The 258,936-nt window shown below is 42.7% G+C and overlaps 2 protein-coding genes and 1 pseudogene across 6 annotated transcripts; 1 reads left to right on the plus strand and 2 right to left on the minus strand.

Annotated features, from left to right (window-relative positions):
* The first annotated feature begins 2,461 nt into the window (after positions 1-2,461).
* HS6ST1 (heparan sulfate 6-O-sulfotransferase 1) lies at positions 2,462-41,883 on the plus strand. Its single transcript, XM_081575814.1, has 3 exons — positions 2,462-2,592; positions 2,715-3,281; positions 38,669-41,883. The coding sequence occupies exons 2-3, from the start codon at positions 2,755-2,757 to the stop codon at positions 39,375-39,377; spliced, it is 1,236 nt and encodes a 411-aa protein (XP_081431940.1). The 5' UTR covers positions 2,462-2,592; positions 2,715-2,754; the 3' UTR covers positions 39,378-41,883.
* Positions 41,884-67,617: 25,734 nt separating this feature from the next.
* LOC145540437 (transformer-2 protein homolog beta pseudogene) lies at positions 67,618-68,253 on the minus strand (annotated as a pseudogene).
* A 40,537-nt stretch (positions 68,254-108,790) lies between these two features.
* On the minus strand, positions 108,791-221,665 carry UGGT1 (UDP-glucose glycoprotein glucosyltransferase 1). Of its 5 annotated transcripts, none has more exons than XM_081581064.1 (41): positions 221,422-221,665; positions 216,265-216,400; positions 211,696-211,778; positions 208,792-208,922; positions 204,780-204,889; positions 202,990-203,164; positions 201,538-201,634; positions 200,610-200,688; positions 198,570-198,670; positions 197,795-197,894; positions 196,465-196,525; positions 192,108-192,199; positions 190,485-190,635; positions 188,114-188,233; positions 186,945-187,030; positions 182,673-182,808; positions 180,608-180,739; positions 169,467-169,631; positions 155,357-155,477; positions 151,844-151,942; positions 150,556-150,579; positions 149,963-150,057; positions 147,715-147,921; positions 146,807-146,938; positions 145,886-146,016; positions 142,713-142,808; positions 138,687-138,789; positions 138,365-138,444; positions 137,708-137,897; positions 129,700-129,858; positions 129,086-129,171; positions 127,245-127,329; positions 125,691-125,779; positions 125,133-125,237; positions 123,795-123,879; positions 122,598-122,780; positions 121,026-121,186; positions 119,754-119,868; positions 115,104-115,220; positions 114,509-114,677; positions 108,791-112,900 (listed from the first exon to the last, which is right to left on the minus strand). In XM_081581064.1, the coding sequence occupies exons 1-41, from the start codon at positions 221,477-221,479 to the stop codon at positions 112,875-112,877; spliced, it is 4,671 nt and encodes a 1,556-aa protein (XP_081437190.1). In that variant the 5' UTR covers positions 221,480-221,665; the 3' UTR covers positions 108,791-112,874. The 5 variants fall into 5 exon arrangements, with proteins under 5 accessions (XP_081437190.1, XP_081437193.1, XP_081437195.1 ...); XM_081581067.1 differs by lacking the exon at positions 221,422-221,665 and adding an exon at positions 221,066-221,264; XM_081581069.1 differs by lacking the exon at positions 221,422-221,665 and adding an exon at positions 220,822-220,973.
* Between the last annotated feature and the right edge of the window lie 37,271 nt (positions 221,666-258,936).

Consider the following 258,936-nt stretch of genomic DNA (forward strand, 5'->3'; position numbering starts at 1 on the left):
AGGCAGATTCTTTACCTCTGAGCCACCAGGGAGGCCCCCAGCTTCCCTGGAGGAGCTGCTAATCCGTGGGTCAGGCAGCTCTGGGCAGGGCAACTACCCACTGGGGACCCTGTACTGAGACTCTCTACCCTCTCTGGGCCTCAGTTTCTCCATTGGAACAATCAGATTGTCACAAGATGAGGCCACAGGCCAAGCACAGATGGTTTGGGTGGCCTTTCGGTAACAGTCCAGGTTTCTTGTGAACATTCTGGACCACATTCCCATGTGGCAGCAGAGATCATCACGAGGAGCTGAGGAGTGATCCTTCCGGACCTCTCTCTGCGCTCCACTCCAGCCTTGGCCCCTGACCTCAGAAGCTGAGTGGAGTGTAAGGGTGAGGAAGGGCCAGACAGGCCAGGATCAGAATCCCAGCTCTGCTGACTTCACAAGAAAGGAGCTCAGCCAGGCCTGGGGGATACCTGGGGTCTCCACGGGGGGCCTAGACACCCAGGGCTGAGGGTACGGGGTGCCTGAGGGGGAGGTTTTGCTTGGGTTTTGTTCACCCTGCTCTCATGGGTCAGGAAGAGGAGACCCCCAGCCACCCAGGTGCTCCTGGCCGACACCTCCACCTCCTGGGCCTCAGTTTTCTCTTCTGTAAAATGCGTGTCACGGTCTTCTCTGCAGACCTGCCGATGGGATCAGAAATGACACATCTACAGTGATTGGGACCCAGTAGTTCTGGATAAAGAGCAGCCTTAATTACTGTTCACCACATGACAGAGTGTTGGCATCTGGGGAAGGACACCATCGGGTTGACCCAGGGCAGCTCTGCCCTCCAGGTCTGGACTGCTGCCTCCAGCATCATGCAGGAAGACTCCTCAGACCTCAGGCAAAAACGGGGTCACCTGACTGCAGACAGGCAGGTGGCTCCAGGTTCACCACTGTGCCAGCCTCCACTCCTGGCAAGAATGAATCATCACTGGAGAAGTCTGACCAGGCCACCCACAGGGCTCCTGGACCGGATAGTTTTAAAGTAGCTATAGAGGGGGCAGGGATTTTGAGGCCCTGGATCACATTGGGGACTGGCCACCCCACCACACTCCCAGTGGGCCCTAAGTCACCCTGTATTATATCCAGGGTGCTGCATCAGAGTAGATGTGCCTTCAGCCCTTCTGAAAATAGCATGCTCCCCTCTTAGTCGGATTTGGGGGTGTCGGTGGTTGGTTTTCCAGTTCTCTGGGTTTGCTTCCAGAAAGGATTTCTGGTGTGATTTTATATATTAACATTTTCAACTATTTAGTTGAAATATGATTGACACAATAAACCCTCACAAACCCTCTTCAGGACCCACATCACAGAGACCAGGGAAGGCCCTGGCAGAGGTTGATGTGCACATTTGAACCCAGGCCTGACAGCCGGGATCGCTCTGAGACCACTGGACCTGAGTACAAACACTAGCGCCCGCCCTCAGCGAGACAGGGCGGAGATTCTCAGCAGGTCATTTCACAACCTGGCCCACTTCCTGTTCCATGGAGACGCCAGAGCGTCTGAGCCCAGTCAGGACCAGGCTGTGTGGTTCCGGGGCAAGCGCAGGGTGGGTGGCTCAGGGCCCAAGCTGGAAGCCGTGGGGCAGGCTGGGCTAACCGGCAGAGAGGCCCGCCGGGGCAGTGGGGCACCACCACGGCCAGGAAAGGCCCAGGGTCGCCAGACCCTCTGACCCATGTGCCAAAGCCAGAAGTTGAAGTGTGTTTGTGGACGCTCACAATTTTAAATAGTGTCTCAACTTTTTATAACTTTCTCATTGAGATTATAATTAAACTAGGAGGAAAAAACGCACGTCGGCTAAAGAACGAGACTGCATAAGGCTGTCTCGAAGTCTTCCGCGGACACTTCAGCATCTCTGCGCGAGGGGCTCCGGGCCAAGGTCTCAAAGCCAGGGTGCCGGGGATAGAGGAGGAAGGTCGACTGCGATCGTGGACCCCAGGCTCCCCGCCCCCAATCTTCCCTTTTTCCTTCGCGACCCGCGCCCCGCCCCGCCGCCCCCCCCCCCCGATTCCACCAAGTCCATCCACCTCCCGACCCCTCGCCTTTGCAACTTCAGAGCGCCCGGCTTGCAAAGTCAAGGCTTTCCCTCCCGTGAAGCGGGAAGGGGACCCAGTCCCCAAAGGAACCCGTCGCCGCGAGCCCCCCACCCCACTCCAGAAGGGCCATCTGCGTCCCGCTACACGTTTCTCCAGTCGCTCCTCACGCCTCTGCGGACATCGACCAGTTCCCAGTGTTCGCTACCCGCCTCGGAGGGGCCTCGATAAGGCCAGAGACCCGCGACCGAGCGCCGGGTCTGGCCCGCCTGAAGCCCCGGGTATCTGGGCGCGGGGCCGAGGATCAACTCGGGCGGCGACGGCAAGAGGCGCGGCGGGGGCGGGCCGGGGGCGGGCCTGGGCGGGGCGGCGGCGGACTGCGGAGACGCGGCGGCGCGCTGGGCGGCGCAGAGCGTTCTCGCCGAGGCGCGGAGCGGAGAGTGGTGGCCGGCTGGGGGCCGCAGGGGGCGCGAGCTGGGGCAGGGCCGGAGCCCAGCCGGGGTCGGGCCAGAGGGCGGGGTCCGGGCGGAGAGCAGCCATGGCGCCGCGAAGGGCCGGGGCGCGCGCCGCGAAGGGCGGCCTGGGCGCCGAGTAGCCGGGCCGGGCCGGAGCGCGGGCGGCGGCAGAGCAGCTGCGCCCGCGCCCCCCGCCCTCCAGGCCCCGCGCCCCGCGCCCGGGCCGCTGGCGATGGTGACACATGCGGCGGCGGCGCGCCGGCGGCAGGACCATGGTTGAGCGCGCCAGCAAGTTCGTGCTGGTGGTGGCGGGCTCAGCTTGCTTCATGCTCATCCTGTACCAGTACGCGGGCCCGGGCTTGAGCCTGGGCGCGCCCGGCGGCCGCGCGCCGCCCGACGACCTGGATCTCTTCCCCACGCCCGACCCGCACTACGAGAAGAAGTACTACTTCCCGGTGCGCGAGCTGGAGCGCTCGCTGCACTTCGACATGAAGGGCGACGACGTGATCGTCTTCCTGCACATCCAGAAAACGGGCGGCACCACCTTTGGCCGCCACCTCGTGCAGAACGTGCGCCTAGAGGTGCCTTGCGACTGCCGGCCAGGCCAGAAAAAGTGCACCTGCTACCGGCCCAACCGCCGCGAGACCTGGCTTTTCTCCCGTTTCTCTACGGGCTGGAGCTGTGGGCTGCACGCCGACTGGACGGAGCTCACGAACTGCGTGCCCGGCGTGCTGGACCGCCGCGACCCTGCCGCGCTGCGCACGCCCAGGTGAGCGTCCACCGACGGGCCGGGACGGCGGGGTGCCGGCTCGCGGCCGCTCCCCCGGGCCAGGCCCCCGCCGGGCGGTCCTGGGCCCGCCCTTTGCTCCCCGCCCTCCACTCCTGTCCTCTCGGGGCTGCCACTTGCTGCAGCCTTCTGGACCGCCTCCTTACCTCGGGGCGCCGAGCCCGCAGTCCGTCTGCGGCGGCTCGCTGTGGTCCCTGCGCTCGAATGCCCCCTTTCCCCTCGTGCTCGGCACCTCTTGACTTTTTCCCACCACCCGCCGGGCCGCGCGGCGTCTGGGCTTCCCGGAGTCACCGCCCCCTGCCCACGGGCTGGCACCTGTCATGCCTTAGCTCTGGGTCCGGGCTGGCCTGTGTCGTCGGGCGGGATAACGGGTTTGTGTGCGCGTGTAGCCCACCTGGCTTCCCCTCGCGGCTCTCGCGCCCAAATCGAAAGTGAGAGAAGTGAGGGGCCTTTCCCCCTACACCTGCGGGGGGCCCCCCGGCCCGCCAGCCTGCCTTGAGAGGGCTGGGGAGGAGCTGCCAGGGAAGGGGGTTGGCTCTGCCGTGCCCAAGTGTGCAGGTAGAACAAAGGCCCGAGTGTCACCTGGGGCTGGGGGCGGGGAGGAAGCAGTGCTGCCCGCCCCGCCCCTGCGAGTTGGGCCCTAACTTGGGGCAAACTCGCTCTGAAAGAGGAGCAGAAGCAGGCCAAGGGCAGGCTGAGGGGAGCTGAGCTGGCTGGAGGCACCCGGGCACCCAGACACCTTCCCTGAGAGATTGGGGACACAGGGCTGACGTGTCGCAGGGACCGCTTTCATGGGAAGGACTTTTTAGCCAGAAACACCCTCCCTCCCCCACGGTGCAGGGTTTTCAAGGGTTAAAGTTGGGTCTCTTTTTCTCAGGTTTGTGTTGGTGCCCTGTGGGGCCTTCTCCCTAGGACGTTTAGACCGGGAAGGGCCAGAAGGGAGATATTCTTGCCTGCCTTTTGTTTATGTTCCATATTTGCCTTAAGACTGTGTTCATGGGAAGGCTGGGCTTCCGGAGCTGTGCAACCTGGGTAGCTGTTTGTCAGCATTCCTGGGTCGAAGGTGCAAGGTCTTGGGTGTGTTTGGAAGATGAAGGTTTGGTATCTGGCCAGCTCTGGATTCCCTGCTGGACTCTTAGTCCTTCTCCTGTAGTGTTTCCTAGACTGTCAGAGGAAGGGAGAAGAGAAGGGGTCTTCCCACTTTCCCTTGGCTGTCCCCACACCAACAGCAGCTCTCAGCTTGAGAAGTGTCCTGCTGGGTCATTTAAGGCTACGTCAGTTACCAGTCAGCCTATCTGGGGTCCTTAAAGCACTGATGCCTGCCCAGCACTTGGTCTGATCTGTAAAGGTGCGCTTTTCTGGCCTTGTACCACCTCCTTACCCTCCTTACCTCTGCTACCCAGGGTCCAGCCACTCTGTGCTAGATTGAGCTGAGCACAGGGGCTTGCAGCTACCTGCCCATCCATCCTTCTGTTAAGGACCATAGGCCCCCAGAACTGGACACTGAGCAGCCCATATAGGCCTGGGTAGGCACCTCTCACCCTGGAGAAGGGAATGGCTACTCACTCCAGTGTTCTTGCCTGGACAATTCCATGGACAGAGGAGCCTGGTGGGCTGTATTCCATGAGGTCGCAAAGAGTCGGACATGACTGAGCGATTAACACACACACAGGCACCTCTCTGCCTATAGCAGTGGGGGGTGGGAGTCAGAAGGGTCCCATCTGCCAGAGGGAATTAGCTAGGGAGAGCCCTGGAGGGAGAGTGTGCAGGCCTCCCTTTGGGCACTGTCGAGAGGCTTGAGTTGAGCTTGCCCAGCAGACGTATCCCTCGGCCCTAGTTTGCCACCAGGACGCTTTCCCACAGCCCCATCTTCTGAGGCTGATTTTCTCTTTGGGTCATCAGGGTGAAGGGCCCCTGGTCTCTCTTTTCCAGAGCCTGTCCACCAGAGCAACAGGCCCAGCCACCCCCACAGACAGGAGTGGGGGAAGTGGGGAAGCCAACTAGAGTCTCCAGGTGCTGCAGGAGGGAGGGATGCCTGGCGCCCCCTCCTCTAGGTGGACGCGAGGAGCAGGAATGGAAGACTCCATGCACGGTTGGCCTGCTGCCCGCCACACTGGGAAGTTGCTGAGCTCAGCAGCTTCCGGCCGGCCGTGGAGGAGGGGTTTCCAGGGTCCTGGCGAGGCCCGCCCTCTGCTGTCCGCTCTAGGAGTGGGCTGTGCCTCCAGGCAGGTGACAGAGCCTTGCCGGCATTCTCTGTCACTCTCTCCCACCTCTCCCTTCAGTTCTGGTCTGGGCGCTAGGTAGATGGCTTTCTTAACAAGCTTCCTGGAGAAGCCAGGGAAATCTCTGCTTTGCGTGTTTACAAGCCTGTGTGCTCCCCCAGTCTGGGGCTGGGCCAGAGTACTAGGGGGTCAGGGTGCGGCTCCCTCATCTGCCAAGGGACCCGGCACTCAGAAGGGCGGTGGCAGTGCCCAGCCTTCAAGGGGTGCCTGGTTTCAGGAGTCTCAGCTGTCACCCTTGCCCTCCTCCCTGCCCTCCCAACAGCCCTGTGCTTGAAATGACCACCTGACTGGTGAACTGAGGAGTCACAGGGCACTTTGGGGTCTGGCCCTGGGCAAGAGCCCTTTTTACCTCCTCTCTAGTCCCTAGAGCCAAGCACTTTGCACTGGGCCGGGGGGTGGGGGGGGTGGTTTAGGGGCAGGGAGGAGGGTGGCCAAATGTCTCATCGCTGTGAGGTGTGCTTCTAGAATCTCTCCCCCGAGCTTCTCCCAGTTCCTGGTGCCAATGTCTGCAGTGCTTTGGGGCTGTGGTGCAAGGAAGTGAGGGTTTTCACGGCTCCCGCGCCTTGTTGCCACACGGCATCAGTCTAGGTGCCTCTGAGCTGGGCATGCGTCGAGATGACAAATGGAGATGGATGGGTTTCCAGCGCTTTGCTGGAATATGGTTTGGCACTTCCAGCATCTGTGAGTGCTTCCTGACTTGGCAGAGAGGAACAGGTGTGGGTACAAAGCATTGGCAGCTCCGTCTTTGGTCTTGTGTCCACGGTGGGAACTGCCACACCTGCTAGCATCTGCCAGGACTGTTTGTAAGGCCCCCAGGGAGGACTGGCCTCAGAGATACGGGGCTGTCCATGGCAGCAGGCTGGTGGCTAAGTGCTGCCAAGGCCCACCTCAGTTAGGGCGTCTCAGCACCCCTTGCTCCCATGTCACCTTGTAGAGTCAGGATGGTGCTCCTAAGGGCCAGAATGACCCCAGTTCTTCTTCCAAAGGAGATGGAAGAGGCGACACGGTCAGGATCTCGCCTGAGTTGCCCTGGACATGTCCCTAAAATTGGGTAGGTTTCATTTGGAGCCACAGAGGGCATTTGGGACCCAAGTGTGGCTCCTGGGCCACCTTCATGGGGTCCTCTCTGCAGTAGGACCCCCCCACCGGGAGCCCCTGGTTGAGCCCCCACCATCCTTAGTGCTCCCCCGCAGGGGCTGTGCTTCTGGGCAGGAAGGAGGCGTCTCAGTGTAGAACTGCAGCCTTGCTCTGGCCGCTCACACTCCCTCCACTGTCCCAAAGTCCTCTCTGGTTTCAGAAATCTGCAGGTGCCGGCAGCTGAATCTGTGCCACCCTCTGTCCAGCACACCCTCCTCCCTGCCACTGTTCTGCTGGCTCCGCCTCCCCCTTGAGCCTCAGTTCTGTTGCCCCTTCCTCCAAGAAGCCTTCCCTGGCTGCGCCGTTGTTGCCTTAGGTGCCCTTGGCCGCTCTCCATCTGCCATCCTGGCATGTCCATGGCATTTTGGCACTGGCCAGAGGCCAAATCGGTGCTGCCCAATGTGACAAGAAGAAAGTTCGCCGCCTGGTCCTGCAGCCTCTCTGGGAGCTGCCCTCAGCCTGCCCTTCCCCTGTGTGTTCTCTGGTGAGTCAGGTTCAAGGAGTCAGCCTTGAGTACACTGCTGTTCCCAGAGAACCTCCGTGGCCCCAAACAGGCTAGCTTGGAGCGTTTCTGTGGCCCTGACAGTTCGCAGCTTGCCTTCACCATCATAGTTTTAGTGCAGTCAAAAGACAAAATCTGCATTTGCCTGCAGGGCAGCAGAGGTCACCCAGAGCATGGGACAGGGACTGGTGACCAGGGCCCGGCCACCTGAGGGAATCGCCCAGACAGGTCTTGGGTTGAGACAAAAGGAATCTAAGGTCAAGAAATTCAGAGCTAGATTTTCCTTGAAAAAAAGAAACCTCTTCTTTTCAAGCAAACGTGTAAGACAAACTTTTAAATGACTTTCTGGCAATCATTTTAAATCGTGCCCAGCTTGCGAAGTTATCAGGCTCTACAACTCCTATTGTCACTGCAGCGCCATAGGGCAGGTAGGACCAGGGTTCTCTGTTCTCCCAGCTACTTCCCTTGGAAAGCCCTGAGCAGTGCAGAGTGGGCTGGACACAGAGGGTGGGGGCTCATTTGCCCCCCAGGTCAGAGAACCTTCCCAGTGGGCACAGCCCTGGGGCCCAGGGACTGGTGAAGCCCCTGGTCTTTGTGGAGCCAGGGCTTCTTTCTCAGTGGCAGGGCTGAGAAGTTTGCTGTTGCCCTTGGAGAGTGGCAGGCCATCAGCTGGGGCCTGGTCTCATCCTCCTTAGCTTCCCTGCTGGCTCAGACAGTAAAAAGTCTGCCTGCAATGCAGGAGACCCGGGTTCGATGCCTATGTCAGGAAAATCCCCTGTTTAAGGAAATGGCAACCCACTCCAGTGTTCTTGCCTGGAGAATCCCAGGGACGGAGGAGCCTGGTGGGCTGCCGTCTATGGGGTCGCACAGAGTCGGACACGACTGAAGCGACTTAGCAGCAGCAGCAGCAGCATGGTAGACGATTAGGAGGAAAGTATAAAAAAGGAAAATAAGTGTTATCTATACATGTGTGTGTGCTGTCATGTCTGACTCTTTGCGACCCCATGGACTATAGCTTGCCAGGCTCCTCTGCCTGTGTGATATTCCGGGCAAGAATACTGGAGCAAGTTGCCATGCACTTCTCCAGGGTATCTGTCCAACCCAGGGACTATAGCCGCGGTCTCCTGCTTGTCAGGCTGATTCTTTACCACTGAGCCACCTGGGAAGCGCATTCTCTATGCATACCTATTGTTTTTATTATAATTAAAACCATAGTGTGAATTGTCTGTAGGCATTATTCTGTGTCATTAAAAACTTAGTGATTTATTGGCTGCAGGTGACTCACCTCTGGGTGCACCATGGTTGGTTCTCCTCTGGTGCTGAGTGCGCAGATTTCCCATTTCTGGCTCCCATAAGTAATGCCGCAGTGGACACCCCTGTCCATAAAATAAAATATCATGCATAGCCCTGATTTCCTTTGGAATTTCCTAGGAGTGGAATTTCTGAGTTGAATGGTGCGAATGTTTAAATGCTCTCAACATATGTGTTAAATTACTTCTCAGAAAGTCTATACCTTGTAGCCACGAATGGGTATTTGAGTGCCCATCTCGTTGGTATTAAATATGTTCTGGGTTTAAAGAGTTGACTTTCTTAAATGACTAAACTACCTGGTTTTTATTGAGAAGTCCTGCCTGACGAGTGTACCCTTGAGGGCAGTGCATCACTTTGGAGGTGGAGGGTGTGGACACAGTGTGCCTAACCACCCCAAATGCCTGTCCGTACGATCACAGATGTCTGCATTTCACCCCTGCCCAGAGCAAGGGTGCAGCTCTCTGCCACGTAGGGCTGAAGGGGAGGGTGATGGGCCATGAGGGCCCAAGTCTGGGAAGCCAGGGTCAGCAGACGAATGGGTACAGATGAGACATTGGCTCTTTTCCCCTGAGTGCTCAGTGGGTACTTGGGACAGAGGAGGGGGGGTCGTCTTGTTTAGCTCCCCCACTCCCACAAAGCAAGTGCATAGCAGTTGTCCCCATATTCCCCACAAGGAAGTCAAGACCCAGAATAGGGAGCTGGTGTCCCAGTGTCTGTCTGTCCTGAGGCCTGTGTGCCCTGTGCACCCCCCTCCCATGGTGCCCCCACCCAGAAAGACTGACTGCATTGAGAACCACTGCCCGCTGTCGGGCAGCCCACCCAGGCAGAAGGCGTGGGCTCCCCAGACCCCGGGCGGACACGGGCAGTTCACTGTGCAGATCTGGGCTGTCAGTTTATCAGCGGACATCTGGCAGCCTTGACTTGTGTAGTAGCAAGGTGGAAATCAGGCCACATCCCCCTGTCTCTGGCGGGCAGCGCAGGAGGATCTGTTGGGGGCATCGGCACTGCTGGCAGCTGAGACCAGGCACAGCGCAGGGGCTCCCAGCCTGGTGAAGCCGGCGCTCCACCACCTCTCCTGGGCAACCAGGTCCTCCTTGGGTGGTCCTGGGCCTGCAGCTGCCAGCCCCACCCCAGCCCTGCTGGAAGGGCCGTGGGATTCAGGCCAGGACCTGATTCAGCTGGCCTGTGGGGTGGACAGGACAGGAAGGGCTGTGGGCCCTCCTGACAGTGTGGTCTCCCTGGTGGGGATTTGCAGCGCAAAGATCCATCTCATGGTCACCCACTCTCCTCTTTGGGGGCCTGTCCTTTGGCCTCACTGGCCAGCGCTCACAGGTAGAAGGCACGTTTGCAGGGTTTCCGTCTCTCAAGACTCTTATCTTCCAGAACTCAGTTCGCTCTTTCTCTTGCTGTTACATTTTTGCTGTCAGTTTGATTTGTCTTATTTTTTGGTGGGAGGAGGGGTGGTGTTTGGACCTTTTCTCTACATAACAGAAAAAAATTTCTCCTGATCACAAAAATAGGAATGTGAGTAGTGACAGCAGGAGGTGTGACCTGCAGTATCTGAGGGGTTTAGAGGAGGCACCTCTGCACGGGGTTTTGCAGAAGGATCACTAGGAGTACAGACCAAAGCAGTGCTCTAGAACCAAGGTTACTCGTATGGTCTGAGACCCACAGGCAGTCATAGGAGCAGATGGTAACAAAAGAGAGCACTGGGGACGGGGAGGTGGTGTGCGTGGAGAAGGGCCCCGTCATGTCTGGCTATGGGATACGCGGCCCGAACTCTCTGTTCCTCCCTGGTAAAGTGTCCCCTTCCTGGTGTGGCATTGTCCCAAGTCCCCAGCTTACAAGACCTGTTGTTTTGGAAAAGTGTTGTGTGAACGTACCCACACCACAGAGAGCTAACCAGCTGCTCCCGGGCTGCCCCTCCCCACCCATCTAGGTGGGCACCATTGGAGGATGTCAGGGTCAGCAGGTGGGCCCAGGGAGGAGGCATTCAGCCCCTGGGGACCACACATGTCCTGTCCCAGCCTCAGTGTGGACCTGGGGCCTGTTTTCCTTGATGGGAACTATCCAGGGCAGCCCTGCTCTCCCACCACCATCAACAGCCCCCAGCCAGGCTCCCAGCTAGCTCTGGGTGCTGGGAGCTTTGCTGAGGCCACGCAGCTTCCCAGCTGGCCAGCGGCCTTTCCTGCAGTGCTGCCCATGTACGTCTCTCTCGAGGTTCCCCCAGGACAGCTGGACCATTTGGAGGCCCTGCCCTCACCCCGGTTGTTGGCCTGTTTAGTCACTCAGCCAGCTACCCAGGGTCTGGAGCCTCGGCTCACCAGGGCTACCTGCAGGGACTGACACACCCCAAGTTCTGCAAGGCCACCCTGTCTGTGTGCCCTGGGGCTCAGGCTCCAGGGCCTGAGGTATGTGGGGACTCAGCCCTTGGGTTCCTTTCAGGAAGCCCAGCCTGTAGCTCCAGGCCCCAACAGCCCAGACTGGGACCCAGAGGAGGACAGAGGAGCCCCAGGATCCTCTCTAACCTTGTGCCTGGAGCTGGTGGGTCTCGTGGGCACAGAGAAACAACCCTCTGAGGCTCAGTTTCCCCATCTCTAAAATGGGGATGGGGAGCTTATCATTTGAGTCTGTAGAGGAGCCAGGAGCCTGTAGCCCATGACCCCTGGCCCTCCAGCCCCAGATTGCGTGTGTCCTGTTGAAGCCACGGCCACTGGTAACCCCATAGAATTCTTCAGTCCAGGGATGAATGCAAGCCTCAGTGCCCAGGAGCAAGGTCCAGGCCCTCATTTGTGCAGGGGGCTGTCAGCGGCTTCCCACAGCATGAGTTTGGAAGAGGGGTGGGCCTGGGCACCATGGGCGCGTCTGGCTGTCTGTGAGACTCACCTGTGAGCAACTCAGTAGCCTCTTTTATGTGGGGAACTTTAAAAAGCCCCAGGGGGCCAGGGGCAGGGGATCAGAGCAAAACAGTAATTGCCTGGAAATGTGTTAATTGTAAATAAAAAAATAAAAACTCTGGAATTAATTGTTTATGAAGCTGTAGAGTTGAAGCGAGTCAGTGGTGTGGGAGATTCACACTGCCCATTGGTCACAGGCAGGAGCTGGAACCCCAGCCTCTCTGCAGACCAGGCCCCTCCACAGAAGTCTGTGCTGGCCCCAGCACACCAGGTGGACACTACCTAAGTCAGACCAGTCTGGGCTCCAGATCTGGCCCCTCTCCCCACCTGGATCCTCATGCAGCTCTGAGCATCATTTTCTTGACCCGCCTAGTGGAGCCATGGAGGATTCAGTGGAGTGTGCTGTTCCCCAGCAGGTTATCAGCTCCATCAGCTTATCTCTGCCCTCCAGGACAAGGAAGGACAGAGGTCATCCCTGGGCCGCCCACCAGTGGGGGAGCAGGAGCAGCAGGTGGCCAGGCCCTGCCTCCACCAGGGAATTCCAGCTCCATACCAGGGGTGGCGACAGAGCAAGGCTGGGGGCCCAGGCTTGGAGCCACAGCAGCTAGGTTGAATTCCCAGTTCTGTCACCTGCCAACTCTGTGACTTTTGTGCCTTGATTTTCCCATCTGTAACATGGGTCTGCTGACGGTGCCTGCCTCATAGGTAAGAACTTCGAACTGTGCCTATTGCTGGGGACTCTGATATTTTTTACAAGAGGCTATAGCATATCCCTTCTCTCTGGGGACAAGAAAGAGCCCTTCAGAACTGACCAGAAACTTGACTCCTGTTCCCATTCTGAGTTGGTCAGCTTAGGGGCCAGCTGCTCAGGTCTAGGTGGTTATCTGGGATGTCCACAGGCATCAGTGGCCTTCTAACATGATGACCTGGGGTGTGCTGTGCTTCTGCCATAGGGGTCTCCTGCTCACCCAGGCTGTGGTATTGGGGACCTTCCTGCCTGTGCCAACTTAACAAAAGGGTTTGTTTGCTCCCTGGATCGCCAGAGAGCCTCCGCCTGCCTGTAATCATGACCTATGGGGACAGTGCAGATTAGTCCTGGGGTCTGGTCTGTGTTGGCAGCAACTTTCCTGCCTGCCCCCCTGAAAACCCTAGGGACCCAGCCAGGAAGAGCTCAGTGGTGAGGGCAGGGAGGGGCAGAGAGGCCAGGTAGCCCCCCGGTCCTGCCCTGCTCCCCCCTCCCCCACAGGAACCTAGGGGTGTGGGGGTCCATCCCCCTCCCGGGCCCCCTGTCTGCTCTGGCCCCGGACTGCAGTCACTCACCACGGACACCAACAGGAATGGAGCGGCAGGCTCGTGTTCCCGTGGTGACCACTGTGAGCCGCGCCCCCGCGTCTGCCCTTCCGCCACACTGCTGTCTGCGTCGTGGTTTACCCGTGCCCTCTCTCACACGTTCACTCACTGTGGACACAGTCCTGTGGGCAGCACGCGGCACCGGTGGGTGTTACATGCTTTCTAGAGCCTGTGTCAGACTGTGCTCCACCTTCTGCCCCTTGCTCCCTTCACTCCGCCTTGTTGGTGAGATTTATCTGTGTGGCTCCATGACGCACATATGTAGTTCATTGACTCCTGGCTTTGTCTAGACACATCCTTTTCCTTTTGCTTTGTTCCAAGAGTAGATGGGAGGCGTGTTTCACAGACCAGACAGTGACCAGACTTCCCCCCACTCCGTGTCCCCAGGAATGAAGCAAGGGAAGGCGGTCCATCCTTGGCTCTGCTGGACAGGCCAGCGCTCTCCCGACGGGCTCCATTGACACCCCACCCCACTCCCTACCGCAACCATGCCTGAGGTCCCCACCATTTGGCGTGTGAGGTGTTGCCATTTCTGCCAAACCAGTGAGATGGTCCACTGTGGTCTTAGCACACATTTCTTTTCCCGTGACAGGCAAGATGGGCATCCTCTTGTGTGCTTACTGGCCGCGGAGGTTCCATCCGGCTGCTCACCTACTCACATCTTTGGGCTGTATCTCCCCGAGAGATGCCCTGTCCCCTTTGTGTGTCCTGGTATGAAGTTCTGTGCGTGCTGTGCTTGCCAGGCATCTCCTCCTGACCATCCTGCCACTGCCTGTGGATCTGGGCATTTGGTTTACTGGTGCCTGGACTAGGAGGGGCCCAGTGGACCAGACATGTCCTTGTCCTCATGACGATGGCCTCAGGTACACCTGCAGGAGAGGGAGGGGCAAGTACCTGCTGACCTCGGAACTCTTCTGGGACCCCTGTGAGGTGGGGACCCAGCCAGAGGCCCGGAAGGGTGAGTGGCCAGACAGGTGGCTAGCTGAGCAGCCATCCTCCCTGCAGCAGGGAGGCCCCAGGACCCTTATCTGAGTCCGTCCTCAGCAGCACCCAGAGCAGCAGCTGCAGAAGCACAGAAAGCCGTTACACAGGCGGTCTTCTGCCATATCTCACACCCATCAGCTCTGGTTTGTGAGGGCCCAGTGAGAATAGGCTAGAAGAAGGATCCTGCAGCCAAAACCAGAGCTGGAGTCCAGTGCTCTGAAGTCATGGCGCCTCCCTTCCCCTCCTGATGGGAATCTGGGCAGGGCTTTCCCAGAAGACTGACTTCAGCACCCCCCCAGCCTACTATACCTCCAACTGGATGCCTGTTCCCCCCATCTGCAGCAGCCACACCCCAGGACTTAACCCCTGTATGAGCCTTCTCTAGAACAGAGCTTCCCATATCCTCCTGGAAAGGCACTTGGGGCAGGGCAGCCTTGGCATGCAACCCCCAACTTGGCCACCGCCTGGACCACCTCCCAGGCCATTCATCTAAGAGTTAGCTCCAGCCACGGCAGGGCTCACAGGGCCCTGAGAACAAGCACAGCAGGCATTTGCGGCCCGTGGGCAGTGGGCGAGCATCTTCCCTTGGCATTACAAGCTTGAAAGGCTCACATATAAATATTTACCTCCCTGGAGCATTGGTGTCCTTGGAAAACGAGGACCTGTACACATGGAGGTTTTGTGTTTGCATCACTGCTACAGGAGGTGGGGTCGGCTGTCTCACTATCTCGAAGCAGTGAGAGTTTCCTCCAAGTCCTGGGTGAAGTAGGATCCTTGGGGATCCTACTCAGCAGGAGGAAGTCCTCCAGCCAGACAGTGGTTGGGGAGGCAGGGGCTGGGGAAATCCCCGTTCCCTGTGTGCCCCGCTTATACAGGGTGCTGTGCTCGTGCTGGGAGCGGGGCGAGCAGATGTCTGCACCCAGAGGACGCAGTCTGGGGACAAAGAGTGGCTGTGACAACAGGCAGCCTGGGCAGCAGGCCTGCCTCACTCCCACCTTACCATTAGGGCCCTCACCTTGCTGATGCGGAAACCAAGGTACCAAGAGCCTAAAGGACTCATCACCCACCGTCACACATCACAGGGCTGGGACTCATACTTGGCCTGTGGCCCCAGGGTTTCCTCTTAACCTCTCCCCAGTGGCAGGGAGAGGGGGGCATCCCCCAAGAGAGGAGAGCCAGGCATCACCCAGGCATATAGGGCTCAGACTCACCACATTGCCTGCCTGTCATGGAGGGAGACGTGGCTGCTTTGAGGGTGGGCTTTCTCAGCAGCCCAAGATGGTACAGGGTCCTGGGGGGAGACCCCTGGTGACTTTTGACCCCCTCCTCTGTCCCAGCTGTGCGAGTACCTGCCCACTGGAAGCAGCTGAGCCATGAGGGCTGATGTGTTGCTCCCCAGAGGAGAGAATGGAGGCAGGTGGAACCAGGGCAAGCAGAACAGATGGGCTCCAGGGGTTTGGGGGTTTCTGATGTCATCTGTGAGGGGGGGCCCTGCTGGGCAAGTATACAGCATGGGAGCACAGTGCCCACCTGCCTGGGGCACCGCAGCCTCGCCACTCTGGAGTCCTCTTCCCCCAGTTGCTATGGCCCCCCAGCCTCTGTCCCGAAGGAGAGACCACAGCTGGGGCACAGCCACCCCCCCCATCCCCTTAGCAAGCAGGTCGGCAGACAGGCAGGTCCAGGCAGTGTGCTCCACTCAGACAAGCCCAGACAGAAGGCTGCTCGTTGGCCCACGGTCTGAACCCTGTAGAAGTTCAAGGCCTGCCATGTCCTGCTTTCAGACCATCCCTCAGTTAGGAAGTGCAGGCCTGTAAGGAGAGGTCTGTCCTTTGCTTTCCTGGAAGCTTGGCTGGCAGAGTGCCCAGTGGAAAATACTGTTTTTATCAAGTCAAATGTGGTCACATTTCAGACAAGTGGGTCAGAGACAGGCAACGGGATGGTGGAGGGTGGGAGGGCTGCCCCAGAGCAGAAGTGGGCCCCCAACCCCAATCACTGGATCAAAAGGGGGCCCAGTGGGCATCAGACAGGGCACAGGCTGCACCCCACATGGCAGAGCCGGGGTGGTGTGTCAGCGCCTGTTGCCCTCCCCCAGCCGGAGCCCTGCTGTCTTTGGCCACTTGTCCCTCTGCTGGTCAGGCCAGAGGCAGCCTGAGGTGGTGCTGGGCATGGAGGGGCAGTCACAGAGCTGCTGGGCGGGGAGGGGGAGCTGGCTGAGCACAGCCCCCACCGTGGGCCAGAGGTGGGGTGGCAGGCAGGGATGGCACTGCTGTCGGCCCAGTGGGCCTCCTGCAGAACTGCTGTGTGGAACCAGTCCAGCACATGAGCAGAGCATTTCCAGAGGAACTGCCCTTCAGAGGGTCAGTGTGTTAGCACAGAGCCCAGGGTGATGGCCTGCAGACCTGAAATTTTGTGCTAGACCTGAAAACTAGTTTTTTTAATATCTACTTTCCGTTTTTCTCCCTAAAACATCAATACGTATCATAGCTCAGGAATTGCCTGGGTGTCATGGGGCCCGGACAGGGCCTCCTTCTCTGGGGAGGCCTCTGCACTGCGGCCACACTGTGTACAGTGAGGGGCCAGGCGGGAGTCTTTTCTGATTGACTGGGAATCGACTTTATCCAGGGAGAGGATGGTGTGCACGTGGAGGGGCTGGCACTCTGCCCCACCTCCACTCTCAGGCCCAACTGGAACCTCAGTGGGTCTGGCTGGGGAGACGCAGGGCAACCGAGTCCCAAGGGCATACAGCACTGCAGTTTCCGCAGGTGCTGGTGGACGCCGTGGGGGCCGGGCTCTGCTTGGCAGGGCCACAGTCTTGAACCTGCACACTAGTGTTCCTGAGGTCACAACCAGCACCTCCACCTCCGTCCTGTGCACACACCTGGCAGCTCCTGGGCTGATGCCTGCTGGGTCTGCACCCGGCTCCCTGCCCCACACCCACCCTGCACACTTGCAGGGTAAGCGCCGACGGGCGCAGCTGTAGGGAGCATGGCATGGCCCCTGCTCTAGTTCGGAGGCCTTTTTTGTGATGTCTGCTCTACCTCACGGAGCAGCGACCTCAGGCTGGGACTGGAATTCCTCAGGGACACGCACGCCTCCCCAGGGAGAGGGCAGGGTGAGGGGCTGGGGGCCTCCCAGGACTGACCACAGGCTGTGCAGGACACTCGAACACTCAGGTGGCCGCCCCAGCCATTGATGGTCACACCGCCTCATGAACGCCTGGCAGCAGCTGTGCTGCAGGGCCAGTGGTGACTCAGAAACGCCCTGGAGCAAGAATTCCTCTTTCCTTCCAAGCCGTTGACACTTTGAGACACTTCCTCCCGTGTGATTCCTTCCCGCTAGCTGTGTTTAAGAGCTGACTGGTTTTTCCACTCCATGGCTGGGCCACCCCTTCATCCCTGCCCCCTCAGAACAGGCCGGGTCATTAAGGAAATAGTGTGCTCATGGAAAATTCACTCTTGTTGTAAAAGTAGGGCCGAGCCCTCACCCCCCTGCCCCCAGAGACCTGGGCCTGGGCTCTACAAGAGGCCGTCCAGGGGTGAAAGGCCAGACTCCTCCACAGCTGGACCTTGGGGCTCCCTGCGTCTGTCCTGCCTCCCAAAGTAGGGCCCCCGGCTGATGACATCTGTCCTGGTTTCAGGCAAGTGTGACTGGGGTGAGGGGCCTGTGAATTAGCTGTTGAGAACTCAGGGTCAAAATTTGCTTGAAGGGGCCCTGGAGTCCATTTGCCAGGCAGAGCCGGGCAGTGCCCGCCTGGCTGGGGTCTGATGTCCCTCTCTGCCCTGGCCTGGGCCATGAAATGGAAATGTGGTAGTTGGGTATGGAGGACATGAAAAGGCCAGCAGGACCCCTGGCCCCAAGGTGGGGTTGTGCAGCCCCTTGCAACAGCCCCCCAGCCTCTGCCTGGCAGATGGGCAGTGTTTGCAGAGCCAGAGGTCGGTAAGAAGCCATGAGCTTCTCTCCACCATAGCCCGCTCCCTGTTGGCCTCTGTCCCACTACAATCAGGGTCCCTCAAGACAGGTCCAGGCCACCGGAACTCTTCTGTGGGTCCCAGCTCTTTGCTGAGGACCTGAGCATAGAGTAGGTCATGACCTTCAGAGGCACCCTAGCTCAAGCCCTCTGTTCCTTACCAGTTGCCATCTCGGGTAAGTGTGACGAGTCTGTGCCTCAGTTTCTCCATCTGTCCACTGGGGCCGGGGCTGCTCTTCGATAACCCCTGAGGGCAGGAAGCGTGGCCTGCTGGGGTGCCTGACAGCCAGGGAGGGTCCCAGAGGAGAGGGCATTGCCCGCCATCCCTTCTGTCCACCCCTGTGTCACAGGCTTGAGATCAGGGAACCCTGAAAAGGCTACCAGTTGTCTCCCTGCCACCCTGGGCTGAGCTTGAGGTCTGTGTCATGTTGGCTTTGAGAGTGCTGGGCCGCCCAGCGGGGCAGAGGCCTGGAGCCCCAGTGAGTTTGTGTGTCAGGAGACTGGGACAGCAGAGCCCCAGCTCACAGGTAGTCGGGGTTAGGGACCCCATCATGGGCGTGGCATGCAGGGATTGGCTGTGTGCGCCTGTCTTCACCAGACGAGGCAGGTGCTTGCTGCCCCCTTGCTCTGTTCAGCCAAAGAACAGAAGCGGGATTCTCAGCAAGGTCACGCCCTGGTCTCATCACGGTCCTGTCCACCCCCCATCCCCACCACCAGGAGAGCTGAGGATGTGCCCCATCTACCATGGTTGGGGGCGGGTTTAGACTGGGCGAGTTCCATTTGTCTGCCCATCACTGAGCCTCTCTGGAGTGGCTGTACACAGAGAAGGGCAGCCTTCTCACCTGAGAAGCCTGGTCCGGTTTTGCCTGAAACTTGCTCAGCCAGGACATTCCACTGGAGAAGAGCTCTGTGTGTGTGTGTGTGTGTGTGTGTGTGTGGTGATATACACGTAACATAAAATTTACATTTTAGCAGTTGTTAAGTATATGACTCAGTGGCATTAAGTGCAGTCACAATGTTGTACATCACCCCCATCCGCCTCCAGAGCTTGCCCGTCTTCCCCAACCAACACTCCACACATTAAGCAGACTCCCTGCCCCCCTCCCCCTGCCCGTGACTGCTGTCCTTCTGCTCTCTGTCTCTGTGAATTTGGCTCCTCGAAGGACTTCCTGTAAGTGGAATCAGATGGCGTCTGTCCTTTTGTGACTGGCTTATTTCGCTGAAGATGACGTCCTCAAGGTTCATCCATGTTGTGGCAGTTGACAGAGTTTCTTTCCTTTTTAAGATTGAACAGCACACCATTGCATGTGGATACATGCTTTGCTTTTCCACTTGCCGTCTGATGGACACTTGGGCTACTTCCACCTCTTGTTCCTGTGAATGGGTGCAGAAGTATCTGTTCACGTCTCTGCTTTCCATTATTTCGGTGGCATTGCTGGGTCACAGGATGATTATATGTCTAATAGTTTCAGGGAACCGCCTTCCTGCTTCACTTTCACATCAAGAATGCGCATACATAAAGATTCGGTTTCTCCACATCCTTGCCGACATGTCTCCTTTTGCTGCTTGGTGACTGACTGGTCGTGACCTAGGGCAGGAGGGTCTAGAATGTGGTGCAGAATGATGGCACGGGAGTTGCTTAGGGTCTCAGGAGGAGTCTAGCAACGCCAAAGTTCAAACTCCATGTGCCTGGCAGTTGGGGAAGGCTGGAGGGTGGGGGGAACAGTGCTGTGTGGAGTTGGGGGCAGGTGTCTAGCAGAGGGTGCAGAGAGGGTAGGTGCAGAGAGGAGTAGGCAGTACCCCCCACACTGGCTCCAGAACTGAGCTGACGACTGGCAACTGCGTGGTGTGCTTGGCCCTGCAGTGATCTCAGTGTGGACCCTGGGGCCAGGCCCACACCCTGGGAATCCTAGCATGGCTAGTTCTGCTTCTGCCTGGCTCATCATGGCCGTCTCATCGTCTAAGGATAGCTGAAAGACTAAGCAGGCCCCATCCTGGCCATAGACCCCTGCCCTGTGTGGCAGGCAGATCCCTCCCCACTTACTCACTTGGTTGTTAGTTCCTCAGCCCCAACCTATGCCAGGCAGCAGCTGTGTCTTTGCTAAGGTGGATGGCCTGCCCTCTTTCCCAGAGGCCTGAGGTCGCGCACGTGTGGTCTTTTTGTGTCAGGCCACCCCAGTGTCCTCTCTGCCCGTCTGTCCCTGGGGCACCATGCTGGCTAGGCTAGAGGGTGCTGGGAGCGCGTGCCAAGCTCATGGCCTCAGGGACCCTGGACTCACATGGTGTCCCTGTTAGGGTCGTCCATGGTCAGGATCTCAGGATGTGGTGCTCTTACTGCTCCTTTCCTGGGCACAGGGCTTTGAACGGCAGGCAGGACACCTACGGTGCACCTGGCGCCTCTTGCAGGCTTGTTGCCTTCATGTCCCTGCTTCCTGATTCCCACCAGGACTCGTGCCACATCAGGACAGTGCAGCAGCCTTTGCCTCTGAGGCTGTCGCTCAGCAGCCGAGGCCCTGGGTGCACAGTGGCAGGATGGACAGCGCCCTGGAGGGCTGGAGGCCACAGCCCTTTGGCTAACCATCCAGACACAGTTTGGGCCATGGTTTTCTCCTTCCTCGTGAGACGTTTCCAAAGTGTGCATCCCCACTTGTGAGTCCTCCTGGGGCCTGGCAAGCTTGCCGGGCAATGAGGCCCCCTAATGGATCTCCACCCCTCCCTCCAGAGCCCCTGTGGGATTGACTGTGGTGTACAGAAGGCAGGGGTGCAGGGGCCGTTGTCCTGCCCTTCAGGACACACTCAGACCCCATCTTGCAGCGCCCTCTTCTGGGTCCCTTGGGTGCATTCACCCCCAGGCCCACCCTGCTTCTCCACGCAGGCTACATACACCCTGACATAGTGGTCTTGGCCAGCAGGGAGTCCACCCCCAGTGTCTAGGGGCCCATGGTTTTGCCGCTGCTGATGCTCTTCAGCCTCCAGGGTCCTTGCTCTCTAGGAGTCGGAGAGCGTGGTTTCTGGGAAGTCTGGAAGCCACTCTCCTGACCGCCTGCTCTGTACACAGAAGCTACCTGATGGGTGAACGATGGTGGCTGAGCCCACCACCACTCACTGCTTTTGTTTGGGGCCTCAGGGAGTGAGCGCCATGCTCCCTGATCAGTTTCATTTCCAGCCTCAGAGCCTGAGTCATTCTCTGAGTCCTTGCTCTGCCCAGGCCCCATGCCGGCCCTGGGGACTAGGGCCGATGGGCCAGGCTAGTGGGAGACAGGCCAGAAGGAAAAAACCACACCATGGTTGAGAGGTGGGCAAGGGCAGAGAGGGTCTGAGGGGAAAGAAGGGGAGAAGGAGGGTCCCTGGAACAAGACTGGGGAGCAGCACTTCTAGGCATGGAGGTGCACGTGCAGTTGGGGGCTGGGTGCCTGGCTCATGCAGGATCCCTGCTGCACCCAGAGGGCTTGCCTATCGGGGCAGAAGGACACAGCATGGAGGGTTACTGAGCAGGGGAGCAGTTCAGCCAGGGCCCCTGAGACAGAAAACTTCAGGCCGTGCATGCACAGCTAGGAGCCTGCAGGCACACAGAGGACCCCAGACCTGGGCCTGGACGTCCCCAGGGTTGTCTAGGGTAGTCTCCAGGGACCATTTGTGGCAGGAGTGGGATCAGAGTTGGGAAGGAGAGGCAGGTAGTGTCACAGTGGGTGAAAAGCATGGGGCCAGAGAGGAAGGAGGAGAGCCTGAACTCAGACCCCTAAGGGAGCCCCCTCCCCAAGGACCTTGCATGTAGAAGGCAGCCATCAGCCACACTTGTTGTGGCAGGCGTGTGGGGTCTGCCCTCGATCTGTCAGCCCAACTCCGAGGGTGGTGATGGGCTGAGTGGGCTCCCATGGCACAGGGACCTTGGTCCTAAAAAAGACCTGTGTCTCCAGAGAACTTGCAGGGCCCGAGTCCCTTGGAAGCGCTGGGAAGACCTGGGCTGGGATGGGCCTAGGTCGACAGCAATGGGGGTGGCTCTCCATAGACTCGCCTCAAGCACCCAGCAGGCCAGGCCCACAAGGAGCCCAACAGACAGGCCTTGGCCATGAGCTTTGCCCGCCCTGAACCCTGGGGAGACAGGTATGACCAGATGGGAGCGCTGGCATGACCATGCATGTCTGGGGGAAGCAGATAAGGTGGCCTGCCCTCCAGGGGGGAGATAACCCTGTGCTGCAGCCCCTTGGACTTGTCTAGAGACGACCTGAAGGGGTGGGCGCCCCACAGTCAGGGCCCCTCAGTGCCCTAGCTCTAGGTCTGGGCTGTGCCCTCTCCCTCCTCACGTCCCTCCTGCTAGCCGCGCCCTGCCTCTGAGCCAGGAGAGGGGCCCCCAGGTCCTGCCTGCTGCCACAGTGGGAAGGTGGGCAGCCTGTCAGTGCTGGGACATGTCCACTACCGCAGGAGCGGAGCACCAGTGACCAGAGGCGCTGGCAGGGCCAGGCAGAGCCCTGACCACAGCCCCGCTGCCAGGCTGCCTCCCCTGCACAGGCTTTTTTGGGATCTGTGTCTCGGCATCGTCCTGCATGAGTCAAGTTGCCCTTTGCAGGTGGAGCCTGTCAGCTGACTGTACCCTGCCCGCCCCTACCCCCCACCCCACCCCCGTGCCCAGTGAGTCACACTCCATGCCCTGGCCCACAGCCCCTGGAGATCCCTGAATCTGGGGCCCTGCCCGCTCACTCAGACGCTGCTCCCTGTGCTGCTCAGAGCCCACAGCCAGGAGGGCCCCATGTGCTGCTACTGCCATTCACATCGGCCTCATACCAAGGGGTTTCTGAGTAGACGGGCAATGCCCCTCACCAAGGATAGGGTGCTGGATCAGATGCTGGCATCCGCCCTATCCTCTCCCATCGCCAGACCTGGAGAACCCTGCTGATGGGCATTTTGACCTGGCTTCTCCCCGGAAGCAGGCCCCTGAACTTCTGGACACCGAACACTCTTTGCCCTTTAGTACAAGGCTCCAACCCTGGGTGCTTCTGTGTCGAGGCTCATGTGGGCCTGGGCCCACCGCTTCCTCGTCAGCACATGGTGTGGGAGTCCCCGCCTCAATTGCTGGGCCTGAGTACATGGTTATAGGTGAGCCAGAATCCCGCCGGGCTCAGCCTCTACGGAAGGACAGACATGGGTTACTGGGGACAGCCCCTCTCAGGTCTCACTTCTTTCACCTGAGCTTGTCCTTGTGTTGGTGGGAGGACCTGGGGCTTGCTCGGCCCAGCTCGCTGGCCTCCTGCCCAGCTCTTCCTGTGCAGTCCGTTCCCCCCAGTGCTGCCCAGCGCAGCCTCCCCTAGCTGGTTCCTCCACCCCAGACAGGCCAGGGCTCCTCTGCTGGGCATGCAGGGGCCTTCTCCTGGGCCAGAGCCTCTCCCTGCAGCCACCCTGCGATCAAGGAGGTTACCAGGGGTCTGCCCGGGTGAGTCGAAGGAAGAGTGTGATCCAGATGATCCTGGGCCATGATGGAGTTAGATGGAGGAAAGAGAGTGCTGAGAACCATCTCCTCGGAGGCACAGTTCCGCTTGGGCAGAAGGGTGCCTGGGGGCCCCTCAGCCAAATCAGATGGAGTGAGAGCAGGCCCCAGGGGCCAGAGCCTGCTGAGCTCAGGGCAGAGCAGCTGGGACTCATCCTCGCAGGGGCTGTTCCCCTCCGGTCGGTCCGTATGCCTCCTGTGTTTCCTGAGTTCATGCATCCCTCCTGCAAATGGAGAAGGGGCCAGCTGATTGAGGCAGTGAGGGCCAGTGCCAGGAAGCAGGAAATAGGCTTGGAGAGGCCTGGCCCCACATCCTGCCGCCATGTGGGCACTCGTGGACCACTTGCTCCAGACGACACATCAGCCTCTGGAGACCCCAGGTCATGCAGCCAGGGGCCGTTCCTCAGGGCTGGAAGCCAGCCAGCTGAGCTCACTTGGAAGCGGGCCCTCAGGCAGCTGACACATCTGCTGAGCTCACCTGGGGCCAGGGGCCCTCCCTGCCCAAGGCCCAGGCCCCAAGAGGCTCGGCACAGGGAGCATGCAGAGCTGCCCCAAGTCTCCAGAACCCTCAGCTCTCCAAGAGCAACCCAGACCTTACCTGTGGGTCACTCCAAGTCCCAGCAGAGAGCATTGGACGTGCAAAGCAGCCCCCTCCCCAAGCCGGGTTCTGAGGGTGAAGCTTGCACACAGGTGCTCAGCAGAGACACAGTAGACAGACAGACTCCTTCCTGTCATTTTATCATTAGACTGGAGAGATGCAGCTGGGAGAGTAGGGGCATCTTTGCCCCATTTTTTGTTGTAGAGAAAATGCACCGGACTCTTTCCCCACTGGGACCATGTTTATTCTAGGTTCTTTTGGATACTTTTTCAGGTTATAGGAATTCTCTTCTAATCATGAATAATTATTTAACTTTACATAACATGATTTTACATAACTTCTTAGATATCTATTGATGTCTGTAATCTGTTGGTGGATTTTCTCATGTTGAATCATCCTTACATACCTGGGATTACCTTTTTTAGTCATAGTGTCATATATTTTATATGCTCTGCTGGATTCGACTTGACAAGATTTTTGTTTGCAGTTTTTTTACACTATATTGAGAATGAAAAGAGTTTCAATTTTTCTTTCTTCTCCTGTGTATGTTTGATTTTGGTGTCGGGGTTATGTTGGCCTCATAGAATGAGTTGGGGGTGGAAGTGTGCATTTCCGTGCTATTATCTGTAAGAGTTTGCATAAAGTTGGGTAATCTGCTTGTAAAATTTGGTAGAAATTTTCTGTGTAGGAACTGTCCCTTCACTTTTTATTTTGAGAAATGTCAAACCTACAAAGTAGTTAAAATAGTAGTAAAACCTTAAACCTTTCCCCTAGAAACACACTGCTGTTAATGTCTGTCATCTTGGCACATGTGTGGATGTGTGTACTGTCCCTTGTTCTCTTGTGTGTGTGTGTATGCATGTACTTTGTGTGTATACATGTACTTGTGTACGTGTGTCTGTGTGTCTGTGTATGCATGTACACACATATACATGTATATACATGTACTTGTGTTTACATATACTTGTGTATGTGTGTATACATGTACTTTGTGTGTGTGTCTATGCTTGGTTTTGTTTTGTTGCATTTTGGCAGAACTGTCTGAAACTAGGCTACAGACATTGCTCAGTACTCGAAAACCTGTAGGAAGATTTTTAACTACTGCTTTGATTTTTTTTTTTTTTTAAGCTTACGGGGCAACTTGTGAGTTTATATTTCTGACTGATGGCTTCACTCTCTCTCTCTCTCACACACGTTCTCCTGGTGCCCCTACCCATGCTTGGCAAGAGCAGGTGAGTTCATTCTGGCTGTTCCCTCTCTCGTGGCCCTTCTCTCCTGCCTTCTGGCCAGGTGGGGGTCCCTGGGATGGCGTGGGGTCTGTATTGCATGGTGAAGAAATAGAGGCAGAGATGTTCCTTGGGTTGCCTGTCAGGGCCACATAGCAGCTAAGTGGCTGAGCTCACGGCAGGGAGGGACCCCTTTTCCTGGTGCATCCTGCCCCAGCTCCTCCTGGAGACTCTGCATCCGGGGTCAGTGGCGGACACACGCACCAGTTCTCGCTCTCATGACTGAGTTCGGCTGAGGATCCCCTGAGCCTCAGTTTGCCTGCCTGCAGGGGACACCTGACAATGCCCACCCCAGAGGTCGTGGGAATAAAGCAAGTGACTGCCAGGTGGGCCTCAACCACAGAAGCACTTGGAGGGGCTCCTAAGGTGGCCTGTGGGTCCCTGGATCTGTAAAGGACCAGGGACCAAGGTTCATTGCTGAGGTGGCTGCCCTCCCAGCTCCAGGGTGGTTGCGCCCCTGGGAACGCGCAGACCACACAACAGGAGAAAGCAGGACACTGCAGTCAGTTTGGGCATCACATGGCTTCTGTCTGGAGCATATGCCATTTAGGCTCTGACTTTCTGTATCAGGGGAGAGATAGTGCCTATTCAAAGAGCCAGTCAGACCATCATTCCCTACTCTACCCTGTGCTCTTGTGGGAGAATGTGTGTGCACAGAGCAGGGGGCGTGGGTCAGCCCCTCCTCTCTGTTCAAAGCCCTCGTGCGGCCACAAGGGAGGGGACCAGGAGGATTCATCTGGGAAGAGGGGTGTTGTGGAGCCTGGAGCCAGCCGCCAACTGTGGGGTCAGAAGGCTGAGCCTGGAGGGAGTATAGGGCTGCCCCCAGTGGTCCCCCGATGAGCGCTGGCCCTGCTGGCCCCTAGATAAGCAGTAACTGGTGGTAGACATTTGCACAGCCGCCGGGGAGGCCCAGAGCTTCCTAGGCCTCTGACTTCACACCTCTAGTGAGGAAATCAGGTTAGATCAGGCACACAAAGGGCCTTTAATCTTTTTGTCTGTTTGCTTTGTAATACATGCTTGGTTATATAAAACTGGGAAAATAACAAAAAAATTGGAAGCGGAAGAAAAAGTCGCCTGGAGCTCCAGCCTGGAGCCAAGCCCCCTCCACGTTAGGCGTGTGTTGTGTTTCTGCCCCGTCTTTCCTCTGTGCCCAGTTTGTGTGTTGTCCAGAGCTGGTGTCAGGTTGTAACACGAACCCTGATGCGGTGCCTTTGCTCATCATGCGTATGTTAAGTGTGCCCCTGTGTCACTGCAGGGTCCCCAGAAGGGCTATCCCAGTTGGCATGGGGTCATCAGATGTAGGTTTCAAGTTCCCTGAGCTCTCTTTAGGCCCTGAACTGTTTGTGACCTGGCAGGGCCGGTGTCCGCTGAGCTGTGCCCTACTGCGTGGGCCTTCTGTGCTGGTCTTGGCTGCTGTGGTGTTTGTCCCTGGCACAGAGGCTGGCGTGGTTGGCAGACGACAGGAGCAGGTGGAGCCAGGCATGTGTGCTGCATGTCCTGGCAGGGCCCGACACTGCCCCTAGGCCACCCTCTCCATCCTTCACGCCACCCTCTTCAGGCCGCAGCAGGTCTGCAGTTAGAGCTTAAGAGGACATGGGAGGACCAACAGAGACCGGGAAGACCGGAAAGGGACCCCGAGAGCTCTCGGCCAAGACTCAAGGTGATGACAGGAGACGAAGGCTCTGGAGGCAGGTCTCAGGCCCCATATGATGTTCAGGTGAAAGTGAAATCTCCCTGCCAGTGTCAGAAGCCAGAAAGTGCCAGGGGGCAGGCATGTGTGAACAGCAGCCCCGTGGGGCCCTGCTGGTTCCAGGCTGGTCACCTCCCGAGCAGCACCTCCCTGGCGAGAGCCCTGCTCAGGAGCCACAGGTGGGAGCCCGGTAGAGTTGGAGGACAGGGGAGCTCCCTACTGCCTTTGGATGGCCCCAGATGGAGCACCGCTTCTGATGATCAGTCGGCAGTCTGGGGCTGGGGCTGACCCTCACCGTGGTGGCTTTGGGAACAGCGGACAAGCTCCCAAAAAGCTGTCAGTCAGTCCTTTGCTTGGTAGAGAGGACATCCCTGGAGAGGCCTGTGCTTGGCTAGGTGGAGTGTAACCCCAGGCTTGGCCACAGCTGGGAGGACACTGCCGGTGGATCCTCTTGTGACCTCAGGCAGGGCAGCCACAGCCTTTCCAGTCAGCTGCCTGGAGGGGTGGTCAGGGCTAGGCATCAATGCTGGGCAGTGTCAGTGATGGCAGCACGTGCGTCCACGGCGGGAGGCCTGCTGTGGGTCTGTGCACCCCCACCCGGCACAGCAGGATCTGTTCCCCCTTGCATCTGCAGGCAGCCTCACCCGTGCCTTCACAGGCAGAGCACCCAAGCCCCCAGTGCTGGACGTGTGACCTGAGAGGTTCTTGAAGGAGGATCACCCTGACCACGCCTCGAGAGCGACTGGCACCACAGGCTGGACGCAGGAGAGCAGACTGAGCTGGGAGCCTGACTGGAGGCCATGCCAGGCCAGACTGCCCCTTGTGGCACCCAGCTCTCGTTGTGGGCCTTTCCTCCCCACTGCATGTGCCCGGGGCTGTGCCCTCTCCAGTGTGTGCTTGCCTGGTGGTTAAGTCACATACACCCCTGCCCCATGAGTGTCCTGAGGGGCCGTGTGAGGGTCCAGTGGGATCACGACGGTCAGGGGGCTTGGGAGAAGAGGGCCAGGCTTCCTGCAGACATGGGATCCTTCCTCTTGGTCACTTGCCTCTGGGGGAAAGCAGGGCTGCAGGCCCAGGAATGCACTCAGAGGGCCCCCTGCCTTCAGGAACACCTTGCCGTCCCCACCTGGTTGGCAATTCCTTGGATTCTCTGTGCCACAGGGCTGGGGGCTGAGGTAGCCTTCTCTGCTTCCCTGAAACTGTGCTAACCTTGTTTATAAACTGAGGGAAGATGTTCACATGCCTGTGAAACTCTGGATGTTGTCAGGGGAGGAGGAAGGGACTGCTGAGATATTTCCTCAGCCTCAACTAGGAAGACTTGTTTTTCTTCATACGTGTTTTTTCAGCAACTTGGAATTTTGAAATAAGGACGAAAATTTCCTTTTTTCTCAGTGATAACCATGTCCTTGCCTTGTTGAAACCACAGCCTCCTTTCTGTTTCCCCCACTACCCATGCACTTAATGAACTACTTTGCTCTTGGTGTGCCCACCCCGACCTGGCTGGACCCCTCCTCTCTACCCTTTGTTTTCTGGGGGTTCGTGAGGAATGCTGCCTCCCACCCCTCACCCTCTGGCAGGCCTGCTCCTACCTGTCCTTCAGACCTCAGGTCAGATCTAGCACATTGGAGGCCCACGTGACCCTGCCCTGGCATCAGGCACCTGACCTCTTGGCGCTTGTTCATCCGGGTGTCTCACGGGCACAGGTCCAGCCCTTCGAATGCTGCCTGAGGGCAGGGCTGCCTTGGTCCTGCAGGTGCTTCTGTGACAGAGATCAGTCCTACCCGAGGGGACCGTGGGGTCCTGCAGAGGACGCCAATCCCAGACACAGACAGATGCGGTCTCAGAGCTCACACACCCATACCTGCCTGGACTGCGGTTTCCTCACCTTTGGAGGCGCCTGAGCTGTGAGATCTGTTACATATAACCTTTCACCAGATCCTTGAAGGAACCTGGGAGGTGCAGGAGACAGTCACGGGCTCATAGGGGCCGATGGCCCTCCCCAGGCCACACGGGTGGAGGTGGGGGGCTGCCCGAGTCTGATGCTTGGCCCGCCAGCTCTGTGAGGATGCCTCGGATCACAGCGCCAGGACACAGAGCCCCATTCCTCACCCTCTTGTTTCTTACACACACAGCCTCCTTACCGGGACAGCCGTTTGGGCGCAGGCAGGGCCTGTGTCCATGCTGGCCCAGGGAGCGGGTTGGGGCTCTTAGCTCCCAGCACCGCCCCTCTGAGCCAGCACTGGGTGTCATTGACAGCCAGGGTGCCCACATGGGTAGGAAGACAGTGTATGAACCTCTAGGGGGAGGTGTGAGGCACAGGGTGCCTGGGAAGGGCCTCCTGCTCTTGTGGGCTTGTGGGAAGGTCCCATCCCAGGTCCCGCAGCCTGGAGGCCAACAGCCCCCTTTCCCGTTCCCCTTTCAGGCAGCCCCACACAATCTGTCAGCCCCCTCCCAACAGCTTGCACATACCAGCCCTGGCAGGTAGGGGGCGCACTGCATGCTAGGGCCATACTGGCACTCTCCCGCAAGTCGTTCCATCCCTTGAGATGCAGAATCCCAGAGGCTCTGGAAGCCAGGTGCTCAGAGAGGCCTGCATCTAGAGCTGTGGACTCACGTGCCCCCGGCCACACTTAGGCCTCCAGCCAGGCCCCCCTCCTTCAGGCAGAAGCTCCTGGGGGCACGGGCTTCTCCCTGGAGTGGGGAGCAAGGGCATAGGGGCAGCGCTGCTGAAGCATTGAGGTGAGGGCTTAGGCAGCCTGGCTCTCAGCCCTACTACTCCTGCCTTGGCAAGGACACGGGGCCCTCATGAGAGTCAAGCCCTGCCCCCGCCCAAGCTCTGCACCTGCATCAGGGTCATCAGCCAGCAGGAGGCAGGGCTGGAGTAGGCTGTGACCAGAGAAAAACCTGTCTGGAGGCCTCCCCAGCATCCCGTGGCAAGGTGCCCAAGTCCAGGGCTGGGCCAAGTCCAGGATCTTGGCTCTTCCTCATCTAGGACAGCTGTCAGGAGGATGCCCCCAGCTGCTGGGGAAAGTGGTTCCGCTCAGCACTGCTAGTTCATCCTCACTGTGGGCCTGGATGTGGTTTTCCTTTATGCAGACCATTCTGACTCTTAATTAACTCACTCTTCTTTAAAGAAAATGAATCATAAATTGTGTCCATGGTTTAGTTTAAAATGCCACCACTGCTGACTGTTGTTTGGCAAGTGATCAGCAGGTGGCCAGGACCAACCATGCCAGGTTATATGATTGTGTGCCTTCTAGGAGGGTGTAGCTCAGCAGGTGAACAGTTCTCACCAGGCAGTTACAGGGTCCAGGGTCCAACTCTGTGGCTGAGTTTTCTATTTAACCTTTCTGGACCTCAGTTTCCTCATCTGCAAAATGGGAATATTTCCTTCCTAAAGAGTGTCTAGAGTGTCCAGAATGACCAGGGTAAAGTATTGAGGGTTCACTTAAGTAATGCAAGTTATTACTGAACTTCTGATACCCAGGCCTGGCTGGCCTCACCTCTGATCATGCCTAGGTCCTCATGCATTGGCCCTTGAGTAGATGGATAAGGTTCAGAGACTAAGATAGGGTGGCAGTTTTTTTCTGTCTTTGAAAAGGAGCCCAGCGTAGGCAGACCAGGCAGGTGGTGCAGCCACAGGAAACACCGGGAACCCAGGCTTTTTCTCTTGCTCTACCATCCCCAGAAAGCATTGTTCTGCCTCATGGCCCAAGGCGGCTGCTGGCACTCTGCAGTCACATCCACATTCCAGCCAATGGGAGCAAAACAATGGGGAGGTGTCTCTCCTGATGGCCAGGCTGAGTCACACAGCCACACCTGGCTACAAGACACTTCCTGAGCATCTTCCTCCTCAGGGATTTCCATGCTGTTTCCAAAGCCTGTGGAGTCACCTGGGGGCCCACATGAGCAGCCCTCCCTGTAGCTGGACTTTCCCCATTGTCTGTAAGAATTCAGCTCACTGGGTGAGCCAACGAGGGCCTCCCCACTTTGCTGGAGGTAGGTGGGGCAGGGAGCAGAGTTGTGAGACCGGCTGGGCACCAGCCTGCAGGAGGCCACATGCCTCCAGGTATGCCTGCTGCTGGAGAAGGAAGACTGGGCTCCCATGCCCAGGTGGCCTTGGGCCATCATTTATCTTCCCGCCCATCCAGCTAGGATGACCAGTGAAGGGCCGGGCCTGTCTCAGAGCTTCCATTCTGGTTCTGCCATAGATGGTGTCAGCTTTAGGTTCTGTCTGTCCTGGGCATCCAGGGCATAGGGGCTCTGGGAGGAGGCGAGAACTGGCCTGCCTGCCTGCACATAGCACCCAGCCACTGATGTTAGGGGCCACTCTCCCAACCCAGGTATTTTGGGAAGCAGAATCGGTGAACTGACTAAAATAACGGCTGTGAGTTCACAGCTGCTGTGCAAACACATGGGCCAGGAAGGACGGCCTTAGGCCAGCCTTTCCTGTATATGGAGGGGGGCTCCCCACCTGTGCTGCCAGCCCAGCACTTGATGATCTGCAGGTGGCACAGGGCGGGGGGCATGCTCTGGAGTAGGGAGGTGAGTGCTGGTCGGAGCCAGTGGAGGCTGGCCATTGACTCATCAGCTGCTTCACTCTTGTGCTCCCGGGAGTGGTCCTGTGCCCTATCCTTGCCACTCTGATCAGAGTGGGGCCCACCTCTTCTCCCAGCAGACTCCACTCGCTTGCACCCGCACTGCCCCTGCAGCCATGGTGAGGAGAGAGAGGTGACGTGCCCCCAGGGAGCTGTTCCCGTGGCCCTTTCCCATGACAGGAAGGGGAGGGGGCAGCAGCCCCACACCTCAGCGGCTTCCACCTCACCGTGGGAATAGGAGCTAGGTCAGGCTTGGGCTTTTTTTAAGACACCAAATCCCTCGTCTGTATTCTGTGCTGCATTGTTTTATGGCGTGAGTGCACTCCTTGGAGCTGGCCTGACCTGCATGCAGCATCTGCCAAAGCCAGGGGACCACTGGGGGTGGCAAGCGGTGCCAGGCCACAGGCCCTGGGGGGCACCTGGCCTGAGGTCAGCAGCACTGATTGCCGGCAGGAGCTCAGCTCAGTGAGCTGATTAACTCAGCTGGTTCATGCCATGATCCCCTGAAGGTTACAGTTTTCTTGCTGGGAGCGGGACCCAGAGCTTGGTGAGGGAGCCGGCTCCCCTAAGCCGGCCCATGGCAAATTCTCCCCTGGGTCCTCCCTCTGAAGTTCCAGAGACTTCTCAGAGTGTGGTTTAAAAACAACTAACCATCTGGATCCTGGCTTCACAGTGTGGCCTTTGTCCTCATGAAGGGACCTCTTGGCCCTGAGAGACCACAGTATGCAGCTGGGGTGGAGGGGGCCTTGGGTGCCCCTCACAGAGTTTCCCTTGCTGCTCTGGAACCCCAAAGCCCATCCTGGGGGGAGAAAGTGGCAGTGAAGCCTATCCCCCTATACATTAATTTTTTTTTCACTGACTGTGTATCTGGAAGTAATACAGTATTTTTTTTTTAAAAAAAGAGAGGGTGTTATAATTCTAATCCTAAATAACAGTGTCCTCACCTGTAATTAGGGAGCTACAACTCTGTTAATGCAGGTAGAAAAATCCACCTTTGTTTCAGGGTCCGAGTTTGTTTCTGTGAGTTAGACCTTGTTCACAAACGCCTGCCCTCAGAGCCCACCACCCAGGAGGGGAGAGGGCGGCTGGCATCCTGTCACAGAGGACACATGAGCACAGACCTTGCAAAGCTGGCCCTTGTTGATGGCCTCTTTGCACCCCAGGCAACAGGGATGTTTTATAACCTTTATTACTTGTTTCAGTTACTTAAATAATGTGTGCTCACTGCAGGCAATGCCGAAGCATAAAAAAGAAAATTTTAAAATCACCTATTTGGGCATATGAGTGTTCACTTTTCTTTAAGTTTGAAGTTTTTCATTATAAAATGTTAGAAAAGATCCATAGTTTCACCATCCTGAGAGCCTCTTTGTAGTGCCTTCCCATCCTGGGTGGGGATCACAGGTCACAGGTGTCACCACATAGGTGGGCAAAGGCTTGCTCCATGCCAGCAGCCTTGTGCCTTGTGCCCTTGGCCTTTGTCCTCATGAAGGGACTTCTGGACCCTGAGAGACCACAGTATGCAGCTGGGGTGGACTGTCTGCCATGTGTGTCTGCCATCAACTTATGCATCCATATCTCCCATGTTACCAACATGCCACCAACATGCAACAACCTCACCATTACTCAGCCTTTCTCTTTAGGGCAGATTTCCTTCTAGAAGTATAATTACTCATCTAGCCACAGACTTGTGTACCCACCTCAGCTCTGGGCTCCCAGAAGGAGGGTCAGAAGTGGGGTTTGGGTCAAACCCACACTTGGGCAGAAGAGAGAAAATAAAGCCCCTTCACTGCAGGTATGACCTGTGGAAGGGGAGGGGCCATCTCTGCTTCAGAGCACAGGTGCTAGCTCTAGTTTCCTCATCATTGATAAAGTGCGAGGGATACAAAGCCGACCTTCCAATTGGGACATGGGCTCCAGCTTGCCCGATGCCCGCTGCAGGTGCAGGAGGGAGCAGGCTTACGAGGACAGAGTGAGAAGGGTTCTCTCCCTGATCCCAGCCCTGCAGCAGGGTCAACTCCTCAGCCCCTGCCATTCAGCCACTTCAAAGCTGTCACTTTCCAAGGAAGGACCACAAAGCTGCATCTTGCAGAATTTTCCCAGAGGCCATCACTCACGCTTTGTTGTTGTTGAGCCGAGCGGCAAGAGATGTCTTAGTCCCCCCACCAGGATTGAACCCACGCCCTCTGCAGTGGAAGCACAGAGTCTTCACCACCAGACTGCCAGGGAGGTCCCAGAACTCAGACTCTTAAAACTGTAGAGTGGGCCAGTCCTTGTTAGTGGTGTTTGCACCCAAGAACAAAACACACTGCTTGTCCACTGGGACGTACGTGGCTATGGGATGCACTGAACCAGGACACACAAAAATGTCAGAACAGCCAAGGTTGCAGAAAGCATTAAACGAAGCGTAATTAAACGCAAGGAAGCGTGACACGGGAGGTTCATGTGTGGGCTGTCGGCTGCTTGCAGTCCATGCAGGCTAGAATTATTTCACAGCCTGAAGTTTCTCTGAAGTCCCATGTTCTGTCTTTGAAATCCATGTGAATTTTGCACGCTGTGCCATTCCGCATCTGAGCTTGTTTTCCTGTAAATGAACAAGACCCTTCTGTGTCTGGCCCTGCCTGCGCCTCAAGCCTGTACTGCCCACTTCTCAAGTCACGAAAGGCCGTGTCCCCACTGTCTCTGAGAAGCCCTCCTGACCTCCCCCTTGGTGAGCCGTGCCATTCATTACCTCCTACCATGCTTGTGGGTTCTGCCCCTCCCAGCCCAGAGCACTCTGAGAGCCCTGCCCGCTCTGAGCCTGAAAGGGGGAAAGTGTCTGGGGTTGGGCTGTGCCTAGCTTGTGGTGGGCATGGTGGCCGTGGACATTGGTGCCGTCGTTGGGGCCCTGGGGACACTGCTGGTCCATGTCCTTTGCCGTGCATTCATGGAGTGCCTTGGGACCTGAGTGCCAGGGCAGGGCCACGGACTTCCACTGCCTCCTCTTCCTCACTTCCCCACCCAGCTGCAGCCATGCCCACTGTGGATCCTCCCGGTTCCCAGGAGACCAACCCCAGCCCACTGAGTTCCATGGGCCGCTTCAGTGTTGGAGACAGGCTGAGCGTGAGGCCCCCTGCCTTTGCTCCAGGGAGTGGAGTGCACTGTTTGCTGGCCCTCTTTGCACCCCAAAGCCCTCTTCGATGGGAAACCGGCCAGCAGCCCAGACCTTCGGCTCCAGAGGAGTTGTGGTCCCTCCCGGAGTCAGGAGCAGCTGGCTGGTGATCATGGGGTTAGTTCACAAGCCTCAGGGCAGCCCCGACTGACCCAGAATGCTGGCCACCCTCACGGTCCCCAGAGGTGATGCCCACAGGGGTCCTCCCCTCCCCCGTGGAGCCTCTGCCTATTCACATTAGCAGGTGTGACAGAGTGGGGGTGAGGGAGGAGCTGGGGGTGAAGGAGGAGCTGCAGACACCTGGAGTTGGCTGGCACAGAAGTGGAGGGGAACCAGTACACTTTGACAAAGCCCTCCAGGGCCTTCGCAGGCTGCCCTGGAGAACCTTGGTTTTAAAACTGCTTTCCTTATCACAAAGTGTTTGGGGCACACAAAAGAAATATGTCCCAAATATGTCCCAAACATACATACATGAATGTATGTAGGGACTAAAGTATAAAGATGAACCCCTCGCTGCCTGTCTAAAGCACGAGGACGTGAACAATGCCATGGAAGCCACCGTGCCCACCTCCCCCCAACAGACCAAAGCTAACCTCTGACTTGAACTTTCCTGTGAATCACATCATCTCATCTTGTTAATACTTTAACAGTATTTTAACATCACCTTTTCTTGTACCACTAAATAGTATTTTCTTTGGTTTTATTTTTAGAAGCTTGATAAAGCATAGGGCTTCTCTGGTGGCTCCGACAGTAGTACTCTTCTATGTTCTCTTAATTTGCTTTTTTCCTGCGACATCTTATTCATCACATTTACCCACGCTGCTGTGAGTAGCTGTAGTTTGTTCCTTTTGTCACTGAGCTGTGCTCTGTTGGAAGAATGTACCCTGTTTGTGGATGCATGCCTCTGCGGAGGATGTTTGGGGCTGTCACCAGCAGTGTGCTGTGGATGGTCTTGTCCACATCGCCCAGAGCTCACAGACAAGGGTTCCCCAGGATGTGTGCCTAGGAGAGGACTCGAGGGTCATAGGGTGGTTGTGTGTGCCGTCAACCTTCCTGTGAAGTCACTCCGTGACAGCTGTCCCCAATAAACATCCCATAAGCAGTTGTTGAAAGTTATCATTGCCCCATTTCTGATTTGCCACTCCAGCAGGTATCCCATTGTGGCTGAGGGTGCTGTTTCCTCAGTGCCTAATGAAGGGGGGCATCTCTCCATATGTTTTCTTAGCCAGTTTCCTCATTGTTTTACTTTTAATGGTTTTAGTTATAAGAATTCACACACATGCTTAAAGACAAATAGCTCCAAGAGGTTTATGACAAAAACCAGCAGATCTGGTTTTCCTTTCCAGCTTCCCCAAAGAACCTCTTGCAGCTCTCTTCACTAGTCTCATGTCAGACTTCCCTGGTGGTAGAGAGGTTAAAAATCCACCTGCCAATGCAGGGACACGGGTTTGCTTTCCAGTCTGGGAAGATTCCACACGCCACAGGGTGGCTAAGCCCATTCGCCACAACTACTGGCCCATGTGCCTAGAGCCTGTGCTCCCCAACAAGAGAAGCCACTGCAATGAGAAGCTTGTGCACTGCAGGACAAGAGTAGCCCCCGCTCGCTGCAACTACAGAAAACTTGAGCACAGCAATGAAGACCAAGTGCAGCCAAAAATAAATAAATGGAGAATGGCCTTCATGTTTTTACTTCATGTTTCTCAACCATGTTTAGTGCTGTTTCTTGTTTTTAATATTTATTTGTTTAGGTGCTCTTAGTTGCAGCACGCAGGATCTTCCATCTTCATTGCAGCACGCACGATATTTAGTTGCAGCATGCAGGATCTTTGTTGCAGCATGTAAAATCTTTAGCTGTGGCATATGGGATCTAGTTCCCTGACCAGAGATCAAACCCAGGCCTCCTGCATTGGGAGCTCGGAGTCTTCGCCACTGGACCACCCAGGAAAATCCTGTAGTGCTGTTTCTTGATTACTTTAAACATTATCGGTGCACTTTCTGTTCTGGTGGATGAGGTAGGTTCTTACGCCCTTATCTTTCTCCGCACCCCCACCCATCCTCCAAGGAGAGTTAAAGCTCAAGTTTTTATTAAATTAGTAACCACCGTTTACATCCTGATGTCTCAAAAACCAGTGTTTTTCTTCTGAGTCTAGTATACTTGATTTTCTTGGTATACTTGGCTTTCTTTTTTATGTAACTTTTCATTTTTACTGGATGTAATGATTGCCCTTCTTTTTACTTGGTTTGTCTTCCATCTTCATAGACTTGTTTTTTCCAAATGATTTCAAAGATCTGCCGTGTATCTACCATACCATGTGTTTTTTTCCACAAATGCTCTGTGGTGTGGGGTAATCTGTCCATGCCCCCTTTTTCTAGAACCTCGTCCCTCTACTCCTGACAGGCCAAGTGGGATGCCCAGGGGATATCGGGGATCTCCCTGGGTTCCAGCTCCTGTCTCCTACACATTTTTTTTTTTTAATTTACTAAATGAGGTACACATTCCAGTATCTTCCTAGAGCAGGATTCACAGAAAATACATTTTCTAAGCCTTCGTTGGTGTGAAAATGTCTCTCCTCTCCCCTTACACTTGGTTGATAGCTTGGCTAGACATGAGATCCATTTGGTCATTTCCTGCCAGCATTTTGAAGCCATTGTTCCATAGACTCTTAGCATCTGGTGGTCCACAGAGAAGCTGAGTCCCATTCTGACAACCAACCCTCTTTACACATTCTGGTTTTCTGTCCACATGCTTCATGGGTCGTCTCTATAATCCTGGGTCTGATCTCCACATTCATTCGCTAGGCGGTGGGTGAGCCATTTCACTCTAGATGAATTAAGGACTCTACTTCTCGCTGTTTTTTTCATCATCTCCCCCCCTGTGTCCTTTCTCCCCTCCTCTGGAACTCTTACAGGCTAGCACTTGGACGGCCTGGATGGGCAGATCCTGCTGGAGGGTGAGAGGCAGGATGCCCCCTATTTGTGAGGGACCCCAGATGTGAGTGCAGGAGGAACTTCGCTCTGGGCAGAGACTCTGCACTTTCCTCTGGTGTGGGGCTGGGGCAGGGGTTAGCTTAGCCTGGGCACTCGGCGGCAGGGGCTGGTCTCCCATGAACGTGCAGCCTGTGGTTTGGCGGCCTGCCCAGTTGCTGGTGTCTCTGAGCCATGAGCACCTCCAGAAAACACACATCCAGTCTCATCCTGGGCAGGGAACTGTCTGGATGGAGGAGGGAGAGGAGTGTCATCTGGGGGTCTTCTGCCCTCCCCACCCTGCGCTGCACCTCCCCTCTGCTCACTTTTGATCAGTGCCCTTGCTCCCCCTTTCCGAAGATGGTAAGCCAGAACATAAATAGCTGACATATCTGCTGATATGTATAATGGGCAAAGGAGGGCAGAGATGGGAGCCGGGGCTCAGGACAGCAGGTAGCCGGGCACAGGCCTGTAGCACAGATGCCCCTTCCTTACAGTTTGGGCAGATGGCATCTTGAGGGATGTGAGGGTTGGAACAGTTGCTGGGAGATGATACAAATGATAAGTTATGGCTCACCCAGTGGGTCCTGAGCTGGGTGATCTCCTGGTGCCCCTCCCCCACTGGACCACTGCAGGAGCCCAGAGTGGAGTGGGCCCAATGGGAGGCCCTGACCTAGGGTGTCTGTGACTTCTGAGTGGCCCCGCTGGGTGACACCAAGCCTGCCCCCATGAAAGCTCTTTTAAACTGCTGGTTCCTCATGGCTTTGGGACCACCCTCCACCCCCTGGGGGGAAGAGTCAAGTTGTCCCTAGCAAGGCATGATGCCTAGGGCTCAGGAGAAGGTCCTAGAGAGGACCCTGGACCAGGGTTCAAGAGGGCGCCACAGCTGGGCTCTACAAGACGCTGCTGCAGTGGTCACACTCTGCATTAGACGTGGTGGTCCATGATCTTTACAGGTCATGCCACATTCCACACCTGAGTTTCTCATTTGGCAGTGGCCCTTGGAGAACTGAGATGTGGGGGCCAGCACTCCCCGGAGCTCCTACAGTGTAAATGCTGAGCAGTCAGACTCAGGACTGCAGCCTGCCCCCTCTTTCACCCCCAGACAGTCCCTGTGTTTCCAGCCCCTGCCTGGCAACCCAGCCTCACCTCCCCCTCCCCGTCTCGTTGCAGGAAGTTCTACTACATCACCTTGCTGCGAGACCCGGTGTCGCGCTACCTGAGCGAGTGGCGGCACGTGCAGCGGGGGGCCACCTGGAAGACGTCGCTACACATGTGCGACGGGCGCACACCGACCCCCGAGGAGCTGCCGCCCTGCTATGAGGGCACGGATTGGTCGGGCTGCACGCTGCAGGAGTTCATGGACTGCCCATACAACCTGGCCAACAACCGCCAGGTGCGCATGCTGGCCGATCTGAGCCTAGTGGGCTGCTACAACCTGTCCTTCATCCCCGAGGGCAAGCGGGCCCAGCTGCTGCTGGACAGCGCCAAGAAGAATCTGCGGGGCATGGCCTTCTTCGGCCTGACCGAGTTCCAGCGCAAGACGCAGTACCTGTTCGAGCGGACGTTCAACCTCAAGTTCATCCGGCCCTTCATGCAGTACAACAGCACGCGGGCGGGCGGCGTGGAGGTGGGCGAGGACACCATCCGGCGCATCGAGGAGCTCAACGACCTGGACATGCAGCTGTACGACTACGCCCGGGACCTCTTTCAGCAGCGCTACCAGTACAAGCGGCAGCTGGAGCGCCGGCAGCAGCGCCTCCGGAGCCGCGAGGAGCGCCTATTGCACCGGGCCAAGGAGGCGCCGCCACGGGGGGATGCCGAGGAACCCGGCCGCGTGCCCACGGAGGACTACATGAGCCACATCATCGAGAAGTGGTAGTGGCGGCTGGCAAAGGGGAGTGGGGCTGGACAGACTGACCAACACACACGGCCCCCAGAACTCTGGGAAGAGGACCCCCATCTGCTAGCCAGAAGACAGATGCGCCTTGAGCGGTGGAGGAGTAAGCCGGGCGGGTGGGTTCTTCCCGCCCTGCCAGGCTGGGGTCTGAGAAATCAGCATGGGAAGTGTGTTGAAGGACCCCCCACCTGGCCTGCAGGGCTGGGAGCAAGTGGGTACCCACTCTCCAGGCCCCCACCTCATGGTGACAAAAGCCACAGGTTTGAAGACTAGAAAAGGCCCGTGTGGTAGAGAGAGGACCTGCCAGGTCAGGTGTGTGGCACGCCCACCAGGCACACAGCCACCCAGCAGCCCCTCAGCCTCCAGGGAAACCCTTGCCCTTGGGCCTTTGGGGGACATAGGCAGCCCTCTGAGGTAGCCTCAGGAATGGAACCCTCAGCTCACCCGTCTTCAAGGCCAGGGCCCGCCTCTTGTAAAGCCAAGATGTTTCTAGTCTAGCCCCTGGGCAGCCCACTCCCCTCTCTAACCCAAGGTCGAAACCCACAGTGTGGCGTCATGCTTTGGGTAAGGAGATCAAAGCACATCACCTGGGGCCCCTTGCCCCCTCCCACGGGCAGAGGGCATCCCAGGAGTAGGAAGGCCATGGCTGAGGACCGCGCTGCCTGTGACCGAGCAGACCACCCAGCCTGCAGCTCAGATGGGTAGGGGGTGGAAATCCAGAGCTCTGCCTGACCCCGGTCTCCTTCCTGACCCTCTGGGCTTTATTAGTGGACTGCCCCTGGCTCCAAGCCCACCACTTGGGCATTTACTTGAGGTTACACCCCATTGCTCCCACAACCCTGTGTGTAAAGTTCAGTCAGGCCTCCACTGGCTAGATCACTGTAGACCATGGCCATGCCCGCAAGCCATAGTTTGGGGCCATGGTGGCTCAGGACAGCCAGGATAGGGTACACAGTTCTTTAAGATTCTCAGCTGGAGTTGGAAGAAACAGCTCCGGATGGCTTCCTTGTGTCCAGATACACAACCCCCCATCCCAGCCTCTCCCCGCATTTTCCTACGCCCTTGCCCATACCAGCTGGTCAGGCCTGTCCCCACAGCCCTGCAGATTGGAGAAGCCATGTTCAGTCCATTGCAAACACTTGCCCCACGCCCATCCCTCCAATGTTCGAGGGGGCCAGGCCAGCGTCGCCTCTGGATGTACCCCCCTCTGTGAGACCTGAGATCTGGGGAGCAGAGTGTGAGCCCCACACCCGAGGTGGACAGGCTCCTCTTCTGTCCAATAGAGGACTCATACGTGACTCGAGGAGGTGAGGGCCACAGCAGCCTCCTGGGCAGATCCCCCTTGGGTTCTCTGCCCCAGGTTCCCCCAGCCACCCCAGCTGCCCTACTGTGGAGGGAGAGAGTGGGAGCAGGGACCCTTCCACAGCACCGGAAAGTTAGGGTGTTGTCAAATGAGGTGGCTACCCAGGAGGCAGAATCTTTACCGCTTGTCTGGCATAGGGGCTTCCTATGCCACTGGCCACTTCCAGTGGCTTCCTCCACTGGCCATTTCATCCTGCAGTTCAAGGGCAGAGCGGTCAGCAGACCCCCAGTGTGGACACATCATGTTGAGGAGGTGAGCGCCAGGTGACTCAGTGGCTCTTTTGAAGGGATATGAAAGTCAGCATGGGGATCTGCTGATACTTATGTGAGGTGGGCGTGCTCGAGGTTCACAAGAGCCCTGAGGTCTCACACAAGCACTGCAGTGGCCTCCCGCTAGGAGGAAAGCTCAGCTGTGTTCTGCCTGAGCCCCTGGCACCCAGCCAGTAACCTGGCTCCATCAGCCCTCCTCAAGGCGAGCTCCTGAGTGTGAGGGCCTGAGTGCAGGATCTGTTTGTACATAATGGAACGTTGTAGCTTATGGCCCATTGTCCCAAGTCACACGGTCTCCTCGGGTTCTCCACTGCATCCAGAAGGAGGTCCTGGCTCCAGCCGACACCCTGATGGGTGTCAGAGTGCCAGCTGGCGTCACCCTCAGCTGCTGGGGTCTCCCGTCTAGCACTGCCTGCTCAGGACACCTGCTCTGGGGCGAAGGCTTCTTATGCCCGCAGCATCTCCTCCAATGCTACGGGCTGGGGCTTCAGGAAAGGGTGGCCTCCTGGCCTCTTCCAGGGCTGAGGGACAGAAGCAAACGTGCGGTGAGCGGACAGCTCCCCCCATGCCGGCCTGCAGCGTCCTCTCGGAGGAGGAGTCAGGGACAGCAGTACTGTCCGAGCAATGAGTCTGTGAACTTTTTTGGGAACTGGAAGTCTTTAACTTGAACCCAGGAGCATTTAAAGCTTTATTTATTTATAGCTTCTTATTAAAAAAAAAAAAAGTGTTGAGAAGAAACCTTTTGGTGACTCATACAAAAAAATGAGTTGATGGAAACGCAAGTCATAATCATCTAATTGTTTTTGTCTAGGTCAAAATGAATGTTAGCAGATGAAATAAACCCTGAAAAGGAGCACTGGTATGTGTGGTCTGTGGTCACATAGCAGCCCACGTGGCATGGTGCCTGTCCCAGTTTGATTTTTGAAATGTGTTTGTGAGCCAGGAATCACAGGAGCAGATGGGCTTCCCTCAGGAGCAAGAGGCCCAGTAAGAGGCTTTAACGCACTGTGTCACTATGCCTTGCTTTGTGAAAGTAAGAGATGTGACTGTCATCACCACAAAGAGTAACTTCGGGAACTCCCTGGCGGTCCAGTGGTCAGGACTCAACACTCTCACTGCCAAGGGCTCGGAGTTGTTCTCTGGTTGGGGAACTAAGATTCCACAAGCCTCGCAGCATTGCCAAAAAAAGCTCATTAATTATAGGACTCAAAAAGATGCTGCTGCTGCTGCTGCTGCTGCTAAGTCACTTCAGTCGTGTCCAACTCTGCGATGGCAGCCCACCAGGCTCCTCTGTCCCTGGGATTCTCCAGGCAAGAACACTGGGGTGGGTTGCCATTTCCTTCTCCACCGAAAAGATGAGTCCAGCTTAAAGGAAGGCCCACACCATGTGTTTATTTTCTTAGTACCTCTTTCCCCTCAACTTTTAACTTTAAAAGATTGCAAATGACAGATTGAAAAAGTAGTTCATGGACATCAGAAAGCCTTCCTCGAGATTTGCCTGGGTTGACACCATGTCGTGTTTTATTCTCCTGCACTCCCACTCGCTTTCTGTCTCTCTGCACATGCGTCACACACGTTCACAGGGACGTTTTTTCAAAACATTAGAAAATAAATTTTAAATAATGTTATAAAATATCCCCAGAATATTTCTAAATACTTCAGTAAAAATCCTCCTAAAAATGACATTCTTTCACACACACACACAGACATCATATTCCTAAAATTTAACATACAATAATAATATTAGCTGATATATAGGCCACATCCAGATTTTCTAATTATCCCCACACTGTGTCCAGAATGTTTGTGTGATCCTTATGGCACTGTCTGTCTTGCCTCTACTGTGTCCTTCAGCTGGGCGAGTCTCATGTGCCCCTCTTCTTCATCCATCTCAGCCTTGACATTTTCACATAGGCCAGTTGTCTCTGACAAGGTCAGAGCGTGTTTTCTCATGATCAGATTCAGTGAAAGGTCTGGGGCATCAATGCTGCACAGATGTGGTAACTCCCTGGCTGCCAGCACTGATGAATTTTAGTTCTCTGTCCCACAGGATGGGGAGGAAGGCCCTTGCTCGATTTCTGGGTCCTGATGTGCTCACAGGCCTCAATGGCTTTTTCTCCATGGACATGGATCCGTTGGGCTTGGAGGTGAGGCTGGCTGTTGCTGGAGGGTGTAGGGCCAGGGACCAGTGTACCAGCCCCTGCACTTTCCCCCGCAGGCACAGCCACATGCAAGACTCTAGAAGGGCTATGTCCTGACCCCCAGGCCTGAGGGGCCCCCTCTCCCTCCCCTTCCCAAAATCTGTATCTGGATACTCCTGCCTTGTGCGTGCAGGAGCAAGACTGGTGGCCCAGGCTTCCTCCCCACCCCTGCCTGCAGCGAAGAGGACAATACGGTCACAGCTGAGACCACGGAGGTGCCAGTGGGCACAGGTGGCCACCTCCTGGTCCCCCGAGCTCCCTCTCCTACGTGGGAGAGGCATAGAGGGGAGCAGACACAGCTGTGCCTTAAGATCCAAATACAGAGTGTGTTCTCAGCCACCCGAGCCTGCGAGGGAGTGTCCTCTCATAGCAAAGCACAGTGTTGGGGAGAGGCATAGCCAGCCGCCCCCTGCCCACCCAGAGGAAGCCCAGAGTGGACGCCCCGTGCAGCCCCCACTTCAGCCCAACCCCGGACACCTCCTTCAGCCAACCCAAGAGGTTCCTCCCACTGCGGTGGCTCCATGCAGCCCCGCAGGGCCAATGTGTGAAAAGACACAGGCCGAATCAATCCTGAAAACACCTCCCCACAATGGTATTTTCACCTTCTGTTTGAAGTTGAAGGTCACTTCCTAGTCTTCCTGCACTGACTGCAGCCTCCACCCTGTGAGCCCATCCACCTCTCTGGTCCCCCAACCCTCCCCTCTGACCTTGCTCCTCCTTGATCTCGCCCCCATACCCTCTCCCCTTCCCCCACCCTCACAGCCAGCCGCCCCCCAGCCCAGCCTCCCCGCCCCTGCATCCCTTGCTGTTTCCTCTTCACACCAGACACCCCAGCAGTGGGTCCTCGGCCCCCAACCTTGGGGCAAGCGCACAGACTCTCGACACTCCGAGCGAGGTTCCTGCTGGGGAGGCAGTCCCGAATGACCCACCCAGGCAGGTGCCCTTTGCATGGGAATGAGAGGACCCTCCTCCCAGCCCAGAGCACAGGGGGTCCTTGGGAGCCATCACCAACACTGAGAGACACCTCCCAGAGCACACTCCTGGTCTCGGGGACCTCCAAGACCAGAAGCCTTGGGAAGATCACGGGGAGCCTTGGCCAGCACCCCGGACTGGCCAGGCCCCCTACACACAAGCTCCTGCCCTAGCAGGTGTGGCTCAGAGGGCCTTGCCCTTGGCATGGGGGCCAGGTCTGGTTCCCCTCCATGCTGCAGCAACAGACATAGCCTCTGGGAGAACAGCCTGTTGTCGGGTCAGGCTCAGATTCAAGTGGCTGGTGTCGGCCATTCTCCATGACAGGGAGGGTTGCTGAAAGGGCTCACCTTCTTCTGGAAGAGAAGAAACTGGGTGAAGACAGCAGAGTGGGGCCACACCAAGCCACAAGTCAGCCCTGACCAGCGACCAGCCACTGGGGAGCCCTGACCCTCCCCATGACCAACTCAGTCTCACCCACTGCCGGGCCTCACAAGGAGTAAAGCCATGCGGGCTAAGGGTCTGCTGCAGAAACAGCCAAGGACGGTCCTCTTGCTTTCTTCCCCTCAGAGGACCGAGATGAGTTTCCAGGTCCCTGCCCACCACAACCATCCATCCCCACCTCGTCAGTGCCACGTGGTCTCCTGGCCCCACCCCCGCTGGGCGTCCCACTTCCTGCACCTCCAGCCCAGCCCACCCGGTCCCCGGGCTTCTCTTCTCAGGCTGCAGGTGGGACCCAGGCTCCTGGTAGGCCCAGAGGAGGGGTCTAAATACACAGCATTGCCCAACTTGCTCCCAAACAGGCCCTTTTTAAAGAAATTGTTCATATATGACTTTAAGTTTCCATTCTCTTTGAAGTGTGATTGAATTTTTAAAATACGTCTGTTCAAGTTAACAGACTCTCCCGGTTAGAACCAGTGTGTAGGGATCCTCTCCTGGTTTCCCTCCCCTCTGGGAGGCGTCTAGGCACAGGGGACTTTCCTATCCCCCAGTGATGGGTGGCAAGGTGCTCACGCATGCCCCCGGCCGTCCCCCCAATACCTTGTCAAGAAGGCCATCGGGGCCCAGCCAGGACCGCCAGCTTCTGTCCTCACCAACTCCACTGTGAGGTGTCCAGAGCAGTCTGAACTTGGGGTGATCCCCTTATCTTGAACAAGGCACAGAGATCTCCCCCAAGTCTGGCCCTCCAGCCCCTCCCCCTGCCACAGGGACCCTGACACCAGCAGGCATAGGGTTCTTAAACTCCCCCCAGACAGGTATCCCCAGCCCACCAGTCATGGGAGGCCAGCTCACTGCCCTGGCTATCCCGCCACTCCACCTCAGCTGACCCGTCCAGTGAACACACAGCTCCAAGGCCCCAGACAAGTCACACAAGGTCCCCTTTCCTTCTACTCCCTCTCAGCCCAGCCACTCTGTTTCCAGTACCTGGCCCTGGCCAAGGCCATGGGCATGGAGCACTGAGACCCACTGGGCCTCCCCTTTATCTCTACCTAAGAGGACTCCACCCCAGGCCCCCAGCAGCTTCTCCCTTTGAAGGGCCTGTCCTCACCTACCCCTCACCCCACCTTCCACCCCACCCCGCTCTTCGACCTGTCATGGGACCCTGAGATTTCTCTGTGAAAGGAAGACTAGAGACTGAAAAACTCTTCTTTAGCAAACAAAAAGCCAAGCATTTAAGGCACAACCTCTCCAAGACTCGAGGGAGCCGGCCTGGAGCCTTGTGGCTGGGGCTCCTAGGGTTGCTTTGTTCTGTGTGACGCACACCCCTCCCCAGAAGCCACAGGCCCAGATTTAGGACTCAGGGGCTCCAGACAATATTGTGTGCTGAAGCGTCAGCTTGGCACTTTCACAGTGCCATCTCTGGGGAGTGCCTCAAGGAGGCTCTGGCCAGAGGGCTTCCCGTGCAGCAGAAGCTAGCTTGTACAACTCACACATTGTTCTCGAAGAAGGACTTGAATGTGCAGTGTGCCCTTGTGCTTCCAGAGCACGTTGAGAGATCCTACATGTAACATGGCCTGGACGTTGCCCTTTTTCAGCTGGCACTCCACACAGGAAGTGATCGCCACATCAAAAGATTTTCAAACTCAGTCATCAGAGACTGCTGGTTACCCCTTAATATTTGTCCTCCTCCCCTCCTTCCTAAGCAATAGAGCCTCCATGAATCAGTGGGAGCACAACCAGCCAGCGTCAAGACTACACCTCCGAGCCCCTTACAATGACACGTGGCTATACCACATCACTCTGACTGACGGTATGCAAGAGGAGATGACGTGTGCAGTTTTAGGAAATAATACTGGAGGAAGAAGTGGACCCTTCTTCCTTCCTCCTACAGATTGGCTACAATGAAGATATGATGGCTGGAGGTCAAGCAGCCATCTTAGCCCATGAGGTAAAAGCCTGTGCTGAAGATGACAGAGCAACAAGTTTGGTCTCTAATGATTATGAAACTGCCCTACAAGCTCTGAGCTGTCCACTCCATGTAAGAGACCTGTACCTAATGTGGGCAACTGCTGCCCACAACTTCCTTCACCCTCAACTGAACCTAGTCCTATCTGCAATGGGCCACATGGCATGATCACTGAAGGTGATATTCCTGCAGAGGGAACCCAGCTGAAGGCACCAGCCAAGGGACAACACAGCCACTCCACTGACTGCTGAGGGTGTGCTGCTCCAAGGATGCCCTGGCCTCACCCACGTGGATCTGTTCCACAGGTGGAGTGGGCCTTTTTCCTGTATATACTTTGGTACCTTCTGAATTTTGGAACATGTGAATGAATTACCTATTCAAAATATAGATGGCTGAAATAAAAATAAAAACAAAATGAAAGATAAACACAATTCAAAACTATGATTTTCTCAGAGTTGACAGAGCAGGGAGCAGGTGGGACTCTGGCTGGAGGAATAAGGGAATTTCAAGTTTGCCTATAACATTTTATGTGTTACAGATAGAAAACAAGGCACATCAAAGAATAACAATTGTCACTTCTGGGTGGTGGGCACAGGGCAGGGAGGCTGTCAAGTTATTCTCTGCATTTTCTGCATGATTTCTGTCTCTCAAGATGAAACCATCATTGTGAAAAGCCTGCATTCAGGCAGGCACCAAGCTCGGGTAACTCAGGCTTCAGACTCCTAATGCACGAAGGAGCCAAGGAGACAGGCAAGGCCACGGACTCCCGGCTGAGATGTGGGGCTGAGGAATGTGGGGTTTGGAAACTTTGTTTCACATCATTTTGCTGGATGAGTAATGGAGCAGTCGCAATGGTCCCTGGTGTGGGCTCAGCCTGCCCACACATCCATTTGTCCCTTTCACTGAAGCTCCAAGTGTTCCCCCATTGGCCTCTCTTGACACTTGGAGTCAGGGGGCTCCTCACTACTGACCCTCATGAGGGGGCTTATCACCAGCTTATGGGGATTAAAAAAGTCCTGGCTCCCTGCTTGACCTTCCTTTTATCCTGCCTCCTGCAGGGGGCTTGAGTAAACTAGGATCCCCACTTGACCTTTGCCAGTGGTGGTGGGGGCAAGGCCACAGGTTCTTCCATGACGATTGGCTGGAATAGGGTGGTTATAGCCTAAAGGTTTTCCGTTCTGCTAGACTGCCCCTTTCCTGGTCTTTTGACTATGACAGCAGGTTTCCTTAGGACTTTGCTGCCTATGCCCACTGGCACTTCTGGGTTCCTGGCTGTTTCTGCTCCAATTCTGGGATACATGAGGCAAAAAGAAAACTCAGGAACTTACTACCATGTCACTCCTTGGGTTTCAAAGTCCTTAGCTGTTGTATCTTCTTTTCTTTGCCATTTAGAGCCTAGATAGATAGAGAGACATGAGAGATAGATGGGCTTCCCCAGTGGCTCAGTGGTAAAGAATCTGCCTGCAAAGCAGGAGCCACAGGAGATGAGGGTTCAAACCCTGGGTTGGGAAGATCGCCTGGAGGAGGGCATGGCAACCAACTGCCGTATTCTTGCCTGGAGAATTCCATGGACAGAGGAGCCTGGCAGGCTATAGTCCATGGGGTCACAAAAAGCAACTTAGCATGCATGGATGATAGCTAGGTATAATAGAAGGATATATAGATGATATATGTTATGTATAATATATATTATAGATAGATTTTCTGTATCAGTTCAGTTCAGTCGCTCAGTCGTGTCCGACTCTTTGCGACCCCATGAATTGCAGCACGCCAGGCCTCCCTGTCCATCACCAACTCCCGGAGTCTACCCAAACCCATGTCCATCGAGTCGGTGATGCCATCCAACCATCTCATCCTCTGTCTCCCCTTCTCCTCCTGCCCCCAATCCTACCCAGCATTAGGGTCTTTTCCAATGAGTCAACTCTTCGCATGAGGTGGCCAAAGTATTGGAGTTTCAGCTTCAACATCAGACCTTCCAATGAATACCCAGGACTGATTTCTTTTAGGATGAATTGATTGGATTTCCTTGCAGTCCAAGGGACTCTCAAGAGTCTTCTCCAACACCACAGTTCAAAAGCATCAGTTCTGCGGTGCTCAGCTTTCTTCACCGTCCAGCTCTCACATCCATACATGACTACTGGAAAAACCATAGCCTTGACTAGACGGACTTTTGTTGGCAAAGTAGTGTCTCTGCTTTTAAATATGCTATCTAGGTTGGCCATAACCTTCCTTCCAAGGAGTAAGCATCTTTTAATTTCATGGCTGCAGTCACAGTAAGCAGTGATTCTGGAGCCACAAAAAATAAAGTCTGACACTGTTTCCACTGTTTCCCCATCTATTTCCCATGAAGTGATGGGACCAGATGCCATGATCTTAGTTTTCTGAACGTTGAGCTTTAAGCCAACTTTTTCACTCTCCTCTTTCACTTTCATCAAGAGGCTCTTTAGTTCTTCTTCACTTTCTGCCATAAGGGTGGTGTCATCCGCATATCTGAGGTTATTGATATTTCTCCCAGCAATCTTGATTCCAGCTTGTGTTTCTTCCAGCCCAGCGTTTCTCATGATTTACTCTGCATATAAGTTAAATAAGCAGGGTGACAATATACAGCCTTGACGGACTCCTTTTCCTATTTGGAACCAGTCCGTTGTTCCATGTCCAGTTCAAACTGTTGCTTCCTGACCTGCATACAGGTTTCTCAAGAGACAGGTCAGGTGGTCTGGTATTCCCATCTCTTTCAGAATTTTCCACAGTTTATTGTGATCCACACAGTCAGAGGCTTTGGCATAGTCAATAAAGCAGAAATAAATGTTTTTCTGGAACTCTCTTGCTTTTTCGATGATCCAGTGGATATTGGCAATTTGATCTCTGGTTCCTCTGCCTTTTCTAAAACCAGCTTGAACATCTGGAAGTTCACGGTTCACGTATTGCTGAAGCCTGGCTTGGAGAATTTTGAGCATTACTTTACTAGCATGTGAGATGAGTGCAATTGTGCGGTAGTTTGAGCATTCTTTGGCATTGCCTTTCTTTGGGATTGGAACGAAAACTGACCTTTTCCAGTCCTGTGGCCACTTCTGAGTTTTCCAAATTTGCTGGCATATCGAGTGCAGCACTTTCACAGCATCACCTTTGAGGATATGAAATAGCTCAACTGGAATTCCATCACCTCCACTAGCTTTGTTCGTAGTGATGCTTTCTAAGGCCCACTTGACTTCACATTTCAGAATGTCTGGCTCTAGGTGAGTGATCACACCATCGTGATTATTTGGGTCATGAAGATCTTTTTTTGTACAGTTCTTCTGTGTATTCTTGCCACATCTTCTTAATATCTTCTGCTTCTGTTAGGTCCATAGCATTTCTGTCCTTTATCGAGCCCATCTTTGCATGATATGTTCCTTTGGTATCTCTAATTTTCTTGAAGAGATCTCTAGTCTTTCCCAATCTGTTGTTTTCCTCTATTTCTTTGCATTGATCACTGAGGAAGGCTTTCTTATCTCTCCTTGCTATTCTTTGGAACTCTGCATTCAGATGGGAATATCTTTCCTTTCCTCCTTTGCTTTTCGCTTCTCTTCTCTTCCCAGCTATCTGTAAGGCCTCCTCAGACAGCCATTTTGCTTTTTTGCATTTCTTTTCCATGGGGATTTTCTTGATCTCTGTCTCCTGTAAAATGTCACGAACCTCTGTCCATAGTTCATCAGGCACTCTGTCTATCAGGTCTAGTCCCTTAAATCTATTTGTCACTTCCACTGTATACTCATAAGGGATTTGCTCTAGGTCATACCTGAATGGTCTAGTGGTTTTCCCTACTTTCTTCAATTTAAGTCTGAATTTGGCAATAAGGAGTTCATGATCTGAGCCACAGTCTGCTCCTGGTCTTGTTTTTGCTGACTGTATAGAGCTTCTCCACCTTTGGCTGAAAAGAATATAATCACTCTGATTTCGGTGTTGACCATCTGGTGATGTCCACGTGTAGAGTCTTCTCTTGTGTTGTTGGAATAGGGTGTTTGCTATTACCAGTGCGTTCTCGTGGCAAAACTCGTGGCCTTTGCCCTGCTTCATTCTGTACTCCAAGGCCAAACTTGCCTGTTACACCAGGTGTTTCTTGACTTCCTACTTTTGCATTCCAGTCCCCTATAATGAAAAGGACATCTTTTTTGGGTGTTAGTTCTAGAAGGTCTTGTAGGTCTTCATAGAACCGTTCAACTTCAGCTTCTTCGGCGTTACTGGTCGGGGCATAGACTTGGATTACCGTGATATTGAATGGTTTGCCTTGGAAACGAACAGAGATCATTCTATCGTTTTTGAGATTGCATCCAAGTACTGCATTTTGGACTCTTTTGTTGACCATGATGGCTACTTCATTTCTTCTAAGGGATTCTTGCCCACTGTAGTAGATATAATGGTCATCTGAGTTAAATTCACCCATTCCAGTCCATCTTAGTTCACTGATTCCTAGAATGTCGACGTTCACTCTTGCCATCTCCTGTTTGACCACTTCCAATTTGCCTTGATTCATGGAACTAACATTCCAGGTTCTTATGCAATATTGCTCTTTACAGCATCGGACTTTGCGTCTATCACCAGTCACATCCACAGTTGGGTATCGTTTTTGCTTTGGCTCCATCCCATCATTCTTTCTGGAGTTATTTCTCCACTGATCTCCATTAGCATATTGAGCACCCACTGACCCGGGGCGTTCATCTTTCAGTGTCCTATCTTTTTGTCTTTTCATACTGTTCATGGGCTCGGCTCATGACAGCTCGGCGCAGAAGCGAGGCGGCTGCCACGGCTCAGCACAGAAGCATGGCCGAGAGGAGCTAGGCCAGGCCAGGGGCCAGGAGCCAGGGGTGGCAGCCGAGAGGGGCTAGGCCTGGCCGGCGGCCGAGGGCGGCGGCCGACAGGGGCTAGGCTGGGCCAGGGGCCGGGGGCGGCGGCCGACAGGGGCTAGGCCGGGCCGGGGGCTGGGGGCCGGCTGTGGCAGCGAGAGGAATTTACCCAAGGCCCAAGGTAAGAGAAACCCAAATAAGATGGTAAGTGTTGTGAGAGGGCATCAGAGGGCAGACACACTGAAACTAAAATTACAGAAAACTAGCTAATCTGATCACACGGACCACAGTCTTGTCTATCTCAATGAAACTAAGCCATGCCGTGTGGGGCCACCCAAGACGGATAGGTCATGGTGGAGAGGTCTGACAGAATGTGGTCCACTGGAGAAGGGCATGGCAAACCACTTCAGTATTCTTGCCTTGAGAACCCCATGAACAGTATGAAAAGATTTTCTATATAGATACATAGATATGGTAACTTTGCAGGAAGAATAAAGAAAAGCATGTCTACCCCATATTCCCAGAGCAGAAGCTTCCTGTCTAGAAGAGTATCATAACCAAGCTGCCTTTGGGAGTGGTTATCCTTAACCTAGAACAGGCAGCAGCGTTTTCTCTGGCCAATGTTCAGAGGGGCTCCACACAGAAGGGCCTCGGGCACTGAGAAAGTGGGTATGAGGACAGAGCAATGACCATCTGGCATCCTTGCTGCCCAGACTTAGGTCGGCGCCTGCAGCAAGCTTGGCTCATGCCCTCCTGAGCTGAGTATTTTTTACTTTCCCAAGCACAAGAGAGACCTGACTCCCTCCCAAGTCAGCTCCACCATCAGCAGGCCCAGGAGAGCAGCAGAACCTCTCCAGTTACCTCTTCTTTCCGCTGGTTTGGCTGCCTGTCCCTGACTGTGCGAGCTGCCACGCCGGGCCTCCCTGCAGAGACCCTGGCTCCCCCTGCAGGGCTGTGCCCTCTGTAGGTCCTCGCTGGACAGGATCATGTGACAGGAGAGGGCACTGAGCCAGGAAGTGGGCATGACGGGCTCGCCCCTCAGCTCCAACTCAACTCACATGCTGGTAGGTGGGTAAGAAAGGGGCTCCCTTGAGTGTGCCCACATCCCACCCCCGGCCATTCCGCACATGCCCTCTTCCACGCCTACCCTTAACCATGACTCTGGTTCTGAGCTCACCAGCCTAGGAACCAGTGTGGACATTGTACCCCTAGACCCTCTGCCTGCCAGCTTTGGGGCAGAACGCTGCCCTCACTGGACTTCCCAGGAGACACTGGTGGTAAAGAACCTGCCTACCAAAGCAGGAGACATAAAGACACAGGTTCAATCCCTGGGTTGGGAAGATCCCCTGGAGAAGGGCGTGGCAACCCACTCCAATATTCTTGCCTAGAGAATCCCATGGACATTGGAGCCTGGTGGGCTACAATCCACAGGGTCACAAATAAGCAGACACAACTAAAGCGCTCACTGTGCCTGTCTTTCTGCTCTAAGATGAGGGCTCAGATTGGCGCTGAGATGCACGTAGGCAGTGGCTGCCTGGAGCTCCCTGTGAGATGCTACTTGCAGCTGGAGAACCAATGGCTCCGGGACAGAGAGGATCAGTCTCTGAGGGTCCCAGTGGGCCCTGTACCCTGTTCTCTGTCCAGCCCACGTCCTCATCCACATACTGGAGCTTCCTGGAAGCACCTCCTGATCATGCTGCTTGCACTGGAATCCTTACTTCAGGCCTGCCTATGGGGAATACAAGCCCAGAGACTCTGCTTCCAGGGCCATCACCCAAAAGCCTCTCTCCATGTTGCTTCTCCCTTGATGGAACCACAAGGGGGCTGGGGTGAGGGCACCAGCCTGGGGGTGGGGTCTGCAAGGCAGCCAGAGGTCTGGCACTACTGAGAGTGACCACCTCACGCGGCTTCAGGGACTAGGACAGACGTTCCTCCCTTGCTTGTAGCCACGTTACAGATGCCCCCTTCTTTATCCCAGCTTATTCAGGCCAGGGCAAAATAAATGGTAGAGGGTGAGCGGTGGGGCAAAACAAGCCTAGTTACCCCCAACAGAAAAGTGACTCTGCCTTAGGCCAGACCCTCAGGAGAGGTGCCTCGCAGAGGGCAAGCCACATGGGGAGGCTGTGCTAGGTGCCTTATACGCCATGTGTGTGCACATGCTGTTTCTGCTATAGGCCGTGTGATTCATGCTACGAATGTTACATGCTGTATGTGGTATATGCTATACATATTAGATGCTCTCTGTTACATGTTAAACATGTATGCATGGTATGTTTTTTGCATGCTATATGTGTTTGTTGCATGTCATGTGTTATATACTAGGCATGTTGTATGCTGTGTGTACTGTGCAGCATGTACTGTAATGTGTGTCACATGTTGTATGTGCTATATACTATGCCATATGTGCTATATATGTTACATGTTATGAAAAGTAAAAGTGTTAGTCGCTCAGTCATGTCTGACTTTTTTGACCCCATGGACTGTAGCCCCCAGGCTCCTCTGTCCATGGGGATTCTCCAGGCAAGAATACTAGAGTGGGTTGCCATTTCCTTCTCCAGAGGATCTTCCCGACCCAGGGACTGAACCCAGGACTCCTGCATTGCAGGCACATTCTTTACCACCTGAACCACAAGGGAAGCCCAACACATGACTGCTATGTATGTTTCCTGCTATAATATTGTTCACTGTGTTACATCCTAAATGTTACACGTTATACATTATACTCTGTTACATGTTGTGTGTTGTGTGCTATACATATACACACACTGAATTGCATATTATGCATGATTACAGTATGTGTTGCATGTTATGTATTGTTTTTAGCTTTTATTGCAGTATAGCTGATTTATAATGTTCTGTTAGCTTCAGGTGTACAGCAAAGTGAATCAGTTATACATATACATATATCCATTCTTTTTCAGATTCTTTTCCCATGCAGGTCATTACATAATGTTAGGTAGAGTCCCCTGTACTCTACAGTATGTCCTTAAGAGTTATCTATTTTATATATAGTAGGGGCATGTTATGTGTTATACATGTGCATGTTTTGCACTGTGTATTATGTGTTACATGTGCTATGTGTTATACACATTATACACCATGTGTGTTAATATGCAACTCCTCACAGACACTGGTAGTGTCCTCCAGTCTCCCCGGAGGAGCGGCCGCTGGCTGCTGCCTACCATGCCCTCCCTGACTCTGAGATTCCTTTACCCCCAACTCTGCCGGCCAAAGTACTGCCGCATGACACCGAATCAGGCCCACAGGGGCCGCCTGTGCTCCTAGCTGGGCCTGGTGAGAGCCTGGCCCACGGCAAGTCCGCTCTGTGCTTTTGTAGATTGGTGACAAATGAAAGTACGTCATTTCTTTATCCATTCTCCTGTTTTAGGACATTGAGTTGTTTCTAAGCTATAATTATTTATAAATGCACTTGCTGTTAAATTACTTACATGAAAAATGTTTCTATTTCTCTTGGGTAAATACCAAAGAGTGGTATTTCTGAGCCATATAAAAGTGCATTTTAACCTTATAACAAACTTCCAGTGTTTTTCTTTAAAGCTTTCAGTGTTTCAAAGTGTTTGAACTAATTTCCCCCACACATTCCACATCTTGCCAACCTTTGTTGATGTCAATCTTTTCCATTTTCATCATTTTAGCAACTGAATAGTGATATCTCACGTGGCTTTTAATTTTTATTACCCAGATAAGTAATGATGTGGAGTAGCTTTTCATATGCTTGTGGATTGGGAATCTTCTTTTGTAAAATGTCTCTTTTGCTCATTTTAAAAATTTGTGTTGTCTTTTTCTTCTTAATCTGTCAGAATTATTTATGTCTTCTTGATAGGAATCCTTTGTCAGATGTATGAATTCTGGATATCTTCTCTAAGCCTTTGGCTTGATTGTTTACTCTTTTGCTGAAGACAACATCTCAATTTTAATGAAGTCTAAATCATTAATGTTTTGTTGGTTTTGTGGTTAGTGTTTTTCGGTCTTTTGGCCAAATAAATGTAAGCATAAATGTTATATATGACTTCCAGGAAGCCTCCTTTAAAAGGACAGAGCCCTTCATCTTTCTTTCCTCTAGAAAGGTTGTATCTTGAACACAAATGTGATGGCTGGAGCCCCAGCCTCCATCTCAGACAATGAAGTGATTTTGAGAATGGGAGCCACAGACAGACGGAGCCTGAGACATCACGAAAGCACCATACTGGCCCTAAAACTGTCTACTTCCAGACTTCTTCTATGTGAGAGAGACCGTGAGTGTCCTTACTGTCTGCTATGAGTGCAAGCCTTGCACCACCATAGATATGATTTTGTTGTTCAGTTGTTCAGTTGTGTCCAACTCTTTGCAACCCCATGCACTGCAACATGCCAGGCTTCCCTGTCCATCACCATCTCCTGGAGTTTGTCCATTGAGGCAATGATATCATCCAACTATCTCATCCTCTGTCACCCCCTTCTCCTCTTGCCCTCAATCTTTCCCAGCATCAGAGTCTTTTCCAAAGAATTGGCTTTTCACATCAGGTGGCCAAAGTACTGGAACTTCAGCTTCAGCATCAGTCATTCCAATGAATATTCAGGGCTGATTTCCTTTAGGATTGACCGGTTTGATCTCCTTGCTGTCTAAGAAACTCTCAAGAGTCTTCTCCAGCACGACAGTTCAAAAGCATCAATTGTTTGCCACTCAACCTTCTTTCAAAGAAGGCAATGGCACCCCACTCCAGTACTCTTGCTTGGAAAATCCCACGGACGGAGGAGCCTGGTAGGCTGCAGCCCATGGGGTCGCGAAGAGTTGGATACAACTGAGCGACTTCACTTTCACTTTTCACTTTCATGTATTGGAGAAGGAAATGGCAACCCACTCCAGTGTTCTTGCCTGGAGAATCCCAGGGACTGGGGAGCCTGGTGGGCTGCCGTTTATGGGGTCACACAGGATTGGACACGACTGAAGCAACTTAGCAGCAGCAGCAGCAGCAACCTTCTTCTTGGTCCAACTCTTACAGTACATGACTACTGGAAAAGATAAGATAGGGAAAGATTCTTGAGACTGTTGAGCCACTGGAGGAGGTTGAGCCAACCAAGCCCCAGGCTTAACAACATTACAAGTTGTACATGTCAAAACAAACAGCATTAACATGAAACCAGAGCTGCAATTTGCTCATAGATTGATGATGATATCAGTTTGAGCCCTGGTCCTAGGATTATAAGAGTAACCTTGAACTGCAGTTTTTGAAGTGTCTTCAAAAGAGACATGCTGAGAGCGGACATGCTGCCTAGGACCTTTCCCCAGTTGTACCACGACACCAAACTTCCTAGTGCTATTTAAGTTTGGATGTTGGTCAAAAATTTGGTGATGTATCCTCCGCTGTTTCTATTTATCTTTTCTTTTAATGTTAGTATATTGGAAGTAAGCTAGATAATTCTCTAGTAAATATTGGTATTATTTATTTGTATGTAACAAGTGGCTTATTTTGTTAACAAATCCTTTGAGAATGAGATGAAAGTGAAAACTTTCTGCAAAACGCTCTTGCCAAATAACACCTCCCTCATCCCCAAATTGTTGTGAGGACCAAATAAGACCATGGACTTCAAAGGGACTTGTCCATCACATCCAGCCAAGTTTCTGGCATCACTGTAGCACAGCATGGAGGTTCTGTCCCACCTCAAGGCCACATGCACAGCCTTGCCCCTCAGAGCCTCACACTGAGCCCAGATCAAGGCCGAGGCCCCCTCACCACCTGGAGCTTGTATGTTGAAACTGTAACCGCCAAACTGACTGTATTTGGGAAAGGGCCTTTAAGGAGGTAACTAAAGTGAAACGAGGTCATGCGAGCGGGGCCCTAACTAATAGAACTGGTGTCCTTATAAGAAGAGAAGACATACCAGGGATGTGCACCCACAGAGAAAAGGACCATGCAGGAAACAGTGAGAAGATGGCTGTCTGCAAGTCAAAGAGAGAGGCCTCAGGAGAAACCAAACCTGCAGACACCTTGATCTTGGAATTTTAACCCCTAGAACTGTGAGAAAGAAATTTCTACTGCTCAAGTCACAGTCTGTAGCATTTTGCTACCAGCCCTCGCAGACTGAGGCAGTGCCTGTGCAGCCTGAGCTCTGAACTGTTGGGGTAGCCAGCATGGCAGTGAGTGCTCTGGTAGCCTCCCCAGAGCATAGCCTCGTTCACACAGCTCCACTTGCCCCCCAGCGGGGCTGCCCCTCCTGCCTGCTGGCCTGGCACCGTGGGGTCCCTTGGCACCACCAACCCCAAATCAAGCCCCTCCCCCCCACAATATCTGCTCATCTTCCAGGCCCCTGGGTCCAATTCGGGGACCACCATTTCTTCTCTGGTTTTAAAAGGTAGATTTACCTGATAAATTTCACCCAGAGAGAAACTACAATCCCATTGTGGAAATAAACAAAGACCTTCCAATAAAGAACAGGCAAAGGTCATTTATTCAGAGGAATAAATGCTGTAGCAGGTGAATAAATGCACCATCAGGTGCATTTTGGTAAAGACTCAAAGGCTGACAGAGTGAGAAAGGTTTATAGTGGAAAAGATAGCACGTTCAGATATACCTTGATTGGATCATAGGTATATGGGTGTTAATCTATTAATAACTATTTTTTCAACTTTTATATACATGTTAGAAAAATTCTGGAAGAAGAAGTTGGGAAAAAATTTTGGATCTGCAGTTTTATTTAAACATAACACTGACCAACAATTGCATAACATGAATCACTCCTTGAATCGAAAAACCCACAACTTCAGTTTTATTATGTGTTTACATATTCCTTTTCACAGAACAGTGCCCAAGGATCAGGAATCAGCCAGCTGTGGCCCATTCGAGCTGAACAGCCCTGCCACTGCACTTCAGCAGGCCAAGACTGTCAGTCCCTGCAGGAGTAGCCACCCTGATTCCTGCGCCCTGTGTATTTGCATACATTCAACTGGCAGCACAGACAGCCTCCTGGGAAAACAGTGTTCGGCACTCAGGTGTCCTGGCCTTGGCACTCACCACTCCCGCACACACTTGGTCTCCCTTTTGGGCAGAACTGGCCTCCACTCATAAGTGAGGCATGCACTGTGACTTCAGCCACAGCTGCCCTGTCACGCTGCAGAGCGCCCAACTCCACCTTGGCCCCCCAAGCTTCGTGGCCAGCAGCCCCAAGCTCAGGATGGCCACACAAGGCCAAGCACTAATGAGGCATCTTGGTTTGTATTTCTTTCTAAGTAAGTGGATTAATCAATCAACAAAGCACATCCTTCTCTCCCCCATTGCCACCAACCTAGTTCCCTTGGTCATGGCAAGAGCTGCCTCCCTGGGCTTCTGGCTTTCTTCTGTTCCTCCATACAGCAGCACACTGAGCCACGCCGAGTTATTTCTCTGCTCAAGATCCTCCAGTAAACTGTATCATTAATGGTTAAATACAATTTATCAGAACACAGTCACATACATTCATTCATGTGTGTGAATGAATCTATGACTGATTTCCTGCTATAAGGGTTCATCTGGGATCACCCTAAATGTTATCATGAAGACACTCAATTAGCACCATGGAGAGGCACACTCAGAAAGACCAAGACCCCCAGCCAACAGCCAGCCCCACACTGCCAGCCATATGAGGGCACCATGTGCAATGGGGATCCTCCAGCCCAGGTAGCCTGCAAATGGCTGTGGCCCCAGCTGTCCGCTGACATCAAGTAGAAACTGCCCAGCTGAGCTTTTCCCCAATACCTGATGCACAGTTTCTGTGAGCATGAGATACAGTTGTTTTACACCACTTAAATCAGGCCTGTTGATAGTCCCATCTACCATTCTGCCATGATCATATGGTAAGCACACCTTGAATTACATAAAAAGTCTGTACGTATATGTGTGTGTAAATATGTGTGTGTGTGTGTGTGTGTAAAACACTTTACAGAAAGGCATAAGACTGGGTTTCTTTTAATTTAATCATTTTTCTTCTTTGCTTGACTCCACATATGGCCCTCTTGTCTCATCTCATCTCCCACCTGTACTATATTATAATTTTATTCCATCTATTCTCCATATTCCCCCCTTATTTGTGTGTAATAATAATCAAGCATACTTACATATTTTCATACATATAGACATCTATATATCTGTACAGTTCAGTTCAGTCCCTCAGTTGTGTCCTACTCTTTGGAACCCCATGGGCTGCAGCACACCAGGCCTCCCTGTCCATCATCAACTCCCAGAGCTTACTCAGACTCATGTCCATCGAGTCGGTGATGCCATCCAACCATCTCATCCTCTGTCGTCCCCTTCGCCTCCCACCTTCAACCTTTCCCAGCATCAAGGTCTTTTCCAATGGTAGACGATTTTGGTCAATTTCTTTTACAAAGAGGGATCTGGTTTCACACTTTTCTGCATCTTGATTTTTCTCACTCAATGATATCTTGTAGAAATCCCTGTGAAACCTTCTGTTAGAGCATTCACTGGATCTTTTCCATGGCTGCTTCATGTTCCACGTGAGGAAAGCATATCTTCTCTGAGTGCACAGCTTTCACCTGCTGCACAACTCTTACGACAGCCCAGAGTGGCTGCTGGGCTTGATGCATTTTAAATTTTAACAGATGCAGCCCAACTGTGTTTCAGAAGGCCTGATGTCCAGTAAGACCTGTGCTTTTTCTTGCTGTGCACACTGGCACCCAGTATGCAGGGCTGTCACAACTACACAGGACCAGCCTGCTCCAGCTCCCCACATGCTCCACAGGTCTGCACAAAGCCTTCTGCAAAACCACATCCCATTGTTTCTTCAACTTTTCTCATGCATGCATGCTCAATGGCTCATTCATGTTCGACTCTCTGTGACCCCATGGGCTGTAGCCCACCAGGCTCTGCTGTCCATGGAATTTTCCAGGCAAGAATACTGAAGTGGGTTGCCATTTCCTACTCCAGGGGATCTTCCTGACCCAGGGATTGAATCCAAGTCTTTGGCATCACTTGCACTGGCAGGCAGATTCTTTACCACTGTGTCACCTGGGAAGCCCCTCAACTCTCCTCAGGCCCAGCTAAACTTCATCAGCTGATCAACACCGCTAGGTGTAGATAAAAATCATACCCAAATTCCTCTGTACAGTTTTACTCTCAGAGAAGAAATGTTGCCCATCAGTGGTCTAGGGGACAAGGGCAGCTTGAGCCTCTACCCCTGCCCTTCCCTTCTCACTGTATCCAGGCCCCTTTGATGTCTTGCTTGTCCAGAGGGAGCTGCCAAACCACACCTGAGGCCACCCCTTCTGAGAGCCAGTGTCAATTGTCAGAGGCAGAACCATCTAACCCAGGTGTCTCTATACTCTCTCATATCAGACAGATCTTGGCTCTCAGAAATACCTAAGCGGTCCATTTATTAAGCAGGTCAAAACACTTAGCAAGTATGTATATACTAATAACGGAGAAGGCGATGGCTCCCCACTCCAGTACTCTTTTGCCTGGAAAATCCCATGGACGGAGGAGCCTGGCAGGCTTCAGTCCACGGGGTCGCTAAGAGTCGGACACGAATGAGCGACTTCACTTTCACTTTTCCCTTTCATGCACTGGAGAAGGAAATGGCAACGCACTCCAGTGTTCTTGCCTGGAGAATCCCAGGGACGGCGGAGCCTGGTGGGCTGCCGGCTATGGGGTCGCACAGAGTCGGACACGACTGAAGCGACTTAGCAGCAGCAGCAGCATATACTAATAACTTAGCTGTCTGAAAGCTATATACATAAATTCTAAAGGGGACTATTTTTCTTTCATTTTTACATAACTTCCATTAGTTACTAACGGGGTATGTGGGCTTGTTAGACGCTGCATAGGCTCTCATTCCTCGCAGATTGTTCGCCGCCTGCCCCACGATGACTTCCACGTGGTACTGAAACGCGTCTTTAGGATGAAAGGGCCGCAGTGTCACCTGCTGTGGCCTCGACCTCGAGCCAGCAGCTTCGCCCGCGTCCAGCAGAGGGCGCTGCGTGTCCCCAGAACTGAGCATGCGCGGCCCAGCGGCTTCTCCTCCGGTGGATTCTGGAGTCCACGCCACTTATCCCTGCGCTAGTGCCCACAGAAATTAGGTAGGGTCTGGAAGCAGAGACGGGTCCTGGGCTGGGACGTCGCCTACCCAGGCAGGAGTCTGGCTCTGGAGTCGTCGCCAGCATAGAGTACAGGCGCCGGGGCCTCTGCACCCGGGACCCCCCACTGTGCACGGCTTGTCCCCAGGCGCTTGCGTCCCGCGGGCACCAGCGCTGGGGCGGGAGCGGGACGCGCACTGGGTTCGGAAGGGTCCTGAGTGATAGGAACACGACTGTCCTCGGTCCCCGCCGAGAGCGGGCCCGAGGGACTTTGGGGACCGCGGGCAGCCCTATACTGGGCCATGTGACAACAAACCAAGACCGGAGTCTCTCTGACAATGAGCCAGGCAGGGGCCACCGTGCGGTCCCCCCAAACCAGGACCGGCCCCGGTGTGTCCGCGGCCTCTGCTGTCTCGGGAGCCATCCAAGGCTGGAGCCCCGGCCACGAACACAGCTGGGGACACAGAAGACGCTCTAAAGACGTTTAAAAGAACGGACTGTACAGAATGCGTGAGGGCTTTCCTGGTGGCTCAGGCGGTAAAGAGTCTGCCTGCAATGTGGGAGACCCGGGTTCAATCCCTGGACCTGGAAGATCCCTTGGAGAAGCAAATGGCAACCCACTCCTGTGTTCTTGCCTGGAAAATCCCATGGACAGAGGAGCCTGGCAGGCTACAGTCCGTGGGGCCTCCAAGAGTCGGGCAGGAGGACTGAGCCACTAAAACACAGTATGAAGACAAAAAATATACAAGCAGTATTCACAGTATTTACTTTTGAAGTGAGAATATAAGCTGTTTTTCTACACCTCTCTAACCTTTATAAATTACATAGGTATCACCAGAATAAACTTTTTAAAGCAATGGTTTTCTCACAAAGCTGGGCATTCCTCTCCATCTAGGAGGGCTAAAGCCTGAAAAAGGGGATCCAAAACTCAGATGTTTTCAGGTGCCTGGTGAGCTGGGTAAATGAGAAAGAAGAACTGAGCATGAGGCAATAGGGAGTTGTGAGGACTGCAGAGAACCAGCTGCTCTGCAGGAAGCAGGCTCTCCAGCTCAAGCTCACCTTTAATCTTCATGAAAACCCTGAGGGCAGGCCCACTTTGACGACAGGAAAAGGGGAAACAGCTCAAGATGACAAAGCAAGAAGGAGAGCGCTCCTTGGAGGGGGCGGGCAGTGTAGAGGCATAGGTGCCATCTGCCAGGCTGTGGTTGCGCCTTCACACTTCACACGCGTGGCCCAGACTGGTGCAGTGACCCTGGCCCATGAAGGAGTGGCAGGGGGCTGCTCCCTGGCCTCATTTCACCCACACAACAAAACCAGTTGTCTGACCACTCAGAGAGAGGTTGTAAGAGGAGTGAGGGGGCCATGGGTGAAACACTTGGAAACTGTGCACATCTCCAAGTATCAATATGAAAGCAGACCAGTGCAACTTAAAAAGGGCATAGAGAGGAGGATCTTTACAGCCTTGGGTCAAAGAAAGATTTCTTAAGACAAAAAAACAGCGTAAACAAAAGGAAAAGATTGACATTTAAAACTTATCTACATCAAAATTAATAAATTCTGGTCCTTAAAAGATACTGTAAAGAAAATGAAAAGAAAGCAACAAACCAGAAAAAAGAAAGAGATATTTGTGATACATATACTTGAGAAATGATTCAAACACAGAATATATGTAATTTTTTTAGTCTATGAAGCAAGAGGAAAAAGACAACTCAACAGCTTAAAGCCTAAAACTTCCTACTTCCTAAGAAAGGAACCAGGACGGCCAGAATATGTGTGAGAAATGTCCAACCTATGTTCAAGGAAACATAAATTAAAAACAATGATATGCAAGTCCACATTCCCTAGATTAGCAAAAATTAAAATCTCTGTCAATATAGAGAAGACTTAGAAAAAAAAAAGTTCACACACAGCTAGTGGAATTGTAAAATGGAGCAATAGCTGTGACACCTAGTAAAGGTGGACATACAGCAATGGTGCCTCCGTACGGCCCAGGATTCCACGCCTCACATTGTTTTTGTTGTTCAGTCGCTCAGTCATGTCGGACTCTGCGACCCCATGGACTGCAGCATGCCAGGCTTCCCTGTCCTTCACCATATCCTGGAGTTTGCTGAAACTCATGTCCATTGAGTCAGTGATGCCATCCAACCGTCTCATCCTCTATCGTCTCCTTCTGCTCCTGCCCTCAATCTTTCCCAGCATCACAGTCTTTTCCAATGAGTCAGCTCTTCACATCAGGTGGCCAAAATATTAGAGCTTCAGCTACAGCATCGTTCCTTCCAATGAATGTTCAGGACTGATTTCCTTTACAATTGACTGGTTTGATCTCCTTGCAGTCCAAGGGACTCTCAAGAGTCTTCTCCAACACCACAGTTCAAAAGCATCAATTCTTCAGCACTCAGCCTTTTTTATTGTTCAGCTCTCACATCCATACATGATTACTGGAAAAATCATAGCTTTGACTATATGGACTTTTGTTGGCAAAGTGATGTCTCTGCTTTTAAATATGTTGTCTAGGTTTGTCATTGCTTTTCCAAGGAGCAAGCATCTTTTAATTTCATGGCTGCAGTCACTATCTGCAGTGATTTTGGAGCCCAAGAAATAAAGTTTGTCACTGTTTCCATTGTTTCCCTATCTATTTGCCATGAAGTGATGGGACCAGATGCCATGATCTTCATTTTTTGAATGTTGAGTTTTAAGCCAGCTTTTTCACTCTCCTCTTTCACCTTCATCAAGAGGCTCTTTAATTCCTCTTCACTTTCTGCCATAAGGGTGGTGTCATCTGCATATCTGAGGTTATTGGTATTTCTCCCGGCAATCTGGATTCCAGCTTGTGCTTCCTCCAGCCCAGTGTTTCTTATGATGTACTCTGCCTATAAGTTAAATAAGCAGGGTGACAATATACAGCCTTGACGTACTCCTTTTCCTATTTGGAGCCAGTCTGTTGTTCCATGTCCAGTTCTAACTGTTGCTTCCTGACCTGGATACAGATTTCTCAAGAGACGGGTTAGATGGTCTGTTATTCCCATCTCTTTCAGAATTTTCCACAGTTTATTGTGATCCACACAGTCAAAGGATTTGGTGTAGTCTATAAAGCAGAAATAGATGTTTCTCTGGAACTTTCTTGCTTTTTCTGTGATCCAGCAGGTGTTGGCAATTTGATCTCTGGTTTCTCTGCCTTTTCTAAAACCAGCTTGAACATCTGGAAGTTCACAGTTCATGTATTGCTGAAGCCTGGCTTGGAGAATTTTGAGCATTACTTTGCTAGCATATGAGATGAGTGCTACTGTGCGGTAGTTGGAACATTCTTTGGCACTGTCCTTCTTTGAGATTGAAATGAAAACTGACCTCGTCCAGTCCTGTGGCCACTGCTGAGATTTCCAAATTTGCTGGCATATTGAGTGCAGCACTTTCACAGCATCATATTCCAGTATTTGAAATAGCTCAAATGGAATTCCATCGCCTCCACGAGCTTTGTTCATAGTGATGCTTCCTAAGGCCCACTTGACTTCACATGCCAGGATGTCTGGCTCTAGGTGAGTGATCACACCATCATGATTATCTGGGTCATGAAGATCTTTTTTGTCAGTTCTTCAGTGTATTCTTGCCACCTCTTCTTAATTTCTTCTGCTTCTGTTAGGTCCATACCATTTCTGTCCTTTATTGAGCCCATCTTTGCATGAAATGTCCTCTTGGTATCTCTAATTTTCTTGAAAAGATCTCTAGTCTTTCCCATTCTATTGTTTTCCTCTATTTCTTTGCACTGATCACTGAGGAAGGCTTTCTTATCTCTCCTTGCTATTCTTTGGAACTCTGTGTACCTGGACCCATGTAAAAGAATGTTTGTGGTAACAATGTTAAAAAAAAAACAAAACTGTAAACAACCCAAATGGCCTTACTGAAGAGGAAGTGGATAGCCTATGTTCAATTTCATGTGGTCTGACCTAATATTTTGTTTTAAATTACATATGCAGGAGGGAAAACTGTTAAGAAAAGTAAGGGAATTTGGGGGCCTTCCCAGGTGGCACTAGTGATAAAGAACCCGCCTGCCAATGCAGGGGACTTAAGAGATGTGTGTTCAATCCCTGGGTCAGGAAGATCCCCTGGAGGAGGGCATGGCAACCTACTCATCTTCTTGCCTGGAGAATCCCATGGACAGAGGAGCCTAGTGGGCTACAGTCCATAGAGTTGCAAAGAGTTGGACATGACTGAAGCGACTTAGCACACACACACAAGGGAATAATTAATACAAATTTTAGAAATATGATAACATCTAGTAGGGAAAAGGGGGACAATATCAGAGTGAGGCATGTGGGATGGGGAGAGGAGAGGAGTTGCTTCTAAATTCCCTCTAATGGACTTCCCTGGTGATCCAGTGGTTAAGAATCCGCCTACCAATGCTGAGGACACAGGTTCAATCCCTGGTCCGGGAAGATCCCACACACTGTGGAGCAACAAAGCCCATGAGCCACAACTACTGAGCCTGTGCACATGGAGCCCTTGCTTCACAACAGGAGAAGCCACTGCAGTGAGCAGCCCTGCACCACAACAAGGAGTAGCCCCCGCTCAACACAAACAGAGAAAGCCCGCGTAGCAACGAAGACCCGACACAGCCAATAACTAAATCTTTAAAAAAGAAAAGAAAATGTAAGAGGGAAACTAAGTGACTGTGGTGGTTTTGTTGCTTTTTTCTCTTTTCTTCATTTGCGTTTATTTAAACATAGTTCTCAAAACATTTGAGTGAAATTGGGTCTTCTTTGGTAAGTAAAGGACCTGAAAATAACATTTTAAAAATGAGCAGACAAAGTCTTCAGATCATCAACAACACAGAGGTAGTGTTCCCTTCTTTTCCTCAAACTCTGAAGCACCCAGTTTTTCCATATAGTCTTAAAAGCTTCCCAGGGAACAAGACTTCCCTGGTGGTCAAGTGGTTAAGATTACACCCTTTCATTGCAGGGGGCTTGAGTTTGATTCCTGGTCGGAGAACTAGATCCTGCATGCCACAACTAAGACCCAGCACAGCCAGATAAATAAACACATTTTTTTTAAAAAAGCTAGAAGAACAAGAGTATATTTGTGATGGAATGTGTTGTCACTTGCTGATAATTGAAAGACCCTTGTAACAGCTTTAAGAAATAGCCTTTTTAAGGCATACATTGTGTAACTCTTATCTTATTCTCTGCTATATATAGTACAGATGACATAAAGGCTGACAAATTCACATTTATAGAAGTATTAAGCATTTGCTGTATTGAAAGTTCTTTAGTTCTAATACTCGCAGTATAGAGTTACAGCACATAATTTTTATCACTTAATTGCAGGTACAGGCTTCCTTGATGGCTCAGCTGGTAAAGAATCTGCCTGCAATGCAGGAGACCTGGGTTCAATCCCTGGGTTGGGAAGATCCCCTGAAGAAGGGAACAACTACCCACTCCAGTATTCTGGCCTGGAGAATTCCATGGACTGTATAGTCCATGGGGTCACAAAGAGTCAGACATGACTGAGCGACTTTCACTTTCATGTATATTAAGTATGGTATGTTTCATGGACTGCAGGAAAATGGGCATTTTTGTCTTGAATTTACTACTGAAAACCTAATCTAAACAGTTCTGCTAAGCACTGACATGTTAGAAAGAAAAGTAAAAGCCAAACTTTACTGTTGCTTTTTGCCATTTGGTAGCATTTTACACACCAGCTTTGATCTTCAGAATATCCTGGTTTCAGTAGAAATCCATTTAAATGAAGTTTTATGCAATAAAAACTTCTCAGCAGTCAAAATTTATACTGTAAAAAAATACATGCAAAACATACTTTTCTGAAAACAATTAACTTTGAACAAAGCAGCAAACTACACAAATGCAAAATGAAAACAGCATTTCAACTCCACCAAAACTAGTCATCAAATTCATGTCGCTGTATGGCAAAAACCTCCACAATATTGTAAAGTAATTAACCTCCAATTAAAATAAAGAAATTAATTTAAAAGAAAAAAAGTAGTCATCATAAAAGATGTAAAAGTCACCTAACTTCTCTAAGCACTATTCACTTTTTAAACGGGAGATGATAAAAAAATATTGTCCACAAACAATATCCCAAGTCTAGGGCAAGTTTTAGAAAGTCTTCAACTTCATGCTTTAATAGCGACAAAGTGAATATGATGGAGATCTGGAACGTGGTCTGTGTCCTCCCCGATCATAGCAGGGAGGCTGTGACCGTCTTCTGTATGTCCGATCCACATCTTGAGCGGCTCTCCGTCCTCCTCCTCCACCTCCTCCTCTGTATGTTCTGCTATAATAGTCCCAACCCTCAGAGCCTCCATCCTATCCTCTGTCATAGCAATCCCAACTGCAAGACCTGCCATAGGTAGGCCACCCCATGTAAATTCCTGGTGTTGGAGTATGTGGCCTTTTTGTTATAGAGAAATCAACTGTGATCCCATGTCCACCGAGCTCTGTTCCATCTGTTGTCATATACAACAAATGTGTCAGAAATTAGGTCATATTTAGAGAACACTTCTTTAGATCTCTTTCTGTAGTATATAAGCACAATCCAACGCACCAAGACAACAGATGGGATCAGGATTTGCTGGATTCCCAACATGACGCCTGTGAGTAGACCTGGGAGGATGACTGTGGCTATGCCATCTTCCCTAGTCTCTGCTGTAAAATCCGCTAGGGGATCTTCTGTGGGAGCGGGAGCGAGATCGTGACCTCATATAACGCCTTTGAGAACTTCTGGCTCTAGACCTGCTCGCTGCTGTCATTTATGACTTCTACTGCTGTCACCGCGTGGTGTACTTCAATGGAAGCTGCCAACCTCTCGCACCTTCTTTGCAGAGGCTCCGCCACAGCCTTGAATCACAAACCATGCACTGGTTCGCACACACTGGTTCCCATGCACAGGTTCCCAAGGTGCTGAGAGCCAAAACGCCCTGCACAGCCTCTGCTTCAGCCACTGTGGTGGTTCAGAGATGTTCACAGATGAAGAGATGTTCACAGAGTCTCTGATATTCCTTCTTTCTAGATGTGGAACTTAATTCCACCCCAGCCTTCACCACGAATGTGAGAGTTGGACCATGAATGTGGTACAGACTTAATAAATGGCAAATAGAATTTGGCAGAAGTGATGGGACATCACTTCCAAGATTATGCTGTTAAAAATTGCAGCTTCCATTTTGGTCTGGTACTGTCTCTCCACTGCCCTGCCAACCATTCCTCTCTCTCCCTCCCTTCCTCCTTCCAAACTCCGTCCCTCCTTCCCTCCCCTTCTCATTATTCACTTTGGGGGCAGTCAGCTGCCACCTTATGAGGAGAGGCCCATACTCTGAGGAACAGAAGGCCTGTCATCAATCCCTGGAGTGACCTCTGAAGCAGATACTCATTTCATCAGAGCCTTAAGATGACTTCTGCCCAACTATTAATAACGACTGTCAACTGACTGCAGACTCATGAGAGACTGAGCCAGAACTACCCAGTTAAGCTGCTCCCAAATTCCTGACTCATGTAAAAATAACAAATGTTTGGTTTTTTTCTGTTTGTTTTTTTTTTTATAAATTTATTTATTTTAGTTGGGGGCTAATTACTTTACAATATTGTAATAGTTTTTGCCATACATTGACATGAATCAGCCATGGGTTTACATGTGTTCCCCTTCCTGGACCCTCCACCCACCTCCCTCCCCATCCCATCCCTCTGGGTCATCCCATTGCCCCAGCCCTGAGCCCTTGTCTCATGCATCGAACATGGAATGGTGTTCTGTTTCACATATGATAATATACATGTTTCAATGCTATTCTCCCAGAACGTCCCACCCTCACCTTCTCCCTCAGAGTCCATAAAATTGTTCTATGCATCTGTGTCTCTTATTCTGTCTCGCATATAGGGTTATCGTTACCATCTTTCAAATTCCATATATATGCATTAGTATACTGTATTGTTGTTTTTCTTTCTGGCTTACTTCACTCTGTATAATGGGCTCCAGTTTCATCCATCTCAGTAGAACTGATTCAAATGTATTTTTTTTAATGGCTGAGTAATATTCCATTGTGTATATGTACCACAGCTTCCTTATCCATTCGTCTGCTGATGGACATCTAGGTTGCTTCCATGTCCTGGCTATTGTAAATGTTTGTTTTTTTAAGCTACTAACTTTGGGGATAATTAATCATGCAGCAATAGATAACTAATACAGTGATCTTCAGTTTGGCAAAAATGCCTTAAAAATGACACAAAGAACATGAAATATAACAGAAAAAAATTCATAAATCAGATTTTCCAAAAAGCAGAAACTTCTGCTCTTTTAAAGAAGCTACAACAGGGTTCCAAACAAGATGATGCAGACATCATTTTTGCTGTTCCTTGCTCTAAGTACAACTAAAACCCTGAACATAATACAATTAACAACCATAAGAGGACAGTCTTAGCTTGGGCTACTACAATAAAATACCACAGGTGGGGCGGCTTAAACAACAGACATTTATTTGTCACAGTTCTGGAGGCTGGGAAGTCCAAGATCAAGGTACTGGCAGATTCAGTGTCTGGTGAGAGTTGGTGGAGAGAGAGACTGAGGGTGAGAGTGAGCTCTGGTATCTCCTCCTGATCTACTAAGGGCACTTCCCACCCCACCATTATGATCTCATCTGAACCTAATCACTTCCCCAAAGCCCCACCTTCAGATATTACCATACTGGAGATTAGGATTTCAACATTTGAATTTGGGGATGACACAGACATTTACTCCAAAGCAAGGACTCTGAAAGACGGAAGGCAGACTGGCTACCAGATGGTAGCAGACAGCTCAGAACAGCCCAGAAATGGCACCTTCCTGCCTCACCAACGTGTGGTCAATGTAGAATGAATAGAGAGAATTCCCCCCAGTAGCAGCAGGTGGCCCAGACTGAACTGCCTTGTAGCTGTGGCACCAGCAGAGACCAAGTGGCAATTTCTGACTCTAGTCTCCCACCCAGTGGTAACAGAAAGCCTACAGCACGGCAACAGCAGAATGCCTGAGGGCACTTTCTTCCCCCACTGTGGTCCAGATACCCACCTACACCCAGCAGCAGCTGAGGCCACAGAGCTTTCCTCCCGTTTGGTTAGCATCAGTGGAAAATAAGTAGGAAGTTTGGACTTCTGACTCAGCAGTAGCAGGCAGTACCTCTCACCCTCCAAACTAGAGAACTGTGGGAGGAATTTGGAGAGAAGAGAACCGGAGAAAGGGTTTCTTTAACCTGTATGGGATATTCTGGGCAGACAGTTCATTTACCAAATGAGACACTGGCCAGAATGAATTCACCAAAGGGTCTGAGACCCAGGCTTTCACAGCAGCCTTTGAATAGCACACAAACAAAGCAAACCAGAATAGCACTGCAAGAACTCAGAAAGAAATTGACATTGAAATCTCAGTCACAAAAATAGGGGAGGACCAGCATGCATCCTAAATAGGATGACTGCTCAAAAAGACTATTTAAATAGGATCCAGAGTCTTCTAACATAATATCCACAATATCCAGGATACAGTAAATTAAAAAGGAAAAAATCATTTGTCATACCAAGAACCAGGACCAGGAAAATCACAACTGACCCAACAATGCCAACACTGATATGGCTGAGATGTTGGAGTTATCCAGCAAGGATCTTGAAGCAGCCATCAAAAAAATGCTGCAGTGAGCAATTATGAATATTCTTGAGACATATACAAATAGAAAATCTGAGTAAAGAAATAGAAGATACAAAAAGAACCAAATGAGAATTAAAGAATTTAAAAAATAAATAATCAAGATTAAAACTCACTGGATGGGCTCAATAACAGATTGGAGAAGAGATATGAAAAAATACTGAAGACAGAGCAATAGAACTTATCCAATCTGACCAACAAAGAGAAAATAGATGGGAAAAAAATATAAACAGACTTCAGAGACTTGTGAAACAGCAACAGATCTAACATTTGTGTCACTGAAGTCCCAGAAAGGGAGGAGAAACTGTGAAACAGGAAAAAAAAATTTTTTTGAAGAAATAATGGCTGAATACTTATAAATTTGGTGAAAAGCATAAACTTATATATTCAAGATGTTGAACAAACCCTAAACAGGGTAAACTGAAAGAAACCCACCCCAAGACATAATCAAGCTTCTGAAAGCTAAAGACAAAGGAAAAAGCTCTGAAAGTACCTAGAAAGAAATAATGTGTCACATATAGAAAAACTATTCAAATGACAACAGATTTCTCATCTGAATCCAAGGAGACCAAAAGTAAATGGCACAAGATTTTTAAGTCCTGAAAGAAAAGAGCTTTCAATGCTAAACTATATCCAATGAAAAAAAGTTCTTTAGAAATTAGAAGAAATGAAGTCTTTCTTAGGCAGAAAAACACTAAGAGACTTTGTCACCAGCAGGTCTATGCCAGAAAACTGGCTAAAGACATTCTCTACACTGAAAAGAGATAATAACAGAAGGAATCTTGGGACAAGAGAGAGTGACAGGACAGTGAAAAGAGAAAAAAAAATGGGGGGTTAAATATAATTTTATCATTCTCCTTATAAGTTTTAAAAGTTGTGTTTGATGGTTGAAGTAAAAATTATAACATGATTTGATGTGATGCTCAATATACAGAGAGGGAATACTTTTTGTTTGTTTTTTTTGTTTGTTTTTGTTTTTGTTTTAATTTATTTATTTTAATTGGAAGCTAATTACTTTACAATATTGTAGTGGTTTTTGCCATACATTGACATGAATCAGCCATGGGTGTACATGTGTTCCCCATCCTGAACTCACTTCCCATCCCTCTGGGTCATCCCTGTGCACCATCCCTGAGCACCCTGTCTCATGCATAGAACCTGGACTGGCAATCTATTTAACATATGATAATATACATGTTTCAATGCTATTCTCTCAAATCATCCCACCCTCGCCGTCTCCCACAGAGTCCAAAGTCTATTCTTTACATCTGTGTCTCTTTTGCTGTCTTGCATATAGGCTCATCATTACCATCTTTCTAAATTCCATATATATGCGTTAGTATACTATATTGGTGTTTTTCTTTCTGACTTACTTCACTCTGTATAATAGGCTCCAGTTTCATCCACCTCATTAGAACTGATTCAAATGCATTCTTTTTAATGGCTGAGTAATATTCCATTGTGTGTATGTACCACAGCTTTCTTATCTATTCATCTGCTGATGAACATCTAGGTTGCTTCCTGTCCTAGCTATTGTAAACAGTGCTGCAATGAACATTGGGGTACACGTGTCTCTTTCAATTCTGGCTTCCTCGGTGTGTATGCCCAGCAGTGGGATTGCTGGATCCTATGGCAGCTCTATTCTCAGTTTTTTAAGGAATCTCCACACTGTTCTCCATAGTGGCTGTACTAGTTTGCATTCCCACCAACAGTGTAAGAGGGTTCCCTTTTCTCTGCACCCTCTTCAGCATTTATTGTTTGTAGATTTTTTGATAGCAGCCATTCTGACCAGCGTGAGATGGTACCTCATTGTGGTTTTGATTTGCATTTCAGAGAGGGAATACTTAAGACGATTATATTTTTAAAATGAGAAAGGTAAAAGAACCCAAGAGGAAGTAAGTTTTCTACAATTTTCTTGCAGTAGTAAAAAAGCATCAAGTACCAGTGGCCTCTGGTAGGTTGTGTATACATATTATTACACCTAAAATAACCATCAAATAAAAGTATACACGGAGACTTTAATCTATGGTGAAATTATATTTTAGCTCCCCCTCAATGTTCAAATAACCCAGAGGAATGTATGGAAAAGGGAACAGAGGACCAAGAAACAGAAATATTAGAAATACTGGAAATATTGAGATCCCTATATCTCTTATTTGAATATGTACATAATAATCACCTCCTTTTAGCGAAGTCTCTTGACTATTAAAGTAAGCTTTAAAATCATATTTATATAAACAAATCAAGATGAGATTCTAAAAAAATACGCAAGCAGTCCAAGGGAAGCAAGAAAAGAGAAACAAAGTAATGAGAAACCCAGAAACAAACATAAAACAAATAATGACATGGCAAACTTAAGCCCTAACATTTTGATAATTATTTTAAATATAAATGATTGAAGTAGAGCAATTAAAATAGGTTGACAAAGTGGATTATACAAAACACAACTCATTCATCTGTTCGACGTTTTTGATTTCCATACGCTGGATATTGTAAATAGTGCTGCAATGAACATTCAAAATTGGATCATTTGTAGAGATGTGGATGGACCTAGAGACTGTCATACAGAGTGAAATAATTCATAAAGAGAAAAACAAATACTGTATATTAATGCATAAATGTGAAATCTAGAAAAACAGTACAAAAAGTATAAAAAATAGTATAAATAGTACAAAAAAATAGTAAAAAAAGATGAACCTATTTCCAAGGTAGGAATAGAGACACAGAGGTAGAGAACATACATGTGGACGCCGGGGTGAGGAGTGTGGGGTGAATTGACATACATATATATATTACTGTGTGTAAGATAGTTATCTAGTGGGAAACGGTGGTGCAGCACAGGGAGTTCACAGCTCAGCGCTCTGTGATGACCTAGAGGGCAGGGATGGGCAGGGGTCAGAGGGAGGCCCAAGAAAGAAGAGATACATGTATATGTATAGCTGATTCACTTCATTATACAGCAGAAACTAACATAACATAGTAAAGCAGCTATACTCTAATTAAAAAAAAAAACAAACAATTCAACTGTATGCTATCTACAAGACACTCACTTGAAACATGACAATGTAGGTAGGTTGAAAGGTAAAAGATGAGAAAAGATACATCATGCAAACATTAGCAGAAAAACTTACTAGAGACAAAGAGAAATATTACAAATGAAAAAGGAATCAATTCACCAGGAAGATATAATGATTCTAAGTATGTATGCACCAAACGTCAGAGGGCTTCCCTGGTGGCTCAGATGGTAAAGAATCCGCCTGCAATGCGGAAGACCTGGGTTCGATCCCTGAGTTGGGAAGATCCCCTGGAGGAGGACATGACAACCCTCTCCAGTATTGTGGCTTGGAGCATCTCCATGCACAGAGGAGTCTGGTGGGCTACAGTCCATGGGGTCTCAAAGAGTCTGACACAACTGAGCAACTAAGCACAGCACAGCACAAACATCGGAATCTTGAAATTCATGAAGTTGAAAAAAGCAGCAAAGTATCCACAACCATAGTTAGGGACTTTAACATCCTCCTTTTGACAATGGATAAAAAAAAAACTAAACAGGCGGTCCAGTGGTTAGGACTCTGCACTTTCACTGCTGAGGGCCTAGGTTCAGCTTGATTGGGGAATTGATATCCCACAAGCCATGAGGTGTGGCCAAAATGACTAGACGAAATCAGTAAAGACAAGGAAAAACTGAGCAACAGTATCAAACAGGATTTAACTGGCATTTATAGAACATTCTAGCCAACAACAGCAGAGTACACATTTTTTTTTTCAAGTGTCCACAGTATATTCACGAAGATTAACCATATCCTGGATCATACAGCAAACCTTAACAAATTTAAAAGAATTGACATCCTATAGCATATACCCCCTTACCATAATGGAATTAAACTAAAAATCAATAACAACAAGAAAGACCACAGGAAAATCTCCAAATACTTTGGAACTAAACTACAGACTTCTAAACAATTGTTGAGTCAATGAAGCAGACTCGAATGAAATTTAAAAACATAGAACTGAACAAAAATAAAAATACAACATAAAAATATTGGTGAGGTATGGCTAAAGCAGTGCTAAGAGGGAAATATATAGTACTAAATGCTTACATTAGGAAAAATAAAGGGTTCATATCAATAATCTTAGTTCCTACCTAAAGAAACTAGGAAAAGAAGAGCAAAATAAACCCAAAGCAAGAGGAAAGAAGGAAAGAATAAAAGCAGAAATTGATGAAATTGAAAATGGGGAGAAAAAAGAGAAAAATCAATGAAGCAAAAAGCAAGTCTTCAGAAGATTAATAAAATTGACAAATCTTGAGTTAAATTGATAAAAATAAAAAGATGCAAGTTACCAATATCAGGATTAAGGAGGAGATATTGCTACAGATCCTGTAGCCATTAAAAGGATAAAAAGGAAGTATTATAAAAACTCTACACACATAAGCCCAACAACCTAGATGAACTGCACCAATTCCTACAGTGTCACAAGCTACTTAAACATACCCAAAATGAAATAGATAACTTGAATAAATTCTATTATCTATTAAAGACATGGAATCTGTAAATTAAAAGCTTCCCTAAAATGAAATCTTCATGCTTCTATAGATTCCCTGGAGAAGTTTATCAAAAATTTGAAGAACTAATTCTACATGATCTCTTCTAGAAAAAAGAAGAGAAGGGAATACTTTTCAACCCATTTTATGAGGCCCTGAAATCAAAAGCAGACAAAAACTGTACTAAAAAAAGAAAACTATAGACCAATATCACTCACAGATTTAGATTTAAAACTTTTCAAAAAACTATTATCAAAATGAACAATATCAATAGTACATGAACCAAGAACTTCCAGATGTTCATCCTGGATTTAGAAAAGGCAGAGGAACCAGAGATCAAATTGTCATTTGTTGGATCATAGAAAAAGCAAGAGTGTTCCAGAAAAACATCTACTTCTGCTTTATTAGCTACACCAAAGACTTTGACTGTGTGGATCACAAAAAAACTGTAGAAAATTCTTAAAGAGATGGGAATACCAGACCACCTTACCTGTCTCCCGAGAAACCTGTATGCAGGTCAAGAAGCAACAGTTAGAACTGGACATAGAACAATAGACTGGTTTAAAATTAGGAAAGGAGTATATCAAGACTGTATACTGTCACCCTGCTTACTTAACTTATATGCAGAGTACATCATGCGAAATGCTGGGCTGGATGAAGCACAAGCTGGAATCAAGATTGTCAGGAGAAATATCAATAACCTCAGATATGCAGATGATATCACTCTTATGGCAGAAAGTGAAGAGGAACTAAAGAGCCTCTTGATAAAGGTGAAAGAGGAGAGTGAAAAAGCTGGCTTAAAACACAACGTTCAAAAAACTAAAATCATGGCATCAGGTCCCATCACTTCATGGCAAACAGATGGGGAGACAATGGAAACAGTGACAGACTTTATTTCCCTGGGCTCCAAAATCACTGCAGATGGTGAGTGCAGCCATGAAGTTAAAAGATTCTTGCTCCTTGGAAGAAAAGTTATGACCAACCTAGACAACATATTAAAAAGCAGAGACATTACTTTGCTGACAAAGGTTCATCTAGTCAAAGCTATGGTTTTTCCAGTAGTCATGTATGGATGTGAGAGTTGAACTATAAAGAAAGCTGAGCGCCAAAGAATTGATGCTTTTGAACTGTGGTGTTGGAGAAGACTCTTAGAGTCCTTTGGACAGCAAGGAGATCAAACCTGCTGGAAATCAATCCTGAATTGGAAATCAATCCTGGAAGGACTGCTGCTGAAGCTGAAGCTCCAATACTTGCGCCACTTGATGTGAAGAACTGACTCATGGAATAACTGGCCCTGATGCTGGGAAAGATTGAAGGCAGAAGAAGGAGACGACAAAGAATGAGTTGGTTGGATGGCATCACCGACTCGATGGACATGAGTTTGAGCAAGCTCCAGGAGTTGGTGATGGACAGGGAAGCCTGGCATGCTGCAATCCATGAGGTCAAAAAGAATCAGACAGGACTGAGTGACTGAACTGAACTGAACCAAGTAGGATTTACTCCAAGGATGCCAGGCTGGCTCAATGTTTGAAAATCTATAAATATAATTGATCAATAGGCTAAAAAAGAAACCTTACATGATCATATCGATTGATGCAGCAAAAAGAATTTTAAATAATTCAACATCACTTCATGACAAGAAAAACTCTCAGAAAACTAGAAATGAAGGGGAATATCCTCAACTTGATAAAAAGTATCTACAAAAAAATCTTATAGCTAACATCAGATTTAACAATAAGACATCTGCACTCTTAAATCTCATGCAACATAATTCTGGAAGTTCTAGCCAGAAAAATAAAGCAAGAAAGAAAATAAAAGGCATACATATTGGAAATGAAAAAATAAAAGGGTCCCAATTCGCAGAAAACTTGTTTATCTACATAGAAATCCTATGAAAAATAAAATTCTTACAATAAATGAGTTTAGCAAGGTTACAGAATACCAGATAAACATTCATAAATCAATTGTATTTCTATATACTAGCAACAAGTGAAAACCGGAGTTAAAAACAAAAAACCATTTACAATTTCTTCAAAAAATTAAGTATGTTATAAATGTAACAAAACACACATAGGACTTGTATGCTGAAGAATACAAAACTGATGAGAGAAGTCAAAGAGGCTTATAGCAAATGGAGAGATATTTTATGTTCATGAATTAGAAGATTCACATGGTAAAGTTGTCAGTTCTCCCTCAGATTTCTCCCCAAACAGGATTAACCTAAATGCCAGAAAGATTTTATTTTGGTTGCTATAAAGAAGATCATTTTAAAATTTACATGGAAAGTTAAGAGAACAAGAATAGCTAAAATCATTTGGAGAAAAAAAAAAAACAACAGAGGGAGGTACCACCTACTTGATGCTGAAACTGTGCAGCCGCAGTAATCCAGACTGAGTGGTGTTGGCAGAGGGGCAGACACAGCAATTCTCCCAAGTGACTTTTGACAAAACTGCAAAAGCAATTCAACAGAGGAAGGGTACATCTTTCAGCAAATGGTGCTGAACAATTGGACATCCATTGGCAAAAACATGAACATTGACCCAAATCTCACATCTTGTTGTTGTTCAGTTGCTCAGTCCTGTCCGACTCTTTGCGACCCCATGGTTTGCAGCACGCCAGGCTTCCGTGTCCATCACCAACTCCTGGAGATTGCTCAAACTCACGTCCATCGAATCGATGATGCCATCCATATCTTCGTCCTCTGTTGTCCCCTTCTCCTCCTGCCTTCAATCCTTCCCAACATCAGGGTTTTTTCTAATGGTCAGTCCTTCACATCAGGTGGCCAAAGTATTGGGGCTTCAGCTTCAGCAGCAGTCCTTCCAATGAATATTCAGGATGGATTTCCTTTAGGATGGACTGGTTTGATCTCCTTGCAGTCCAAGGGACTCTCAAGAGTCTTCTCCAACACCACAGTTCAAAAGCATCAATTCTTCAGTGCTCAGCTTTCTTTATAGTTCAACTCTCACATCCATACATGACTACTGGGAAAACCATAACTTTGACCCGATGGACCTTTGTCGGCGAAGTAATGTCTCTGCTTTTTAATATGCTGTCTAGGTTTGTCATAGCTTTTCTTCCAAGGAGCAAGCATCTTTTAATTAATTGTCTCACATCTTACAAATGATTTAATTCTAAAGGGACATGGGTTTAAATATTAAATGTTAAACTATTTCAAAAATTTAGGAAGAAACATAGGAGAAAGTCTTCAGGATCTCGAGCTAAGCAAAGAGTTCCTAGACAAAGAAGACCTGGATAAATTGAACTTCATCAAAATTAAAACTTCATTCCATAAAAGAAGCTATTAAGGGAATGAAAAGACAAACTACAGTCTGAGAGAAAACATTTGCAAACCAATTATCCTACAAAGGACTTGTGTCTAGAGTATATAACTAATTAAAAATTCAACAGTAAAAAACAGAGAGCAACAACAACAATTAGAAAATGGACAGATAACGTGAACAGGGGAGATACAAATTGAAAATCATGCAAAAAGATGTTTGACATATTAACCACTGTGGCAATGCAAATTAAGACCACAATGAAATATCACTATAATTTGTTAGAATGAATAAATGTAAAAATAGTGACAACACCAAAAACTACTGAGGAAGCAAAGACTCTGGATCTGTTATATATTTCTGATGGGAACAAGAAATGGTACAGCCAGTCTTGAAAATAGTATGATATTTTTAATAGGCCTAAACAGTTATTTACAAAACTATCTAGCAATTGTACCCTTGGACAGTTATCCCAAATACATGAAAATGTGTTCACACAGAAACCTATATGTAAATGATCATCCAGCTTTATTCATAAAAGCCCAAACCTGAAAACAACCAAAATTCCCTTCAATTGGTGAATGGTTTTTAAAAAATCTCTGGTACATCCATACAATGGAATACTATTCAGCTATAAAAAATATAGCGAACTATTAATACTAGGCCTTCCCTATGGTTCAGCAGTAAAGAATCCACCTACAGTGCTGGAGACATGGATCCCTGGGTCAGGAAGATCCTCTGGAGAAGGAAATGGCAACCCATTCCAGTTTTCTTGCCTGAGAAATCCCATGGACAGAGGACTCTGGCAGGTTACAGTCCATGCAGTCTCAAAACAGTTGGATACGACTTAGCGATTTAACAACAGAAAACAAAAAGTACACAAAAACTTACATGGATCTCAAGGGAATTATGCTTAGTAGAAAAGAGTCGATATCAAAAAGTTATGTGTGTGTGATTCCACTTTCTATAGGACATTGTATAGCATTTTGAAAATAAACTATAGAAATGAAGAACAGATTAATGGTTGCTGAAGGGTGCGGCAGGATGAAAATAAGAGCTGGAAATAAGAACAAGGCTTAAAGATAAGACAAGAGCATTTTTTCATAATCTTGATTGTGGTTGTGGTTATATAATCCTGTAAATGGTCTAGATTAAACTGCAGAGAACTACACACAAACACACACACACACCACATATATAATGCAGAAGGTGGAGGAAGGGAAAATGAGACTCTGGGTTCCATTTTTGAAACTTCCTGTCAAGTCTACAGTTATTTTTTAATTATAAGTTTTTTAAAATATTTATTTATTTATCTGGCTGCATTAGGTCTTCATTGTGGCATGCGGGATCCTTAGTTGTGGCATGGGGGATCTAGTTCACTGACCAGGGATTGAACCTGGGCTCCCTGCATTGGGAGCAAGGAATTTTAGCCACTGGAACATCAAGGAAGTCCCTAAAAGTTTTTTTAAAAGCTAAAAACAATTACAAAACTAAAAAGTAAGCCAAGCCACAAGTGGGAATAAAATATTTGCAAAACATATTTGACAAAGGATTTGTGTCTGGAATCCATAAATAATTCTTAGAACTTAATATGAATACAAACAGCTCAATTTAAAAAAATGTACAAAATATTTGAATAGATACCTCACCAAAGAAGATAAACAGATAGCAAGCAGGCACATGAAAAAACATTCAGCATCACTAGTATAAGAGAAATGAAGATTAAAACCTCAATGAAACCACTACACACCCACCAGAATAGCTAAAATTATAAGACTGACTTCATACCAGGTATTTACAATGATACAGTGAAACTGGAAGTTTATACCCTGCTGGTGGAAATAAAACATGGGAAAATCATTTTGCAACCAGTTTGACAGTATTTTAAAAAGTTAAACATACACCTTCCATGTGATCCAGTCTTTCTAGTCCTAAATATGTACGCAAGAGGAATGAGTGCCTGTTTCACACAAAGGCTCATCTGTGAATGTTCAGAGCAGCTTTTTTTCCATAGCTGCTGCCGCAATGACTAGACTGGGACATCACAGCCAGTGAGGGGCAGGGAGCAAATTTGCACACTGGAATTCCTCCATGTTTGGAGCTCGGTTTAATTCCCATACTCTCAAGGGTATTTATACTTGCGCTAAAGGACTGTGGGCAGGAAGCTGAGGGGGCTGCTGGGGGAGGGTGCCTCAGGGTACTTAACCTTTCCCATATTGAGTCAAGCCTTGGGCCAACAAAGATGTCAGTCCACCCACTAATCCTAGAGAAATTGCCAACTCTGTCCAACTCATAAGCAGCTCTCTCAGTGGTTTCCACTGTAGGAAAGGAAGTGAAAGGTGACCCAGCATCCTGCCTTACATCTTTATGCACTTCCCATCACCAGCCCCACCCTCCCAGGGTCACCAGAGCCAGCCCCTTAGCCAGCCCTAAAGCATAATGTCCTTTTTTCCTTTATCAAAGTAGCAAGCAATTTTTTTAAGTGCTGATATCCAGGACTGCTGACGATGCCAAAAAAACCACGCACACAAATACATACATACATAATACACATACACTCACTCATATATTGCTGGTCTCATTGGCATTTTGCAACATATATTGTTTTTAAACCTTAAAAAATGTTCAAACTTTTTGACCATTTTAGGAATTTATACTAGAGAAACAAATTTAGCTGTTTAAAAAAAGTCAGCACTCAGTAGAGTATTTATAATATGAAAAAAGTGGAAACAATTTTAACATGTTCAACAAAATGCAGAAAAATTACTCCCAGCCTCAAATTCCATATTGAGACAAATATGATCAAGTGTCAGGGCAAAATTAAAACATCTTCAGGCACATAGTCACTCAAAAATACTTCCCATGAAAAAGAATTTTCTTAGGAAGGATGTCTTTTAGCAAAACAGGGGAGGAATCCAAGAGAGAGGAAGCCCTGGAATCCAGGACATGGGGCTCCAACAGCAGAGAGGCAAAGAGGGGTCTCATGTGATGGACCTGGCAGGTAGCTCTGCTCTGGAGCTGCCTCAACAAGGGTGGAGGCCAGCCTCAGGAATGGAGGGATGCAGAGAAAAACTCATATGTCCAGACAATGATAGAAAGACACTCAACAGAGCTCCTGGACCACTTGGGGTAAAATTAATGCATAGAAAACGAAACAAATGAGAGTCAGGAAGTTCTTGCTATTTAAAATAGGTTATTGCAACAAGGAAAAAAAGTTGTAATACATAGCTTGTTTCTGAAGCAAACTCTTGTTTATCCTAGTATCGATAGTTAAGTTACTATATTCATCTGCCAGGGATATCATAATAAAACACCACAAACAGTGTGGCTTAAACAATGTATTTTCTCACAGGTCTGAAGGCTGGAAGTTCAAGATCAAAGTGCTGACATGATCAGGTTCTGGTGAGACCCTCTTCCTGAGACCCAAAGCTGACTTCTTAAAGTGTCCTCACTCAGCATCTTCTCTGTGGATGCATATACCTTGTGTCTCTCCCTCTTCTTAGGACACCTGTAACACAGGATTAGAGCCCACTCTTACGACTCATATAACCTTAATTACCTCTTTAAGGCCCTATTTCTAAATACAGTCACATTGGGATTTCCCTGGCTATCCAGTGGTTCAGACTCTGCTCTTCCCATGCAATCCCTGGTTGGGGAACTAAAATCCCACATGCCACAGGGCATGGCCAAAAAACAGAAAAAACAATAAATAAATACAATAACATTGGGGATTACAGTTTCAACATATGAATTGCATGGGGGGGGGGGAGGCGGGACACAATTTAGTCCACTACAGCTACTATACTCAATGATGTGAGAGAGGATGTGAGCAGGCACAGGGTACCTCTGTAGGGGAGCCAAATACTCATAAGCACAACTATCAAGAAATGCAATATAGAAGGGTATTCTTGAGAAGTTTGGAGGGGAATATTGGAAGAAATAGCTTAAAGAATTTAAAGATATCAATATTTGCTTCTCTGGATGGATCAGAATGGATCAGCAACTTGCTGGTTTTTTCATGTACACTTGTAAGCACTATTTGATTTTTTTCAACGTTTGTGGTAGATACTATGATAGACTTGCCAAAAGCTACTCCCCAACTCATTGGGCCCCTGAAAAAGCAGCTGAGGGGAGCTGGGAAAGTTAACCAAAGCTCAAGGAGTAGGCTTGACTAGTACCCAGTGACTGGCTCCAGAACAGGAAAAGCTTTCCCATTCTTCTGGGAAGGTCTTTCTTAACATGAAAGATGGGGTTACCACTGAGCGATGTCAGTTTCTCCCATCATGTGGGCAAAGAAACAGCACCCAGTGCCATCTTAATCCAAAGCTGATGCTGTGGCTGCCAAAGCAGAGGAACAGGAATAATCTAGAACCTTTGAACACCTGAATCACTCAGCTGGAAGACCATCCTCATTCTGACCTTCAGCATGTTAACTAATACGTTTTCTAAGTATGCCAGCCCAAGGAGGATTTCCTCTTTCATGTTCCCTAAAGTATCCTAACAGATACAACTCCATTCATGTATAAAATTGCTGAAAGTAAAACTGTATTTTAAACTGTAGTACATAGAATATGTTCATATTTTCTATGTATGTATATGTGAGTATATATGCAAATATGTGAAAATGTTAATAGTCGTAATCTCTGGTAATAGAATTTTCTTCTTTCTGTATCCATCAGGTTTTATTCAGCAATAAGTATTACTTCTGCAACTGGATAATTTACATTCTTCCCTTGCTTTGCTGATTGTCAACCTTCTTTTGTTTTAAGTTTTATTAAAAATGTGTTTCATGGCTATTGAATCTATGACTTGCAATCCTAATAATACATTAAATAACTGTTTCCTTAACCAACAAAAAACGTATTCTATATTATTTGATAGAGACATTGTAAATGTGGCTTTATTCACTCATAATAAATACTGCTGTCATTCAGTATGAAGTCAATGCTACCCTTATAGTAAAATCAAGCAAAGACACTGCATGAAAGAAAACTACAAGTCAATATCTCTTATGAATATACATGGAAAAATCCCCAACAAAATACCTGCAAATTGAATTCAGAAAAATATAAAAAGATTTATATTCCATGATTATATTGGATTTATCTCAGGAACGCAAGGATGGTTTCAAAAATCAATTAATGTAATACATTCACCCCACCATAGAGCCATCAAGCAGATGATCCACAAACTGCAGAACAATTATACCAAATAAATTTTTGCACTGTTAAGAAATTTCTAGGACCCACAACAGATTTCCCAACCTGGGGATCTGGGAAAGGGACTGAGAACCCGCAGGGAGTTTGACTTTGGAGGCCACTGGGATTTGATTACAGAACTTACACAGGATGTGGAAACAGACTCTTGGAGGGCACAAAGGAAAGCTTGGTGCACCAGGACCCAGGAGAAAGGATCAGTACCCCACAAGGGACTGAGCCAGACTTGTCTATGAGTGTCCAGGAGTCTCCAGCGGAGGCGTGGGTCAACAGTGGCCTGCTACAGGGTCAGGGGCACTGAATACAAGAGTGTGCGCACAAGACCTTTTGAAGGAGGTCGCCATTATCTTCATTACCCCTACCATAGTTTTGTCTCAGGTCGAACAACAGAGAGGGAACACAGCTCTGCCCATCAACAGAAAATTGGATTAAAGATTTACTGAGCATGGCCCTGCCCATCAGAACAAGACCCAGTTTCCCCCTCAGTCAGTCTCACCCATCAGGAAGCTTCCATAAGCCTCTTATCCTTATCCCTTAGAGGGAAGACAGAATGAAAACCACAAACACAGAAAACTGATCAAACTGATCACATGGACCACAGCCTTGTCTAACTCAATGAAAATATTATCCATGCACTGTAGGGCCACCCAAGACGGACAGGTCAGGGTGGAGATTTCTGACAAAATGTGGTCCACTGGAGAAGGGAATGGCAAACCACCTCAGTATTCTTGTCTTGAGAACCTCATGAACGGTATGAAAAGGCAAAAAGATATGATATTGAAAGATGAACTCTCTAGGTCAGTAGGTACAAAATATGCTACTGGAGAAGAATGCAGAAATAACTCCAGAAAGAATAAAGAGATGGAGTCAAAGCAAAAACAACACCCAGCTGTGGATGTGACTGGTGATGGAAGTAAAGTCCGATGCTGTAAAGAACAATACTGTATAGGAATCTGGAATGTTAGTCCCATGAATCAAGGTAAATTGGAAGTGGTCAAACGAGAGAGGGCAAGAGTGAACATCAACATTTTAGGAATCAGTGAACTAAAATGGACTGGAATGGGTGAATTTAACTCAGATGACCATTATATCTACTACTGTGGGCAAGAATCCCTTAGAAGAAATGGAGTAGCCATCATAGTCAACAAGAGTTTGAAATGCAGTACTTCCATACAATCTCAAAAATGACAGAATGATCGCTGTTCGTTTCCAAGGCAAACCATTCAGTATGAGAGTAATCCAAGTCTATGCCCCAACCAGTAATGCTGAAGAAACTGAAGTTGAATGGTTCTATGAAGAGCTACAAAGCCTTCCAGAACTAACACCCCCCAAAAAATGTCTTTTTCATTACAGAGGATTGGAATGCAAAAGTAGGAAGTCAAGAGATACCTGGAATAACAGGCAAATCTGGCCTTGGAGTACAAAATAAAGCAGGGCAAAGGTTAACAGAGTTTTGCCAAGAGAACGCATTGGCCATAGAAAACATCCTTTTCCAACAACACAAGAGAAGACTCTACAAAGGGACATCACCAGATGGTCAACACCGAAATCCGATTGATCATATTCTTTGCAGCCAAAGATGGAGAAGCTCTATACAGTCAACAAAAACAAGACTGGCAGCTGACTATGGCTCAGATCATGAACTCCTTATTGCAAAATTCAGAATTAAATTGAAGAAAATAGGGAACATCACTAGACAATTCAGGTAGGACCTAAATCAAATCCCTTGCGATCATACACTGGAAGTGACAAATAGATTCAAGGGATTAGATATGATAGCGTGCCTGATGAACTATGGACAGAGGTTCATGACATTGTACAGGAGTCAGTGATCAAGACCATCCTCAAGAAAAAGAAATGCAGAAAGGCAAAATGGCTGTTTGAGGAGGGCTTACAAATAACTGAGAAAAGAAGAGAAGCTAAAGGCAAAGGAGAAAAGGAAAGATATACCCATCTGAATACAGAGTTCCAAAGAATAGCAAGGAGAGATAAGAAAGCCTTCCTCAGTGATCAATGCAAAGGAATAGAGGAAAACAATAGAATGGGAAAGACTAGAGATCTCTTCAAGAAAATTAGAGATACCAAGGGAAATTTTCATGCAAAGATGGGCACAATAAAGGACAGAAATGATATGGGCCTAACAGAAGCCGAAGATATTAAGAAGAGGTGGCAAGAATACACAAAAGAACTACACAAAAAAGATGTTCATGACCAGATAACCACAATGGTATGATCATTCACCTAGAGCCAGACATCCTGGAATGCAAAGTCAAGTGGGCCTTAGGAAGCATCACTATGAACAAAGCTAGTGGAGGTGATGGAATTCCAGTTGAGCTATTTCAAATCCTAAAAGATGATGCTGTGAAAGTGCTGCACTCAATATGCCAGCAAATATGGAAAACTCAGCAGTGGCCACAGGACTGGATGAGGTCAGTTTACATTCCAATCCCAAAGAAGGGAAATGCCGAAGAATGTTCAAACTACCGCACAATTGCACTCATCTCACATGCTAGCAAAGTAATGCTCAAAATTCTCCAAGCCAGGCTTCCACAGTATGGAACCATGAACTTCCAGATGTTCAAGATGGATTTAGAAAAGGAAGAGGAACCATAGATCAAATTGCCACCATCCGTTGGATCATCGAAAAAGCAAGAGAGTTCCAGAAAAATATCTACTTCTGCTTTATTGACTATGCCAAAGACTTTGACCATGTGGATCACAACAAACTGTGGAAAATTCTTCAAGAGAGCAGAATACCAGACCACATTACCTGCCTCCTGAGAAATCTGTATTCAGGTTAAAAATCAACAGTGTATTGTCATATGTGAAACAGAGCACCATTCCATGTTCGATGCATGTGACAAGGGCTCGGGGCCGGGGCAGTGGGATGATCCAGAGGGATGGGAGGGGGAGGGAGGTGGGTGGGGGGTTCGGGAAGGGGAACACATGTAAACCCATGGCTGATTCTTGTCAATGTATGGCAAAAACTATTACAATATTGTAAAGTAATTAGCCCCCAAGTAAAATAAATAAATTTATAAAAAAAAAAAAAAAAAAAGAAAGAAAAAAAAAAAAAAGAACTGGACATGGAACAACAGACTGGTTTAAAATGGGAAAGTGTCAGGACTGTATGTTGTCACCCCACTTATTTAATTTATATGCAGAGTACATCATGCAAAATGTCAAGCTGGATGAAGCACAAGCTGGAATCAAGATTGCTGGGAGAAATATCAGTAACCTCAGATACGCAGATGACACCACCTTTATGGCAGAAAGCAAAGAGGAACTGAAGAGGAGAGTTGAAAAGCTTGCTTAAAATGCAACATTCAAAGAAGGAAGATCATGACATCCAGTCCCATCATTTCATGGAAAATTGATGGGGAAACAATGGAAACAGTGGCAGACTATTTTGGGGGGGCTCCAACATCACTGCAGATTGTGACTGCAGCCAGAAATTTAAGACACTTACTCCTTGGAAGGAAAGCTATGACAAACCTAGCAGCATATTAAAAAGCAGAGACATTACTTTGCCAACAAAGATCCATCTAGTCAAAGCTATGGTTTTTCCAGTAGAAGGAAGATCATGACATCCAGTCCCATCATTTCATGGAAAATTGATGGGGAAACAATGGAAACAGTGGCAGACTATTTTGGGGGGGCTCCAACATCACTGCAGATTGTGACTGCAGCCAGAAATTTAAGACACTTACTCCTTGGAAGGAAAGCTATGACAAACCTAGCAGCATATTAAAAAGCAGAGACATTACTTTGCCAACAAAGATCCATCTAGTCAAAGCTATGGTTTTTCCAGTAGTCATGTATGGATGTGAAGAAAGCTGAGCACTGAAGAATTGGTGCTTTTGAACTGTGGTGTTGGAGAGAACTCCTGAGAGTCCCTTGGACTGCAGAGTTCAAACCAGTCAATCCTAAAGGGAATCAATCCTGAATATTCATTGGAAGACTGAGGCTGAAGATGAAACTCCAATACTTTGGCCACCTAATGTGAAGAAGTGACTCCTTGGAAAAGGCCCTGATGCTGGAAAAGATTGAATGCAGGAGGAGAAAGGGACAACAAAGGATGAGATGGTTGGATGGCATCACCAACTCAATGGACATGAATTTGAGCAAGCTCCGGGAGTTGGTGATGGACAGGGAAGCCTGGTGTGCTGCAGTCCATGGGGTTGCAAAGAGTTGGACACAACTGAGTGACTGAACTGAACTGAATGTAATACCTCATATCAATAGAATAAAAAACAAAAATCATATGATCATCTCAATAAACATAGAAAAAATCTGACAAAATTCAACAAACTTCATGATAAAAACTTTTAACAATTGGGAAGGGAACTTCCTCAACTTGATAAAGTTATCTCTGAAAAACCAGTAAGTAATATCATAAAAAATGTTTTCCCTACCAACACCAGGAACAAGACAAGGATACCCACTACCACCAGTTCTATTCAGAGTTGTACTGGAAGTTCTAGTCTGTGAAATTAGGCAAGAAAAATGAATAAAGACATCCAAATTGGAAGAAGTAAAACTATACCTATTCACAGATGACATGCTCTTGTAGATAGAAAATCCACGAAAAACCATTAAACTACCAAACAACTTCAGCAAAGTTGCAGGATACAAGCTCAGTATACAAAATCAATTGTATTTCTAGACACTTGTAATGAACAATCCAAAAATGAAAGAAAATAATTGCATTTATAAAAGTATCCAACAGAATAGAATACTCTCAGGAGTAAATTTAATAAAAGAAGTGAAAAATTACACTCTTTAAACTATAAAACATAGTCAAAAGTAATTGAAGGTCTAAACAAATGGAAAGACACCCATTGTTCATGGATTGGAAGAACTAATATTATTAAGATAGCAATATCCCGCATATGGGTCTAAAGACTCAACACTATCCTTATCAGAATTCCAACTGGAGTTATTTGTAAAAATTAAGAAGTTTATTCTAAAATTTGTATAGAATTTTATAGGACTCAGAATAGCCAAAACAATTTGAAAAAGTAGAACAAAATAGAAAGACTCACATTCTTATTTTCAAAATTCAAGAAGACATAATAATCAAAATAGTATGGTACTGCCATAAAGACAGACATAAAGACCAACTGGATAACGTGGAGAGTCCAGAAATAAACATTCCTGTGGTGCTGGAACATTTAGAAAGCCACATGCAAAATAATGATTCCTAGCCCCACACATTGGACAAAAATTAGCTCAAAATAGATAAAAGACCTAAATATAAGAGCTAAAAGCTATAAAACTCCTAGAAGAAAGCATAGAAGCAAATCTTCATGTTCTTGAATTTGGCAGTGGATTCTTGGATATGACAAAATGTGCAAGCAGCAAAAGAAAAAATAGATAAATTCAATATCATCAAAATTAAAACTTTTTGCTCCAAAAGGCACCATCAAAAGTGAAAGGACAGCCCGCAGAATGGGAGAAAACAGTTACAAATCATATATCTGATGAGAGCCTTGTATCTAGAATATATAAATATCTCTTTCAACTCAATATAATTTTTAAAAGTCACAATTTTAAAAGTAGGCAAAGGCATCTTTTCCAAGAAAGATATTCAAATTGCCAATAAGTATATGAAAAAATACTCAACATTATTGTCATTAGGGAAATACAAATCAAAATCACAATGAGATACCACTTCACGTCTAATAGGGTGGCTCTTTTTTAAGATCATGTCATCTGGTCCCATCACTTCATGGGAAATAGATGGGGAAACAGTGGAAACAGTGTCAGACTTTATTTTGGGGGGCTCCAAAATCACTGCTGATGGTGATTGCAGCCATGAAATTAAAAGACGCTTACTCCTTGGAAGGAAGGTTATGGCCAACCTAGATAGCATATTTAAAAGCAGAGACATTACTTTGCCAACAAAAGTCCATCTAGTCAAGGCTATGGTTTTTCCAGTGGTCATGTATGGATGTGAGAGTTGGACGGTGAAGAAAGCTGAGCGCCGCAGAATTGATGCTTTTGAACTGTGGTGTTGGAGAAGATTCTTGAGAGTCCCTTGGACTGCAAGGAGATCCAACCAGTCCATCCTAAAGGAGATCAGTCCTGGGTGTTCATTGGAAGGACTGATGTTGAAGCTGAAACTCCAATACTCTGGCCACCTCATGTGAAGAGTTGACTCATTGGAAAAGACCCTGATGCTGGGAAAAGATTGAGGGCAGGAGGAGAAGGGGACGACAGAGGATGAGATGGCTGGATGGCATCATCGACTCGATGGACATGGGTTTGGGTGGACTCAGGGAGTTGGTGATGGACAGGGAGGCCTAGTGTGCTGTGGTTCATGGGGTCACAAAGAGTTGGACACGACTGAGCGACTGAACTGAACTGAACTGACATATCATGTCTTCTATGAACAGAGATAACTATCTCTTCTTTTCCAATTTGGAAAACTGTTTTTCTTTTTCTTGGCCTAATTGCTCTGGCTAGAACTGCAGTACCACATTGAACAGAGCCGAAAATAGGCAACCTTATCTTGCTCCTGATCTTAGGGAGAATACTTTCAATTTTCCACTACCAAGCATGACATTAGCTCAATTGGGTTTTTCATATATGGCCTTTATCATGTGGAGAACATTCCCTTCTATTCCTAGCTTACTGAGTGTTTTTTTTTTATCATGAAGTGTGCTGGATTTTATTAAAATTTTTTTGCATTGATTGAGATGATTATGTGGTATTTTTCCTTCATTCTATTAATGCAATATATTACAAAGAATAATTTTCATATATTGATCCAGATTGCTTTGGTGGTAAATTCCACTTGCTTGCGGTGTATATGCCTTTTAATATACTGGCATTCCATTTGGTAGTATTTTGTTGAGGGTTTTGCATCTACATTCATTAAGGATATTGGCCTCTAGCTGTCTAGTAGTATCTTTATCTGGCTTTGATGTCAGGTAGCTAGCATATGGAAAGTGTCAGGAAGTGTTCCCTCTTCATTTTTTGGAAGAATTTGAGAAGGATTGATTTTAATTCATCTTCCATGTTTGGTAGAGTTCTCCAGTGAAATCATCTGGTCTTGGACTTTCCTTCGCTGGGAGGTTTTTGATTATTGATTCAATCTCCTTGTTAAAGGTCTAGTCTTATTTTCTATTCCTTCTTGAGTCAGTCGGCTTTGATAATTTGTGTGGTTTAGGAATTTTCCCTTTCAATCTAGGTTATCTAATTTGTTGGCAACTGTTGTTCATAGTATCCTCTTATAATCCACTTTATTTCTGTACAATCAGAAATAATGGCCCTACTTTCATTTCTGATTTTGATTATGTCTCTCTTCCTCCTACTCCCCCTTATCAACCTAACAGTTTGTCAGTTTTGTTAATCTAGTGAATGTTTCACGTCAGTTAGTATACTTTTCAACTCCAGAATTTGTTTGGTTCCTTCTTATAAATTGTTTTAAAAATATTTTCGTTTTGCTTATATCATTTTTTGATGCCTATTAGTTCTTACCCATGACTTCCTTTAGCTCTTTGAGCATGTTAAATCAGCTCATTCAATGTCTTTGACTAATAATTATAATGTCTGGGATTTCTCAGGGATATTTCTGTCAAGTTCTCTTTTTCTTGAAACTGGGCCACACTTTCCTGTGTTCTTGTAAGTTTTACAACTTCTTGTTAAGAAATGGACATGTAATACCCAGAAGGTGTTATATGAGCTTTGGAAATCTGATTCTCCCACTGCTCAGGGATGATAAGTTTTGTTTGTTTAGAGTGGAACCATCTGTTTGTGACTTCTCCAAAAGTCTCAGTCAGGTACCTGTGCTGGTTCCTCGGGCATCACTAGACCAGCCCAAATACATAAATCCAAATATTTTGAGGACAAAGTCACCCTGGCACTAACCAGTTGCTCCAACAGCACTGGCCACTGCCAAGATGATGCTGAGGAATTGGGAGTGGTAGTTGGCTTGTGCATGCCACTTATTTGCACAAGATCAGAAGTCTTACCCTTCGTGAAGTTCTCCCCTGGTTGTTATAAGTGTCCAAACATGTTCCAGAATTCCAAAATACTCTATCCCAACTGATCTTTCCAGCTTAATGGTTACTCCATACGCTGCCCCAGGGTTTGTTAGGCTGTCACTTTCATGTTGTCACTTCCACTCTGTGTTTTTAAGTAATGTCATTATCTGCATACATATTTAGGATTGTTAATGTCTCCTTAATTAATTAACTTTTTGAAGGGGAGGCTATACTGAGTCTTAGTTGTGGCACACAAAATCTTTTTAGTTGCCGCATGAGAACTCTTAGTTGTAGCATGTGGGATCTAGTTCCCTGACCAGGGATCAAACCCGGGCCCCTTGCATTGGGAGCACGGCATCTCAGCCACTGGACTAGCAGGGGAAAGTGAAGTGAAAGTGAAAGTTGCTTAGCCGTGTCCAACTCTTGAGACCCCATGGACTATACAGTCAATGGAATTCTCTAGGCCAGAATACTGGAGTAGGTAACCTTTCCCTTCTCCAGGGGACCTTCCCAACCCAGGGATCAAGCCCGGGTATCCCACATTGCAGACGGATTCTTTACCAGCTGAGCCACAAGGGAAGCCCAGCAGGGAAGTCCCTATTAATTGACTTTTGTCATCATAGGATGTCCTTTTTTTTTCCCCTCTGTAATTTCATTATCTCAAATTTCATTCTGTCTGATATGAATATAGCCACACTAGTTTTCTTATTTTTAGTGTTTGTGTGAGATAGTTCTTCACCTATTTCTATTTAATGTGCATCTCTATGAATTGCTTTTAAAAATAAAATCTCAGCCTTCTATTTAGAGTGTTTAAGACCATTAACTATAAGTGCAATATTGATTTTTTTCAGCTTTGAGCCTACTATTTAGCCATTCGTTTACTATTTACCTCCTCTACTTTTTCCTTTGTTCCTCCTTTCCTGCCTCTTTTGGATTGATTGAATTTAACATGTTTGCTTTTTTTAAAGTGAAAATTAAAATTTTCCTATCTCCTCTTTTTTGTTTGCATGTTTTGATTTTTGGTATAGCTATTTTTTCATGTGGTTGCTTTAGGGAAAACAATATGCTTTCTTGGCTTATCATTTTATCTTGTATTACTATTGATATCATACCAATTCATAATGTTGACTAAAAAAGATGCGCAACTTTATCTGGGACAAAATGAAGACTGCAGCCCGGGAGGCAGCATTTCAAATGGCTCTGAGAGACTGCTCCAAAGAGGCAGTCAGGGAAGGTTAACATATAAGATTTTGTTGAAGCCGAAGTTCAATGCAATCAAGCACTTGCATTACAAGAGATTTTCAGCTAGTCACAAGGAGCTGATGTCATCATGAATGGATTTGGTGCTTTTCTAGGTATAAGGAGATGCAAGGATTGGGATCATAAAATCTGTTCCTGAAAATATCCAAACTATCTAAAGACCTGTCCCACCAGATTCCCTGGAGCACAGAGAGCTCACTCCACCCTGAACTCCCTAGGGGTTATTGAAGGTGAACAGCTGCAGCAGCAGTCTCCACAGAGGCAGATGACAAATGCCCTTGTCATTGGCAGTCATTGGCAATGCTCTTGGCAAGGGCCAACTTGTAGTTGACAATAATAATGTAAGAACATTATAACACCCATCCTTTATGCAATTGTCATTTTACTTCTCTGTGTTGTATACCAAAATATAGGTAATATTTTTGCTTTAAGCGATCAATCGTCTCTCGAAAAAAAGTATTTATTTACCCACATATTTACTATTTCCAGTGCTCTTCATTCCTTCCTGTAGAATTTCTATCTGGCATCATTTTCCTTTTAGATTGAACAATTTTCACCATGTTAGCCCAGGTCTTATACTCCAGTTCTACAAGCAGCATATTCTCCCAACATTTAGTTATTCTGAAATAATTTTATTTCGTTTTCACTTTTGAAAAATATTCACCCCACAAAATGTTAAGATAACTTTTCCTTCAGCGCTTCAAAAATGTTGTCCCAGGACTTACCTGATAGTAAAGAGGCTTAGACTCCACACTCCCAATATAGGGGGCCCTGGTTCCATCCCTGGTCAGGGAACTAAGATCCCACATGCCACAACTAAGACTGGATGCAGATAAATAAATAAATGACAAATTAAAAAAAAAAAATGTCCCACTGTTATGTTCTTTTTTCCTGGTAAAAAGTCAGCTATCATTCTTACTGCTGTTTCTGAGTATGGTATGTCTTGTTTCTTTTCCTGAGTACTTTTTTTCTTTAATTTATTTATTTTTTATTGAAGGATAATTGCTTTACAGAATTTTGCTGTTTTCTGTCAAAGCTCAACATGAATCAACCATAGGTATACATATATCCCCTCCCTTTTTCAACCTCCCTCCCATCTCCCACCCCATCCCACCCCTCTAGGTTGATACAGAGCCCATGTTTGAGTTTCCTGAGCCATACAGCAAACTCCCGTTGGCTATCCATTTTACATATGGTAATGTAACTTTCCATGTTACCCTTTCCATACATCTCACCCTCTCCTCCCCTCTCCTCATGTCCATAAATCTGTTCTCTATGTCTGTTTCTCCATTGCTGGTTGCTCTGTAAATAAATTCTTCAGTACCATTTTTCTAGATTCAGTATATAAGCATTAGAATACGATATTAATCTTTCTTTCTGACTCACTTCACTCTTTATAATATGTTCTAGGTTCATCCACCTCATTAGAACTCACTCAAATGTGTTCCTTTTTATGGCTGACTAATATTCCATTGTGTATATGTACCACAACTTGTTTATCCATTCATCTATCAATGGACATCTAGGTTGCTTCCATGTTCTAGCTATTGTAAATAGTCTTTAAGTGAAAAACGGGATACATGTGTCTCTTTCAATTTTGGTTTCCTCAGGGTATATGCCTAGGAGAGACATTGCTAGGTCATATTTCTAGTTTTTTAAGGAATCTCCATACCATCTTCCATAGTGGCTGTATCAATTTACATTCCCACCAAGAGTGCAAGAGCATTCCCTTTTCTCCACTCTCTCTCCAGCATTTATTGTTTGTAGACTTTTTGATGAGGGCCATTCTGACTGGTGTAAGGTGATACCTCATTGTAGTTTTGATTTGCATTTCTCTAATAATGAGCAATGTTGAGCATCATTTCATGTGTTTGTTAGCCATCTGTATGTCTTCTTTGGAGAAATGTCTGTTTAGGCCTTTTTCCCACGTTTTGATTGGGTTGTTTGTTTTTCTGGTAATGAGTTGTATGAGCTGCTTGTATATTTTGGAAATTAATCCTTTGTCAGTTGTTTCATTTGCTATTATTTTCTCCCATTCTGAGGGTTGTCTTTTCACTTTGCTTATAGTTTCCTTTGCTGTGGAAAATCTTTTAAGTTTAATCAGGTCCCACTTGTTTACTTTTGTTTTTATTTCCATTACTCTAGGAGGTGGGTCATAGAGGATCTTGCTTTGATTTATGTCATCGAGTGTTCTGCCTATATTTCCCTCTAAGAGTTTTATAGTTTCTGGTCTTATATTTAGGTCTTTAATCCATTTTGAGTTTATCTCTGTGTATGGTGTTAGGAAGTGTTCTAATTTCACTCTTTTACATGTAGCTGTCCAGTTTTCCCAGTACCATTTATTGAAGAGGCTGTCTTTGCCACATTATATATTCTTGCCTCCGTTGTCAAAAATAAGTTACCCATAGATGCATGGATTTATTTCTGGGCTTTCTATCTTGTTCCATTGATCTATATTTCTGTGTTTGTGCCAGTACCATACTATTTTGATGACTGTAGCTTTATAGTATAATCTGAAGTCAGGAAGGTTGATTCCTCCAGTTTCATTCTTCTTTCTCAAGATTGCTTTGGCTAGTCGGGGTCTTTTGTGTTTCTATATGAATTGTGAAATTTTTTGTTCTAGTTCTGTGAAAAATGCCATTGGTAATTTGATAGGGATCACATTGAATCTGTAGATTGCATTTGGTAGTATAGTCATTTTCACAATATTGATTCTTCTTAATCAGGAACATGGAATATCTCTCCATCTGTCTATGTCATCTTTGATTTCTTTCATTAGTGTGTTATAACTTTTCTGTGTACAGTTCTTTTGTCTTCTTAGGTAAGTTTATTCCTAGATACTTAATTCTTTTTGTTGCAATGGTGAATGGGATTGATTCTTTAATTTCTCTTTCTGATTTTTCATTGTTAGTATATAGAAATGCAAGTGATTTCTATGTATTGATTTTGTATCATGCAACTTTGCTAAATTCACTGATTAGCTCTAGTAATTTTCTGATACTATCTTTAGGGTTTTCTATGTACAGTATCAAGTCATCTGCAAACAGTGAGAGCTTTACTTCTTCTTTTCTGACCTGGATTCCTTTTATTTCTTTTTATTCTCTGATTGCTGTAGCTAGGACTTCCAGAACTATGTTGAATTATAGTGGTGAAAGTGGACACCCTTGCCTTGTTCCTTATCTTAGGGGGAATGCTTTCAGTTTTTCACCACTGAGAATAATGTTTGCTGTTGGCTTGTTATGTATGGCCTTTACTGTGTTGTGGAGAAGGCAATGGCACCCCACTCCAGTACTCTTGCCTGGAAAATCCCATGGACGGAGGAGCCTGGTAGGCTGCAGTCCATGGGGTCGCTGAGAGTCGGACACGACTGAGCGACTTCACTTTCACTTTACTGTGTTGAGGTAGGTTCCTTCTATGCCCATTTTTTGAAGAGTTTTACTCATAAATGGGTGCTGAATTTTGTCAAAGGCTTTTTATGCATCTACTGAGATTATCATATGATTTTTATCTTTCAATTTGTTAATATGGTGTATCACATTGATTGATTTGCATGTATTGAAGAATCCTTGCATCCCTGGAACAAACCCAACTTGATCATGGTGTATGAGCTTTTCGATGTGTTGCTGAATTGTTTGCTAAAATTTTGTTGAGGATTTTTGCATATATGTTCATCAGTGATATTGGCCTGCAGTTTTCTTTTTGTGTGTTGTCTTTGTCTGGTTTTGGTATCACGGTGATGGTGGCCTTGTAGAATGAGCTTGGAAGTGTTCCTTCCTCTGTAGTTTTTTGAAAGAATTTTAGAAGGATAGGCATTAGCTCTTCTCTAAATGTTTGATAGAATTCTCTTGTGAAGCCATCTGGTCCCAGCCTTATGTTTTGGGGGAGGTTTTTTATTACAGCTTCAATTTCGGTGTTTGTAATTGGGTTGTTCATAATTTCTGTTTCTTCCTGGTTCACTCTTGGAAGATTGAACTTTTCTAAGAATCTCTTCATTTCTTCCAGGTTATCTATTTCCATATAGTTGTTCATAATAGTCTCTTATAATCCTTTGTATTTCTGCATTGTCTGTTGTAATCTCTCCTTTTTCATTTCTAATTTTGTTGATTTGATTCTTCCCTCTTTTTTTCTTGATGAGTCTGGCCAAAGGTTTGTCTGTTTTGTTTATCTTCCCAAGGAACCAGCTTTTAGTTTTATTAATCTTTAGTATTGTTTCTTTCATTTCTTTTTCAGTTATTTCTGCTGAGATCTTTATGATTTCTTGCCTTCTACTCATTTTGGGATTTTTTTGTTCTTGTTTTTACAGTTGTTTTAGGTGTAAAGTTAGGTTGTCTATTCGATGTTTTTATTGTGTCTTGAGGTAGGATTGCATTGCTGTAAACTTCCCTCCAACTGCTTTTGCTGCATTCCATAGGTTTTGAGTTGTCGTGTTTTTCTTGCCATTTGTTTCTAGAAATTGTTTGATTTCCCTTTTGATTTCTTCAGTAACCTATTGGTTATTTAGAAATGTGTTGTTTAATCATCATATGTTTGTGTTTCTTACAGTTTTTTTTCTTGTAATTGACATCTAGTCTCATAGCACTGCAGTCAGAGAAGATGCTTGATATGATTTCAATTTTCTTAAACTTACTGAGGTTTGATTTGTGACCCAAGATGTGGTCTATCCTGGAAAATGTTCCATATGCACTTGAGAAGATGTAATCGTCTGTATTTGGATGGAATGTCCTGAAGATATCAATGAGATCCTTCTCATCTAATGTATTATTTAAGACTTGTAGTTCCTTATTAATTTCTGTTTTGATGATGTGTCCATTGGTGTGAGTGAGGTGTTAAAGTCTCCTACTATTATTGTGTTACTGTCAATTTCTCCTTTTATGTCTGTTAGTGTTTGTCTTATGTATTGAGGTGCTCCTATGTTAGGTGCATTGATATTTACAATTGTTACGTCTTCCTCTTGGATTGATCCCTTGATCATTATGTAGTGCCCTTTCTTATCTCTTGTAACATTCTTTATTTTAAGGTCATTTTTGTCTGATATGAGGATTGGTACTCCAGCTTTCTTTTGCTTCCCATTTGCATGAAATATACTTTTCCATCCTCTCACTTTCAGTCTGTATGTGTCTTTAGGTCTGAGGTGGCTTTCTTGTAGACAGCATATATATGGGTCTTCTTTTTGTATCCATTCAGCCAGCCTGTGTCTTTTGGTTGGAGCATTTAATCCATTTACATTTAAAGTAATTACTGATATGTATGTTCCTATTGCCATTTTCTTAATTGTTTGGGGCTGATTTTGTAGGTCTTTTTCTTCTCTTGTGTTTCTTGACTATATAAGTCCCTTTAACATTTGTTGTAAAGTTGGTTTGGTGGTACTGAATTCTCTTAACTTTTGCTTGTCTGAAAAGCTTTTTATTTCTCCATCAATTTTGAATGAGATCTTTGCTGGGTATGATAATCTTGGTTGTAGATTTTTCCCTTTCAGTACTTTAAATATATCCTGCCATTCCCTTCTGGCATGCAGAGTTTCTGCTGAAAGATCAGCTGTTAAGCACATGGGATTTCACTTGTACATTACTTGTTGCTTCTCCCTTGCTGCTTTTAATATTCTTTCCTTGTGTTTAGTCTTTGTTAGTTTGATTAGTATGTGTCTTGGCATGGTTCTCCTTGGGTTTATCCTGTATGGGACTCTTTGTGCCTCTAGGACTTGACTGACTATTTCCTTTTCCATGTTGGGGAAATTTTCAACTATAATCTCTTCAAAAATTTTCTCATACCCTCTCTTTTTCTCTTCATCTGGGACCCCTATAATTTGAATGTTGGTGCATTTGCTATTGTCCCAGAGGTCTCTGAGATTGTCTTCAGTTCTTTTCATTCTTTTTACTTTATTCTGCTCTTCAGAAGTTATTTCCATCATTTTATCTTTCAGCTCACTGATTTGTTCTTCTGCTTCAGATAGTCAGCTATTGATTCTTTCTAGAGTATTTTTAATTTCAGTAATTGTGTTGTTTGTCTCTGTATGCTTATTCTTTAATTCTTCTAGGTCTTTGTTAATTGATTCTTGCATTTTCTCCAATTTGTTTTCAAGATTTTTGATCATCTTTACTATCATTATTCTGAATTCTATCATTATTCTACCTATTTCCTCTTCATTTATTTGGACTTCTGTGTTTCTAGTTTGTTCCTTCATTTGTGTAGTATTTCTCTGCCTTTTCATTTTTCTTTTAACTTACTGTGTTTAAGGTCTCCTTTTCCCAGGCTTCAAGGAAAAAGGTTGAATTCTTTCTTCCTTTTGGTTTCTGCCCTCCTAAGGTTGATGCAGTGGTTTGTGTAAGCTTCAGTATAGGGTGAGATTTGTGTTGAGTTTTTGTTTGTTTGTTTGTTTTTCCTTTGATGGGCAAGGTTGAGTGAGGTTGTAATCCTGTCTGCTGATGATTAGGTTTGTATTTTTGTTTTGTTTGTTGTTTAGATGAGGCGTACTACACAGGGTGCTACTGGTGGTTGGGTGATGCCTGGTCTTATATTCAAGTGGTTTCCTTTGTGTGAGTTCTCACTATTTCTTACTCCCTAGGGTTAGTTCTCTGGTAGTCTAGGGTCTTGGAGTCAGTGATTCCATGCCAAAGGCTCAAGGCTTGATCTCTGGTCAGGAATGATGATTCCACAAGTAGTTTGTTATGGCATTAAGGGAGATTAAAACACATACCCAAAAATGAGAAACCAAAGATGAAACCAAGACAAATAGAAGTTACACAGTCAGGCAAATAATAATTAAAATAATGGAATATACACATATACATGTACACCCATGAGCAAAGTCAAAACAGTCCAACAAAAATAAGGTACAGTAGATTGACTCAGAGAACAAAGGAAATCAAAAATTACATTTACCAGTTAAGAATAAAACTAACAAGCACAAACTGGAAAACAAAACTAAAGCAAGGTGCCAAGTGGGGAATAAAGTGATGAAAACAAAACTAGCAAATATGTTGAACTAGTGAGTTTTCTTTTGTGAGCTCACTCAATGGCTTTTTATATATTCCATAGACACAGAGTCTGCCTAGTTGATCATGTGGATTTAATCTGCAGCTTGTACAGCTGGTGGGAAGGTTTTGGGTCTTCTTCCTTAGTCACACTGCCCCTGGGTTTCAACTGTGGTTATATTTCCACCTCTTCATGAGGAAGATGCCTTCCTCAGCGATCAATGCAAAGAAATAGAGGAAAACAACAGATTGGGAAAGACTAGAGATCTCTTCAAGAAAATTGGAGATACCAAAGGAACATTTCATGCAAAGATAGGCTCGATAAAGGACAGACATGGTATGGACCTAACAGAAACAGAAGATATTAAGAAGAGGTGGCAGAAATACACAGAAGAACTGTACAAAAAAAGATCTTCACATCCCAGATAATCGCGATGGCGTGATCACTCACCTAGAGCAAGACATCCTGGAATGTGAAGTCAAGTGGGCCTTAGAAAGCATCACTACAAACAAAGCTAGTGGAGGTGATGGAATTCCAGTTGAGCTAGCTATTTCAAATCCTGAAAGATGATGCTGTGAAAGTTCTGCACTCAATATGTCAGCAAATTTGGAAAACTCATCAGTGGCCACAGGACTGGAAAAGATCAGTTTTCATTCCAATCCCAAAGAAAGGCAATGCCAAAGAATGCTCAAACTACCGCACAATTGCACTCATTTCACATGCTAGTAAAGTAATGCTCAAAATTCTCCAAGCCAGGCTTCAGCAATACGTGAACCGTGAACTTCCAGATGTTCAAGCTGGTTTTAGAAAAGACAGAGGAACCAGAGATCAAATTGCCAATATCCGCTGGATCATCGAAAAAGCAAGAGAGTTCCAGAAAAACATCTATTTCTGCTTTACTGACTCTGCCAAAGCCTTTGACTGTGTGGATCACAATAAACTGTGGAAAATTCTGAAAGAGATGGGAATACCAGACCATCTGACCTGTCTCTTGAGAAACCTGTATGCAGGTCAGGAAGCAACAGTTAGAACTGGACATGGAACAACAGACTGGTTCCAAATAGGAAAAGGAGTACGTCAAGGCTGTATATTGTCACCCTGCTTATTTAACTTATATGCAGAGTACATCATGAGAAATGCTGGGCTGGAAGAAACACAAGCTGGAATCAAGATTGCTGGGAGAAATATCAATAACCTCAGATATGCAGATGACACCACCCTTATGGCAGAAAGTGAAGAAGAACTAAAGAGCCTCTTGATGAAAGTGAAAGAGGAGAGTGAAAAAGTTGGCTTAAAGCTCAACGTTCAGAAAACTAAGATCATGGCATCTGGTCCCATCACTTCATGGGAAATAGATGGGGAAACAGTGGAAAACAGTGTTAGACTTTATTTTGGGGGGCTCCAAAATCACTGCTTATGGTGATTGCAGCCATGAAATTAAAAGACGCTTACTCCTTGGAAGAAAGATTACGGCCAACCTAGGTAGCATATTTAAAAGCAGAGACATTACTTTGCCAACAAAAGTCCATCTAGTCAAGGCTATGGTTTTTCCAGTGGTCATGTATGGATGTGAGAGCTCAACGGTAAAGAAAGCTGAGCATCGCAGAATTGATGCTTTTAAACTGTGGTGTTGGAGAAGACTCTTGAGGGTCCCTTGGACTGCAAGGAGATCCAATCAATCCATCTTAAAGGAGATCAATCCTGGGTGTTCACTGGAAGGACTGATGTTGAAGCTGAAACTCCAATACTTTGGCCACCTCATGTGAAGAGTTGACTCATTGGAAAAGACCCTAATGCTGGGTAGGATTGGGGGCAGGAGGAGAAGGGGATGACAGAGGATGAGATGGTTGGATGGCATCACCGACTCGATGGACATGGGTTTGGGTAGACTCCGGGAGTTGGTGATGGACAGGGAGGCCTGGCGTGCTGCAATTCATGGGGTCGCAAAGAGTCGGACACGACTGAGCGACTGGACTGAACTGAACTTCATGTGGGTCGTCCACTGGGATTTGCTCCTGAGGCTGCCCTGGAGGACTTTGGTCTGCCCCTGTGAGGGCCAGATGTGGTGGTGCAGCTGCTTGGGTCGCAGGGGTCCTGGCAGCACCAGGTACTCAGGGGAGTTGGCGGCTAGAGCAGCAGGAAGTATAGTGCTCTAGAAGGGTATGACAATGAGTATTGGCCAATATGCCCAGTATTCTTGCCTGGAGAACCCCCCACCCTGACAGAGAGGCCTGGCAGGCCTCAGTCTACAGGGTCACAAAGAGTCGGACATGACCGAAGCGACCCTGTGTGCATAGACGCAAGACTACTTTTCCCTGTGGCAGCTCTGCCCCAGTGAGAGTTGAGTGTGAAGATGACTCAGTTGCTTGGCTTGTGGGGACCCTGGAGGTGCCAAGTGTGCAGAGACACAGACTGCCTCCGCTGCAGGGTTATGGCCCTATCAGAGTCTTTTTTCGAGCCTCTTGTAGCTGGCGATCAGAAGACCTCTTTGGCCAATCTTTCTCCGTAGCTCTGCCTGTTCAGGCACTTAGAGGGCTCCCCTGCCTGGGGTCCTATTCTGTTGTTCGGTGTGTCAGTGTGTCAGGCACATAGAGCTCCCCCCCTCCATCCCCCCACCCCACCCCCGTTGTGTCCTACTCATTAGATCAGCACATCAGGCACTTAAAGGGGCACCCTGGGTGGGGTCCTACTCTGTAGTTCAGTGCCTCAGGCGTTTGGTGGGCCAGCCTGACTATTGTTCAGCTGCAGATGCTGGTGTGTGGGGAGAGAGAGGCTATGGTGATGGCTCCACCCTCTACATGTGACTCAGCAGTATCGCCTTGCTTACATGGCTGCCCTTGCTTTCCTCCACAGGCATTTCCCACCACAATCTCCTCCCGCACATCCCCTCAATCCGTCTCTCCGCAGTCAGCAGCAGCTCTCACCCTGGGATTGCTCCACAACCCCTAAACTCCAGTTTCCAGCCGCTGCACCTTCCAGGGGACCAGCTTTCTTGTCCGGGGTATGTATGGCTGCAGCAAGAACTGTCTGATTCTCATTCCATTTAGGCTGCCACAGATCAGCTGTTTCACTCTCAGCCTTCAATGTTTCTCCTCTGACTCAGACAATTGCCCGGATGTGGGGATCGGAACCCTGCTTCAGTTCCCCCACCTGCCGAGGGCAGGTCCAGTCCTACTAACACTCCTGTTTTTCCCCCTAGTTCCTTCATCCTACCGAGTTTTGCATGATTCTATATGTTTTTTTCCACTGGTCAGGCACACCTGTCTGCTCTCAGCTGGTGTTCTGCATGCACTTCTATGTCTGAAGGTGTATTCCTAATGTATCCATGGAGAGAGATGTACTCCACGTCCACCATCTTGTTCTCTTCCTGACTACTTTTTAAAAATTTTCTTTATCTTTGGTGAAGTTGCTGGGGGTATGGACTAGACTGACTGCTCAAGATAAGTGACTGACCTTTAGTCAGGGCTAAAATTGGGTCAGGACAATATTTTTGAGAAACCACATTTCATGAATCACTAAGGCTCTTGGATTCATAAGTTGATATTTTTAATCACACTTTGAAAAAATTTAGCCAATATTTTTCCAAATATTTTTTCTTCTCCTAAACTCCACTTAACATAGTTGTTAAGCTGCTTGATGCTGCCTTGCAGTTTATTCATATATTCTTTTTTACTCAACCGTTTTTCTCTCTTTGATATTCAATTTGGATGATTTCTATTAACTTGTCTTCAAGTTCTCTGATCCTTTCTTTCTGCTGTGTTTAATCTTCATTTAAGCCCACTCATGAAATTGGTTTTTAAAACTTTATCTCTCTCCTAAAACTCCCCATGTCTTCATCCTTTGTATTTATCTATTCCTATTTCTGTAACATAGTTATTGTATTGTTCAGCCACTCAGTCATGTCCATCTCTTTGCAATCCCATGGACTGCAGTACACAAGGCTTCCCTGTCCTTCACCATCTCCCAAAGCTTATTCAAACTCAAGTCCATTGAGTCATTGATGCCATCCAACCACCTTGTCCTCTGTCCTCCCCTTCTCCTGCCTTCAAACTTTCCCAGCATCAGGGTCTTTTCCAACGAGTTGGTTCTTTGCATCATGTGGCCGAAGTATTGGAGCTTCAGTTTCAGCATCAGTCCTTCCAATGAATATTCAGAGTTGATTTCCTTTAGGATGGACTGGTTGGATCTCCTTGCAGTCCAAGGGACTCTGAAGAGTCTTCTCCAAGACCACGGTTCAAAACCATCAATTCTTAAGCGCTCAGCCTTCCTTATGGTCCAACTCTCACATCCATACATGACTACTGGAAAAACCATAGCTTTGACTAGACGGACCTTTGTCAGCAAAGTAATGTCTCTGTTTTATAATATGCTGTCTAGTTTGGTCATAGCTTTTCTTCCAAGGAGCAAGCGTCTTTTAATTTCATGGCTGCACTCACCACCTGCAGTGATTTTGGAGCCCAAGAAAATAAAGTGTGTCACTGTTTCCATTGTTTCCCCATCTATGAAGTGATGGGACTGGATGCCATGATCTTCGTTTTTTGAATGTTGAGTTTTAAACCAGCTTTTTCACTCTCCTCTTTCACCTTCATCAAGAAGCTCTTTAATTCCTCTTTGCTTTCTGCCATAAGAGAGATGTTATCTGCATATCTGAGATTGCTGATATTTCTCCTGGCAATCTATATTACAGCTTGTGTTTCTTCCAGCTTTGCATTTTGCATGATGTACTCTGTATATAAGTTAAATAAGCAGGGTGACAATATATAGCCTTGACATACTCCTTTCCCAATTTTGAATAGTTATTTTAAATTCTTATTCAATACTTTCAATATCTTGGTTGCCTATTTGTCTCTTTATTTTTTTTGCTTCATTTATATGTCATACATTCCTATTTCTTATGTCTGATTTATGACTGTATACTGGACATTCTGAATGATGTATTGTAGAGACTCTGGATTCATTAATTTTCACATGAAAACTATTCAGTTTTGTTTTAGTAGGGAGTTAAGTTACTAACGGATCATTTTGATTTTAGACTGTATTAAAGTAAGTCTGGGCTTCCCTGGTGGTTCAGTGGTAAGGAATCCACCTGCAATGCAGGACATGCAGGTTCGATCCCTGAGGCAGGAAGATCCCTTGGAGAAGGAAATGGCAACCCACTCCAGTATTCTTACCTGGGAAATTTCATGGACAGAGGAGCCTGGCAGGCTATAGTCCATGGGATTGCAAAGAGTCAGACACAGCTTAGCAACTAAAACAACAGAGTGAGTCTATTTTAGATTAGCTTTTCATCCGAGGGCCAGGACCTGGATTCAATGGAAAGCCCCAAATATTTACCGACCTCTCTAACACTGTGGCTATCATTCAGTCATTCAGTTGTGTTCGACTCTTTGCAACCCCATCGACTGCAGCATGCCAGGTGTACCTGTCCTTTACTATTTCCCGGAGTTTGCTCAAACTCATGTCCATTGAGTCAGTTATGCCATCCAACCATCTCATTCTCTGTCGTCCTCTTTTCCTCTTGCCTTCAATCTTCCCCAGCATACAGGTCTTTTCCAGTGAGTCAGCTCTTTGCATCAGGTGGCCAAAGTATTGGAGCTTCAGCTCTAGCATCAGTCCTTTCAATGAATATTCAGAACTGATTTCCTTTAGGATTGACTGGTTTGATCTCCTTGCAGTCCAAGGGACTCTCAAGAGTCTTCTCCAACACCACAGTTCAAAAGCATCAATTCTTCGGCTCTCAGCCTTTATTATTTTCCAGCTCTCTCATCCATACATGATTACTGGAAAAACCATAGCTTTGACCATATGGACCTTTGTAGGCAAAGTAATGTCTCTGCTTTTTAATATGCTATCTAGGTTTGTCATAACTTTTTTTCCAAGGAGCAAATGTTTTTTAATTTCATGGCTGCAGTCACAGGCCACAGTGATTTTGGAGCCCAAGAAAATAAAGTCTGTCACTGTTCCCATTGTTTCCCTATCTATTTGCCATGAAGTGATGGAACTGGATGCCATGATCTTCGTTTTTTGAATGTTGCATTTTAAGCCAGGCTTTTCACTCTCCTCTTTCACCTTCATCAAGAGGCTCTTTAATTCCTCTTCACTTTCTGCTATTAGGGTGGTGTCATCTGCATATCTGCAGCTTCCCTGATGGCTCAGAGGGTAAAGCTTCTGCCTGCAATGCAAGAGACCCAGGTTCGAGCCCTGGGTCAAGAAGATCTCCTGGAGAAGGAAATGGCAACCCACTCCAGTACTCTTGCCTGGAAAATTCCATGGATGAAGGAACCTGGTGTGCTACAGTCCATGGGATGGCAAAGAGTCGGACACGACTGAGCAACTTCACTTTCATCTGCATATCTGAGGTTATTGGTATTTCTCCTGGCAATCTTGATTCCAGCTTCTGCTTCATCCAGCCTGGCATTTCGTATGATGTACTCTGCATAGAAGTTACATAAGCAAGGTGACTCCTTTCCCAATTTGGAACCGGTCCATTGTTCCATGCCTGGTTTTAACTGTTGCTTCTTGACCTGCATACAGGTTTCTCAAGAGGCAGGTAAATTGGTCTGGTATCCCCATCTCTTATTTTCCACAGTTTGTTGTGATCCACACAAAGCCTTTAGTGTAATAAATGAAGCAGATGTCTTTCTGGATTTCTCTTGCTTTTTCTATGATCCAACAGATGTTTGCAATTTGATCTCTGGTTACTGCCTTTTCTAAATCCAGCTTGTCCACCTGGAAGGTCTCAGGTCACATACTGTTGAAGCCTAGCTTGAAGAATTTTGAGCATTACCTTGCTAGTATGTGAAATGAGTGCAATTGTATGGTAGTTTGAACATTCTTTGGCATTGCCCTTCTTTGGGATTGGAATGAAAACTGACCTCTTCCAGTCCTGTGGCCCTGCTGAGTTTTCCAAATTTGCTGGCATATTGAGTGCAACATTTTCACAGCATCATCTTTTAGGATTTGTGATTCCATGGACTGCAGCATGCCAGGCTTCCCTGTCCTTCACTATTTCCCAGAAATAGTGAAATTCACGTCCATTGAGTCGGTGATGCCATCCAACCATCACATCCTCTGTCATCCCCTTTTCCTCCTTCCTTCAATGTTTCCCAACATCATGCTCTTTCACCTAGTGGGACACAAATGCCAAATGTTTTCCCCCCAGTACCAGACACCTGTAAGGCAAATTCAAATCTCTGTGGCTTCCTCCTTTCTGGGATTTTCACCCTTCAGTTTTCAGCTACTTAGGCAGCCCTGAACTCTGACCTGACTCCTCAGCCCTTATAAAACTGCCACTTTTTGTTTTATCCCCGTGGGCCACATGAGGAATGGTCACTTAAATGTGGATCTTGTCCAATGTGTTTTTCTTTTTTCAGTGGCTGAGTCGTCTCCAGTTTTTGCCTACCTCTGGTCACCTTCCAATGCATTTCAACAGTGTCTATATTTATTGTTCAGTCTGATACAATACTCTTGACATTAGTTGAAGCCACACTATAATCTAATTTTATTTCTTTATCTGGTTGATAGCTATACAAGTAGGTTCACTTCGAAAATCTTCCAAGGTATGTGTTTGTGTACTTGTACCTTCACATGCTATCTATATACATCAGTAGTAATTTTTTTACAAGAAAAATGTGATTTCATGTTGGCACCCAGTTTAAAACCCCTCAGGGGATTTCTGATGGCCCCAGACCAACTCAGATCGCCTCTCCAGCACCTCTCTCCTGACCATGACACCAGCCACAGAGGTTCACGTGTGACTCCCTAAATGAGATGACACCAGCTCTCACTCCTCCCTGTATCCCCAGCTCCCTTATTCTACATGGATAACGCTACTGGTTCCTCAAGCTTCAGTTTAAGCACCATCTCCTTGTAGAGGCTTTTCCTGGACACCAAATCCCTCCTCCACCTTAGGTGCTCTTTGTTGTGTTCTCAGTCACAAGGGCCCCCTCCCCAACCTCCACCTCTGCAGCAGCTCTCATTACACCAGCTTGCAGTGCCCAGTGAGCTCCTGAAAAGCGGGAACTGTATCTTCAACCTTAAATCTAGCCCCATAGTAGTTCAGAGAATTTCCAAAATGAACAAAGCCCCTGACATCCTTCCTGTTATGGTTAGTGCTTCTGGGGCAGCTTGCCTGCCAGATCCTGCCTGAGGTAGTTCCCCGAAGTTGGGGACCTAGAAAAGGCCTAATGCTCTCCTGAGAACCTAAAGAATTGGCTGCACCTGGATCCAGCTCTTCACTAGACAAGATGTTCAGGTAAAGTTCTTCCTCCTGTCCAGGCCTGCTGCTTGTGTCAGATGAAGGGGTGGAACTTCGAGCTCTAACCATCTACTCTTCCTAGACAGAAAAACTGAATGACAGACCAGGGGGTTTTAAAGAAGAGAAGGAAAAGTTTATTGTGTTGACCTTATTTTCATTACAGTACCAGAAATTCATTCTCAGTTCATTTCAGGCGCAGAGGGCTCTGCAGACATTTAGCACCCCAGTGCTTGCTCCAAAGCAAGGGGCAGCACCCCAACCTATGGTGCATTTCATAGAACATGAGTACAATAAAATAGAAGAGTTACAAAGGGTTTTTTTAAGTACATAGTTTCTTTAAAAATTCTAGTATTTTTGTTTTTACATGTTTACCTTAATATTACCAAAAACAAGTGACTGGAAAACATGGTACTTGATATTCTTGTCTCAAATTGTTGACCTTAGGTTAATGTATTTTGCTATTTTCATTTTAAAGAGGAATTATACCCATTTCTCTGAGGAAATCTAAAAGGTGACAAGTAAGGCGATGCATAAATTACAGGTGGGATGAAGGCCCTGGTTCATACCCTAACTCATGTCCTCTTAAATCTGCATTTGGCCTCTGTGTTGTGAGGTAATTGAAAAAGGCTCAGGAGATGGCCTCACTTCTGGACTACCTCTGAAGCTGATTTCCTGATTTGTTTTTAAAAAATTGTCAGCACTCATGACACCCTGACGGGGAGAGATCCTCCAGTCAGTGCACTGACTCATCGCCACCCAAAAGAGTCGTTTCTGCATTAGATTGAGAGATCAAAGACCAAATAATGAAAGAGGAATTGGTATCTTCCAGATACTCTGAAATAGCAATGACAACCTGAGTTAATGATGTCTACATTTGGTGAACTCTGTCAGGTTAAAGATCTTTCCTCACTATATCAAGACTGAGAAAACACGAATTTAAATTAAAAAGTTTATCCCACTAGACTAGACACTGAACAGCAATATTCAAGTTGATTAACCCACAAAAATGTCCCCATAAAATCAAATATTTAAAAAACTAATTATTAAAATTACACAATGGAATATATAAATAACTTTGCACACAATGCACCCTCCATTTGTTGTTACCAAGAGAAATCTTCCATTACATAGCTTTACCAAAACTTTAATATTTCCATGAAATTTGATACTACAGTACTAACATCATTTTATTCAGAAAAACACACTAGATGTTCCCTTGAAACTCTTGCGTTGAATCATTTCTTTTAACCATTCATGACAATTGTAGGGGGAAAAAAACTGCTTTCAAGTACCTAAATTTACTCCCGAAGCAGGTGTGGGGAAGAGGAATCCTGCTTGTTGTGAGGGTGGTGTCTGGCCGGCTCCAGGTCACAGTGTCAGTATGGTGTAATTACCAGCCAAAGGAAATGGATTTTCCTTCCTCCCAGTCTCTTCTGGAAACTGCACTGTTGTCCCTAGCCATCAGGGACTCTGCAACCAGATAATCATTGTTTATTCCATCAGAATCTTAAGAAGGTTCATAATAGGAAGTCGTGAGGACAGCAGAGGAAATTAAGCTCCAGTCTTAGAACTGCTTCTTAATGTTTATAAAACCTTTGCTCTCCCCAGAGAGCTGAGTTCACAAAATACATGGGCTTACCAGATGCGTGTGCACTTAGTAGGTGGGCAAACAGTTGTACATTTCAATCTGAAATGCCACTGTGAGAGATACAACACTTTATCAATTGTGTGGAAAACTCACACACCATCATTCTCAATGTGCTACGTGTAGAGGACAGTTTTACAACAAAACACAGGCATGTCCCCACAGCCCCAACAGCAGATTGTGTTACATGCATTTTGACCTCAATCAAATATCACTGTTCACAGAACATAAAAAGTCACACTGGCGCATTTCATTCTGACATGTCACGTTATTTCATATCACTCTGGCACTGATTAAGACAAGTTTTCTATTATGGCATGATGAAAGAAAAAAATTCATTGCATATAAATGATGGTTAAAAACAACACACTGTGAACAGTTTCCAGAAGCTTCAACTTTTCAGTGAAATCAATTCATGTTTATTAGAAAAAAAATCTACCAATCTTTTCAGTCACAATTTGCTTTCGTACAGTAGAAACAGCAGACAAAGCTGACCAAGACCAAATTTTAGCAGTAGCATCATTTCCTAGGGTGTTAGAGATTCATTTTGGAAGATCTTATTCCACATGAATGAAGAATTCCTGGCATGAAGAGGAGGGTTGAAGGCCATCTCAGAAGCAAGCTGGGTCTTGCATATTTAGATTCAACTATTAATAAGACTTAAATCCAGGGTGCTAAGGGGCAATGAGAATACACACTACACAGAGAATAGATTTCACACTGCACCTTCCTCATACAGAGTACGCATGAGAGACCAGGCAGAAAGAGGTGGAATGGTGCCCTGTTCAATGTCCCAAGGGAACCAGCATTTAGAAAGCATATCCCAGTGACTTTAGTTATTTCCTGCTCAATATCCCAGAAAATAAACTGGAAAAAAGCACAACCGTGCCCATGGTTTATAGACACAAGTGGCGGTGGCAGCTTCTCTGAAGGCTTAATTAAACCTCAGATGAAGCTGAGCAAACGTCTTTCATCCTCATTGATTCTGTCCCTTTAGCTGCTCCGACAAGCAGAGGAGCAGTGTTGGGGGGTGGGGACAGATCACACTACCGCCTTTGTCAACAGCAACAACTCTAAGGGACATTTTTAGTCTTGGATCAATTTATCTACAAGTCCCTCCTCCCCAGTTTTTACAAAAGCAAACTCAAAAGCTCCTTCAGACTTACAGACTCCTGAACTATGCTTCCATGTGAATATGGAAAAAATTAATTACTTGATATTTGTCCTAAGACACTGGAAGGAGGCACAGTCCATGGAGTGCTCTGCTGCTGTAGCCTGCAGCCTGGGCAGACGGGGAGCAGGACCTGCAGTCTCACACAACCAGAAGACTCCTCTGGGCGCCTCCCAGCACTGCCCACCCAGCAGGAAAGGCTGCTGCGGAAGGGCTGTTCTGGGTTGCTAAAGACACAAAAAGCCATGACTCATGAGTCCAACTTGCTTCAAGAAACAACTCTGTGGAGTCAGAATGGGGGGAACGCTGGCAACGTCTGCCGGCTTAAACTAAAAGAACTACAGAACAGTGTACAGAAAAACATGAATCACACAATCAAAATCTCTCCTGGTCTCAGATCTGGGAGTCTTTTGTAGAGAAAAGACAAAGCCAACTTTCCCTGGGTCTGAGAGAGAAAAAATTCTGCAGAGAAGCTGCGGGTAAATGATGTGGTGACCTTCCTGAGGGAGTTCTGAAGCCCTCAAGGTGGATCACGAGAGGGGCTTACTATGGCTGTATCCAGTAGGGAAATAACAGACTTCTTTTAAGAAAGTGGGAAGAGAAAGCAAAGACTTTTGCAAATACAAAAATTGCTTACAAAACAATTACTTAAAAAGTTCACTGGGGCTGGGTGCAGAATAAGAATAATGTCTTCATTTCATATTAGTCACAATGGTTCTGACGGTTTATAAAAGAGAAAGGCCAATTTCTGCGTTTCCTCATGACCCCTCCCCCAACACTCCAGAGCCCTCCTACTGCTGATCTTTTCCCTACCCTCACCCCAACCCACCCCCATCCTCTCCCCAAATTAATTTGCCCCGAGCTTAGCCTGAAGACACATGATTGTTCGTTGGGTTTCAATTTCACAATGGACCTGATGCTGGGAAAGGGCACAGGGCCCAAGGGCGCAGACCGGCGCCGCCCCTGTGGCGACCCGCCCGGACGCACCGCCCAGGCTGTAGGCGGAGCCCCGCCGCCCCTCCCCGCAGACTGAGGTAAGGAAGGACAGGGCGGCGCTGGCTAGTGGCCTCTTGAGACACTGCAGCACATGTGGGCTTGTTTTTCTTCCAGTTGCTTTTGCCATCTTCTCTTCTAGTGAGAGGCCTGCTCTTCATAGAGTCCCCCAAAGATCAGTTCCTTGTCTTCCTCTGAGGTTCGAATCTAATAGAGAGCCTTAACTCCAGAGATCCAGAGCTGCCAGCGGGCGGGAGTCAGGATGAACAGGGTGGCACTCCTGCCCTGTCGGTTCATCAGCAGTTGTATAGACAGATTGGAAAAAACTAGCATTTAATATAAAAAGTGTTTTTCAAATGGTGTAATTTCCTATCCTCCTCTGGAGATCATAATTCCTCACGTGTCTGAGGTCCTGTGGAAAAGGAGAGCAAGTGGAAAGAAAATGGATCACTGTCAAGTTACAAAGTACAGACTGGGCGTCCTCTGCTATTGAACCCTATTATTTGTGCCCCACCTCCACTGTATCTCTCTTTTTAAATTGTTAGGAGCTTTGGTTTAGTGTGTTTGTGTCAATTTTGAAAGCAAAAACAAAAAAGACATTTTTGTTTTCGAGAACACTGAAACTAACTGTTTACCCCTACTCCCTCTAAATTTTTTTCACAGGTACAATATTTACTTCTAGTAAAAATGCACATATATTTAGTCAGGATTCTTCTTTTTTCACTTAATAACGTATACATTTTCCTCTGTAGCATTACCATTTTCTAGTCTTGGGTGTTTAAACTGTTTTTCAATGCCTTTAAAAAAAAATGATAGTAAAATAAATTTCTCCATGTATATAACTTCTTTATTATATTGAATTATTTCTTCCAAGGTAAATTCTCAAGAGAGGAACTGTTGAGGATATAAAATTTTAATGAATCCTGATGACTGATTTACTGCCTTTTAACAAGGATTTTTCTAATGCACACAGCTTCAACAAGATTCACCCAGAAGAGTTTCACCACCATCTTCCCCAACAAATGGCATAATCACCAAAAGTTAAAGTGTTAGTTGCTCAGTCATGTCCAACTCTTTGTGACCCTATGGTCTACAGCCTGCCAGGTTCCTCTGTCCCTGGAATTCTCCAGGCAAGGACGGTGGAGTGGGTAGCCATTCCCTTCTCCAGGTTATCTTCCTGACCCAGGGATTGAACCTGGGTCTCCTACATTGCACGTAGATTTTTTACCACCTGAGCCACCAGAGAAACCCAGCATTACCAATACGTACACTCTTTTCTATGTAGTAATAGTAATGCTAGAGTCCTTTAATTTGATTACTGTTTCTTCAAATTCATTTATTATTTGTGTTTTTATCTTATTTAAACATTATGTCTATATTCTTTACCCATTTATTTATGAAAATCCTTAGGTTTTACTGATGAATTTAATTATTTTTATGGTGAATATCCAACATTTCAGCTGTGATTTTAATATCATGGCATAGTCTTCAGGATGTTTAGGTGAATCATTCAAGATCCATTTCTATACTTGCTTTTTTAGAATTAGTTTTGAGCTGAATAAATTAAAATCCAGAGTGAAGCTTATTAAAGGTTTATATAAAGTCACTTTTTGTATTCTAACAATTTTTTTAGACTGGCTACCACTCAAAATGTACACATAGTAGAGAAATCAGTGTATGTCATGTATCACAAAACTCATAAACCTAAACAATAATAATCACAAAGCACTCTTTCTTCAAAAAAAGAAAGAAAACAAAAGAAGGAAGGGAGGGAAGGACGAAGAGAGGAAGAAGGATGGGAGAAAGAAAAAGAAAAAAAGAAAGAAAAAAAGGCAGCAATTACATTAATAAATACTGTCTAGAAGCCCAACTGAATAAGCAATGTGAAAAATATAGACTACCAGATGTCACAATGGAAGACTGAATAACTGATTCTTCTTGTTCTTACAAGATTCTGTTTCTGCAACAGAAATCGGACAGGCCAAGAAGTACCTACCTAAAGCCAAAAATCTGTACATACCTTTTCGGCTTGCCTCCTTTGCTGTCTTGTCTCTATACAGTGCTCCCGTTTCCTTCTCCTCCTGAAAGCGGTTCTGTAGCTGTTTGATCTCCTGATCATAGTCCTGCCACTCTGGGACAATTCGAACAGCGGCCTCCAGCTTGGGCTCTTTGGTCATTGGATTATTACACTGTGAAAATCAAAATAACATACTTCAGCCCAGTTAAAGGAAGGGTATGTTATATAGCATTCAAAGCTGTTTCTATTCTTGGGTTATAGGTTCTAACTGGACAAAAAGAACAATGATATGAGAAGCAATGTGGTAGGGGCTGTACAAAGCTTCGGCAAAGAAGTCGTGGAGCGCTACTGGAAGGCAGAAAGAGAAAGTCCATTTGGAAAAACTACAAGGCACAGAGTGATCTGGAAGACAAATGGTAACTTCATGGATTCTAAATAGTGAAAACAGCCCCATCAGACAACAGAGGATTTGCCTTCCTGCTGAGGTTACTGTAAGAAGTCCTACAACCCCTGAACTACACAATTACAGAGAAAGACCAAATTATCTAGTTATACATCAGACTGGACTGAATGCAGTAAAGAGCCACAGACGACTTACCAAATCAATTGTTTTTGCCCTTTTCTTAGAGGCATCATCACACCACGTTTCACACCAAAGCCATTCTTGAGGGAGTGATTTAATTGGCACCTGATGGATCATGTTATTGGGCAAATCCTATTCAGTAGAGAAGATAAAACACAACAATCTGAAGTTCTAGGGGAATAAACAACAAGGTCCTACTATAGAGCACAGAGAACTATATTCAATATCCTATTATAAAACATAATGGAAAAACATGAATAAGAACATATATCTGAATCACTCTGCTGTATAGCAGAAATTAACACAACATTGTAAATCAACTATGCTTCAATAAAATACAAAACAGAATATTTAGAAATAAAGTGCTAGGGGAAATTTAAATAAATGAACAGCAAATTAGCTGCTCATTACGTATCAAATGCCAATCACAAAATTTTAAAACAGAAAGAGTCCTTAGCAAAAACTGTAAAGTACCTACAGTATTTATTTATGGTGTTTTTAAAAACCAAAGTTTAGACGATCCATAAAACACCTACCCATAAGAAGCACCTGAAAAACTTTAGGCTAAAACTCACAAACAGTCTGCTTTCTCCTTGGAAGGAAAGCTATGAAAAACCTAGACAGTGAATTAAAAAGCAGAGACATTGCTTTGCTGATAAAGGACCATATACATAGTTAAAGCTATGGTTTTTCCAGTAGTCATGTATGGATGTGAGAGTTGGATCATAAGGCTGAGCGTTGAAAAACTGATCCTTTCAAATTGTGGCACCTCAGACTCCCGAGAGTCCCTTTGACTGCAAGGAGATCAAACCAGTCAATCCTAAAGGAAGTCAACCCAGATTATTCACTGGAAGTACTGATGCTGAAGCTGAAGCTCCAATACTTTGGCTACCTGATGCAAAGAGCCAACTCATTAGAAAAGACCCTGATTCTGGGAAAGATTTAAAGGCAAAAGGAGACGTGGATGGTAGCAGATGAGATGATTAGATAGCACCAATTGGCATGAATTTGAGCAAACTCCAGGAGATAGTGAAGGACAGGGGAACCTGGCGTGCTGCAGTTGACGGGGTCACAGAGAGTTGGACATGACCTAGCAACTGAACAACAACAACAGACTTCCCTTCCAGAGGGCATTTCTAAGAAAAACAGCACTGCCTTCTAAAAGCCGATTAGGCATTGAATGTGGCTCTTGTATGTCAAAGTTTTGCTTAAAGGAAGCTCTAAATCCACCTTGTCAACTGAGGCTTGATTCTAAGTAGATGAAGCCCACGTGTTTTCTAGCCAACTGTACTCTATGCTTTGAAGCTTTTCTCTCAGGAAAACTTTTGAGTTTGACACATTAATAATAAAATGTTCTATTGTCCAAAGACACAAACAGCCAATATGATCCAATAATTTTACTTCTGGGTATACACACACAAGAATTGAAAGCAAGGACTCAAACAGATACTTGCATACCAATGTTCATAGAGGCATTATTTACAACAGTCAAAAGATGGAGATAAGCCAAATGTTCATCAGCAGATGAATAGCCAAACAAAATGTAGTACATACATACAACGAAATATTACTTGATCTTAACAATGGATAAATGGAGTTAATGAGTTCTAAGACAATGCTACTCAAAATGTAGTATGTGGAGTTGGAGCACAGAGTTTGCTCAGAATGCAGGTTCTTAGGTCCAACCAAATACCTACTGAATCAGCCTGTGGAGGATGGGGACCCAAAGATTAATGCTTTAGTAAGTTCTTCAGATGATTTTTTTTTATTATGCTAAAATTTGAGAAGAGCTGTTCTAATGTTTTTGCCCTGTCCAGTAGCTGGGTAAAACACTATTTAATATTAGCCTTTGCAAAGTCAGAAATGCATGCTGTTACCTCTAGGCTAATCATTAAAAAATTATTTAAAACTGTATAGTTTAATAGAGGGAAACAGAATTATTAAAAACTCTCGATCATTTGGAAAGAAACTGACTAAGGAAAAAAAAGAAACACAGGACACATGGCATAAGCAAGGGGACTGTGGAAAAGCCAAACTTGTTGGTGATTACATTTACTATCAACGGACTAATGTTCAAATTAAATGATGGTCACACCAAATGAAAAAACAAACCAATATAAGCTCTTTATAGGAAACAGAACTAAAACATAAGGATTAAGAACTACTGAAAACAGAAGGATAAAAAAATATACCATGAAACAGTAACTAAAAGGAAAACCAGTGTAGCAATACTAGTATTAGATGAAGCACACTTCAAGCCCCTGCCAAAAAAGCATCAATAGCAATGATAAAAAGTTAATTTGTCAGAAACATATATGACTTCTAAGTTTTTAGGCAATGAACGATATAGTCTCTAAGTACATCAAGTAAAATTTGACAAAACTAAAGACAAGATTTCACATTATGGAAAGAGATTTTAACACAATTGTCGCAGTAACTAGTAGAAAAACAGACAAAACACACATAATGTAACAGGAAAGAACAAAACCTGACTCTGTGTTGGATTTGTTTAACTTTTGCTTTCTGTTGCTTTTGTTATCACTAGAGGATGCTTTCTAAATCACTAAAAGGATGCTTTTTATAGTAATAAGCATACATAATGGCCTGCCTGGGGGAACCCTGTCCCTCTGCCTGAAAGTTAAACTCAAGGGGTTTTGTTCAGCTTAGAGAAACATGTTGATCTTGTCCACCTGTGAATGGCTGCACGAAAGAAGAAATTAACACATCCCCTCCCAGAGGCTGGCCATACTAGGAGATATTTTTCAAGACTTACAGCCTCTTCACTTTACTTCCTCACCTCCCGCCTCTCTCTGTTTTATCAAAGAAACTAGCATCCAGACCCCAATAAGATAGTACCCTAAGACTCTTGTCCACCATCTTCTTGGACACCCAGCTTTCCAACTGGGTGTCCAAGTTGGGTGTCCAATAGCTTTCCAAAGTCGCTATTCCTTGATTCAACACCTCATCTCTCGATTTATTGCCTTGTCATGCAGCAAGCAGACTGAGCTTGGACTCATTAACAGTAACAGCATTATCACTAAACTTCACCTAATGGACATACAAAGAAAAGCATCACGTCTAACATCTGCAGATATAAAACCAGATGAAATGGCTACCAAAAATGACCATATCTGGATCAAAAAGCAAAGCTCAACAAATTTTAAATGCCTAAAATCATACAGAATACTTTCTCAGACTAGAGCAACTGGACTAGAACAAACAAACAAAAACAAAAACCAAGAAAATCTCCATGTATACAGTGAAAGAAACAAGAGGGGAATTAAAACATCTATTAACGAAGGCAGTAATGCAGGAATTTAGAAACAAAAGATATATAGAAAACAAGTACGAAATTGGCAGATGTAAATCCCACCTCACTAATAATTACACTTAATATAAACAGATTAAACTCTCCAATTGAAAGCCACATGGGATGCCAGCTCACATCTAATCAATTCAATTAACAGTAAGTATTACTCAAAACATAGAGCATCATGAATTCTTGCACTGCTGATGGGAGTATAAATCAGAACTACTTTGGAAACTGCTTGGAATTATCTAATGAAGATAAAGATCCACCAATCTGATGGTTCAGCAATTCAACTTGTAGTTGTATACACAACTGAAATACGTGTACATGTGCATCAATCAAGACATGCATAACTGATCACAGCAGCATTATCCATGGAAGACAACAATGGAAAACAATCCAAATTTACAATAAACAAAACACGGTACCATTTCATACAGGAACATGGATGAATCTCATTAACATAATGTTAAGCAAAAGAAGTTAGACTCAAAAGAGTTACTTTGAGAGTAACTCAAAGATTAACTTTGTATAATCCCACTGAGACAGGCAGGGGAAAAAACAGGCAAAACTATAGTGTTTAAGGATACATGTGTAAGTAGTTACTCAACACAGAAAAGCCATGGAATGATTACCACAAAAGTTAGGATGCTGTTGGAGAAGAGGGTGGCTTTTGGGTTGCTAAGAATGTTGAATTTCCTAAACTGGGTGGCAGTACATGGGTGTGTGCTGTGTGGTACTTCATTGATGCATATGAATATGTATTTATATATTTTGTTTTGTACACTCTTATTTATGGGTGCTAAATATCATAATAAAGGTTTTAAAATGTTTAAAGCAGACTTAAGCAAAACAAAATATGTGAAACTATGTACCTAAAGCACAAACTATAATCTCACCTCTAAAAAATGTTTAGCATTAATAAATAGTGATTCAGCTAAACTTCTTAAAAAAACACCATGGTTTTTGATATAGAAAAAAGAGAAATAACAATACTATATCCTGTGCTGTGATAGTTAGTTCCTAAAGAAGAGAAACAAACCTAGCAGGCAGAGAAACAAATTTATCAGCTTAGCTGGGTACAAAATGAGAAGATATGGCAGCTCCTTCCTTCCATCTCCCTCCCCAAACCAACATCAGGCCTATCATACTTTTTACCACTATGTCCTCTCTTAAGGGCAAATAAAAATCACACACACACACACACACACACACACTAAACACAAATTCCTTTCCACGAAGAAACAAAACACTATCCCAACAGAGACAAATGAGAAGCAAACACTACTTCATTTTCTGACACAACACTGTACACCCATCACCAAAACTGTTAACCAAAAAAAGTGGCCACTTACTTGGTCAAGGTTTGAAAGGCTGTTAGGATCCTGACTCAGACCTTGGTACTGTCCCCTGAGTCTGTCACCAGCTGCTATTTTCCTAAACTTCTTCAGATCCACGACATACAGTGCACTGGATAGAGAAAATCCATTTGTTATAACCATGGATTATGGCAGAAAAAGTAACCCCACTGACTAATGGAACAGATCACTAGGCTAACATTCTGGTTTCTCATGGAAAAGGTAAGCTGAGGCTTTACAGTAGAGCTCACAGTCACTACGTACCACTTCAAAGATGGCTAAGGAAGTGATTACAAAACCCATATTCTGGTACCACAAGCTCATTTTGTCACTGTTCCAAAGAAAGTAATCTCTGACAAAAGAAGGTTTCTAGCAAATGTCAGCAGGTTTGATAATAAAAACTATAATAATTGATAATCATTAGTCAAAGATATCCTGATGATATCTTAAATGTTACAGAGGAAAAAACCAACCAAGTGTTATAGTTCCTTCGGACCAAGGGCATACAGTACAATACTTAAATCACCAACACCCCAACATTTATCTCTATACATGTTGCTTCCTACAGATTTCTCCAAATCACACTTTTCCCAGAGAAGATAATATACAGAAACAACAGATGTACAACAAATACATACACTGTTTAACCTAGGAGTTTTAGGAATTTATTCTATAGGTACATTTGAAATATAAAAAATTGTGTGTTTAACTGGTGGCTCAGTGGTAAAGAACCCGCCTGCCAATGCAGGAGATGAGCGTTCGATCCCTGGGTTGGGAAGATCCGCCAGAGAAGGAAATGGCAACCCACTCTGGTATTCTTGCCTGGGAAATCCCATGGACAGAGGAGCAGGCTACAGTCCATGGGGTCTCAAGAGTCAGACACAACTTAGTGACTGAACATCAACAACAAATAACATTGTATGTCGTAGCAAGACCACAATGATACAAATACTGGAAAAGTATGTTGATACAAAAAGGAAAAAGGTCTCTCTCTACATGTACTAGAAACATCAAGTTAAAAAAGCAAAGCACAAAACTGTAAATAAGGTAGGATATATTTTGTGTAAAAAAAGAAGTCATAGTTTTTTACCTAAGAATTAGAAAACTCTAGAAGGAGACACAGTAAGTAGACAGAATGGGGCAGCTTTTCACTATATATTTTTTATAGTTCTTATTTTTGAACCACATTAACATATTACCTACTCACAATTTTAAAGATGCAAAATTAATTTTAAAGAAATGAAAATCAAACCGCAACATTCTCAGTACCTGATATGGTACTTTCGCCCTGCTAAGTGACTGGCCCAGTACCCTGACTTCCAGAACCTGTAGCCATCCATCTCTCTGCGGCTGTCACAGAAAGGAGTGTAACCATAAGGAGCACCATCCAAATTGAAATCTCTTAACTCTTTCAAGTCTGTTCGTACAATCTGAAGAAGAAAGGATCACAGTCACTTGTTTAAAACCCATGCAGATAGCAGTTTCCTAGAAATACTGAGGGCAGCTCAGGGACTGATCAACGGCACAGGCCGCAAACCCAGCTCAAGCCTGGCTTCTTCTTGATTAGGCTGACTGCCCTCACCAGCACCTAAGATGATTAGCCTAGTGCTTGGGACACAGGACTCTTAAGTATTCAAAAAAAAAGCAGAAGTAAAACAGATTTACATTGTGTTGCCTCTCTGTGACTCAGTTTTGGATCTAAAATGGAGATCTCACAGGCTTGTTGGGAGGATTACATGAACTCGTGTATGGACAGATGTAAAATGATGCCTGGCACACAGTAAGTGCTCAGCAAGGATGAAATGTGATTGTAGAACTAGGAAAGCAGGCTTCATGTTGAGCCATTTGTGATATAAATGAGCCAGGTGGGGCAGAATTCCCAAGAGTTGGATGATTTTTGTCCAAATGACTTCTGCACACATTACATCACTTCCACTCAGATGAGGAATTCAGGTTTTAGATAGTTCAGGATAAGGGTAAAGGCTGTAGGGCAGAAGTATATTTATACTTTTTGAGTGTACATGCTCTAAAATTTGTGTGTTCCTTTTAATTAAGCCAGCTGTCTTCCTGATAGCAGGAAGACCAACTGACAAGTTCCATATGGTCAAGGCCAGGCACCAGCTCCCTCTCTTACCCACGTCAATAACTCCTAGCTTTGGGGCAAATGACTGGAGATGACAGCAAGCAGTGTTATGTTAAACCGGCAAATTTTTCAATTTTAGTTTGTATGTTAAATGAGTTAAATTTAAGATACAAAACTACATAAATGATGTAATCACAACTACATAAAAGAGGCACAGGAGAAAAGATGAAAGGAGATACACTGAATGCAAATTTTAAAAGTGCTCACATCTGATGATACCTTTCCATATATTCTTTTTTTCTTTTTAATTGAAGGATAATTGCTTTACAGTACTGCATCGGTTTCTACTAAACATCAACATAAATCAGCCATAGGTTTACCCATGTCCCCTCCCACTTGAACATCCCTCCCACCTCCTTCCCCATCCCAACCCTCTAGGTTATTATCAAGCCCCAGTATGAGTTCCGTGAGTCATACAGCAAATTCCCACTGGCTATCTATTTTACATATGGTAATGTATGTTTCCATGTTACTCTCTCCATACCTCCCACCCTCTCCTTCTTCCCCCAGCCATGTTCATAAGTCTGTTCTCAATGTCTGTGTCTCCACTGCTGTTCTGCAAATAGATTCATATATTCTAAATAATGTAAAATAAGTGTGTATTTTTCCACAATTGGAAAGATAAAATCATTTAAAAAGGAAAAGGAAGTCTAATGCCTTAAATTTGTACTGCTGAAACCTAGCCTTTAAGAGCTCACCTGATCCGCATCCACAAACAGGAACTTGTCAACAACCAGTGGGAATAGCACATCCAGGAAGAGGATCTTGTAACCCCAGATGATGCGCTGTTTCTCAGTCTGCTGGTGAAGCCACCGGGGCCATTTGTACTGAACAAGCTCATACTGAAAATTGTATTTGTCTGCCATATAAGGTATAAACTCCTATTTGCAGACACAGGGAACAACAATCATTTACTTTGATTAAGAAAAACAAGTCAGTCAACAAACCACAATTATGGCACAAGTAAAACACATTTACTATATCAGCAGTCTAATGAAGAAATGTGACCCTGACTAACTTGTGACTACGTAAAGAATACATATAAACTTTTGTCAAATCTCCATTTTTTATGATTTCTAATCACACATGAGATGACCAGAGATCTTTAAGTGAAGGCTTTTATATAACTAATTTATGTGTGTGTGTGTTTAAGGGAAATGGACTTTGTCTAAACTTGATTTCAGTAAAACATTTTTTTGAGCTTGATTTTAAGCCTTTCTCACCACTAGGTCTAATCCAGGGAATGACATGCAAACCCAAATACTCTGAACAAGTTTGTTGCCATCAAGTCTTTCAGATTCTAAATATAAGTAACCTAGGGGACCAGAAGTGAATTATTTATCTAGGAGAGATATTACTGAATATATTAAAAGTTGCTTAGTAAATTCTACAGAACAACAAAGAAAAAGATGCAAATAAATCAATTTGGATGACAAATACTGATAAAACAAAGTAGAAAACTTTCTAAACTTTCCATGCGTGCTTTTGCTTTACACAGATGATACACTACTTCCACAGATCACTGGGTACAGTTGTTCAAAACAGAACAAACCATCCTTCTCATTGGAACCAGTACTGTGCTTTCTCATTAAATGAGGACATTCATGCTTGAAGAGAAATGTTACTTCATCAAAACAGAAGAAACAGACTCTCCTCTTATGTTATCCAAGCTTCAACCAAGCCATAATTCTGTGTTCGGTTTTATAACAACTATTCCCTCCAAACAGACACAGGGAAGAATAATCAACATATAATTATGCAGGTGAAATACAGTAACCTAATAGAAGGAAAAAATTTTTAAATACACAGATAAAGTAGAAGTAGTAAACAGTATATTGCACTGTATATATCTCCTTAACAAGAATGTTTTCCTTTTAAAAGCCTAAGGAACAAACCTTAAACGTGGGGGACAAATAATTCTTCAAGAACCAGAATTTCACAGGAGTCTTGGTATTCTTCAGTACTGATAGCATCATTATGCTGTCAAACAAAAGCAAACAATAATAACAGTCATTCAAATCTTTTTAATCTCAACAAAATCAAATAAAGTCAATCACTAGACTCAATGTTCTTTATGGCAGAGCTAATGGCTCAGTTAGGCAAAGAGAGACCCTGATTAGTGGAAAATGGAAAATTGCACTTATTCATTTTATAGAGTCATCACTGGATGAGAAAGAAGAAGTACCTATTACTTATAAAAATATACCAGACTGATAAAGGCATGTGTCCTAATTACATTACACCTTAAAATAAACTACTTTATGAACTAACACATTAATTATGGTACAAATGAATCATGGAGGTTGTGTTTAATGACTACATCACTCTAAAGAGAAAGTCGGTGAAGCCTCAGCAGCTCTGTGTAACAGCACTGCCTCTCCCAGCCTACATCGGGGAGCCCAGCCAGGGAGGAGAGTAGGCAGAGGGAAGGGGATGGCAAATGATCACAGCTTCAGGATTCCCTACTTGGAAAACAAACAGAAACAAATTTTGAGTCAAGGAATTTAATTAAATTCAGTGGTTATTAACATCTGACATTACAATTCTAGGTCAGATATTATTTCTTGGGAATATGACAGCTAAACATGAGTAAAATGATATCTTCATTATTTGCTATACTAGATTTGTAGTGGAAAATTAAAAGTAAAAAAGAACCTTGGCATTAGGAAAGTCACTGTCAGGCAAAGGTGCATATTCATAGCCAAGCCCTCCTGACCACTGACTACAAGACGCCCCTGAGGGCTTTCCCCCTGGTGACTGCTGCATTCACTAGCCAAGCCTGTGCCTCTCCTCGACTCTGGCTATGTGACCTCAGCCGAGTCCTGCTACCCTCCAAGTCTCAGCCTCAGCTAAGATGCCTCCTGGCTCTAAAATCCTACAAATCATCAGAAGGCAGGTCCATGGCCCTATTCCACCTCTATTCTCTATGTTAACCTCAGGCAATGTTTGGTGGACAATGAAAAACCACTGTTTATAATGTGCACACAGTAGTTTTAAAGGTTTATAACCTTATAATAGCTATACAGATTCATTTACTATATATTATATAGTCCATTTCATGAGGTTGGCCAAATCAAAACAAATGTTAAGTATATACAATCATCTATACACAATCCTCAGAGTGCCTCAAATACAAAGAAGTATAACGGGCAGAATCCTATAAAACGTGTACTCCCAAAAGAACAACATGACAAATTCATGCATATATACTGAAATAACCAAACATGACTAACCGAAGAAATCTTTCATAGAGATGACCAGATGCAACAGAGAAAATATTAATTATGTCATCTTTGTCTTGTTTCACTTCCTCGGTCTTCTGTCCTCCTGTAAAGCCCCTATAATAAGGAAGGTAAAAACAAGAATACTTGAAATGCTGGTACAGGCATGTTGCCCTTTAAGGGTAGGGGAAGGAGATGGTGCTTCCCACCAGGACAAAGAGAGGGAGGCTGCCCATAGGGCCTTGTGGAGCTTCAGGAGAAGACTGGACTAGTCCACTAGAACGCAAAACAAACAATGGAAAGTTAACTGAGCAATTCACTCAACTCTCCAAAGAGCAGGAAAAATCCAACAGGAGTTAGGAAGTCAGGCACAGAAGTAACTCCACTATGAGGGGACACTAACTTCTTTCAATTACTCAGTGGGAAACATTCATCTACTACACACAAGTGGATGCAAAGAGCAGAATCTGAAAAGCCTAGACAGGACTACTATATTCAAAAGGAGGGAGGGATGGCATTTATATCTCAGTTTTTCCTTAAAAACATCACTTCTTTCTGATGGCAATTTACCATTTGAAGGAGTCCCAAAATCCAGATTCATTCTCATTAGTCCCATCGCTCAGCAAGTCCTCATTCACCATGTCTGCCTTCTTCTGGACCTGCAATCAGTCACATGTGATGAATCTCACTCCCTCTACTGGGTTGTGGAGGCACTGAACTGATCTTCATGGGATGTTCACTGAATACTGACAACACTAGAGGGTGAATTCTCCTGTGAGCATATATAACATACTCTGAGTCCAGACACATTCAACAGAACATGAATGCTGAATTCTGTTGAATGAGTCCAGACACATTCAGCAGAACTATGCTCATCACACCACACTAAAATCTTAATGAGGAGATAGCAACCTCCTGTAACTAGACAACAACTGTCTCTAGTTTGAAAAATGGGCCGAGAACCTTACAGTTTAAGTAAAAGCAGAAATGCAGTTCACCAAGCTAACTCTAGTTCTAGGCAAAGAGTACAGTGTGCACACGCTCCAGCTGCCAGGAAGGAGTCATCTCACGTGACAGCCTTGTTTTAGGGCTGACTAGTACAAAGAGGGGTTAAAACTTCTCGAGAGCATAGGGATCATTTTTCTGCTCAACCACGTGTGGCCTGCTTTAGATTTTAAAGTTTAATGACTGTCTCATAATATCTTTTATTTGAATATAAAAGATATATTTTATATTTAAATAATTTATATTTATATTTATATAGGAAATATATGATTTCCTATTTAAATTTATATTTAAATAATTTATATTTAAATTCCCACTAGGAATTTAAAAGTTCTAAGAAAAGAAAGCAAAAGTGAGAAGAAATTAAATAAGGGTACCACCATTTATAATTGTTGCTGAAATTCTCATTGGCATTCTTCCCAGTTTTCAAAAAATAATGTGAACTGTGACTGTACAAAGCAGTATCTATGAAAACATTTCATGTAAAATGACACTTGCACTGCTCAATGAGATAACCCAAAAGGCGCAGCCTCTCAGCTGAAGAAAGCCACAAACTTGTATTTACAAAATATACTTTGCATTTCAAGACGCCTTTCTATAAGGCCATAGTAAAATCTCAAATGAGAATTAGACTTGGGTGGGTTTCTTTCCTTTCTCTTCAGCTTTACTGAGATATAACTGACAAGTAACACTGCGTAAATTTAAAGTGCAGGACATGATGACCTGGTACAGGTCTATACTGTGAAATGATCAGGCTTCCCTAGTGGCTCAGTTGGTTAAATCTGCCTGCAATGCTGGAGACTCAGGTTCGATCCCCTGGTCGGGAAGATCCCCTGGAGGAAACGGTAACCCACTACAGTACTCTTGCCTGGAGAATTCCATGGACAGAGGAGTGGGACCGGCTGCAGTCCATGAAATCATGAAGAGTAGGACACAACTGTGTGACTAACTTTTTCACCATAATAACAGCACTTTTTCTGGAGTTAACACATCCCATCACCTCATATAGTTTGGGGCTGGTTTAAAGATACATATTTTTATGTAACAGCTACTAAAGACCACATTACTGCTGCTTTTATCAACAATAATAGAGTGGCTGCCTTAATATACCAAACTCACCTTCACTTTAATAATTTTGCTCTTGAAGTTGTTGAGGACAACAACAACTTCATCAGCATCAGGTGGAGAATCTGTACCGTCATGACTTAGAAAAGAAGAAAGAAAGACAGGTATCACAAATCATAATTCTCAAGTTGCAGTAAATGGACTTACATCAACCTGCTCTATTTTTCCACCATTTTCATCATAAAGGAGTTTTTTCTGAAAAAATTATTTTCTCACAAGCTGCAGAAAACCCCTTCAAGCAACACAGAGGCACTTGTCAAAATCTCTACCCTTACATGTTGAATACGCCAACTGGTCACAGCCCAAACTTCCTTCTTGAGCCCCTCATTGAATGACCTTCCATACACTGAGAGGCTCCCAGTGCTGGCAAGAATATGATAGCAACCCACTCCAATCTTCTTGCCTAGGAAATTCCATGGACGCAGGGGCCTGGCAGGCCACAGTCCACTGGGTCACAGAGTCGGACGTGACTGAGTGTGCATGCATGCGTTACTTTACGCACAGCAAGACATAGCTCTACTTCAGAGTTTTGTAAAGGCTTCGACTCTGTCCTTCCTGGAGGCACACAGCCAAGCCCAGGCCATGTACTCAATCTAGCGTCCATACTCTGCAGGAAGAACTAAAACAAGCTCTGTTTGCTAGCAGACAGAGCAGAGGAAGAAAATTTAAAGAGAGTATTTCCTTCCTAATCAACGATAATGTCTAAAATTTCCAGTCATCAATTTTTAAGATGCTAACTTAAAGCCATGACAAAACATGAATTCACTGAATTCACTGTCATCCAACAGAGAGCAGAGTTCGTGGGCAAAGGTGAGATTCTGATAGGGAGCATGGAACATTCCAGAGCCCAGGAAGCACAGAAGGAAGCGAGCCCTCAACTGCTCGGTGGAAGAGGCCCACACGCCCTAGAGGGAAGAGTGGCTAGGAAAAGGGCACACAGACGGGACAGGGTTTAGAAAGACAACAGATGAGCTCTTAATGACAGCACTAAAATTCTTTAAAACCATATTTGGGGAAAACATTAATTAGAGAAAACCCTACTATGTACAATGAAGATATAATTATAATACAAAAATCTTCTATTTTCTTGGTAAGAAATATGCAGAAATTCACATTGCTTTCATGTGTGTCAGATAAGATTCTACAAAGCTAAAATGAGGACACAAGACGATGTTGTTTTCAAATAACTAATGGAAATCATTCCTAAAATGAACTGGCATGAAGTCTTCTCACATAGCATAAGAATAATTTAAACTACGTTAAACAGAATTTAGACCACACCTTTTTAGAAGGCAGTATAATTTTTTTAAACTAACAGTCACTTGTAGCAAACCTTAAAGCAAAAAAGCAGGCTATTGACGAAACATGCTGGGAGTACCTCCATACTTTCTCAGACCTAGAAAGACAAGTGCTCGCACCAAGGTTCCAAGACCAAAGCCTACATGTCTGGTCAATCTGCAACTCACTCAGGGTAGAGAAATATACTACCCTGGGTTGAAAAGTCTGAACTGTTCTTCATTTCTTTTCTGCTTCCTAAAAATGACTCACTTTCTCATCTGCCTATGGTTTTCATCACAGTTGACAGAATGATTTGGTTCTGGGATATTTAGCACAAAAGAATGACTGAAGCCAAACTTGATTACATATATTGTTAGTATTTATACTGCTTACTGTTCAATTATACCCCAACAATTCTTCCACATTTCATTTTCTGGAAAAGCACATACAATCACAAAGTAAATTCTAATTGTCTAACTGCCAGCGTACTATTCATTTCAAGCTGATTCATACTGCAGAATGTTCTGAAAAAATGCACCTGTATCATTTAATCCTACCTGTAGATTCTGTAAATATCTTCAGAACGTCCCTTTCTTAGTCTGAGAATCCAAGCTCCTGGGTTGGCTTTTAACTGAAAATAGCCCTAGGACCAGAAGACAAGACAAATTTTAGTTCTCTTGGAAACATCAAAATGCTGTTTCTGAGGGACAGCTATTTCTTTTTTGAAATGTCAGTCAACTTTATTTTAAATAAGATAGTTAAACCAATGCAATTCTTAAAACCCACATATTAGAAACACTAGCAAAATACAGGCCTGTCAAGTCAAGAAGCCTGTCCTTTAGCTGTACTTCAGTGAAGAAGCAGTATGTAATGTGTGAATACACTTCCAATCTCCAAAAAAAGAATAAAAAGAAAAAGGCTATTGGCTCATAAGCAACACATTTTCAGGAGCCAATCTGGTTAGAGCAAAATATTCTAGCATGTTTTCTTTTAAGATGACATGTGATTCCAATCTATAAGTTTAACTAAACTGATGATTTTTATATTGACCAAACTCAGTCCATCATGAACTTTAATCTCACTCACATTCAGAATGCTAACTGCTCCATCATAAACTGCAGGGCCCAAATTAACGTGACTCAGTATCACCACCTGATGTACTCTTATTTACCAGATTAGCCATAACAATGGTGTCCACAATGACTGGCTTGGCTGAAGTTCCTAAGGTAAACTGCAGTCCCCGGGGGGGCTGGCCGGTGGTGATGTCATAGCAGTGCCCTTCTAGTAACAGGTACTCCAGCTCATACTCAGCAGCCACGATGCTGTCCACCTGCAGTATCAAAATTAAATCACCACCTGAAGACTACTCAGCAATAAAAAGAAACAATCTAGTGATACATGCAACAACAGAGATGAATCTCAAATGCACTATGCAAAGTGAATGAAATCAGACATAAAGGGCTATATATCATATAATCATATTCACAAAAAATTCAAGAAAAGGTAAAACTATAGTGACGAAAAGAAGATCAGCTGCTGCCTGTGGCCGGGGGGTGGGGGTGGAAAGGAGGGGATTACCTGTAAAGGGGCATGAGAGAACATTTGGGAGTGATGGAAATGCTCTGGTATCTTGATTGTGCTGGTAGTTAAAAAACATACACAATTTTAGAAATTCAGGTGGGTTGGAAGGAGAAGCAGGAAAAAGGACACAGAAAAACAGTAAAGAGGTTATTCCAGAAGTACAGAGGAGAGGATAAGATGTTAAGCTAGGAAGGTAGTATTGGGAAAAAAAAAAATCACATAAAATAAAATTTCTGAAAGAATGAATATATTTAAAAGCAAATAATGGAGAAGATAGGTAAGACACTCCTATACGGATTAATTTATATGAGAATAAGAAACAATGTGAACCATCAGAAAAACATCTGACAAAAATGTAAATTCATCTTGGCCTTTAGAAGACAGCCGAAAATACTGCCGTTTTAAAAGCAAATACCCAAGATATATTTAATGGTTCCATAGTGGCATAAAACCAACTGCCTAAATTATTGCTAATTCCTTGCAGAAAAATATGGTATAATTACAAAATCTTATGGCAGCTTGGCTTTAACTATTAGGTTGGCACAAAAGTAATTGCAATTTTGCATTGTTGAAATTTGTTGTTTGATATTAGAATATATTCTAAATAAATATGGTTATGTTATACATTATTTTAATGCACATTTCTCACCTTATTTTTTTTGCTAATGACTTATTAATTCCTGTTCATTTTATATTTATTTTAGATTAGGGAAATGATGTTAGACAAAAAACAAATTCAAGCAATTTTCTTATTTGAGTTCAAAATGGATTGTAAAGCGGTGGAGACAACTCACAACATCAATAACGCTTTTGGCCCAGGAACTGCTAATGAACGTACAGTTCAGTGGTGGTTCAAGAAGTTTTACAAAGGAGACAAGAGACTTGAAGATGAGGAGCCTAGTGGCCAGCTATTGGAAGTTGACAACAACCAACTGAGAGCCACCATAGAAGCTGATCCTCTTACAAACAATGAGAAGTTGTCAAAGAACTCATTGTCGACTATTCTACAGTCATTAGGCATTTGAAGAAAATTGGAAAGGTGAAAAAGCTTGGTAAGTGGGTACCTCATGACTGCAAATTAAAAAACATTGTTTTGAAGTGTCATCTTCTCTCATTCTACACAACAACAACAAACCATTTATCGATCAGGTTGTGACATGCAACAAAAAGTGGATTGTGTATGACAACTGGCGATGACTAGCTCAGTGACTGGACTGAGAAGAAGCTCCAAAGTACTTCCCAAAGTCAAACTTGCACCAGAAAAGGTCATGATTATTGTTTGGTGGTCTGCTACTGGTCTGATCCACTACAGCCTTCTAAATCATGGCAAAAACAATATATCTGAGAAGTATGCTCAGCAAATCAATGAGATACACTGAAAACTGGTGTGGATGTGACTGGTGATAGAAACAAGGTCTGATGCTGTAAAGAGCAATATTGCATAGGAACCTGGAATGTTAGGTCCATGAATCAAGGCAAATTGGAAGTGGTCAAACAGGAGATGGCAAGAGTGAATGTTGACATTCTAGGAATCAGCGAACTAAGATGGACTGGAATGGGTGAATTTAACTCAGATGACTATTATATCTACTACTGTGGGCAGGAATCCCTTAGAAGAAATGGAGTAGCCGTCATAGTCAACAAGAGAGTCCAAAATGCAGTACTTGGATGCAATCTCAAAAACGACAGAATGATCTCTGTTCATTTCCAAGGCAAACCATTCAATATCACGGTAATCCAAGTCTATGCCCCAACCAGTAACGCTGAACAAGCTGAAGTTGAACGGTTCTATGAAGACCTACAAGACCTTTTGGAACTAACACCCAAAAAAGATGTCCTTTTCATTATAGGGGACTGGAATGCAAAAGTAGGAAGTCAAGAAACACCTGGTGTAACAGGCAAATTTGGCCTTGGAGTACAGAATGAAGCAGAGCAAAGGCTAATAGAGTTTTGCCAAAACAACGCACTGGTCATAGCAAATGCCCTCTTCCAACAACACAAGAGAAGACTCTACACATGGACATCACCAGATAGTCAACACCAAAATCAGATTGATTATATTCTTTGCAGCCAAAGATGGAGAAGCTCTATACAGTCAGCAAAAACAAGACTGGGAGCTGACTGTGGCTCAGATCATGAACTACTTATCACCAAATTCAGACTTAAATTAAAGAAAGTGGGGAAAACCACTAGACCATTCAGGTATGACCTAAATCAAATCTCTTATGATTATACAGTGGAAGTAACAAATAGATTTAAGGGACTAGATCTGATAGACAAGAGTGCCTGATGAACTATGGATGGAGGTTCGTGATATACAGGAGACAGGGATCTGTCAGGATACATTTAACAGGAGGCTTCCTGTGTGCTGTTTTCAGTCTTGCATGAATTCTATGTTCCTTAACAGCACCTGAATACAGGTGCCAGAGGGGTGGCAAGCCAGCTTTCGGGGATAATAGAAATTCATGTATCTCATTCGTATGGAAAATAGCTTTTCCATATGGTGAACAGCAGCCATTTACAACTCTCTTCCCTTTTGATATGTAAAGTAACTTTTACAACCCCCTCTCTTGAGAATGATTCTAGCCTCTGGCTTTCTGGATGACTTGTTAGATTTTTGATCCCTGTCTCTGCTAAAAAGGGCTATCTTGTAAGAGAGTATATATATGCCCACAATATGTTAAATAAACGCCTTAGTTCCACCAGAACTCTGGTCCCTGTGTCTTTCCTCATTTCATCCTCTTTCTTTCTCTCTCTCTCCCCCTCTCCCTTTCAGGCTGCTTCCACGGAGCACAGGTGTCCGCCGTGTCTACTTACTTGCCCAGGCTTTCAAGATCTCTTCGAGAGGGCCCCCTGAGCCTACATAGACAGTGCTAGTTCTTTGTCCTAGAGTTATATGGGCATACTGTGTAAACCAGGTAATATCAGCCTCTTTTTTTCCTTCTCTCACTTTCTTATCGGTCGACTCTGTACCCTCAAGTTCCGGTCTATTAAAGGACCACAACAGGGATCAAGATCATACCCAAGAAAAAGAAAAGCAAAAAAGCAAAATGGCTGCCTGAGGAGGCCTTACAAATAGTTGTGAAAAGAAGAGAAGCGAAAAGCAAAGGAGAAAAAGAAAGATATACCCATTTGAATGCAGAGTTCCAAAGAATAGCAAGGAGAGATAAGAAAGCCTTCCTCGGTGATCAGTGCAAAGAAATAGAGGAAAACAATAGAATGGGAAAAACTAGAGATCTCTTCAAGAAAATTAGAGATACCAAGGGAACATTTCATGCAAAGATGGGCTCAATAAAGGACAGAAATGGAGGAGAGAGGGACGACAGAGGGTGAGATGGTTGGATGACATCACCAACATAATGGACATGAGTTTGGGTAAACTCCAGGAGTTGGTGATGGACAGGGAGGCCTAGCGTGCTGCGGTCCATGGGGTTGCAAAGAGTCGGACACGACTGAGTGACTGAACTGAACTGAACTGAACACTTAAAACTACAATGCCTGCAGCCAGCACTGGTCAACAGAAAGGGCCTAACTCTTCTTCACAACAACACCCAACAATGTTTCAAAAGTTGAATGAATTGGGTTATAAGGTTTTGCCTCATCTACCAAATTTACTTATCTCTTGCCAACCACTTCTGCAAGCATACTGACAACTTTTTGCAGGAAAAACACTTCCACAACCAGCAGGAGGCAGAAAATGCTTTCCATGAGTTCATCAAATCTCAAACCACGAATTTTTATGCTACAAGATTAAACAAACTTATTTCTCATTGGCAAAAGCATGTTAATTGTAATGGTTCTTATTCATTTGAGTCTAGTTATAATGATTTAAAATTCATGGCCCAAAATCATAATTACGCTTGCACCAACCTAACAATTAAAGAGTTTCTATCCCAGGCCTTTCAGGCTTGGTTTTATAGCCTTATCTAATGCTAATAATGGAACTATTTGGAGCTTAACATGTTAATGCAATACTAAATTCCATAAGTATAATATTAAGAGCTAAGAGGGAAACCCTCACACAAGTCTCAGGCTCTGTATTTTCAACGGAATGCAACTGGAGGAAGCCTAAAAAAGAGCAGCAAAAACTGTGGGAAATACGGAAGAAATCTGCTTTGCATTTGATTCTATACTTCTGTGCAATGTTCCTTAGTGCTTTTTTGTGACCATTCTATAATTTCTCCAACAAAAGTTAGTTCCTCAAGGGCAAAAACTGTATTCTCTATTTGTTAAAAATATGGTGGACAGGATTGGGAAAGGGCAAGTGTGTACCTGTGTGTACACACACACACACACACACACATACACACACACATTCTCTTTCTGCCTCAATCAGCTTAGCATCTAAAGGATTCTTCTTCCAGTTTTAGTGTATGTGCCGCTGAAGTGAGCACAGGGATTCTTCTTCAAGACACTAGTTATTCAACCTCACGGAAAGAAGTCTGCAAAGTCCTTTGGTAACTATGCTCAAGTTTCCAAGCTCCCAATTCCCAAGAAGACAGAACCAGAAAACAGGGTTCAACTGTGATAGGAGATATTAAGAGCAGACACAATGACAAATGTTTTAAAAAGGAAGGAGGCTCTGAGGCACTATAAGCTCCCTGGAGGTAAAGACCATGTCTTTCAGTTCCTTTGTTAATATACTCTAAGCTAGGTATAGAGTGAGGGCTGGTAAGTGACATAAGTGAAATGAATTGAACTATCTTTGAAAATGTGTTAGGGGAAAAGGACCAATTACCTTAGGGACTCCAAATACAGTTATATGGAAAGAAAAGGAAAAAAAAAAAGGCAATGAAACCAAAGGCTTGTTTTTCGCAAATATCAACAAATAGACAAACTTTTAGCTAGACTGACCCAAGAGAAAAAGAGAGAAGAGCCAACTTACTGAAATAAGCAAGGATAAAGGAAACATGGCTGTTAAATTTCAATTTTAGGAAATTGTATGAAAAACTGTACGCCCACAAATTAGATAACCTAGATAGAATGGATAAATTCCTAAGATACACAAACTTTGAAAACTGACTCAAGACAAAACAGAAAATCTAAAAAGACCTACAGCAACAGATTGAATCAGTAATTTAAAATTTTTCCAATGCATTAAGAAAATTATATAAAAGGCATCACATTGGAAAGAAAGAAGTAAAATTCTATTTGCGGATGACATGGTCTTGTAGGCTTGTATACTGAGAACTACAAAACATTGTTGAAAGAAATTAAAGACCTATATAATCAGAAAGATATGCCATATTCATGGTTCAGAACACTTAGAACTGTTAAGAAGGCAATACTCTCCAAACTGATTTAGGGATTTAATGAAATTCTTATTAAAATCACAGCAGCTTTTTCTGAAGATATTAATAAGCTGATTCCAAAATGCGAAGAACCCAGAATAGCCATAACTACATTGAAAAAAAAAAAAAACACAACTGGAAAATTCACACTTCCTAATTTGAAAACTTACTACAAAGCTTCAGTAAACAAGACAATGTGGTACTAGCCTAAGGACAGACACGTAGATCAATGGAATAGAACTGACAGCCCAAAATTAAACCTTCACATTAGGGTTAACTGATTTCTGACAAAGGCACAAAGACCATTTAATGGGGAAAGAATAGGTTTTTAAAGCAAATGGTGCTTGGACAACTGTATAGCCACATATGAAGAATAAAGCTGGAACTCTACCTGGCACCATATACAAAGAATTAACTCCAAATGTACCAAGGAAGTAAGAGTTTTCAAAGATGTAAGAGTTTTAAATTGTGAAAGTTCTAAAAGGAAACACTGGAGTATACTCTTGTGACCTGGGACTAAACAATGGTTTCTTAGATATAACTCCAGAAGCATAAGTGACAACAGAAAAAATAGGAAAATTGGACTTTGTGAAGATTAGAAACTTTAATGCTTCAAAGGACACCATCAAAAAAGTGAAAAGACAATCTATAAAATCAAAGGAAACATAAGTGAGGCATATATGTGATAAGGGACTTGTATCCAGAATATAAAAAGAACTCTTACAATTCAACAATTAAAAGATGAGTTAATTTTTAAAGATTTGAATAAAGCAAAGGATGTGAATAAACATTTCTCCAAAGGAGATACACAAATGGCCAATAAACACATGAAAAAATACTCAATGTCATTTGTTATTAGGGCAAATCACTCTGGAAAGCAGTTTGGCAATCCCTTGAAAAGTTAAACATAAAATTACCATATGATCCAGCAATCCCACTCCTATGTATAAACCCAAGAGAAAGAAAAGCATATCTACAAAAACTTATGTACAAATGCTCATAGCAGCATTATTCATAATGGTCAAAAAGCAGAAACAACCCAAATGTCTCTAAGTGATACAGCCACACAGTGGATATAATAAATAATAAATAAAATGTAGCATATCCATACAATGGAATACTATCTGGCAATAAAAAGGAATAAAGTACTGCTGCTGCTGCTGCTGCTAAGTCGCTTCAGTCGTGTCCGACTCTGTGCGACCCCATAGACGGCAGCCCACCAGGCTCCGCCGTCCCTGGGATTCTCCAGGCAAGAATACTGGAGTGGGTTGCCATTTCCTTCTCCAGTGCATGAAAGGGAAAAGTGAAAGTGAAGTCGCTTAGTCGTGTCCGACTCCTAGCGACCCCATGGGTCTGCAGCCTACCAGGCTCCTCCACCCATGGGATTTTCCAGGCAAGAGTACTGGAGTGGGGGTGCCATTGCCTTCTCCAAATAAAGTACTAATAAATGCCAAAATATGAATGAACCTTCAAAACAAAAGTGAAAGAAGCCAGTCACAAAAAAGTGACAGAAAATAGACTACTGGTTATCAGAGGGCAAGGGGAATTGGGGGTGATTACTCATGGGTATGGAGTTAGTATAGTCAAGGCTATGGTTTTTCCAGTAGTCATGTATAGATGTGAGAGTTGGACTATAAAGAAAGCTGAGCACCAAAGAATTGATGCTTTTGGACTGTGGTATTGGATCAGACTCTTGAGAGTCTCTTGGACTGCAAGGAGATCCAACCAGTCCATCCTAAAAGAGATCAGTCCTGAATATTCATTGGAAGGACTGATGCTGAAGCTGAAGCTCCAATACTTTGGCCACCTGATGGGAAGAACTGACTCATTTGAAAAGACCCTGATGCAGGGAAAGATTGAAGGCAGGAGGAGAAGGGGACGACAGAGGATGAGATGGTTGGATGGTATCATTGACTCAATGGAGATGAGTCTGAGTAGACTCCAGGAGTTGGTGATGGACAGGGAGGCCTGGAGTGCTGCTGCCCATGGGGTCACCAAGTGGGACATGACTGAGTGAGTGAACTGAACTGAACTGAATGGAGTTAGTTTTAGGGGTGTTGAAAATTTTCTAAAGTTAGATAGTGGTGATGGCTGCACAACTCTGTGAATACACTAAAACTACAGAGCTGTATACTTTAAAAGGGTGAATTTTATGGCATGTTATACAGATCTCAACGAGGCTGTTATTTGAACACTACTGTTTCAGAAGCACCCCATAGACTGTAGGGAGATTATCAGAGACTACCATAACAACATCTTCTACAGGGTTATGTGGGATTAGATACTGGGAAGCAATGATACTCTTACCTCTTCTAAATAAATATTATCAAGGTCATATGGTGTTCTGACAGACTCTACCATCCAACTCTCAGGTGTGTTCAAGTTCAGAGTGAACAGAGGAGACTGTGGCATATCCAGAAATTTTGCTATTGGACCCTTTGTAAAACTATTGTCTGAAGTAAAAGAAATCTCTGGTTCCAAGACATAACGGTAAAAGCTGAAATGGAAAAGAAAAGATATTAAACTTTTTTTTTTAATGCAACCACAACCTTTGAGTTTATACACATCTACACAGGTAAACAACTGACTTAAGACAAACTAGATTTGGAAGACCTTCCTTCCACAGTGAGAAAGTGTTTCCAAAACCATCTCTTGCCCTAACTATATGCCCTGTGGTTGTTGAAGATGCAAGGAGAGCAGGGGAGGTGGGCTTGGGAGGGGAGGTTATTCCTTCTTGCATTTTGTGGGGAGGGGAAATGCTTGTGCCCCCAGCTCCCACACTCATACTAAGTTCTTCAAACTCTTGATTAGTTCTTAGAAATTTAGCAAAACTTCAGTAAGTGATTTTTTTTTCCAAACATGATGTCCATATATAAATCCATTTGATCTTTTACATTCAATTTCAGCTTTCAGACTGAGTGCAATTTTTTCCAGGGGTTGATTTTTTTAGCCAGTTGGTTTTACCTTTTTAACGGCATGTCAGAAAGTTTAGATTGGCAGTTCATGAATACTCTTAGATTCATGTTGATCAGCTGAGTTAAAACCTAAAAGAAGAAATCAGATGACAAAACAAAAATTTTTCCTACAAAGTGACTGATACTTGAGACAAAATGTTTACATTTTCTCTTCAGAAATGTGTATCTCAAGAAAAAAACACAAAGATAATAAATACTATCAAGTCTGCACTGGGTAAATCCCTAGAAATCACAGCTCTAGTGCACAATCAAAATCACACTTACCTATCATGGGGACAAAACATGGGCATTGCCTCTGCAGTTGTACCTACCAAAAGCAATGGGGCAAGTCTCTGGGCTTCTCTGGTGACAGGGTCAATGACAGCCACGACATCAAAGTACGTCTCCCCTTCCTTGGGTTTCAGTTTAATTGCACTACAGAGATCAAAAAGATAAAACATTAATCTGGAGGAAAATAGGAAACAGTTGATTTCTTGGCAGGGTGGGGGCAGGAAGACAACACATCCAATACAACTAATCAACTCTCTTAACATTTTCCAAAATACTTTAGATCTCAAATAATAAGGTTACATGGTGGTCAACTATGTGATTGTGTCTACCTCAAAGTTTGCAAAACCCTCTAAAAGTTTCTGATGCTTGTTTTTAACAGTTAGAGAACATTATGCCAATTTTTATTTCTTGGCAAGAAGGTTGTAAGGAGAGAAGAAATTGATGTTTTCAAATAGTAAAAGAAACGTAAGAATATTACAAGAAATTTGCAAAAGAGAGAAAAAGGAAATAATCATAAAATCTCACCATCCCAACTCAACCACTGTATGACATATTTCTATACAGTCTTCCTTATATGCCTATATAAAGATCAGATGCACCTACAAGATATCAGCAACCTTATAATGACTTCATTCCTTCCCCCAGAAACTGTAATCATTATAAAGATTTTTCCATGTTGTTATACATTAATATCCTGACAAAGAAATAATCTTCAATTTGCCAAGTGAACCTGCTGTAGTTTACTTAAGCTATTCCTTATTGCTAGACATTTAGATGGCTTTCAAGCTGTAAAGAACTTCTCACAACCAGTTTTTATCACACTTGGAAATTTCTTGAGAATTAATGTACTCCCAGACATGAGAGTCATAATTAAACAAATATTTTTACGGCAAATAGTCTGTTCAAATTTTATCCCCAAAAGGACTGACTATGAGAAAGCACAGGTCAATTAAACCAAGTCCAATCTACTCTAAACTAATTAAATCAAAATCATAGAAGAGTAGTATGCAGGCTTCTGCATCTAAAGCCTCTGTGGTGATTCTGAGGTGCAAAAAGATATATACTTGACTGGTCAAGTAAGTGCTGCATACATCAACTGTAGGAGTTCTTCCTAAAGACAAGTTAATCTTAAATCTAATCGAGAAAACAACCCAGATTGTGGAACATTCCACAAGACAACTGGCCTGGACTCCTAAGAGTCAATGTCATAAAAGACTAAAAAAACAAATAAACAAAAAAACCCTCAAACTGTTCTACCTTAGAAGAGACTAAAGAGACATAATAACTAACTGCAATGTGTGAGCTGGACCAAAACAACAAACAGTTGTAAAAGGTCATTACTGGGCTTCAGAGAAATCTGAAAATGGACTGATATTACATAATATTGCTTTATCAAGGTTAAATTGCTGAGGTATGCCAGCGATTTAAATTGCTGGAGATACTGCCAGTACTCAGGAGACAGATGCCAAAGAATTTATGCATGAAATATAACGATGTCTACAAGCACAAGCTGGAATCAAGATTGCCGGGAGAAATACCAATAACCTCAGATATGCAGATGACACCACCCTTATGGCAGAAAGTAAAGAAAAACTAAAGAGCCTCTTGATGAAAGTGAAAGAGGAGAGTGAAAAAGTTGGCTTAAAGCTCAACATTCAGAAAACTAAGATCATGGCATCCAGTCCCATCACTTCATGGCAAATAGATGGGGAAACAGTGGAAACAGTGGCAGGCTGTATTTTGGGGGGCTCCACAAAATCACTACAGATGGTGATTGCAGCCATGAAATTAAAAGATGCTCACTCCTTGGAAGAAAAGTTATGACCAACCTAGACAGCTTATTTTTTTTTTTTTTAATAATAAATCTTTGTTTATTTTAAAAGGGAGGTTTCTTTAAAATAGATTTCCAAAAGTGAAATTGCTGAATCAGAAGATAGAAAGGTTCTTACAGTTCTTCCTTTTTCTGAAATTGGTAGAAATTTAGAAACTCTCTAGCTTTTGGCTCCATCAGCAGCATATAATAGATGGAACTGATCATTTCCTGGGACTTTCCAGCAAGTCTGTGCTTTCACTTCCTTGGAAACAGTGGGGAAACACTTGGTGATACTGTTCACCCATGATCCATCAAGATCTCCAGGTGGAGGATGGAAGGAAGCAGGAGAGGGCTTGGACCCTGAAGTGCAAATTCTATTAAGAATAGTTACCACCAGCTGGGGCCCAGTGAGGTTAGGAACCTGCCCGGAGTCATACAGCAGCAGGTGAGTGGCAGAATTTGGGTTAGAATACAGGGTTAGAATACAGCCAGAGCTGCCCCTACTACATGCTGGGCACTGCTCTAAGTGGTTCACACAGAGTAAGTGCAAAGAGGCACCGCCCGAATCCCCATGATACAGATGAGTCATTGTACCCAGGGGCTACTTTCTTAGCCAACATAGATGGAGGTGGAAATGAGAAGAGCTGGCAGAGCTTGGAGCCTGCTGCCCCCAACCTCACTGCAGAGAAGGTGAACCCCCAATCTCCTAAGAGACACCCCCTTTCAGCCAGTGACCAGAGTCCTTTGCTTGACTCATGTGCTAAGTCACTTCAGTTGTGTCCAATTCCTTGCAACCTTATGGACTGTAACCTGTCAGGCTCCTCTGTCATCCATGCCCATAAAGTCCCATTTAGTGAAATGGTCCCACTGCCTGGATTCCATCTGTGATGAAACCTGCCAGAGGCGATTAGATGCAGCTCAGAATTATTATTATTAATACTGCAGGTCTGCAGGGGAAGAGGAAATTGAAAGAAGCTGGGCTTACCAAGAGATGTTCACACTAAGTGAAGAAAATCAGAGAAAGTCAAATACTGCTGCTGCTAAGTCGCTTCAGTCGTGTCCGACTCTGTGTGACCCCATAGACGGCAGCCCACCAGGCTCCCCCGTCCCTGGGATTCTCCAGGCAAGAACACTGGAGTGGGTTGCCATTTCCTTCTCTATAGACAGCTTATTAAAAAGCAGAGACATTACTTTGCCAACAAAGGTTTGTCTAGTCAAAGCTATGGTTTTCCCAGTAGTCATGTATGTGAGACTCTCATGGATGTGAGAGTTGGACTATAAAGAAAGCTGAACACCGAAGAACTGATGCTTTTGAACTGTGGTGTTGGAGAAGACTCTTGAGAGTCCCTTGGACTGCAAGGAGATCCAACCAGTCCATCGTAAAGGAGATCAGTCCTGAGTGTTCATTGGAAGGACTGATGTTGAAGCTGAAACTCCAATACTTTAGCCACCTGAGGTGAAGAACTGATTCACTGGAAAAGACCCTGATGCTGGGAAAGATTGAGGGCGGGAGGAAAAGGGGACAACAGAGGATGAGATGGTTGGATGGCATCACCAACTCAATGGACATGAGTTTGGGTAAATTCCGGCAGTTGGTGATGGACAGGGAGGCCTGGCGTGCTGCGGTTCATGGGGTCACAAAGAGTCGGACACAACTGAGTGACTGAACTGAACAATATACTTTCAAATGGTTGCCAAAAATGTGAATGCGTGTTACGTTTGTATGCAAACAAATACTATACATACACACACACACGGATAAATGTGGCACAATGTCAATAATTGGTGAATCTAGGTTAAAGATATTTGGGTGTTCACTGTAATAGTCTTTCAACTATTCTCCAAGTTTGAAACTTTTCAAAATAAAAAACTGGAAAACAAGAGACAAAAAGACAAATGACAAAAGACTTCCTTATAATGCTACACTTATTTTTATTTTATTGAAAACAAGACAAGTTTCAAAAAAAACATGAAGAGACAAGTGGTCTAACAACAGTTTATTCTTTAATATCATAAAATTAAGCTGATCTGCTTTATTAAATGCTCTGTTTTCTCAAAGAGTGTATTCAGAACTACTTTTAAATTGATTTAGAAATAAATGTCAACGTTTACGCAACTAAGCTCTGTTATGAGTTCTACATACGAATATAAACATATGAAAACCACATGTCACACTTACAAATACACTTTAAATGGAAGAATAAAGGAGCTGAGGAAAACAAAAATATGCATAAATTCAACACTGATTCTATACCTGTGTCTGTCCTCGAAAAACTGGTATTCGATTCTTGCATCTCCTTTTGGTTGAGCTGACAGGAGAGCGTCCACCTTCATTACCAAGTCACTGGCCCTGAAAGATGTGGTTGGTGAAAATTTAGCATCTCTCTGACTGAAGGTTTTCCAGCTGTTACAGTCAACCTAAGTACTGAATGCCAACGACATGGTTTGAAGAAATAAACTTTGTACCAATAAGCATGAGAAAAAACCCTACAGATCTGTGTCACTGATTAGTTTTATAGCCCTGCAGTAAGTGTTGATTTTTCCATATGTGAAATGGAGGTAACCTTACTTGGAGTGGCTCTTGTAAAACCAGCACTGGCTAAACATACAAAATAAAGCACCTAGCTCAGAGCCTGGCCCAGAGCAGGCTGCCAGGGTCATTTATGTCTCTCTCACCCTCTTCTAAATAACTTTATTACTTTTTATGATCATTAGAGTAACAATTTATAAAAAAAAAAAACATTCAGGAAAAAAATATATAAGGAGAAAATGGAGATATACACAATAATAGCATATTTAAGAAATAAGTGTTGAAAACACTTCAGTTCATAATTCTTCTATATTGTAAAATATATATATATCCATACACACAAAAGTGGTAACTCAGCTCCTTTATATTATTTGGCAACCCGACTTTTCATTTAATAATATATTACAAACACTATTTTGTTGGGGTACATCAATATTTTCAATAACTGCATAGTATTATATTTATGGATACATCATTATCTATTATATTATTACAATCAACATTACAGTAAACAACTTAGAAAAGCATTTCCATGTTCCCCACCCCTCCTAACTTGATTTCTAACCAAGGAAGATTTTGCACTAAATCATGAGACTGAAAAAAAATGCTCTCGTCTGTTGAACCAAGGATTGAATTCTAAGAATGCTAAAATAAATATTGAGTATATTTGTGAATATATTTGAACTAGAATCAAGCCCATCCATTCTCTCACTGAACCGAACAACTATATCAAATCACATCCCCTGGTACTTCTCAATACTAACTCTGAAAACAAAATAAAATAGGTCATCTGTTTCCTGTGATATGTCAACATCGTCACAAAATATGTCAAGGGACACTAACGTGGCCTGGGATGAGCATCTTGATCAAAGAGGTCACAACTGAGGTTTAGGGAGCTTAGGATAGCCTCTTAGCTGCAGGTCGGGGTCAGGCATGAAAGCTGTGGCCGTCACAAGGGGCCATTCCAAGGTGGAGCAGTCTTGGCACTAAGGAAAACCCTAGGCAAGCAAGGTCACTCTGACAACCCTAAAAGTTTTAGCATCAATCTTTTGGCAGCCCCATAACTATCTTGAAAATGAAAGGGAAAGGGAAAGTTGCTCAGTTGTGTCCAACTCTTGCCAACCCATGGACTATACAGTCCATGGAATTCTCTAGACAAGGATACTGGAGTGGGTACCCTTTCCCTTCTCCAGGTGATCTTCCAAACCCAGGGATTGAACCCAGGTCTCCCATACCTCAGGTAGATTCTTTACCAGCCGAGCCACAAGGAAAGTCCAAGAATATTGGAATGGGTAGCCTATCCCTTCTCCAGCGGATCTTCTGACCCAGGAATCGAACCAGGGTCTCCTGCATTGCAGGCAGATTCTTTACCAACTGAGCTACCAAGGAAGCCCAAAGCTACCTTATTTGTCTCTATCCACCCAGTACCCACCCAATACATCTCTAGTTGGTTAAAGACAAGTCTTTTGTGCCTAGTCTGGCAATTATACAGTCCACAAGGACTCCAAGGGACTCCTCCACAGGCTCCAGAGACAGAGAGGGAGTGGCCCAAGGAACACATCAAGCCCATGCCTGTGACACAGTGGCTTCAAGTCATAGGTTAGCTCCTGGCCTGTATCCAGGGGTGTTTCATAGGCTAGAACAAGGAGCACTAAATGAGGTAGAACAAAACCTCTTTATCTGTGACCTCAGTTTGGCTGAGATGAAAAAAGATTTCTTCTCATATCACATAAAACTTGGCAGAGAGGCTACTTTGGTAGCTATCAAAGTCAACACTAAGACATGCATGTTGAACTCTACAACATCATGCTATATGAAATAGATGAAGAAAAGAAAAAACAGAAAAACTTCCATATCCTCAAACTATGCATCAAAGAACACTATCAAGAGTGTGAAAAGTCAATCCATGGAGTGGGGAAAAAACATCCGCATATCATACAGCTATACGGGATTGATATCCAGAATTAAATGAATTCCTACAACTCAACAACAAAATAAATAATTAAAAATGAGCAAAGGACTTGGATAGATGTTTTCCCAGACAGACAAATGGTCTATTAAGCACATGAAAAGATGTTCAAGATCACTAATTATTAGGGGAGTATGAATCAAACCACAAGGAGATACCACACCCATTTAGAATGGGTATTATAAAAAAAATAAAAAATAACAAACGTTGATGAGGACGTGGAGAAATCAGAACCCTTATGCATTACTGATGGGAAAGTAAAATGGTATAGCCTCTGTGGAAAAAGGTATATTTAATGCCAAAAACCATGTGATTATGAATATGAGTTCCAGTTACATAGCAGGTACACAGACCAATCAAATAATTACTTTTCTTCCTTTGAGAAATAACTTATTAAAATACATAAGCTAGTAATAACACTGAAAAGAATTAAAATAACAATAAAGAACCAATAATAATCAACTCATCATCATCACCTTTGGACTACATAACAAAAACAACTCATTATTCAATAATTAGTAAATAAAGAAAAAGAAACACTTAATTTGCCTTTTTTTTCCTGAAAATAAAACTGAAGGGTAATTAAAGAGAGAACGAGGAAAAGTATGTCTTTCCGTAAGTATTCCAAAGAAATAAAATCACCCCTCTACTTCTGCATATGTTTGAAATTTTCCACAATCAAAAACTTTTAAAAAACCAAAATGGAGAGAACTAATTCAGCTCTTTAAACAGCTTGCTGCAAAATTAATTTATTTCAATGGAAGCAAAAATAAGTAAACCTGAAATGAAGACAATTATTATATTTGAGATAAAACATCTTGGAATAGATGTTTAACATCTATTTTTTTTTTTTTAAAGCATGAGGAAGGTCCAGTTAACATAGCCCCTATGACTTGAACTGATTAACTTCTTCTATGGCAAAACTTACACATCTTCTTCTACCCGAAGCTGCTGAATATGAGATTTGATTTTCTGTCCTGAAGTTTTTAAGATGATATTTTCCAGGAGGTGGAAATCATCTTGATTAAAGAATTCACTGTCCTCCAGTGGCCCAATGATCTGTGAAAGAGAGCAGGGTAGTCAGTGCTGGAATCAGCAGGCTGCAGAGAAGCCCTTGGTTGTCCTCAGGCTACCTTACAAACCAAATCACTTTACAGACCCAAAACATGTTTATGTCTAAGTTAAATCAATGAAAAAAGTGAAAATAAAAGCCAAATCAACTCATATGGCTATCCATTTGTCAATTCCTCTACACTCAACAGAGTGTAGACTTGAATATTTTATAATATTTTTATAGTCAGCAAATTCTGAAATAAAACAGCAATATCATTTTCATTAATCCTCACTGAATATAATAAAAAAGCCAAAATAGAAATGCAGTGGTAGATACCAGAGATTTCACCCTAAGTGCTAAGAGTTTCAAGTTTAGTATATCTGCCTAGTCTCATTTTCACGTCTGCAGATATTTATGAAGTATTCTAAGCATAAACCAATTAAGTTCATATAAACTGCACAAACCATAAACATAATCCCCACATGGGACAAACACTTTATGTATCAAAGGTCTTAGGAATTTATGTTCTGAGAGCAACCACACTCTCACCATCTTACACAGTCGCAGGGCAAAACTAAACAGAAGGAAGGTTTCACGTTAAGGACATTTGTGTCCAAACAAGCAAACTTCCTTTGAAACAAGGGAGCAGCAATGATCATCAGCCCTGCATAAGCCCTAATCGCCTTTGGAAACAGTGGCTCTGTTGAAGAGTTTACTAGCTTCAGAGAAGAATGCTGCCAAGACTGTTTACTAATCTAATTTGAAGGCAACCTTGTCTTAGGACAAAATCCTCACCCTTCCATTGCTGATCACTGCCCTTTGCCCTTTCTTCAGCTTTAGAACATCCCTGCAGTACATGGCATGAGACAAAATGAAATCCATTTTGGAAGACTCGAAGACCTCTTTAAAAAGACTGAAATCCATGCCCTAGGAAAGTAATTGTTATTAAGGAAAAGTAATTGTTATTAAGAAAACCACAAAAATTAATAATCACATGAATAAATCATAAAATGCTCTAGTGGACAGTTATGACTAATTTTAATAATTAACATTATGATGTCTCCATTTTCCACATTTCCTCCCATTTTTTCCCAACCTCCCACTTAACAAGTAATTGCTTATTTCCTTTTCCTGGTCCTTTACGTGATAGTTCAATTGGCAAATTGTAATTCATGATACCTTTATTATGCATTTTTAAATCTTGTTAATTTCAAGAGAGAACCTTTTTTCTAACTGAAACATCAAATACATTCATCATTTTATAAAAAATTTTAAAAGTACACAACAATCAAAACTATGTAATATATAAATTAATTAACTTGGACTTATACTGGAAATATATCAAGAACACATAAGCCTCTAACTCATTAAGTAGCTTAAATCTCTAGAAACAAATATTTTTCTTTGCTTTACAAACAAATCAAACACTATCTACCTTTTAAAAGCTCACAAAACCAATGGCTTTGTGCTTAAAAACATACATAAACTCATGTATGCACATCATGAAACCTAGTAAGTTTAAAGTAAAGGGAAAATGGCAGAATTGTTATTCATTGGAAAGACTCTTCCAACTTAAAAAAAAATTCTCTGAGCTCAAAACTACAATCATAAATCCTGACATCAACAGAACAGGACAAATCAGCCCATAGGAATGAACTTCTAAATAACAGAACAAGGCAGTATCATGCAATACACAGACTTACCCCAACAGAGAACTCCCTGATGTCAGTTCCTGAAGCCAGGGCCTCTGCAGTCTCCTCCTTGGCCATTTTTGTGATGAAGTTCTTAGCAGAGTTGGAGGTCTGTGTTTGGAGAGCAGCCCAGATTGCTCTGGAGATCTGAGTTTTCTCATAACTTATATCTTCACTAGGATTATTGATCATGCTTACTCTAACATTGTTACTGGATTTCTATTTACAAAATGGGAAATAAGAGTTATATGGTAGATGTCTTGAACTTAAAAAGCAGCATTAACATCAGTCATATTCCCTAAGTAGCAAATAACACTTTGGTCTTCGGTTGTTCTCCTCTGCATACCAAAGAAAATTAAAATGCTGTAACAAGGCATTCAAACCCTTATATGAATTGGCCCCCAACCTACCTTTCCAATTCATTTCTTGCCATCTCTGTAAATACAGTATACATTACAGATTGTCAGAGTCCTGTATTTCCCCATCACACTTTGCATTCTTCTTATGCATGTTATGCCTCACTTGGGCATGTGAATCCCAACTACACCCATCTTTACTACCATAAGTCACAACCTTCTTGAAGGGCTCTGCGCAAACCCTTTAGTAACATGGCCTTTACAAATAGCTAGCAAAAATCAATCTCTCCTTGGGTAAAAAGTCAATAATTCATGTGGAAGAAGATATCTAGGACCCAAAAAACCAAAAAAGGGCCATAGCAACAGAAATTCATAATTATGTGTATCATTCACACTTATGTGTATCTAAAAACACGTACATGAGTATTCACTGCAGCATTCTTCTAGCCCCAGACTAGAAACAAACCAACTGTCCATCAAACAGATTAAACAAACAAAACTCTGTGGTATAGCCAATGCACAATGAAAACGAACTAATTACCACTACTTGAAAGCCATGGATAAATCTCAAAAATGTTGAGCAAAGAAATCAAATTCAAACAAACACATATTAATATTGTAAGAGTCTATTTAAACAAAGTAAGTAACAGGCAAACCTAGGATGTGAGGAGAGGGACAGGAGAGGGATAGTGGCGAGACCACAGGCAGGGCCATACTTTCAGGTGACTATGTGTACCTGGGTGTGGTCACATGGGTGCATTCATTCGGTGACAATGTACATCCGATTAATTTGCGCTTGTCTTCTGAACCTATATATCACTTCAACTACTCCCTCCATGTTCTCCCACTTTACCACCGCACAAGCTTTATCAATTTGAGTTAAGAATGCATTATACGTATATCATCCTTCCAGGACTGCTCACAATACAACTCTGAACTGACCACACCATCTAGTCTGTTCCTTTGGACAATAAAGGTACTCAGTACATCAGTATTTCAGTGAGCCTCCTTGGGTCACAGGGTGGTAAGGGGACACAGGTGGGGGGTGTGAAACCTGGATGAAGATCCAATCTGAAACCACTCAGGAAATGTAACATCTCTCTCTCTGACAATGAGGATATCTAAAAGAGGTGATATTCTTTCAACTGCTCGCCACTGCTATTCACTCCACTTCTACAGGTAGATACCTGCCTAGCTTTCAGGCTACCTGTATGTGCACCACTCTGCATGCCTATACCAACTTCTATTACAGGGGTGCTGAGGTGCCTACGTAATATTTTTCCCATATCTGGACCTCTGTCAAGATAAGGACTCTGTCTCTTCCACATAATATACAACATGAGCTTTGCAGCATCTCTTCAGCAAGGGCATGAACAGTCGTACAATTAAAAACTTGTCTATGAAGATCTTGTTATTTTTTCCTCTAAAAGAATCTATTCCCAGACTTCCCTGATGGTCCAGTGGTTAAGATTCTGCCTACCAATGCAGGGGACATGGGTTCGATTCCTGCTCCAGGAAGATCCCACATTGCTGTGGAGCAACTAAGCCCATTTGCCAAAACTACTGAGCTGCAGCCCAGAACCCATGATCTGCAACAAGAGAAGCCACTGCAATGAGAAGCCTGTGCACTGCAACGAAGAGCAGGCCCCGTTCGATATAAGTAGAGAAAGACCCAACACAGCCATAAATAAACAAATAAATTTTTTAAAGAAAAAATGTCAGAATGTTGCAGTCTTCTCGGCTTTCTCAATAGTTGCCAGACCTCTGAGAAAACAATGCTTCTTTCCCCCAAACGCTAAAAATGCAGGATTCAGCCTTCCCACCAGAATATTATCAGCACACAGATGCTCATGAAGATACTGCAGCCTCAAACAAAGATACAGACTGAAGTAGTAGATACTTGCCTGATGTTTAATAGCATCATACAACAATTGCCTTCCAGAAGGGCTATCAAAATCCCCAACAATCCAAAAAGTTACTGGCCTAATAAAAGAATCATCTGTAGAAAAACAAACACAACATACTGAGTGGGAGGAGGGTAGATAGCACATCCTACGTTTCAGTATTGCTATTAAGTCAAATAATTTCTGCAAACCATGCAAAAAATAAAGATACAAAGCAAAAGCAGTGAAACCTTGATAGTAGAATGAAAGCATGATAACCTTCCATGTGGCTTAATTAGAAACTAGAAACATGCATTTATTATTTCTACTTTGGTTTGGGCATCTGTTAGTATGTAAAATGAAACAGAGTCTTTGAAAGTGTGGGTAACATATGATAGTCTTTAATCATATTCATTTGTAACTTTCTAAAATATAACTCTTTACAAACATTTATACAGAACTTATCTTCATTGATAAATTATCTGTTACCCACAGGTTTCAGAAACATTCCAAAAAAGTATCAATAAATTCTGAACTAGAACAGTGCCTGAACCACATAAGATAATTAATAAAAATTAATAAAAGGAATAGAACATTCTGAAGTTTAAAGTTACCATAGATTTCCTTGGAGGACATTCCTGGACAAAAGTAAAGGAAAAAGAGTAGAAGAAAAGAAAATGTCATTTCTCTAGTTAATGCCAACTTAAGAGACAAATTTTAAATAATGCCCAACATCCTCTATGCTTTTTTTCTGGTTCTTAGTCCCATTTGTGTTATAGAACTATACAAGGACTCCTCAGAATCAATTTCTTTAAGGAACCAAATGGAACAATTGCCTGTATTTAAATATACATTTGAAAAGCCAGAATTTCTCTCTGGGAGAAGACTACAATGGTAATAAAAATAGCTACCTTAAGTGACAGTCAGTGCTTTGAAAGGGTAATAAATGTGACCAGAGAGGAAAAACATCTGTCTGCCATTAAAAGGGTATCATTTCACATAATTTTGATCTGCATAAAGAACTCTGTATCAAAATCAGTTTAAAAACGTACACAAGGATTTCTTGAACCAAGTTTCCCTTGTGGCTCAGCTGGTTAAGAATCCACCTGCAATGTGGGAGACGATCCCTGGTTGGAAAGATCCCCTGGAAAAGGGAAAGGCCTCCCACTTCAGTATTCTGGCCTAGAGAATTCTATACAGTCCATGGGGTCACAAAGAGTCGGACACAACTGAGAGACTTTCACTTCACTTATCTTATAAATCTAAAAATTTAACCCAATGCTGTCATTGAAGAGGTGAGTCAAACCAATTTGCTTTCTATTAAACTATTTTTACATAATTCTTTTTCCATTCTGAACCATGAAAAAATTTTTCCTTTTGCCTTTTATGTCTACTATGGTAGTTCATCTGGTAAAGAATCTGCCTGCAATGCAGGAGACCCTGGTTCGATTCCTGGGTCGGGAAAATCCCCTGGAAAAGGGTTAGGCTACCCACTCCAGTATTCTTGGGCTTCCCTAGTAACTCAGACAGTAATGAATCCGCCTGCAATGCAGGAGATCTGCGTTGGGAAGATCCCCTGGAGGAGGGCACGGCAACCCACTCCAGTATTCTTGCCTGGAGAATCCCATGAACAGAGGAGCCTGAGGAGCTACAGTCCATGCGGTCACAAAGAGCTGGACATGACTGAGTGACTGAGCACAGCACACACAGCACGTAAAATTTACAAAGATAACATCTGAATTTTCAAATATATATAAAAATTAAATTTAAATAGGTAATTTCTAGACTCAAATAATTATACAAAAAAAATAAATTATGGAATCTCTTTCTCAACAGACACTAAATTTTTGTAGATCCAAAAAAAAAAAAAGTTGAATCCAAGGTAAGCCTAAAATGTATTACCTTTCTTAGTCAGATAATTCATACTGTTGGCTATAGCAGCAGTCTTGCCCTGGGAATCCAAGATGGTAAATCTAGCATAATCATCCACAAAAAAGTTATCTGAAAAAAAAAAAATTTAAGGTAGATTTATAATTAATATACCCAAATTCAATCTAATGTTAACATTCAATTGATAATCTGATTTGACCATAATATATGTTTTAAGAAAATGCATGAGCAAAATATATTGTTTCAAGTTCATTGAACAAGTTAACAACATGACCCCTACCTCATTAATCATATTTTAAGACACAAAGAGAAAATGTACCCACCTGACACATAACTCTCATATATGTGTTAGTTTGATGATTTAAATTAATTCTATTCCTACTCTTTCACTTTATACCTAGAGGATGATCTTTTAACTCTTTAAAATTCATCTCTCCTTTCCATAGTCCATCCCTGCAGTAAACTCTTCCCTATTCTATTTGGGGATAAGAGGGGATAAATGGGAGAGAAAATATAAGAAAACTCATATTTTAGTTATTTCATGTATATCATAATAACATTTTTAACCTTAAAAGAAACAAGAGGTCATTTTTAGATACATATTTTTCCTATTAGTGCCTATGGGCAATTGCTCTTATTAATCATTTCCCCTCAGATCACTCTTAACAAAATTCCAGCTTCATCAAGTCACTCTCTTGTTCTAAATACTTTGTAATTTCTTCCTACCTACAAAGTAGTCTCCAGCCCGGTATCATAAACCCTCTATCTCCAGCAATCATCCCAGGTCTTTGCATTACTTACACCCCAATACAAACACCCTGCTTTGTGCCCTATCCTCCAAGCACAGCTTGCTTGCCCACCCTCCCATCTATTGGTGTACACCCACTCACCCATCTATCTTTTCATTCAACAAAGCACACAGAGGGCCTACTATCTGCTCAATCAATGGTCTAGTAAAGGTAAGCAATTTACGACAGACATAGTCCATTCATACTGCTGGCTATATGCAGGGGAGGGGAGGAAGCACCATGGCCTTAAAACTTAAGTTCCAGGACAGCAAAGGCCAAGACCAGTGTAGATGATGGAGCTATAACCACTGGGTTAGGAGGATGCTAGTTACTCCTTCACTGACAGCTTCAAAATTCTCACCAAGCAAACTACGTCCTTGCCACTGTGGACTAGCATCATGTCACAGTTGAGGACTGTTAACATTCAGTGGAGAAAGATATCCCAAAACACAGAACTGTTTTTATGTTCCTTATTCATCAGTACTCCAAAGATAACTCTTTACAGCTTAATTTAAAATGACAGAAACAACAAACAGGACGAAGATTCATAATACTGCCAGCCTTGCACTACTAATTTTCCTGGTAAAAAGTCTTTTCTTAACTACTTTTTTTTTCAAATATAAGCATACATGTGAATTTTTCCTCTGCCTATATTTAACCATTTTCTTCTGCCTGAAAGAAAAGGAATTTAGTTTCAAGTAGAACAGAGATAGCTGCCATAAAGTACCAATCACAAATAGATCTACATATTTATCATACTCAACTACCACAACAAATACACTTGGTTTTGACTTCAGCATTACACATATCCTTTCTTCCCCAGTGAGATTTCCTGAGCAAATAATGACATCTCTATTTTATTTCCTGCAGTTTGTTAAAGTGGCCTCCATAGTCGCCAGCAAAGGCAAAAGAAGAAACTGCACCGGGGGTTAACTTCTTAACAAGGCATTGTTGTTGTTGTTGTTTTTCATTTTCCAAACTTACTTAACTGAAGGAAAATTGCCTCCCAGTATCGAGCTGCCCTCTGCCGCACATCAGCATGGGCCAGCCACAGGTGTGCGTGTGTCCCCTCCGTCTTTAACCTCCCTGCTCTTCCTGCCCTTCCAGGTGGTTACAGAGCCCCAGTTTGAGTTCCCTGAGTCATAGAGCAAATTCTCATTGGTTATCTATTCTACACATGGTAGTGTATATGCTTCCATGTTTCTCTCCCCATTCATCTTACCCTCTCCTTTCTCCCCATCCATGTCCACAAGTCTGTTCTCTATGTCTGTGTCTCTACTGTTGCCCTTAAATAGGTTCATCAGTACCATCTTTCTAGATTCCATACATATACATTAATATATAATATTTGTTTTTCTCTTTCTGACTTACTTCACTCTGTATAATAGGCTCTAGGTTCATCCACTTCATTAGAACTGACTCAAATGTGTTCCTTTATATGGCTGAGTAATATTCCATTGTATATATGTACTACAGCTTCTTTATCCATTCATCTGTTGATGTACATCTAGGTTGCTTCCATGTCCTAGCTATTGTAAATACTGATGCAGTGAACATTGGGGTACATGTACCTTTTTCAATTTCAGCCACAGTGGCTGTATCAATTTACATTCCCACCAACAGTGCAAAAGGGATGCCTTTTCTCCACACCCTCTCCAGTATTTATTGTTTGTGGATTTTTTGATGACCACCATTCTGACTGGTATGAGGTAATATCTCATTGTAGTTTTGACTTGCATTTCTCTAATAATGAGTGGTGTTAAGCATCTTTTCATGTGTTTACTAGACATTTGTATGTCTTCTCTGAAGAAATATCTGTTTATATATTTTGCCCACTTTTTGACTGGGTTGTTTGTTTTTCTGGTATTCAGTTTCATGAGCTACAAAAAGGTATTCTTGTGGAAACAACCTAAACATTAATTAACTGAGGAACAGATAATCCAAGTATGGCCTGTCTATACAATGGAAAATGAATCAGTCATAAAAAAGAAGTTCTGAGACAGGCTACAATGTGGATGAATCTTAAAAACCTTCATGCTTAGTGAAAGAAGCCAGTCACAAAAAACTTCCAATTATATAAAATATCCAGAACAGAAAAATCCACAGAAAGAGAAACTAAATTAGGAAGTTGCTGAAGGACAGGAGAAGTGGGAAATGGAGATGGACTACTAATGGGGTACATCAGTTCTTTTGGAGGAGTCTAAAATTAGATAGTGTGATGATCACACAACTTTGAGAATATACCAAAAACAGTACACATTACAACTGTACACTTCGAAAGGTTGACTTTTATGGCAAGTATGATATTTCTCAATGAAGCTTTATTTGTTAAAAAAGCATTCTTAAGTCCACAGAGTAAAGCTCTCTGAGATATTTGTCAACATTATTGCTGAAACTGACACCAGAATTAGGAAGAAAACAGCTGCTTAAGAGCTTTAGGACTGTAAGAAAGTCAGTAATCCAGGACCATTCCTACCATCTAGTGCCTATGTTGAGCTGGCATTTAAAAGACACTGAATAACTTTCAGAGTTTACAAAGATTTATCCAGGAAGAGTTTCTCTCCTCTGGAGGAAACTCTTGTAAATTTAGAGGCTCATATAATGAAATCAAGGTACAAAGAGTTTAAACAAAATTGTGTCACAATCTTGGGTTATCTTCTGAACATTACAATCCAATAAATACAGGATTTTGAAAGACAAATCAAAAAAGCCTAAAGTGTCCTGAAATGTTACTTACTGGTTGCTGTTAGGTCCAGGTATTCTCGCTCAGCTGTCAAAATCCTAGAGTTGATTCGTGGAACAACATTTGGCTGATTCATGATATACTCTACCACATCCTGATCATGGGACAGCTCACCCTACAGGAAAAAAAGAAACAGGATGCAGGTAAGATGCACATTAAACAAATATGAGTAGTGTTCAGTCACTCAGTCGTGTCAGACTCTTTATGGTCCCATGGACTGTAGCCCGCCATCTCCTCTGTCCAAGGAATTTTCCAGGCAAGAATACTGGAGTGGGTTGCCATTTCCTCCTCCAAGAGATCTTCCCGACCTAGTGATCAAACCTGCGTCTCCTGTGTCTCCTGCATTGCAGGCAAATTCTTTACCCACTGAGCCACTGATCAATAGCAATTTATTAGGAACTAAAAAAATCACTAACTTTATATTATCTTCTGACATACTAGTAACAGCTAAAAATAGAAGTTACCCCATTATAGGTTCTTGTCATTGCCAAGCAAGGCTCTTTATGTACAGTATTTCTAATCCATTCAACAATGTGAGCAAGATGTGGTACAGAAAGGTTAGATAACTTACTCAAAGCCACAGAGCAAATGAGAAGTGCATACGAAATGCAAAACCATGTTTATTCAATCTTGCCACAGAAACAAGCAAGCTTGAGAAACTGGAGTTAACACAAGCAAAAATCCATCTTGAGATCTACTCACAGTAAGCTTCTCTCTAAAGAAGAAAGCCAAATGACTTCACTAAAGCAGTTAATATACTTTGAAAAAAAAAATTGCCCCAAGCTTTTTTCAATCTCAGGCATCCAAATAATCCTGTATTTCTAGGGTCACGATTACATTGGGGAAAAAGAAATCATTTATCATGAACTCTTCCCTTCCATACTTCTCGCATTATAGAAACACTTGTACTTCATGAAGGTGAACTAGTATATGTGGCTGTGGAAACTTATAAACTTTCACACTGAAAATATTTCATACAAAACCATACTTCAACATGATTTTCAGGGGAAATAGATGTGAATCAAATATACACAGTCAAGTCTTTAAAAAATCCATTCAGGCATCTTCTGTGGCTACTTATCTCAAGAGCAATAACTCACATCAAAATCTCAAACTATAAGCCAATAATGAGCATACAAACCAACTACACAATTCAAAAGACTTACAAAGGTACTCGATAACTCAGTATAGCTGTAAGCCCATGTATATTACTTTGGTCTCTATTATAAAAGCCTAACTGAAGGAGGGCAATTTGGCAACATCTATCAAAATTATACATACCTTTAAATGGAGCTCACCTACAAACACACACACACACACACACAGTGATTGTTCACAGAAAGAAAAATGAACAGTGAGGAACAGGGATGTTTAAGTGACAGTTTTGCTTCATTTATACCTCTATACACACTTTGTATAGAGGCAATGGCACCCCACTCCAGTACTCTTGCCTGGAAAATCCCATGGACGGAGGAGCCTGGTAGGCTACAGTCCATGGGGTCGCTAAGAGTTGGACACGACTGAGCGACTTCACTTTCACTTTTCCCTTTCATGCACTGGAGAAGGAAATGGCAACTCACTCCAGTATTCTTGCCTGGAGAATCCTAGGGACGGCGGAGCCTGGTGAGCTGCCGTCTATGGGGTCGCACAGAGTCGGACACGACTGAAGCGACTTAGCAGCAGCAGCAGCAGCACACACTTTGAATCTCACACATCTGCGTATCCCATAATGCAAATATTCTTCAATATATGCAAATCAAGCAATATGATATATCATGTTAACACAGAGTAAAAATCATATGATCACCTCAAAGGTGTAGAAAAAGCTTTTGACAAAGTTCAACACCCATTTCAGTTCAGTTCAGTCGCTCAGTCGTGTCTGACTCTTTGTGACCCCATGAATCGCAGCACGCCAGGCCTCTCTGTCCATCACCAACGCCCGGAGTCTACCCAAACCCATGTCCATCGAGTCGGTGATGCCATCCAACCATCTCATCCTCTGTCGTCCCCTTCTCCTCCCGCCCCCAATCCTACCCAGCATTAGGGTCTTTTCCAATGAGTCAACCCTTTGCATAAGGTGCCCAAAGTATTGGAGTTTCAGCTTCAACATCAGACCTTCCAATGAACACCCAGGATTGATCTCTTTTAGGATGGATTGATTGGATCTCCTTGCAGTCCAAGGGACCCTCAAGAGTCTTCTCCAACACCACAGTTCAAAAGCATCAATTCTTTGGCGCTCAGCTTTCTTCACCGTCCAACTCTCACATCCATACATGACCACTGGAAAAACCATAGCCTTGACTAGATGGACTTTTATTGGCAAAGTAATGTCTCTGCTTTTAAATATGCTATCTAGGTTGGCCATAACCTTCCTTCCAAGGAGTAAGCGTCTTTTAATTTCATGGCTGCAATCACCATCAGCAGTGATTTTGGAGCCCCAAAAAATAAAGTCTGACACTGTTTCCACTGTTTCCCCATCTATTTCCCACGAAGTGATGGGACCAGATGCCATGATCTTAGTTTTCTGAATGTTGAGCTTTAAGCCAACTTTTTGACTCTCCTCTTTCACTTTCATCAAGAGGCTCTTTAGTTCTTCTTCACTTTCTGCCATAAGGGTGGTGTCATCCGCATATCTGAGGTTATTGATATTTCTCCCGGCAATCTTGATTCCAGTTTGTGTTTCTTCCAGCCCAGCGTTTCTCATGATGTACTCTGCATATAAGTTAAATAAGCAGGGTGACAATATACAGCTTTGACGTACTCCTTTTCCTATTTGGAACCAGTCTGTTGTTCCATGTCCAGTTCTAACTGCTGCTTCCTGACCTGCATACAGGTTTCTCAAGAGACAGGTCAGATGGTCTGGTATCCCCATCTCTTTCAGAATTTTCCACAGTTTATTGTGATCCACACAGTCAAAGGCTTTGGCATAGTCAATAAAGCAGAAATAGATGTTTTTCTGGAACTCTCTTGCTTTTTCGATGATCCAGCGGATATTGGCAATTTGATCTCTGGTTCATCTGCCTTTTCTAAAACCAGCTTCATCAAGGTGATGCTGTGAAAGTGCTGCACTCTATATGCCAGCAAATTTGGAAAACTCAGCAGTGGCCACAGGACTGGAAGAGGTCAGTCTTTGTTCCAATCCCAAAGAAAGGCAATGCCAAAGAATGCTCAAACTACCGCACAATTGCACTCATCTCACATGCTAGTAAAGTAATGCTCAAAATTCTCCAACACCCATTTACAATAAAAAAAAAAAAAGCTCTCCAGAAAATGAGCATAGAAGACCAGATATGACAAACCCACAGCAAACATCATTCTCAATGGTGAAAAGCTGAAAGCATTTCCCCTAAGATGAGGAACAAGACAACAATGGCCACTCTCACCACTCTTACTCAACATAGTTTTAGAAGTCCTTGTCATGGCAAGCAGAGAAGAAAAAGAAATAAAAGGATGACAAGTGTTTCAGGAACATTTTAGGCTTTTTTGATTTGTCTTTCAAAATCCTGTATTGAGATTTTGTTTGTGAGTTATTGCTCTTGAGATTAGTAGCCACAGAAGATGCCTGAATGGATTTTTTAAAGACTTGACTGTGTATATTTGATTCACATCTATTTCCCCTGAAAATCATGTTGAAGTATGGTTTTGTATGAAATATTTTCAGTGTGAAAGTTTATAAGTTTCCACAGTCACATATACTAGATCACCTTCATGAAAATTGGAAATTGGAAAAGAAGTAAAACTGTCACTGCTTGCAGTACTATACACAGAAAATCCTTGAAGATTCCACCAGAAAACTATTGGAACTAATCAGTGAACATGGTGAGGCTGCTGTTGTTGTTCAGTCACTGAGTGATGTCCAACTCTGGACTGCAACTCCATGTACTGCAGCACACCAGGCTTCCCTGTCCTTCACTATCTCCCGGAGTTTGCTCAAACTCATGCCATTGAGTAAATGAATGCCATCCAATCATTCCATCCTCTCCTCTTGCCTTCAATCTTTCCCAGCATGAGGCTATTTTCCAATGAGACAGTTCTTCCAATCAAGTGGCCAAAGCACTGGTGCTTCAGCTTCAGCATCAGTCCTTCCAATGAATATTCAGGGCTGATTTTCTTGAGGATTGACTGCTTTGATCTCCTTGTGTCCAGGGGACTCTCAGCAGTCTTCCCCAGCACCACAGTTCAAAAGCATCAATTCTTCAGCACTCAGCCTTCTTTATGGTCCAATTCTCATACCCATTCATGACTACTAGAAAAACCATAGCCTTGACTAGATGGATCTTTGTCAGCAAAGTGACGTCTCTGCTTTCTAATATGCTGTCTAGGTTTGTCATAGTTTTTCTTCCTAGAAGCAAGAATCTTTTAATTTCATGGCTTCAGTCACCATCTGCAGTGATTTTGCAGCCCAAAAAATAAAGTATGTCACTCTTTCCATTGTTTCCCTATCTATCTGCCATGAAGCAATGGGACTGAATGCCATGATCTTCATTTTTTGAATGCTGAATTTTAAGCCAGCTTTTTCACTCTCCTCTTTCACCCTCATCAAGAGGCTCTTAAGTTCCTCTTCACTTTCTGCCATTAGTGTGGCATATCTAAGGTTGTTGATATTTTGCCTGGCAATCTTGATTCCAGCTTGTGATTCATCCAGCCCAGTATTTCCCATGATGTACTCTGTATTTAAGTTAAATAAGCAGAATAACAATATACAGCCTTGATGTATTCCCTTCCCAATTTGATATCAGTTTGTTCCATATCCAGTTCTAACTGTTGCTTCTTGACCCGCATACAGGTTTCTTAGGAGGCTAGTAAGGTGGTCTGGCGTTCCCATCTCTTTAAGAATTTTCCAGTCTGTTGTGATCCACACAGTCAAAGGCTTTAGCATACTCAATGAAATAGAAGTAAAGTTACAAGATACAAAATTAGTGCACAGAAATTACTTGCATTCCTAACAACGAAAGAATAGACAGAGAGATTAAGGAAACAATCCCATTTACCATCGCAATAAAAAGAATAAAATACCAAGAAACAAATCTACCTAAGGAAGCAAAAGACCTGAACTCAGAGAACTATAAAACACTGATGAAATAAATCAAAAGAGGACACAAACAGAATGAAAAATATATCATGTCCTTGGATTGGAAGACTCAGTGTAGTGAAAATGAATATACTACCCAAAGCAATCTACAGATTCAGTGCAGTTCCTATCAAATTACCAATGGTATTCATCACAGAATTACAACAAAGAATTCTACAAATTGTATAGAAACACAAAAGATTCTGGATAGCCAAAGTAATCTTGAAAAAGAAATATGGAGGAGGAAGAATCAGAATCCTTGACTTCAAACAATACTACAAAGTTACAGTAATCAGAACAATGTGGTACTGGCACAAAAACAGAACTATAGACGAATGGTACAGGATAGATAGTACAAAGATAAACCCACATGCCTGTGTTACCTAATCTATGACAAGAGAGGCAAGAATAGACAGTGCAGAAAAGAGAGCCTCTTCGATCAGTGGTGCTGGGAAATCTGGACAGCTATATGTAAAAGAATGAAATTAGAATACTACCTAACACCATACACAAAAATAAACTCAAAATGGATTAAAGACCTAAATGTATAGACCAGACACTATAAAACTCTTAAGGAAAACACACGAAAAAGACTCTTTGACATAAATGACAGCAAGATCTTTTTTGACCGGAAAATAATGAAAATAAAAACAAAAAACAACTGGGGACCTAATTAAACCTAAAAGCTTTCAATCAGCAGCTACATAAGGAAGCCCCAGTAAAAACTCTGGACACCAAAACTTGACTGAACTTCCCTGGATGGCAATACCCGACATGTTCAGTCAGTTCAGTTGCTTAGTCATGTCCAACTCTTTGCAACTGTTTGGATTGCAGCACGCCAGGCTTCCCTGTTCATCACCAACTCCCGGAGTTTACTCAAACTCATGTCCATTGAGTCGGTGATGCCATCCAACCATCTCATCCTCTGTCGTCCCCTTCTCCTCCCACCTTCAGTCTTTCCCAGCATCAGGGTCTTTTCAAATGAGTCAGTTCTTCGCATCAGGTAGTCAAAGTATTGGAGCTTCAGCTTCAGTATCAGTCCTTCCAATGAATATTCAGGACTGATTTCCTTTAGGATGGACTGGTTGGATCTCCTTGCAGTCCAAGGGACTCTCAAGAGTCTTCTCCAACACCACAGTTCAAAAGCATCAATTCTTCGCTCACATCCATACATAACTACTGGAAAAACCATAACTTTGACTAGATGGACCTTTGTTGGCAAAGTAATCTCTCTGCTTTTTAATATGTTGTCTAGGCTGGTCATAACTTTTCTTCCAAGGAGCAAGCATTTTTTAATTTTATGGCTGCAGTCACCACCTGTGGTGATTTTGGAGCCCAAGAAAATAAAGTTTGTCACTGTTTCCTTGTTTTCCCATCTACTTGCGATGAAGTGATGGGACTGGATGTCATGGCCTTCATTTTTTGAATTTTGAGTTTTAAGCCAGCTTTTTAACTCTCTTCTTTCACTTTCATCAAGAGGCTCTTTAGTTCTTCTTCACTTTCTGCCACAAGGGTGGTGTCATCTGCGTTTCTGAGGTTATTGATATTCCTCCCAGTAATCTTGATTCTAGCTTATGCTTCATCCAGCCCGGCATTTCACATGATGTATTCTGCATATAAGTTAAATAAGCAGGGTGACAATATACAGTTCTGACGTCCTCCTTTCCCAATCTGGAACCAGTCTGTTGTTCTATGTCCGGTTCTAACTGTTTCTTCTTGACCTGCATACAGACTTCTCAGGAGGCAGGTAAGGTGGTCTGGTATTCCCATCTCTTGAAGAATTTTCCATACTTTGTTGTGATCTACACAGTCAAAGGCTTTGGCATAGTCAATAAAGCAGAAGTAGATATTTTTCTGGAACTCTCTTGCTTTTTCGATGATCCAATGGATGTTGGCAATTTGATCTCTGGTTCCTCTGCCTTTTCTAAATCCAGCTTGAACATCTGGAAGTTCACAGTTCACGTACTGCTGAAGCCTGGCTTGGAGAATTTTGAGCATTCTTGCTAACATGTGAAATGAGTGCAATTGTGCGGTAGTTTGAACATCCTTTGGCATTGCCTTTCTTAGGGACTGGAATGAAAACTGACCTCTTCCAGTCCTGTGGCCACTGCTGAGTTTTCCAAATTTGCTGGCATACTGAGTGCAGCACTTTCACAGCATCATCTTTTAGGATATGAAACAGCTCAGCTGGAATTCTATCACCTCCACTAGCTTTGTTGGTAGTGATGCTTCCTAAGGCCTACTTGACTTTGCATTCCAGGATGTCTGGCTGAAGGTGAGTGATCCCACCATTGTGGTTATCTGGGTTGTGAAGATCTTTTTTTGTATAGTTCTTCAGTGTATTCTTGCCACCTCTTCTTAATATCTTCTGCTTTTGTTAGGTCCATACCGTTTCTGTCCTTTATTGTGCCCATCTTTGCATGAAAAGTTCCCTTGTTATCTCTAATTTTCTTGAAGAGATCTCTAGTCTTTCCCATTCTATTGTTTTCCTCTATTTCTTTGTACTGATCACCGAGGAAGGCTTTCTTATCTCTCCTTGCTATTCTTTGGAACTCTGTATTCAAAAGGGTATATCTTTCCTTTTCTCCTTTGCCTTTAGCTTCTCTTCTTTTCTCAGCTATTTATAAGGACCTCCTCAGATAACCACTTTGCCTTTTGCATTTGTTTTTCTTTTTACAATTCACTGCTGAACCACCATTGATAGGAGAATGTTGGATCCCAGCAAAAAAAGATACCCCACATCCAGAGGCAAATGAGAAGCCCCAGCAAGACAGTAGGAGGGGTGAAATCACGTTTAGAATCAAACCCCATACCCACCAGAGATGCTTGGAGGGCTCAAACAAAACCTTGTGGATACCAGGACCCAGAGACCCCACGGAGACTGAGCCAGACCTGTGTTTGAGTGTCTCCTGTGGAGGTGCAGGTCAGCAGGGGCCTGCCACAGAGGCAGGGGCTCTGCGTGCAGCAGATCTGGGTCACACAGCCTGTGGCATAAATCCTCTTGGAGCAGGTACCCATTAACCCCACCAAAGAGCCACCAAGCAGACGACCCACAAACTGCAGAACAATTATATCCCACATGTCATCACACATCAAAGAGCTGGGAGGATAATATAACCTGGCGTCATAGGGAAAAGATATAGAATTTTTACATTTGGAGCCTTCCAAGGCTTTGCTGTGTGCACCTCCGCCTTTGGCTGGTTCTGATACATATTCTATTACTTTAATAATGCTAACTGTAAAAACCGCACCATCCTGAGTTCTGTAAGCCATTCTAGCAAATTATCATAACTGAGGGAACACCTGCATTCGTAGCTATTGGATCATAAGTAAGGGTGGCCTGAGGATCTCTGAACTTGTGTCTAGTGTCTAAAATAAAGACAGTCTTGTGAAGGACTATGTCCTTAATCTGTTAGGATTATGTCCTAACTCTGGGCTGTGTGGTGTCAGAAGTCATCACAAACCAAAAGACTAATAGAAGAAATAAAGGGTAAAAAGTTTCCAGAATGGATGGAAAATGTTAATTTACATATCTGAGAAACACAGTGAGGGTATATCCACAAAATGGTTTTTCAATCTCAGCACTATTGACATTTTGGACTAGATAACTCTTTAGAAAGGGAGGTGATATCCTGCTGTTTTGGAAGGGAAGGGACGTCCTGAGCATTGCAATAGGTTTAGCAGCAAGCCTGATTCATTCCCACTAGAAGCCAGTAGCATCTCTTTCCTCCCCGAACTATGACAACAAAAAATATCTCCATATATTGCCAAATGTGCTGCCAAGAGGGGCAAAATTGCTTACTGAGACCAACTAATGAAACACTATATGGCTATCTTAAAAAAACTGAGAATACTCTATACACCAAATTAGAAAGACTTGCTTTTGAACTGTGGTGTTGGAGAAGACTCTTGAGAGTCCCTTGGACTGCAAGGAGATCCAATCAATCCATCCTAAAAGAGATCAATCCTGGGTGTTCATTGGAAGGACTGATGTTGAAGCTGAAACTCCAATACTTTGGCCACCTCATGCGAAGAGTTGACTCATTGGAAAAGACCCTAATGCTGGGTAGGATTGGGGGCAGGAGGAGAAGGGGACGACAGAGGATGAGATGGTTGGATGGCATCACCGACTCGATGGACATGGGTTTGGGTAGACTCCAGGAGTTGGTGATGGACAGGGCGGTCTGGCGTGCTGCAATTCATGGGGTCGCAAAGAGTCGGACACGACTGAGCGACTGAACTGAACTGAACTATAATAAGTATTTTGTTAAGCGAAAAAAACCAAGGTATAGTATAGTTATGTATTAGTAATTTGTTACCACTTTGAATAAAGGTTAGGAAAGAGTAAATTTTCATTGTTAGCATATAGATACAAAAATGTTTTGGAACAACTCAGAAGAAACTTAAAACAGCAATTACCTATTATTGGAAGGTGGGTAGATGGATGACTATATACAGAGGGAGATTTTTTTTTTACTTTTATGACAATAACCATGGGAATTTTTCAATAATTAAATACACAGTTCAAAACTGACAAATCATTTGAGTCTTTCCATTTGATCAGTCTTAATAATCATCATTTATAAGAATGCCAGACCTTGATTTCCCTCTCAAGCTACTGAGAATCCTTAAGTATACTGAGATTTTTTTCTGTCTATACATTGCTTTGGGGTCCTGAGATATCTGTACAGTAAGTCATATTTTGATGTCTTGAAAAGCAGAAAACTAAGAGAGTAGAAATACTGTAATTTGTTGTAAAAAACAAAACAAAATGTAACATACTATAAGTAGGAAAAACTCAAGAGTTCCACTCTAGACATGCCATTGTCATTTGAAAGATGACAATGCTTTCTATACAGAAAATGTTAAGAAATCTACACACACCCAAACAAAAAACTAATAGAGCTAATAAACAAGTTCAATGTGGTTGTAGCATATAAGATCAATATACAAAAATCAATTGCATTTCTATTCACTACAAATAAACTACCCCAAAATTAAAGAAACAATTGCATTTACAATCGCATCAAAAAGAGTAAAATATAAAATACTAAGAAATAAGTTTAACAAAAGTGTAAGACTTCACTGAAAACTACGAAACATCATTAAAAGACAGTAAATGGAAATACGTCCTATGTTCATGGGTTGGAAGATTCACTATTGTTAAGATGTCAATAGTCCCCAAATTGATCTACAGATTCAACACAATTACTATTAATATCCCAATGGCCTCTCTTTGGTAGAAACTGACAAGCTTATTTTAAGATTCATAGGGAATTGAAAGGGACACAGAAGAGCCAAACCTTCTTTTTTTTTTTAAGGAATACTAACAGTCCAATCCAAAGTTTTATTTATATAAAAATCATTTCCTCAATGCATTAAGGGCACAGTCAGGCTAAAGAATAGCCTCGTTTCCATTAGTAGCCATGTCACAGTATACAGCAACAGTGATATTTATGGTGACCCTGACATTTTCTCTCAGAATATGAGCTAAGTCCTTTATATTTGGGAACTAAACAGCCCAGACTGGGACTTTTTCTAGAAACATTAAAACTCTACTCCAAAGGAGAAATGATGCCTCCATCTCCGGAAACTAAAAACTGTCAGTACATTTCAAATATTAATACTCCAGGTACAAACTTCCAGGAGGAAGGCACCACCCCCAGCCATCACCTTCCTCCCAGATATATGAGTATATATACACATGTGCATGCACGTGTTTTGTGTATGTATTAAAGACTGGTAACACGGTGGCTAAATCAGAGATTTTGGGCTATGTTAATCTTCTTTCAACTGCTTTTTCTAGTTTGTGTTTGGAATTTTAAGATTCATCTGAATATGGAACAAGCACAAAGCACACGTGTAAAGCTGAGTTTTAGGGGCTTTTTGTCAGTTTTAAGTCTCTAATATTTTATTTCCTCTTTCTTTGATCTTTCTCCTAAAAAACAAAGACCTACGTGACTGATTAATTAAGGTTTTAGTTCATCAAATTTCACTAGGGATTTTGCAAATTTTATAGGCAACTGTCTTGTAAGCTGGCCTGATGCAAAATGGCAGATGGGGCATGTCTGACCACAGAGAAAAGCCCAGTGAAAAGAGCAGATTGAAAACCAAAGGTGTTCATTTAAATCAATGTGATTTGGAAAAGTTGCTTTCTAAAAATATTCATTTTAGCAAATAGTGAGTTGAAATTTGTAATGGTTATTCAAAACTACACAATGAGTTTTAAAACCACAAGTGTAGTGAAGCTGCTCAGTCGTGTCTGACTCTTTGCAACCCCATGGACTATAGCCTACCAGGCTCCTCCGTCCATGGGATTTTCCAGGCAAGAGTACTGGAGTGGGTTGCCATTTCCTTCTCCAGGGGATCTTCCTGATCCAGGGATCAAACCCAGGTCTCCTGCATTGTACACAGACACTTTTACCGTCTGAGCCACCAGGGAAGTGGGCACATAATTATCTTGTCTGAAGCTCACTTTGAACTCAAATCTGATTTTTTTTAATATAATTTCAATCTTAAAACTGTAAAGCAATTGTTTTTCTCTATGCTTGAGCAGTTTTCCTGTCAGGTGGTAAACAAGCTAGGGCTTTTTAAAAAACTTCTTTACTGAAAATTAGCACCATAGTACATATTCATTGATGAAAATATGATAAATACAGCAGAGTTCAAAGAAAAATAATCATCCATGATCTTGCCAAGCTGTCCATGAAAAAGCTGCTCATCTGAGTTATTTATTTCCAGCCTGGGCTTCCCTGGTGGCTCAGATGGTAAAGAATGTGCCTGCAATGTGGGAGACCTGGGTTCAATCCCTGGGTTGGGAAGATCCCCTGGAGGAGAGCACTACAACCCACTCCAGTATTCTTGCCTAGAGAACTCCCATGGAGAGAGGAGCCTGGCAGGCTACAGTCCACAGGGTCACAAAGAGTTGGACATGACTGAGTGACTAAGCACATTTCCAGCCTAACACACACACACACACACACACACACACACACACACATACTTATGCCACCTACCCAGACACATTCACATATACACAGTAATAAGATCAGCCTAGCCACACTACCTTATATAATCCATTTGCTGGTACATGGTAACATGTTGTAGACATATCTTTAGATAGTCTTAGTTAACGTCTTTTTAATGGCTCCATTGTGTTCCACCATATTGTTGGATATTTAAATTATTTCTCATTCTTTGCTATCACAGTGACTGCTTCAGTATACATTTATATATTTCACATTCATATGTTTATATATTTAATATTCACAGAAGAGCCAAACATTCTTAAAAATAGAAAAACACAAAGTTGGAAAACTCACACTTGATTATGATGATAATCAAGACTGTGAGGTACTTACATAGGAAAAGTAGGTTAATGGAAACAACAGATGGTCTAAAAATAGACCTATACATTAGTGGGCAATTTATTTTTGACAAGGGTACCATGACAATTTAACAGTGAAAGGCTATTCTTTTCAAAAATGGTACTGGGGCAGCTAACTGAATAGTCAAAAAGATATCCAGCTGCATGTCTCAAATTGGACATGGAAAAAGAAATGGACTCCTACCTCACTCCACATACAAAAATTAACTGAAGATGGATCAAAGAACTAAACATTAAGAGAAATAACTATAAAATACTCAGAAGAAAACATAGAAATCTTCATTACCTAGGATTAAGTAAAGGTTTCTTACATATGATACAAATAGTACAAGCAACAACAAAAAAAGTAAACCAACACTACCAAGAAAGTAAAAAGACAAACCAGAAAATGAAAGAAAATATTTGACAATTATATACATATAATAATAAGTAATTCATATCCAGAAGACATAAATAACTCTTATTCAACATTAATAAAACAAATAACTCAATTAAAAACAGGCAAATAATCTGAAGAGACATTTCTCCAAAGAGGAAACAAAGGGTGAATAAGCACAGGAAACAACGCTCAACATCATTCATGTTTGAGTAACGCAGATCAAAACCACCATGAGATACCACTTCACACCCACCAGCCTATAATCAAAGAGACAGATAATACCAATTATAGAAAATGGAACCTGTATACATTGCTGATAGGAATGCAGCTGCTGTGGGAAACAGTCTGGCAGCTCTCTTAAAAACAGAATTACTGTTAAAAATAGAACTATATAGGCACGCAATTCCACTTCTAGGTATATACCCAAGACAACTGAGAACATGTCTACAGTAAAACTTTTACATGATCGCTTATAGCAGCAGCATTATTCACAGTAGCCTCAAAGCGGCAATAACCCAAATATGCATCAACTGATGAATGCACAAACAAAACGTGGTCTGTCCATTGGAGGAACTATTATTTGGTGATAAAAAGGAATGAAGTATTGACATGTGCTTCAACAAGGATAAATCTTGAAAACATTATGCTAAGTAAAAGAAATCAATCACAAAAGACCATATATTACATGAATCCCTTTATATAAATTATCCAAATAGGCAAACCCACACAGACTGAAAACAGATTGATGGTTGCCAGAGGGTAGGGTAGGGGATAATGGGAAGCAATTGCTACTGGGTGTCAGGTTTATTCTAGGGGTAATAATGTTCTGAAATTAGACAAAGGTGACAGCTGCATAATTCTGTGTAAATACTAAAACCTATAGCATGTCCACCTTAAAAGGTTGACTTTTATGGCACATAAGTTATATGTCAACAATAACTACTCATACACACACACATATGGCATATTTGAATTTCTCTATGTCAAAATTCCTTAGAAGTAGAATAAAGGTTTCTTAGAATGGCTAATTCTTAAGAATTTTTAGTATAAAATTTAATCTTAAAGCCAATAAAATTAGTTATTTCAAAAACAATGTACAGAAGTCTCATGAATATTTTCACTCTCAGAATTTGCTAGCAGTCTACAAATCAGTTGAGAGTGGTACAGAAAACAGTGATACTTAAAGAATTTTACTGCCTAATACAGAGACTACAAAAATGTAAGCAAACCATTCTCTTTCAAATGAAACACCTGAAACACTACTTACCAAGTACACTGCTCTTTGAAAGAAAGTTGTGGTCTCTAGGATTTTGTGCATTGTAATGGTTTCCAACTCATCAGGGTCTAGCTGCTCCTTTTCAAAGGGCATTCCATTGAATAGGACAACAGGCAGTGGACCAACTCCAGTCTGCTCATAGTAACTTCTTGCTTCCTGAAACACATGGGACCACAAATAGTATATTTTTGTCATTCCTGAGAAAAATGGAACAAGCGTATTTTTCACACTTACATGTTCTAACAAGAAAAAGAAAATCAACAGAAATACAGAATCCAAGAAATAACTATAGGAAAATTCTTTTAAAAATATATGAAAAACATAACAAAACATTGTAAATCACCTATATTCCAATAAAAATTAATTTAAATATATATATACAAAGAACATCATAGTTAATATCCTACTAGGTAAATTTGAGTTTAAATTACTGAGTTTTAATAAAACCACAAAACCTTATAAATCAAGAAGTGGTTGAAGGTGGGGATGAGGGTAATTTTAAGCAGCCCAGGCTAACAGATCTGAATTATTATACTACAGCCCAAACTACACAACAGACCTTTCTGCAATGATGGAGATATTCTATCTTCACTGTTCAATGCAGTAGCCACTAGCCACATGTAGCTATTAAGCATAGGAAACTAATTAATTTCCATTTTAAAAGCCCATGTGGCCAGAGACTCCCATAATGGGTGGCACTACTGTAGACTGTCATAAATTATTAGTGCTCCTGGGCAGATAACCTGAGATGAAATATTTACATCCAATTCTAAATTTAAAAGGGTCCATATCACTAAAAAAGAAATTACACCTACAGAAACCAACACAAGGCTGGTGAAAAGACAGTGCTCAAAAAATCACTCTATAATGTACTAAGCTCAATCTTTTTTTTCTTCTCAAGGACAGAAGTTCTTTGGCAGGTAAATACCAGGTGAACAAATGTATCTGAGACTTTTCTGACAATCAATATAGGTACATTCCTCCAGATACCAACCACAGACTCAAGACTAAGTTTTTAGAGTAAAAACTATGTTATTACCCAAGACATAAAAAGTTCATAAGACATTCTTGTTAAACATCTTATAACTGATATTTTCTGAAAATAGCAGAAATTTAAAGTATATCACCTTTTTTAGATAGCACGAATAGAAAAATGTGGTAACTAATACCAGTCATAAGCTTAGTTTCAGATCTAGCCACAGTGGTAAATGATACTACAGACTTCTATGATGGACTATAATAGGCACAGTGAGAAAGACTGTGATCTCACCATTTCTCTATACCATTTCTCTATACCATTCTAGGTTGATCTCTGCCATTTCTCTATACCATTGTTAAAATTTTTCAAATGTATACCCCCAAAACTTACATTAATTCTGTTCTTTGACATCTCACCTATTTCAAAGAAGTTCCTAGATACCCAATTTTAATACACTTTGAGCTCTGAAAATTTAGAGACGGATTCCCCAAGAAAACAAAACAAAACCCACATTATAACTCTCAGTGACAATAGGAAATAAGTAACATTGGCTTTCCCTGAAAGTGGTAACTGAGTAAAAGTCAAGAGTGGGAGGGAGATGTTTTGACTTTCCATTTTCACAACCTGCAAAAAGATTATCAGACTAAATAACAGAATGCAGGCCAATAATACGAGTCACACTTAAAACTTTTATGTGAGAATGTCTAGAAACTGATCACTAAAAATGCTAATTATACATAATTTTGAAACACTGATTACAGACAAAGTCACAAATGAGTCATTCATAAAAGATAACTGAGATTAATAAAGACTCAGAGTTAATATGTCAATGGTAAAATGTTGGCATAATAATTTAGAACTTTTCTTACTTTGGCTTTAAAAGATACAAATATGCACCTATCAGACTATATGCTCTTCAGTTCAAAAGATCTACTTTAATTGTACTCCCTAGTTTTAGAAACAATTACTTCTTTCAGATATCAAACATAGAAGAAAACAAGGCTTCATATTTATAACATAAGACCCAGATATTTGTAAGTATAATAACATTTGCCAATTATACTCATTTCTTCCTTAAAAAACATGCACTTACTCCTTCTTTTCAAAAAAATCTATTTTCCTTGGGCTTTTTCATATGAAGGGTACATGTCCTGCAAAAATCTTAAAAAATTAAAAAATCTTATTGATCATTAGATTCTTCGGATTTCTGGGAATCACACAATAACCTTCTCTTGAAAGTATGCGATTACTTAGCTAGGAAATTACGACCTGTTTATATGAGAAGGCCCACTAACCAATACAGATGAGGCAAATGGCCAAATGGGAGAAACGACTGAGGAGCTCTCACTTGATTCTTCAGCAAAATCAAGATTTTAGTGCATAAAAGAAAACATGAAAATACCATTTTCTGTGAACCTTATTTAGGGAAAGTTAGATACGGATTGGGCTTCCCTGGTAGCTCAGACAGTAAAGAATCTGCTGTAATGCAGGAAACCTGGGTTCGATCCCTGGGTCAGGAAGATCCCTTGGAGAAGGGAATGGCTACCCACTCCAGTATTCTTGTCTGGAAAATCCTATGCACAGAGGAGCCTGGCAGGCTATAGGCCAAAAAGAGCTGGACACAAGTGAAGCAACTTAGCACATACGCATGCAGATACAGATTATACACTTATTTAGATGAAACTGTTTTATAAATGTAAAGAGCTAAATGTTAAATTCTTAATGATATCTATCTCTTTTATTGATCAATTTCTTTATCAATAGACGTAAAAGAATGATCACCTCAAATTTATTGCAGTGGACACTGCTTTTTGAAACATTTTTCACACATATACACAAAGCCAATATTGGTTGTGAGAGAGTTTCTTCATTTTTCAATCAATGTATAACCTGCTAAATGAAATCAGAACTTTAGATTTAATATATTTTTCTTCAGAAGTAGGTATTTCTTTAATAGTGCTTGCTAATCATGCACTATATGGAAGAAACATGACAGCAAAATAGTATGCTATTTTCTTATTTTTTATCTATGTATTTATATTAGCTATCACTGAAAGCCTGTATTTCAAGAGTGAATTATTCATTTGAATATAAATGAAAATTCAAAAAGATGCAATAACTGATTATCTGTTGCACAGGATAAATTGATCATAAGAGGTAAATTTTAGAATGTTATCATTTCTTTTAATGTAACAATTATGTTTCAAGCATTGTTTTAGCAGTCTATTAACATATGCCTTTTCAAGTTTAAAAAGGCAAGTTGGGAGGCTTTAGTATACAGGACAGGTATTATGGTACTAGTAATCCATGGCCTAGAAGCTTAATACTCCTTCTCACATTATTATGCTTTAAAACCATTAATGTTATAGAATATGTCCTTAATCTCTAATACATCCAACTCTGCATATATATCATTAAAGAATATGTTATCAATAAGATATATTATAAATATTAAAATAACACCCTTTCCTCTAATTTGTCCACTGTATTCAATGTTTTCAAGCAATTCCTTTTGATATAGCAATCACCCACAATAAAAAAGGCAACACATACTTTTTCTTCAACAGAATGATAGAAAATCAAAGTTAAACATTTTCCAAATGTGAAATATGAGAAAATTCCATTAATTTCCTCAAATATTCTCAAAGTGGCCCTTCTTTCCTTTTATTTCACTTTTTCTTTTTCTACAGAGTACTACTCATGTTGGTTGTGAAAGTGTGAAAAAAATCACCAGCACGTGCCCATATCAATATTATTTATTAAAAAAATAAAAGGAAAGTGACTGAACAAAAGGTTGCAATACAATAATGGATACATGTTCACTCTAAACTGAGTAGACCTCATGACCAGCTTCAACTTCAAACCCAACTGGATATTCCTTAAACCAGGGAGGTTTAACACTGAGGCAGGAGTGATGTGGGGGCTTCCCAGGTGGCTCAGCTGTATAGAATCCACCTGCCAATACAGGAGATGCAGGAGATGTGGGCTCGATCCCTAGGTCAGGAGGATCCCCTGGAGGAGGAAATGAAACTCCACTCCAGTATTCTTGCCAGGATAACCCCATGGATAGAGGAGCCTGGCGGGCTACAGTCCATGGGGTGGCAAAGAGTTGGACACAAGTAAGTGACTGAGCAAGCACACAAAGGAGTTACATCAGTTTCACGGCTGAATAAGAAATCCCTCACTAGTGCCTCCCTCACAGAAAAGCAATGATTTGGCATCCATCCACAGGCAAAAGTGTCTTTGTGGGACCTCTGGAATCCAGCACCAAATGCCAAGTGGCCCGGGAGAAGTGTTGCCCACCCATGCAGCAGGTAACAGGCAGACGGACTTTGACAATGGCTGTGGCCTCTGCACTGGCCTCTGAGCTGGCTCCAGGGAATTCCTGGGAACAACTATCTTAAGCAATCACCCATGGATAAGATGCCAAAGAAAGTCTAGGTTTCCAGCAGAGACGTTCCAGGACTTTGTCCATTGGACACACTAGCAAGACTAAGAGAAACAGTCTGACTTTATTCATATCACTCTCCTCCCAAGTCAGCACAGCTTAGGGACACAAGAGACCTTCTGAGCCTACGATCTCTTCTACAGGGGAAGTAAGAGCAAAGGATCAGCACTCAGCTTCCCCAGCTATGTGAGATGCTGGCAAAGAGGCTCATGCTGTTCTGCCCCATCCAGAATACAGAATTGTGAGCAGCTTCACCAAGTGGGAAGAAGCTGGGAGAGCAGCAGACAGTGCTCTTCGGGCATTTAAGGAAGGCAGATCCTACTTACTGCATCAAGAAGCCCACCCAAGAGCCACCCAGGACATCTCTTTCACAGATCCCCCCCAGATGGCTCATGGGCACCCTACAGTGCTCTACACACCTTTTCCCACATAAACCTGCACACAGTGGCTGGCTCCCAGTGTACAATCCTGATAACGGCAGCAAGAGTGAACTTCGCCAATGGCTAATGAGGACATACAGAAAGTCCAATCCGTGGGCCAGAAACAGACAAAAATTTGAGCTGTAGTGCCACTTTGGGAAAAACAAAAAACAGGGGCCTGTCAGCACCCAGCCTGGCTGCTGCTGCTGCTGCTAAGTTGCTTCAGTCGTGTCCGACTCTGTGCAACCCCATAGACGGCAGTCCACCAGGCTCCCCTGTCCCGGGGCACTATAGAATCAAGAGGAGTTAAACAAGCTTCAGAAATCTGCACAAAACGGTACAATAGCATGGAGTAGGTATACCCACAGATGTTCTGAGAAAGCCTCAGAATTCCTAATATGGCTGGAATGAAAGGTATTTTTCTCCCAAAGCAGAGAGCAAAGACTGGGAGAAGTGACTGCTACCAGTCACTTCTGATAACAACATAAAAATGCAATGAATATGAAAAGTATTCAAGAAACTATAACATTACCTAAGGATCACAGTAATCGTCCAGTAGCCAATCTTGAAAACATGGAAATCTGCAATTTACACAATAAGGAATTCAAAACAGCTGTTATAGGGAAACTCAATGAGCTACAAGACACAGAAAGACAATTCAGTAAAATCAAGAAAACAATACACAAACAAAATTAGAATTTTAACAAAGAGAGAGAGAGCATAAAAAAGAACCAAACAGAAATTCTGGAGCTGAAGGATATAATGAATGAAATAAAAAAACAATACAACATTAACATCAGAGTGAAATCAAGTAAAAGAAAAAAAATCTACAAGTTAAAAGACAGAAACTTTGCAATTATCCAGTCAGAGGGCATCAAAGAAAAAAGAAATTAAAGAAATTTAACTCTACAAATGACAAGAATATTCAGATGAAGCATGAGAGAGCCCTCAACCATGAATTTTGTAGCAATGACCTCCACGCTCAAAGAGAACATAGAGTCGCTTGAATTCCCCTCTAAAGATGATGCAGTTCACACATGAAACTCCATCTTTCTGTTTTTCAGTATAAAGAATATGCTGACGAAAAGCAAAAAAAAAAAGACAAGAGTTTTAAAAGTAACTAAGGCTATAATAATTTGCTATTAAATATACATGGTAAAGAATCTGCCTGCAATGCAGCAGACCTGGGTTCGATCCCTGGGTTGGGAAGATCCCCTGGAGGAAGGCAGGGCAACCCACTCCAGTATTCTTGCCTGGAGAACCCCCATGGACAGAGGAGCCTGGCGGGCTACAGTCCATGGAGTCGCAAAGAGTCAAATACGACTGAGCGACCAAGCACAGCACAGCACATACAATATAGAATTAAACTGCGATGTCCAAAATAAAAAGGAGGAGGGAATAAAAAAGTAGTTTTATAAGTGATTAAAGTTAAAGCATCAAAATAAAAGAGACTGTTAATATCTACAAAATATTTCATGTAAGACTTGTAGTAACCACAAAACAAAAATCTACAGTAGGTTCACAAATGATAAAGAGAAAGTAACCAAAGCATACCATTACGGAAAATCATCAGTTCACAAAGGGAGGCAGCAAGAGAGGAAGAAAAAAATAGGAAATACAAATTAGCCTCAAATAACTAATGAAATGGTATTAATGTCCCTTACCTATCAATAATCACTCTTTCACTGTATTAAATTCTCCAATCAAAAGGTACAGAATGGCTGGATAGATTAAAAAATAAGACCCAACTGTATAAGCCTACAATTCTTTGCAGCTTTAAGAACACAAAAAAACTCAAAAGTGAAAGAAAGGATAAAAAAGATACACAATTCAAGTGGAAACCAGAAGAGAGCAGAGGTAGCTATAGTAGTGTTCAGTTGTCTTAACTTTGTTTGAAACAATTTTAATAGACCATATTGTGACAGCTGTCCCATCATCAAGGATTTTTTTTAAAAACTTATCAATATTGGTGAGTTTTTACATAGCCACTTTAATATTGAAGATGGGAGGAAAAAAGCAACCTTCCTGATGTAATTATGCTTTATTCAGAAAGGTAAAAACACAACTCAAAAGAAGATTTGTGCAGTGTATGAAGAATGTGGAATGTGCTATGACTGTGTCAACAGTGGTTTGCAAAATTTTGTGCTGGAGATTTCTCACCAGACAATTCTCCACAGTTGGGTAGACCAGTTGAAGCTGACAGCAATCAAATCAAGACATGAACTGAAAAAGGGAAATAGCTGACATACTAAAAATATCCAAATCAAGCATTGAAAATCATTCTGCACCAGCTTGGTTACATTAATTGCTCTGATGTTTGGGTTCTACACAAGGGAATAAAACATTCTTGACTATATTTCTGCATGCGATTCTCTACTTGTAATGAAAACATTCCGCTTTTAAAACAAATTGTGACAGGTGATGAAAAGTGGATACTGTACAATAATGTGGGATGGAAGAGATCATGGAACCACCACCAACCACACCAACGGCCAGTCTTCATCCAAAAAAGGTGATATTGTATACGATGGGATTAGAAGGGAGTCTTCTATTATGAGCTCCTTCCAGCAAACCAAATGATTAATTCCAACAAGTACTATTCCTAATTAGACCAACTGAAAGTAGCACTCAACAAAAAGCATCCAAAATTAGTCAAGAGAAAATGCATAATCTTCCACTAGGATAATGCAAGGCCACAAGTTTCTTTAATGACCAGGCAAAAACTATGATAGTTTGACTGGGAAGTTCTGGTTCATCTGCTGTATTCTCCAGACATTGCACCTTTGGATTTCCATTTATTTCAGTCTTTACAAAATTCTCTTAATGAAAAAAGTTTCCATTTCCTGAAAGGCTATAAAAGGCACCTGGAACAGTTCTTTGCTCAAAACGATGAAAAGTTTTGGGAAGATGGAATTATGAAGTTGCCTGGAAAATGGCAGAAGGTAGTGGAACAAAATGGTGAATATGCTGTTCAATCAAGTTTTTGGTGAAAATGAAAACATGGTTTTTATTTTTACTTAAAAACCAAAGGAACTTTCTGGCCAGCCCAAAACTATTACTATTTGCAAATGACATGATTTTATGTGTAAAAAACTGGAAAGATTGCACTAAAAAATTATGAGAAATAATAAACAAATGCAGTAAAACTATAAGATACAAAATCAACATATAAAATATGTTGCATTTCTATACGCTAAGCACAAAGAGAAATTAACGTTCAACCAGGTGGGTGAGAGATCTGTAGCACACTGAAACCTGTGAGGTTGTTGAAAAAACTGAAGAGGACACAAACAAGTGGAAAGATATTTCATGCTCACAGATTGGAAAAATTAACATTGTTAAAACATTCGTGTTACCTAAGGCAATTTATATTACAGATGCAATGCAGTCCCTATTGAAATCTCAAGAACATTTTTCATAGAAATAGAACAAAAATTCTGAATTTATCCAGAACTATAAAAGACCCTGAATAGCCAAAACAATCCTGAGAAAAACAACAAAGCTGGAGGTATCATACTTCTTAACTTCCAATTATGTTACAAAGCCATAGTAATCCAAACAGCATGGCACTGGCAGGAAAACAGATACATAGATCAATGGAACAAGAAATAACAGCCCAGAAACAAAACCAAATATATAGGGACAATTTATGACAAAGGGGCAAAGAACATACAATGGAGCAATGATAGTTTCTTCAACAAATGGTGTTGGGAAAAATGGACAGCCACATGCAAAAAAAAAGAAAGAAAGAAACTAGACCACTGTCTCACACCATATACAAAAATTAACTCAAAATCAATCAAAAACTTTAATGTAAAACCTGAAACCACAAAACTCCAAGAAAAAAGAAAGGCAATATGCTCATTAACATTGGTCTTAGCAATATTTTTCTAGATATGCCTACTCAGGCAAGGAAAACAGAAGTAAAAATAAACAAATGGAATTATATCAAACAAAAAAAGCTGCACAGCAAAAAAAAAAAATCACTAAAATGAAAAAACAATCTACAAAATGAGAGATATTTGCAAATAATATCCAATGAGATTAATATGCAAAATATATATAAAGATCTCAAACAACTCAAAACACCACCACCAACAACAAAAACAACCTGATTAAAAAATGAGCAGAGACCTGAATAGACATTTTTCCAAAGACATACAGATGGCCAATAGGCACATGAAAAGATGTTCAATATCACTAACCATCATGGAACACAAATCAAAACCACAGTGAGCTATCACCTCACACTTGCCAAAATGACTACTGTAAAAAAGACAGACAACAACAAATGCTGGTAAGTATGTGAGATGGTTGGATGGCATCACTGACTCAATGGAGATGAGTTTGGGTAAACTCCGGGAGTTGCTGATGGACAGGGATGCCTGGTGTGCTACAGTCCATGGGGTCACAAAGAGTTGGACATGACTGAGCAACTGAACTGAACTGATGTGGAGTAAAGGGAATCCTCTCGCACTGTCAGAATGTACACTGGTGCAGCCACTATGAAAAACAGTATGGAGATTCCTCATAAAAGTTAAGAACAGAACTACCATATGATTCAATAATTCCACTTCTGGTTATTTATCCAAAGAAAATGAAAATACTAAGCAAAAAAATATATGCACTTCTATGTTCATCATGACACTGTTTACAACAGCCAAGATACAGAAACAACCCAAGTGTCCATCAATAGATGAATGGATAAAGATATGAGATATACACACACATACTATAGACTGCTACTCAGCCATAAAGAGAAGATGAAATATTGCCATCTGTGACAACATGGATGGACCTTGAAGTTAATAAGCTAATCGAAATAAGTCAGATGGAAAAGGACAAATACCACAGGATTTCACTTATATGTGAAATATAAAAATCTAATAAACAAGCAAAACAAAATAAATGAACAAATCAAACAAAAACAAACATGTAACAAAGTAGTGGATACTGGAGGGGAAGAAATGACTAAATAGGATCAAGTGTATAGTGATGGATGGAAACTAAATTTTTGGTGAGCAAGTTGTAGGGGATACAGAAGTAGAAATAAAATGTACACAAGAAACTTATATAATGTTATAAATCAATGTTACCTTAACAAAATTATATTTAAGTTACATGAGAGGAAAGGAGGAAATGAAAATAAACTGAATGATGAGAAAAACAAAAAAGTGAAAGGCTAAAAACAACTGGTGCTGAATTGGGTGTACATAAGACTTGAGAGGGAAATTATAAAATCTAGGATTCTGTACTCATACAAAAGAGTAATTATAAACAATGCATTCATTATCAGTATTGTTTCTAATGAAATGATAGCTCAGATCTCCAAGCAGATGAATCAAATGTCTTGTCTTTCATTCAAAGAAATGAAAAAAGTTGGTAAATAAATATACTCTTATTGTTTTAAACTGTTTCAGAAATGTATTTTGATTCCTTGCCTTAACATTTATTTTCAATAAACTAACCACCATGTTACTGTTTGCAATAAAAGTCCTTCACTGTATTTACATGTCTCATTATTATCTTTAAATAAAGATTTTAAAATATTTCCCTACATTTTTATTATCAGACTTTGCCATTCTGTTTATTACATTTCTTACTGCATTTCCACCTTTAGCCTAAACAATTAAATACATGACACACATTAGGCTATACATCATACCCTGACAAGCATATATCATATACTTCCAACAGCTTTTATCTGGAACATACATCACGTAAGTACTACCACTGCATAATAAAGATAAATTATTTTTCAATTTAATATTTAATAGACCAGCTAAAGATCAGTGATACCTTCACAAAATTGAAAATAAACTATATTTGCAAAGATAAAAAGAGATCTGGCTTCTAAAATTTTAAACGCTAAGTATCTAAATATTTCACCACCACCACCTATATTAATAGAAATCCTGATAGCTCAATTGGTAAACAATCCGCCTGCAATGCAGGAGATCCTGGTTTGATTCCTGGGTCGGGAAGATCCGCTGGAGAAGGGATAGGCTACCCACTCCAGTATTCTTGGGCTTCCCTGGTGGCTCAGCTGGTAAAGAATCCACCTGCAATGCAGGAGACCTGGGTTCAATCCCTGGGTTGGGAAGACACCCTGGAGAAGGGAAAGGCTGCCCATTCCAGTATTCTGGCCTGGAGAATTCCATGGACTGTCTAGTCCATGGGGTCGCAAAGACTCAGACATGACTAAATGACTTTCTCTTTCAATAATAAGGGGAGGTAAGGAAAGCATAGTGTTGCAGTCAGATGAGAAACACCAGAGAACGTTTACCTTTCGATTCTGATCATAAGCAGAGTCAATTCCCAAAATGCTATTCACTTCCACATATGGATATTTCTTCTCCAGGACAGTGACCACATGTTCAACTTTCACTCTTTCTCCAGTCCTTACTTTGTTATACATCTAAAGAAAGAAAACCAAGTAACCAACTACACTTTCAAATCCAAATTTCAGAGTACTTATTACAAAAGATTTCAGAATGCAGAGGAAAAAGAAAAACAATAGCTATTTCTCTTAAAGGGCCAATGGGACATATTAGCAATTCTCCCTTTTCTGTATACTTCCTTAAGCCTTCTTATGTTAGAAACTATATATTCGTAAAATAACTCAGTCAGTTCATACTCACATTAAAAGTCCAAAATGCAAAAATCTGTTAATATTTTTAAAATCTGAATACTTATAAGTAATCCTTGAGGTAAGAATTCATGTCCATGATGTTTAAGGGGGAAAGAGTTTCAAAATATGTATGGCATAATCCCTGTTTGTAAAAGGCAGACATAAAGCAAACAACAAAACTGTGTCTGTGCATACACAGTTAAGCATAGGAAGGATATACTAAGCAAGCTTTTAATAGTGGCTACCCTTAGGGAGCAGAATTAAGGAGAGGAGAGGAGAGATTTTTAACTGACATGTCAATACTGTTTTTAAAAAATTTTAATAACAAACATAATTTTTTTCCTTTTGTGACTAAAAAGAAAATTCATTATCCTTTCCCTCATACACACAGCTATGTGGGGAAAAAACTTTAAAAAGCAGACTTTAAACCCCTTATCCTCAGTAACTTCACATGAACCTATTTCATTCTCCCCAGCCTACTGCTAATCATGGGTCCACTCTTATTTCTTACAGAGGTCACAGCAACAGCTCATCAACTAGTGCCACTTTCTCCACCCTTCATCAGATCCATTCCATATATGCATCACAATGAGGTTTTTCAGTTGGACTGGAGTTTAACTCTAGACCTGGATACCTGTTACCCAGCCTAATGGGCTCAATGACTAGGTTCCCTTCTTCACTCTGCACTCACAATATTCCGTTCAAGTCATGCTAACAACTTGGAGTCACTACCTCTGATCTGCAGTCACTGTTCACTGACTCCTGTTTGTTCACCTATGCAGAGCTGAGACAACTTTACACTCCCCCAAAACACCTGTGGCCATCCCGAGTGGAGTGAGGTCCTCATGCTGCTGTAGCCAGTGGTGCTACACAGAACCAGATCATCTCTATGGAGGTGTCCCCCAATAGATCATAAGGTGTCGGAGGGTGGGGGAAAGCTTACTCTTCTTTGTAAAGGGTGTATCTTTAATAAAGGTTGGCCAAATAAATAAAGGAACACATCAATTAATAAAAGAAAAAGCCCCTGACTGAATCTCTAAACAATCAACAAAACAAGCATAATAAACAGCAGGCTGCCACCATGATTACAATAGGTAAAACAGAAGTGGTGAAAATCAACTGCTTTAAAGTAGCTTTTAAATAATTAACACTAATCTGTAAACAAAACAACTACTACTTATAAACTTTTAATACTCAAAAATAGAAAGAAAAAAAAACAAGGGGAGTTCTCTGTTTGAACTTGAGCAAGTCTCACAAAATACATATATATAATTCAGAACATTTGAGAGTTTCCAGTTAAAAATAGAGAAAACAAATAATAAGAATTTTATGACTTGAATATTAAATGGATTCCTAATGAAAATATCATGATGGTCTTAAAAGGAAAAAGAGTAAAGTTTTTTAAACAAGCAGAGAACATCACAGTTACCAAAAGGCATTAATCAGTGATTTCAAATTACCAAAAGGCAGAAGACTAAGATACATTAACGTATTTAGTATCTAAGGAATTAGTATCTAAGGAATCTTAGCTGAAATCTCAACAATCTATTATTAACATTAGTGTAAAAATAAAGGCAACTCCTAACATATAAAATGCATAAAGTTTGTGAATAATTTACCTTGTTCTCTTTCCAGAAATATAGAACCCCCTTACCACATACTGTTTCTGAAAGTAAGTTAGATTTTTAGAAATTATTCACCATTTTGAACAAAAACATACATGTGTCAGAATTTGGAAGGCATGATAATCATCCACTTCTTGTGCAACATAGTTATATGCTCTCAGAATAGCCACTCCAGCATCTTGCATCCCATCAACATCTTCAGAGTCGTTAACCACAAAGATTAAACCAAGTCTGGGGGAAGAAAGGGATGAGCAAAAAGAAGCAAATGAAACATCTCAAAGAATGCAACCAGTCAAAAAAGGAAAGGCATCGTCTTACAAAACACAGTTCACATCATTCTCTAACATGGTTGGCAACGGCATTCATCACTTAAGAATAAAAAAAGCAAGTTCCCAAAGGTGGCTTAGACTATAACTATTGAAGCAAATTGTTTCAAGATCATGAAATGAGACCGTCACTGACATATCAGGTATTGCTATAGTTTTAGATGGAGATTTCGTTCTGTTTTTAAATCAAAATTAGGAGAAGTGAAAATTCTCAGAATGTGAAAACATACATGGGTGGGGTGGATTTTGAGATTTCACCCCGGCAATATGAGCATCATAGGCAAGTGGAAAGCATTAAAATTTTTACTACTGTCCTTAAGTAAAGAGCTATACCCAAAGTTAATTACATTTTAAAACTTAAAGGAACAAACCACAAAGAGACACCATTACACATTTACAGACTAGCCAAAAAAATTTGCAATGGCGTTTATAGAGGCCATTCCATCTCAGAGCAAAAGCAACGAAGAAGGGCCAGTCTTTAACTAAAATGGATCACAGACATAAATGTAAAACACAAAATTATAAAACTCATAGAAAATAACAGAGGATAAAATTAGGTGATCCTGGGTTTAGCAATAACTTCTTGGGTCTAACCCCAAAAGCATGACCCACAACAAAAAGAACTGGGTATGCTGGACTCCACTTAAATTAAAAATTTCTGTTCTGCAAAAGAAATTGCTAAGAGACTGAAGACAAGCCACAGACTAGCTGAAAGTCTGTGCAGAACACATATCTGATAAAGGACTGATATGCAGAATATGCTAAGAGCTCTTAAAACTAATAATTAAAAAAAAGTTAAACTGGGCAAAAGATCTGAACAAGCACCTCACCAAACAAGACATACAGTCAGCAAAAAAGCATATTACAACATGTTCAAGGACTTCCGTGGTGGCCCAGCAGTTAAGAATTAACCTGTCAATGCAGGGGACACAGGTTTGATCCCTGGTCAGGGAAGATCCCACATGCCACAGGACAACTAAGCCCTTGCACCATAGCTGCTGAGACCATGCTCTAGAGCCCACATTCCACAGAGAGACAACCCAGCGCACTGAGAAACCCACACACCACAACCAGAAAGTAGCCCCCATTTGCCACAACTAAAGAGAGACAGGCTGCAGCAACAACCCAGTGCAGCCAAAAATAAATAAATAAAAATTTTTAAAAAGAATTTTTTAAAAAAAGACGCTCAAAATCACTGTCATTAGGGAATTTCACATGAAAACCGTAATGAGATACCACCACACACCTATGAGAATAGGTAAAATCCAAAACACAAAATTCTGGAAAGGATGTGGAGCAATAGGAAACCTCATTTGTTGCTGGTGAGAATGTGAAATGATACGACCACTTCAAACATAGTGTGGCAGTTTCTCAAAACACTAAACACACTTTTACCGTGAGATAAAGCAAGCACACTTAGTATTTACTCAAATGCGCTGAAAACTTATATCCATACAAAAACCTGCATACAAATACTTGTAGCAGTTTTACTCATAACTGCCCTAACCTGGAAACAACAAAGATGTTTGCTAACATGTAAATGGATTGAAAAACTATAGGACATCCATATAATGGAATATTACTCAGTGATAAAAAAGAAATGAGGTATCAAGTCACAAAAAGGCATGGACAAAACTTAAATGCATACTGTACTGCTAAGTGAAAGAAGCCAATCTGAAAATGTTATATACATTATGATTCGGGAAAAGACAAAAACTACAGAGACAGTAACAAGATCAGTTGTGGTCAGGGGCTGAGAGAGAGGTAGGGAGGAACGAACAGGTGACACATGAGAGATTTTTAGGGCAGTGAAACTAATCTATGATACAATTGCAAGATAATGGTGGAAACACGTCACTATACATTTGTCAAAATTCCCAAAATGTACAATACAAACAGTGAACCCGGATGCAAACAATGGACTTTCGTTAGTAAGAATGCAGCAATACCAGTTAATCAATCAACACTGCTCTAAAAAATACAAAGTCTATTAATTTTTTTTGAAGTACAGCTTAAACAGAAGAAAATATAAACATATTTCAAACATCATGCTCTCAGAATGTATGTGGAAAATTTGTGTATCCAAAGGTAAGGTGGTTGAGAGGGTTTGTTTTCAGATTTAAAATTGTCTTTGTTTTTTTTTAAATCTCTCTTATGACAGAAATCACATGAGTGAGCTCCAGGCAGGAATGACCTAAATATTATTTTTATGAAAATAAAAATAAGGGAGAGAACCTAATCATCTCCTCACAAAGTATCAAAACTTCCCTTTCCCAGGTATTCAATTTCTAAAAAGGGCATCAGAGTCGTTCTGTTAACTAAGTCCCAAAATTCAAAGTTCTTCCAGGCTCAGTCCCTCATCAAGGACCGGCCAGAAGGCTCTCAGATTCATTCTCTCCTCTCCTCATTGAACTGCCAACAACCCAGCCAGCACATCAACTCAACAAAGGAAAACAACTGCTGGTTTGCCTTTCCCCTAATTGTTCACAACATGCCTATGAGGTAAGTGCCTTCTTATCTACCCTTGCAATTCGAAGACCACATTCCCTGTTTCTGTCTCTCAATCCAATTCAGTAAATTTTTAACTAGTGCCTACTATGTGCTATGAGCCAGCTTCTTTTTGCTCTTATCAGTCAGCTCAGTTGCTCAGTCTTGTCTGACTCTTTGCAACCCCATGACTGCAGTACGCCAGGCCTCCCTGTCCATCACCAGCTCCCAGAGCTTACTCAAACTCATGTACATCGAGTCAGTGATGCCATCCAACTATCTCATCCTCTGACGTCCCCTTCTCCCGCCTTCAGTCTTTCCCAGCATCAGAGTCTTTAATGAGTCAGTTCTTCGCATCAAGTGGCCAAAGTATTGGAGTTTCAGCTTCAGTATCAGTCCTTCCAATGAATATTCAGGATTGATTTCCTTCAGGATGGACTGGATGGATCTCCTTGCTGTCCAAGGGACTCTCAAGAGTCTTCTCCAACACCTCAGTTCAAAAGCATCAATTCTTTGGTGCTCAGCTTTCTTTATAGTCCAACTCTCACATCCATACATGACTACTCTTATATTTCCCTTTTAATCAAACATAGCTCTGGCTGTAATCCACCACTGAGCCAGGTAGTATTCATGTTTACGTTAAAAATTTCATTAAACTCAAAACCTCTGCTTTTCCATCAATGAAAACCTACCTTTTTCTTCAAAGTCTACTTAAATCCAACTTTGCCATGAAACTTTTGTCCTTCCCAAATATCTGTCTATAGTGTTTTGTTTTCCTGAAATTCCAAAGAACTTATAACTAGTAAGGATATAACTTGGCACTTAATCAAGTATCTTACAGGAAGTAGGCACTGTATTTTTTCCAAGTGGGCACAAATGTGCCTTATATACCACTCACAGCACTTAGCTCAGTCCTGAGTATGGAACACACAATAACATTTGTTAACTGAAGAGCTCTTTTCTTCTTTATTTTCATGTTTTCTAAGAATTCAAATTTTATCAACTCATAAAATTATCAGATATTATTTAGAATATGAGTGAAAATACCTTAACTTTTATACGTAAAACCTTAAAACATTGTTCTTAAAAGGCACAGTGGAAACTCAGCCATTTACTCTGTTGGTAGATTTGGTAAAATCTATTTAGTGAAATAAATGTGTCTGTTTGCAGCTATAAAAAGCTGTGTCTACATTTAGTTCTGAGTCTAACAAAAGTTCTTGGCAAAGCTTCTTATCTCTGCCAAAAGTGGAGGTAGGCTTTGTGATGTGGACACTTATGTAGGAAAATTCCCTTCCATTGGAAAATAAACTGAGATCACATGCTATTTTTACATGGGCTGTTTACTAATAACTCAATGACAGTAAGATTCTATTCATTAAGAATCAAGTTCTCTACCCCAAAATACACTGGCTTCATACTGAGCTAAAGATAAAACTGTCATTAATGATCCCCACAATTAATTATCCTAAAGTTCAGTAGTACCAGATTTGCATTTAAGAATGACAAACAAAACCTCAACTAAATGTTATATTATCAAATCAACAATGATGTTACCTTAGTGGTATATGATTACTGAGGAACATCTCAGCTGTGTTAATCAACTCTGCAGTGCTCTCGTGAGCAGGATCAACTATGAAAACCTATAGGAAGAGGGAAAGGAAAACATGAAATGACACTTATTCAAATGTCACTGGGTCAGTAAAAATGTCTTAGTCTTTTTATTGGGTTGGCCATTTTTCTCCAGCTACTTTTGAACCTTATAAAAAAGAAATTATACAAATAGCAGTTACCCTCCCTCTATATTCAAAGAACATGGTACTCAAAGACTAAATGATTTTCTCGTGATCTTATGCTAACATGAAAACTACATCCAGATGCCTTTTCCTATTCTTCACTACTTAACAACATATATTTTATTAATTATTCCACTTTAGAAAACAGAGATTAGCTTCTTGGGTATTCATTTCAAAGGATAAAACCCAATTTTTAGACCACAATAATAGGTATCATGTATTAAGCTCTCATGATGTGCTTTAAAAAATAATAGCTATCTCATTTAATCAAGTAAAGTTCTCATTTAATAAATTATTTCATATGCCAAGAAAAAAAAAAAGAGACTGAAATTTTGACTAAGAAGGAAAAGAAGGGGTTTCAAGAGTGACGGAAGTACAGAAGATCGTTTCCCTGAAAAGTTCTGAGGAAGCCAACCTTGACCCTCACCTTCCCATCTCTTCAGGAGCTACATGAGGGAAGAGAAAGACATGAGACGGGGAAAGAGGGCCAACTAAGAACCTCCATCTCTCTAAAGCAGTGGAATAAGGATAAAAAGTAGGAGCTGGCAAAGATTTATTTAAAAGAATAAACTGAACTATCAAATTTTAGGGATTAAGCTATTCAAGAAAAACGGTAGATACATTTATCTTCTGAGTGAAAAAGGAAAGCTATCTTAAAGCTCAAGACAATCTAAACCTTCAGGTCAAAGATGAGGAGCATCCCTTATACACGGACATTTCACAGCCCTACAAACAATGAATACATTTCCAAACCCTTTCAGTTTGAACATAGGGCTAGAAAAAGCACATATTTAGTGGTGATAGTGGAGGCAGGAGCGAGGCAGAGAAGCGAGCAGTAAAGGAGAGAGTGAACGCTGCAGACATGACAGAAAAGGCAGCAGGCGGGGGAGAGACAGAGCCCGTGGGCCGGCAGCGAGGGGCCGCACTCACCACGTTGTGCAGGTTCTTCCGGATCTGCCGGATGACACCGGGAAAGGTGGGGCGGAGCAGCTCTTGCAGGCTAGAAGGCCACGAACTGTATCTGCTATCAACTTCCAGGTTGTTGATCCACTACAAAAAAAGATACAACGTGGTGTATATACTTTAGTTACCACCAGTGAAATTTGCAAAAATAACAGTAAGACTTTATTTCAAGAATAATCATGTAGGAAAAGACCATTTTCATAAATACAAAGATCAAGTAGAAAAATGAGTAACTAGGACTTCCCTGTGGTCCAGCGTAACGTCCCCAGTGCAGAGAGCACAGGGTTCGATCTCTGGTCCAGGAAGATCACACATGCTGTGAGCCGACTAAGCCTATGTGCCAGAACCGCTGCAGCCCAGCAGTATAGAGCCTGAGCCCCAACAAGAGAAACCACTGCAATGAGACGCCCACACACAGCAACTAGGAAGTAGCCCCTACTCTCCGTAACTAGAGAAAGACCACATGCCGCAATGAAGACTCAGCACAGCCAGAAATAAATCAATAAATAATTTTTTTTTTAAAAAGAGTAACTAAAACACAAGCCACGGAATATAAGGAGGTATTTGCAACTTACAAAATCAATAAAGGACTAGTGTCAAGAATATCTACAGAAATCTAACATATCAATTTAAAAAGGCAAGGAACATACGAGAAATAGAAATAAGTCAAAAATATGAATAAGGAATTTATAGAGGAAATTTAAAAGGGCAATTAACACAAGGAAGATACACACCTTCACTAGTAATCCAAGAAATATAAACTAAGCACATGTAATTTCACTCATATTGTCAGTATCCAAGAATAAGCAAAAATATGGAACAATGGGCATTTTCATCCAATTGTGAAGTCTGGAACAGTCACTTTAGAGAAAATGACCTAATAAAGATGAAACTTTTGTTACTACCCTACCACTAAGTACTGCAGCTCTAGGTATCTATCCCAAATATTAAATTCTCAAATGTACAAAGAGAGAGGTACAAAAGGGCCATAACAATACTGCTCGAAACAGTAAAAAATTAGAAACAACTAAATATTCATAAAAAATGAATGAATTAAATGGTACATAATATTTGTACAAAAGAGCAGGGTGGGAAAGTATGTGAATAATACTTTGTACATGTAAATAAAGAGTATTTCTGGAAGGATATACAATGAATTGATAAAGCCTGTTGCTTCTAGGAAGAAAAACTGGACAGCTCGGTGAAGAGTTTTCCAATACACACTCTTTTTTATGTCTTAAATTCCACACTGTGAATTTATAAAAGATATTTTTTAAAAATAAGAAAAATATAAAACATGATATTATAAACTAGACCTTCATGTATCAAGCAGATAAGTCTTGAAAAAATTGTTGAGTAACTCATTTTTTAAAAATTTGATGAAGGATATTGAGATATGGCATTTTTGAGAATTTTAAAAACATATGACAGGGAAGAAAATGATAAAATAAGTGACAGGAAGGGTACATGGCCCATTTCAAAAGATGAATTACCTGCAGGGAGGAGAGGGGTGGAACTAGGAAGAGATATAAAGAGGGCTTTGACTGAAACATTTTTTTCTCCAAGAAAACATGAAATGATTAAACTAACATTTAGTAAGTATGGCAATGAGTCCTATGATTATTAATTATGTCAATATCTTTACTCTGTAATGAAAAAAATTCTACAGAAAAACAAATCACATAACAGTATTCATCAACATAACAGTTATAACATCAAGTGAGAATTCAAGTAGGAAACATCTACATTCTGTATTACTCCCCTTTCCAAAAAATTTCCCTAAAATAAATGCAGGACAGACACCAAGAAAAAGGCCTGGAGAGCTAAAAGTGCAGGTGCATCTCTACCACTGTGTCCCTTTCACTACAACTGCCCGAGGCAGCTCTAATCCCTTTAGTCTCTTATATCTGAGGAGACAAAGGCCCAGAGACATCATACAGCAGATATTACTCTATATAAATCATTCAATATAAAATATCAAAGTCTTCTCTTAAAGAGGCTTGGTAGCTAAAATAATATTTTTAAACAAAATCACACAAGACTAGCATGCAACTAGAAAAACTAAACACTTTCCCAAGAGGTGCTCAGCTGATTCCTAAGGAGATATAAAATTTGAAAAATCACTGTCTTAACCACATTAAACCAAATGACTCAACTTTCTGGAGCATTTAAGAGCCTACTTTATTACATACACATATGCCATATAAGCAGTTGTTGCAAATCTTTGATGCCAATGAAAGAGATGACAGGAATAACTTATCTTTCATAGAAGACAAATGCGAAATCCATAATAAAATAATTGGCCAGATCACCCCCTGGACACTCACGGAATACCTACCGAAATAGCAGGGCTCCTGATGTCTACAGCATAGTCGGCCTCAGAGGGCTGTATATTCAGTTTCAAGACATTATGCAGAGAAAGGCCTTCTATTCCCAGTCTATGTAGACCCTCCATCACCCGAGCTTCATTCCTCAATATATCAAACAGACTGGGGGAAAAAAACGGTATTTAAGAAAACGGGCTCTAAAAAAAATTCTCACCATGAAAAATTACCAGTTCAAACTCAATGCCCCATCACACTAGTTGAGAAATCAAAAGAGGAGGTTCTTCCCTTGCTTCATTTTGTCCAAATATGCAGAATAAAGTAGGTAAGACTTGCTTCTTGGTTGATATTTATTTATACTCACCAATGTATACATTGTGTAGAGATTAACTACACACACACAATTTGAGGATGAAATAATCCTAAATCTGGATTTTACACTGTATGTTTTTAAAAACACTAAAGTAATCTCCCTGTGATATTTCTTATAACTGCACATGAATCTACAACTATCTGAAAATAATTTATTAACACCAAAAACTATACTAAATAATATGTGTTTCAATATCAGTATCAATTCCCACAAGGCCCACATACATATGATCACAGAAAAAGGTTTGGAGGAATTCACACCCAACTTAAACGGTTTGCAGGGTGCTGCTGCTGCTGCTGCTAAGTCACTTCAGTCGTGTCCGACTCTGTGCGACCCCATAGACGGCAGCCCACTAGGCTCCGCTGTCCCTGGGATTCTCCAGGCAAGAATACTGGAGTGGGTTGCCATTTCCTTCTCCAGTGCATGAAAGGGAAAAGTGAAAGTGAAGTTGCCCAGTCATGTCCGACTCTTAGCAACCCCATGGACTGTAGCCTACCAGGCTCCTCCATCCATGGGATTTTCCAGGCAAGAGTACTGGAGTGGGGTGCCATTGCCTTCTCTGTTTGCAGGGTAAGGAAGATTAAATAAGATAAAATGAAATGAAGACTTTACTGTTTAGTTCCTTTATCTCTGCATTATTGAAAAGTGTTTACAAAAAGCTAGTACACAGTTTGTAACAGTATGGAAAATTAAAAGTTTTTTTTAATATGAAATAAAAACAAGGCAGTCTTTTAATGTGTTCTTTATCAATTTTTTACTAGGTCTGAAAGCAGTATGTGGACATAAAAGCTTAATTAAATTAATGTGAAAAGTATCTTACTGTGGAAACTGCTTCTTCCGAAGCATTAACCAACCATAGCTTTTGTTTTCACTATTATAAAGCCTTAGTGTCAACTATGTCACTTTTAATTTCAAAGATAAAATCAGAATTCCACTTGTCTTCCACATCCACCCACCCCAAAATTCATGAGGACAATTTAGAGAAATTTAATCCTAAACCACATTTTAACAAAAAGATAGCTATTCAAATAATAGACACTTGGACCTTAAATGTCCGAGGTATCAGATGTACATGATGATAAAAAATGGCCAAGTATCACTCTGCCCCATCCCAGCCAGAATATGGACTACCTAAATGCACTCACTGGGCTGGTAAGTCATCAGGTTTTGCAACATGTCACATCAAGGAGGAACAACAGTCTGGACATATCACAAGGAGCCACACTTATTAAAACTTTTCAGAGTGAAAAATATTTATCCATACCTGAATATATCTTGTGTCTCTAAATCAATATGAAGTCCATTGATGAACAGTGCTGAATCTCCAGGCTGTAATCCTAAAGTTCCCTTGAAATACTGAAATATTAAAAATTAATTAAGGAGTAGGAAGAGAATGTTTAACAAAAATTTCCACGTTTCTGGCTTTATGTACAAATATTGACAATGATTATTACACTGTTTCTTCCAATGTTGGGGTAGGGAGGGTATTCAATAAGTCAAGTGCTGAGATTTACTTTTCTGCTACCCTTGCCTGTCTGTGATGCTAGTCAAGGTTGAGCCAGCAGTCACTAACAGCTGGACTTCTGGATGAAGTCCAGGGATCTGATCCAAAAGGGTTTCAAAACCCTATACTTCCCTTAAACCTCCAAACTAAGGCACACCAAGAAACTGAGTCGCTGAGCTAAGGGCAGCACCTATATGCACCCAAGCTCTCTAAGGCCTGGCCTTCAGGGGGCCCTCCAACTGATGCTCACAGTCATGGTGGAACACACATGACTGCACAGCTCCTGCAGCCTTCAGAACTGCCTAACCCATTAGAAACACTGCTTTGATGCCATATCATAGCTTCTATTGACTTCTATCCTTTCCATTCAATTCTTTCTCTCCAAGGAAACTGGAACTGTTAATCATATATTCGACACCACTCAGTAGAGAAGGAAAGAAACAAATCAGATACTAGGGACAGAACTTGGATCCCTAAGCTCTCCCAGGGCTGGGGGTGAGCAGCAGGGACCGCTGAGCTCCCTTCATGACCCCACAGTCAGTGGACCAAGAGAAGTGAACTCTAAGATCTAGCACTGTGTGGGAAAAACACAAAACAAAACAATGCAGAAGCCACAGCTTTTGCTTCTTTGCGCTGAGAAGATAAATGATAAGCAAGAGAAGGGCTCTTCTCTTCACTTCAGCTCTAAGTTCTGAACTCACAGCTGACTGAAATGTTTCAGTCAAAGCCCTCTTTCTATTATCCAATAGAAAACTGCATCAATAAGAATCAGAAATTTTTACATGGGAAAGAAAAACTCCACATCTGCTCACCCCCAGGCTGCGAAAACAGCACCCTGTGACTGTGGGAAAGACTGACTGGGATCTATGCGAAATGAAACACAACTGAGGGTGGAGATCCCACGCTGAAAACAGGTGACTGAGTGGAAGTTATCAAATGCTCTGCTCTACTGGGCTTCAACAACTCCGCCAGGCAGAAGACAAGAAGATCCTTTTCTGGAGACTACACAACTTAAGATGAAAAGTTTAAAGATCTGTCACTGGAGTGCCCTAAGAAATGGCCATATCACCTTAGCCTACAGTCACAGAGCTGCATTCTTAGGGCTTTCAATCAGTTTTGTATTGCCTTGCTCTCCAATATGAGCAGTTAGTGAGAGATCACCAGATATCTCAGGAAAGCCTCCAACATTTAAGACAAGAGGCCAAGACTAAAAGAAAGGCAACTTAATAGGAAACAGACTATCAAAAGAGAAGAAAACACACACCTGAACCACTGATATCTTCAGAAAAGTAACACCATAAAAAGAAGAATCCAAGACTAACAATAACCCTTGTAAATTAAAAATTTGACAACTAAAGAAAAGAATCTCAACAAATGGTCTGAAAATCCATCCCAGAAAGTTTAAAAATAAAAGACAAAAGAACTAGAAAACAAGAAACAAAAGATTTTTAATTAGGTCAAACAAGTCAAGAAGGTATAATATCTTAAGAGTAAATAGGAGTTCTAGAAAAACAGAAAAGAGAAACCAAAAAGACCAAATGCAAAGAAATAAGTCCAGAAAATTTCCCAAAACTAAAGGAAATGATTTTCCAGATTTAAAGGGTCCACCAACCACTAAAAAGTACAAAGACTTTTTTAAAAGGCATTGATTTTGACGTTCAGTTGCTAATTCGTGTCCAACTCTATGCACCTCCATGGACTGCAGCATATTAGGCTCCTCCATCCTCTACTATTTCACAGAGTTTGCTCAGAATAATGTTCATTGAGTCAGTGATGTCATCTAACCATCTCATCCTCTGCTGCCCTCTTCTCCTTTTGCCTTCAATCTTTCCCAGCATTAGGGTCTTTTCCGATGCTCTTCACATTAGGGGGCCAAAGTACTGGAGCTTCAACTTCAGCATCAGTCCTTCCAATGAATATTCAAGGTTGATTTCCTTTAGGATGGACTGGTTTGATCTCCTTTCTGTCCAAGGGACTCTCAAGAGGCTTCTCCAGCACCACAGTTTCAAAGCATCAGTTCTTCAGCACTCAGCCTTCTTTATGGTCCAACTCTCACATCTGTACATGACTACTGGAAAAACCATAGCTTTGACTATACGGACCCTTGTTGGCAAAGTGATGTCTCTGCTTTTTAATATGCTGTCTACGTTTGTTATAGCTTTCCTTCCAAGGAATAAGCATCTTTTAATTCCATGCCTGCAATCATCATCCACAGTGACTTTGGAGCCCAAGAAAATACAATCTGTCACTGTTCCAGTTTTTCCCCTTCTATTTGCCATGAAGTGATGGGACTTGATGCCATGACCTTAGTTTTTTGAATGTTGAGTCTCAAGCCAGCTTTTTCACTCTCCTCTTTCACTCTTTTCAAGGGGCTCTTTAGTTTCTCTTCCCTTTCTTCCATCAGACTGGTACCGTCTGCCTATCTGAGGTTGTTGATATTTCTCCCAGTAATCTTAACTCCCAGCTTGGGATTCATTCAGCCCAGCATTTCCCATGATGCACTCTGCATACAAGTTAAATAAGCAGGGTGACAATATGTACTCCTTTCCCAATTTTGAACCAGTCAGTTGTTGCACATCTGGTTCTGTTGCTTCTTGACCTGCACACAGGTTTCTCAGGAGACAGGTAAGGTGACCTGGTATTCTCATCTCTCTAAGAATTTTCCGGTTTTTTTTGTGACCTACACAAGTCAAAGCCTTTAACACAGCCAATGAAGCAGATGTTTTTCAGGAATTCCCCTGCTTTCTCCATGATCAAACAATGTTAGCAATTGATCTCTTGTTCCTCTGCCTTTTCTAAACCCAGCGTGTACATCTGAAAGTTATCGATTCACATACTGCTGAAGCCTAGTTTGAAGGATTTTGATCATAACCTTGCTAGCATGTGAAATGAGCGCAATTTTATGGTAGTTTAAACATTCTTTGGCATTGCCCTTCTTGGTATTATCACTGTGAAATTTCAGATAACTAGGGTCAAAGACAAGATTCTATGATTCAAAAAAAAAAAAACCAGCATACAAAGGCTTCAGACTTCTCAAAAGCCATAATGGAAACCAAAATTTCAAGGAGCAATGCCTTCAAACTTCTAAATAACTTCCAACCTAGAATTCTATACCCAGCCAAACTACTGATAAAAACAGAAGCAGAAGGGACTTCCCTGACGGTCCAGTGGTTAAGACCCTGCCCTTTCACTGCAAGAGGTATGGGTTTGATCCCTTGTCAGGGAACTGAGATCCATGCAACACAGCATGGTCAAAAAAAAATGGAAAACTGACTTCTTAGAATTTACCTCACACACAACCCTTCTCATGAAGAACAATTTGCTGCACCAAAATAAGGGAGTAAACAAAAATCAAAGAAGACATGGAATCCAAGACATAGGAGATTCAACAAAAGAGGTTAAAGGAAGGTCCCAGGATAACTGATATGTACTGGACATAAAGAGAGGAGGGCATGGCAACCGACTCCAGTATTTTTGCTTGAAGAATCCCCATGGAGAGAGGAGCCTGGAGGGCTACAATCAATGGGGTCGCAAAGAGTTGGACATGACTGAGCAACTAAGCATAGCACAACACGAGACACAAAGAACAACCAGTCCATAGTAAAGCAGATCAAAAATTGATATAATCATGACAAAACTACAGGGACAGTAGAGAGACAAGGACAGTGCCAATATGAACTATTGGTAGGCAGTGGGAGGAGAGGGAGTGCAGTGAAATAAAGTTAAACCTCACCGTTGTAACAGAAGCCAACATATGAGACTAGAAAATGAGAAAGTACCAATTTAAGCTTGCTAGAATCTGGAGATAAATATCAAAAGAAATCAGGAGTTGAAAGCAGATGCTTCTGGGAAGGGGGATACACAGGGAGTGGGACATGTTGGGGGGGATGTTATTTTTCTAAAGAAACTGATAACATTATTTGATGCTTTGAGTTATATTCATATTCAACTGTGATTAAAAACAGAAAGTATAAAAAAGATTCCAGAAATGAATCAAAATACCATCTTTAATAAAAGAGGAGTAAAACCATTAAACGTCACTGATTTAACTCACATTTGTGCATCTTTAAAGATATAATACAAAATAGAAAGGCTACTATTTTCCATTGGTTAGTACCTTCTGATTCTCTTCCACTTCAGCTCTAAGTTCTGAACTCACAGCTGTTTTTGTTATTGCTCTAAGGAAAGAAAAACATAATCAGTGATTGGTTTAGTATTTGATATACATAACTTTAATTTCCCTATATGAAACAACACACTGTTCAATAAATTACAAAAAAAAAACTAAATGGAAAAAACTCTAAACCTTTACAATTGATAAAATAAATTTCTCCTCTCAGATGTGTATATTTTTTCATTATCACAAGATACAAAACCAAGGAAAAGTAATAGTAATAGCTGATTTCAATGCAAGTGCAGTTATTTGCAGGAACTTAGTTGAATATATGCAACTCTATTCCTATATATCATCTGTACAGCTCATAGAATAAAAGGATAATGTTAAATAAGTTAAGGCTACAGACTGCTCAACCTTTTTAAGCATATGTATGTCTTCAACAGGGCTTCCCAGGTGCCGCTAGTAGTAAAGAACCCACCTGCCAATACAGGAGACATAAGAGATTGGGTTCGATCCCTTGGAGAAGGGCATGGCAACCCACTCCAGTATTCTTGCCTGGAGAATTCCCATGGACAGAGAAGCCTGGTGGACTACAGTCCACAGGGTCACAAAGAGTCAGACACAACTGAAGTGACTTTGCATGCACATGTCAACAGCACACATGACTAAATAAGGATGTACTACATGATTTTAAGTCCTGTCTAAGTGTTTTCCAAGACTAACCAAGTAAACAAATGTATTTACAAAAGCATTTCAGTTAAAACACCTCATTCAATTACTCAAGCAAAGGACTGACAATCATTTAAGTTTCTGAAAATGTGGCTTTTAAAACAAGTTTGCCTCATATTTTTGAGAAGTAGATGACCTTTATACAACTGAAAGCAATGCAGGAAAGCTGCATTCAAAACCTTAAAATCAGTCACTATGAACAAGTCAGCCTTTATAATTCACTTCCTTCATCAAGATTGATTAAGACGATATATATGAAATTGTTTACGAAGAAAAGCACTAGAGTCCACACCAGACCCTAGATTAGTTACATCTACATACATTAAATTTTGTTAACTCATCTAATCCTGAAAGGCAGGTACTGTTATTTCTGTTTTATTGCTGAGGAACGTGATTATTTGCAAAGTTACCCTCTTCAACCACACAATGCAGGGGTGCCTTCTTGAAAAGATAGTACCATTAGTAGTACAGCACCGGTAGCAACACAACTTTAATTTTCTAAGCATTTTCATATTTTAGTGGCTTCAACATGGCATAAACATGGACATAATTAGACATATGTTAAAAAGAAGAATGTCTCAAAACTTTATTACTCTGTTACCTGGCTTTGGTAGGAAAATTTTGACTGAGATCCTTCATAATCACGAGAGCTAACTCAATAGGTGCAGCCAAGATTCGTGCAGCAGTCTGAAAACTTAGATCTGCAACAACGTCAAACAGAAGTTGAAGTGTATTAGTCTAACACAATGAGAAATAGGAAAAAACATTTATTTCCCATTATTTTCTTGGTAATTAAGAATGCCTTAGAATGCCAGCATTTCAGAGCGTGTCCAGGTTTTACTCAATTCATAGGCCCCTAGCGTGTTTACCGTAGCCGTTCCTTGATTTGCCCACATAAACACTAGGGTACACACCAACACATTTAGCACAGGATTAATCCATCCCAAATCCTTTTCCTTCTTCTGAATTTACAACATATCACAAAGTATAGCAAAAGATTTTAGTAAATTATCTTGGGGAAGAAACTTTGATATATAGTTCTTTGGACCAGAAGAGCACATCCTGTCATACTGAGATGCCTTTAGCATCCAACTGTTTAATAAATGTATACATATAGAAACATAAAGATTCTGACAAGCTTGTTTCGAGTTTTACAAATGAACACATCTGGTCAAAGAGAGAAAGATCTAGTACTCTTCTATAAATATATATTATTCTGCTAAGTGTTATCTGTCTACAAAAGGACTTCCTTCCATTTCCGATAAACCATGATAAATCACACAACCCTTAAAATCTGTGAATAAATATAAACAAATACAAATTCTAACGTTTTTAACACTGTAAAATTTAGAACGATTCTTCCACATTTTTATTACCTTGCAACTGCCAGACTTTTAAAGGTGCCATTTCATTGGTGCTCTCAATGAGATGCTTTCTGAGTTCTTTCAACTGGCCCTTCAGGTCAGGGTGCAGGTCTCTGAAAGAAACACAAAATCCATTCCTTTCATGTGTCTTTCTTCCCCAAAGCATTTAGAAATTGACCTCAAATTTATCTTCACGACTTTTCCCTCTACATAATAGAAAAAATCCTACAATATAGGAAAAATATTAAAGTATAACTACTTTTCTTAAGAAACAATTAGTAAGTTCATTTAAAAACTAACATAGATTTTAAAAATACATCACTACAATAGTGATTCTCTCTTTGAGGGGAAGGAGAGGAGTGGGACTGACAGTATGGAACAGAGAGGACCTCAACTCTATTCACTGTGTTTTATTCAACTTGTTTCTTCTTTTCTTTCTTTAAGGGAAAAAAACTCAATCCACAGTTTTTTTCATACAGAAAAGCAAGTGTGATAGCAACTATCAATTTTGAGGGGTGAGTATGTGGGTATATTATTCTCCTTTCCTGAATCTTTTTAATTTCTCAAAATAAAACTGGAAATACCTTGCTGCCAGTCCCAAAATGAATTTCTTTCAATACCTGCCCATAAATCCTTTACTCACATGAATATAATGCAAGCTATCCAAAATAATTGGATTTTGCTTAGTTTTATCTCAAAATATAGTGCATTCTATTTAAAGTTAGTAAAACAAATTTTCAGAGGCAGAGATATATCATTTAGATCAGAAACACAGATGGAATAGACTAATTGTTTTTAAATATAACTCAAAAGTTCTTAAATACAACATGCCAAAAGTAAAACATTTACTCAGATCACTCACCATCCAACCAATCCATTCGAGTTATTACAAACCTTTCTTCAGGATAAAAGTATCTTAAAATGGGTCAATTACTTTAAATAGCTAAATAACTATTCTGAATGTCCAAAAGGAAAATGTCTTCAATATTCTACATAATACCTTTGTGCTGTAAATACATGAAATCATAATGCTATCCAAAAAACAAACATAAAACATCAATATGAAAAGGAATTATGGAAATCTGGATGCAATAAAAATGGAACCTGACTAATGAGGCCATAATTGGTGTTCAACACAAAGAAATGTACATATGCAGAGGATGAACTCAGTATGTGCAGGCACTCAACACGAAATCATCTCTGCTCAACTTTAGTGACATCATTTTACCCAACCAAATGTTAAAGCTAAAGTATATGAAACTACACCTACATATACTATTTCTATTTTTTAAAAAAGCACACCATAGATGTTCTAATTAAGATTTCCCTGAGCCCTGAGCAGAATTCAGGGCTCAGAACAATGAGAAGTCATATCAGAAATAGCTACAACATTTAAAATAAGAGCTAAGAAGATTTTTCAGGTAAAAAATTCTAAGATGCTTTCATAAAACAGTTAATGAAATTTTCTTCAAAAAGCCATTTTCTATCTTCTTTCATATAAAGCAAATTGCAATAAAATGTATTTCAACTGAACATATAAAATCTTCCATACCTATTATAACTCTTTTGCAATTTTTCAAGCTATGCTGAGAATAAGTAAATAGCTATAAACACAACATTGTAAATCAACTATACTTCAATAATTTTTTTTTAAAAAAAGAGACAAAAAACAAGCAAAAAAAATAGCTATAACCTCTTTAAGTTAAAATACACTTGATTTTCTCAGGAAAAGATTACATAAAATTATTAGATTTCTCCTACTATGTGAATCAAAAAGTGGAATGTAACTTTATGCCATCAACTGCAAGGTCCAAAAAGGGAAATCAACTTAAGCCTTAAGCAGGCAGTCATAGTATCATGTAAGAATAATGTGCTTCAGAATTACTAAAAATCATAAACATACTAGAAACTAAATAGTCATCTTCTCATATCAGATTACATATGTAAAGTACTCTTGAGAAACAGGAGATATAGTAATGGGAAAGAGGATACTTACAATGTTAAGAAGCCTAGAGATTTAAAGAGAGTAAAATCCCAAAAGAATATACATACCTTAACTTTCCAAAGAGAAATCCTTGAACTTCATCAATAGGATCACTTTCCCCAATCACTGTGGTATTAACTTCAGTTCCTACAAAAGCACAGCAATTATATGTCTAATCATTCAGATTAGAAATAAAAATATTAACTTCATAAAATTTGAGAAATATAAGAAAACACTTTAAAATACCTGAAACTATAATAGCATTTATAAATGTGTTTTTGATATATCCTGTGTTCCTGGATAAAGTAAGAGCGTATTTTTCCTTGAACTTTGGAAATTTTTACATTTAAATACTTCAAAATTAAGAATAACACATATTTCAATATCAAAATTCTGAGGAATTTGTAACTATGCAACTTAATCCTAGATATAATTATTGAGAACAAAATGATGAAGTACTAGGCTACCTTCCATGTATCAAAATCAATTATTTTTACCTTTAAAATAAAGCAAAAGACATAAAAAGAGTACACATAAACCTTGTTGAAATTCAAAACCCTAGCCTATTACAACAAGAAGTATCCATAATAAACTGTTCCAAGTCAGAAAATGACAACAAAAAAATTAAACTGTTAATTATATAATAGTTTAAGATTTCATATTGGATCACAAGTTAATTACTATTTGTGAGCTACTTATTATCAATAACAGTAGCTACTACTTACTGAACTTGATTGTACAAAAAACTTTGTAAAATTTTTTTACCTATACTTCTTACTTTCTTCTCACAAATACTTTAAGAGGCATATATCATTAACCACGTTCTACAGAGTAACAAATTAGAACCTAAAGAATTTGTCACCCAACTCAAATATAACAGAACCAAGATTTAAACACAGCTTCATCATTCTCCTAAATCTATTCTTTTTCATTAAAGAAAAAATTCCTTTAACTTGTAGCTAAAGAAAACGCGTTGGTCTTAATTTACAAATTCACCTTTCACCTGAGTATCATCCTTGGCCTTGTACTCAGTGCTCTTAATGGCCAACTCCACACCATAGCCAGAGAGGTAAACAGGCTCCTTCCTGGGATTCTGCAGACAGAGCAAGCATTCCATCACCACCGAGCTCCCAAGCCATCACTACCACCTAGCTCTTAATGCACCATGGCATACAGAATGCAACCACATTAATGTCATGTAGTCATCACCTAGGATTGTGCACTCATGATATGCTTGAACTTCTATGGGAATCCTTAGATTGTGGATCCTGCCACAAGTGTGAGAACCAGAATTCCAAGGTAGAAACAAAACTGGACGAAGGCATAGTGGAAAGCATTATAATGGTCACCAAACCATATGAAGAAATGGAGAAAATAAAACAGAAGTTCTGGACCTACACAGGGTTGAAAACTGGTAAGGTTTCAAACCTTGAAGTGCTTTGTTGAGACCATGTGTGTAAACGTGTGTGTTTGTGTGTATACATTTTTTTACTGAATTTAAATGTCTTCAGGTAGGGTTTGGGCTGACCAAATGTCACAGGCTTACCATCATCTTGAATGAGGATGGCCTTTTAATACCAGCAATAGAGCATAGCAGGGCAAGGTCAAAAACTGGATACTGACAAATCTGCTTCTGCTCATGTAAGTTTTCCTTTAAAATTTTTATTCCACATGGACTTAACACTCCATATTTACTGAACTCAATATGACAAAGAGACTTTAAAGGCTAATGATCTTTACATATAAATATTTTAAATGCTAAATGCTACACAAAGTATGAAAACCTTAATTTCAAACCAATTCTGCTAGATTTTATCTCTTTAGACATTCTCCTCCTTCTATCAAATGAAAAATTCAGAAAAGGAGAAAAAGAAAGGGTTTAGAAACGAACTGAATTTAAGAATCAGTTTCATAGTATGATGCCCATATTAAATCTGGATGAAATTAAATATAATTTACATGGTTCATTTTGAAATAGAACATAAACTTTTATATTGATGTTGTTTAATTGCTAAGTCGTGTCTCTTTGTGACCCCGTGGACTACAGCCGACCAGGCTCCTCTGCCCATAGGATTTCCCAGGCAAGAATACTGGAGTGGGTTGCCATTTCCTTCTCCAGGGGATCTTCCTGATCCAAGAATCAAACCTGCATTTCCTGCTTGGCAAACGGATTCTTCACCACTGAGCCACCTGGGAAGCTATTTTTAAAGCATAATTTTATTTTAAAATTTTAAAGCATAACTTTATATAGTCATTTTTAAAGCATAATTGTTTACATTTCTTCAGTAAGGCAAGCAAAGTATAAATAACAGATTTGATGAAAAGTACCACAGTTTCCAAAGAAGTAGTTCAAGTCATTTTATAAAGGGGGAAATTACTAGCTTAAGGGCTAAGGTTGTCTTGGGCAAATTAACATTTAAAACAGTTATAAAAAAAGTCAATACTTACTGATACATAATGTCTGAATATGTAATTTATTTTGCCTGCATTGCTTTTTGAAACAAGTTGTCGGTGGAAATTATAAAACTCCTCAGAGCCAATCTCAGAATAGAAAATAACCACTGGGCTCTCAGGATTAGATGAGGGGTATCTGTGATCTCCTTTGAACAGTAAAGGCTTTGGTCTGAAAATAAATATTAAAAGCTTAAGACTGTTAACTTTAAAAGTTTTTAAACGTTAAAAACAGTACAAAATGAAGCTACAGCAATGAAAATTTAAGATTATAAGCATCTTAATAGAAAATTGAGTATCACAATCTTAAATAGCTTTTAGTTAGTAAGAATACTGTCAGATGTAAGTCTTACTGGTCATAATTAAAAATAACAAATGTGCATTATATAAATTATAAAATGTAGACTTTGACTAGAAATTGTTACCAATTCCTAAAGAAGCGGGGGAGCCAGGAAACAAATACATATCCAGACCTCATAGTACTAAAACTAGTCAATTATTCTACTATATAAATAGAATATAATTATCTTTTATCTGAAAACCTAAGTGTGAGTAATGCAAAACAGTGGGGATGATTTTAAGCATATAATTGACCAATCACAGCATCCCCCTTCTCTATAATTTTTACCATTATAATCATCCTACTACTGGATCTAACATTTATTTAGGTTTTCATCATAAATTTTGAAACTCCCCCCCTCAAGAAAACTCCTTTAAGAATAGCATAAAGGTATTAATAGATCATAATGCATAGACGTTATGACCTACCAATCCCTCTTAAGGAGGTACACCTACATGTACTAAGTGGAAGATGCCTCTTATAAAAATAAACCCACCTACCTGCATAAATTTATAACCACAGAAAAAAAGTATAAGAGGATATATGCCAATCCATTAAAACGTTACCACATCTCAGAAAAGGAAACATTATCACTCTTTTCTTTATAAAGGTCTGCATTATTGTAACAAACGAAACAAAGAATTTTTCAAGTCAGTCAACTTGTTTTCCCCAGTGAACAGCACTTTGCCATGTAGCCAATTTCAGAAGTCCACTGAGATGGCTGCATGCTGCTCACTGTGTTTCCAGTTATCATCTTGAGGAAAAAGGACTCATATCATCTGGTGGGCACAGGACAGATGCTGAGTAGGTAATCTCACTAAAGAAGAATTTCCTCACATAAAACACCCTTGGCACTTCTGGCACAGAGCAACCTCAAAGAGAGAGATTGCTGTTATCCTATTTACAAAAGTATGAGAGGATATACAGAGGGCTTACTGCCCTAGCCAGATAGCAAGAAGTACCTATTATTTGTCCATCACAGGAAACCTACCTGTAAGTAAAAAAGTCAGCCTATTAATTACCAACTTAATATTTAAATTAAGCTTGCAATTATCTTAAATAATCTCCTTTGTCTGAAAGTAATACTGAGAGATCATTATCATTAATATCATTACTCCAGGCACGGGTTTTAATACACAGAATATTCTTTACTAAGCTGATGAAAAAGCCTACGCAATCTCTGATATAGTCATTACTAAATAACAGTAAGTACTCTTATCATCTCTATTTCGAAACAAGATGAGGAAAGAAAGGTTATATAATTTGCTTAAGTAGGCAAAACTATTTTAAGTGATGGAGTTGGAATTTAAATCTAGTCAGTCTGCTTCCAGAATCCATATTCTAAACCACTATATTTACGAACTACAAAACCCAGAAGAAAAATCAGAAGGTGCACTTGATATAGAAGAAAGCACAATGAATGCATCACACTTAAACACAAATGTACCTTTCAGAAGCTGTTAGTAGAAGAGTCTCAAGGGTATCAAAATCACAAGTCTTCTTTCCATGCACTGAAAAAAATGAATTACATCCTTCTGGCGGTTCATCAGCTGCTATCTATAATTTAAGATACACGATATTTTTAAAAATAATTTCTAACCGAAGATAAAAAAATGAATATTCTAAATAGGTAATAAAATGATAATAAAACATCAGTGAAAACAAAGGCAAGATCTACTGAACATTTACTGTGTGACAGGAATAAGAGCTTTATGTTTCACTACTTTCCTTATTATACTAGTTCACCTAGTTCCTCTCAATATCACTCCATGAAGTAGGTGTTATTATTATTCCAAAAACAGAACTTTAAAATTCTATCTTAGAAGATATCAAAAGCTATCCAGGGAATACAATATTGCAGAAAACTAAGCTTACAAATGTCAGTTGTATATGTCAAAGTGTAACAATGCAGTCTTAAGTATAATATGCAGATTAATGCAAAGCCCCTCCCTGAAACAGGAAGAATGACACTGAATCTAAAAAACCAACAGGACCTAAAAAAAGAGTATAGATGGAAAGGTAAAATCACCCAAGGAGCACAGTAAGATATTTAAAAGAAAGGTTGAATGAGTTATGGGGTACGTTCAGAGTAAAATGTACTAACACCCAGGCACAACAACACAAGTTCACCCACAACTTTAATGAGAGGCACACCGAGATGCATGAGTGTAAAGAAATGGGAAAAAGAAAGGACATAATGACAAGCACTGCTATATGCACTGATGTCATTTATGTAATATATTCATATTGAACGTTCTTTTCTATGGCTGGAATACAAATAATTAAGAAAAGAGGAGGAGAAATGGAAAGCTTGCTATGAAAAATTAACATTAAAATTTTTCATTACATTCTTTGTCTTTTTTTAAAGTTATTACAAAACTTCCAAACTTCTGTTTGTAAAAAGAAAGAATGGTACAATAAACTCCCATGTACCCATGATGAGTATTTCAGTAATTATCAATTTATGGCCAAATCTTATTTCCTCCACTTTCCTACCACAATTCCTTGGATCATTTTGATATGCACTCCAAATAACATTTCACGTATGTTTCAGTATCTCTCAATAAAACACAAAAATTATTTATTTAGTTTTTTGGCCACACCACGTGGCTTGCAGAATCTCAGTTCACTTAACAGAGATTAAACCTCGGCCATGGCAGTGAAAGCCCAAAGACCTAACGTCTAGACCGTCAAGGAACTCCCAAAACACAGCGATTTTTTTAAAAACATACCACCATTATCACTTTAAGTAATACAGGGCTTCTCTGGTGGCCCAGTGGTTAAGAATCTGCCTTGCAACGCAAGGGACACCAGTTCAATCCCCGATCCAGGGCAATCTCACATGGCACAAGGCAACTAAGCCCAGGCACCACAACTACTCATCCAGTGCTCCAGAGCCCATGAGCCGCACCTGCTTTAGCCCCTGCACCTGCTTTAGCCCCTGCACCTGCTTTAGCCCATGCACCCTAGAGGCCGAGCTCCACAAAAGAGGCCGCTGTAGTGAGAAGCCCTGGCACCACAACGAGCAGCAGCTCTGCTCACAACAACTAGAGAAAGCCCAGACGCAGCAAGGCAGACCTACCACAGCCAAAAAATATACGTAAATAAACAAATATAACCTCAAGCTCTAAAATAAACCACTAAAAAAAAGTCATACAGTTCTGTATTGATGGCCACTGGCAGCATAGTTTTTCAGTCTTCCCAAGTGTCCTCACTAAAGCAAAAATGAAAACAGAAACCAATGGACCACATTTATGACAACACCAGGGGGAAGGAAATCTCCATGATACAAAATGCAAAAGACCTGCAGTTATCAGAGGTTGTGGAAGCAGAGGAAAACTGCAGAGATTCTAATAATTCTGAGAATAAGAAAACCCTGAAACAGCTAACAGGTTTTCACTAACAAGTATGATGGACCAACTGGTTTTGTTCAGCCTATTATTAGGTAAGCACATGGCAGTCTGACCTCTATGAACGTGGAACTCACAAGCTAGGACTCCCTTCCAGGGAAGGGCCCCACGCAAAGGAGAAACTTTTGAGGGTAGAATAATACTTGAGTAGGACAGAAATAAGAGACAATAAAAGAAAAAGTCCAAATAAAAGTTGAAGAAGGGAAAAGAGTCAGGAAATTTCAAAAAGCAAGCAACCTTTTTTAAAGTCACCATATTTTAACATAACATAAAATCAACAGGATAGGGAACCAGGGAAGTTAAAGAAAACAAATTTCACATCAAATTGAGCAGAGAAAGTCTCAGTGTCAAATGCCATACAAAGCTACTGTAAAAAAAGAGGAGGGGGAAGAACAGAATAACACTCTTAGTCTTACAAGAAAAATTTCTGCAATGATAACAATATACTGGGAATTCCATGGGAGTCCAGTGGTTAGGACTCAGCACTTTCATTGCCAGGGCCCAGGTACAATCCCTGGTTGGGGAACAAAGATCCCCTGTAAGCCACCTGGTGTGGCCAAAAAAAAAGGTATAGGGCAAACTGTGTAAGTTACTCAACAGAAAAGAAAGGGATGGAGGGAGAACCTATAAATTAAGAGACCACAAGCCCCCCCAAAATTAATAAATTTGTAAAAAAACTGAGAAAACTAAACTGTATTGTCTGGAGAGGCACTCTTGGGCAATGAAATGATTTTTTTAAAAGAAAACAGCAAATGATTCCAAAAGAAGAAGGTGACTCCTTTGAAGGGCAAAAGTCAGCTGTGGTGAGGACACAGCACATGAAGGGCTTCCATGGTGCCAAGCTAAGTTCGATTTCTTGACCTGGTGAAAATTAAAGAAGTGTTCACTTCATCATAATGCATCACTTTAGACATTTCTTGTGAGTTGCTGCCTATACAAGTTTCATTTCAGAATTAAAAAATGGTTTTAAAATTAGCATTTCTTTTATATCAAACATACAATCAGTGTACAAACAGCTTTGATTCTCTTGCTCTCTATTTTTTTTACAAGTTTGTTCAACTCAAAATCCAGTCAGATCCACACATTACATTAAGGTGACACATTTTTAAGTTTCTGCTGAAGTTCCTCCTTCCCTCTTTTCTTTTCCTTTTAATGTATTTGTTGATAAAATCAGATCATTTTGCCATAAAGTCTCTCACATTCTAGCTTTTCCTGACTATAGCCCTGTAATATTTCTTCCCATTTCCTATCTGCTGTTCTCCTGTGATCTACAGACTGTGATCACCCTCAGGGTTAACTGGTTTAGCAAAACTGCATCTCTCTCTTCAGCTGTGCTATATAAATGAAGTCTGTAGTTTCAGGTTTTATGCGTAGGCATTTTTTTCCTTAAATGACAATAAGTGCAAATTCAGTTCAGTCCAGTTCAGTCGCTCAGTCATGTCCGACTCTTTGCGACTCCATGAACCGCAGCATGCCAGGCCTCCTTGTCCATCAACAACCCCCAGAGTCCACCCAAATCCATGTGCATTGAGTCGGTGATGCCATCCAACTATCTCATCCTCTGTCGTCCCCTTCTCCTCCCATCCTCAATCTTTCCCAGCATCAGGGTCTTTTCAAATGAGTCAGCTCTTCACATCAGGTGGCCCAAATATTGGAGTTTCAGCTTCAACATCAGTCCTAACAATGAACACCCTTGCTGGTTGTTGGATGGACTGATTGGATCTCCTTGCAGTCCAAGGGACTCTCCAACACCACAGTTCAAAAGTATCAATTCTTCGGCGCTCAGCTTTCTTTATAGTCCAACTGTCACATCCATACATCACCAGTGGAAAAACCATAGCCTTGACTAGATGGACCTTTTTTATAATATGTTATTTGAAGATTTAACATCATCAGTTTTGCTTATTATTTACAAACAAATCATAAATCCTAGAAAATTTCAGGTAGAAAAGGTACAGCACCGTAACACAATGACAGGACAACTGCAATCTATCCAATCATGTTATACAACCCCTAAAAAATACTGTCACATGGAAGCACTGAACTCACCTGCTGGAAGGCTTGTATTGTAGCTGAGTAGGAGCGAAGAGACAGACAAAATTTCAATAAATTCTGCTGTAGTGGTGACAGAAACTGAACTGCAGCTTCCAATATTGCATGATAATAGGAATAATCAGTACCTGTCAGGAAGAATATTAACCAAAATAATTCTATATGACTACAGGTATCCAAATAAGATCGTTCATAAAGTATAAAGCTATGTGTTACAAAAGCATATGATTGATAGTTCATAAAGTATAAAGCTATGTGTTACAAAAGCATATGATTGCAAAATGTTACCACTATTATGTCTTGTAAAGTGAAAGTGTTAGTTGCTCAGTCCTGTCTGACTCTTTGCGACCCCATGGACTGTAGTCCTTGAGGTTCGTCTATCCATGGGATTCTCCAGGGAAGAATACTGGAGTGGGCAACCATTCCCTTCTCCGGGGAATCTTTCCAATCCAGGGATCAAACTCAGGTCTACTACATTGCAGGAGAACTCATTAACCTCCTGAGCAAGGCATACTGTCTTGCTGCTGCTGCTGCTGCTAAGTAACTTCAGTACTGTCTTGAGCTGTTGTCAAATGCTTAGAATTACTTAGAGTATGCTGTGCAATTGGACTCTTCCTCTCTTCAATCCTTTTTTCACTATTCCCTCTCCCTGGACTGAGATTTTCCCACTTACCTGGATGACTAACTCCCATCTTCTTCCTCAGGAAGAATTCTGTTTATGAGAGCACCTATTCCACAGAGGCATTCCCAGTCCCTACTCCCACACTTCACTCACACCTCAATCAATCATGTTCATCTCTTCTTTGCTCCCATATTTCTTTGCTTACCTCTTTCACTTAGCATATTGTTCACTCATTTACTTAATCACTAGCCTTTGAGCCCCTGCACACAGAAACTATGATGTTTCTTTGTATCCCCTGGCACACGTTATTTATTCAAATAACCCAACAAGACTGAGCAATGTAATGAGGAAGTACAAGATATTAAAGGATGCTAATGAAACCATGGTTTGGGGAGAGGCATTAAAACAAACAATTGAAACAAATTATCTGGGGGGAAAATGCATGTACCAGTATAAAAAAATCCCCGGGATGTATTAAATGAAAATCAAAAGGTACAAAACAATATATTTAGTACACTATTTTTTCTTACTGTTAGAAAGAATAAGAAATAAGAATATACACTTATGTACTGGATTGGCCAAAAAGGTTATTCAGGTTTTTCTGTAAAACAGTATGGAAAAACCTGAACAAATTTTTGGTCAACTCAATAGTTGTAAAAAAAAAAAAGAGGAAGAACGAAAAAAGTACTGAAGGCTAAACAAATTAACATTAAATGGTTATAAAAAGCCAAGAGAAACAGAAGGAACAAGATTTTTCTGTGTATAGCCTTTTATATAACTTTGGTTTTTCTTCTAAAATTTTACTTTATAATGGAGTATAGTTGATTAACAATATTATAATAGTTTCAGGTATGTGAAGCTTTGACTTTTAAACTACTATTATCTATTCTTTTTAAATTTAAGAAAAATATTTAGCATTTTAAAAAGCAAAATGTAAAAGGTTCTATATGACATTAGTACCTTCAAAGTAGAAAAAGAGATCAGAAAGAAATGTCTTAAAATGTTTTGTGACGTCGCTCAGTTGTGTCCGACTCCTTGAGACCCCATGGACTGTAGCCTACCAGGCTCCTCCGTCCATGGGATTTTCCAAGCAAGAATACTGGAGTGGATTGCCATTTCCTTCTCCAGGAGATCTTCCCAACCCAGGGATTGAACCCAGGTCTTCTGCATTGTAGGCATATGCTTTACCGTCTGAGCCACAAGGGAATGTTGCCAGAGTGTTAAAAGTGACTATCTTTGGGTAGTAGGACTATGAATAATATTTCAAATAAAGTGTTTAATATACTTCTATGGTCACTTCCAAGAATTCATTCTCTCCTAACTTCAACCAAAAACACACTAGCATTTATACTGAAGAAATTTCATTTTAAATGTCAAGAGTTCAAATTTCACTATAAAACCCACTTTGATAAATTTGTTTTATGAAATTGTCAACTAAAATGATTTTTTTGGTTCCTCAAACAATTCTAGTTGACTCTAAATTATTTAACCAAAGCTTACAGATGCTTGTTCAAAACTTTTACGTATTTAAACTGCAAAATAAGATTTAGATTTCACTTTTTAAATATGCTCTAATTTTTTAAATCATAAAGTTAAAAATCAATTCAAACATTAACAGCAGTCACACATTTATAATTTTTACACATTTTCACTTCAACAAGGACTTATGCCTGTCAATGCAACTTTCAAGGTTTTAACTACTCATGTATCAGCATATTTGACTATTGATGTTCATATTCTATATAGTTTACATTGAATTAGAAAATGTTTGTGAAAGCTCATCAAAAACTGTAAACAAGTGATACAGTTTACATTAATTTGACACCTTGACACTCTAGTTGTGAGTGGTTGGCATGCGTAATGGAAAACATTTTGGATGGCACTCAATGAGAAGAAACTTAACAGGTAACAGATCAGTTGAGTAATTAGTTCATAACAAAAGAAAGCGAATCAAATCTGATGGTTATTATGTAGATGCTAAATGATTCTAAATGAATTTGACTTCTGCAAAATAGTCACATAGCACTTTCAATAAAAGAACACAAAAGAACAAAAAACAAGGGGGGAAAAAATCAAAGGCAATTTTTATTGCCAAAGTTGTAAACTTTTTCAAAAATAATTACTAGTTTGTGTTGACTCTGCTAGCTGCCATGACAATTCTACTCACTAAAGATAAAAATGTTTTTCATTAATTGCCATGCCACCATACTCTGAAAGAGACCAAATTTCTAATATATTCCCAGACACCAAAGTCAAAGAAGCATCTGCTTCTATTTTACCGTGATGATCTGATGATCCGATATTTTGACTGGCTTCTACAAAATCCCAAAATTTCTCTTGACTGTCTTCTGCTAAAAACTCACTGAGAGAAAAGGGGGAAATATCAGAAATAAAACAACTTAATAAAAACCTTCCAATATAAGTTATATTACTAAGGAGAGTGAAAATAAGCTTTTAAGTTTCCCAATGTCCAAAGCTTGGCTTTTATTTGATAATATATATTATATATGCATATATGTAATATATTTCAATAAAATATTTTCTAATTTTAGGCAAATCTTACTAGCTTATTAGCTATTAATAATTAGCTTCATAGTTTATTCACTTAATAGCTTCATAAGTATTCCTTAAGAATCCTAGAATAATAGAAATGTTGTAACAACAGGGAAGTCCCAATGTAAAGAAAGGTCATGAAATCTCATCTGTGAAAATGCTGTCAGTAGTGGAAGCAGAATTAGGAATTTATAATTCTAGTACTAGTTCTGCTCATTCATTTTCTGAAAGACTTACAAAGAACAAAAAAATATGTTTCACCTAAGGTCCTCCTGAGGAAAACACGAATCCTAGAAAAATTTCTAGGAGACTAAAGGCAGCATGTTGTAATCTTTTTACATCCATGAATCCAAACTTTAAAGATCATCAAATTTTAAAGTTAGCACTGATTTAATAAAATCAGGTCTTAGAACTTAATGCTATCTTAATTTTTTCCTTGACTTTATTGTACCAACCTAAAATAAAATAATGGCTACTCTACACTTCCCTTCATTCAAGAGACTTTAAAATCTCGAGAAGAAAAAGCAGGTACTCATTGAATGATTCATGTAAATCGGTTATCTTCTCCTCCAAGCCATACCAATGTAGTGGTGGTCTTCCCTGTCTTAGAGCAAACTACAGATCTGGATCTCAGCTTACCTAGCCAAAGGAAGACTTTCCCATTACTTGTCAACACTGGGATGTACAACTCTCACTCTACTCCACAGCTAGACACAGAAATATGGGAAAAATAAGAAACATTTCCTGGTAATGCACAGCTTCTCTAAAAATAGGTTTCTGAAAATACCCATTATAATAATGTATTAAATTATTTAGTGTCTCCTTGAGTGTGGCATTTTTCTAGGCTTTCAAGTAACTGACACATACATCACACCAATCTTATAATAGCTTACAGTCTAAGAAAACAGGTATTAAGACAGATTATGATGTGTAAATAAATGCTAAATTCATGAATTAAAGCAGCATTCACAAGATAAGTGAGCAGAAGGGGGAGAAGTAATACACTCATTAGTTGTGAGAACAAAGGTTCACTTAAGCTAAGACCCTCCTATAAAGGCCATATGCACATAAATATATACTTTTCATATAATCACAGGAAAACATAAACATCCATTCTTTCTCACCCCAATGCATAAGTCTTACAACGTCTAAGGGTCAAACAGTCTTAAGAAAATTAATTACCAGATCCACTGAACTAAGCCATGGAAGATAAGAACAGTACAAGATACTATTAAAAGGAATGCTGCCATTTGCTTACAGTATGCTTCAATTTGTTTGCTTTTTGCTTTAAATTGTTTTTGAGCTTCTGATATCTATTCCACTGAGTAAAAAATCAAGTTTTACAGATGAAATTCTACAGTGTCTGGGATTTGCTTTACAATGTCTTAGTGGGAGAAAGTAGGAGGGTGGTGATAGTGATGGTTATTAGACTTGAGTTGACAATTGCTAAAACTGGGTGACAGAGAGAGAGCACATCATATATAACATTTTCTCCACTTATAAATATATTTACTTTCTTAAGGGCATAGAGGTAGTAAAAGAAAAACCTGGAATTTACATTCCAGTCTCAATCACTCAAATCTATCAAGCTGCATTCTCAGGCCATTATAATATTTACGCATTCAATAAATGATTGCTTCAATTTTAATAACAGAACTTTATTTATACAACGTTTCTGTTAGTAACTATAGCTGCTCAAAACATATTCAGGGCTCTGCTTCAATTAAATATTGATGGACAATCAGAAAGCTACAAACCCTTCATTAGCATCAGGTCCAATCTAAAAATACACACAGGAATATTTTCAGTCCCTAAGGGGGGCCAGAAGCAAGGAAAGCAAAACGTCTGTGTTAACTGCATGTCTCGATGTATGAAGAAATATTGACCCTTCAGCCTCCCACCATGGTCGTGCTGCGACCCACCATCAATGTCTGCCATAGATGCCGGAGGGAAGGATTGTGGCCTCAGCCAGCTCTGGAGGTAAATATGGAGTGGTTTCAAACAAGCACAGCATGTTTTTGAGTTGTGTACCCATCCCATTACCCTAGCAAACTATCTGTAAATAGCCACAAAGGAAAACTGAAAACAGTGAACCCAAATGGCAAATGGCCAGGATATCATTAAAAGGGGCTATGTTTGTTATGGCTATACTGGGGTGAAGGAAACAGTTTATAATACTTCACTGAGATCAAAGAACTGAAAAAAATTGATCAATTAAGGCTGGCAATTTGAGCATACTTTCTCAAAAGTCCATAAGTATATGCCATAAGACTTCTAAGAAAAGATACAAACATCAGTAAGTTTGTTAGTATAAGTGAGAGTAATGGGATGTAACCCAGTTATGAATATTAAGCAGAATATCTTAAAACATCTATTACAGATAGCTACACAAACTTATTTGTAAAGTGGTAGTAAATCTCAATGACTTAGACTGACACCAGACAAATCATCCAAAATAAGATGAGCAGAAAGGAAGAAAAAAACATTCAGTTAGTTATAAGAGTCCTAGCCCAGGCAGTCATAGACCTCACATGCCTTCACACTTCACTGCTAGAAACACCCAAGATCTAACAAGGGGCTCGGCCCATTTATCTAACTAGTTATTGTAACATCACTATGACATATATGCAGTGGGGTCTGGTGGGGCGGACAGGGGGTTGTTAGGGCCTGGGGTTTGTTTCTGTTGCCCATTAATTGCTGAGGAGAGGGAGGCATGGAGAAGTGACGGGAGAAAGTCTGTTCGGCAGAAAGTTGGAAGGCTCCTCAGCAAGTCAAGACCAGCTCCTGCATGTCTCATGTTCCTAGCGGCCTCCTCTCAACACAAAGGAGGCTCTTCCTTAGGAGGCACACTATCAATGCAACAAACACTTTGCTCACATCTTTCTAGGGATTAAGGAAAGATGTGAGAAGGTAAAATTCTAAGTTGGAGGTCACAAAGATAGACCACAAAGTAAACTGATGAACAGTTCAAATTTCCAGCTCTATCAGATTCTGAAATTACGAAATGTTTATCATTCACCTACCTAAATGTATGCTTTAGAAAGATTCACTATAGGTCCTAGCTATATGTTATCTGAGATACAATAAAAATAAGCTTCCCTCTATAAATAAAAAAAACTGACTAAAAGGTATCTGATTATACTATATAACAAATTTACCAAAAAGTATATTTGGTTTATAAAATCTTCCAAGAAATCATTGACTATATTTTACTTTATCAATTTTAAGACATTTCCTTTTTTTTTTTTTTCCAAGTTTGGGCAATCTTCTTTACTGAGAAATTGAGATGCATGTTTTCTTTTTTTCCCCTAAAAACATACTTATGGTTTCTACAATCTGTCTACTAACTCCTTCTTGCAGTTCATTGAAGTGTTGTCAAGTTTCCTTCAACTTTCATTTTCTTCCATACTCCCAAGACCACAGAATCTCTTCTAGTTTGAGAGGTAACGGTGGGAAACTTGGTGTGATTTACTGCATATTCACTACACTCTAAATCCCTTCAAAGCCTAGGCCTTTGAAACTCATTTTCTGCACCAAGACCCCAGGAACACAGCAGAAGTAGAAATGGCTGCATGGGGCATAAGGCAAACAGGCAAAAAACAGACTTCCAGAGTTTCTTGAAGCCCTAGATGGTACTGAGGTAGATGGGGTAGGAAACTAGGGTCCAGTATGTTTCAGGAAATGCTGCCCAAAAACAACTGTCAATTTTAAGACATATCTTTGTTTTATAGAACGCTAAGAGTGAAAGATGCTACCAATTTTAATTGTAAGATAACAACTTGATTAACTGCATTCTGATTTTGGAGAAGCTAACAACAGATAAGATGTGGCCACTTTCTCAGCTCCCCCTGCACTCTTTTATCTGGGGTCGGTCTCCTTCTAAGTTCTCAGGAGGGGTATGTCCTCCACCTGCACCTCAAAAGCTCTCTTCTCTTTCTTGTATTAAACACCCCTTAGCATCTTGTTCAAATAAACAGAAATTTTCCTTTAAGTACAACACTCTCTTCCGTTATTAGCATATTTACACTCTTCCTGGAAGACACCATAATAACTTAACTAATTCAGTATATCTGTCTAAAGAAGTCCCTAAAGACCTCTGCCATCAGTGCAGTCCTAGCCTGCCGACAAAATCTGAGTTCCATCAGCCTGTGAATGGCACACAGCACAGTGCACGCTGATGGGGCTCTTACTAAATGCATAATGAGAATCCCACTCCCTGAAAGCTCCTAAATATTCACTGGCAGAGCCTACATTGTCACTTAAACATGTGAAAGGAAAAAAACATGTCTTCTTACCTGGCTTCCAATAACAATGGAGTGGAAAACCATTTTGTTGTAAGAGAGGTCGTAATGGCTTTTGAATCTGCCTTGACTGAGGAAAACAGCCATAGTCCAGTAAGCATAGTCAGAAGGCCCATTTTATGGCAAACTCCTAGAAAGGGAAAAAAAAGATTTTTCTACAAGGCAATGTTTAAACCTGAATCTTAATACTTAGAGACACAAAATAACATGACTGTGACAGAAATAAAAATGTTTCCAAAATATAACAGCACATACTATCTATAGATAGTCAATAGATGTTAGTTGATTACTGACATACAACTAAAGGTGTGTCATTCATTACACTGTTTTCTACAAAGACTGCACTTAATCTCCTGGGTGCCTACGCCATACAGAGATGTTAGCCTCTCATTCGTAGGCTTCTCTTGTTGTGGAACAAGGGCTCTAGGGCGTGTGGACTTCAGCAGCTGCAGCATGGGGGCTCAGCAGCTGTGGTTCCCAGGCTCTAGGGCACAGACTCAACAGCTGTGGTGCACCAGCTAAGTTGCTCAGTGGCATGTGGGATCCTCCAGACCAGGGATCAAACCCATGTCTCCTGCACTGGCAGGTGAATTCTTCACCACTGAGCAACCATTGAAGCCCAAAAAATTGCTTTTAAAAGAGTTTGAAGTTCAGGCACTGTTGACTTCTTGAGAAACAAAAAAATTAATATGAACGTCCCATTTATAAACGTGGTAGTGGTTCAGTCACTAGGTTGTGTCTGTCTCTTGCAACCCCACGGAGTCCACTAGGCACTCTATCCATGGTATTTCCCAGGCAAGAATATTGAAGTGGGTAGTCATTTCCTTCTCCAGAGAATCTTCCTGACCTAGGGATCGAACCCCTGTCTTCTGCATTGCAGGTGAATTCTTTACCCTCAGCCACCAGGGAAGCCTCATTTACAAACAGATATTTTTTTTTAAAAATCAACATTAATAAAGACTAGGGCTAACCAAACCAGACCTCTGACAATGAAACCTGCTAGCAGGTAAGTCCTGGCTTGGGAGGGTGCGGGTGCTGACCGGGGTGGGGGTGGGGGCGGGGGGGATCAGCCTGGAGAGGAAACTGCAAATGATGAAGGCTCCTCTCCTGAAGTAGCAAAAGTTATTGACATTTCCTGCAGAGGGGCAAGCAAGGACCCAAACTGTTACATACAATTTCAGACCACTCAAGAACTCTCTCAGACACCCTCCCCTGGAGGTTCATGGACTGCAGCCTCAGAAACCTGCTCCTCCTGATAGAATAAACATGGGTTAGTAATAGTCAGAGACCTATGATCAATTCCTGAGTTTGCTAGTTACCAACAGTTTAACCCCAAGCATGTTACCTAATAACTCCTCCACCCTTACCCTTAGTCTCCCACTCTCTAAAATAAGAATAACAGTATCTGCCACAGGGAGAATGAGAAGGCAACATGAAATCACTTTGTAACAAAAGTCACTTTGTAGCGAAAGTCACTCTGTAATGTGCCAAGTATGTGCCAAGTACTACACAAAAACTAACTGCTCTAGCAAAGTATGTCATAAGGAAGAGAAGCTAGAAACGATCTTCCAAACTATAGAATAACAGCTCATCACTATTACAAGGCCCCAAAAATATTCCTTGGAAATCTATCCTCTGTGGCTGGGGGCGGGAAAAAACACTTTGCTGTCCAGCAAAAACTAACACAACATTGTAAATCAACTATAGGCGTGCCTGCTCAGTCGTTTCCAACTCTGTGACCCCTAAGGACTATAGCCCGCCAGGCTCCTCTGTCCATGTAATTTTCCAGGCAAGAATACTGAAGCAGGTTGCCATTTCCTCTTCTTGGGGACCTTCCCAATCCAGGGACTGAACCCGCATCTCCTGCATTGGCAAGCAGATTCTTTACCACTGCACCAACAAAAATTTTTTTAAATCCTACCCTAAAATCAGTATGTTTCTAAACCAGAGGCAGCGCATATGAACTATGTTCAAGCAGTAATAATGCTACAACTGTGTTCACAATTTTTCCTGCAGGGACCGAGATGTGTTACCCCCAACAGTGATGATTCCAGATGAGAAACTGGATGCCAATGAACAGTACTCCCAGATCGACTGCATGCATAGAGTGAGGAGGAGGCTCCTCCCCACTCCACCCGAGCAAACACCCACATCTACTGAGCAATTACTAGAGGTGGAATCACTCTGGACAGCGCCACTGCCAAGAGCTCTGCCAAGAGCTCTGCAAACAGCACGTTCCCCAGCCTGTCCACACAAAGCCTGCTCCACTCTGTTCACCTCAGTAAACAGCAGTGCCTGGCAAACAGCAGACAGTCCATAAATATGCTGCATGATGGGTGAAACACCATCACCCCCACCTTAAAAATAAGAAAATGGGAATTCAGAGAGGCTACGTAACTTGCCTGACTAATAAATAGCAATACTTGGAACCTACCCCTGCCTGTTTTTAAAAGTTCTACAATACCATGCTCTCTGCCCTGGCTTTAAGAAGGGGTTCTTAACGTCCAGACCTAGACTGAGCATACAGCTTTATTATGAGACCCAAGGCAAGTTCAAGGATTTCTAGGGGCAGAGTCTTTGGGTCCCAAATGGTTAAAAGAGGTATAGTTTCACCTTGAAACCAAGGAACCAAGGGTGTGATCAAGCAACCAGCCTGACAGATCCATACTGGGGCTGATTTTGGGGACAGAATGTGAGCTCCTCAAGAGCAGGGAGTTTTGTTTGTCACAGTCTCATGCCTAGCATAAAGCCTGGGACACAGGAGGCCCTCAACATAAACAAACACAGACTTTGTTCATTAACAGATGAATGAAAAGAACGGGAGAAAAAGGGATGTGGCACCAAAAGCAAAGGCACTCAGAAAGCCTAGGACTTAAGAAGGGTGAAAATGAAAACTAAGCATCATGACTCACCCAGAGATCCCCTAGACCTGTTTTAAAGACACAGAGAGAGTTCTTGGGGTGCATTAGAGATGGGAAAGGGAGGAAAGCCATACATTAATGAAGAGCTTTCCCACACCCAAACCCCATATCCTTGATACCACAGGTAACACCAAAGGAAAAGACTGTTCACAGAAGTCAAAATAAGAACCTTTCTGAGTGGTCTTTTGTTTGAGGATACCTTCATTTGCCGAGATCCCATATCACTCTGACCCTGGTAGTCCTTCAAGGTTGCTTATTAAGAGGAATAGTCTGCAAACTAACAGTTTGCAGAATCTTCAGTGTGGCACTGCATGATTACAGGCATCACACTTATGACACGATGCATAAATTAAAAAGTCTTTAGTAAGTTCCAGGCCCAAATGATTCATCTATAAGATCTAGCATGTGGCCTGGTTTCTTTAGTGTAAATTAAAGACACTATCTCTTGCTCATTTATTTAAAATATTCATCAAAGTTATATTATGGCAAGTGTTTATCACTTTTGGAAAACAGGAAAGGCATAAAGTTCTAAGTCGTCACCAACTTTTTCCATTTTTAAACTGAAGAAAATAGCTGCTGCTGCTGCTGCTAAGTCGCTTCAGTCGTGTCCGACTCTGTGCAGCCCCACAGACGGCAGCTCACCAGGCTCCGCCGTCCCTAGGATTCTCCAGGCAAGAATACTGGAGTGGGTTGCCATTTCCTTCTCCAGTGCATGAAAGGGAAAAGTGAAAGTGAAGTCGCTCAGTTGTGTCTGACTCTTAGCGACCCCATGGACTGTAGCCTACCAGGCTCCTCCATCCATGGGATTTTCCAGGCAAGAGTACTGGAGTGGGGTGCCATTGCCTTCTCCAGAAGAAAATAGCTAATGAACTCAAAAAAACACCTGAAGGATTCAGGTTAATAGATGAGTTTCAACATATATGACAATAGCAAGGAAAAATATTAGGAAGTACCCTTCTTGAGAAATAAATTTACTTCTGAAATAATTAAATTAATATACATTTATACCTAGAATTTTCTCCATAGTTCAATCTAGTCCCCTCAAGTTAAACACACACTGTGAAGGAGTTACACTACTGTACAAAGCAACGTTTATTTCCCTTATTAAAAATGAGTTTCAGCTAAGTTCATCAAAAGCAAGTCAAACGGAAAGGCTACAATCAACCCAAATTTTATGTTGCTATCATACAGCTATTTAAAACGTCTTCAAATATCACACTAAAATTGGCTGGCCAAGTGCATGATGAATGTTTTCAAAATAGTGTAGCACACAGTAAGGCATAAGACCCCAAGACTTCAAACAAACAAACTATGCTAGTTTTCAAATCTGGCAAAAAAATGCAAAACAGTCTAGAGATTCTGGCCGAGGAACACTGAAGAGCTTACGCCCATAACTCATTGGTGATGCGCTGCTGCTGCTGCTGCTGCTTCTGCTAAGTCGCTTCAGTCGTGTCCGACTCTGTGCGATCCCACAGACGGCAGCCCACCAGGCTCCCCCGTCCCTGGGATTCACCAGGCAAGAACACTGGAGTGGGTTGCCATTTCCTTCTCCAATGCATGAAAGTGAAAAGTGAAAGTGAAGTCGCTCAGTCGTGTCCGACTCTTAGTGACCCCGTGGACTGCAGCCTACCAGGCTCCTCCGTCCATGGGATTTTCCAGGCAAGAGTACTGGAGTGGGTTGCTATTGCCTTCTCCACATTGGCGATGTACGCGTATGTTATTCTTCTGGCAGGTCCGACACTAAAAGTGAAACCGGATCATCCAATTTCCAGTCAACAGATCCTTGAAACAAACGAAAACGGTAAACAAAATTCACCACCCGAATTCATTTTAGGGAAAACAGAAATCTATAAAAAGATCCATTTTTTTCCCACCGGAGTCCTGCAAACCGCTGGCTCTCAATCTCCTTGGGGTCACGCTTGGTCTGAATTCGTGTTAGGACACGTCCCCCACCTCCGTCTGCACTTGGGCACACGGGTTTCAAAGCTCTTCAATGAAGGCGCAAAACCGATGAAGAGAGTCCGCGGCCACCCTCGCAGAAACCGGATTTGCCCAGAAAACACTGAAGGACTTCTAGAGGGACTCGAAAAGAGAGGAAGGGCTGAGACACAGGAGGGGAAACTGAGTCAGGAAAGAATCGGAAGATCAAGGTGACCGAGACACAGGGTGGCCTCGTTCCCCAGACCCTCTCTCCGCCGGCGAGACCTCCCCACTCCAACCCCAAAGGTACCTGTCACTGGTCTTGCAGCTGCAGCACACGCGCCGCTCTCATCCCCTTTCCAGCCCATGCCAGGGGCCGCGCTCTGTCCGCGATGGCACCTGCGACAACGCCGGGGCGGGGCAGGACGGCGGTGCAGGCAGCAGCAGCTGCGCCAGTGAGCGGCCGACACGCGCCTTTCCCGCGGCTCTGCTCGCAAGCCGGCCTCGCAAAGGAGAGACCAGCTGCCGACCGCCCTTTACTTCCGCTTCCTACTGGCTAGCGCCGGAGGACTTCCGGCTACAGAGTCTTGGCCAGGGCCGCCCAGAGCGCCACGCTCCTGCCATTTTACATCCGAAGAGGTTCCGCCTCTCTCCTTGCTTCCGGAGGTTCAGTTTGGTTGGCGAGGCGCTGTTCTTTGAGGTTTTGTGGACATGTAAGGGGACAACTGAGACACAAAAGCTTTACCACATAAAGAGGCTGGATAGAATCCACTTCCTTAAACTCGTCCATTAAAAGTACTGTTGCACAGTAAAAGACCATGTTTCTGAGTTTCTTAGACTTTATCTCAAACTATCTTGGATAGCTTCCGTTCCAGGGAGCAGAGAAAAGAATTTTTTTTTTTTTTTTAATTTCATGAGACTTTTTTGCTTATTTTGTATGGGCAGTGGCAGCTTAATCTGCAAGGGTTACTTTGTCTTTTGAATTACCTTTTGGCAAATATAAATTACTATGTAAAATTCTTTTAGAATTTATGACACCGGGCAGGTCATTTTAGCCACCCAGAAATGAGTAAGTCTTGGGGGGATATATTTTAACTAATAAAGTGAGCTAAAAACCAAACATATTTTTGTAAGTACCTAAATAAAAAGTGTAAAATATTAACTGACTTATGGTTATATGGCGCAAACAGTCCTTCCCTTGAGAGTGGCAGAACAAGTACTAAAAACACTTGCCTTAATCTGATAGCTATATGTCTGTACTGTGCTTAAGAACTTCTGTAGCTGACTGTTGGGTTTTCTGTTCCTTGCTAGACGAAAAGAAGTTCAAAAAAAATTAAGGAATGGAAATGATTGTTTCAAAATGTATTTCTTCAGAGAGATTTTGTGTTAGTAGTTTTCCATTGTGTATTTTGTATGCCTTTTAAAGTCACTTCAATTGATAATTTCATTAAAAATGAATTGTTTAACCACAATACAGAGTTTTTCACTCTGTTTTAACTTGGTCGTCTACTATTGAAGCATGAATAACACCAATACTTGCTGAGTTATAGCGTACAACTAAGTGATTGTTAGTATTATTTGTGGAAATAATACTAATACATTATTACTAACTAAAGTACATACTTTACGTCACAGTTCACTGTTGGTGTTGTACTATCTTATGTGTTTTCACAAATGCACACATAATTATCATTAGAGTTTCATGCAGAAGTTTCATCCCTCTAATAATCCCCTGTGCTTCACCTGTTCACCTCTCCCCTGAAATCCTGGCAACCACTGATCTTATCACCATCTACTATAACTGAACAGTATGAAAAGGCAAAAAGATAGGACACTGAAAATGAACTCCCCAAGTTGGTAGGTGTCCTATATGCTACTAGAGATCAGTGGAGAAATAACTCCAGAAAGAATGAAGAGATGGAGCCAAAGCAAAAACAACACCCAGTTGTGGATGTGACTGCTGATGGAAGTAAAGTCCGATGCTGTAAAGAGCAATGTTGCATAGAAACCTGGAATGTTAGGTCCATGAATCAAGGCTAATTGGAAGTGGTCAAACAGGAGATGGCAAGAGTGAACATCGACATTTTAGTAATCAGCGAACTAAAATGGACTGGAATGGGTGAATTTAACTCAGGTGACCATTATATCTACTACTGTGGGCAGGAATCCCTTAGAAGAAATGGAGAAGCCATCATAGTCAACAAAAGAGTCTGAAATGCAGTACATGGATGCAATCTCAAAAACGACAGAATGATCTCTGTTCATTTCCAAGGCAAACCATTCAATATCACGGTAATCCAAGTATATGCCCCAATCAATAATGCTGAAGAAGCTAAAGTTAAATGGTTCTTTGAGGACCTACAAGACCTTCTAGAACTAACACCAAAAAAAGATGTCCTTTTCATTATAGGGGACTGGAATGCAAAAGTAGGAAGTCAAGAAATACCTGGCTGCTGCTAAGTCGCTTCAGTCGTGTCCGACTCTGTGCGACCCCATAGACGGCAGCCCACCAGGCTCCCCCGTCCCTGGGATTCTCCAGGCAAGAACACTGGAGTGGGTTGCCATTTCCTTCTCCAGTGCATGAAAGGGAAAAGTGAAAGTGAAGTCGCTCAGTCGTGTCTGACTCTTAGCGACCCCATGGACTGTAGCCTACCAGGCTCCTCCGTCCATGGGATTTTCCAGGCACGAGTACTGGAGTGGGGTGCCATTGCTGCTACTATTTGTAAAATAGCACTAGAGACCCTGACTGTTTTTGTTGTAATTACTCCATGTTAAGTAAAGTTGAAATGAGTCTCATAGGCAAATAGTAAAGCAATTTCAGGGGGTCTGATCTTAAGGGGAAGCTTCCAAAGAGACTGTAGCTTATAGAAACATAAGCTTATTGCCTAAACAAGTAGAGGAAGACACTGAAATAACTGAAGAAGCAAATCATGTCTGTTTCACAAGATACACTGACAGGGACAGACAGTAGAATCAAAATGCCATGGGAGGATGATAGCTAATGGCTATGTTTCAAAATAGGCCCAGTGGTAATCTCTCTCTCTTTTTTCAATTTTTACCTCAAATAGTAAAAGTAAATTTTAGAACGTATCTCAGCAGGTAACATTCAGTATAAATAGAGGATTCTGTAGCATATTTTCACTAGCACAAGAAAAAGAAGGCTGGTCGCTATCCATGCTCTCAGAGTAGAAATTAGATAAAATATCCAACCAGTGTTTACAAGATAATTTGAGCGGGACTCACATGAGTTTCAGATGACTGACATTTTAAACATCTTTAAAAGAGGAATGAACTGAGTAGGTAAATGCAGTATAAATCCAAGCGTTCCCAAGACATTGCAAAAGAAAGAGATAACTCTAATATAGTGGAAGTCAGATAACAATGAGCATGAATTATCATAGGAGGAAACAACTGATATGCAGTTATTTTGTTTGGTAAAGTAAAAAAGTTCTTTACATGGTAGAAAACCATATATGATGGATAAATTAACATCTGAACATTTCCCATTCATATCAATATCAATTTTCTACCTAGGTATCAGTGAAATTATTTGTCTTTTATTCTCTGGTAATATTAATGCCTTTTATAGTGCTCTGATTTTTAGTGACAGACCTAGGGAAATTTAACTTGTTATAACTATCTGGACCCGCAACACACGAAAACCCCCATCAATGTTTTTTCTAGACTCACCATTCTTTGAAGTTGGCTGGTCTGTAATCTTCCCCTTTCACCTAGATTTGTTTTCCATACTATATCCAGTTTTCCAATTACCGTTACTCCCTTAATGATGTCTGCTTTTTCTGCAAACTCCTTCTTGGGTTTTAGGCAGTATAAGTACTGGCGTGTATCCATTGGCTGCAGAAATACCTGGAGTAACAGGCAAATTTGGCCTTGGAGTAAAGAATGAAGCAGGGCAAAGGCTAACAGAGTTTTGCCAAGAGAAAACACTGGCCATAGCAAACAGCCTCTTCCGACAACACAAGAGAAGACTCTACACATGGACATCACCAGATGGTCAATACCAAAATCAGATTGATTACATTCTTTGTAACCAAAGATGGAGAAGCTCTATACAGTTAGCAAAAACAAGACCAGGAGCAGACTGTGGCTGAGATCATGAACTCCTATTGCCAAATTCAGACTTACATGGAAGAAAGTTGGGAAAATCACTAGACCATTCAGTTCAGTTCAGTTCAGTTCAGTTGCTCAGTTGTGTCCGACTCTTTGCGACCCCATGAATTGCAGCATGCCAGGCCTCTCTGTCCATCACCAACTCCCGGAGTCCACCCAAACCCATGTCCATCGAGTTGGTGATGCCATCCAACCATCTCATCCTCTGTTGTCCCCTTCTCCTCCTGCCCCCAATCCCACCCAGCATTAATCAAATCCCGTAAGACTATACAGTGGAAGTGACAAATAGATCCAAGGGATTAGATCTGAAAGACAGAGTGCCTGAAGAACTATGGATGGAGGTTCCTGACATTGTACAGGAGTCAGTGATCAAGACCATCCCCAATAAAAAGAAATGCAAAAAGACAAAATGGTTGTCTGAGAAGTCCTAACAAATAGCTGAGAAAAGAGAAGTGAAAGGCAAAGGAGAAAAGGAAAGACATACCCATTTGAATGCAGTTTCAAAGAACAGCAAGGAGAGATAAGAAAGTCTTCCTCAGTGATCAATGCAAATAAATAGAGGAAAACAATAGAATGGGAAAGACTAGAGAGCTCTTCAAGAAAATTAGAGATACCAAGGGAAATTTTGATGCAAATATGGGCTCAGTAAAGGGCAGAATACTATAGACCTAACAGAAGCAGAAGAGATTAAGAAGAGGTGGTGGGAATACACAGAAGAACTGTACAAAACAGATCTTCATGACCCAGATAATCACAATGGTGTGATCACTCACCTAGAGCCAAACATCCTGGAACATGAAGTCAAGTGGGCCTTAGGAAGCATCACTACGAACTAAGCTAGGGGAAGTGATGGAATTCCAGTTGAGCTCTTTCAAATCCTAAAAGATGATGCTGTGAAAGTGCTGTACTCAATATGCCAGCAAATTTGGGAAACTCAGTAGTGGCCACAGGACTGGAAAAGGTCAGTTTTCATTCCAGTCCCAAAGAAAGGCAATGCCAAAGAATGTTCAAACTACCGCATAATTGCACTCATCTCACATGCTAGTAAAGTAATACTCAAAATTCTCCAAGCCAGGCTTCAACAGTACATGAACTGTGAGCTTCCAGATGTTCAAGTTGGATTTAGAAAAGGCAAAAGAACCAGAGATCAAATTGCCAACATTCGTTGGATCATCGAAAAAGTAAGAGAGTTCCAGAAAAACATCTACTTCTGCTTTATTGACTGCACCAAATCCTTTGACTGTGTGGATCACAATAAACTCTGGAAAATTTTGAAAGAGATGGGAATACCAGAGCATCTGACCTGCCGCTTGAGAAATCTGTATGCAGGTCAAGAAGAAACAGTTAGAACTGGACGTGGAACAACAGGCTGGTTCCAAATCGGGAAAAGAGTATGTCAAGGCTGTATATTGTCACCCTACCAATTTAACTTATATGCAGAGTACATAAGAGGAATGCTGGACTGGGTGAAGCACAAGCTGGAATCAAGATTGCTGGGAGAAATATCAACAACCTCAGATATGCAGATGACACCACCCTTATGGCAGAAAGTGAAGAACTAGAGAGCCTCTTGATGAAAGTGAAAGATGAGAGTGAAAAAGTTGGCTTAAAACTCAACATTCAGAAAACTAAGGTCATGGCATCCGGTCCCATCACTTCATGGCAGATAGATGGGGAAACATTGGAAACAGTGACAGATTTTATTTTGGTGGGCTCCAAAATCACTGCAGATGGTGAGTGCCGCCATGAAATTAAAAGACACTTGCTCTTTGCAAGAAAATTTATGACCAACTTAGACAGCTTATTAAAAAGCAGAGACATTACTTTGCTAACAAAGGTCTGTTTAGTCAAGGCTATGGTTTTTCCAGTAGTCATGTATGGATGTGAGAGTTGGACTATAAAGAAAGCTGAGCACTGAAGAATTGATGCTTTTGAACTGTGGTGTTGGAGAAAACTCTTGAGAGTCCCTTGGACAGCAAGGAGATCCAACCAGTCTATCCTAAAGGAAATCAGTCCTGAATATTCATTGGAAGGACTGATGTTGAAGCTGAAACTCCAATACTTTGGCCATCTGATAGGAAGAACTGACTCATTTGAAAAGACCCTGATGCAGGGAAAGATTGAAGGCAGGAGGAGAAGCGGATGTCAGAGAAGGAGATGGTTGTACAGCATCACTGACTCAATGGACATGAGTTTGAGCAAACTCTGGGAGTTGGTGATGGACAGGGAATCTTGGCATGCTGCAGTGCATGGAGTCACAAAGAGTCGGACATGACTGAGCGACTGAACTGAACTATAACTGAATGTTTGTGTCCCTCCCCTAAATTCTCGTAGCTCAGTTGGTAAAGAATCTGCCTGCAATGCAGAAGACTCAGGTTCGATTCCTGGGTTGGGAAGATCCCCTGGAGAAGGAAATGGCAATCCACTGCAGTATCCTTGCCTGGAAAATCCTATGGCGCCTGGCAAGCTACAGTTTATGGGGTCTCAAGAGCCCGACATGACTTAGCGGCCAAAGCACCACCACCACCACCTAAATTCATATGTTGGAACCTTACATGGTAATATTTGTAGACAAGGTCTTTGGAAGGGGCTAGATTGTGAGGGCGGAACCCTCGTATATGGGGTTAGTTCCCTTATAAGAAAGACTTCAGAGGCTCCCTTGCCTTTCTGTCATCTGAGGACACCAAGAGAAATTCTTGCATGTTGCTCACATTTTTCACTTAAGCCTTTAGCATGTTACACAAAGTTAATCAAATTCTAGTCTGATAATTCCAAAATCTCTCCATATCAGAGCCTGATCTGATACGTTATCTTGTCAGACTATATTTTTTGTTGAGTTTAAGGATGCCTGTAATTTTTGCTTGAAACCCAGACATGATGTACTAGGTAAGAGGAACTGAGGTAAATAGACCTTGGTGTGAACCTTTATATTTTTCTGTCCAGGAGTTAGGCTGTGTTTACTGTGGCTGGAGCTGTATATGTCAGAGACCTAAATTTCCTCTGTTGTCCTCTTGTTTTTGTTTCCGCTCTTATATTTGGGTTTCCCTAGAAACTACTTCTTCAGTAGAGCCTGGGCATTGCTAGCCCTTTCAGCTGTACCCCCACATTATTACCAGAGTCCTGTTGCTGTGGTGGTAAGGTTGAGGGGAGGGAAAGCTGTGCGATCCTATGGTTCAGTCTTAGTTTCAGCAGCCCTGTCTCCCAGGGCTGTGACCTTCACAAGTGCTTTTCATATTGTGTGAGACAGGATATCCAGAGGGGGCTGGACTTCAGGGACTTCCTTCCCTCCAAGTCAGAAAGCTGCAGTAATGGCTTTTTCCTCACTGGGTAAGCCTTTGTTCTGGAGAATCCTCTGGACTTGTTTTAAAATCATTGCATTTCCCTTCCACCAGACCAAACACGAACGGATTTTTCTAAGGTACTCACTGTGTATTTGGGAAGGCTCCTGGTGACAGACCCCACAAAACTGTGGGAACCATCTCACCTTACTCTGGGCCCTCAGGGGTATTTCTCTCTCAAACTAGTGTAGTAGAAACTTGCCCAAATTACCTGTTCAGTGTTCCTATCAGTTAGTAGTTTCAGCAGCTTCTACTTCAGGTAGGATGATCTTTACTCTCTGTGTTTACCCATCTCTCCAGTTTTAGGGTTGGCAGTTTGTCTTCTGACTCAATTCTCTGTTGACTTTCAGTTCATTCAGTTTTTTCTTGTTGTGAGGATAAGAAAGATGACTTCCAAACACTACTCATAGAGTAGAAACCAAAAGTTCAGACACACTGCTTAAGAGGAGCTGTTGACAGAGGCCAGATCCCTAGATCAATGGTGTCTGATAGAAATAAAATGTGAACCACATATGTAATTTTAAATTTTCTAGTAGCCACATTAAAAAAGTACAAAGACACAGGGAACTATATTCAATATTCTGTGATAAAGTATAGTGGAAGAGAATATTAGAATATATACATATATATGCATGGCTGAGTGACTTTGCTGTGCAGCAGAAATTAAACACAACATTGCAAATCAACTATACTTCAATAAAAAGTGTTTAAAAAGTACAGAGAATAGGTAAGATTAGTTTAATAATATATTCTACTTAATCAATATATTTAATATGTTATCATTTAAATGTGCAGTTATTTTAAGAGTTATTAAGATACTGTACTCTTTCTTGAAATAGTGTTTGAACTCTAGTATGCATTTTGCATTTACAACATATCTCAATTTAGTCATGTTAAGGGCTCAAGAGCCATAGACTCTGCTAACCACCCCATTTGTCATTAAAAAAATTATTAAGAGTAAACTGAGTGCACTCCTCACCAGGACTGTTCCTTGAACACACAGGCACCCTGCTGTGTTTGTCCCCTCTGCCTGAACTGTCTTCTTCCCCCTTCTCCACAAGGTCTGCTCATACTCTTGACTTAAGTCACTGTCAACATCACCTCTTCAGAGGGATTTTCCCACCTAAAATAGATCCCTCAAACTGTTACCTTCTCTCTTATTTACCCACTTTGTTTTTTCCATTCTATGTTTGTTTATAGTCTACTACACCCTATTAGATGTCACCACATGAGGACAGGGATTGTTTCCAAACCCACACTCAGTCTTCTCTCTGCACCACAGACCAATAATTGGGAGACGCAGTGTTGAGGCAAGGAATAACGACTTTATTCAGAAAGCCAGGCGTCAGAGAAGGTGACAGACTAGAGTCCTAGAGTAGCATTTTATCATGATCTGGATACCAGTTTCTTTTATAGAAGAGAGAGAGGGGAGGAGATGAGGAAGTAAAATAAAACCCCAAAAGTCTTGCAAATGTCTCCTGGTTTGGTCAGCCTGCGGAGAGGGCTGTGTTAGTTTCTTCTTTTCCGCAGCCATTCACAGGTAGGCAGGGTCAGCGTGTTTCCCTGTGAGCTGAACAAAGGTACTTTAACATTCAGGCAGAGGGACAGGGTTCCACAAGGCAGGCCCACTGTGTATGCTTACAGCTATACAAGGCATTCTTCCAGTGATTACAGTAACAAAAGCAATGGAAAGCAAAGGTTAAAGTAAAAGAAACAGATCCAACACAGAGTCAGATTTTGTTCTTCCCCATTACAGGACATTACTTAGTTCCATGCTATGTCCTCACCCCAGGACAGTACCATGCAACAACTGATGATGAATTCCAGCCACATCACCCTCCTCTGCCTATGTGAACATACTCAACCAAGGAGATGTTCTGCCCTTGCTACTGTTCTTACCCTGTCAGCTTGTGGGCAAAGGACCTGCCGTGAAATCAATGAGTCTCCTTGAAATATTTAAGAGACAGAGCATAGACTCTTCCAACTTTTCAGCTCTGTTTGTAATTCCAAAAACGAAAGCCCACTGTTGACTTTGTGCACTTTTTCTCTTAACACAAGACTCAAGAGTAGGCAGACCCAATGGGAGAGTTATGTCCTCAGGGGTGCTGGCCCTACAGACCCAGGCCACCTGGTCGTTGTAAGGCAACCAAAGCCTTTAAATGTGTAGTTATTTTTAATGTTATTAAGATATTTTACTATTTTTTTGTACTAAGTGTTTGGACTAGTATATATTTTGCATTTACAGAGTTGTCTTACTAGTTCCCAACAAAGAACGATCTGTCGTGGTCCGTACACGGGTTGGGAATGAATTTCCAGACATGAGGCAGAACGAGAGGAGAATAAAGTTTATTAGAGCGGGAGATGCTGTTAGAATAGTGGGCTAATTCAAGGGAGAGCTGAGCCCTTTCACAGCCTTGCAGCCAATTTTTCTAGCCTCAAGACAGAGAAAATTCCTACTGAAATGGTGGCATTAGGTGATTGGTTAGGATGCTATAGGGTAGATAGTAGGGTGAATATTTTACCTAATATGGGATCAGGGAACTGGCTGGTTTAGATCCCAGAGGCTCATGGCAACAGTTGCTATGCTATGGGGGTTGGTCAATTCCAGAGATTTTTATCCTGTGACCTTGGTATAGGGCTCACACCATCTGGCAAAAGAAATTGCCCAAAAGTAAGTTAATAAACACAGTCAAGACAGAATATCTAAAAATAGCCATGTACAAGTTAACTGTAAGTGCCTACCTTTAAGTATTTTTACACTGCTTTATCTTTGATTACATTTACATCTTTCTTCTACTTGTATTTCTGTCAAATCAGTTCTTATTTTACATCTTTGATCCAACATCTTATTCTCTCATCTTTGTTGATTGGCCCCATAATGGCATCCCTAATTTATAAAAAGGAGCTGAAGCTCCTGGGGGACTTTTCAGTTGTTAATTTTATCACTTCAGAGAACTTGATGGGCAATGTCTGGTCTGCACCACTGGTCCCACTCTGCTTCATGATAGGCCTTTTCGGGCCCTTGTGTCCCCCACTTTCCTAACCTCCGGTTCCTTGTCTGAATGTGCGTGTCCACTTATGTAATGTTCACATGCTCCTGCATTGAAGTGCCTATTTATTGTAAGGAAATCTGGTCCACATTTTTCCTTGGAACTCTTAGCACTTAATGTCTCTGCCACTTATTTAGCTTCTTCTATACAGTGTCACATATCTGTTTGAGCTTCCCTAGTAGATCAGCTGGTAAAGAATCCACCTGCAATGCAGGAGACCCCAGTTTGATTCCTGGGTTGGGAAGATCTGGAGGGCATGGTAACCCACAGAGTTCCTTGGACTACAAGGAGATCAAACCAGTCAATCCTAAAGGAAATCAGTCCTGAATATTCATTGAAGAACTGATACTGAAGCTGAAGCTCCAGTACTTTGGCCACCTGATGTGAAGAACTGACTCCTTAGAAAAGACCCTGATGCTGGAATTGAAGGCAGGAGGAGAAGGTGATGACAGAGGATGAGATGGTTGGATGGCCATGAGTTTAAGCAAGCTCCAGGCGTTGGTGATGGACAGGGAAGCCTGGTGTGCTATAGTCCATGGGGTCGCAGAGTTGGACATGACTGAGTGACTGAACTGAACTGATACAGTGTCATATAGCTCCTCTGTCTTACTAAGTTATTGGAGGAGGATGCAAGACTGGATTAAAAAGAGGAAGGAACTAAACTTTGAACTGCCCAAGGAGAAGGGAGGTGTCTGGGGGGAGGAGGATATACTCAGAGAAAGAGAGAGGAACAACATTCAGAGAATATCTTATGGCCAGAAACCAGGTTCTAAAATTTGTGGTCGCCAAATGGCTGGGGGAGGAGGGAGAAGGGGAAGCTTGAGAATTTGGGATTAGCAGATGCAAACTATTACACAGAATAGATAAACAACAAGGTCTTACTGTATAGTACTGAGAACTATATTCAATACCCTGTGATAAACCATAATGGGGGGACTTCCAGTGGTTAAGACTTCACCTTCCAATGTGCAGGGTATGGGTTTGATCCCCGGTTGGGAAGCTAAGATCTCATATGCCTTGAGGCCAGAAAACCAAAACATAAAACAGAAACAATATTGTAACAAATTCAATGAAGACTAAAAAAAATCATGGAAAAGAATATGAATATATATATGTAGAGAACTGTATCACTTTGTTGTACAGTAGAAATTAACACTGTGCAAATTAACATTGTAACTCAAGTACACATCAATAAAATAAATGTGAAAAAAACAGTTCCAATCTATACACATTAGAGACAGCTTTTATAAAGTTGGTAGTGGGAGTTACATAGAACCTACAAAGCAAATCTGCAGGAAACTGAAATCACTGTTAAGGGGGCTCTATGTACACCTTTGGCTAAACTTAAATGTATCATAAAAAACTGGCTAGGAACTGTAAGAATCTAAGGTCAACAAAGAAACTGGTTTCAGAAAACAAAGTTGATTTTTTCACAAATTTCTGAGTCTACATTTTTTCAAAGCAAAACACTTGGCATGCATGCATAATCTCCTTGTTGTTTAGTCAATAAGTGGTGTCGAACTCTTTTGCAACTCCCTGGACCATAGCCCACCAGACTCTTCTGTCCATGGTATTTCCCAGGCAAGAATAGTGGAATGTGTTGCCATTTCCTTCTCCAGGGGAACTTCCTGACCCAGGGATCAAACCTGTGTCTCCTGAATTGGCAAGCAGATTCTTTACTGCAGAGCCATTCTTGTACAGAAACATCTATAAACCAAGCCTGAGGGGAAACTGAGACAGTCTAGGACCTGGGACCCTTTGCCACAGTGCTGCAGTATTTGTACCTGGACACACATCTTCCTGAGCAATAAAATACAAAGAAACTATGTGTGCGTGCATGCTGTCACTAAGTCATTTCCAACTCCGCCACCCCATGGACTGTAGGCCACCAGGCTCCTCTGCCCATGGAATTTTCCAGGCAAGAATAGTGGAGTGGGTTGCCGTTTCCTACTCTTAGGGATCTTCCCGACTCAGGGATCGACCCAGGAGAACCCTGCATCTCCTGCATTGGCAGGTGGATTCTTTACTCACTGAGCCACCTGGAAACCACACAAAGAAACTATATGGGACAAAAAAAAACAAAAACAAAAAAACTGCATGAATGTGCAGTTGGGATAAATTCTGGACAAATGATATAAAGAGACCAAAAAAACCAACTGCCACTTCTGGAGCAAAAACAGGGTATTGGGAGCAAAAGCAGGGTACTGCCCATGCCCTCTGCAAACAATACCATCCAAGGGGTGGACAAACCACCTAAGCTACTCCTCCAGTCCAACCCCTAGACACACCCCACCTTCCCCTTATGTAAGGAAATAGCTCACCCCCGCCCAGTGAGCAATCAAGCAAGAGAACCTGTTCCTTGTTTTGGCTCCCTCCTGCTGTAGCAGGGGCCCCATTAAAGCCTTGCCTGAGTTTCTTGTCTGGCTTCTAGTCAATTTCTATAAATTGGGGAAGGTCAGTAACCCTGATCAGCATTAAAACTACCCTTTCTAGGTGGATGGGTCATAGGAAACTCCCCATGAGGCCATGATGTGGGTTGAGAGAGCAGTGTCAGTGCAGCAGGAGTAGCTACCATGGGGTCAAAGCCATTTGCTCACACAATTCACTTGTGTCTTCAGGAACTGTTCACGCACAATCTTGTATGTACTGTTTCCATTTGATGGGGAATTATTGGTGTGCGTGACTGACTTTTTAGCTTTGTAGATCCAATAACAAACACCTAGATCATAGTAACCAACAGAGATGGGGTAATAACTTAGTTTCCTTTGGTCTCTGCTAGCGCTGAGGAGTAAATCAGGAGGTTTTTCGCAAAAAGGGAATATCTGTCTTCAGAAAATGGCATTACTTTGGTACAAAACCTCTAGAAGTTTGAACTGACACTTCTCTATTGGGGTTTTCCAGAAGCCCCATCATAACCATCAAAATATCAGAGATGCTTTGGAATTATTTAATTTGCTGGGTCATTAGGCTCAAGTGACAGAGCAGTTCACAGTAAAGTTGAACAAACTTCAGTTCCTTCTCTTGCTCAGACTTTCACTCAAAACTTAAATGTTATGTATTACTCAGTAGATGAGCCAAATGTATATGTTGCCTCCAGAATCCAAAGTGACCCATCCAAACACTGTGCCTCTGTATTAGTGGTAGGGGCACAAGCTACAGTAACTCATTTCATTCAGGAGGGGGCATCTCTACATACCCCAGACCAAAAAAACCTCTAGAAACTTTAACAAAGTGACCAACTTCTGGATTTTTAATGAGGTTTCTCTCGCATCTTCAGTCATGCAAGAGTATTAAAAAAAAATCCAGGGACTTCCCCGGTGGTCCAGTGGTTAAAATTCTGTGCTTCCTTAAAGGATGAAGGGGGCTTAAATTTCATGGATGTTGGATTCAACTGGGCTTCTCTAGTGGTTCAGATGGTTATGAGTCTGCCTGCAATGCAAGAGACCCGGGTTTGATCCCCTAGAGAAGGGAATGGCTACCCACTCCAGTATTCTTGCCTGGAGAATTCCATGAACAGAGAAGCCTGACCAACCACAGTCCATGGGATCACAAAGAGTCGGACATGACTGAATGACTAACACTTGGATTCAACCAAGAAAGTGAAAAAAGTCCCTCAGTAATTGTGCTCCAAGGTCACAAATTGGCATGCTGTATATTGAGAATTCCTTTATTGTAGTCCTTTTTTGGGTATATTTTGTGTTTGGTAGATTAAATGATTGATTTCTGTGTTGAACCTACAGAGAGTTCTAGTTATTGGATGATAGAACTCACTGGATCCAATAGGTATCCAATAGGATTCAAAATGTAATCTTCTGTGTACCAGGAGTTGGGGAAGGAGATTGGCTACAAAGGGCTAATGGAAGTTTTTGAAGTGATGAAAATATTTTATCTACACTGTGGTGATGGCTCCAAGACAATATACATTTGTCAAAACTAATCCAACTGTACTTTATTATATGTAAACTATACTTCAGTAAAGTTTGACATTAAAAAAAAAAAAGACTCCGTGCTTCCACTCTAGAGGACACTAAGATCCTTCATGCCACGTGGCCAAAAAGTAAGCAAAAATAAAAGTAAATAAATATATTGAGTGAAGACTTTTTTTTAATACTATTTTAAAAAAAGAGATATCTAGGGCATTTGAAGTATCCTCATTATCACATTCAGTGTAATTTACTCAATGCCTTGTAATAGAATAGGATGATGACTTAATGACAGATTGTTTTCTGTAGACTAGATTATGACATAGAGCCAAAGATTCAACATCTTTGAGGAAAGATGAGGAAGGTACACTACTGCTCTCATTGCCAGGGGAAAACAAATTCTAGTAGGTTTTGTTTAATTGGCATTTATAAAAAAACATTTGCCACATCAATTTCCAGTTGATATGATGGCTGCGAACCAGTTACCAAATAGGACACTTTACTCTAAAGAGACAATATTATGAAATCAGATGCAACTGGAATTAAATTTACAATAATCCTTTGTTCTCTGAAATTAGTCTTTTGCACAAAACTAATAGGCAAGATAAATGGGGAATCAGTACCCCTATATCTTTCTTTTTTTTTTTAACTGATGATGCTGATCTCTGGAATTTCCCAGGAGGTTGTTATATTTTTTCTGTGATGTGTGGGGTAATTCCTAGGCTTCCACTTGGCACTTCTGATCTTAATAGCAAACTTTGTTTTATGGGTCAGAGAGCTACTGGGATTCTATTATTGTGTATAGACAGAAAAAATACAAAGTGAGTTCACAGGCCACTCAGTTCAGTTCAGTCGCTCAGTCATGTCCAACTCTTTGCAACCCCATGAATCACAGCATGCCAGGCCTCCCTGTCCGTCACCAACTCTCGGAGTTTACCCAAACCCATGTCCATCGAGTTAGTGATACCATCCAGCCATCTCACCCTCTGTCGTCCCCTTCTCCTCCTGCCCCCAATCCTTCCCAGCATTAGGGTCTTTTCCAATGAGTCAACTCTTCGCATGAGGTGGCCAAAGTATTGGAGTTTCAGCTTCACCATCAGTCCTCCCAATGAACACCCAGGACTGATCTCCTTTAGGATGGACTGGTTGGATCTCCTTGCAGTCCAAGGGACTCTCAAGAGTCTTCTCCAACACCACAGTTCAAAAGCATCAATTCTTCAGCACTCAGCTTTCTTCATCATCTAACTCTCACATCCATACATGACCACTGGAAAAACCATAGCCTTGACTAGACGAAACTTTGTTGGCAAAGTAATGTCTCTGCTTTTAAATAAGCTATCTAGGTTGGTCATAACCTTCCCTCCAAGCAGTAAGCGTCTTTTAATTTTATGGCTGCAATCACCATCAGCAGTGATTTTGGAGCCCCAAAAAATAAAGTCTGACACTGTTTCCACTGTTTCCCCATCTATTCCCCATGAAGTGATGGGACCAGATGCCATGATCTTAGTTTTCTGGACGTTGAGCTTTAAGCCAACTTTCTCACTCTCCTCTTTCACTTTTATCAAGAGGCTCTTTAGTTCTTCTTCACTTTCTGCCATAAGTGTGGTGCCATCTGCATATCTGAGGTTATTGATATTTCTCCCAGCAATCTTGATTCCAGCTTGTGCTTCTTCCAGCCCAGCGTTTCTCATGATGTACTCTGCATATAAGTTAAATAAGCAGGGTGACAATATACAGCCTTAACGTACTCCTTTTCCTGTTTGAAACCAGTCTGTTGTTCTATGTCCAGTTCTAACTGTTGCTTCCTGACCTGCATACAGGTTTCTCAAGAGACAGGTCAGATGGTCTGGTATTCCCATCTCTTTCAGAATTTTCCACAGTTTATTGTGATCCACACAGTCACTAGACTTGGATAAAAACTTCTTTTATAATATAACTCCATAAGTCCCCATTTTGGCTAGTAAAGTGCAAAGTCTTACATGGTTTTGTTAGTTTTTTTGTTGTTTTGGGGGGTTTTGGGCCATGTGGCCTACAGGATCTCCCAGGGCCATGGCAGTGAAGGCCCAGAATCCTAACCACTAGGGCAGCAGAGAACTCCACTATAGTTTTAGAGGTCAGACATTCACAATGGATCAGCAGGGCCACATTCCTTCTGGAGGCTTTAAGGGAGAATCAGTTTCTTGCCTTTCTCAGCCCTAGAAACCCCCCACTCTCTCTGGATCATGGCTCTGCACACTCTGACCTCTGCTTTAGTCATCATATCTCCTCTCTCTCTTTGTCTCCCTCTTATAAGACCCTTAAGATTCCATTGGATAATTCAGGATAATCTCCCCATCTCAAGATCTTTAAGGACATCAGCAAAGTCATCTTTTCACAGGTTCCATTTTGGGGCTTAGGGAGTGAACTACTTAGGGAGAGCCATTATTCAGCCTACCACTCAAAGATTCATCAGAAAATAAGCATCAGTTGGGACTTCACTGGTTGTCCAGTGGTTAAGAATCTGTCTGCCAATGCAGGGGACGTGGGTTTGATCCCTGGTCCCAGAAGATCCCACATGCTGAGAGGCAACTAAATCCATCACCGCCACTACTGAGCCCATGCTCCTCACCAAGAGAAGCTACCGCAATGAGAAGCCCACAGCCCGCAACAAAGAGTAGCCCCTGCTCACCACAACTACAGATGGCTCTCATGAAGCAACAAAGTTCCAGCTCAGCCTAAATCATTAATTTCTTAAATAAGAAAATAACATCAATTAAGTGACAGCATCCAGTAATCCTTGAAAATTCTGAGCATTTTCTTCCTACAATACACAATCACTCTGGTAAGTGGCCACAGGTGCACATGGAAAGCAAGGAAGAAGAGTAGCCACATTGCAGGGTCTTTTTATTTTCTTTAATTCATTTATTTGGTTGTGCAGGGTCTTAGTTGCAGCAGTTGGGATTGTCTATCTTCGATGCATCATGCGGGATTTATAGCTGTGGCATGCTAACTCTTAGTTGAGGCATGTGGGATCTAGTTACCTGACCAAGGATCAAATCCAGGCCCTGCTGCATAGGGAGCATGAAGTCTTAGCCACCGGACTACCAAGGAAGTCTCGCAAGGTTTTTCCTCAGAGAGATTCCTTCCCCTTCAATTTAAGAGGCCCCGGGGCTGTAAACTGCCTCAGTGTGAGAATCGGGTGATGGACAATGACCCTACAAAGTTTGGCTCAAATTAGGTCTGTGGAGGCCACAACTAAAACATTTTTGCTTCTTAATAGCAACTACAACTTTAGTGGAGTTTTCATATATTTTATTCCTTATTCTATCATGTTCTATAACCCATCAGCAAGGATTTCTTGAGTGAAACCATTCTGATTGCCGCCCCATCCATGCTCACTGTCCATTGTGCTTCAATTAGGTTTGTAATGGTCTTTGGCCTATGCTTGACCTCTGCCCCTTGGAAACTAGCAACAGAGAGAACCAGAGTTGCCATTAAAAAAAGTAACTTGGGAGAATTCTTTGGCAATCCAGTGGTCAGGACTCCAAGCTTTCACTGTTGTAAGGTGTGAGGCCAAAAAAATAAAAAAGTGATTTCGGCTTGTGAGCACAGAGAGTTATGAGAAACAGAATAGCTGCAAGCCACATGGCCCCGTCATCTTTCTGTGTGAGGTGTGGGTATCCACCAACTCCTCTTTTGTTCTTTCTGTCTAGCCCAGGATTCTGGGTGACACGTGATTGAACCTCAGCCATCTTACAGAGGCTAATTCAGGCTTAGCTGAAGTTTTTCTCACTTGTGTTCTTCTCATTTCAACTGTGAAGCAGTGTAGCAGAGCAGTGTAGGCTGCACCACTTCCCATGCCCACCTGATTGCTCTGAGAGTCCTCCCCAAAGTCAGTTGTCCCAACAAATGGCATGGAATGAAGGATTCAGGAGGCTGCAGGAACTGAGAAATGTCCCCTCACTGCTTTTAATCCTGCTCATACAGTAGTATTCATTGGGCCACTTTATCTCTATGAAAGGAATTTCTGATATGCCTTCTATAATAATAGACAGGCAAGCTTGGAGGAAATTACTGATTTACTAGGATATAAGCCAAGTGCCTGATTTGGTATTACATAGTTAGACAATCAATGAGAGTTGCAAAATCTTCAAAATTAGACACTCATAACTCTGTGAATATGTCCTGATGTCTTAATGCATTTCTGGAGAGGGGAGTGATGCCTAACATCTCCAAAAATAAGAGAAGTACCCAATTCACCCCACGTTTATCAACAGAGCAGCAGAGCAGACCAATCATGAGCTGCAGGGAAATGGAAAGTCAATTTCTTGTCATTTACTGCGGTTTCAGTAAAGGCTCAGCCTTCTTTAAGGTCCAACTTTCACATGCGTACATGACTATTGAAAAAACTATAGCTTTGACTAAACAGAAATTTATCAGCAAAGTGATGTCTTTGCTTTTTAACACAGTCTAAGTTTGTTATAGCTTTCCTTCCAAGGAGCAGCGTCTTTTAATTTCATGGCTGCAGTCACCGTCCACAGTGATTTTGGAGCCCAAGAAAACGAACTCTGTCATTGCTTCTGCTTTTTCCCTCTTTTTTTGCCACGAAGTGATCAAACTGGATGCCATGATCTTCGTTTTTTGAATGTTGAGTTTTAAGCCAGCTTTTTTCACTCTCCTCTTTCACACTTATCAAGAGGCTCTTTAGCTTCTCTTCACTTTCTGCCATTAGAGTGGTGTCATCTGCATATCTGAGGTTGTTAATATTTCTCCCAGCAATCTTGATTCCAGGTTGTGATTCATCCAGCCTGGCATTTCACATGATGTACTCTGCATAGAAGTTAAATAAGCAGGGTAACAATATACAGCCTTGACAGACTCCTTTCCCAATTTTGAACCAGTTCATTGTTCCTTGTTTGGTTCTAACTGTTGCTTCTTGATCTGCATACAGTTTCTCAGGAGATAGGTAAAGTGGCCTGGTATTCCCATCTCTTTAAGAATTTTCCAGTTTGTTGTGATCCACACAGTCAAAGGCTTTCACATAGTCAATGAAGCAGATTTTTGTTTTTTAATTCCTCTGCTTTTTCTATGATCCAACAGATGTTGGCAGTTTGATCTCTGGTTCCTCTGTCTTTTCTGAATCCAGTTTGTACATCTGGAATTTCTCAGTTCACGTACCATTGAAGCCTAACTTGAAGAATTTTTTTAAATATATTTGTTTATTTATTTGGCTGTGACATGTCTTAATAGCAGCATGTGGCATCTTTGTTGACTTATGCAAGATCTTTAGTTGTAGCATGGGCTTAGTTGTTCCATGGCATGTGGGATCTTAGTTCCCTGACAAGGGATTGAGCCTGTGTCCCCTGCATTGCAAGGCAGATTCTTAACCACTGGACCACCAGGGAAGTCCCTAACTTGAAGGATTTTGAGTTATCTTGCTAACATGTGAAATGAGTGCAATTATACGGTAGTTTGAACATTCTTTGGCATTGCCTTTCTTTGGAATTGGAATGAAAACTGACTTTTTCCAGTCCTGTGGCCACTGCTGAATTTTCCAAATCTGCTTGCCTATTGAGTGCACACTTCAACAACATCATCTTTTAGGATTTGAAATAGCTCAGCTGGAGTTCCATCACCTCCACTAGCTTTGTTTATAGTAGTGCTTCCTAAGACCCACTTCAGCTTGGTTAAGTCCCACTTAACTCTGGGATGCCCACCAACGTCCTCTCATCTGCATGTCCTCAGTCCCTTCACTCACTGACACCCCTATACCTCACATGTATTGAACTCACATGTATGCTTCCTTTTCGGTGGCATCTGTGAAAGTTTTTAAGATCCAAATCCAACCAGTCAGATAAGAATTTGTACAAAATGTAACCCACCCCTAATTAATGCATGAATAGTTTTGCTTCTGTAATCTGGCTACCTTTCCCATTACCCTATCATCACCTACCTTCAGCTGATGAAGCCCCTTCTTCTTTGACAGTCCCCACTGGTGAGAGCATTAATAAAGTTTTATCTTTTATGCTTGTTTTTGGCTATCATTAGCACAGCCGTCCAGGAAGCTCCTAGATGGTGGATTACCTAGGGGAGCCCTTTTGGGAGGTCAACACATATGTGAAATAGGAGCAATATGTTGAGACAGACAGTTCTCCATGTGTCTCTCATTTCTTGCTGGGTATGCCAAGAACACTGGAAAAGGAAATGGCAAACCACTCCAGTATTCTTGCCTGGAAAATCCCATGGACAGAGGAGCCTGACAGGCTGCAGTCCATGAGGTCGCAGAGTCTGGCACAACTGAGCTACTAACACTATAACACTATGCCAAGAACACAAGCCCCTGACTACCCTGACTAATCCCAGGCCATTTCTCAGGATTGTGTTTGCGGCAAGCAGCCCTAAGAGACATGAGACTATTTCTCTCTAGGGCAGAGAGCAGGCTTGCATACTGCTTGCTACAAAATAGTAAGTTCTCCAAGCTCCATGTTTCTCAGCTGTCATGAAAACTCACTGTGTGGGCAAAAACTGTCAGGCCCACACTGCATCACCCCCATGGGACCTGTGGAGGCAGTGGTGAGAAAAAAAAATCATGCACATATAATGCTGATGCTGCTTGCTATGCTGTCTGTAATAAGTCCACGCAATGAAACTTGATCCAAGAGTCTGGTAATTTCTGCCAGCACCCATGAAATAGGAACAGACTAACATATTAGCTTAGAGAGAGAATGAAATGAAATCTCAGAGCCAAGAAAGTGGAAAAAGGCAACACAGAACCGCAGAAAAAAAGCCCAGAAGAATGTAGTCAAGGGCAAAGCTATTGGTGTTTAGGCCTCTTTCTCTTTCTTTCAGAAGTATAGCCTTTTTACAGATAAATATCTGCCAGAAAAATCCTAGACTCTTTGAAAGGGACCAAAGAATCACTACTATATTTGCTTCATAAAAAGAATGAGCACCAACCCCACACACTGAAGGCAAATCCTGAAAAATGAAAAGATAAAGAAAAACAGGCAACCAAGATCACAAATGCAAAGAGGTACATCAAGTCTCCTGGAAGAACTCTGCAGCAAATATAGAGAAATTCAAGCGCATTCCAATAGCCAATATTCCTGTCTTAGACTTTCCTTCTCCAGAACTTCCTCCTCCTATACCTCTCAGAAGATGGTTTAAATTTTTTTTTATCATTTTGTTTATTTATTTATTTGTTTTTGGCTGTGCTGGGTCTTTGTTCCTGAGCAGGCTTTTCTCTTGTTGTGTTGTGTGGGCTTCTCATTGTGGTGGCTTCTCTTGTTGCAGACCACGGGCCCTAGAGCGTGCGAGCTTCTGTAGTTGCACGCGGGCTCAGCAGCTTCAGCTCAGGCTCTAGAACACAGGCTCAGTAGTTGTGGCGCATTGGCTTAGTTGTCCTGCATCCTGAGGGATCCTTTCGATCAGGGATCGAACCTGTGTCTCCAGCACTGGTAGGCAGATCCTTTACCACTGAGTCACCAGGGAAGCCCAGAAGATGGTTTAAATTTAACATAGAAACCTATAATAAAGAGAGCAAGACAATTAGCACAGACAAAAACGGAAAAACACCAGAGGAAGTAAACCTGCATAGTATTCTAAGTGAAGAGGCCTGTTTGGGGCTTGGGAGATGGTACTGTGTTTTGGTTGCCTTTGTGTTGTACTGAGTTGTGCTGATGGATTTGCACTAGGTAGCTCTACAAGGTTCAGTTTTGCAGAATAAAAACTAAATGACTATTGGGGATAACTTTTTACAAGCAACTTTTTTTGCATTTTTTTTTAGGTATAATGGATTTTTTTTTTTAATTTAACCGAAGTATAGTTGATTTACAATGTGTTAATTACTGCTCTACAACAAAGTGACTCAGTTATACATAAATATACATTCATTTTCATATTATTTTCCATTATGATTTATCACAGGATATTGAGTATAGCTCCCTGTGCTATACAGTAGGCTCTTGCTTACCCATTTTATATATACCAGTTTGTATCTGCTGATCCCAAACTCCTAGTCCATCTCACTCCCATGCCCCATCCCCTTGGCAACCACAGTCTACTCTCTATGTCTGTGAGTGTGTTTCTGTTTCATAGACAGGTTCATTTGTCTCATACTTTAGATTACACATATAAGTAACAGTATCATATACGATTTGTCTTTCTCTTTCTGACTTATTTCACTTATTATGATAATCTCTCAAGCAACTATTACTATTTTCTTAACTACAAGATAATAAAGTAAAACTGTATGTTATATGTAATAATCTATTATGTCTAAAATATAATGGAAAATAACAGAAACTTAAAGGCTACCTTGAATTTGAAATACTCGTTCCATCATGAAATGGAAATGGTTCACTTCGGTGTGAATATACCTTTCATGCATCTAAGATAAGTAAGTTACACACTTTCAAAATAGCTTTGCTGTTTTTGTTCAGAAGCTAAGTCATGTCCAACTCTGTGACCCCACGAAATGCAGCATGCCAGGCTTCCCTGTCTGTTGCTATCTCCTAGAGTTTGCTCAGGCTCATGTCCATTGAGTCGGTGATGCCATCCAAACATCTCATTCTCTGTCATCCCCTTCTCCTCCTGCCTTCAATCTTTCCCAGCATCAGGACCTTTTCCAGTGAGTCAGCTCTTTGCATCAGGTGGCCAGAGTATTGAAGCTTCAGCTTCAGCATCAGTTCTTCCAATGAATATTCAGGATTGATTTCCTTTAGGATTGGCTGGGGAGAAGACAGGTGGGATTTTGATACAGATTATGTTGAATCTGTAAGTGACATGCATTTCTGAATGGAACTAGCTGCTATATTCTGTACTGCTCTTAACAGAAAGAAAATCTGTTAAGATTTAACTGCTAAATTCCCTTTTATGAGTTAAATTTCCCTTTTATGAGTAAAGAAATCAAATGATTAGCTCTGTTTTTTATCTTTTAAATAATCAATTTACCCGATAAATCCACGTGTTATATTCATTGGTTTCCAATCTCAATTTGCCATTTAGTCTTGAGAGGAATTTAACTTAATTCATGCAGTATTGGACAAGCCATTGCAATTCTCCCTTGATTCACTTACAAAGATATGCAACTTCTAGGTTTAACTTCACTCGCAGTGTTACCATGTTGTTGTTCAGTCACAAGTCATGTCTGACTCTTTTTGACCCCATGGACTATAGCATGCCAGGATCCTCTGTCCTCCACTAACTCCCGGAGTTTGCCCAAATTCATATTCATTTATGCTACCATGCTGCTTGTGTTTTAGTCGCTTCAGTCATATCTGACTCTCTACAATCCAATGGACTGTAGCCTGCCAGGCGCCTTTGTCCATGGAATTCTCCAGGCAAGAATACTGGAGTGGGTTGCCATGCCCTCTTCCAGTGAATCTCCCCAACCCAGGAACTGAACCCGGGTCTCGTGCATTGCAGGCAGATTCTTTACCACCGAGCCACCAGGAGAACCCTTATGTTACCATATCTTTCCTCAATTATAACTGCAAAATTGTTTTCAAATGTAGGTTTAAATATCATTCAGGTATGGTGAAGCCAACATATCAGGAAACAACAGATCAGGAAACAACTGAAGAGATGGTTTCTCACAGTTCTCAGGTGAGAGGACATGCTACACCAAGCAGGGCAACATGGGAAGCACCAGGATCAGCCAGAAGGCAGAGAGAACAAGGGGAAATGTGAGCAGAGCTCTTACTGTGGTTCCCAGGGGAAGGAATTGGTGAAGCAGGGTCAGCAGGTTAAGCACATTTAGGATTGCAAGTGTGCATAATTTCAGAAAGCTCTGGGATATAGAGGCTGTTTCACTTCAGTTCAGTTCAGTTCAGTCACTCAGTCGTGTCAGATTCTTTGCGACCCCATGGACTGCAGCACGCCAGGCCTCCCTGTCCATCACCAACTCCCGGAGTTTACTCAAACTCATGTGCATCGAGTCGGTGATGCCATCCAGCCATCTCATCCTCTGTCGTCCTCTTCTCCTCTCACCTTCAATCTTTTCCAACATCAGGGTCTTTTCAAATGAGCCAGCTCTTCACATCAGGTGGCCAAAGTATTGGAGTTTCAATTTCAACATCAGTCCTTCCAATGAATATTCAGGACTGATTTCCTTTAGGATGGACTGGTTGGATCTTCTTGCAGTCCAAGGGAATCTCGAGAGTCTTCTCCAGCACCACAGTTCAAAAGCATCAATTCTTCAGTGCTCAGCTTTCTTTATAGTCCAACTCTCACATCCATACATGACTAGTGGAAAAACCATAGCCATAAGTAGACAGATTTTTGTTGGCAAAGTAATGTCTCTGCTTTTTAATATGCTGTCTAGGTTGGTCATAACTTTTCTTCCAAGGAGTAAGCGTCTTTTAATTTCGTAGCTGCAGTCACCATCTGCAGTGATTTTGGAGCCCAAAAAAATAAAGTCTGACACTATTTCCACTGTTTCTCCATCTATTTGCCATGAAGTGATGGGACCAGATGCCATGATCTTAGTTTTCTGAATGCTGAGCTTCAAGCCAATTTTTTCACTCTCCTCTCTCACTTTCAACAAGAGGCTCTTTAGTTCTTTGCTTTGTACCATAAGGGTGGTGTCATCTGCATATCTGAGGTTATTGATATTTCTCCCAGCAATCTTGATTCCAGCTTGTGCTTCATCCAGCCCAGCGTTTCTCATGATGTACTCTGCATATAAGTTAAATCAGCAGGGTGACAATATAAAGCCTTGACGTACTCCTTTTTCTATTTGGAATCAGTCTGTTGTTTCATGTCCAGTTCTAACTGTTACTTCCTGATCTGGATACAGATTTCTCTAGAGGCAGGCAGGTGGTCTGGTATTCCCATCTCTTTCAGAATTTTCCAGAGTTTATTGCAATCCACAAGGTCAAAGGCTTTGGAATAGTCAATAAAGCAGAAATAGATGTTTTTCTGGAACTCTCTTGCTTTTTTGATAATCCAATGGATGTTGGCAATTTGATCTCTGGTTCCTCTGCCTTTTCTAAAACCAGCTTGAACATCTGGAAATTCATGGTTCACATACTGCTGAAGCCTGGCTTGGAGAATTTTGAGCATTACTTTACTAGCATGTAAGATGAGTGCAATTCATGGTAGTTTGAACATTCTTTGGCATTTCCTTTCTTAGGGATTGAGATGATAACTGACCTTTTCCAGTCCTGTGACCACTGGTGAGTTTTCCAAATTTGCTGGCATATTGAGCGCAGCACTTTCACAGCATCATCTTTTGGGATTTGAAATAGCTCAACTGGAATTCCATCACCTCCACTAGCTTTGTTCGTAGTGATGCTTCCTAAGACCCATTTGACTTCACATTCCAGGGTGTCTTGCTCTAGGTGAGTGATCACACCATCGTGATTATCTGGGTCGTGAAGATCTTTTTTGTACAGTTCTTCTGTGCATTCTTGCCACCTCTTCTTAATATCTTCTGCTTCTGTTAGGTCCATACTATTTCTGTCCTTTATTGAGCCCATCTTTACATGAAATGTTCCCTTGGTATCTCTAATTTTCTTGAAGAGATCTCTAGTCTTTCCCATTCTATTGTTTTCCTCTATTTCTTTGCACTGATCACTGATGAAGGCTTTCTTATCTCTTCTTGCTATTCTTTGAAACTCTGCATTCACATGAGTATATCTTTCCTTTTCTCCTTTGCCTTTAGCTTCTCTTCTTTTCTCAGCTATTTGTAAGCCCTCCTCAGACAGCCATTTTGCTTTTTTGCTTTTCTTTTTCTTGGGGATGGTCTTGATCCCTGTTTCCTGTACAATGTCACGAACCTCCGTCCATAGTTCATTACACACTCTATCAGATCTTGTTTCTTAAATCTATTTCTCACTTCCACTATATAATCGTTAGGGATTTGATTTAGGTCATACCTGAATGGTCTAGTGGTTTTCCCTACTTTCTTCAATTTAAGTCTGAATTTGGCAATAAGGAGTTCATGATCTGAGCCACAGTCAGCTCCCGGTCTTGTTTTTGCTGACTGTATAGAGCTTCTCCATCTTTGGCTACAAAGACTATAATCAGTCTGATTTCGGTTTTGACCATCTGGTGATGTCCATGTGTAGAGTCTTCTCTTGTGTTGTTGGAAGAGGGTGTTTGCTATGACCAGTGAGTTCTCTTGGCAAAACTTTATTAACCTTTGCCCTGTGCTGTTTACTACTTCTAATATTAGAAGAGGTACTTTTTAATATGATACACACTGTGCTAGGAAGAGACAGTGTCAACACTGTATTGTTAAGAATATGTTTGGTACTAGATCGAATTGTCTTTCATATCAGACAGGATTGATGGTACTTGGTAGGAGTCTCCACGGAAACCTTTTTGTAAGAACAGAGGCTCCCTGAGCAACTACTACTTTTGTGGCCACAAAACTTTCTCCTAATATAGTGGAAACCTCTAGCCCCTGGATGTAAAGCTTGTTGTTGAACCTTGACTACTACAGAAGAGTTTGAATTTAGGCACATTTTAGATACAAAATTTTGCTTTTACTTTGAGTTATATATTTTAAAACATAGATGGAAATAGGCACAAAAGAGTGTGTATAATATGCTATTATTACTGCAATGAAGGAAAACCATTGACATTTATGTTTATGCTTGTAAATATCCTAGGAATGACACATATTAAGCTAGTAAGATTCCTCCAGGGAGGGAATCTGAGGGGGAGAGAGAGAGGAGAAGGGGGGAGACTTTGCACTGTCCACTTTTTTATAACATATGAATGTATTTTCTATTCAAAGGAATAAAATTTAAAACATAAAATAAAAGGGCCAGTGGGTTATTTGCACCTGGGAAGTCTAGAACAAATAAGCCTGGAAGGTGAACCATAAAAGACAGGCCCTTGGGAACAGCCTGGCACCTGGAATCTGTTACTGCCAGCATGGTGTGGGGAAGGCCACTCTCCCAGCTGAGCAACAAATGTCTGGGGGCCTGGGGGACATGGAGTTCATCAGAGCAACTTCGATGGTATTAAATTTCTTTCGGAGAAATTTCTTATTCTTAGGAAATGCATACTGAGGCATTTTAAGGTAAAGCGTCTTGATGCCTGAACTTACTTCCCAATGGTCTAGGAGGAAAAAAATGGGTGTCAACAAACACAATGAGTGTAAGAGAACGGGTGAGAGGACAAAAAAAGCAGAGGCTAAAAACTGTTGTGCAAAATGTTGCAAACTGTTGAATCTAGGTGGGTGGAATCTAGCTGTTCATTATGCAACAATGTCAACCCTTCTATGTGTTTTTAAAATATTCCTAAATTAAAAAGTGAGACAAGAAAAATAACATAGTGGTGAAGTGTTTCCAACAATCAGCTTAAAGGGAAAAAAAGCTAAACATGATGCAGAGCATTGTTTATTCCTAGACAGAAGCCTGGATGAGAGTAGGTATACACATCTGTCCCAGAATGGTTGTTTTCTACATACACTCACTGCCCCTATTTGCTAAAATCCAGAGTCTCCTTTAAGGGAGTGCATGAGTTCTGATGATGAGGCCAGGCTAGCCTGAGCAGTCAAGAATCTATCTGAACACCATTGCACACTTTAAAACACTGAATTGTACACTTTAAAACAGTTAAAATGGTAAATTTTGTTAAATATATTTTACCATAACAAAAAATTTTTAGAATCAGTTTGTTATAGTTACACACACAGCAGGGGTGGCAGGGGGAACCTGCTGGGGTTTTGACCAGGATGGTAGTTAGTCTGTATCACTTTGGGGAGAATAGATGTTTTCACCCAGCATCTTCCAGTCCATGGAAATGGCATGTACCTCCTTTAAGTCTGCCTTAATTTCTCTCAACATCGTTTTATAATATTTGGTGTGTAATTATACTATTTGGTGTACAAATCTTGCCATCTAATCATATCTGATTTTAAAAAGTTGTAAAACATGATACCTTCCTGTTTTATTTTCTGGATTTATTTTATTATTTTATTTTTTTACAGTAGGTCCTTGTTGGTTATCTATTTTAAATATAGCAGTGTGTACACGTCAATCCCAAACTCCCAGTCTCTCCCTCCTCCCCACCCTTCCCCCGTTCCCAGTAACTATAAGTTCCTCCTCTAAGTCTGTAAGTCTGTTTCTGTTTTATAAACAAGTTCATCTGTATCTCTTTTTTTGATTCTCCATATAAGGGCTATCAGATTATATTTGATATTTCTCTGAATTTCTTCACTTGGTATGATAATCTCCAGGTCCATCCATGTTGCTACAAATGGCATTATTTCATTCTTTTTAATGATTGAGTAATACTCCATTATATATAGATGAAAATGAAATGAAAGTCACTCAGTCATATCCAACTCTTTGTGACCCCATGGACTGTAGCCCGCCGGGCTCCTCTTCCATGGGATTTTTCAGGCAAGAATACTGAAATGGATTGCCATTCGCTTCTCCAGGGGATCTTCCTGACCCAGGGATCGAACCCAGGTCTCCTTTGTTGCAGGCAGACTCTTTACCGTCGGAGCCACCAGGAAAGCCATATATAGATATAGATGTAGATACCACATAGAACAACAGATTGTTTCCAAATAGGAAAAGGAGTATGCCAAGGCTGTATATTGTCACCCTACTCATTTACTTATGTGCAGAGTACATCATGTGAAATGCTGGGCTGGATGAAACACAAGCTGGAATCAGGATTGCTAGGAGAGATATCAATAACCTCAGATATGCAGATGACACCACACTTATGGCAGAAAGCAAAGAGGAACTAAAGAGCCTCTTGATGAAAGTGAAAGAGGAGAGTGGAAAAGTTGGCTTAAAACTCAACATTCAAAAAACTAAGACCATGGTATCCAGTCCCATGGCAAATAGATGGAGAAGCAATGGAAACAGTGACAGGCTTTATTTTCTTGGGCTCCAAAATCACTGCAGATGGTGAGTGCAGCCATGAACTTAAAAGACGCTTGCTACTTGGAAGAAAAGCTATGACCAACTTAGACAGCAGATTAAAAAGCAGAAACATTACTTTGCCAACAAAGGTCCATCTAGTCAAAACTATGGTTTTTCCAGTAGTCATGTATAGATGTGAGAGTTGGACTAACGAGAAAGCTGAGCACCAAAGAATTGATGCTTTTGAACTGTGGTGGTAGAAAAGTGAAAATTGCACAATCGTGTCCAACTCTGTGATCTCATGGACTATATAGCCTGCCCAGTGCCTCTGTTCATGGAATTTTCCAGGCAAAAGTACTGGAGTGGGTTGCCATTTCCTTCTCCAGGAGATCTTGCTGATCTGGGAATCAAACCCAGGTCTTCTGCATTGCAGGCAGATTCTTTACCAACTGAGCCACTAGAGAAGACCTAGTGCTTGGAATGTAAGATCAAACCAGTCCATCCTAAAGGAAATCAGCCCTAAATATTCATTCGAAGGACTGATGCTGAAGCTGAAGCTCCAGTACTTTGGCCACATGATGGGAAGAACTGACTCACTGGAAAAGACCCTGATGCTGGGAAAGATTGAAGGCGGGAGAAGAAGGGGACAACAGAGGACGAGATGGTTGGATGGCATCACTGGCTCAATGCAAGGAGTTTGAGCAAGCTCTGGAAGTTGGTGATAGACAGGGAAGCTTGGTGTCCTGCAGTCCATGGGGGTCACAAAGAGTCAGACATGACTCAGTGACTGAACTGACTGATAGATACCACGTTTATCCATTCCTCTGTCAATGGACATTTAGTTTAGATTGCTTCTATATCTTGGCTACTGCAATGAACATCAGGGTACAAGCATCCTTTCAAATTATGGTTTTCTCCAGATATAGACCCTAATGCTGGGAAGAGTTGGGGGCAGGAGGAGAAGGGGACAACAGAGGATGAGATGGTTGGATGTCATCACTGACTTGATGGACATGGGTTTGGGTAGACTCCGGGAGTTGGTGATGGACGGGGAGGCCTGGCGAGCTGTGATTCATGGGGTCGCAAAGAGTCGGACACGACTGAGCGACTGAACTGAACTGATGCCTATGAGTGCGATTGCTGGGTCATATGGTAGCTCTATTTTTGGCTTTTTAAGAAACTTCCAAACTGTTCTCCATAGTGGCTGTACCAATTTACATTCCCACCAACAGTTAGGATGATTCTCTTTTCTCCACACTCTCTCTGCATTTATTGTTTGTAGATACCTTCTTATTTTAATTCCTAATTGTGTACTAGTGGTAAATAAAAATAAAAGCAATTAAAAAAATCAATCTGGATCATGATCCCCACATAGATAAACATTGGCTGTGGGCAGGAACTGGTGGGAAGCCAGACCAGACAGAGTAAATTAAGTTGGGCATTCCTGTCCAAAAGACACTACAGGATATCCATGATATGTGATATGGGGTCCAGACATGAGCCGATTCCCTAGGACAGGTGACAAGTGGAATTCAAGGTTTCTACCCTCCCATTTAGAACTAACACCCAAAAAAATGAAAAGATGTCCTTTTCATTATAGGGGACTGGAATGCAAAGGTAGGAAGTCAAGGAACACCTGGAGTAACAGGCAAATTTGGCCTTGGAGTACAGAATGAAGCAGGGCAAAGGCTAATAGAGTTTTGCCAAGAGAACGCACTGGTCATAGCAAACACTCTCTTCCAACAACACAAGGGAAGACTCTACACATGGACATCACCAGATGGTCAACATTGAAATCAGATTGATTATATTCTTTGCAGCCAAAGATGGAGAAGCTCTATGCAGTCAGCAAAAATAAGACTGGGAGCTGACTGTGGCTGAGGTCATGAACTCCTCATTGCCAAATTCAGACTTAAATACAAGAAAGTAGGGAAAACCACTAGACCATTCAGGTATGACCTAAATCAAATCCCTTATGATTATACAGTGTAAGTGAGAAATAGATTTAAGAGATTACATCTGATAGACAGAGTGCGTGATGAACTATGGACAGATGTTCATGACATTGTACAGGAGACAGGGATCAAGACCATCCCCATAGAAAAGAAATGCAAAAAACCAAAATGGCTGTCTGAGGAAGCCTTACAAATAGCTGTGAAAAGACAGGAAGTGAAAAGCAAAGGAGAAAAGGAAAGATAGTCCCATTTGAATGCAGAGTTCCGAAGAATAGCAAGGAGAGATAAGAAAGCCTTCCTCAGAGATCAGTGCAAATAAATAGAGGAAAACAACAGAATGGGAAAGACTAGAGATCTCTTCAAAAAAATTAGAGATACCAAGGGAACATTTCATGTAAAGATGGCTCAATAAAGGACAGAAATGGTATGGACCTAACAGAAGCAGAAGATATTAAGAAGAGGTGGCAAGAATGCACAGAAGAACTGTACAAAAAAGATCTTCACGACCCAGATAATCACGATGGTGTGATCACTCACCTAGAGCCAGACATCCGGGAATGTGAAGTCAAGTGGGCCTTAGGAAGCATCACTACGAACAAAGCTAGTGGAGGTGATGGAATTCCAGTTGAGCTATTTCAAATCCCAAAAGATGATGCTGTGAAAGTGCTGCACTCAATATGCCAGCAAATTTGGAAAACTCAGCAGTGGCCACAGGACTGGAAAAGGTCAGTTTTCATTCCAATCCCAAAGAAGGCAATTCCAAAGAAGGCTCAAACTACCGCACAATTGCACTCATCTCACACGCTACTAAAGTAATACTCAAAATTCTCCAAGCCAGGCTTCAGCAGTACGTGAACCGTAAACTTCCAGATGTTCAAGCTGGTTTTAGAAAAGACAGAGGAACCATAGATCAAATTGCCAACATCAGCGGGATCATTGAAAAAGCGAGCGAGTTCCAGAAAAACATCTATTTCTGCTTTCTTGACTATGTCAAAGCTTTTGACTGTGTGGATCACAATAAACTGGAAAATTCTGAAAGAGATGGGAATACCAGACCACCTGACCTGCCTCTTGAGAAACCTGTGTGCAGGTCAGGAAGCAACAGTTAGAACTGGACATGGAACAACAGACTGGTTCCAAACAGGAAAAGGAGTACATCAAGGCTGTATATTGTTACCCTGCTCATTTAACTTATATGCAGAGTACATCATGAGAAACACTGGGCTGGAAGAAGCACAAGCTGGAATCAAGATTGCTGGGAGAAATATCAATAACCTCAGATATGCAGATGACACCACCCTTGTTGCAGAAGGTGAAGAGGAAATAAAAAGCCTCTTAATGAAAGTGAGAGAGTAGAGTGAAAAAGTTGGCTTAAAGAGCATCTTGTCCCATCACTTCATGGCAGATAGATGGGGAAACAGTGGCTGACTTTATTTTTCTGGGCTTCAAAATCACTGCAGTTGGTGATTGCTGCAATGAAATTAAAAGATGCTTACTCCATCGAAGGAAAGTTATGGCCAACCTAGACAGCATATTAAAAAGCAGAGACATTTCTTTGCCGACAAAGGTCCTTCTAGTCAAGGCTATGGTTTGTCCAGTGGTCATGTATGGATATGAGAGTTGGACTGTGAAGAAAGCTGAGCACCAAAGAATTGATGCTTTTGAACTGTGGTGTTGGAGAAGACTCTTGAGAGTCCCTTGGACTGCAAGGAGATCCAACCAGTCCATCCTAAAGGAGATCAGTCCTGGGTGTTCATTTTAACGACTGATGTTGAAATTGAAACTCCAATACTTTGGCCACCTCATGCGAAGAGCTGACTCTTTGGAAAAGACCCTGATGTTGGAAAAGATTGAAGGTTAAAGGAGAAGGGGAGGACAGAGGATGAGATGGTTGGATGGCATCACCGACTCGATGGACATGAGTTTGAGTAAACTCCGGGAGTTGGTGATGGACAGGGAGGCCTGGCGTGCTACAGTTCATGGGGTCGCAAAGATTCCAACACATCTCAGCAACTGTACTGAATGAACTGAGCTGATCTCGCCATTCCCTAAATGCTCAGAGCCGCTGCTCCTCTTCTTCATCATTCACGGGGCTCCCTCTAGAGGCCAGCGTGTGCTGCTGACACAATGGCCTAGCAGAGGCCAACTGCTCATGATGATCCATCACTGTCAAGAAGAGGGTGGGAGGAGGAGATTTAGTGTGGTCCTTGCTCATCCCTGGAAGACATCATTCTGTTCCTTGTGGGAGTATGGAATTCCCCCAGTGTTGACCTGATGGGTGAGCCCAGAATAAGAGTGTTGTGTGCTTGGGGAATCCACAGGGAATGAAAACCCCGATTACTGTGAATTGACAGATTCCACACTGTGGGGAGTGAAGTTTCGTGTGGCCATGGATGGTGGGCAGTGGCAACGTGGACCTCCTGGATCTGAATGGCCTTGTGTGGGGCTACAAATTCAGGTCATGAGCTGGAAGTCTTCATAGGAAATGAGGTGATGAAGGAAGCCACAAATGTAAGCGAGACACCCTCAGGGGGTTTAGAACAGGTCTACAAGGCCTGGATGGAAGGGTTCCCAGTCTGTGTTGCTTACGTTATTAGCTGGTTTTCTAGCAGTCATAAACTTTTTGGGTGGCCTTGTGACCTTGGATGGCAAAGATACCTTCTTCTCCCTGGTCCTCAGCAATCCGGAAATCATTGCCATGTAGGTCAGTTTCCTGGGCCAGGCATCAGGGCAGAGCCACTGCCCTTGAGCTGCACTGCAAGAGCAGGGGTGTAAACAAAGAGGCAGCCTTTGGGAAGATGTCAGGTTAAAGTTAGAATCAAAGAAGTCCTCAGTTAAAAGAAACCAGTCAGAATGAGAGTCTGGGTCATAACCAAAAGGATGGAAGTGGAAAGAAACAATTAAGAAAGGCCTCAGATGAAATGTAGCAAAAGCAGGACCTGAGTCTATTAAAAAGGAGAGATTTTCTTAACCAATTATCTGCCACAGACCACCTGTGGCAGTCTTATGAAACCTATGGACTCTTCTCAGAAAAATGTTCTTAAACACATAAGATAAAGTACCTAGGGTCTCAGGGGAGACAGATTATATACGAACATGATTGTTATCAAAATATATTTTAAAAAACAAATTTGTGCATTATAATGCATGTGCTCCTTTATTAATATATTAAATAACAAGCTCTGTTAATAAATCTAATAACCAATATACTTTCAATACAGGAATGATTGCAATTTGTATTTTAAAGTAGAGTTTGTGTAATATGATATGAAAATATACTTAATTTCAATTGGTGACAGAGTTATAAGTACTACTAATATTACTAAAATGTATTACTTCTACTTACAGTGAAAGAAAGCAGTAACTTTCAGGTACACATCAGTGAAAGTAAACATGTACTGTTTCTCTATCCAAGTTCACAGACCCTGTAAATTCTGTCCCCAGACTCCACTCCAGAACACTGTTCTAGAGTTATTTTCATGAGGAACCCAGAGTCCTAGACGTCATTTCTTTTCCTTAGAGCCTTGCTGGAAAAGTGGAGCTAGGATTTCTCTAGATTTGCCTAGTAGAAAGTTTTAGTTCAATTGGCTTATTTCAGAACTGGGATGCAAAATGCTTCATTTCCTTCACCTCGGGGTTTTTCAAACATTTTGGCCTACAGCCCATAATAAAAATGCATTTTGCATTGTGACCCAATGCACATACACACAACTGCAACTAAAATTTCACAAAACAATACCTGACTATACATAGTATATGTGTAGTACATAGTTTGCTAAGGTTGCCATAACAAAATATGACAGACCATCGATTTTAAACAGCAGAAATTTATTTTCTTTCAATTCTGAAGGCTGGAAGTCCAAGATCAAAGTGTCAGCAGGTTTCTCCCGAGGCCTCTCTCCTTGGCTTATAGATGGTTACCATCTCACTGTGCAAGCATATCATTGGTGCCTCTGTCCTGATCCCCTTTTATTATAAAAACATCAATCAGTTTGAATTGGGAGCTATCCTAATGGCCTCGTTTTAACTTAATCTCTTCTTTAAAGGCCCTATTTCCAAATATAGTCACATTCTAAGCTACTGAGAGTTTTAGGATTTCAGAGTATGAATTTGGGAAAGGGAAGACACAATTCAGCTCATGACATATAGTAAAAACATACCTATATTTATATAAAATGTTATTTACTAATAATCAAATATAATAGGTAAATTCTCCCCCTAAAAACAAATTAAGAAAGATGTTCTGTATATCACAGTGGACATGCTTGCTTGTTGATAAGTTCAGTACAGCCTGAATCACTTGAGGCAATGTGACGTGCACAGGTGATGCAAGGTCAAGTCTATCTTCTGATGTTTATCAGGGCAGGGTTGAAAATTGTCTTTCATGCTAATAGGTCCCCAAGAACACTGATTGTGATAATAATATGTTCTTTCGCACTTAATAATTGAATTTTTTTCATCTTAATGTCTTAGCATCATCCTTCAGTGTAAATTAATTCAGTTATCAGCAAATGGATAGTTTATCTAAATAGTTTACATTAATATTTCAGATTTTACTTTTGGAAAGTAATGAACAGAATTTTGAGACAGATGATGTGACACGTAACAATTTCTCTAACTGTTTGTTCACACTGTCTTCTTTGTAACATTTTCTTATTGTTGTAGCTAGAGCAATCACTTTTTTTTTTTTTAACTTGTAACAGGTTTGAAAAACCTGGCCCCTTAAAAACCTGGCCTCTTAAACATCCTGAATTTGTTGAAATCATGTTTCTCTGTGGTTTCAAATTTAGTTTAAAAGAATGGAAAAATCAAATATTCCAATTTTATTGCCCAAATATCATCTTTTGAAAAAACTGGCTTCGTTTTTAAATTTTACTTATTTATTTTTGGCTGTGCTGGGTGTCTGTTGCTGTGCAAGGGCCTTCTTTAGTTGCCATGCGCAGGCTTCTCATCTCAGTGGCTTCTTTTGTTTCAGAGAACAGCCTCTAGGTGCACCGGCTCTTTAGTTTCAGCTCACAGGCTCTAGAGCCTGGACTCAATAGTTGTGGCACATGGGCTTAGTCGCTCTGTGACATGTGGAATATTCCCAGGCCAGGGATTGAACCAATGACCCCTGCCATCAGCAGGTGGATTTCTACCCACTGTACCAACAGGGAAGTTCCCAAATATCGTCTAATATTTGTCTAAAGACATTGATTTTCAACTAGAAAATGTGTTTCGCACTCTAGTACTCATAGCCGATGCTTAAAACTGTTTCTAACAATGGCTTGACTAGGACATAATAAGTGGGTCTGATTTGCCCCAGCTTCTGATGAGAATGTGTCTTAAATTTGGCTACTCAGCAACCTTACTTTAATAAAATTAACAACTCCACGTCATTAGTCAGTACATTCAGGGATTTGGCAAAATTCCACTGGATACCAGTTTTATGATGCATAAAATAGTGATTCCGATCAGCATTGGTATTAGTGGCATAGATATTAGTTATCTATGCTTTGTTCTTTGATAATATTTGCCACTCCATAGCTTCTCATTCTTTTTTTAAATCTTTATTTTATATTGGAGTATAGTTGATTAACAAGGTTGTATTAGTTCCAAGTGTACATAACTTCTCATTCTTTTATTACATTTTAAATTTAACATGTATTATTCAACATTGTACTTTTCCAATTCTATAAATTTCCATTTGTACTTAAGGTTAATTCTCTACCTTTTTACTGTGTTTATTGATTTTATCTTAGGACAAATACAACAGATAAAATGCAAGATGCTGTGGTTAGAGCAACAATAAAGATAAAATCATAAAGGAGAATGTTTGGGTCGGTATTGAAGAAAAGATTAGGCAGCCCATGGGGTGGTCTCTAATACACTTTCTATCATAAGCATCTAGTATTTTTTTATTTTTAAATTTTTATTTTATCTTGGAGTATAGTTGATTTACAATGTTGTGAGGTTAACTGTAGATAGTGCTAACTAATAAGCACCATAAGAAGAGGTCTATTTAGTTCACTGCTCTATCCCCAGCACTTAGACTAATGCCTAGCTCACACTAGGCACTCAATATGTGATAAATATACAAGTAAATACTCCATACAACAGCCTTGCCACACATATCAGATACTAACTTGAAAGAGTTGTACAAATTACACCCTTATTGTTCTCATCAAGTTGGACTGAAAATTCTATATGTATTCTTTTAAATGTTTATCAGTGGCACAGATGAGACGAAACAGTTCACTGTCACTTAAACATATCTTTAAATTTATTACTTTGTTTATAAAAAGGTCAAATTCTTATATCCGTGCCTGGTGGGAGAGTAGTTCTTTACATTCTCTCTTCTTTGCCACAGAATATGTCTTTAAATGTGACATTTAAAGGATATTTTCACTAATATTTATATAACCAATAAGAAATTGGGATGGTAATTTTATTTTTTTCTTTCTTTTAATGTATTGATATTTAAAGGACTTATCCATATGTTCAACAGGAGTTAATTATTTATATGCTGTGGTATAAGTCAAGATTCATTTTTCTTTTCATACAAACATTCAATTGTTCCAGCAATTGTTATTGAAAAGATTATTATTGGGTTGGCCAAAAGTTTCATTCTTTTTT

Source organism: Giraffa tippelskirchi, chromosome 3 (genome assembly GCF_054371585.1).
Source record: "Giraffa tippelskirchi isolate mGirTip1 chromosome 3, T2T-mGirTip1v1.2.pri, whole genome shotgun sequence".
In the NCBI taxonomy this organism is placed as follows: Eukaryota; Metazoa; Chordata; class Mammalia; order Artiodactyla; family Giraffidae; genus Giraffa; species Giraffa tippelskirchi.

What these genes read in the sequence shown, in the direction of transcription:
- HS6ST1 (XM_081575814.1), top strand. Translation starts at nt 2,755, where the DNA reads ATGCGGCGGCGGCGCGCCGGCGGCAGGACCATGGTTGAGCGCGCCAGC. An exon ending in GCCGCGCTGCGCACGCCCAG is followed by an intron (nt 3,282 to 38,668) that starts GTGAGCGTCCAC and finishes GTCTCGTTGCAG; the next exon opens with GAAGTTCTACTACATCACCT.
- UGGT1 (XM_081581065.1), bottom strand. Translation starts at nt 221,479, where the DNA reads ATGGGCTGGAAAGGGGATGAGAGCGGCGCGTGTGCTGCAGCTGCAAGA. An exon ending in TTTCTCTTTGGAAAGTTAAG is followed by an intron (nt 198,671 to 200,609) that starts GTATGTATATTC and finishes TGTTTCTTTCAG; the next exon opens with AGACCTGCACCCTGACCTGA. An exon ending in CCATTGTTATGGCTAATCTG is followed by an intron (nt 129,172 to 129,699) that starts GTAAATAAGAGT and finishes TTCTGGTCCTAG; the next exon opens with GGCTATTTTCAGTTAAAAGC.